Source organism: Lissotriton helveticus, chromosome 9 (assembly GCF_964261635.1).
Source record: "Lissotriton helveticus chromosome 9, aLisHel1.1, whole genome shotgun sequence".
NCBI lineage: Eukaryota > Metazoa > Chordata > Amphibia > Caudata > Salamandridae > Lissotriton > Lissotriton helveticus.
In genome coordinates, this window is record NC_136070.1 from 686,838,254 (window position 1) to 687,126,611 (window position 288,358).

The window sequence follows — 288,358 nt, forward strand, 5'->3', positions numbered from 1 at the left end:
GTCTCGCAAAGTTTAGAGGTTAGCCTTTAAACGAGGGCCAGGTCCAACAGTAGCTTATCCAGACTGACTAAATGCTCTGGGATTTCATTCTGAAAGCATGGCTTGGAGGTGTATTTGGCCAATCCAAAAGTTCAACTGAAAAACTAATTGTACTAGAAGACTTTGTTAGAATGAGGAACCTGGCAAGTGGTGTCAGCTCCCAAAAATCTTATGGGTTTTGGAAAATTCACCTTACTGAGCAAGTAAAAACATTTTAGAAGGAATCTGTGTTTTTTGTGTTTCACTGGTGCACTTTGTAGCATATATTATCAAATATGGGAATTAAATTTGGTACGGTACTCTAAGATAATTTATAGAGGGCACCTTCAACATCTAGAATCAACAAAAAACACATATCAGCTGGTTACTAGTCTTACTTGGAGGATAGCCAGGTTGTAAATTCAATGGTAGGAGAAATAAAGCAGTACAAGTGTATTATGGATAAAAAGTTATTACAATTCTCCATGAGCAATATCCTACAACAAATTTTCCAAATGCAAATACAGTGTGCCAAGTTGATATGATGGCTGCAGGAAGGTAGGATTCTTCTGCATGGTTACCCTCACTTTTTGCCTGGTGCTAAGCTGTTTTTGACTAGTCTGACTGGGATCCAGCTAATCAGGACCCCAGTCTCTATGCTTTCTCCCTTAAATTGTTATATTCAGTACTTAAGTACATCCCAGATTGGTTACTGGGGTGCCCTTATCAGTCCCTAGTATATGGTACGAAGGTACCCAGGGAATAGGTACCCCAGAGGTCCCCCATGGGCTGAAGCCTGTATTATGCCACCCATGGGAGACCATTCAAACTGTAACTACAGGCCTGCCATTGCAGCATGTGTAAGCTGGTGAAAGATATAGGTTTCTTATATCTAGGGTCACCACTTAAAACATATAAGTTACCCCTTGAGCAGGCCTTATCAATCCTGATCAGCGGCTATCTGGAATCCAGTGGTAGAGTGAGCAAGGGACCCACGTCTGGGCATACCCTGCCAACTTAGGGCGAACAGAGCGAAACCAAAGGGGGTGATGGACGGAGCGTTTGAGCAAATCAAACACTCACCCCCAGTCAACTGATCTGGGTTTAATCCATCACCATTCTTTAGCTCACTCCACCACCCCAGTTCAGACATGGCCATATGCAAATCAGTCTGACCCTGTGTCTCATGGGAACAGTCCAGCCCGAACTGCCAAGCCATGTCTTCCCTGGACCGGAAACAAGCATCCTGGGACCGGTTTCGGATTCATAATCCTCATCAGCCAGGCTATGTTGAATCCAGTGGTAGAGTGAGCAAGGGACCCACGCCTGGGCATACCTTGCCAACTTAGGGCGAACAACGCGATACCAAAGGGGATGATGGACGGAGCGTTTGAGCAAATCAAACACTCACCCCAGTCAACTGATCTGGGTTTAATCCATCATCTTTCTTTAGCTCACTCCACCACTCCAGTTCAGACATGGCCATATGCAAATCAGTCTGACCCTGTGCCTCATGGGAACAGTCCAGCCTGAACTGCCAAGCCATGTCTTCCCTGAACCGGAAACAAGCATCCTGGGACTGGTTTCTGGCTATTCAGCCGTCATCAGCCAGGCTAGCTTGAATCCACTGGCAAAGTAAGCAAGGGACCCACGTCTGGGCATACCCTGCCAACTTAGGGCGAACAAAGCGATACCAAAGGGGATGATGGACGAAGTGTTTGAGCAAATCAAACACTCCCAGTCAACTGATCTGGGTCTAATCCATCATCATTCTTTAGCTCAACAACAATGGAGCTGGGCACTCCCAGGGAACTGTATAGTTTAGTAATGAGGCGTGATCTGTTTCCTTGTAGATATCATCTTTATTAAAGTACATCCAAGTTCATTAGTTTAAGCAACAGCCAATGCGTTTCGTTCATTAACTGAACTTTGTCAGGGCTGGAAAAAACATGAATAACAAATTTAAGTGCCAAGATATGTACACGTTGAAGAACTCTAACTAACACAGGTATTTACTAAAATCATACAACAAAAAGTGCTATATACAAAAGTGGTATAAAGGCCACAATAGTGAAATACATTCAAGTTAAAAAAAATTATTGTCATAAAAAACAATTAATAAAAACATTTGCTCCACCAACTAGGAGGGTAACGATCCTAGTCGCTGATTCTAGGTTAAACGGAGGAAGAGCTTGTCTCAGTACATAAACATATTAAGGGAGCCACTTACGCAAAATGCCTAAACTCATTGATCGACGTGAAGAACTCGCCCAGGAAATATTCGGCAAAGGGTTATTGAGAAAGAAAATACAGGCATTCGAGCCTGCTTTATCAAACTTGAGAGGGTCAAAAAACAAGAACTCGCCCGCTGGTGGGACGGCGTGATCCTCCAGCAATATATGGACAACAAAAAAATACCCAGAGGCCTCCACATCTTAATCTTCCCAACTTTTGACGACTTGAGTGTTGATCTCCTAGGTGAATGGGAAAACAACCTTGAGGCACCATGATGCGCATTCTGATCAAGCATGCAACCAAGAAGGGACTCAGGCAGAGATTGACGAACTTGAAAAACAGATTGAGGCTATGGATTGCAAAGAACTTATCGAAAAAAACTATACTATTCTTAACAAAGTGATAGAGGAACATCAACAATATCTAAGGGATAAAAAATGCGTAAGATAAGGAGAGATGACAGGGACTATAAAGATGATAGGATCTATACTTTCGCTAAGAAATACGATAATCCTAGTAATAGCAAAGAGAAGAAAAGGACCAGGGAAGAAAGTTTTGATAATAAATCAGGTAGCAGCATATCACTTGCTTCAAATGAGAGTGTTAGCTCCAATCAGTCAAAGGAGGCAGTCCCTTTAGGGGAAGGAGCAACCAGTTTCCAGAAGGAATTAGAGAGATTGAGAATAGGGGAGAGACAGCCAAAAAAGGGTGTAAAAAAGCTGGGTCCCCCCATCTGTGAGATGGTGGGGACTGAAAGTTGTGCTTCACCTCGCCTCCCCCACCAGAGGGGCAGGGTTGGCAAAGGTGGGCACACCTCCCTTCCTCACTTGGTTTTCCCGTCGGTTCTCCCGCCCAAAGTGGGAGTCAGAACCTGTGTGCTTGAAGCAGCAAAAGGCCTGGGGAAGCTCACAAAGGTAGCACGCCATCCTGGGGGAGGAGGCTTGGCACCTCATCCCAGGATTTGCATTGTTTGAGACCCCCGAGAGCAGCAGGGTCTCGACCTAGGGGTCCAGAAACCTGTCTGGTGGTGGCAGCTGGCGAGCAGCCACTCAGCCTGGACACTAGTGTTAGGTTGTTTTTCAAGGGTCTAAGATGCCGTCTGTGTGCATTCTTCATTAAACCCCACACTGGCATCAATGTGGGTTTAATGTGCTGAGAGGTTTGATACCAAACGTCCCAATTTTTAGTAAAGCCTGTACGGTACTGTGGAGTTCGTAATGACAAAGTCCTAGCAGTGCACCATATACTCTTAATGGCATTACTGCACTTACAATATCTCAGAATTGGCTTAGACACTGTAGGGGTACAGGGTTCATGCACCTGTACCCTCTCCACTGGTATAGTGCATCCAGCTAGAAGGGTGGCGGACCTATGACAGGGCGTGGGTTGTAGGCATGACACACAGGGATGTGTGCCATGTCGACTCTTCATTTTGTTCTGCACCAAAACAAGCAGCCGGCAAAGGGAGTGTGTATATGTAAAGGTACAGGGCCCTAAGGGTGGCACAATACGTGCTGCAGCACTTAGGGGCCTTCCCTAGCCACAGTGCCCTTGGTACCTGTAGTACCATTTACAAGGGACTGCCCTGTGGCCAAAGAGTGTCAATTGGCTTTTGTCTTCAATGCAGTTTGGGGAAATAATATATGCTCTGGGTACCTGTTTGGCAGGAGCCCAGGGCACACTCAGTCAAAGTACACCAGCACTTTAGCAAAAAGTGGGGGCCAGCATGCAAAAATTGGGCACTTTCTTACATGCAATCAATGACTAATGAGAGGGGAAGTCTCCAGCCATTTGATTTTAAATCGCAGGCAAAGCTGGGTATTAAAGGCGTAAGACATATGATGAAACATCGGCGTGAGAGGAATATGTATCTCCCTCACAGCTCCTAGAGATGAAAGACAAATGTAAAAGCTGTAGTTCCCAAGCAGACAAACCTTAGATTCCGAACTCCTCGAGAGGTCCTAGGACACAGAGAATGGGGACATTCTGACACTTTTTGTAAAAACTCTCTTTAACCCAGGCTCCCCGCACCTAGTATTACCCCAATCAGTGGATAAGGTTGCCTGCTCGATGCCAAAGACTTTCCCAATTTTCAGGTTTAAAGAACAGCCAAAATTGCAAGTGGATGAAGTTCCACAGACCACTCAGCCTATAGGGAAACCTAAAACCATAACACATCACTTGCGAAATAAGATGGATAAAAAAGATTTTTTTTTTTAAAAAGGGCACAAAAATTTTTATTTTTAAGACACCAGTGGCAGCACCGAAGATGAGGCCCCTACAATTAAAACAGATAATGAAAGTAATAATGTTCTAATGGTCACTGATGCTCACTCTGTAAAACCGGCTGTGTCCTCTTATGTGTCCTAAGTAATTGACACGGCAGGAGATGAGTTTGAGGTGCCTGCAGCTGTTTCAACCACTATTCCCCCTTCGAAGCCTGTGTTAACTACTCTTAATCCAACTGCGGATCCATTAATGTCGAGTCTTCATGTAATGTAACCCCGATTGAGGGCACTGATCTCATCACCTTGGGCAATCTTCCGCCAGTAACTACGACTACAAAATACTTTTTTGCTCCATTTGATCATGATGGGATTTTTAATCGTTCTCTGGTATTATCGTGTTTAGCAAAAATTTTAAATTTTAAGATGCTCCAATGTAGAGACATATACCTTTCAAGGCTACTGCACTCCTTAACAGGGAATAAAACAAGGGTTCTGCTTAAGTCTAAGATAGCTGCAAATTTGATCTTGCAGAATAGTGATTCACTCCAGTCGAAAGGTATCAGTGGTATTCCTGTCTTTGGGGTGGGTAAAGATTACAATCAACTCCTTGTCAATATGATTCATTCCTCATCAGAGTGTCATCTGGTTACTATAGGTTATCTGACGAAAATTTAAAGTTCCTGCAGATTTCAGTAGGGGATGGAGGGAGGCAAGTAGTTAATCTGGGTATTCGGGGGATTTAATTTCACACCACTGGCAATGGAAGATGAACGCTTCAAATGTGGTTGGCTGGCTGGTTCCTTAAATGCTGCCTATGTAGCAGGTCCTTTGTTTAAACAGCATAGTTAACAATAACTTAATAGTGGCTTCCTGGAATGTAGCAGGCCTACTGAATATTCCTGAGAAACTGGAATTTTTAAACAGTTTGAAGGCCAATGTAAGACTCATCCAGGAATCCTGGTGTTCCGCACACTTCCTTCTTGAGGGCTAATGAGTATATCCCCCCCCAGGCACACACTACAATAAACTGTTAACTTATCTTTTTTTTGTTTATAGGTGAGGCTTTGGCCCTAAAGGAAGATCTCCATAATGTCTTAGTGGGAGATTTAAATTGCGGAGTCTTGAATCATTCCATTAACCTATTTTCAGACGTCGACAAAGAGGAAGCATTCCATACTCCAACAATTCTTTTACTCCCAAAAATAAACACAGATAAGAGAGGGCATTTGCTCCTCAGTCTACCAAGGAAGAATGCTGGCATCATTCTAAATGGTAGACTTATTTTTTTACTCACCTACCCAATTAACTCACACATCTCCCATGGGGCTCTCCATAATCAATTACCTTATTGCCTTATATTCCACTTACAAACTCATTTCTTAACTGAAAGTTATAGATACCCCACTTAGTGATCACAGAATATTCGTTTTCTCCATGGACTGCACTATGCCCTCAGTAGGATTGTGAAAACTTGAGGGTCGTAAGTCTCAATTTAACAAGAAGACAAGGAGAGTGCAATGGTCTCTGGCCAGGATATTTAATGTGAAAGAACTATTGGAAATTACAGTTAATGTTATAGGTCTTTGGAAAGAGGATGTATGTTGTCACCAGTAAATTTATGAAACAGATTATTTCCCTTGGTTTCTGAAGCGACGCCAAAGCCAGTCAAAATTCTCAATGCTAGCAGGCCCGCTACCCTACCCCAAACAAAGAGATAAATCAAATGTTTGGAACTTAATTTGTTCTCTAAAGAAAGAGCCAGGTATTTGATTAGAAGGAGAAGACTCTGTCTAGAGGCTGGTTTACAAAAACAAAAATGTGATCTTAAGTGGGTTGATTTAGAAGCTGTCTTTAGAAAAAAAATCCGAAAATTCTGTGAAACCATTGCTGGTTGTAGTGGAACCAGAACGAAATCCCATCTTTTGACCGTTAGTGAGGAAACAAGGGGCTGTTTTATTCTGTAACTATATGAGGAGAACCCTGCTGTTGGCTTTCATGTTGAGGATCTCTCTATCGACTCCGAGATGACACTGGCAAGTTATTGTCCGCCCTCCCTGAGTGACATTGAGACTTCAATCAAGCCAATGCGGTCCTCAAGTGCAATGGGTCCGGATGAAGTCCAGGTCGTAGTCATAAAAAGAAAAGAAAACTTTGGGCATTGATTCTCTTTCTGGTCTTTGATCACTGTTTCAGCAATGCATATGTGCCTCCTTCCTGGACCGGAAGTGTTACTGTCCCACTTTTTAAGACAGGTGATCGCAATTTACCCATTAATTATCGGCAAATCGCTCTCCTAGATGCTGTGGTTAAAGTATTTGCCAAATACCATCGGGAGCACCTAAACTCTTGGGTTGAGGATAACATGATTATTCCCCTATAGCAATCTAGTTTTAGGAAAAAGCATTGCACTTGACAATATTGTGGCTTTGCAACTTGTTACTAAATAATACATGACTATTAGGTTTATGCTGCTTTTATTGACTTCCACAGCTTTTGATAAACTTGATTGGCCAACCAGGGAGAAACCTTCATACTTCCACCTGGTGCCAGATATTGTTAGGTGGGGCTCAGGGATTATCAGTAGTTATTCCTACAAAAATTGGTTTGAAACAAGGGTGTCTGTTCACCACTACACTTTTCCCATTACAAATCGGACCTACTTAGTTCTCTAGCTAAAAGTGTGGGTTTTCCTTCCAGTATTGGAGGACACTCAGTGACCTGCTTGTTATATGCAGATGACATCGTGATCTTGATCTAACCACCAAAGGTTTAGCTAGACACCTAGCCAACCGGCACCAGTATGCTGGTGCCCACTTCTTGAAAATAAACTTCTAAAAAAGTAAGGTGTTATGCTTCCTAATTATTCATGGCATCTAGGTGAACAAGAATTGGAAGCAGAAAAAGCCTATACCTTCCTTTTTTTAAGTTCAAGAAAAGGAAGCCTATACCTTCCTAGTCAAAGTGATGAGCAGTTCACTAAATGATTCAAAGCATATTCATACCCGTATCTGTAAAGCACAATCACAGGTCAGGGGCTTAGCTCCATCTATAAGGCCATGGGCCGGAGGCATTTCTCCCATCTTTTGTCTGTGTATTGAGTCTCCTGTCTACCATGGGCGTCCGCAGGGGGGGGAGGCAAGGAGGGGCGCTTGCCCCCCCCTGGATCCAGGCCCACTCAAGGAAGATCCTGGCCCACCGAAGGCCCTCCAGAAGTGGAAAAGCATGTCCACATACCGGGGCCGACTTTCCTGCTGATACAGATTGACTGTGACTCTCAGCAAGCCACAGTCAGCAGTCCATTGTCATGGGCAGAATGACAATGGACCAACAGAGGAGGCACAGCATAGCGCAGCTCCTCCCATCCAAGGCCTCGGGAGGTGACGGAGGCCTCGGGGAGCTGCTGATGCTTTTGAGCTGTACAGGGGCGTTGGCTTTAGTTCGTCACAGCAGGCCCAACGATCGGTAGTAAAGCCACAGAGGGAGTTTGGGGGGGTCGGGGGCGAGTGCCAGCGGTAGATACCAGATGTAGATTGGAAGTTTAATTCTAATGAAATTCCATCTGTTTATGGAATGGGGAGGGTGCTGTGCACCTCGAAGAGAAATGGAACTTCAGAAATAAAACACACTTTGTCAAATTCGAATTTTCCATTTACCCATTTCTGGTCATATTTTTCTTCAAATTTGAAGAAAATATGACTAGAAATGGGTAAAAGGAAAATTCGATTTTGACAAAGTTTCAGTGAAATAATTAATTAACCTTCTATGTTGGGGCAAAAGGAGAGGCGAGAGGAAAGGAGATAATAAGAAAGAGAAAAGGAAATAGAAGACGGAGTGGGGAGTAGAGACAAATGTAGAGGGGAAGAAGAAAGAGGGAGACATGATTGACAAGAGAAGGGAGAAAAAGAGGCTAGAGTGGAGGGGGAGGAAAATTATTCTAGATAAGCACATTAAGGGAGAAGGAGAAATAGAGGAAAACAACAAAGGAAAAGATGAAGTGAGGACAAACTAAGTGGAGAGAAGGGTGAAACAAGAGTTTGGAAAAGGTAGGGAAGGAAACAAAAGAGGAGAGATGGGCGATGGCAAAGGGAGAAACAGAACACTGAATGACAAAGTGAAGGATGGATGCAGAAGAGGGTGTTAGAAGTTTCTTGGTTAGTAATAAGAAAAGGGTGGAGCAAGGCCTCACAAACACTTCTTATTCTGACATCCCAGCAGCCCACAGCCTGATTTAGAGGTTGGCAATACCTTGCGGTGGTGCCAAATCTAGAGTAAAACCCAAGAAATGGATAATATGGTACTACCCCTTCAAGAAAGGGATTGTATAGTAGCAGAAATGACAACTGTGGATTCTCCCTTTTCTAACAATTTCTCCAGAAATAGGTGAATTTTCCTTTACCATTCAACAATAAAGCATACTTTTGGTCTGATCGCTACTAGAGTTAGAATAAGGTCCCTACACTTTCCTGAATTTTTTTTGTTTGAATATTTTTATTGTTATTTCAACATATAGTAACAATACAGAGCTGTGTACGGTGTAGGGCGAGACAACAATTATTGACATGATTGGCAGCAAGGAACAAGTACAGTGGAAACATTGCACGTTACAATCATCCCGAGTCCCATCCAATGTTACTGAAAAGAAAAAAAAAATATATAATACAGGGAAGGAAAACAGTATTGGAGACATATAGCAGTCCTTCTCCGCTTTCCCCACCAGGGTGTCTCGCCCGTGACCATTTCCACCCTTAACCATCCACCAGGGTAAAGATTGCCTTTAAAGATCAGGGCAGCGGGACGTAGTGTGTGAATGTGAATGTGGTGCATCACAAATCTCAAGTGCACGGCCAGTGGGGTGTCATAGGGGAAGGGTGCCGCTGAAGGTTGTGATGGGTGCGGCTCGCGCCATGCCATGCTCAGACATTTCGCTCCAATTACGTCGGGGGAGAAGAAAAGTGAAAGCATACCCTACTTGTTTCTAATTCACAAGGATGTAGGTGACGGCGCGGTACGTTGCGTACAATGCTTCTCACTGTCACTCAGCAATTCACAGTATGGTCGCTGCAGCGTCATTGCAGTCTCATGTGCTCCGTTGTATGAACATAATAACAGGGAAAAAGGGGAGGGAGGGGCGGGGTGTGGTCAACAAGCTCGGTGGCGTGTCGTGCGTGATGCTGTGGGAGCGTCGCGACACAAGCGGGTCCCAGAGAGGCCATCCGGTGTGTTTGTTGGTGTATTATTGTGGCGGGGAGGGCGCGGGGAGGCATGCAGAAGACGCGAGACGCGGGAACGGCATGTGGGCTGTCATCCCGCCAGCCAGAGTGTGGCCCAACTGATGGTGAGGTGAGCTCCCTTTCAGGGGGGTGCATGAGTGGCCGGGCTAGAGATATCAGGGCTGCTATTTACATCGGCAGTTACCACTATCGCGTCCCCACCCCTCCCGGGGGAGTTGACAGGCGTGTGGTCTCCTAGTGGGTGCCTGTCTCTATGAAAGGTGCTGAGCATGTCATCCCATATTGCTGCTATCGGGAACTGGCGCAATCCCGCTGTCTCCTCATTGTGGAGGACTATGCTTTCCGCTTTCACCCAGTTGTCTAGGGAGGTGCGCCAATGTTGCGTCAGGGGTGGAGTCGCGCGTTTCCAGTGTTTAGTGAGTAGTCTTTTGGCTGTAATGAGGCCCAGATCCCAGAAGCGGGAGGGGACTCTATTGAGGGCGTTCCTCTTATAGAGGCCCAGTAAGCATGCTTCCCATGTATGCGGTAGCGGCATAGCCGTGCAACGTTCAAGGATCAATAGCACAGACCGCCAGTATGTTTGTATCTGTGGGCATTGCCACAGCATGTGTAGCAGATCCGCTCCAGCAAGCGCGCATCTTGGGCAGCTAGCCGAGGCACCCGGGAAATATTGGTTGATTCTATCTGGCGAGAGGTATGCTCTGTGTAACACGTAAAATTGTATCACCTTGAAGCGTGCGTTACGAGGGACGTTTTTGGGGCTGGCTAGCACCATCGCCCACTCCTTGTCCGTCCAGTCCCTCCCTCTGTCGATTGCCCATTTGGCTCGCAGGGATTGTAGAGTAGGGTGTGTGTGCGTCAATAATGCTTGAGTTAACCAGTGCACCACGTGTGTACCATCCCCCATGACATGTAGGTGCTGTATCAGTTGATGCGTGGGGGGCTCGTCTGTGATGTTTCCCCATCGTCGAGTGTATGCCGCTATTATAGATGCATGTTGTAAGAACTGACCTGCGGGGATGCCCGTGTCACCGACTAGCGTCGCAAAGGGAATTAGGGTGCCGTCGGCATACAGGTCCGCCATGGTGTCAATTCCCGAGCTCGTCCAGTGCTCCAGTGCGGCTTCCGTGACAATGGTTGTTGCTTTAGGCGTTCCCAGGAGCGGGAGCGCAGGGGCATAAGGTGTGACATGTTTAGTGAGCCGCAGGCTTCTGTTAAAGCATTTCACAGCCACGTCCACATGTAGTTGTGGTCGGTGTTTCGTGCGCGCTAATGGGTGGAATAGTGAGTGTATCTGTAGGAGGTTAAGTGAGTCCGCGGACGTAGCCGTGTCTGCCAGGTTCCTGCCCGAAAGCCAGGCCGTCACCCACTGTAGCTGCGCCGCTAGGTAGTAGAGCTCCAGGTTGGGTACTGCGAGGCCGCCCACTTCGACCGGCGCGTACAATTTACTCAGTGCTACTCTGGGTCGTCCGGCGTTCCAAATCAGCTCCCTGAACATAGTTTCTAATTCCTTAAATGAGCGGGCCGGGACGTACACCGGGATGTTGGCATAGTAATATAGGAGTCTGGGCAACACTATCATTTTTGTCAATGTCACTCTGCTTGGCACATTGAGTGGGAGAGTCTTCCAAAAGGCTATCTGCGACCTAATGGATGTGATGGCGCGTGTTAGATTGCCATCCAGGATGTCAGGGTGCGACCTGTATATATAGATCCCCAGGTATTTGAACGTGGTAGCATGCCACGGCAGTTGCTCCCCGCCGATGCTAATGCCGGGGTTCGGGATGTTGGGTGCAAATGAATATGCACCCGATTTTGCCCAGTTCACCCTGAGTCCAGACATGGTCTCAAAGGTCCGGAATATGCCTGAGAGTTCTGGTGGTAAATTCGCAAGGTCCCTGAAATACAGTAGTAGATCGTCAGCATACAGCGAGACAACGTGTGTGCCGGCTGCTAGCGGTATGCCCCAGTTTGCCCCGTCGCCACGCAGAATCTCAGCGAGAGGTTCAATCGCCAGCGAGAAGAGTAGCGGGGACAGTGGGCAACCCTGTCTGGTGCCCCGTCCGACCCTTATGGCGTCTGATAGTAGCTTGCCTGTGCGGACGCGTACCTCAGGACTCCTATATAGCAGTCCGACCAATTCGATGTATTCATCGCCCAGGTCGAATTTGCGCAGCACTTCCCGTAGGTAGGGCCACTCAACCGAGTCGAATGCTTTTTCAAGATCGAGAATTAAGCACCCTGATCTCGGCCAGTCTCGTACCGCATATTCCTGCACCCGGAATAGTCTCCTGATATTGTGGGATGTGCACCTAGTGGACACGAAGCCGTTCTGGTCGCTGTGTACCAGGGAGGGCACCAATGGCGCCAGTCGCCTAGCCAGGGTGGACGCTAGGATCTTATAATCCGTATTCAGGAGCGCCAGGGGTCTGTACGAGCCGAGGAGTGTGGCGTCGCGGCCGGGTTTGAGAAGCGACACCAGTGTTGCTTCGTTCATGGATGCGGGCAAGGCAGAATCATCCAGCGCCGCCGAATACATTCTGAGGAGCTCTGGGATCAATATGTCGGAGCATGCCTTATAGTATTCAGCCGGTAGGCCGTCCGGTCCGGGGGCCTTGCCGTTCGAGAGGGCAGAGATGGCGTCACGCAGCTCGTCCGCCTCCAACGGCGACCCGAGGCCGTCTCGCTGGTCCGCCGTGAGGGCAGGCAGCGTGAGTTCGTCTAGGTAATCGGCAATGTTCGGATGCGGGTTCGATAGACGTGACTCGTATAGTGCTCGATAGTGCGTTATAAAGGCTTCATGAATCTTCGCTTGGGTGTATACCGCAGGGCCGGTGGGTGGGTGTATCGCCGTGATAGGCGATGTTCGCTCTTCGCGTTGTATCAACCAAGCCAGCAGTTTGCCGGGTTTATCGCCGGTGTGATGTGTGCGGGCCGAGTGTGCCGTGTAGTTAACATGTTTCAGGTTGTCCATCAGTCTGTCATGTTCCGCGCGCGCTTCCAATAGTTGGACGTCGTCGCCTTCAGCCGCATCCTGTTCCGCTTGTAACAGGTCTATCTCCAGGCACCTAAGGTCAGTTTCTATTCGACGGCGTGAGAGGGCCTGTGTGCCCAGACATTGCCCTCTGAGGACCACTTTAAATGCGTCCCACTCAATCTGCGGGGTCGACGCCGTGCCTGTGTTGTCTTCAAAATACTGCGCTGTCTGTGCGCTAATGGAGTGTGGGAAATAACTATCTAAGAGTAGGTCAGGCTGGAGCCGCCAAGTGGGCGTCGGGGGTCGGGGGCAGTCCCACGCTATGCTCAGGGTGTGGGGGTTGTGGTCAGAGTGTGTGCGGCCCATGTAGCAGATGTCAATGACGTATGGCAAGATGTCACCAGTGACCATGTACCTGTCTAGACGCACATGTAGAGCGTGGGCCCCAGAATAGAACGAGTAGGCCAGGGTATGCGGGTTGCGACTGCGCCAAGCGTCCTGTAAGCCCCACTGTGTGGACCATGCCTGGAGGGTGCCCGCAGTAGTCTGTACATGTGAGTTGGGCGGCGGGGGATGCGATCGGTCCAGGGCCAAATCTAATGTACTGTTATAATCTCCGCCCAACACCCATGGGATACCATGCCAGGGAGCTAAAGTGGTGGACAACTGTGCCAGGAAAGCCGCCAAGCCCGTGTTGGGTGCGTATACCGAGGCCAGCACTAGCGGGTTCCCGTCTAACCTGCCGTGGACCACCACGAATCTTCCCCCAGGATCTATGTGCGTGTCCGACGTCGCCCATGGGGTGCCTGGTCTGACCCACACCAATGTACCCTTAGCGTAAGACGAATAGCCCGTGGCATATAGTTGCCCCCGCCATCGGCGGCGTAAAGTGCAGACTTCCGAGTCGCTGAGGTGCGTCTCCTGTAGGAGAGCTATCTGTATGTGATGGCGTTTGAGGTATGAGTATATCTGGTAGCGTCGGGATGGTGTGTGCATGCCCCTGACATTCCATGTGCATATCTTAATGACAGACATTACAGTATCTCAATATTGTTCCGCCTCCCGCCTCCCCGTCGCCTCCTCCCGAGCCCCAGGTCATTGTCAAACAGCCCTCCCCAGCTCCACACAACAGCAGCGTTTCCGCGGCCACAATTCCCAGCAATGGAAGGGGGGGAGAGGGTAAGGGTACAACATAAGGAACAGTAAACCGTTGAATGTGATGAACATATAGAATACCAAAAGGTCGGGTGCGGAACGTGCTCCCGTCCATACTCTCAAGGAGAGCAACAATGTCTAAATCAAGAGGGGGCAGGTGTGCAAGGCGCACCGTAACCGTGGTAACAAACCAACAATGACTGTTCATGGAGGTCCTCCACCCTCCCGGTGAGTATGTGGCAGTCCAAACCAGCTTTGCATATAAGGGCCCCCATGCACACATGCACCAATTCGCTATACATTACGTGTCCCAGGGCGGCAGCTGTCAGGAGCATCTTCTCCGGGCGTGCTTGCCGGCCAAAGGTAGGCGTCTGAGTCATTTCCGGGGGCCATGATCGCCGGGGGAGGCCGCAGATCCGCACCCACACCACATGTCGCATGCAGGGCCGACTCCCTCACTCGGTATGGGGTGAGTTCATGTTCGTCCGTTCCCCCACATCCGTGGAGGTGCCTCTCGATTCATGTCCCCAGTCTCTGTGGCATGTTCAGCTAATATATTCCGCCGTCTGGGGCGTGACGTCCGGTCTTCCTTCCGAGCCCTGTGAATCTGGTATTCCATAGATGGCTTCGTCGTCGCTTGGAGGGTCCTGTTGACTGCCACCCGCCGTCTCGCTCTGCACAGGGGAAGAGCTCAATTCCATAACTAGGCGTAGGGCGTCTTGTTTCTCCTGCTGCAGGGCGTCCTCTGGGGGGGGGTGTCCTTGCTACTCCTCGCGTAGCAGATTGTGATCTCCGGCGTGGCCTGCGCCTTCTCCGGGCGTTTCCAGTCTGTCTCTTGGGCGCGGGACCCGCCGTGGTCCTAGGATCCGTGCCCGTGCCGCTATCCAGCCATGTCTCCACCTTGGCAGGGTCAGTGAAGAAGTGGGTTCGCTCTCCAGCCACTACTCTCAGTTTTGCAGGAAACAGCAGTGAATATTGTAGGCCCTGCTGCCTTAGGCGCTTTTTCACCTCCAGGAAATCGTGGCGTCGCCTCTGTACTTGTATAGTGTAGTCCGGGAAGAACATCACTGACGTGTTCTCTATCCTGATCTCTTGGAGCTTGCGCGTTTCTCGCAGGATGGAGTCTCTGTCCCTGTAATTCAGTATTCGTAGCAGCATGGGTCTCGGGTTGGAGCCCGTCGCTAGTGGTTTGGTGGGGACGCGGTGTGCGCGTTCTATCACAAAGTGTGGGGAGAGCGACCCCTCCGGTAGCAGGCCCCGCAGCCATTGTTCCATGTGTTCCTCCGGGTTCCTCCCTTCCCAGTTCTCCGGAAGTCCTACGAGGCGCACGTTGTTTCTTCGCGCTCTGCCCTCCGCATCTTCCGCTCTATCTTCCAGAAATTCCACCCTGTTCAGCAGGTCTTGGATGTGTTTGGTCGATTGGCTGGTCTGGGGTCGGAGTTCCTTCACATCATTTTCCAGGGACACAGTGCGGTCCGCTAGCTTCTTGTGGTCTGCTCTCAAGTGTGTCAGGTCTATGACTACACCATCAATTTTGGTGGCTAATGAGGTGCGCGTCAGCTGGATGGACTCCTCCAGCCGCTCCATCGCCGCCAACATGGTGTCCAGCTTCGCCGTCGTTTGATCTGGGTCAGTGCTCTTCCCAGGCTTATCCATCCTGCCTTTGGGATTGGAGCCACCGGTTCCGGTTCGGGTCCTGGTCCCGGCAGACATCTGTGTCAGGGCGCGGGCACGACTACAGCTGTAGGGGCTGTGTCAGGGGGGCGAGGTGCAGCTCAGATCTGTGTATATCCAGAGAGAGCACGTGGATCAGGCAGCTCCCCAACTCTGGGCCTCAACGCGTGCGTATGGTAGTGTCCCTTTCCTGGTGGGTTACCGCCGCCTTATGGGTGTGGAGCATGGGTTCAATGTCAACCCCTTGGCGTGTCGCAGTTTCGACAGGTGACAGGTGACTCCCCGGGGCCCTGTGCACCTCGTGCAGTCCCGCTGGTAAATGGGGCGCTGTGGGTGCCTTGTCCGTGTACCCGATGTGTCTGGACCTCTCTCCGCCACAGGCGGTCGGGCTTCCTCTTCGTGGCCCGTCGGCGGGCGTGTATGTCACCTCCAGGGGCAGTCGCTAGTGTTCCCGTCCCCAACCGCTTCCACTGCCCAGGCCCACGCCGCTCACCTCTACCAGCCGCTCGGCCTGTCCGTACTGTCCGCTGGCTAGGGGGTTGTCTCTGGCCGACGTGTGGGCCAGTTGCCAGTCGCCGGGTTCAGAGGGGGGGCCGCCCCCGCGGCCTCCGGGTCTCTGCTCTCCTGTCAGTGCCTCGCAACGTCTCAGCGCCGCTCCAGTGCGCAGGTGTCAGGAGCAGCAGCGCGTGTGGGTCCGGTGTTCCCAGTGACCAGTTAGAGGCCTTGTATGATGTGGCCGGTCAGCGTGGTCAGTGCCGCAGGCGCATCGTGCAGGCCGCCCCTACGGGCCCACCAGTAGGGGTGGAGCCCTGGAATTCCCCGGGCGCACGCCGGGTGGGAAGGCGGCGTGTGCGGCCGCGTCGCAGCAGATCACCCGGTGCAGGTCCAGAGCGCCGTTCCTCTCCAAGGTTGGTGGGGCCCCGCAGGCGCGGTCCGGTTCCTCTGGGCTGTCCTCCGCTGCGGGCAGGTGGGCCCCCTCGTTGCGGCCCGGCAGCAGGCGTGTGCGTCGTCACCAGGGGCAGACGCCAGCGCACCCGGCCCCAGCCGCCTCCACTGCCCAGGTCCCCGTCGCTCACCCTCGCCGGTCGCCTGATCTGTCCGCCCTGGCCGCGGACTGGGGTCTGCTTCCGGCTGTCGCGTGGGCCCTCCGCTGATCCCCGGACACAGAGGGGGCCGTCTTCGCAGCCTCCGGGTCCCAGCAGCCTCCCTAGCCCCACGCAGTGGCACAGCGCCGATGAGGTGCGTGGGTGTCGGGAGCGTCAGCGGGTGTAGGTCCGGTGTCCGCAGTGGCCGGCGAGAGACCCAGCCCGCAACGGCCAGTCAGCGTGGCTAGTGTCGCGGTCGTTTCAGGTAGGCCGCTCCTCCGGGCCTAGCAGCGGGGGTGGAGCCCCGGACTGGCCTAGGCGCACGCCGAGTGTGGAGGCGGCGTGCGCGGCTGCATCGCAGTGTTTCTCCCGGAGCGGGCCGGGTGCACCAATCGTCCCCAAAGTTGGTGGGGCGATGGGCGATGGCTCACCACCGCAGCGCCGGCAGTTTTCGTTGGCTGCAGTCAGCGTTCAACAGGATAAATGCACCGGGTAGGGGAGCTCGGCGCGGAGCTCTACCCGGAGGCGTCCATGCTGGTCGCGTGCGAAACCACGCCCCCGTCCCTACACTTTCCTGAATAACCTTTGGAAGCTGCAGGCCTGAAAACACTCACAAGGACAAGAATCTATTTAATGTCTCCAGAAAACGGTCTTTTGCAAATGTCAAGGTTTGATAAAAACAAGTTGTTTCTGACAGCAACAAGTCAGTAAATTGGCCACAACTAAATATAACAGGTGTAGGGAAATGAGGGAAACTGGCATGAGAAAACACAATTGAAGAATCTCATTTGCCCTCGATCCATTTCTTGTTACAACCTGTGCTTGCTTAAATTAAGGTCTGTAGGTCTGTGTGGCAGTGAAATGCAGAGACATTGGGTACGGGGCTACAGGATTGTTCCCGTTATCCGTGAGCCCCGAGACCTGCTGCCATGATTCGCCTCACCACTTTGAAATGTCACTAGCCGCCGCTGAGTGGAAAGCCCCAAATTCCACACGTAATTTCTCATTTATATGAAGAAAACTCATAATTGGAAGTATTTGCCTCACCAGATAAATAAATCACTCACTCACTCTCAGTATTGGTATTCACATGGTTTAGTAAAATCTCAGTACACTTTACACCATTTGTGGTCGATGCTAAAGTCATAAACTACATTTCCAGCAAAAAGAACTCAAAACAATGGCATTGATTAACTACAGCACTATCGAAAGGAAGTTTTCAACAACAATGTGCAATTACGATGCTTGTATTAACTGACATACATTGTGAAGTTTATTTTTCCCCAAAAAGTATACTATCTGTAATGCAATTGGTGCTCATGTGAAGTGCTCTGATACCATTAGATCGAGTTTGCGCTATATAAAACTACATTTTTTTTTAAAAACAAGCGTTGCAGATGTTGTAGAGCTCTTTCAGTGTTCGAGGCGCTTCTAGGTTCAAATGCATATACCTCAATTGACTAACATTTCATCCCTGGAACACCTTTCCTACTAAAAATAATAAACACCTGGCTATTCTCTACATTATAATTTCAAGTGATTTCTGCTACAAAGTGTACTGGTTTGTTTAAGCAAATTGAGAGTCTGCCTCTCACACTCCTTCACAGTTCACCTTATGCAATAATGTGCTGCCATACCCCTGCCTCATCAGTGTTGGATTATACCTCCAGATCGCACCAACAAGACCAAAACTATTATTTATAGGCTGAACCTCAACCCACAGATGTAGAAGCTTAAACTAAACAATTTAAAGACAGAGTGTCACAAAGTTGCCAGATTGGTTTTATTCACACCCAAACACATTAGCTCCACTTTACAGACTTTCCCAGTGAAGCACTACTTTCATTTTTTCTCGTCTTTGAGTAGCATTTTTCTCCTCAGGTGAGAAAGTTCACCGTTCCTGGAGGTACCGCGATATCTGGTTGATGCATGGTATAAAAAATGTTTCATATGATCCTTATCAGCTGTTTTCCTTTTATTCGTTTATGAAATGTGTAGTGTACTCCAGCTTTATGTTCATGAATGTGGTATTTTAAAACCATACTCCTTATGTTTTGTAAGGATTTAAGCAATGGACATTGAAACAGGTCCCCTCCGGGCCCTGTAGTCATGTCCTTAGCTTTTCAGGCAAAAACACTCATTGATTTCTGAATAACGAGTGCACAAGCATTAAGGTAAGCATTTTGTTCTTGCTCACATTTAACATACTTTACTCAGTCCTGCATTCCCTGTGAGTGTTTGCTTTTTTCAGGAAGTTGTAACTGTTTTTTCAGACAGAATATTACTCTTTTCTAGTGCATAATTTGAATTGAGTTGTTTCCAGGCGTTTATAGCGGAACACAATTGGATTGCATCTAAAGTTTCTTTTAATGGAAGAGTATGGTGTTCAGTGGGGGAGAAGATGTGGCACTATGGCCAGAGCTGCTGAATTTGGAACTGGGGAACCAGGTTCAGCCTTCTCTCCTAAGGGGTACAAAAGGGGGTGCCACTGGATTCAAGCAAGCCCGGCTGAAGACGGCTGTAATGCCAGAAACCGGTCCTAGGAAGCTTGTTTCCGGTCCAGGGAAGGCATGGCTTGGCAGTTCGGGATGGACTGTTCCCATGAGGCACAGGGTCAGACTGATTTGCATATGGCCCTGTCTGAACTGGGGTGGCAGAGTGGGCTAAAGAACGGTGATGGATTAAACCCTGATCTGTTGACTGGATGTGAGTGTTTGATTGGTTCAGATTCTCCGTCCATCACCACCCCCTTTTGTACCGCTTTGTTCGCCATAAGTTGGCAGGGTATGCTCAGACGTGAGTCCCTTGCTCACTTTGCCACTGGATTCAAGCAAGCCTGGCTGAAGACGGCTGTAATGCCAGAAACCGGTCCTAGGAAGCTTGTTTCCAGTCCAGGAAAGGCATGGCTTGGCAGTTCAGGCTGGACTGTTTCCATGAGGCACAGGGTCAGACTGATTTGCATATGGCCATGTCTGAACTGGGGTGGCAGAGTGGGTTAAAGAACAGTGATGGATTAAACCCAGATCTGTTGACTGGGTGTGAGTGTTTGATTGGTTCAGATGCTCCGTCCATCACCACCCCCTTTTGTACCGCTTTGTGCGCCATAAGTTGGCAGGGTATGCTCAGATGCGAGTCCCTTGCTCACTTTGCCACTGGATTCAAGCAAGCCTAGCTGAAGACGGCTGTAATGCCAGAAACAGATCCTAGGAAGCTTGTTTCCAGTCCAGGGAAGGCATGGCTTGGCAGTTCGGGCTGGACTGTTCCCATGAGGCACAGGGTCATACTGATTTGCATATGGCCATGTCTGAACTGGGGTGGCAGAGTGGGCTAAATAACGGTGATGGATTAAACCCAGATCTGTTGACTGGGTGTGAGTGTTTGATTGGTTCAGATGCTCTGTCCATCACTACCCCCTTTTGTACCGTTTTCTCCTAAGGGAGCACATTCCCATGCTAGACCTTAGAAGGCCCCGCTAGACCTTAGAAACCCTGGTGTCTTAGCACCAGCATATCCCTAGCTGTGGCAAGAGTGGGTTAATCTTGAAGGTCTGTCCTCCCCCCCAATCCCTACCGAAGTTCACCTTCAGTTTTCTGGGCAGGCCTACGAAGCAGCACACGCTAGAGCGACAGTGACTCTGTCACTGAGGTCACAGGACCCTGAGCTAGTCCGCCCCACCCATTGGTACCTCAGTTGGCCTTGTTTCTACAGAAGTAGTGCAACTCACCAGGGATCGGCAACGCAGTATTTGCACGCACGCCAAACTAAGTTTGCAAGCTTTAGGGTCTCTGCTTCATGCACAAGCACTTTTAACATGTGCTGTCTGCTTTGGGGCCACATAATGATGCAGCAATAGAGGATAAAATTATGTTGCAGTGTTACCTAAATTATGCAGCAAAAATAGGGCTGCAGCGTAATGAGGTACATTTTCTGATGCCAACTGTAGAAGGTGTGAATGATATCTACCAAAAGCACAAAAGAAAGAGATGGCTGCGGCACAATAACCCTATGGTGTATGAGATCATATGCAGCCTGCTCCCTGCCCCTCATGGCTGCCCCTCATGGCTCCTCCTGTGCCCCAGTGTTTCTTGTGCCTCACCTGGCACACATCATGTCGGAGGATGGTGATGACGTTAACATTTTGCCCCCCCCTGGAAAAATTTCTGCGGACGCCCATGCTGTCTACTCTTCTGTTGCAGTATTTGCTGTGACAAAATGAAGCTTTTAAGACAAAACTGACAGTAAAATTCTACGGAGATTGCTATCAGTCAACACACTCGTGCCAATGGCTGCATTAAGATTTGAATTTGGTTAAAAAAGTTCATTTGTAAAAGGTTTAGCGGAAGTGGTACAATGGGGTCATTGCCTCGTGAACAGTGATTGTAACTCTCTTCAACACTTTATGTTTAAAGAGATCTTCGAAATGAAAAGAGACAAAGTTTTATTCTTTAGGAATTTTGAATATACATTAGAGCAATTTGATTTTGATTTAAGTACAGTCTCGTCCATGTCAATTGCACAGTTCAAAGCATTTCTTAAGCCGGCCACTTCTAAGTTAAGTTTCCGTTTGGATCTGGACTTTTAAAAGGGCAAAACAAACTCAGTTTTAATGATGATTTTTTTTAAAATTATGAATAAATCACATCATTATGTGGCATGGAATATGACTCATGGGGTTAGACGCCTCTGGGCACTAAACCGTTTTACCATTGTTCCAATGTCGTAACTTCAAAATGGCGCGGTACATCAAGCATGTCACTTTTGTAAGGATGGATGTCAGGATTTGGAACATATTTTATTTATATGCCCTGCCTTGTTATTATGTCGTCGTAAGTGGCCGAGACCCACCCTTTCTGAGATTTTCAGCAAATATGACTGCTGAGGCTTTATATGTATTGCTCAACCCACCACATTAAATGTTTTGTATCCAAGTTTTTAACTTCTTTAAGTGTTTTGTTGCCTTCGTATTGATTGACGTTTATGCTGTTTTAAGGGCAAATCCTGTTGTTTTCATTTTGCCCTTCTGTCTGTGTATTGTCCTTCTCTGCGCTGTGAATCTCCTAGGAGTTCCGATTCCTGCTCTTAATGAAATGATTCTTGCCCAATTTTTTTTTTACCATCTTGAAGGTCTCTTACATTTTTGTTGAATTTTTGGATATAATCTTAAATCATGAAATTGCCTGAACTCTGGCGAATTACTTTTTATAAAGGTGCTATTCATTGTATTGATGATTTTATGTTACCACTGGCATTATCTTTGTGTCCTATTGTGTATGTGCAGTATTTTCCTCATGTGGTACTCACTGAAGTTCCAAATCATGAATAAATAAACGTTGAACTTCGAAATAACATTGTTTATTGGTAGGTTATAAAATGTTTTGCATTGGCATTTGATGAAGCAAGGTGCAGAACAATATTTTGTTCAAACTTGCGAAGTTAATCTCCCATAATCATAATTGAATTAATATGCTTGTGGTGAAAATACTAATCAACATAGTATAAGAGTTCTTGCATCAGTACACGCAGGATAATTACTGTGCTTGATGTTGCAAATGCTAAAGAGAGAAATAATAAACTAACCTTGTCTATTTTCTTTGTCAGTATTAAATGCAGCTGTTGCACCGGAATTAGCGGTACTTTTTATGTCAATGTATGAAGACACTTACATACATAACAACAATCCATTCTATCAATACATCGGGGCTTGGCTCCGATTTATTGATGATGTATTCATGGTATGGACAGGAGACAGTGATACTTTGTCCCGTTTTCATCAATGGCTAAACTCCAGGACTGCTGACATAAAGTTCAGCCTAACCCAGTCCACAACCAGGATTGCATTCCTTGATGTAGAGATCTTCTCACAAGAAGGTAAACTTGCGACTACTATGTATGTCAAACCCACTGATCGAAATAAATCGTTGATGTTCGACAGTAACCACCCGAGAAGCCTTAAAGAAAATCTTCCTTACGGGCAGTTTCTGCGGGTTCGCAGAAATTGCACGTTTAGAGAGGACTTCCACTATCATTCTGGAAATTTGATATCTAAGCTTTGTGACAGGGGGTATCCTATAAAATTAGTAAAGAACTGTATGAAGAGAGCCCAGTGGACCCCACGAGAGACACTCCTGGAACGGAAAGATAAGCCTCAATTGAAGCGACAAGTTTGTGTCACCACTTTTTGTCCTAATGCGAACCAGCTTAAACGGATTATAGGACAAAATTTGCACCTAGTGAAGAACTTAGATGAGACTCTCACTCAATTACCTTTATTCGCGTTTCAAAAGGAAAATAATATCGCTAATCACATAGTCCGAGCGGCTATGCCAGCTTCAAAACCTGCAACGTTGCGCCAATTGATGGGAATGCCCCCCGTAACAGGACACCACAAATGTGGTACTTGCATCTGTTGCGAATCTACTCTTGAGGGTTCGCTTTTTCAGCATAATGGGATCTCCTGGAGGCATAACACATTCAGCAATTGCAAAACAAAGTTTGTAGTTTACGGTATTTTATGCCCATGTCAACATCTATACATAGGCAAAACCAATCAAGAGGTACGTCAACGTATCTCACAACACAAATCCAGACTAAAAAAGAAAGTTGAAAATGCCCCACTGGTGCAGCATTGGACACGTATGCAACATGATATAAGCGACCTTAGATGGACAGTGATATCACGAGTCGAAAAAGACTCACGAGGAGGTGATTGGAATGCACAACTATCGAAAAGAGAAGCATTCCTTATAGTAAAATTCGATACGGCGACATCAGGACTCAATGAATTGAGTGAAATCTTTAAATTGTGATTAAATTTTAGCGCTGCCAATGCTTGTCTATTCCAGTGTTAGTTGGTTGAGATGGCGGTGTATTCCACTCGTACGAAAATTAAAAAGTGGGCTTTTATACCTCCACACTAGTGCTGATCTCCGTTACTTTTCTCGTACTACAACTTGACTACTAATCCACTCCCCCGCCCCGGCCCTGGTTTTGCTTTTTCCCATTCCTCGCCTAAGTAAGGGCGGTGCTCCGCCTTCAAAACCATTTAAAAGATCCGCCGTAGCCTTGCCCTGTCTTGCAATACGCATGCGCCCAGGTGTAGTGCCGATTTGAACGCCACCGGTTGGAGCAGCAGCCAGCATACCGCAAGTAAGTTTATGATTTAGAACCATCCCGTTTTTCTATAAAGCGAAGATAATTATACTTACAAGGTTTTTCCTTGTCTCCTTAGTTCGCAGTCCGGCTTTTTCAACTATCGGGCCAGTTCTTTTTCCCCGTACCCACGGCGGTAAGTTTTGATACTTAGTCGCCTATTTAAAACAAGTAGGTCTGTGCAAACGTTAGTGGCAAGGCTCTTTTTATAATTTTTTAATAATTTTTTTATAATGTTGCAGCTAATTTAATGCTGTTGGCTGATACGTTTCTTCTCCGCTTTCCAGACCTGATAAGCAATTCATTTTTAGAAATTGGATTAGAATACAGAAAACCGAATAGACGTAGAAACCGGGGAAGATTTTTCAGATTGTGCTCTGGCTCTCGACTGACGATGCCTTTCCCAGCTCCCCAGTAATTCACTTGCCTCATTGCTGCGTTGTTTAACGCTCCGGAAAAACTGCTCCATTCAACCGCTTACACTGAAACCTGAGAATTCTATTGTTAGGGTGAGAAATCTTGCATTATGTTCATTCCTTTACTTGAAATTCGGTAATAGGTCATATAGAAATCCCATCCTGAAACTGTCTTTTATTCCTTCAGGCAAGTATATGCACTACCCATCCCATTGTGGTTCATTGACCCGCTACGGAGACTCTCCCTTTCTTTTCATACGAGGTAGGTACTAAGGAGGCCCTTCTCCACTGAAAAACTAAAAAACTCGCCCATTTGACTTGCATCTCATCGTACTTGACATCGCGCTTTACCGTTTAAATTCCCAGATTTGGACCTGAACACTAGACCTTTACGCCCTCCCATTAACCAGGCATTCTTGCTCCTTGGTAAGCCGTGGGGGAGAGGGCGGGCCCTGTGTCATGTCTTCTGATGTTTTGGTCCAGTAATTTTAGAATTTATTTAACCACTGTCCTTGTCTTTCCTCTTATCTTTTTTCTCTCTGGTTTAGATACCACTTGTGGCCCTGAAGAGAATCCCAAGAGACAAAGTGGGATTCGAAACGCGTAGGCTCCTGCCACACAGTGTCTGCAAGAGCGACAAGCGATTTAACGAAAATAATTTTCTTGCCGCTTATTAAGTGTACATTACCTACAACTAATAATTCCAGAAAGATTATTTTGATAAATTGATTTAACATCTAGGAATGTACCTTGAAAAAAGCATTTGTCTTTAATACTACTGTAAAATCGTCATGCAGATGGTGGCTTTTTCTCTTTTTTCCCCTTCATAACAGATTGTATATAGAGTATAGAGATTTCTCCCTTCTTTGTAACAGATTGTATATAGCTTATTGTATAGATGTTTCCAGTTCTTTCCCCTGTCCAGTTGAATGTTTTTGTACGTATGTGATATGAAAGATATGATGAATGATTCATGAACTCCTGTCCACTTTTCCTGTGAAGTATCACGTGTCCTTCTTTTGAATATGCAATTTCGTATGAAAATTAAAAAATATGATTTTTTTCAAAAAATGCTAAAATAAAAAGCTATTAATTAGCAATTCCCGCTCTTGAATGTTTTTTCAAGTTCTGTTAGGTTAGTTGTTTATTGAAATTACGTAGATCAGTACTGGCAACCCATTTTTGTTTCTCGATATTTAGGCTCAGCCTTGCTGATTAGAGCCAACCCCTAGTTGTTCCCTAGTTTAACTAATGGCATGTGCTTATTTTGTGTGCTTATGTTTTGTCTTTTCTGTGACAAAATGCATAAAAGAGTTCCTGCAGTTCCTAAAAGGAAAGGTAGATATAATGCTGCTTATATGTGCTTCAGCTAGGTAACATAATTAACAGGATTAATTAGTAAAGGGGGTGGGTAACAGAATGGGTTTCAATTCTTTAATTAACTGATGTCTTGTGTTTGTTTAATAATAGTTTTCGAAGTGAGGCCTAGAAGTGATTCAAAAAGTATGGCTGACAGAGTTGCAGATGAAAACTTGTCCAGAGTAATGCCTTGCACATGCGCAGCTGTGAAGACTTTTACTGCACTATCATCATATAATTTGGAGAAGCAGTTCTTCAGCTGAGTTGAACGTGCACCCGGAGAAAGGCTCAAGGACAGGAACTTGTTGTGTCTGCCAAGGCTAGGAAGCAAATGTTTAAAACTCGTGGAAAAAAGTATCTTTTCTGAGGAAGTCGGAAGACGTGGTAATGAGAGACAATAGGGCTTATGTAAAAGCCTGGGCCCGGTCTAGTAACGGACGTGATCTCACATTTTATCGTGGACTGACACAGGACAGCCAATGGAGAGTTTGGAATCGCTCTAAATTATGTAAAATGTAGTAAGTTTAGCTAGAAAGAAAGGTATAAAACCTGACACTTGGAGCGGAGAAAAAACTCTCTTCTTTCCGATTCCTGATTGACGTGAGATGCTGTCGGACTTTTGGCGCACGTAAGGACAGTAGACTTTAAATGATTTTTCTTTTCTAGGTGGAGTGAGAATCAGACAGGGAAATAGATTTAGGGAATGGAAACTGTTATTCTGCTATTAATTTATGTTTCTGAGCTTGCTTCAAAAATGTCAGTTTATTAATTCATTTCCTCACTAAAATACTGCTTTCTTGATTACTTATAAAATAAAGATTTTTAAAACGTAAATGCTTTTTCCTTATGATAATAATAGTTAAATAAAATTAGATTTGAAATGACAAGCTGGTCTTGTTTATTCATGATCTAGTTACCATCAGTTCATTCAATCGCCTTAATGGCCTGATTAATGATAAGTGTTTAAAAACCATGGTGAAAATAGAAAAACAGCTGTTGTATATAATTTTGTAAATAATATGTAGATAGTTTAATTAATCAGACCACCAGATTCAGTCGCTCAAAAATTGTCTCATTGGTGTTATGGGCCTTTATAAGTGATTCATGGTTAATGGTGAGTATTGTGGGGATCAGTAGTGTTATTGAGACAGTTTTTCAATAGGAGCGCTGGATCACATTCCTAACACAATGTTGCATATGAGGAGTATGGGATATAATGACTTTTCATGTGTCTGCCCTCAAGTGCTGCCAGGATTAGGGCATTTAACAGAACTGTGGGATCCATGTGACCTTTCCTACATTTGTGCCTGTCCTGAGCAATTTTATGACCATCAAATAAGGTAAGAAAGAAAATAAGCATAAACAGGACAGCTTGGTTGATTCACCCCTAGACACAAAGGAAAAGATTATAAAGATATATAGCTTTGTAAATACCCCTGCAATGTGAATAAACAACATTCTGTGATTTGAACAGGTCGGTCAATAGATTCCACACACAGTGACCCCTTATTATAAAATAATCCCAAGCACACACGCCAATTAGTGCAGAGATGCAGCTATATTCAACATACGTCATGAACCAAGTTGAAAAGTTAATTGGTCTTCAATTGAAAGGAGTGTTTCTCATTCTAGTAAGACTGACAAGGTCTGTGAATGATGTTACAGTCCAGCTTTTTACTTGTTGTTATGCATACTATGTTATTGTATGTTCTGCATTCTGGTTCCACTTAGAATCCTTTGATAGAACTACTTGTATCTGAAAGGTCAGTTACACTGAGCCTTAATGATGATCAGACTGCTCTATGTTGCTGTGCTGCAATTGACTTTAAACCTTTAAAATAATACCTGGACTGAATGATTTCAACAGACCACTCATTTAGAAAATGGTTGTGTCGTGCTAAGTTACGGCAGGAAAAGGCTTGACCCTGGCCTTACATCCTTCGTTTTCAGCTGGCAGTCGCTCCCCATGCAATTGTAATGTGACTGTTCAAAGGGAGTGTATCGCGCCAGGGAGGCAAACGTTCAGCATCAAGTGGTGACATGTGGTATCATATCCTATGCATGCCACCAGGGAAAGCATTGTGGTAAAAGTAGCGTCACCCTGTATAGGCTCTTCTTAAATGTCTGAAGGATAGATCAGAAGCACAAGAGGTTACTGCAAGCAGGTGAGACTTCATTTTTTAAAATAAAAGAAAGTGTTCGTTTTTTATGAAATAAAATAATACATTGGCCATGGATGCAGGAATGAATACTATCGTTTAGGCTTGACGTAATTATTCACTTTGGGGACAATATACTAATGTTTGGCCACAGTGGAAGTGCAGATTGAAATACCCGCATAATATATATGAGAATACTAGATAACGTAGCACAGTAAATACTAATTAGCTATCTATCTATCCATCCATCTATCTATCCATCTGTCTGTTCTCCACGGAAAGACATAAGTGTTGTGCCACAGGATAATAGCTTGGGTTGGTGGGGATTGTAGTACCCCGTTCAGGTGGTAAAGGACCCTAGTCTGATCATTGTTGACGTGGATGCCATACAGATTATAGTAAAACTCCATGTCATCTCATCTTCTAATCCAGTCCTAACCATAGAAAAGTGGAAAATACATCTTTGTTCAATGAGGAAAAAGGCTTGTGGGTACTAAATGTATTATTGTCCACTTGAAATTATTTTCAGTGTGTCTTTCATGAAATACATGAGAAACCAATTTGGTCGTTATTCTTCCACACCTAAAACTACTTTTGTTGAATACACCTTACCCTGCCCACCCAAGCGTGTTTAAACGAATCTCGCAGGCGGTGCGGACTTTGCTGTGGGACAGTGGGTCCCCTAGGATTGCATTACACAAGCTACACAGGGGAGCATACGATGGAGGACTGGCGCTCCCTGACGTTAAACTGTATTACTGGGCCTCGCAGCTGCATATGATAAACAACTGGGTGTACACGGACAGTAGCGAACCTGCCTACAGGGTGGATAGGTTGGCTATGCCGAGGGACAATTGAGAACCTCTTCTTTACGCACGGATACAGCAGACGATATGGCCTGAACATACTAAGGTAGTGATACAGTGTTGGAGAGAGGCAAATACATTTTTTGGTTGGGCAGGCACATTGACCGGCAGAGCACCACTGTGGCAGGGAGAGCAGCTGCAAGAGGTACCGCTTTAACGGGATTCAAGGGGTGGCAGCTGATTGACATAGATTATCTAGGGGATGTCTGGAAAGGTGATTCCCCCTGCTCCTTTGAGCACCTCCAAAGGGAATACGACTTACATCCCGCACAGAGATATCACCACATATGACTCCTACATGCCCTACGATCCCATATACCGTGTGGTACATCCATTCCGGAATATTCCCCAATGGAAGACAGGTTGTTGCTTGACCCCATAACGGAGAAACCCACATCAACAATTTACAGTAAACTAATAAATATTATGCTTGACCCCTTGGTCAAACTTTTAACATCTTGGGCCATGGATCTTGGGAGTCTAGACGAGGAAGACTGGCAGAATGCGCTGCAGGGTCCTAGAGAGATTGCAATCCGTTCGAGGTTCAGGCTGGTACAGGTTACAATCCTTCGCCGTACTTACTATCCTCGTACACACCTGTATGCATGGGGAAAGAGCCAATCGGTGTTATGCGTAAGGGTTTGTCAACAGGAGGGCACCTGCTTTCATATCATATGGGAGTGTCCGGAGATTATTCCCTTATGGACGAAGGCCACTGACACCATGTCTAGGGTAGTGGGGAAGACGGCTCCGATGGATCCGAAGTGGCTCTTATTGATGATTAAAGGGGACACTGATTGTTCGAGATATGTGGAAATATGGTTGGCCCTGGCTGCGGGTGTAGCGAAACGAAATATCGCAAGGGGGTGGGGGGCGCAGACACCCCCCGCAGTGGGAGGAATGGAGGCGGGACCTCGATTGGTGCCAAAGAGACTGTATATAAAAGTAGGGGGTGTACCAAAAAGTGGAAGAAAGTGTGGGCGCCCTGGCGGAAATACAGAGAAACTGGAGCACTCAAGGAGGGGTAGTTGTGTTGAGGATCGCTGACAGTATCTGTGGTTCCCTACCAAGCATTTTTTTGTTAACACTTGTATTCTCTCCCATGGTATGTAAACACTGTTTTTGTACTGTATGGTCTCATGAGCATTGTTATTAAAACAAGAATTTATAAAAAAAAAAATCGTTTTTTGGTATACGGGTCTTGGCTTTTCATGTAGTCTTGCCTACACAAGTCAATTAACGAGAGCCTTGTTGGAGATAAATAACATTCTGATGGCTGTATTTGGTTTGTTGTTTTTGTACCCATAGATTCTAAGGCCCAGGTCCAGAGTGTTGATGTTATTCAGTGTAATTATAAGCATGGCGTGTGCCAAAAGGGAACTCTTCCTTTATCGCTGGTAAGCCCCATAAGTTACATTGTTAGTGTGACTGATATGGTTTCTTTGATCTTATATGGGTTACCATGTCCTTAAATATTCTTCCTCTTTTAAATACGAATAGAGGTTTCTCAAGTCTCTTGTAACTAAAATTAAAACTCTACCAATGTTTATTGATGGTCTTTTTCAGGTGGGTATATAAGGTTTAGTACATGGTTACACAATGTATTCTTTTGGTGCCTGGTCTGGCTTGGTTTTCTAAAAGGATGTATATATTTTGGTATGTGCTCTTTTGCGTGCCATCTTAATTAACTGTTTTGAGTTGCCGTGTGGTTGTTTATAATCAATACGTTTTACAGGCTGTAAATAATAGGAGGGCAGAATTGAACAGTTTCTGCAAGTGGTATGGTCTTTCTGAGGGCTCTTGGGGTTGTGGATGGAAAACCTTAAAAGGGAATTTCTGTGGATTTACAGAAGACTGTGGTCTTCAGTTTCCCATCATTGGTTTCTATGAATGGGTCCATAAAAGAAAGCTGGTTCTTGCTCATAGTAAAATGTAGGTGTATATACATCCAATGTATGAAGGTGCAAGATGCATCATCTGAGTCTGCCCAAATAAGTAGGATAGCGGGTATGTAACATCATCATGTTATATCTGTGCTCTAAAAGGATTGTTCTCCTGTAGGATTTTGGTGGACTTAAGATGATGGATATAAAGGTTTGCTAGACAAGGGGCACAGGTACTATCCATGGTATTGCCACCTATGAAGAAATTGGGTATTCAAAACGTATAGATATTTTTGTAAGTACTAGAATAATGCCTTCCATTACAAAATTGATGTGAGTGTGATTAGACTAGTATGTGGACCTCAATGGATCTTCCAGCACCAAAAGAGTGGTGGCCTGTGGGGTTTTAGTATACAGTCCCTCCACATCTAGGATGTTTTATGCAATTCTTGTTGCAAATGATAATGTGAGGAAAGTGGTGTATTAGATGGTGTGGTTGTGACACATCGCCGTGTAATACACTCACAATACTATTTTGGGTCCAGTTAGGCTAGTTTTTAAAACCTTTAGCTCAATCCTGGGTAGCTGCATCTTTGAACAGCAAAGCTTAAACAAAGAAACTAGTTAGTGTAAAGAATTAGACAGCACCAAAACAAACACGCGAATAAGGAAGAAACACCACTCCTTAGAAATCTGACATCAATTTATGAAAATAGACTGTATTTTTAAGAATTTATTGACATAAAAACGAACAAGATCCACTGGAGGATTATAGAGATATGAATACAAGCTTTTATTGCCTCTCTCTCTTTGCCTCGTAGACACCTCATTTTTTTCTAGTTGTGAGTGAACAATCAATAAATCCCGTCGTGGTCGATTTCCAATCAGTTGTTTTCAATGGAGATCCTACTCTTTCACTCCTGCCCTGGCTTGCTAGTGTCTGCCTTGTCTAATTTAAGCATTACTGGCAAGAAAAAAGGGTAAAGGCTCTGGTCAACATTTGCTGTCCATTCACTTTATACCCGAAGATCTTAATCTAACCATGCTAATCAGTACAACTGAAATGGTACCACAAAAGACGCTGATAGAAGACTGATCCTATCATGCCAGTTTAGCTCTCACCGAAATTCTAAGCCATGTTTTTTCCATCTGGAGTTTTGTCTGAGAGGAATTGATCTAAAACCAATGCCATTGCCAAGAAAGACCGTGTGGCTTTCGTTAAGGAACACCCTTATTTGCAAAAAGGTAAGACAACAACCTTTCCCTAAAGCCCCTTCTTATTTCTTGGGCCATTTTGTCACAAAACATTGATCGATCCCTAGTGATTTATCACTCTGAGCATGTTCATCGTGCATGCCACAAGTCTCATCTGCATTGATACAACATGGCATGTTTTATAAACCTGAGCCTGCACTTCATACTCTGGTTAATGTGGATGGAAATTCTGGGTTCAAGATGAAAGATATTTGTGATTCCCTATTTTTCCATGGTCATCTTTGATTTTGGTTGTATGAAAGAGTTCTTCTCCTAGTGATAATTATTGAACCATTTTGTTCAGTTATGTTGTGTGAACTTGTAAAGCGCATTATCATCGCAAGTTTATCATGGCGCTGAGCCTAGTCCTGGGCTAAGGCAGGTTGGCTAATTTAAAAGGGAGGACTTCAGCTTCTAAAGGAATTCAAGAAGAGAGGAGGAGACTCTTGTGTGGAGTGGTAGGTCATTCCACGCTTTAGAAGCGATGTAAGAGAATGCCCATCCTCCTGATCTGGGTCCGTGTGGATCCGTGGGGTGTAAGTGAGTATGAGTCTTGCAGAGCGGAGGTGTCTTGGTGATTAACGGAAGGAAATGCAAATGTTTAGTTAGGTGGGGCCTAAGTTGTGTAGTGCCTTGAATATGTGTGTGAGGAGTTTGAAATTATCATGTTTGTTTATCAGGAGCCAGTGAAGCACCCTGAGGTTCGATGTGCTGCGAGTTCTGTGTGGGAGATTGAGGATAAGTCTGGCAGCAGAGCTTTGGATCGTTTGTAATCTTCTGGTGGGTTGTTTGATAATCCTCGTGTAGAGGTTGTTCCAGGTCTTCCTCCTGGTGACTAGGGCGTGGTGATGGTTTTTCTAGTTTTGCTTGGGAGCCATTATAAGATCTCTCCATGCATGTTCAGGGTGAGGAAGCAAGATAAAGTGACAGCGTTGCCCTTTTTGGTCATGTCAGTTTGCTGTTGTGTCTGAAATTCCAGGCATGGGTGCGGAGTGTGGGACCGAGTTCGGCCATCCACCAGTTGGAGTCCCATGGCGAGGTGTACAAGCCATGTTCAGTCTCTCCTTTGGTTCAGCCTTTCTTTGGATATGTAGGCTATTAGAGTGGGGTGTCAAGGTGAATGGATTTACTATTACATTGTTATAGTTCAACAAGAGTTGTGCCTAGTCCAGGTTGTCAATGACGCTCATCAGAATATATTTACTTAGAAACTGGGTATCTGTACATCTAGCCCAAGGTATGCATTTAGTGGCCATAACTCTAGCCTGTACATAGCACATGCATTTGCAGCCCACGAAGTTCTTCTGGTTCTAACCAGTTCATTAATTGGTGGCTCCTTCTGTTGTTTTTTCCAGTCTGGGGAGCTGGCATTGGTTGGTTTGTGGGATTCGTACATGATGTTTTAAAATTGCATCTTTGGGGAATTGGTTATTCATCCCAGAAGACATTGCTTTTCACGATTTCATTATGGAGATTAGTTATTTCCAAATACAGTCTGTACTAATCAGTCATTTATAAGTAGTCCTGTAGTTGCGGCTTTCACCTTCCTTCCTATTTTCTTATAGGTATAGGAATGTTAAAACTATAACACTGGAACATATGCAAGGCTGGTAGTGCTTAGGGCAATCCTCTCATTTAGTAGCTAGAGTGGATGCTAAACAAGTTATCTCCTTCAGGAAGAAAAAAATAATGTATGCAGTTATAATTCATGGACAATAGTGCATGCTGATTGACTACACTCAAGGAACATGAGTGTCTGAAGACTGGAACATCCCAGAAGTGACATTCATAACCTCCATCTAACTGCGGATGACTCACTGTCCCCCATCTCATGGGTCAGCGGGGCTACCCGTTTAACATCTAAAAAGGACCCAAGTTAGAGAACGGCACACGTCACTAACAATTTTGCCACATTGCTCATCTAAGGGAAAGAATGGGAAAGGGACAAGAAACTGATGACAGGGCGAGGGATGGAGCTTAGCTCCAACACTATACGGCAGAACAGAGCCAATGTGAACCCGCACAAAGCCACCTGCCACTGCACTTGAGAACTGCTGTTGAAGTTCCCCAGAACCAATCTGGCACCTTGGGATATTCTAAATGTGAGCAATGTGTGGCTAAATACAGCATAGACTCGAAAGTAAGAACTTGATCACCTTATTGGAACTGCTACTGAACCCCAAACTCTTCTGAGCAGATCAGAAGATCCCAGAGTTCTCCCTCGTATTCGAATATGCTTCATAGGATTATATGTTAACTGGATTCCTAGTGTTTAGCATGCTGATACTATACTTTTTTTTTAGACCTCAAAAGGTGCTTGACACTTCTGGTATCTACCCTGGATCATAGTTTTATGTGAAGATTATTCATCCTGTGTTAAAGAATGAAAAAGCTGATTGGACATAATTCTTATTAACTATTACTCCTTAAGTGACTGCCCTATGAGTGTTTGTCCTTACACCACTACCTGGGTAAGCCTAGAAACTCCACTCTGCTCCTCTGTGCAAGTCAAGTGCTAAATGGTATCAGCTGGATATTCAGTTGAGGTTCACTAGAATAATGGGCCTCGAAAAAAAAATGGTTAACGGCCTCAGTTGTAAATTGGAGCTCAGTAACGTATGACTGTCCTGGCAGGCCTCAAAACTGTAGTCCCAGAAAACCTGCCAGAATTAACACATTCATTTACAGTCAGTTTTGCAGGCCTTTCCATGACAAGTGTTGCAATAAAACACATAGAGCTTAATGAAATTATAAAGCACGCTATCCCCAGAACATAGGGCATCTTGGCACTGGTTTAAAACAAATATAGAAGCATAAATACTAGAAATATTATCTTCCAGTTGGAACTCTTACAAGGAAGACTGCATGTTTCCCTCAGTAAGCTGGGCAAACTCGACCCGAAGGTATTGGAGCGCTTTACATGAGCACCGTATTTACATTACACATTCAGGCACAGGGAGATTAAGTGATTTGCCCAGAATCACAGGATGTGGACGCGACCCCGAGCATTGGATCTGGTGAGGACAGCGCTCCCGGGACCTAGGTTTCTCCTCGTCGACTCTCGCACCCAAGGTGAGCCGGTTTCCAGGGCAGGTGTAGAGAAGCGCTCCCTGCTCTTCGGCGAGAGGCTTACCTGGCAGGGACACCATGCGGTCCGTCCCCTGACCCTAAGATGGCGGCGCCCTTGCGACATTGGGCCGCTGACCCCCGCTGTTTGCCTGGCGAACTCCTGGAATCTGGCGGTGTATGGTCGGATCCGGGGGCACCAGCGTGAGTAACAACGCGTACCCCTGTTCTCCTCCTCTGCGGAAATCACCATATGGCGCTAACTGCCTGGTTCCAAGATGGCGGCGACTACAGACCACCGGTCCAACTGACTGCCAGATCGATTTGCGCACTGCTGAACCTTTGCATCAACTGGTGGGCCCTGCATTGCACCGTTCACCCTTCTACTACTTTCACTTCCAGCCGTCTCGCCCTCAGCATAGGGATGCCAAATAACCAAGAGGCGATATGAGGACGCTTCATCTTACAGCCACTCCGCTGCTGTTACCTTTCCGTATTGCCAGGTACAGGGGTGCAGTTTCAGGGAGAATCTCTACACTACAGCGTGACGCCCCCGGGCTTTTCTTTGCTGTCTTAACCTGGGGGTGCGCGCCTTCCTGGACTGCGTCTCTGGCACCCTCGCAGACTTCCACAGACATTTGGCGTGCTGCATGCAGCCTGAGGGGCACTGCTGCCCTTGCGACCCAGAGACTGTGCCTTTGAACATCCTCGGCGACTCTGCTGCCCAGTGGCCCCTGAGCGTTTGCCCATCTAATTGACTCGTTTTGGCTTCGGTGGTTCCCCAATCCCTTTCCCTCCTTGTTCCTGTGGCTGCCCCCCTCTGCTCTGCTCCTCTATGGCAGCCATTTAGCTGCTGCTCTCAGCCGCTTCTTTCTCCTGACCCTGGCCCACCATCTTGTCCGTTCCCTCGGCCTTTACCTTTCTCCCTCGTTTTCCCCTTGGCGATCCTCAAATGTTTCTGATTTGCCTTTTTTCCATACCACAGTGTTCCTCCCACCCTCCCTACTCCCACCCAATTCTACTATTTGTATATATATGTATATAGAGATAACTCTAATCACTAGTATATGTTGTAGACCATTGTACTCTCTACCATTCCTATGTGACGCTTAGAGTTTATCCATTTGTATTGCTTCCTTGAGTGACTCTCTTCCTTGTGTGACTTTATAACTTGTACATTTGCAATCTTTACTGCTTGTATCTTTTATGTAACGCACGTAATCCGAAGTGTATTGAAACTGGTTCTTATGTAAAGCGCTCTGAAACCTTCGGGTAAAGTTCGCGCTAAATAAAATCGCATTAAATAAAAAATAAAAATAAATATGGTGATGAGAGATCCGTCTTGTTGGGGACACCTTTGTAAACTTCAAGTTCTGCACATACAATAGCATACGTCCTCACTAAATTAAGGCAGGATACCATTTCTCAGGGCCTCTCAAGATTCTCCACTTAAGTCTTTATGGGAACGTTTGTGATGATAAAGTTTCCGGTGCATTTAAATCTATCTTCAGTATTAGGTCTAGGCAGACAAGCAGCCCTTTCAATTAAAGTATACTGAGAGAGGGTCTTCGGCATTCAAACCCTGGCTTTTTCACCAACCTCTTATAGCCAAGGGATTAAGAATTTGTCCATCATGTCTTGCCTCAGCCCACAGGACCATCACTCTTTCACCTGGTGCCATTGGCTGTAAGCATGTGTCATTCTGTGTCCGCCAATGCAGTGCTTGCATTGAAATGCATAAAGGACTATTTCACAACTATAGGTCTCTCAGCTCCCACATCTGACGGCTCCTTCCCGTCCCTCCCTTTCCCTGTGTGTCCTGTACTTGACATCTTCAACATGCACCACCTATCGTTCCTTCATCTTTCCCATGTACTCTACGTTCGTAGAATCTAAATAATGACCATAATGATGGTCCCCGGCTATCTGACCCTTATTTGACATAGAAACAGAAAAACAGGACTGTATCAAAGACAAGTGAACCTTCAAGTTAGACAGTCATTCTTTTCTTTGTCTTTAATGCACATGTTAGAATATTAACCTCACACCTGTTGTCTTTACCAATGCTTATTTTACTTGAGATCGAAATCTTAGATTTCAAACTATTGCATCAATTTGGTTTCTTGTTATTCTGAACTTCACTTTCCGCACACTTTTTCTCTTAGATAACTCTTGTCACTAATGGAAATAGAATGTGTTTCTGGAGTTTAGTTCAATTTTATCTTTTTCTTTTATAACGCTAGCTGTGGCTTTAATTCGAGCTACAATAGGTTGAATGGGTTTCTAATGGTGTTCAACAACAATAAGGATTTTCCTTATTTTTTGTAAGATTCGGGTTTTACTATCATTCTGCATGGCTGTAAGATTTTTCACAATGTCTGCTCTTCCACTTCCTGCTGTTTGGTACCATTACTCTTTATCTCCAACCCTTGCTCTCCAAAACAAAGCAACTTTTTTCTTGTGGTCACGGTTTCCTCTCTTCTTTCCATGCCTCCTTGCCATTCAGTAGTCCTTTTTCTCCCATTTGTTATTCTACACTGCTGCATACCTCGTATTGAGCCACAGGTGTCACCTACTCCCAATCTTGAACAACTGGCCCCTTTATTTTGGAATGTCTATTTCTGTCCTGTATCATCTGCCTGTTTCTTAAGAAGTGCAAGCACTAAAAAGGCAACACCTATATGTTAGTTTTCTCATTATCTTCTATATGTGCACCTCTCTTCTACTCTAAGCCAGCAGGATCATAATGCTGAGCCCATTCCGCCCCAGTACTGCAGAGAATATATGAAATCGTTGTTTATGGTTTTTGATGTAAACATATGTTGAAATATTACTCTCTGGTCCTTGTGACATCTTTAGGTCTCCCTGAGCCAGCGCATGCGCTGCTCTGCGAGAAATTTAGTAAGTGGCTTTTTGGAAGTTGCTACCAGAGGATTATGCTGGCCTCAAGCTTGCGTTCATGCGTGCGTGCACACACGCAGCTGCCATGTGGGTATCTGTCAAGGCTCATTAAGCCTTGTGTGCCTCTCTCCACCTTGATAGCTCTTCAATTCCCTCCCCTACCACAGATCGCGTTATCACTCGTGTGTTTTTTATTTATTTCGGTTTAGCTAGCGCACACACAACTCTCTTCCTCATTAAGCAGAACACTTTCGCTTTCCCGCGTCACTTTCAGGGCTGGGCCAACCCGCCCCCCCTCTTCCTCATTAAGCAAAACACTTTCACTTTCCCGCGTCAATTTCAGGGCCGCCCCAACCCGCCCCCCCCCTCTTCCTCATTAAGCAGAACACTTTCAGTTTCCCGCGTCACTTTCAGGGTCGCACCAACCCGGCCCCCCCTCTCTTCCTCATTAAGCAGAACACTTTCGCGGCCGCGTCACTTTCAGGGCCGCGAGGCCAATGCTTATTACAGGAGAAACTGCCCAGTCTCCACCTGACAATCTGACAGTGTTCTCAACTTTACATCAATATCTCATCTACTTCAGAAATGGTCATTTACTCTGAGAGGATTATCATGCCCGCCCCTGCACAGGTACGTTCCTTGCATGCATAGGTTCTTGTTCTAAACTTACACACTGAAGCTGATCACGGCTCGCGAGTCTGCAGGCAACTGACACCGTCGCAATTTGGGTTTGCCATCTGCATTCATTATGTTCCGCACCTGCGGTTGCAATACGTGGGAGTCAGTGCCCAGTCTCCTGTGTTACACTAGCAGTGATCGTAACTGGCAGTTCGTATTTTGCTTCCCATTGTTCTAGAAATGTAACCAAACAGGACCGCATTGTTACACATATACGAACAGTGGATTAAAGGTTCTTCCTTTTCATTTATCTGATATGATGTGGGGAAGCAAGCATTGTATATAAAAATTGTGAACTGCATATTTACTTCTTTATGGGCTGGTAATACTGATTCACGTACTTCAATATGGGGCTGCACTAATACCCAATAATGTAACACTTGAAATGATGCGTCCTTTGTTGATGGTTATTTCGCTGACTTTAAGTACACTTTCCCTTATTTGTATTTTTCAATGTGATCAAAACCATGAGTTGGTGGAAACGCGTCATGAGTTTGTACAGTAAAGGAATCTTTGCACCATTGGAAGTGTTCTGAGTGTGCGTATACTCCGTTTTCTCTGCCGGTATCACATCACCCCTCCCGGGTCTTGGGCTCCAGGAGGAGCTGCTTCTGAGAAATAGAGATTCTTCTGCTCTTGCTCTAGGTCTTTCCTGCACATTACTGTTATGCTTCGGTTCCCTCAGATTATAGCTCTCTTCTTGAAAGGGATTCTTTCCAAGGCCATGGGGGTTGTTTCCAGCCCTGTGAGTGTCGGAAACTCAAAGTAGGGTCCTTGCTCTTTATGCGTGTTTCATTGAGGACATTGAAAAGTCTTGGTCTTCAAACTTGTAGTTTCAAAGGAGACTTGTAGGACTTCGATGATGTGGGGCATCCAGAATACCAGTGGGCACTCCTCCTTTTATTGTCAGAGTCTAACCCCTTTGCATCTTCCATGACTGCGGCAAACGGTGACTCAGAGCTGTGGCAATGCATCATGGAATAGTGTGTTCACTGTTAACCCCATTGGTGCTTATTAGCAGAAGCTTGAACCAGAAGGCGTTACACGCTGAAGAGGCACTCTTGTTGTTCTTCAGCAGAGAGAATTTACAGACCCCAGTGCAGGTCCAACCATGAGAATTTACTACTACAGATGGGTATCATCTAAACAGTGCATTCTCCATTCACTCCCCGAAGGAGTCCTTCTCATACAACGGACCCATTGCTCAGCAACTAATTTGCTCCCAAAGCAATTGATGGTTGCGTTATGTACACAGTGTCTTGTCAACAGGTGCCTCAGTTCCCCTGCATCAAAATCTGTATTTTGGTGCTCAGCATTAATGAAGCTTCTGAAACACGTCCAAAACTAATTTAAATGAAGCATTGGCATAGCCAATAGGTCTGGCCTTTGGGACCTTCGAAGTGTTTAGCCATGCAACAGTTGATGTTGTTGCACCAAGGATATTATGTTGCATAACTAAATACTTATACGGTCACAAAGGCGTGACCTTTGGCTATGCCAATGCTTGTTCTCTTTGCTTCAGGCTACATAGGCTTGCTAGGTTTTTTTCCACAGCTGTAATGTTTTCCCAATCCGTGGCCACTCCAACTGGTGGGAGGGAGGGGAGGAATCAGGGAAGCTACCGCTTGTGGCTCTCCTCCGCTGAGCAGTAGTTTGGCAAATGTTGTTTGCAAGAACATCCATTGGGAGGTGAATTGAGGAGTTGTTTACTAGTATCAGTCATAAGTCTCTCATCCAGACATATGGTGTCTTTCAAGGCTTTTGCTGCTTCATGGTGTTGGGATATTTGTGACAATTGGGATTTACTACGTTGTGCTATAAGGTATTACTACAAGTTCAGGTTGAATGATGACCTACACGAAGATGTCTAAACCAAAAGAGGACAAGGGCTTTTATAATCTAGGTCCAGCATACATGCCCGCAAGTAAGCATGGGCGGATTTTGCGGATTCGGAATCCGCGAATTTGCGGATTTGCGTATTTGTGGATTGCGAAAATCCGCAAAATCCGCGAATTCTCGCGGATTTGCGTATTTTTTTGGGGGGTGTGTGTTCGCACGGGTTTCTGCAAGTTCGCGAGGGTTTTGTACAATTTTGCAAATTGCGAACTTACGTGTCGGGTCGCCAGTTTTGCGAACTTGTTGTTTCTACGTGCCCAGCCTGTTTGCGAGGCTTTCTTCATCACTGCCACCCTCTGTCACCACTGGCACTCTCTTTGGTCACCCATGCCACCCTCTGGCTCACCCATGTCACCCTCTGTGTCATCACAGCACCCTCTGGTTCACCAGTGTACATTATTGGGGCAAAGCAAAGCACTGCCATCCTCTGTCAACACTGGCACTCTGGTTCACCCATGCCACCCTCGGTGTCATCACAGCACCCTCTGATTGACTAGTGAGTGTACATTATTGTGGCAAAGCCAAGCACACCTGCACTAAGTTTTGCAAACAACAACACCTGCCCTGCCCCAACTGACATTAATGAAGGCTGGCACCTGCTTGTCTGCTCCCTTTCCTTTTTGTTGCAATAACAGGATGCAATGGCATACTTGTAACTATTCTGTGACTGTCAGAGCAGGGTCACACAATAGTTGCAAGTAGGCAACCGGATTCTGGAGGGCCCCTTCAGGAAGCACTACAGGTAAATGGTTACAAATGATGAGCTCGAACTTTTGCACCTGCTCGTTGGTTTTGCTTTTGCAAAACTCGTTTTTCGGTAATTTCGCCCTATTCGCGAGGCGCGGCGTCGTGCGAACTCGACCGTGGAAGCCGCGAACTCGTGCGAGTTACCCCAAGGTTGAGTATGGGCGCCGCCATTTTGTTTGCGTGACGTATTTCCGTTTCCGCCCGCTATGTGTAATCTCGCGCAATGAGCGCATTGCGAATGCAAGTTCGCACGAGTTCGCGCGAGAAATCGCGTGCGAACTTACTTACGCGCACGTGATCGGGCCGCCATCTTGTTTTTCATTCATTCCTATGTGTCTGGGTATGGTGTTTCTATCCTCTGTATATCTCTGCCATCCTTTGCTTGTTTTAATATTTTTTTGATCTATTTAACTTATTTTCTATCCCTCTATTTTTCTAGGTCTATATTTTTGTGTTTTAGGCTACTTGTGTTTTCTTTTCAACGACTTTTTTAAACTTTTATTTCCTTCTTCCCTACTCTTATTCTTTTTCATTTTGTCTCCTTACTACTAACACCTGCCCAGAACATGGTGAAGACAGCTGTCAAGCTGCCCAAGACGGGCACCGCAGCCCGTGCCCGGCTCCCGTGTGGCCGCTTGAGGGCGGAAATGGTGGTGCCCCGGGAGATCTTCAGCCCTGAGGAGGTGGGCGCACTTGTTTTTTATGTGCAGCGCCGTCTCCCCAGGACCATCGCGGCAGGCGGCAGGATCGCTGCTGGTTATACCAACAGCCAGGAGCGACGGAAGCGGTGGGGGCAGGTGTGCCGGGCCCTTTTTAAGATCACGGGGGTCCAGCGCACCTACAATCAAGTGACCCACCGCTGGACCGATATCCTGGACCGAGAGCGTGACCTGCTAGACGTGCTGGGAGTGGAGGTCCCCGGGCTTGGTGAGTAGTAGTAGCAATTTTTTCATCACTCACTACTCTGTTTTTTCTCCTGCTCTGTGTGACTGTGTTATATTGCAAATGTTTGCTTTAATTTTTTTACAAAGAGCAATAATGCTGCTGATTACATTGATAAGAGAGGTAAATTAATATTTCAAAATCTTCTGTGCATTTCAGGTGCACTGTTCTCCTTCTCTGTGGCGGTGCCACTGCTTATTTGTTTTCTATTTTGTGTTCATTTAATTGGGCTGAGTAATGTATGAGTGTATTTTACAGAACTGCGTAATGCTAGACACAAAGGGGCAGATTTACAAGCCCCTTGTTCCACGTTTACGCTGCCTTACCTGACGCACAGCGACGTAAACGTGGTGCATCCCTGCGAGTCATGTACAACGTGATCCATCTAAGGAGATGCGCCACGTTAAGGCCTGGGCCTGCGCCACAATGGGTGCGTTCCCACGCAAGGGGGGGGGGGTGGCGGTCAGGCAGCTGTGCGCCTCGCAAAAGTGCCTGCGTGAAATCTACAAGATTTAACGCAGGCACTTCCGCGACGCTGCTATGTCAATTCTTTATGCCTGCTTGCTTGAAGCAGGCGTAAGGACTGATGCGGTATGTTGAGTATTGGGCAGCCCTGAGCATTGCTATAGTTCCATCGCGCCCGCGACGCGACTCTAGAGATGCGCCCCTCTTTCGTCACGAGATGCGTCACGCATCTGCCTACCCTTGCGCCAGGGTTTGCCGCATTGTAATAGCGGCGCATCTGCCGTGACGCAAGGTTAGTTTTGCGTTACGCATTTGTTCTGGTGCACATCTGGAGGTGTCCAGCTCAGAACTCGTAAGTATGCCCCTAAGTGTCAGATTAGCAATTACCTGCGCATCCCTGCAAAGTGTGCGGCACGCCAGCACCACCCATGGTGCGCCGTATTTACAATGCGGCACACCATGGTCCCAAAACGTCACCGAAGCGTTACGCATCGGTGCCGTAAAGGCGGCTCATTGATGGAGTTGCGTTGCAACGATGGTGCAGCTCCAGCAATGCTGCGTCAAGCCGTAAGTCTGCTTCATGCAGGCGCAGGGTTTCAGTGACGCATCATTGTCCTAAATGACTGATTGAAATTTTATATATTCCCCATAGCCACTTTTAGCATGCGTTCCTGCGCAGGAACGCCCTCCCTTGCGCTGGAACGCTCCCTAATGGCGCAGGGCTTTAGAATGGGATGCATCTCCCATATGCGTAACGTTGTTAATATACGCCACACCATGGCGCCTCTCTTGTTGTGGCGCTGCGTCACAAAATTGACGCAAGAATGGAGCAAAAGAGCTGCAAGGGGCTTGTAAATCTGCCCCTAGAGTAGAGGCTCAGGTGCAGTCCTTCCTTTGTAGCCCTCATTTTGGATGAACTAGTTGGTTTTTGTTCTTTCTAAATGTTTGATTTGGTTGACAAGGACATCGGCAAGCAGCAATCATCAATGTTTTCTGTTCATTCTTTCATGTTGTACGTCAGGTCCGCCCAGGGGCAAGCGGACAGAAAAATCGGATGCAGTGGCTCCAAAGGAGGAGGATGCAGGCCAGGGCGGCGAGTGCTCCTTTGCTGGCCCCAGTAAGTTTTCATTTAAATATAGAGGACCTATTGTTGTCCAAGCATTCCTAATTTAATTGTTTCGAAATGGTGTTTAGATAGGAGCAAAATCAATAATCCTACTGTTGCAGGGACAATTCTCCACAAACCGAACTATGGACACCAAAGACCAGAGTAATAATATTTCAGAGTGGCGTGTTTGGCACACTGTATAAACCTGGTAGTGTCAGCGGCACGGACTCCTCCTTGCAAAAATTGCAAAACTTTTCGCTCAGTCACTCTAGTCTGGAGGACCAAAAACCACAGAGTCTATTCAAGTTTAAAAGCTTTATTAAAAGTTTAAGTAAACACATATATTAAAATAAAGTTAGTTGGAAATGGAAAAGTGCTTGGTGCTGAGTTGATGAGTAATGGAACACATTTCTTGTGGTCGAGCCGAGCTTTCACCTGGTTTGAAGTTGATGTTGCTCTTGTCCTTAGAAGTCCAGTTTCTGTCTGTTCAGAGAAAAATGGTGTGTGTTAAAATTAAGCAAGCATTCAACAATTGTGACAAAAAAGTGAAGCAAGACAACAGCCTTCCCTGGAAGGAGGGACATTTTTACTTTAGACTAGAGTAGACAGTCAATTAATTTTTCTGTTGTTTTCACATTTTTTCATTCATAGACCAAATACTAGTGAGTGGTGTAATCTAACATTCTTAAATCTACTTTGTAGGTGGAACATCTGGTGGCGGGGCCAGCTCGGATGTGGTGATGATCATTGACTCTGAGTCCGAGGATCAATCTGGGGAGGAGGCGGCGCTAGAGGAGTCGGACCAAGAAGTACAGACTGTGAGGAAGGAGACAGTGGCGGTGGCGAGTACAGGTAAGCTGGATCATGGTACTATCTGACCCTTAGATAGGATATGATGTGTATCCAGTGGTGGCCCAGTGACAAATTACAATATGGTAATTACAGCAGGCTGGGACCGACAGACAGATAGAGGCAGAGACAGAGAGAGAGGAAGACAGAAGGAGAGAGAGAGAGGGAGGGAGCCAGAGGGAGGGTGAGGGAGGGAGACAGAGAGAGAGAGACAGCGAGGTAGAGGGAGACACAGGGAGACATAAAGAGGGAGACAGAGAGAGAGAGAGAGAGAGGGAAACAGACATATCGCCTGGGCTTCTGCCAGATCTCTTTCATATGAAAGAGCATCAAACCAAGGATACAAGTGAGTTGTGGGAAGGGAAATGGTGATTCAAGCGCCCCCCCTTGCCCCTCCCTGCGGACGCCCATGATACTGGCCTGAATAGTTTTGTACTGCGCTGGCTAGTTGCTAGTTGTACTGTGACACAACTTCCTGCTGAATTATTTTGTGTTAATCATATTCTTAAAGAGCATTGGTTACATATTAGGTCTTTCTTTCTTCATATAGTTGGCAATACTAAAACCTCAAAACCGACGAGGAGTATGCTGGCTGTACTGGCCCGGCAACGGAGGCTGGAAGCAACTGTTGCCCAATATCGGCGGCTGGTGGAACTGGAGGGGGACGACACGCACTCCAGTGCATCAAATCTAACATCTGCATCCTCCTCCGTGACCCCATGTTCTGCCGGTAAGCGCAGTGCTCCAGCGAACCGGAGCCGTGCTGGAAGACGCCACCGCCGAGCAGCAAAGGCTGCACCTCACAGTACTGTTAAGGCTCGCTTGCGCCGTGCACTCCGCAGAGTGTCCGACCTAGAGGCGGAGGCCCAGAAATGGAACGAGTATCAGAATGTGGTGGAGGGCCTCCGCTTAGATCACGCCACCCTCCAGGAGAAGTATGATGCCCTGGCCCTAAGGCATGATGCCCTGGAGGCCAAACTCAACACCTTGCATCCCTAGAGTGTCCCTTGCCCCTTTTTTAGAGACTTTTGGGGGGTGGGAATTGGGAGTTGGGTTTTTTGGGGACTTTTGAAGGACTATTTATTTGTTGGGGTTAGGGAGGGTCTTGCGGGAGATTATTTTGTTAGGGATATAAATATACTTTTTCAAACTTTATCTGAGCATACCTGTTTTTTTACTACTTTTGAGCTTGGTGGGTGGTGGTTTTGCAGTAAGTCCATTTAACTGAACACTGTCATCGTGTTGGTTCACGTGCAATAGGCCAAATGTTTTCCAAAGTAAATGCCTGTCACAGAGTTTGTTAATTCAAGAGCCCTAGGACTTTACTACTAGTACCACTGTCACTCTCTCGCCTCTCCGAACACTCCATTATACTACCTCCCATCCAAACGCTTATCTTACCTGTAATTTGTGTTTGAGGGCTGGCTCCACCTGGAATTCACAGAGTCCTAAAGCGTTCTGCAGCAGGGCCACAACTGGAGTTTCCCGGCGTGGATTTTCTGCAAAACAAAAGCAATCAACATTAGAAATGTGGCAGCGGTGCTCACACACCACAAAAACCTAGAAGCCCCACAGACAGCACCCCTAAGACAGGCAAGCGAGCAATAATAACGCCTAAACGTTCACGTGCAATAGGCCAAATGTTTTCCAAAGTAAATGCCTGTCACAGAGTTTGTTAATTCAAGAGCCCTAGGACTTTACTACTAGTACCACTGTCACTCTCTCGCCTCTCCGAACACTCCATTATACTACCTCCCATCCAAACGCTTATCTTACCTGTAATTTGTGTTTGAGGGCTGGCTCCACCTGGAATTCACAGAGTCCTAAAGCGTTCTGCAGCAGGGCCACAACTGGAGTTTCCCGGCGTGGATTTTCTGCAAAACAAAAGCAATCAACATTAGAAATGTGGCAGCGGTGCTCACACACCACAAAAACCTAGAAGCCCCACAGACAGCACCCCTAAGACAGGCAAGCGAGCAATAATAACGCCTAAACGTTCACGTGCAATAGGCCAAATGTTTTCCAAAGTAAATGCCTGTCACAGAGTTTGTTAATTCAAGAGCCCTAGGACTTTACTACTAGTACCACTGTCACTCTCTCGCCTCTCCGAACACTCCATTATACTACCTCCCATCCAAACGCTTATCTTACCTGTAATTTGTGTTTGAGGGCTGGCTCCACCTGGAATTCACAGAGTCCTAAAGCGTTCTGCAGCAGGGCCACAACTGGCCAATTTCATCCCTTAATAGACCTTGCCAGCAATGGCCCAGCCAAGACCCGTAAACCCAAGCGCAAACAAGTTTGACACCCCCAAACAGCCAAAAATGCAAATCGGGGAAAAAAAGTCACACTTAGCAAAATGTATTTAAAAATGAGGACTCACTACTTCCAGTCCCTCTTTAGGGGACTCAACGTAAGTTTCTTCATTGTGCAGAATCCAGGCATCAGCATTACGGGAAATGGATAGGATGAGTGGAGGAGGAGGATAGACGACCAGGACTGAGTTCTTGTCAACTAACTGTTGTGAACATGAGGAATGCTGCGGCATCAAAATCAAGACAGTTCTGCTGATGGGCTTGTTGTTGCTTGTGATGGGGTGATTACAGTTTTGTTGTGAATGTGATGAAGCACTTGCTAAACAAAGAAAGACAGACACACAGGAATAAAAGTGAATAAGGAGGACTAAATTTACAGTTAATGAGTCATTGACTCATTTTCAGAACTCGCTGTCAGGGAAGCAGAACTCGTCCTCATACTCTGCTAATTCATCACTCGGTTGTACTTCTGGTAACTGAGGAGAACTTTCCTCAGGTAGGTCGGTGTCCTCTTCTTCCTGCGTGCATTCTCGTACTTTGTAATCTGGTGGTATGAAGTGCTGGTTCATCTTTATCACGGTGAGCCGCTCCACATTTGCGGGCAAGAGGCGGGACCTTTTGCAAGTCACAATGCCACCAGCAGAACTAAAAACACGTTCTGAAGACACGCTTGCGAGTGGGCAAGACAAGTAATTGATAGCCAGGTTGGTGAGCTCTCGCCATATTTTTCTTTTCCCGTGCCAATACGCCAATGGGTCCTCAGTAATATTGACCGCTGTGGAGTCATCCAGATAGGCCTGCACCATTGAAAGAATGTCCTCCCGCATTCCTGTACTTTGCACTTCTGTGTCCTTTCTGGGACAAGGAAACCCTAGCTCACTTAGCCAATCCGCTTCAGACATATCGCCTGGGCCTGGTGCAGATGATACGGTTGCTGGTGTGGTTAACGGCTTAGTGGAAAAGTCACTCACTTCTGCCAGAGGCACAGATGCAGAAGTGCTTTTTTGGGACGCCTGATGGCCTGCTGATTCACTAGTAGTACTGTCTTCTCGTACAGTTTCCTTCCGCTCTCTTTCAAAACGAATGGCTGACTGAGCTAGCCAACCTTTGTACTCTGTAACATCTGATGTTTCAAAAGGAATTATTACTTTGCCAAACAATGGCTTTTTGTAACGTGGATCCAGAATAGTAGCACAAATGTAGTGCTGTTGTTTCTTGATATTTACAAGCCGTTTATTGCTAACTAGGCGTTGTAATAATCTCTGCGCCAACTCATATGCTTCATTCTTTCCAGCATCTTTTAATTGTGAAGACACCACCTTGACTTGGTGCTCGAGCTTCAGCAACAATGGGATAGCTTTGCTCAAAGAACAGTCCTCCCTGCTGACGTCACGCGTGAAGACCTCAAAAGGACGAAGCATGTCTGTCAGGCTTTTAACTAGCTGCCATTGCTCCACCGCTAGCATCATTTCTGTCGTATCACCACCCAGGTTGTAGAAATACTCATTGAGTACTGGAAACAGCTCATGCAGACGCTCAAGCATGTAGAAGGTTGAGTTCCAACGTGTTGCCACCTCCTGGATAAGTGCTTTCACTGGCATACTACGTTCATTTTGCTTGCGCCTCAGCTCCTTCCGGGCCTTAAACGAATGGTTAAAATGTGTGCATATTCTTCTGTAGATGGTCAGTATTTTGTCGACTGCAAGTTCTTTTTTCAAGAACTTTTGCACGACAAGGTTCATACAGTGCGCCAAACACGGCACTCTGAAATAGAAACCGTCCTCCATGGCCCTAACTACATTGCTGCCATTATCAGTGGAAACATAACCAACCTTGCATTTTCTTGGGGGCAGCCATTGCGAGACCTTTTTGTTAAAGTCATCCAAAATGTTGGCTGCAGTATGACTTTTCTCCATGCCAAACATGGCTAATGTTGCATGTTTACGAGCACCCTTAAAAATCTCGACCAAGTCACCACCTGCATTTATCTGTTTTGTAACCCCTGAAAAAGAGACCCAGTGTGCAGTGATGCACATGTAATCAAGGGCTTGGCAACTGGTCCACATGTCGGTTGTCAGGTGTATAGTGTGAACAGCACTCTTCTGCAAAGCAGCCCCAAACAACTCAAGCACCTCTTTATATAGTGCTGGAACAGCAACCCTGGCAAAATAGAACCGGCTAGGAACCTTCCATTTAGGGGCCAGTGTTGCCACGAGTTCAAGGAAACCCACACCTACGACAAACGAAAAAGGGAGAAGGTCCACCGCTAGCATTTTAGCCAGCTTAGTGTTATACAGGCGTACAATTGGGTGGTTGCGTTGAAATTGCACATCTGAGGAGAACATGGCTGAAATGGTGTGCTGGACAAATTTACGGGATGATGCTGATGCCTTCTTCGACCCACTTCTGATCAGTGTTGACATTTTCCGCATTGGTGTGTCTCCCAGACTCTCAGTGTGCCTCCTATGTGTTCTGGAGGGTGTGGTGCTGCCAGGGGTACTGGGTGCAACCGGACACATGTCTGACGCTTCTTCTACCTCCCCGTCATCTTCAGATGAAACACCTAGTATGGGTATATTTTGGCCACTTGCCCTTTGGGATTGCTTTCCCTTGATGTTTGCTAGGTGCGCAAACCATTCGACAGCGTGCCTTCTTTCAAGATGACCTATCTGGCCTCCGGTTCCATAGTTGGTACCAGTCTTACCACGGCTAACGCTAGTCTTACAAATGCAACAAACGGCTATGTTATCATACTTTGCATGGACACTAAAAAAGTTCCAAACTGGGGACTTGAAACCTCTGGTTTTGGCGCACGAGATGATACTGCCAATGCCAGATGAAGCAGTGGTGGATGAGCCTTGCAGACATCTACTGGGTTGTGCAATTATTTCAGCAACCCTACTTGAGGGAGTCGAGCTGGATGGAGTCCCCCTCTGGGGAGAAAATATGGGAGCTGTAGGTTTTGTTGAACTTGTTGTACTACTTGACTGCATTGGTGGTGCTACCAGTGGCACGTCGCCAGGGTCACGCTCAGCCTGACGTCGGGATAGGGTATAAATGTCGGTCTGCTGCATGGCCGGTGTGGCTGGAATGACGTGTGTGATGACTAGGTCATTGCTGTCATCCTGTTCATCAACATCAGAATGAACCACTTCATCAAGTCCGACGTTCGGATCCATAAGTATGAGCTTTCCGGGGCCCTTCCTTTTAACATTTGATACCTTTCGCAGCTCATGGTGTGCCTCCCTCTCAGACGTCGGAGATGGGTGCCAATCTAGATCCAGATCATCATCTGATGGAGCGGGGCTTGAAGAGGAACTTCTACACACACTCCTTGATCTTTTCTTTGGTGGGGAGCTGGGAGAAAATGAATCATCAGGAGGAGTGCCTTCGTCTTCCTGACATGATACCCCGGCTCCAAAGTCAATTTCCTCCTGTGCCCCTACTTCTGGAAGAACAACCATTGTGGGCACTTGCACCGCTCCATGCGCCGCTACATGGGCCTCTTCACTGATCGCTACTTGCAACTCTCCATGGACCTCTCCTTCTCGGCCTTCTCCTTCTCGGCCAGCTCCTTCTCGGCCAGCTCCTTCTCGGACAGCTCCTTCTCGGACAGCTCCTTCTGGGACAGCTCCTTCTGGGACAGCTCCTTCTGGGACAGCTCCTTCTCGGACAGCTCCTTGCGCATGTACTTGTGCTTGTACTAGTATCCCATACAGTTGTTGTTGCGGCTTTGGTTGTTGAATAGTACTTGTGAGATGAGTTACAACCTGTGTTGATGGTGTGCTGCTACTTTCTTGCGATGAGCCAACATCACTGGTCGTTGGTGATGTAACCACTAAACAGGCTACCTGTCCAGCACTCATGGTGGGCCTTTGTTTTCCCCACAAAAATTTAGTGGTGGTGCCACCAGTCTCCTTGGTAAGTGGTGCCACTTGCTTCTTCTTCTCCTTAGTAGAGACATCTTTCTTGCTAGAGGACCTACGGGCACCTCTTTTTGGAGCCATCTTCTTCAGATGTCGGAACAACAGGCCGCAGCAGGACTTCTTCCTGGCACTGATGCTCAACGATGATGCGGATTTATTGACTTTATGCACCTACAAGCAAACGAAGACAGAGGAACATCAGTAAATATATGTTGCATATGTAGCACTTCAATAAATAGTTTGCAAGTAGGCATTTATGAATACACTCGTGCACACCACACAATATGGAAATTTCAAAATTAAGAATTGCTAAATTTTTGGGAAACAGGAATTTAACATTGATCCAAGAGAGCACATACAGAGAGGGTTATAGTTTCATGTACCACTGACTCCCCCTGGGCACAATGGGTGAAAGCAAGGCAAAATGGGTGCAGGCCTATGGCACAAAGCTCACTGCCTGCCTTCAAAATGGCCGCTTGACCCCCATCCACATGGCCAGGACCATGCCTCAAAATGGCCACCACCAACATAGCCAGCCCCCAACCCCTACTCCAAAAAGTCAAAAAACACAACACAAATCAAATCACCACAATCCAATGCCATCCATGAAGTTTCAGAAGGCTTATGCTGCCTGCTGGTGGTTTTCTGGTGCAAAATTGCAATTTTTACAATTTCGCGAGTGCGAGATTGTTGCTTCACGGCGCGAACGTGCCGAAAAACCAGCAAAATCCGCGAACAGACCGATTCTGGGCCCCCTGGCCATAATGGATGAAATCAGAGCACACTGGGTGCAGGCCTATGGCACAAAGCACACAAACTGGCTTAAAAATGGCCCATAGACCCCCACCCACACGGGACCAGGCAATAAAATGGCCCCCACCCACATAACAAGCCCCCAACACCACCCCAAAAAGTCGTAAAACACACAAAAATCACCACAATCCAATGCCATCCATGCCCTGGCTAGAATCATGTTAAAAATAAATTTCAACAAAACAGTTGTATCATGCATGCACCCATAACTAAGCCTGGTGGTTTTCAATTCATGTGCAGAATTGTAATTTTTACAATTTCGCGAGTGCGAGATTGTTGCTGCGCGGGACGCGAGCAGTGCGAACACAAGCAAAAAAATCCTCAGCTCGCGAACTTGCAGATTTTCCCCCCCAAAAAGTCGAAAAACAAGCAACACACACAAAAATCACCACAAACAAACATCAACTTACTTCCTTGTGAAATAAAATTTCGAATCCAAAAGTAATCCAAAAGGCCTCAAATCCAAATATCCAGCAGCATCCACAAAAAGTAATCCTTCCCAGTCAAGATCGAAATCAAAGTGGCCAGGAAATGGACTAAGCAATGGGAGGAGCTTGCTGTGAGAAGTTGGCCTGATATATGATGCTCACTAGTTCTAGTGATCACCTTGTATCATGCCAAGCAACCCTTATGGTGCAGGTTGTAAAGTCAACCTTATAGACAAGCTATCCTAGGGGTAGCATGGACTAAGCAGTCTTAGGCTAAACTCTGTAAAGGCATGTGAAGCAAGCTGTTTTACCATACACAATCCCTTGAATACCAAATGAAAGGACACCACACAGATATATATTGAAAATATATATAGATTTATTACTACAAATATCCCTGATACTCTTTATGAGCACAGAAGCAAATGCGTTAAAACAAAACACAGTTTAAATACACAAAAGTTGCACAATATGGATGAGCCCTAGGGGCCACCTAAACCATATACTAAAATAGTGGTATAAGAACCACTATGGGGAAAGTGAAGAGGCCTGGGGAATCGCTGGAGCTGTTCGGGACTAGCAGTGAAGAAGTCGGGAAAGGCCCACGGGACTCGGGAGCAGTGCGGAAAGTGCACGCTTTACCAATGCAATGTCAATGGTGCGTAAAAAGTACAAAGTTAGTTATAAAGGAACCTTCCGAGTGACCTAGAAAGCTGAAACTTGAGACACAGACACTAGAGGTGTGTACCAGTGTGGGAACACCGGCGGAGCTGAGTTACCTCACCCACAGGAAGCGGGTGCATAGGGTCGAAGTAGTGTCGGGTTTCGTCACGCAGGTCGATGGTGCTTGGAGCTGAAGATGCTGCAGGCTGCTCGATGTGAAGAGTTCCGGTGGATCCAAGGGTGCATCTGAAGAGGTGAAGACCTGAAAGCAGAGGGGACAATGTTCAAAGTCACTAGCCAGTGACTACCGTGGAACCAGAGTGGAACCAGGCGATGTCGGGTGCAAACAGGCGTTGAGGTGTAGCTTCTCTCTGCAGCCACGTGGACACGAGGGGTCGAAGACGTCCAGGAGTCGGTCACGAGCTGTCCCACGCAGGCAAAAGGCCTTGGCTAGTGCAAGCCACGCAGGAATCTAAAAAGGGCTTGTTACTCGGACCAGCAAGGTCAGAGCAGGGGCTCCTTTTTACAGGAGCAAGGGCAAGTCTGGAGCAACCAGACCCGCAGTGAAAGTTGTAGATTTCATCGCCAAGATGGCCGCTAGCCACGTGGCAAGTGGCCGGGATGGCGCGTCGAGTGGCACGATGCAAAAGGGCCCCACGCAGATCGTGGAGATGCTGGGGGGCTGATCTTCGGTGCAAGGGCTGCTCGAGGTTAGGGCTTCTCAAACCCCAAAGCACAGCGTCGAGGGTGCCTCTGATGCTGCGCAGTCAGCGTTTCGGGGGTCTTCCAAGATGTCCGGTCCCACGTCTCTCGGTGCCTCCATGGGTCCCTTCTTTGCAGGGACTGTGGATCGGGCTGTGAGAAGTCTGGGAGTCTGGGTCTTGTCAGGCTCTGGGCTCGGGCTCCGGCGGGAGGCGGCGGCAAAGCAGACGTCGAGTTGCTGGTTGGTGCCTGTGTTCACAGGGTGGTCACTCCTTGGCCACAAGGGAGATTCTCTTCCGTCTTCTGTGCAGCAGAATGTCGAAGTCCAGTCTTCTTCTTTATTTCAAGTTGAGTCAGGATGATCTGAAGTCTCAGGACACAGCTCCCACTCTTATTCGAATCTGGGGGGCCGGATCACCTACTAGGTCCCTCCTCTGGGTGGGACCAGGAAGGGGGGTGGTTACACCCCCTTTCCTTTGTCCAGTTTCGCGCCAGGACTGGGGCTGGAAAGCCCCAGCACCGGTTTGAACTGGCCTATGCACAGGGACACCTTGTGTGCCCCAGGCATGTCTGTTTCTTTTCAGCCCTGTCCTACCCAATACACAAAATCCTGTCTGGAGTGGTGCTAGCACCTCCCCAGGCAGGAAACCCTTTGTCCAAGCTGCCCTCGCTGGAAGGACTCCCAGCAGCAGGAGGTCAGACTTGTGTCTGTGGTGGCAGCATCCATTTTGTGATGCTAAGGCTCTGTTTAACTTTAACCGGGGTTCAGGTTAGGTACATGTCGTGTCCCTCTAGAAGGGTGGAATGCTACCCCCGTCGCCAGAACTGGCGAGGGGGTAGTATTCCAATTCGTATGACACCTTACTCGACATGTTTTGATAAAGCCAAACCTAAGATAACATTTAACCGCGAGGTTCATAATGCACTTAAGAGTATATGGTATGGCAATATCATGAAACAGCTAAAGGACATGGTTCCGAAAGCTGCAGACAGGCTCAGCTCATGCCAGAGCACCATCTCACATATTTCCAAGCACTCTGCCTCCAGGATTGATGAGGCCTTCCATAGGAGTGACTGATAGGAACATATGTGTCCATTTTAGGTTAGGTATAGGCATACTACACCTAAGTAAGGGGTGGTTACACCGACTTACCCCAGCTGAGTGATCAGCCAGTTGTGTCAAATATGGAGGCCAGGCCAGGGGTGGCACAATACATGCTGCAGCCCCTGGTAGGCCTTGGAAGCACCTATGCCCTGGGTACCTGGGTACACTGTTACAGGGGCCAATAAGGTGAACCAGTTCCAATTTCGTTATGCACCTAAGGTACATGGGTTACAATTTAGAGAGAGAACAGCAGGCTGTGGGTCTGATTAGCAGGCCCACAGCCACATTAAGTCATAAACCAGTGAAGCAAAAAGCAAAAATTTGGGGTGACCATAGGATAGCAGACCCTACTCTCCTACACAACCCCCCCCCCCCAAACGCAGGGACATTAGACTAACCTTGACCAGTTGTGTCTTCATGTTCTAAGTGGAAGTACCTGGAGAGACCATCTGCATTACCATGGTCAGTCCCTGGGCGGTGCTCCACTGTAAAGTCCATCCCCTGTAGGGAAATGGACCACCTGAGCAGTTTGGGGTTTTCACCCTTCATCTGATTAAGCCATAAGAGGGGCTTATGGTAGGTCTGAATCTTGAAGTGAGTGCCAAACAAGTATGGTCTCAACTTCTTCAGGGCCCACACCACAGCAAAGGCCTCCCTCTCAATGGCTGACCAACGTTTCTCTCTGGGGGTCAGCCTTCTGCTAATGAAAGCAATGGGCTGGTCTTGACCATCTACATTAAGTTGTGAAAGCACAGCTCCCACTCCCAACTCAGAAGCATCTGTTTGGACAATAAACTCTCTGGAGTAGTCAGGACTCTTCAGGATAGGTGCAGAGCACATGGCCTTCTTCAGGTCATCAAATGCCTTTTGACAGTATTCTGTCCACTGAACCTTTTTGGGCATCTTCTTGGATGTCAGATCATTAAGAGGAGTCACAATGGACCCATAGTTCTTAACAAACTTCCTGTAGTACGCAGTCAGGCCCAAGAAAGCTCTGACCTGAGTCTGGGTAGTTGGAGGAGTCCAGTCCTTTATGGTCTGAATCTTACTCTCCAGTGGTTGAACTTGGCCTCCACCCACAAGGTGGCCCAAGTACACAACCTTACTCTGCCCTATCTGGCACTTGGTTGCCTTGATAGTGAGGCCTGCCTTTTGCAGAGCCTCTAGCACTTCCTTCAGGTGGACCAGGTGATCCTCCCAGGTGGAGCTAAAGACAGCAATATCATCCAGATATGCTGCACAAAAGTCATCCAACCCAGTAAGGACTTGATTCACCAACCTTTGGAAGGTGGCGGGTGCATTTTTCAAACCAAAGGGCATCACCACAAATTGGTAATGCCCACTGGGGGTAGACAATGCTGTCTTGGCTTTAGACTCCTCAGCTAACCTGATTTGCCAGTAGCCAGCTGTCAAGTCGAATGTGCTCAAATACTTGGCAGAAGCCAATTTGTCTATGAGCTCATCTGCTCTTGGAATTGGGTGTGCATCTGTCCTAGTGACAGCATTGAGTCCTCTGTAGTCCACACAGAACCTCATCTCTCTCTTTCCATCTTTGGTGTGAGGTTTGGGGACCAGAACCACTGGGCTAGCCCAGGGGCTCTCTGAAGGCTCAATGACACCTAACTCCAGCATCTTGTGTACCTCAGCCTTGATACAGTCTCTGACATGGCCAGGCTGCCTGTAAATTTTGTTCTTTACAGGAAGACTATCACCAGTGTCCACCACATGGGTACACCAGTTAGTCTGACTGGGTGTCAGGGAGAACATATGTCGGAATGACTGCAAAACCTGTCTACAGTCATGTTGCTGATGTTCAGTGAGGCTGCCATCTAAGGCCACACCATCAACTGAGCCATCCTCAGGGTTCTGAGTCAGCAGGTCTGGGAGAGGGTCACTCTCTTCTTCCTGCCCCTCATCTGTAGCCATGAGCAAGCCCATGTCTGCCCTGTCAACATATGCTTTCAGCCTGTTAACATGGAGCACCCTGTAAGGGCTCCTGGGAGTTCCAAGGTCCACCAAGTAGGTAACCTCTCCCTTTTTCTCCATGATTGTATGGGATCCAGACCATCTGTCTTGGGGTGCCGCTGGGGCCACTGGCTCCAACACCCATACCTTCTGTCCAGGCTGGTACTCAGTCAGGACAGCCTTTTGGTAATGCCAGGCTTTCTGTAAGGCCTGGCTAGCCTCAAGGTTTTTGGAGGCCTTCTCCATATACTCAGCCATCCTGGAGCGGAGACCAAGTACATAGTCCACTATGTCTTGCTTGGGCTTTTTGAGAGGTAACTCCCATCCTTCCCTCACCAGACATAGGGGTCCTCTTACAGGATGTCCAAACAACAATTCAAAGGGGCTGAAGCCAACTCCTTTTTGTGGGACCTCTCTGTAAGCAAACAGAAGGCAGGGCAGAAGGATATCCCATCTTCGCCTGAGCTTCTCAGGTAATCCTTTGATCATGCCCTTTAGGGTCTTGTTGAATCTCTCAACAAGTCCATTGCATTGTGGATGATAGGGAGTGGTGAACTTATAGTTAACACCACATTCCTTCCACATAGCTGTCAAGTAACCTGACATGAAGTTTGCACCTCTATCAGATACTACCTCCTTAGGAAACCCCACTCTGGAGAAAACTCCAAGTAAGGCCCTGGCCACAACAGGAGCTGTTGTGGTCCTAAGTGGAATTGCCTCTGGGTACCTGGTGGCATGGTCCACCACCACCAGTATGAATCTGTGCCCAGATGCTGTAGGGGGATCCATTGGACCAACAATGTCAATCCCCACTCTTTCAAAGGGCACCCCCACCACAGGTAGTGGTATTAGGGGAGCCTTTGTGGTACCACCTGCTTTGCCACTTGCTTGGCAGGTTACACAGGAGCGACAAAACTCCTTTGTATCTTCTGACATGTGAGGCCAGTGAAAGTGACAGACAAGTCTGTCCCATGTTTTGTTCTGGCCTAGGTGCCCTGCTAAGGGAATATCGTGTGCCAAGGTAAGAAGGAAGCCCCTAAATTGCTGAGGTATGACCAACCTCCTGGTTGTACCAGGCTTGGGGTCTCTACCCTCTGAATAAAGGAGCCCATCATCCCAATAAACCTTATGGGTACCTTGAGGATTCCCAGCAGCCTCAGCAGCAGCCTGCTGTCTGAGGGGTTCAAGAGAAGGACAGGATAACTGAGCCTGCCCCAAGTCTGCCCTAGAAGGTCCCCCTGTCCCCAGAAACTCAACCTGATCAGGTTCAAGTTCTATAGGGACAGTTCCTTCAGGGGTCTCAGAATCATCTTCCTGTGAAGGCTGATCCTCACTTGTAGGCATTTGGGAAGGCACAGCCTTTGCCCTCCTGTTCCTTGTCTTGGAAGGTACTTGGTCCATTGTTCCAGGATCCAAGACCTGAGGTTCAGAGAGGCACTTTTTGGCCTGTGACCAGGTCACAGCAAGGACATGTGATGATATCCCTAACATCTCTGCATGAGTCCTGTACTCAACTTCTGATCATAGAGAGCTCTCCAGGTCATTGCCCAACAAACATTCTACTGGGAGATCAGCACTAACCACAACTCTTTTTAGGCCAGTTACCCCTCCCCAGGAAAAGTTAACAATTGCCACACTATGTGTAGTAGTGACATTGCTGGCATTGGTCACCAGGTAATTATCACCTGATATGTACTGTCCAGGGTCCACAAAGCTAGGCGTCACCATAGTGACACTGGCACATGTGTCCCTGTATGCTTGAGCCACTTTTTCATTAATTAATGGTGTCTGTCTGTACTTGCCCAAATTATTGAGACTGACAGTAGGGGAGAAATCAATCTCCCCATCACAGATCAGAACAGCCTGTGTGGGGACTCTGACTAGGTCAGAATCGCCATCAGTTCCCAAGGTGATACCCACTACCCCCTTAGTCTGTGGTCCAACACTGCCAACTGTACTAGTGGGTGCAGGTGCCTTAGGGGCTGCAGTGTTGGTGGCTCCACCCTTTTTACAATCACTTGTCCAGTGAGTGGTGTTTTTGCAAAAGCTACACCAGGGTTTTCTTTGACCTTCTTTCTTCTTCTTCTTGGAAGTTTGGGACCCACCCTCAGTATTAGTTTGGGGCCCTGTTGAAGACTTCTGGTCTTTAGCTTTCTGCTCCCACCCTTCTGGTCTGTTTTCTTTTGGTCACCACCCTGGTTCTGGTTCTGGTTCTTTTGCTTAACTCTGGTTCTGACCCATTTGTCTGCCCTCTTTCCCAATTCTTGGGGAGAGGTTAGATCTGAGTCAACCAAATGTTGATGCAACTGCTGGTTCTGACAGTTATTTAAAATCTGTTCTCTCATAAGCAAATTGTACAATCCTTCATAGTCTGTAACCTTACTTCCCAGCAACCAGCCCTCCAGAGCCTTAGTGGCACATTCAACAAATTCTGACCAGTCCTGAGTCTGTGTCTTCTGGGTATCTCTGAACATTAACCTGTACTGTTCAGTGGTTAAGCCTAACCCATCAATCAGAGCACTCTTCAGGACCAGGTAGTTTCTAGACTCCCCATCACTAACTGTGAGGAGTCTGTCTCGACCTCTACCTTCAAAGGAGAGCCACAAGATTGCTGCCCACTGCTCCTGAGGAACCTGCTGTACTTTGCAAGCTCTCTCAAGTGCAGTCATCCACTTGTGGATATCATCCCCAGCTTTGTAGGGGGGCACAATCTTACTCAGGTTTCTATTGTCATAGGACCTGTCTTTATCCTTAGGGATAGTGCTGCCACCAGTGGAATCTGATCCACTCTCTCTAGGCTGCCTTGCTCTAGCAAGTTTCTCTTTGGCCAGGGCAACTTCTAATTCTTGTCTCTGGATCCTAAGTTCAGCCTCTCTCATTTTGGCCTCATGTTCCCTTCTCTGAGGGCTAGTCAACTCCCTTCTGGAGTTGCCATGAGAACCTCTAGAAACATGGGAAGTATTGGATTCACCTGAGTGATTCCTCCTCCTCCTATGCTCCTGGTTAAGTCCATTTGGGGGTCTGAATGGGTTGGACCCACCTTCAGTCCCAAATAAGCTTAAGTTAGCCTGGTTAAGCCTGCTGACTAACACCTGGCTAGTCCCATCATCAGATTCACTCTCTTCCTCCCCCTCCTCCTCTTCTTCTTCCTCAGGCTGAGGATTCCCAGGGGTCTGGTTTTCCTCATCTACCTGAACTACAGGGGCAGGGGCATCAGAGTTATCATCTTCAGTGGGGGATCCTCCATCCCCAGTCCCTGAGGGGCCTGGTTTGGAGTCCCTTAGAGCTTCAGACTGGTCTAAAAGCTCTCTGAGGTGTCCTGCTGTAGGAGAAGGACCTGTTTTGATTCCTCTCATGGAACACAGTTGCCTCAGTTCCTTAAATGGAAAGGTAGCAAATTTGGATGGTGCCCTTGGAGGGTCACTCTCAACAGAGATGAGTCCAGTGGATCCCTCTGCTCCAGACATTGCTCTAGTGTGGTGGATGTGTTCCAATCTACCTACACTGGCGTTTTCCTACAAAACCTATCTAGTAGTTGTAGTCAGGGTGTGCTACTCCCTATCCTCTACAACAACTAAGTTCAGTAGAACTTAAGTATATCTAGTCTTGTTTTAGTGTACCTATCAGGTACCTGTATGATCTTTCAAATGATATTTTCAAAGATTGTAATGGTAAAACAACAGCAAGCTCAAATCCCAATCCGCTGCTCACCAATGTGAGAAGTTGGCCTGATATATGATGCTCACTAGTTCTAGTGATCACCTTGTATCATGCCAAGCAACCCTTATGGTGCAGGTTGTAAAGTCAACCTTATAGACAAGCTATCCTAGGGGTAGCATGGACTAAGCAGTCTTAGGCTAAACTCTGTAAAGGCATGTGAAGCAAGCTGTTTTACCATACACAATCCCTTGAATACCAAATGAAAGGACACCACACAGATATATATTGAAAATATATATAGATTTATTACTACAAATATCCCTGATACTCTTTATGAGCACAGAAGCAAATGCGTTAAAACAAAACACAGTTTAAATACACAAAAGTTGCACAATATGGATGAGCCCTAGGGGCCACCTAAACCATATACTAAAATAGTGGTATAAGAACCACTATGGGGAAAGTGAAGAGGCCTAGGGCCTGGGGAATCGCTGGAGCTGTTCGGGACTAGCAGTGAAGAAGTCGGGAAAGGCCCGCGGGACTCGGGAGCAGTGCGGAAAGTGCACGCTTTATCAATGCAATGTCAATGGTGCGTAAAAAGTACAAAGTTAGTTATAAAGGAACCTTCCGAGTGACCTAGAAAGCTGAAACTTGAGACACAGACACTAGAGGTGTGTACCAGTGTGGGAACACCGGCGGAGCTGAGTTACCTCACCCACAGGAAGCGGGTGCATAGGGTCGAAGTAGTGTCGGGTTTCGTCACGCAGGTCGATGGTGCTTGGAGCTGAAGATGCTGCAGGCGGCTCGATGTGAAGAGTTCCGGTGGATCCAAGGGTGGATCTGAAGAGGTGAAGACCTGAAAGCAGAGGGGACAATGTTCAAAGTCACTAGCCAGTGACTACCGTGGAACCAGAGTGGAACCAGGCGATGTCGGGTGCAAACAGGCGTCGAGGTGTAGCTTCTCTCTGCAGCCACGTGGACACGAGGGGTCGAAGACGTCCAGGAGTCGGTCACGAGCTGTCCCATGCAGGCTTCTCGCTGTTGGCGGTGTCGGCGACTTGATAGAGGCAAACAGGCCTTGGCTAGTGCAAGCCACGCAGGAATCGAAAAAGGGCTTGTTACTCGGACCAGCAAGGTCAGAGCAGGGGCTCCTTTTTACAGGAGCAAGGGCAAGTCTGGAGCAACCAGACCCGCAGTGAAAGTTGTAGATTTTGTCACCAAGATGGCCGCTAGCCACGTGGCAAGTGGCCGGGATGGCGCGTCGAGTGGCACGATGCAAAAGGGCCCCACGCAGATTGTGGAGATGCTGGGGGGCTGATCTTCGGTGCAAGGGCTGCTCGAGGTTAGGGCTTCTCAAACCCCAAAGCACAGCGTCAAGGGTGCCTCTGATGCTGCGCAGTCAGCGTTTCGGGGGTCTTCCAAGATGTCCGGTCCCACGTCTCTCGGTGCCTCCATGGGTCCCTTCTTTGCAGGGACTGTGGATCGGGCTGTGAGAAGTCTGGGAGTCTGGGTCTTGTCAGGCTCTGGGCTCGTGCTCGGGCTCCGGCGGGAGGCGGCGGCAAAGCAGACGTCGAGTTGCTGGTTGGTGCCTGTGTTCACAGGGTGGTCACTCCTTGGCCACAAGGGAGATTCTCTTCCGTCTTCTGTGCAGCAGAATGTCGAAGTCCAGTCTTCTTCTTTATTTCAAGTTGATTCAGGATGATCTGAAGTCTCAGGACACAGCTCCCACTCTTATTCGAATCTGGGGGGCCGGATCACCTACTAGGTCCCTCCTCTGGGTGGGACCAGGAAGGGGGGTGGTTACACCCCCTTTCCTTTGTCCAGTTTCGCGCCAGGACTGGGGCTGGAAAGCCCCAGCACCGGTTTGAACTGGCCTATGCACAGGGACACCTTGTGTGCCCCAGGCATGTCTGTTTATTTTCAGCCCTGTCCTACCCAATACACAAAATCCTGTCTGGAGTGGTGCTAGCACCTCCCCAGGCAGGAAACCCTTTGTCCAAGCTGCCCTCGCTGGAAGGACTCCCAGCAGCAGGAGGTCAGACTTGTGTCTGTGGTGGCAGCATCCATTTTGTGATGCTAAGGCTCTGTTTAACTTTAACCGGGGTTCAGGCTAGGTACATGTCGTGTCCCTCTAGAAGGGTGGAATGCTACCCCCGTCGCCAGAACTGGCGAGGGGGTAGTATTCCAATTCGTATGACACCTTACTCGACATGTTTTGATAAAGCCAAACCTAAGATAGCATTTAACCGCGAGGTTCATAATGCACTTAAGAGTATATGGTATGGCAATATCATGAAACAGCTAAAGGACATGGTTCCGAAAGCTGCAGACAGGCTCAGCTCATGCCAGAGCACCATCTCACATATTTCCAAGCACTCTGCCTCCAGGATTGATGAGGCCTTCCATAGGAGTGACTGATAGGAACATATGTGTCCATTTTAGGTTAGGTATAGGCATACTACACCTAAGTAAGGGGTGGTTACACCGACTTACCCCAGCTGAGTGATCAGCCAGTTGTGTCAAATATGGAGGCCAGGCCAGGGGTGGCACAATACATGCTGCAGCCCCTGGTAGGCCTTGGAAGCACCTATGCCCTGGGTACCTAGGTACACTGTTACAGGGGCCAATAAGGTGAACCAGTTCCAATTTCGTTATGCACCTAAGGTACATGGGTTACAATTTAGAGAGAGAACAGCAGGCTGTGGGTCTGATTAGCAGGCCCACAGCCACATTAAGTCATAAACCAGTGAAGCAAAAAGCAAAAATTTGGGGTGACCATAGGATAGCAGACCCTACTCTCCTACACTTGCTGGACAGGAACAGGAAGTTGGAGACTGGGGCACTTCCTTCACCCCACCCCTATGGGAGGAGCTTGCTGGACAGGAACAGGAAGTTGGAGACTGGGCCACTTCCTTCACCCCTCCCCAATTGTAATTTTTGTACTTTCGCGAGTGCGAGATTGTTGCTGCCCGCGCCGCGGACCGCGAGCAGTGCGAACACAAGCAAAAAATCCGCTTTGCACGGATTTGCGTATTTTCGCCACATCCGCGAGAGTTCGCGGATTGCGGATTTGCCGAAAATCCGAAAAATCCGCGAGCGGAACGGATTTTGCGCCCATGCTTACCCGCAAGTACATCTGTTCAACAAACCGGTATGCAGTTACTATGGGGAGGGAGCGACAGGAGGTTAAGTTGAGGGAGAAAAACCAGTAGGAGAAGGAACACTAGTAGGAAAGGGGAGAGCTCCAATAAGAGCAAGGGCCCTCACACACCCCAGGGGTGTCATGTTTCATTATAGGGCAGCTCCACGTCGGGCCAGTGCTGCAATGCCAGACGGGCCCACAGGGGGGCTCTTAGCCGGAGATCTTCAATGTTGTTAAATCGGTAGGCCCTATATGATGAGGCAGTGCGGCAGAAGTGAGGTGAGTAGAGTGGTGTATATAGTGTCTTAAAAATAGCTGAAAATGTCCGGAATATATTTTATTAGCTGGACACTGATGATATGGCTAAAAACAGACTACAATAGTCCACGCTGGCAGGATAATTAAACCTGCTACAGCTCAATATGTGTAGTGTGAAGTGATAGTGTTTAAAAAGGTCCACATGTTTCACGCTTTTGTTCTCCTAACAGATGAGTAGCGTTTCTTCAGGACCGGGGTGCAAGGGGTGCCTAATCTACTCTCAGATTCAAGGAAACACTCTGAGGATTCCTAATATGTACTGTCACTATGGTTCAGGATTCCGAGGTAATCCGGAGCCATAGATTCACTGCAAGTTCTCCCTCTCGACGCCGATCTACCTGTTGACGCCGATCTTCAACGTCGTGTCGACCTAGAACCTCCTCTGGACGTCGACAGGCTCAATGTTGATCGAGTCTGAGATTGACGGAGTCGTCTCAGCGTAGACCACCGGTCACTCTTCGACGCCGACCGCCGGTGACTCCTCGACGCCGACCGTCGGTGTCCTCGATGCCGATCGACGATGGTGAGTCGGCGCTGATGCGTCGACGTTGAGTAAGGAGACAAAGTCTTTGACGGCGACCTCTGAGGTGAACGAGAAGGTCTCACCCTTGCTTCTGCCTCCCTTGCCAATCTTCTCGACATGGAGCGTCAACATCGTTTTGACTCAGAGCCTTGATTCGAAGGCAAACAGATTGTAGTCATACCTGCCCTCGACGTTGTCGTAGTCTTCAACGTCGACCGGGACAGACGTCGTTTTTCAACCCGCCCTCATCTGGGGAGCCCCCCCAGCGGCTGAAGACAGGGCTTTGATAGAGGACTGACTCTCTCTTCGCCCAGAAGTCCCACCTGTTGACATTGTCGGCTGTTTTCTTCGATCTTCCACTCCCTGAAGCCGAATCTTCTCCCGGTCATGCAAGGCGCGCCTGGAAAAGATTTTACATATGGGACAGGCATCAGGAACATGAGAACCAGGCAGACAAAGAATACACACTCTGTGAGAGTCAGATTTGGCCTTCTTTCTTCCACAGTCAGGGCACTTGTCAAACAGGGAAGGCATCTTCACTGAAAAACAGTGGAACTTCTGTCAAAAAAAGACAGCAAGAGGAAAAGAAAGACCAAAGACGTCGAGTGAAACTGTAAAAATGTAAATTCTGAATAGAATTTTGATGAAAAAACACCAAACAGGTAGAGCTCAATGCTCCAGGGTCCTGGTAACAGGAGCCAGAAAACAGAACTGCCAATGGCTGTGCATCATGGGATACTGGTGGTCTCTGGATAATCTTAAAGGCACGGTGTCCATTTCAGATATTTAATAGCAGCCTATGGGCTTCTCTGTCCTACCCTTTCATTTCTATCATGAAAATGAAAAAAAAAAGAGTTTTGTGAAGGGGAGTTTTCTATATGTATTAAACTCCATAAATTGCAAAATTTAAAGTTGCTGACTGTCTTTTTTCACTTCAAGGTGAAGTAATGGCCATTGTAGCCTAGTTAGTTAGGCTGCATTATTGTCCATCTATCTCTTAAGTGTCTATGCAGGCCTTCCCAAAGAAAGGCGAAAGATTACAACTTAAGAAGATATATCTAAGGAAGTGCTCCGGAGTCCCCGCACGTGGGCAGGACTATTCAAGTACTTATGACTATACACGGAAATCCCCTACAAGAGAATAGAGATGTCCATTCATATGTATGTATAATAAGATAGACAACTGCAATTTGTTTTTCTTCGAAGAGATGTTTTCAGCCGCGAGGTAGGTGACTCCTCCTTTCAGTGATAGTGCGCATGGGCATCGATTCCATTGTTAGATTGTTTTCCCGCAAAGTGTGCGAATGGAGTTAGTAAAAGTAGAATAGAGATGTCCATGCGTATGTATGTGAAGTAGGAAAAAACGAGAACAGCTACAGGTACCCGGGGAGGTGGGTGGGTGCATGTGAATCTACAGCTGTACATGCCAAGAACAGATGTTTACTGGGTAAGTAACATTATCCGTTTGAGACACGTGAGCTGTAGATCACATGCTTCGCATAGATTAAACAGCAGTATTCTTCCAAAGCGCTGGCTAACCTGTAACTGTTGGAGTTGTCTGAAACAGTGTTCTAAGTACTACTTGGCCCACATTAGCTTGTTGTCTCGCTAACACATCTACCCAATAGTGCTTAGTGAATGTGTGTGTAGACTATGTTGTAGCTTTACAAATGTCATGTTGTAGCTTTACAAATGTGAACTATGGGATGTTTCCTAAGAAAGCCAAAGTAGCCACAATTTTTACGAGTGGAATGCGCTCTAGGGGGTATAGTTAAAGTCCTTTTGCTTTTGCATAACAAGTTTGAATGCATTTAACAATCCACCTGTCAATACACGTCTTGGAGATAGGATTGCCCTTTTGTAGTGGTGCAAAAGCAACAAAAAGTTGTTCTGACATCTAAGGTTTATAAAGCTCGTTCTGCCACAGAATCAGGTTGAGGAAAGAATACTGATAATTCAACTGACTGATTTATGTTAGAGGCAGATACTACCTTAGGTAGAAATATGGAGTTAGTTCGAAGAACCACTTTGTCTCTGTATAGTTGGAAATAAGGTTCTTCTTTGGTTAGTGCCTGTAGTTCACCCACTCTTCTTAGTGAAGTGATTACAATGAGGAAAGCAGCTTTCCAAGAGAGAAATTGTGGCTAACATTTATGCATGGGTTCAAAAGGTGGGCCCATAACCTTGTGAGGACTATGTTAAGATTCCACACTGGGGCAGGTGGAAGTCTTGGTGGTATGACTCTTTTAAGTCCTTCCATGAAAGCTTTGATTACAGGCATTCTGAAAAGATATAAATATTGCCAATTTTGTAGATACGCAGCTATCGCAGCGAGATAGAAGTGTAAGCTAATCCTGACTGCTGCAAGTGCGACAGGTAACAAATGATGCTTTGTATTGAAGCATCAAGCGGATTGATGTTGTTATTGCAATAAATAACAAAACGTTTCCATTTAGCTGCATAAGAGGGTCTTGTAGTAGGCCTTCTGGCCTCTTTGATGATGTTCATACAGTCTGGTGGGAGATTTAGATAACCAAACAGTATGACTTCAGGAGCCAGATCGCGAGGTTCAACTGTTTGGTGTCTGTGTGTCTGATTTCTCCATGGCTCTGTGTGAGGAGACTGGACTTGAGGTGCAGCTTTTGATGTGGAACCAAAGACAGCTCCAACAGGGTTGTGAACCATGGTTGACGGGCCCATGTGGGAGTTTTTAGAATCAGTGTGAGGGATATTTGCCTGAGTTTCCTAACCACAGATGGAATGAGTGGGAGAGGCGGAAAGGCGTAGGCAAATATCCCTTACCAGTTCATCCATAGTGCATTGCCTTTGGAGAGCGGGTGTGGGTACCTGGAGGCAAAGTTTGGGCATTTTGCGTTTTGGTGTGTGGCAAACAGATCTATCTGAGGGACGTCCCAACTTTGGAAGTATGGGAAGAGAACCTGAGGGTGTAGTTCCCTTTTTTGTATTTGCTGTCTCTGTCTGCTGAGGAGATAGGCAATCTGATTGTTCACTCCTGGGAGGTGTTCCGCTAGGAGATAGATTTTGTGGTAAATGGCCCACCTCCAAATGTCTTGAGCCACGTGTAACAGTTGGATAGTGTGTGTGTGTGTCCCTGCTTTTGCATGTAATACATAGCTGTCATGTTGTCGGTACAAACTAGGACTGCCTTGCTAATCAGGTGAGTCTGAAATGGTTTGAACACCAGAAAGATTGCTAGTAGCTCTAGACAGTTTATGTGGAGAGATTTTTGCTGTTGGCCCCACAGGCCTTGCACTGTATGGTGCTGAAGAGGCGTTCCCCAGCCAGTGAGGGACGCATCCGCTGTTAGCATTGTCTGTGGAACTAGGTCTATGAAGGGCCGTCCTTTTGATACATTTTGTGTGTTCCACCACTGCAGAGAGCGATGAGTACGGCTGATTACCAACACTAGATCGGTTAAAAGACCTTGCGATTGGTTCTACTGACTAGCTAAGCATTCCTGTAGGGGACGCATGTGAAGCCTGGCAGGGGGAACAATGATGATGCAAGATGCCACCGTACCCAGTAGTTGCATGTACACTCGACCTGGAAACGAGTGATTGGATTGAAACTGGAGAACTAGAGCCTGAATGTTGTGAAGTCTGGCTGTGGTGGGAAAGGCCAGAGCCTTTTGAGTATATGAAGTGGCTCCTAGATAGTTTTGAGTGTTGGAAGGTTGGAGATGTTATTTCAACACATGGACTGTGTTGGGAGACACTTTGAATACGTACTGGCTTTAATTTAATTTAATTTAATTGTGGGTTTATATAGCGCTAGGAATCGACTCCCGGAGGAGTATCTCCACGCTTCGACCGCTGGGCTCACCCTGAGAGATGGTCCCTGATGGGTATCTCTAAGGTGCGACCAAGCATCCCCGGCGGTCTGGGGGGGCCGTTGTGAAGATGAGGCAAGCTGATGCCCAGAGTTGCCGAGTGTGGTTTCTGACTAGAGTAGGCACCGAGGCGAGAATTATCGAGTCCGCTGACCCTGGACCACGACCCTGCCGCGTCGGGAATCGAACCCTGGTCCCGGGCCGTTCTCTGCTTACGGGTCTGCCGCCTCTAACCAGTGAGCCACACTTCTCCACTTGATGAGCGAGACGTCCAAGTAGGGAAAGAATGAATGTGTTATTTCCTCGGGTGAGCGCGACTACTTCCAGACACTTTGTGAAGACTCTGGGAGCAGTGGTAACTCCGAACGGGAGTACCTTGAACTGGTAATGTTGGCCCGCTACCACAAATCTGAGGTATGCACAATGAGAGGGATGTATTGGAATATGAAAATAGGAGTAGACAGAAAGTCGCCCTGCTGCATAAGCGGTAGCACTTGTTGAAGTGTTACCATGTGAAAATGGTCTAACGGTATGTAAAGATTTAATTGTCTGAGGTCCAAGATTGGTCTGAAAGAATCAACCTTTTTGGGTACAAGAAAGTAAAAGGAGTATACGCCCGACCCGTGGTATTTTAGTGGTATGGGCTCTATAGCCCCCTTTATAAGGAGAGATTGAACCTCGTGTTTGAGGAAGTGTAAGTGAGCTGGTGACAGTTTGTGTGACCGTGGAGGAATGTTTGGAGGATTGTTGGTGTACTCCAGGCAATAACCAGAATGGATAATTTCGAATACCCATTTGTCTGTAGTTATGGACTGTCAGACAGGTAGGAAATGTGAAAGACGGCACCCGACAGGTGTTAAATGGTCTGTGTGAGAAGTTGGCCTGGTATATGATGTCCACAGTTCTGTGGGCACCTTGTATCAGTCCAAACAATCCCTTATGGTGGTGGTTGTAAGTCAACCCTATAGACAAGCTATCCTAGGGGTAGCATGGACTAAGCAGCCTTAAAGGCTTAACTCCAAAGGACATGTGAAGCCAGCTGTTTTACCATATGCAATCCTGTAATACCAAATGAAAGGACACCACACAAGTTATATATTATCAAAATATATGTATTTATTCTTAGAATAATCCCCACTACTCTTTATGAGCAATGAAGCACAAGAGTTTAAATAAAAGCACAGTTAAACATAGACAAGTTGCACGTTTTGGATGAGGCCGGTGGCCACTCAAACCATACATCAAAAAAGTGGTATAACAATCACTAATCGATCTGGGGTAAGGCCTAGGGCCTTGTGAATCGCTTGGACTACGGGGCACTAACAGAAGTTAGGGCGGGAGTAGCCCGCGGGATTCGGGAGCAGTGCGGGAAGCACGGCTTTCACCAATGTAAAGTCAATGGTGCGTAAAAGTTACAATGTTATTGCAAAAGGAGTCTTCCGACTGGACTAGGACTACCAAACTTTAGACTTAGGCACGAGAGGTGTGTACCAGTGTGGGAACACCAGCGCTAGTAAGTTACCTCACCCACAGGACGCGGGTGCACAGGTGCCAACCTGTGTCGGGTTTCGTCACGCAGTTCGATGGTGCCTGAGGATGAAGATGTTGCAGGCGTCCAGAAGAGAAGTGTCCGGTGCGATCCAAGGGTGGATCGAAGTTGAAGGGTACCTGAAAGCAGAGGGGACAGAGTCTGGGTCACTAGCCAGTGACCAGGAAGGAACCAGGAAGGAACCAGGCAATGTCGGGCGCAATCAGGTTGATGTCGGGTGCCTTGTCTCCGCTGCCACGTGGACTCTGGGTCACCGAGGATGTCCTGGAGTGGATCACGAGCTGTCCCACGAAGGCTCTCGCTGTCGGCTTCCGGATCGGAGTCGAAGAAGGCTTAACACTCGGACCAGCAAGGTCTGAGCGGGTGCTCCTTTTCAGGGGAGCGAGTGCCAATCTGGAGCAACCAGATCAGCTGTTTAAATTCGTAGGTTTGTCGGTTCTGGGGCCACTAGCCAAGGGGCAAGCGACCGGACCAACGCGTCGAGCAGGAAAATGCAAAAGGGCCCCACGCAGCACTAGTCGAGTGTGGAGGGGTGAGCTTCGGTGCACAAGCTGTTCGGGGCTGGAGCTTCTCAGACTCCAATGCACAGCTTCGAGGGAGCCTCGGGTGCTGCACGGTCAGCGATTCGTTATTCCTCCAAGATGGCTGCTCCCACGCTTCAGGTCGCCTCCACGGGTCTCAGCTCTGCATAGACTGTGGATCGGGCTGTTGGAAGGCAGGAAAGCTGGCTCTTGTCGATCTCTGTCGCTCGAGTTCCGGCGGGAACTGCAACAAAGCAAACGTCGAGGTGCTGGATGGTGCCTGTTTGCACAGGGTGGTCACTCCTTGACCACAAGGGAGATTCTTCAGTCTTCCACGTCGAATGGGATGTCGAAGGGTCCAGAGTTTCGTTTCATAAGTTTCAGTCAGGATAATCTGATGTGCATTGGCACTGCTCCCACCTATATTCCAAATCTGGGGGCTGGATTACCTGCTAGGTCCCTCCTATGGGTGGGACCTGGGAAGGGGGTGGTTACACCCCTTTCCCTTTGTCCAGTTTCGCGCCAGGACTGGGGCTGGATGGCCCCAGAACCGGTTTGACTGGAATCTGCCCAGGGACACCTTGTGCGCCCCAGGCAGTGTCTAGTTTCTTTCAACCCTCCCTGCTACAATCCACTATCTCCTGTCTGGGGTGGTGTGACACCTCTCTGTGACAGGAAACTCTTTGTCCAGGCGTCCTCTGCCAGGTTTCGGCCAGCAGCAGGAGGTCAGACATGTGTCTGTGGCAGCAGCATCCATTTTGTGATGCTGGGGCTCTGGTTAGGATTAACAGCGTTTTCAGTAAAGTAACATGTCTTCTCCCTCTAGAAGGGTGGAATGCTACCCCCGTCGCCAGAACTGGCGAGGGGGTAGTATTCCAAAATGTATGACACCAAACACGACATGTTTTGATAAAGCCAAACCAAAGTTAGCAATAACCGCGAGGATTATAATGCACTTAAGAGTATATGGTATGGCAGTATCACTGGAACAGCAGTAAGGAAATGGTTCCGAACACTGCAGACAGGCTCAGCTTATGCTAGAGCACCATCTCACATAAAACCAAGCACTCTGCCTCCAGGATTGTAAAGGCCTGCCATAGGAGTGACTTATAGGTATATATGTGTCCAGATATAGGTTTAGACATAGGTATACTACATCTAAGCAAGGGGTGATTACACCACCTTGCCCCAGCTGTGTGAACAGCCAGTTGTGTCCATTTAAGTACCAGCCAGGGGTGGCAAAAGATATGCTGCAGCCCCTGGTAGGCCTTGGATGCACCTATGCCCATGGCACCTATAGTGCACTGTATAGGGGCTGACAAGGTGTCCAGTACCAAATTGGTGATGTACCTAGGGTGCATGGAGTCCATTTTAAGAGAGAGCAGATAGCCTGGGGCCCTGATTAGCAGGATCCCAGGCCAACTAAGTCAAAAACCAGCTAAACACAAGGCAAAAAATCTAGGGTAACCATAGTCAGGTATCCACCTTCCTACAGTCGGGGGGGAGTGTAGGGAAGTCACTGTTTGGTATTGGAGGGGAGGCGCATGTATTGGAGTCTCTACCTCTACCTTTGCCATTGTTGCCTCTGTAACCCCCTCTGAAGTAACTCTTAGAGGCAGAGGGTTGATTGTTGCCTTTATACGTGGTGGTGGTACTATCTGAGGAGGTATTCTTGGACCCTCTGTGGTAGAAGGAACGCGGAAAGGAACCACATCCTGGTGTTAATTTAAGGGCTCCCATAGATCTGGCCACTTCTGTGTCCTTTTTCATTTTTTCTAATGAGGAATCTAATTGTCTACGTGCCTGATCATACCCTTCAGCATGGGGAGTGTGTGCAAGGACTTTTGTGTGGTGCTAAGAGTCTCAAACAGGAAATCCGCTTCTCGGGATTCGTTATGCAGCTGAACCCCATGGTAGCTAGCAGCTCTCCCCAACGGTTCTATGTATCCTATACTGCCGTCCGGTGGAGAAGGCTTGGCAGGGTACAGATCAGGATAATTTCCTGTGGGGGAATTGGTGTTATAGTGTGTCCAGGGGTCTGGGGGTATTGGCTCATTGTCTCTAGCCCCATTCCCATCATCCCGATCTGCAGGTGTATGTGGTGGGGAGTGCTCAGGTGAAATTAGTAAGGGTTGAAACTGAGGAGGAGATGAAGGAAAAGGAGGAGAAGGATTAGTACCAACATTTTTCCTTTTTAAAGGAATGTGGTAGACCTCTACTGTGTCAGGTTTGCCTTTAATTGTCACTTTTGTGGTGTCCAGTAGTTGGGTTGATACATAGCTCCCTTTGTTTCGGATCCACTTTGGAAAAGGGGGGCATTGAAATGTTGTTCTTAAGATGGAATCGGCACATCCACTTGTTTCGGTGTCGGAAGTTTTGGTGCCGGTGTTTTGGATGCTGTGGTCCTAGATGCCGAGGATTTCGGACCCAAAGTTGTTTTCGGCATCTAAGGGGGTGGGGTGGAGCCTGTCTTTGACTTGCATCCCAAAGCTTTTGGCTTGGTGCCCTTTTTTGAACAGCTCTGTTCGGAGCCGTAAGGCCTTTGGGTGTGTTTCAGTGCCGAGCCGGAGGGTGGGGCGTCGGAAACATGTTCTGGGTGCCGACCATGGCCTGGAGGCAGGGGTTGGACCAAAGCCTTCTTTTTGGGCTGAAGTGGAGTTTGGGGCAAGGGAGGATCTGTACGCACGGTACGCTGCCCTTGCTGTATTTATTCGCCCCCTCGGAGCTGTAATCAGAGATGGAGATTGGGTCTTGCTCTTCACCGGCTCCGATGGCGTCTCCGGCCTCTTGTTCAGAATCATCTCCGAAGAGGTCCGGAATGGAACTTGTGTGTAGGCTCTGCATGTCGCGATTTCGAGCCCGACGGCCGCAAAGCGTCTTTTTCGACCGGAAAGCCTATCACGCGTAGCAGTCCTGTTCTCTTTGCTCGGGAGATAAGCACAAGTTGCACACTACGTGTGAGTCGGTGCGCGGAAACTTCACGTGGCACTGAGGGCAGAATTTAAATGGAGTTCGTTCCATCAACTCCAAGGCGGACAAACGTGGGAGGGCCCAACAGCCTTCCACGAGCTACCCGATCGAAAGAGGGTTTTTTCAGCAAATACGATACACAGAGAATGGGATTACGAGATCGAAAACAATACCGTCGAGAGTGAGTGTCTTGTGCACTGAGGGAAACCGAAGAAACGGTGTTGAAACGGAGCGCAGCAATTCACGTCCGAATCTGATGGCAGAAAAAAACAATCTAACAATGGAGTCAATGCCCATGCGCACTATCACCGAAAGGAGGAGTCACCTACCTCATGACTACTTGAAAGACTTATTCGAAGAAAAACAACTTGCAAACATACGGACCCAACACTAGATAGCAGGAGTATGCAAAGCATGCGATCTACAGCTCACATGCCTCAAACATAGAGTTTTAAGAACATGAATCTACCAACTGTAGATTCAAGTTGGATGTAAATTTAAATGATAGCCCTGAGGAAGCAGAAGAGATAAAACTCTCCGAAACACATGTTGGCTGTTGAAGAAGTAAACCAGTAGATGTTATTGCAAAGGGATGGACTAAAATTTTTCCTAATCCTTCCACTAACATTTTCAATCTCTAGCAATGCTTGGCTTTTCAAGAGAAGCATTGGGAGAGTAACGCATTTTGTGTCTGTGCCTCAGCAAGGAGCCAGTTGCTGTTTGAAATTTCTTTGGTCTGAGAAAAAATCCAAAGTATCAGACATCTCTCTGTTGCACAAATACACAGTTTGGTATCCCAGTGAGGTGCTTGCTCATTGCTTGAGTGTTTTCTTCTCCTCAGATGCCCTTGCTGGCCTGTCGACACATATGTCTGCTCCTGGCATCATCAGGCACCTATGCTGTGCATTATTCCGCCATCTAGTGGGTACGGAATTGTAGTCTTTTTTTTTGTTTTTTTTTTACTTGGCCCGGTGGGCGTCGACATACCACCATTTGGTGTCCTTGGTGATGTCGACGTGCTTCCTCCGGAAGCTCCCACCTTTGGCCGCCAACTTTGGATTCTTTTTTCTTTCTTGTGTTACTCTTGTTTTTCCCCTTATTTTTGAAGTCTTGTTCATTCTTAATCTCTTTCCTCCTGTCTCATCTTTCTGGTGGAGGAGGGTGAGTTCGCTAGTGAATCCAGAAAGTCTTTAAGCTGCAAAACTACACCAACAGGTAAGAAACTATACATTTTGCAGCGTGAATCTTTCTGGATTCACTATGCTGTGCATAGACTTTGTAGCAGTGTGTCCTTATTGTGCTGGCTGGGTGGAAGATGAGCACTGGTTACTAAATATGTGTTGTAAGGCCTTCTGCCCCACTTGCGCTTCTTTGTTCATTTAGATATCCACACAGTAGTGCTTAGTGAATGTGTACACTGAAGACAATGTTGCAGCTTGGCTAATGGCTTGAATCGGTGTGTTAGCTAGAAACGCAATTGTAGCTCCCTTCTTCCTTGTTGAGTGAGCATGAGCTGCTCCCTGTAACTGTTGCCCAGCTTGTTTGTGGCATAGTTGAATGGTTTGTGCAATCCATCGTGCAATTGTATTTTTGGTAACTGGTCGTCCCCAAAAACTGCTTGCGAATGAAACAAAGAGTTGCTTTGTCTTTCTGCACTCCTAGTTCTTTCTATATAGTGCATCACCGCCCTTCTGGTGTCCAGTTTGTGCAGCGCTCTCTCCGTGCTTGTGGTTGTTTTTTGGAAAAAACTAGGTATTTGCATTGTTTGGCTGTTGTGGAAACGAGACACCACCTTTAGCATGAAGTGTGGGTCTGTCCTCATTATAATTCTATCACTGTGTATCTGCAAGTAGGGCTCTTGAAGGTTTAGCGCCTGCAACTCACTTACTCTCCGTAGTGATGTGATAGCTACTAAGAAGGCTGTCTTTAGTGTGAGCATGTGCAGTGTAACCTTGTGCATGGGCTCAAATGGTGGCTTCATCAATTGGGTCAGCACTACGTTGAGGTTCCATGCTGGTGCTGCCATTCTGTTTGGAGGTGCGATCCTCCTAGCCCCTTCTAGAAATCTCTTTATGACTTGGGAGGTGAAGAAACTTTTCCCCGTTTCTCCTCTAGTGTAAGCCACAATCGTCGCTAAGTGCACCCTTAGGGACTTAAAGCTTAGTTTGCTTTGCAGTAGATGTGTTAAGTATTTTAACACCGTTGACTCCCTTGTGATTTTACTTTGCAATTTTTTCCTAATGCACCATTCTGAGAATCTCTTCCACTTTGCTACGCAGCATTTCCTTGTGGTAGGCCTTCTTGCCTCCCTGAGCACTGCCATTGTGCTCGCCGGTAATTTGAGGTGTGCAAACTCTAAGTCTTCAGGAGCCATGCCGCCAGGCTGAGGCTTTCTGACTCTGGGTGTAGCACCCTTCCGTTCTGCATTGTTAACAGATCCCTTCTTTTTGGGAATTTGTGTGCTGGTGCCTGCGCCATCTCCGCAATTTGCGAGAACCATGACTGTCTGGCCCACTGAGGCGCTATTAGTATCAGTGATATGTGCTGATCCTGCATTTTGCTGAGTACCCTGTGTATCGGTGGAATTGGGGGAAAAGTGTATGCAAATGTCTTTGACCAACTTATCCATAGCGCATTCCCTTGAAACCGATGGTCTGGTTGTCTGGATGTAAAGTGTTGGCATTTCGCATTTTGGTGTGTTGCAAATAGGTCTATTTGCGGTGCACCCCACTTCCGGAATACTCTCTGTAATTCCTGTTTGTTGAGCTCCCATTCGTGGGATGCTGACGTCTGCCTGCTGAATCTGTCTGCCTCCACGTTGTCCTTCCCTGGGAGATGTATTGCTAGTAGGTCTATCCTTAGTGGGATGACCCATGCCCATATGTCCTGTGTTAGCCTTGATAGCGCTACTGACTGAGTTCCTCCCAGATGGTTGATGTAGAACTTGGTCGTGGTGTTCTCGGTTTGGATCAACACCCTGTTTCCGCGTACAGCTGCTTCTGAAATACTTTCAGGGCCAGGAACACTGTTTTCAGTTTCAGGTAACAGATGTGCTTGACCGCATCCTGTTGCGACCATAGCCCTCTCACCTTGAGCTTGTGCATATACGCGCCCCACCCCCCCAGCTGGGAGGCGTCCGTCGTGATGGTCACTGTTGGAGTTGGTTGTGTGAATGGTTTTCCCTGACATATGTTTTGTTTGTTCCACCACGCTATTTCCTGATGCACTGCGTGTGTGACAACCACTAGATCTTCCCAACTCCCTGTTGCCTGTGACCATTGCTGCTGTATCCATCCTGGAATGGTCTCATGTGTAGTTGAATATTTTGGACCAGGTGAATGCATGACGCCATCATTCCCATTAGCTTGCTCACCGTCCTCACTGTCAGAACTTGCCCCTTGCGGTAAAGACATGTTTCCTTCAGTATCACCAATGTTCTCTTCCTGCTGGGGAAAACCTTGGCTTGTATGGTGTCGATCTCTGCCCCTAAGAATGTCTTGATTTGCTCTGGCTCTATTGACGATTTCTCCCACGAATCGAGAAGCCCGGGTCCTGTCAGTGTTAATATGACCTGCTGGATGTGTAGTTCCATTGATCGTACAAACTTGCCTTTACGAGTCAGTCGTCGAGATAGGGGTATACATGTATCCCTTTCCTTCGTAGGTGTGCTGCGACAGCTGCTAGGCATTTTGTAAACACCCTTGGTGCGGATTTTAGGCCGAATGCCAGTACTGTGAATTGGTAGCGGCTTTGATTGATCACAAACCTTAGTAGGCGATTATGTTTGTGATTGATGGGGATGTGCAAGTATGCGTCCTTTAAATCCATTCAATCAGCAGATTTGTATAGCGTGCTACTCACCCGCTAGGGTCTCAAGGCGCTGGGGGGGGGGGGGGGGGAGTCGCTACTGCTCGAACAGCCAGGTCTTGAGTTGTTTCCTGAAGGAGAGATGGTCCTGGGTCAGCCGTAGGTGGGTGGGGAGGGAGTTCCAGGTCGTGGCCGCCAGGTAGGAGAAGGATCTTCCTTCGGCGGTGGTTCTGCGAATTCGTGGCACGGTGGCGAGGGCGAGGCTGGCGGATCGGAGCTGGCGGGTGGGTGTGTAGAATGTGAGGCGGCTGTTGAGGTATTTGGGGCACATGTCGTGGAGAGCCCTGTGTGCGTGGGTGAGGAGTCTGAACGTGATCCTCTTGCTGACGGGTAGCCAGTGCAGGTCTCTCAGATGGGCAGAGATGTGGCTGTGACGGGGGATGTCCAGGATGAGTCGTGCAGAAGCGTTCTGTATGCGCTGGAGTCTTTTCTGGAGTTTGGCTGTGGTTCCTGCGTAGATGGTGTTCCTGTAGTCCAGTCGGCTGGTGACGAGGGCCTGGGTGACCGTCTTCCTGGTTTCGGTGTGGATCCACCTGAAGAGCTTTCGGAGCATGCGCAGGGTGTTGAAACAGGATGACGAGACGGCGTTGACTTGCTTGAGGGAAGAGTCCAGGATGAAACCCAGGTTGCGTGCGTGGTCAGTTGGCTTGGGGGCGGTGCCCAGGGCAGAGGGCCACCAGGAGTCGTCCCAGACAGAGGGGGATGGTCCTAGGATGAGGACTTCCGTCTTGTTCAGTTTCAAACGGCTGAGCTTCATCCATTCCGCGACGTCTTTCATTCCTTCGAGGAGGCTGGTTCTGGCGGTGGCGGGGTCGTTGGAGAGGGAGAGGATTAGCTGGGTGTCGTCGGCGTATGCGATGATGTTTAGGTTGTGTTGGCGTGCGATGGCTGCAAGGGGGCTCATGTAGACGTTGAAGGGAGTGAGGCTGAGCGAGGATCCTTGCAGCACGCCGCAGATGACTTCGGTGGCCGCGGATCGGTAGGGGGGGAGGCGGACTCTCTGGGTTCTTCCGGCGAGGAACGAGATGATCCACTCCAGGGCCTTCCCTTGGATTCCAGTGTTGCGGAGGCGCTGTATTAGTGTGCGGTGGCATACGGTGTCGAATGCTGCTGAGAGGTCCAGGAGGATGAGGGCAGCTGTTTCCCCGTTGTCGAGCAGGGACCTGAGGTCGTCAGTGGCTGCGATGAGGGCGGTCTCGGTGCTGTGGTTTGCTCGGAAGCCGGACTGCGAGGGGTCCCTTAGTATCAAGGAAGGCGGAGAGTTGTTTGTTGACGGTCTCCTCGATGATCTTGGCAGGAAAAGGGAGGAGCGAGATGGGGCGGAAGTTCTTGAGGTCCGTGGGGTCTGCGGTGGGTTTCTTGAGGAGGGCGCTGAGCTCAGCATGTTTCCAGCTCTCCGGGAAGGTGGCGGATGCGAAGGAGTTGTTGATGATGTCCCGGAGTTGGGGTGCGATGATGGAGTCGGCTTTGTTGAAGATGTGGTGTGGGCAGGGGTCGGTTGGGTAGCCGGAGTGGATGGTGTTCATCATGCGGGTGGTGTCTTCGGTGCTGACCGGGGTCCAGGTGCACAGGGTGGTTGTGGGGGGCGCTGGTTCGGTGGTCGGGTGCATGGTCTGTGCGCCGAAGCTGTTGTGTATGTCGGCGATCTTGCGGTGGAAGAACGAGGCGAGTGAGTCGGAGAGGTCTTGCGAGGGTGTGATGTCGTTGTTGCAGGCGCTGGGGTTGGAGAGCTCTTTAACGATGCTGAAGAGTTCCTTGCTGTTGTGGGTGTTGTTGTCCAGACGTTCTTTGAATGTTGTCCTTTTGGTGGTGCGGATCAGCTGGTGGTGTTTGCGGGTGGCGTTCTTGAGGGCTGTCATGTTTTCTGTTGTCTGGTCGTGGCGCCAGGCTTTTTCGAGCGTGCGGCAGGTTTTCTTGGAGTTTTTGAGGTCGTTGATGAACCATGAGGCTTTCTTGCTGCCGAGTCTGCTGGGAGGGTTCTTCAGTGGTGCGAGGTCGTCGGTGCAGTTGATGAGCCACTGTGTGAGGTTGCGGGCTGCTTCGTTGGGGTCCCTCGTGTTGGTGGGAGGGTCCTGGCTGAGGGAGGTGGTGAGTTGGCCGGCGGTGATCTTGCTCCAGCTTCTGCGGGGAACCTGTTGCGGGTGGTGGTGGGTCGTGGTTCTCCTGAAGTTGAAGTGGACGCAGCTGTGATCAGTCCAGTGTAGTGCGGTGGAGTTGCTGAAGGCGATGTGCTTGATGAGAAGATGGGGTCTAGCATGTGGCCGGCGTAGTGGGTGGGGGTGTTCACCAGTAGCTTGAGTCCGAGGTTGGCGGTGTTGCAGTCATTGTTGTTCTCCAGGTGGAAGTTGAGGTCCCCTAGGATGATGTAGTCCGAGGAGGTAAGGGCGTGTTGGCTGACGAAGTCTGCGATGGCTTCACTGAATTGTGTGCGTGGTCCCGGTGGTCTGTAGATGAGAGTGCCTCTGAGGGTGGTCTTGGGGTCGGTGTGTATCTGGAAGTGAAGGTGCTCGGCGGCGGTGAGGGTGTCGTCGTCGAAGTTGGTCGTGATTCGGATGGTGTTTCTGTGGACGATGGCGATGCCTCCTCCGGTTTGGTTGACGCGGTCTCTCCGGGTGATCTTGAAGCCATCCGGGATGGCTATGGCGATGTCGGGGGCTGAGGAGGCGTTCATCCAGGTTTCCGTGAGGAAGGCGACGTCTGGTGATGTTGTGTCGAGGAGGTTCCAGAGTTCGACGGCGTGTCTGTGGACGGAGCGGGTGTTGAGCAGGATGCACTTGAGGTGAGTGTTGCTGGTGCCTGGCTTGGCGGGAGCGGTGCCGGTGCGGAGGCAGGAGAATTTGCAGGCTTGGCAGGTGAAGGGTCCGTGGGTGTGTTTTGGGATGGCTCGGTAGCAGGCGGCGTTCCGGCCGGCGTTGAGTGCGTGGAGGGTGGCAGCGTCGTAAGCCTGTCGTGTGGGCTGGCCCGTCCGTGCCTGGACGGGCACAGACGGGCTTGCCTTAGGCTCGCCCGGTGCACGTCCTCGCAGCGGCCGCCATTTATGACGCGCAGGTGATGGAGGGAGGCTCAGCTGGGAGGCGGGGGGACCAATGAGGAGCTGGGGGGGCGGGGCCGCAGGGGAGCAGCGGCGGAAAATCAGGGGACGGCGGCAAGAAGCAGCGGTGAAATGGCGGAGGGGCCGCCTGAAGAGCAGGAGCAGGAGAAACAGCAGGCAGGCTGCGGCGGAGCTGCAGGAGAAGGAGAGCGACCTACCAGAGGTAGCCAGGAAGTCTCCTTGCTGTATTTGTGGTATTACCTCTTGCAAGGAGGTCATCTTGAATCTTTGAGATCTTATGAATTTGTTCAGGAACCTTAGATCTAGGATAGGTCTTGGTGTTTCGTCCACCTTTGGCACCAGGAAGTAAGTTGAGTAAACCTCCTTTGGTTCTGTGGTACCTCCTCTCTTGCCTCCTTGCTGAGCAATTCTTGTGCCTCTAGCTGCAAGAGCTCCTTTGCTGCGTGTGCCCTTCTTCTTGGTTTTCTGTTTGGAGGTTGTCTTTCTAACTCTATACAGTATCCGTGTTGTATGATGTTTAGTATCCATTTGTCCGATGTGACCTTCCTCCATTCCTGGATGGAGTCTCTTATACTTCCCCCTACCGGTGTTGAGTGTTCGAGGTACTGTTTGTCGTTGAAGGTTTGGCTGCATTTTTTCTTTTTGTCCTTCCGCCCACCCCGAGGTGTTGCTAGGGTGGGGGCCTGATGCATGGTGGAGTCACTTGATGGAGGGCGGTTGCCCTCCCCTTCGTGTTTGTCCTCATCCGTTTTCGCACCCTCAAAAGGACTGTCCCTGGGGCTGGTACTGCCAGTTTTGCTGCTGCTGTCCCTGCTGCTGCTTCTGGCCTTGGTTGTTCCCTTGGTAGCCTTGCTGGAACGAGTGGTGCGATGTGGTCGGCACGTTGCCTCCACTTCTACCACCTGGCCTCCTTGTGGGTCCCCTGGACCTTGCTGTTTCGTTGTCCTTCTTGAGCTGTGTCAACTTGTCGTCCACTGGTGTGCCAAACAGTTGCTCACCATTAAAGGGTGTATTTAAGATGTTACTTTGTACCTCTGGCTTGAATACCGAAATTCTGAGCCATGCGTGCCTTCTCTCAGTCACTCCTATCATCATTAGCCTGCTTGATGTTTCTGCAGCATACAAAGCCGATTTCATGCTTGTGTTCGCCGTGCTCTTTCCTTCTTCTACCAGGTGAGCTGCCATTTGTTGGTACTGGTCTGGTAGATGCTTTAGGAGCTGCCCCACTTCATCCCAGTGTTGGTATGTGTGCCTGTTGATCAGGGCGTTGGAATTTGCGATGAGCCAATGTATTGCCACATTTCTCTCCACCTTTCTCCCTGTGAGATCCATCCTCCTACTCTCCTTCTCTCGAGGTTGGTCTGGCATTTGTGGGAACATTAGCCCTCTTCCTAGCCGTTGCTGCAATTATGGAGTCGGCTTGCACTGACCCTTGGATGTATGCAGGGTGCTTTGAAGAATGTTTGTACTTCTTCTCTGTTCTAGGTGTAACAGCTTTGCATACTGCTGGCTCCTTAAAGGTCTCTCTTCCCTGGTCCAGCACACTAGCCAGCATGGGCAGGAAGTGGCTGCTAGTTTGTTGAGGCAGTAGAGTTTCCAAGAGGAAACATGCCTTGGGCTTCTCCTCCTCCATTTTCACTCCATAAGTCTGTGCAGCCTTCTTAACGACCATGTTGTAGATCCCTATGTCGTCTGGCGGCTAGGGCCTCGAAGGGTAAGAGTCTACGCCTTCTTCCAGCGATTCGGCGTCGAGATCTTGCCATTCTACATCTTGTGCCTCCGAGGATGTTGACGTCACGAAGGACACCAAATGGTGGCATGTCGACGCCCACCTGGGCCACAAAAAAAAAGAAAGAAGAGAAAAAAAGACTACAATTTCAGATCCAACCACTAGAAGGCGGAATAATGCACAGCATAGTGAATCCATAAAGATTCACACTGCAAAACCTACAATCTCCAACTATTTTTGAACACTAGACACATGAAGGAGCCTCGGGTAGGGTACCTTACGAGGACGCCACTACTTTTTCTTACCTACAATTCCTTGCACTGACTGAACATTGGCTTTACAAAAAAGTTTTGCCTCACATTTCAGGGACAGAAAGACGAAACTCCCACTACTCAGTATTCCCACACTTCTGCCAATACAAACAGCACATACAATGTTAAGGTGGAACTATTGTAACTGACGGAAACAGACCACATATGAGACTGTGTGATCTTAATATAGTGTTTATGTGGTCTTCACATGATCACAAATTTGGCCCGTTCCTTTCCCATGCATATATCTTCTAAGACCTCATTACATGCTTCCCAGAAATCCCAATTCGGCCAGTAACAGGAATTACTGGCTGAATAGGGATTACAAGATCTGACATCACTCTGCAGATCAGCAGTATTTCACCCAGAAACTCCACCTGCTTAAAGGTAGAATTTCCGTGTGAAAAATCATTGAGTGGTAAATGAGGAATGACAGAGGAAAAAATGGTCCAAAATTACATTTTCTTTGGCAATTCTACATTTGTCAGCCCTCAGTGTTCCAACAGTACAGCTTATTAGACTTTGTAATGTGGCGTAACTATTGTAATGAGAGATCGGTATGTTCGCTGAAAGTAGGAGAGCTTTCAGTGGTACAAGGGAGCTTTTAAGAGCTTTAATATTCAAAGTTTGGCTACAACAATGGTATGAATAACAGTACCAAAGTCTGTTTGGCTTTTAAGTGTATTTTAAGGAAAACATGACTGCTCTGGATGACTTAACTGTGCGTTCATGTGTGTTTTCATGAAGAAGTTAAAGCCTATCCAAACACCAAGGAATTTATCTTCTCAGGTGAGATTAGGCAGATTAAACTACTTGAGCGAGAATAACTCTAAAAGTAATCTTAGCTTACAGGGCACTGAAAACTTGGATTTGGAAGGATGTGCAACACTCGTAATAGGAGAACATATTTAACCCTAATATAGATTCTTTCTTCAAGGTTCAACTGCTTTGGTTCATAGCAGCCCCTGTTTAAGGCATTTTGAGAGACACTTTTTTATATAAAAAGGAAGAAAAATCATACTGCTGATGTGACCAAATAAACACTGATGAGACCCAACAAACAGGAAGCCAAAAAATTAAGAGGCACATGTGCACCGTGCTCATGGCAACCACCTGCCAAGGGTTCATATTTTATTCAAACCATAAGAAGAGTTACAGTCCTTCCAAACAAAATTCAAACATAAATATAATTTTGCAAAGCGGAATTTGGGGCAATAAAGTGCACAAAACAAAATTTTAAAATAATAGCATTTTACACAGTTGATTGGAAAGAAGTACATAATATTGTATGGAAGAATTTTACTTTTTTGTCTTCACTGTTCACCCCTTCTGCCAGACTTTACATGTTGAGAATCCATGGGGGTTTGAAGCAATCCCTAGATTCAGGTCACATCACAGTAATGCAAGAATCAAGACTTGCAGCAGGATTCCGAGTTGGGCAGAATTAGGTCTATCCTCCCTGCTACCAACAAGAGAGGCGTCAGTAACACCGTGCACCTTTAGTCATATTCAGTTCTATTTACAGCCATGTTCTTGAGCACAACCACACCTTTGCTTAAATCAAAATTTTTCCAAAAAGACCAATCCTCGTTTTTATGAACTAGTCACTTCCTCTCTGGAACACTTCAACATTCTGCGATAAAGGAATTTATTGAAATTTGGTCTGGACTAGCAGAGATCTTTTTTTTTCTTGTTGATTTTTTCAAGATGTAATGTGGGTGACCATTTACTATGTTACTGGAATGGGTAAAAAATGCATTTTTTTTTTTTTAGGGCAAACGTTTTCTTAGGAATGTTGCAAGCACATTTTTTAAATATTTAGTTAGCTGTAAAAATGTAAAACAAGGCAGGTATTCAATTAGTTTTTATACATTTCTTGTTTCACCTCTTTATTAAAATAGCAGAGAACATAGTTTGCAAAGGGTAGATTACTAACTTTCGAGGAAGTATAGATGTCAGCTGAAAGCAGGCTGCTGTTTAAGATTGATCTTACCATGTGTTGTGTGGGGAACAATGGAACCTCCTATTTTGTCATAACAGGCCCCTAAAGACACAGGTAGAGTTGTTCATATGGTAGAGAGTACCATGTTAAACAAACCATGGAGATTTATGACAGCGAGGAATCAAAAAAACAATGCTATTTCCAGACTCAATTCTCATTGCCGGTGCATTGTTTTAGGTCAGTTCGTTTCACTGTGTTTGTTTCTCAATAATTGAGTTTACCGACAGAAGACCAGACACGGTTCAAACGTTAGAATCTGCAAACCAGCAAGAGGCAGAATTATAGGAAATCTTTCTGTACGGCTACCGGTGTCCCTTTGTCCGTTATAGGTGGAGGCCTTTGAACTATGACTGTTGTGTTCAAGAGATTTTAGGGTTTAGAGGCTGGTAGAGCAGATTGTGAAAGAAAATAACATGATACATCTTTTATACTCACCAGACTAGTAATTATTTTCCATTTTTGTTTATACAAATCATGTAAAACTTCAACAACAAACAAGCGGGCATCTTGCAGTGCAAACTAGAGGCAAGAGAGAAGTTTGTCCATCTTGAATCTGTAAGCGTTTCTCCTCCAACAAACCTTACATTGAAACGCTTCAAGGAACTGAGGTCTCCAGCACAGTTGTTAACCGTTAAAAGGATGTGAGTCTGTAGCACAAAAAAGAAAGCGGACGGGACAGTGCCAGTGGCTCTTAGGTCTCCCTAGAGAAGTCTACAACCCAAACATACAACAATAAAAATATTAAAAGTATGAGCTCTAGTTTATTCTACCACAGAGGGAACCTACTTTCAGCCACTATGTAAATGTCCCCAAGTGAATAATTCAGTAAGATCTACAGCCATCAGCGCTGAATCCTGGTTGGCTGACAAACAGAGAACATTAACGGTTTAAAGATATATTGTGAGCTCTCTCTCTGCATACATTTTATACATAAGGGTATTACTGCTGAACTAAAAGGTGATTGCCTATGGTGATCCTGATAAAGATCATTTCAAATTAATGAAAAAATGTTGTGAGAATTGTGAACCCTGGTGAGGAATCCACATTTGTCAGGAAAACAAGTGATCAGAAAGACATTGATGATGATGGTTGGTTCTGTGCACATGTATAGTACGTGTTCATTTTTGAAACCCTGATATGAAAGACTGGCTATATGTGTGTATGGGAGCAGGGTAAAGTGTTATGGAGTTAGAGAAGCGGGTGGGTGGAGGAAAGAGCATTTTATATTGTTACGTAAATTCTGTAACCTTTTTTTAAATATGTGAAAGATAATCATTTCCAAATTAAGATAGTGTGATCCCTTATCATCAGAGGCACAACAAAGTCTAAGTATTATCTGTTTTTCCTCCTGCAATAAAGTGATTTAGTATGTCTAGCATACTCAATGGCACCAGTCTTGGGCGACAGGTGCTTGGCATCCTTAGACCCATTCGGTGCCTTGTTAGACAGCAGCAGGGTAATGGATAGAATAACCAGTCAGCGGATGTTCATCCAATCTAGTGTCCCAATTGAATTCTACAAAGTATGTTCGATTCACTTAATCTGGTGCCCCACTAAAGTTATACATCATTTTGGTTGAATGGTTGTCTGTTGAGGCACTATGACTCGTGTTATTGTGCCAGGAACAACAGTTGTAGACCTTCCACGTCCATATTTATGATGCACTTTTCTCGCAACACAGCTGTTCTGACCTTGGTGCAGCTGAAAATTACAGGTAGTGGTAAAAAGAGCCAGTGCTTTAGAAAAAGAAACATTTAAGGAAAACTAACTGTCAACACCATTTGTTTCTGCTTCCATATTGACTTCCATTACCTGATATACCCTGGTATGTGCTTGCATAACCCATGTCCTCTTAAATCCTAAACATCCCTCCATAGGAGGAGTGCAGGAAGTGTAGAGCAAAACTGACTTGGCTCTACTATGCCTCTAATGCCACCTGGCCATTCTACCTTTTCACCCAGCCTCTTTTTTCATTTTAAATCTATTTTCATTAAACTAAGCAGAAAGAAACTTCTCCCCCTGCATCGATATTTCAAAAGCCTGCGAAAAAACACAGCCAGTTCCCATAAGAACACGCCCAAAGCTGGGAAACTGAGATGGGAGATACTTAAAGAGTAGCTCCGACTCTATTCTGGGCCTCCAAAACCGGTGCTTTTACTAATTCCTGCCAATCCCCCATTTAAGTCTATAAAGCACAACATGGCACAGTCCAGTTTCACTCTTGCCCAATTCGGATGTTAGGGTTCAGCAATGGGTTTAAGTTTGGGTCATTGTCAGCAGATGCCCGCCCCAGCTTAGACATGACCAGGATGAGGGTGAGAAAACCGATGACGCCGATTATCAAGATGACCAGGCAGCGTTGCATCCGAGAGGCCGGGCGCTTCTTGGACCCTGAGCGGTTTCTGTAGGGGAAACAAAAGAATGTTTAGATTAAACAAACACACACCTTCAATGGGCCCCTAAAGAAACAGACATTGATGGCATCTTGTCTCCTCCTGGGCCTTGGTACATTTCAGGCTCTGTTTTTGCTGTCACACACCAATTCCCACCCTGTTTGTACCACTAGCTTAATGATTTGGGCCCCAACAGTAAGTACACAGGGAAGACAGTTTAGTACCTTCAGCATGCTTTTTCTGGAGAGCATTGTTACCAATGTGCTTTCCCATTCAAGGCATGTCCTGTAATGTATCATACCCCCTTATTCTAGAGCTGCACATTTGTTTGCTTTGTTAATTATATACTTCTCTCCCAGCCACGGAAATACAGACACTCAGAGAAAGGACATACCTGGTGAGCGTCCACAGATGTGGTTTATGTTTACACATGCAGCCACAGTAGGCAAGTGATATGTCCTTTCACTTCTTACATCAATGTGGACACTGCAGTGATTAGGGACTTTTATTAATAAAGGGCAGTGCTACCCTTTATTGTAGGGATCACAACCCTACTTGCTTTATGGCAGTGTCGTTGAGGATTATGTCAATAATCCCACTCGGTTTATGAAAACGATTGGACGGCTTTCTACCAACTCTTCACTAGCAAGTGCACCCCAAACAAAAGGTGTTATGTTACAAAGCGACATCCTTATATAACAACCACTACACAGTGAAGGTAAGTGCCAGCATGGACTGCGGGGTTTAGGCTTACATTATTTCACAGCTTCTTTTCTGATGTACCATGAAGCTCACAGAATACATGTAACCTACCTACATATCACATGCATATCAACCACCGTTTCAAGATCCACCTGTAACCAACACACTTGCAACCATGCACCAAATGGACAAAAGGACAAACGGCACTCAGGAACCTGATGAAAGGTGAAGTTCATCAATTACCTTTGTGGCTACGTATCCATCAATTCACAAGGATTATGGACAGTATTGCATTAATACCCACAAAATACGATAATCCATCCACAATTTGGGGAAGAGTCAGTTTATCATAAGGGAAAATGTCTACCCAACAGAAACCACTGAGTGTACAACTTTTTGAACTAAAGGTAGTCTGACAAGGCCCGACTAGGAGACAGTAAGACAGCCAGACTGCCATAAGCAGTTCATTGAACTGTCTGGGGTAGTGCTGGAAGGTGGCCAGGATCTGTTATCCACCAGAGGATATATTCTTGTAATTTGTGCCTGAAAAAATGGGTTGCTGGATGATTTGCTTCTAAAATAATGTTTCTGGCTTTTGTGATGAGATTGTCTGTAAAAGCTTCAATTAGATCTTTGGAGTGAAGGATCTTGGTATAAATGCATTCTGTGTAACACAATTATGAGATGATCCTATGCTGTTCCTTGAATGGGCATTTTGCTTCAGAAATCTGACAAGAATGCAAAGGTTGTTTTACTTCTTTGGCAGCAATTTGTCGATACTGTGTGATGATGGCGAAAGAAAGAGTGAACGACAGCTCTGAAAACAAGAACAGTAAGCCAGTTTCGGAAGATGTCACGCCAGACTAGGATAGATACAGTGCTGTAGGGAGGGCTATAATCAGCTGCATGTTGGTGATGAAAAAGTTGGTGATGGAAAAGTGGGAGATGGGGCAGGTATCATGAGTGGGGACTGTCCTAAGAATCTCCTTGCTAAGCACTAGTTTCCATGCTTCCGCTATAGCAGTGTCTGAACAACCAACTCAACATGAGCCCAACCCGCCATAAAAACTGAAACAATTACTCAAAATGGTATCCTGCTCAGCCTATGGTAGCTTTCACTAGGGAGGCAGCCTCAGGTATCAAATTCTATTACTCTCCCTGGCTTCTGAATACTATTTATAAGACAGTCCCTTGCATGGCAAGGTCATCCCTTCCATGCCCCACACAGCCAAAGAAACAAGAGAAAATTCTTTACTTGAGTAACTGTGCAAACCAGCTAAGGGCAGGCCGTCTTCGATACTTGTCGTCATCAAAGTCAATCTTTGTATCTGTGCTGTTGCCTCCATCCCGTGTGTCATACACTTTCCTTGGCGTAGAGGCTGTTGAGTGAGAGAGAAGAGCAAGTAATATCTTTGAAACTCATTAGTAAATCATGTACTGTAGGATTTCTATGGTTTAATGGTTGCACTTAACTATTATAGGTCTGACCTAGAGAAAACTGCAGCCATCTCGCCTAGCTCATGTTTTCCAAAAACATAATAAAAATACATACATATACACAAACATACAGTGACTTTCGATTATCCATCTTCCTCCATTGATCTGTTCATTTGTCACACAGCAAAGAATACAGGGTAATGGGTCAGACCGCTTCATCTTTTAGCTGTGTCACACTGTGATTTATGGCAAGATTGGCAGAAGTGAGAGTCCGCCTGGAATGATAAGGTATAAGTCTTTGTAAAAGAAAGGCAGGGCTTGTGTGGTGGTAGGTGCTCTGTGAGAAACAGACATTTTTAAAAGAGAGCGATTTTTTTTCTCATAAGGAGCCAGCATCTGAATGAATCAAACACTCACACCCAGTCAAAAGATCTGGGTTTAATCCATCACCGTTCTTTAGCCCACTCTGCCACCCCAGTTCAGACATGGCTATATGCAAATCAGTCAGGGTACTGCCTTTTCTGTAATTTGACTTTCAAGTCCTGTGCTTGTTCTTTGTATTCCTGGATTTGTGTACAGTTCCTCCTTAGTCGCAGGAATTGTCCATACGGCAAGTTTGTTTGTAGGTGCCGTGGATGGAAGCTGTCATAGCGTAGGAGACAGTTCCTTGCCGTTGGTTTGAAGTGGGTGGTGGTACACAGTTTCCCATCCTTTGGGAAGATGTTTAGGTCGAGGAATACCAGTGTCTCTCTTGACACTGTATGGGTGAACCTAAGAAAACAGTTCTGTTGGTTTAACCAAACCATGAACTCTGATACAGTATCCTCGTTACCATGCCATATCACAAGCACATCGTCGATGTACCTCCTCCACATGTTTATGTGGTGTCTATATGGGTTGCTGGTATGTAGGATTTTTGTGCTCTCTGGATGGTGTACGTATAGACCCGCCAGGCTCGGCGCAAATGTGCTGCCCATGCTGGTGCCATGGCGTTGGAGGTAGTGGGTCCCCTCATATTCGAAAAAGTTTCTGGTCAGTGCCAAGGTAATGTATTCCATCACCACGTCTCTTGGAGTTTGGTATTTCCAGTTGGCACTGTATAAAACCTCCTCTATGATGGCTATGGTTTCCTCATGTGGGAGGCTTGTATACAGACTCTCCACGTCCAGGCTTAGCAGTAGTTGGTTATCCGGATCGAAAGTCAGTTCTTGTAATAGTTGTAGGACTGATTTTGTGTCCTTAAGGTAGGTGTTAGTCCCTTGAACTAGGGGTCGTAGAAAGGCATCCGAGAATTTTGACAGAGGCTCTAGGATGGAGCCTATCCCCAAGACAATGGGTCTCCCCGGTGGATTTTTCCAGGTCTTTGTAAATCTTGGGGATGCTGTAAAAATACGGTGTCTTTGGTGTTTTATGAACCAGAAATTCTGCCTCCTTTTTCGACAGCCAATCGTGAGTAACACAGGTGTTGAGGAGAACGCGAGTAGGATCACACGACGGAAGTGTGAGTGTGGTGATGATCTGAATATTTCTTCTTTTCCCAAACAGGTGCTAGTTAGCACACCAGACCCTGACGTTTGGCTCATGAAGCTTTTTCAGCAATCCAAAAACAGTATGTTGTCGATATACACAAGCATGAAACATTTCCTCTTTTCTTGACAGGGGCACAATACAAACTCTGCCTGTATTTTATTTTATTTTGCTTGCCATCAGTTATTACGGTCACAAAACAAGTTTAAAAACCACAACTAAGTTTAACAAGTGTGTGTTTAATGTTTTATGTCAGTTTGTCTAGTGTGTTTTTTATAAAGTTTTGATTCCACTATAGGCACATTTTTGCAGCTATTGTTTGTCACCTGAAACCACTGGTCATTTTCCCTATGGTAATGGAGAAGAAGACTACCAGAAAAAAAATGTTGTCGCCTTCTCTTCACAGGTTGATCAACGGACAACATTTTTTGCTAGGTACATTGTTTTACCTGCACTGTAGATTTTCTCACTTGTATTAAAAATTATTAAATACGAGTTAGAGAAACGTGAGTAAGGTGGGGATTTGTGCACCCCGTCCTGAAGAAGGTGTTGTTTAACACCGAAACATGTTGACGCACACAGAGAGGAGGTAACGCACATTGTCAGCGTAATAACCTCCCACACTTTATTTTATTAGCACCAGCCCGGGGGCTTATTAAATACTCTTTAGTCACCCCACGAGCCAGGTCCTTTTTAACCCTCACTAATTTCTAAAACCCCACTTAAACACTCACATACTTTAAAAAAAAAACTCACTCACACCACACATAGTCCACTAAGTGCTCCCGAGTATTCGTAGGTCGCAGCACGGGGTACCCCATAGAGGGGTACGATGACCCCGATGATGAAGCATGACACCAAGGGGCCTGTTGGTGTGTGAGGGGACCTAAAACAAGAAGGTTGTTCCCCAGTGTGGAGGATACACCTAACCCAAGGAATGGATTCTGTTTGTTTATTTACATAGACTTAGGGAGAACGAATCCCTTCTGATTTCTCTCTCTCTCCCCCCATTGTTTGTTAAAAATACCTGTTCTCATAGGCCAAGATGGGCTGCTGGAATTATTACACACTATAATCCCAGCAGGTTCAGGGAACATGGTAGAAGGTCAAATTTAGTATGCCTGAACTCCGAATAATAAACTACTTATTTTAGTAAAGTTTATTTTAATATCCTGTGTTTGCAAATGCTACTTTTAGAAAGTTAGCATTTGCTTGCCTAACCATTTCAGCCTGCCTCTGCCAGGATGTGTATATGCTGTTTGGGTTGTGTGAGTGAGAGGGCTGGGGATGACAGGTGGTGAATAGAGGGATGACACCAGAGTAGGTGGTGGGAGTGCCCCTTGACTCTGAATAGGGCTGTGCTCTGCCACCACAATGCTGGCTCCGCCCCCTGGGGAGCGACTGATGACTCTGCCCGACACCTGGACCAGGAAGAGGGAAGACTGTCAACAAGGTGCTCCTGACTGTACTTGTCAGCACAATGCTGGCTCCACCTCCTGCGCAGCGTCTGCTGCCCTGCCCCATACACTGAAAGCAGAAACCTGTTTTGGCAAAACAAACTGCTCCAAAGCTGAAGTGAACTATGCAAAGGCCCCCCTGGCCTGAAAGAACAAAAGAAACTTGTTATAAAAGTAGGAGCCCTGCTCCTAAGAAACTAGATCCTGTTTGCGCCAAGAAGAAACTCTGCCCGAAGAGAAGGACCTGGGAAAGCTACAAGGAGGACTACTGTCTCTAATCCTGAGAGACTGGCCTGTGGTGGGTGCCTTGCTGCAAGAAGGAGAGAAGGACAAAGACTACAGAGACTTTATTCTATTTCAACTTGTGCCAAACGTCTATAAAGATCTCCAAGGGCTTGCTAGTGAACTTGCCACCTGAACTGCGCCCCAGGAACAGTGGGCTCTACCCCCCCCGAAGGAAGCTGCTGCTGGCGTATGCTGTTTGTCCCTGCAGCGCCGAGTTAAGGAGAGCTGAGAGCATTGTGCATCCTCGCCACGCTCTCTACAAATGTGTGCATCTGTGTCCCCTGAGCACCGTGACTGTGGCCTGATCGTGTCACCAGCCGCAAAGTAAAGACCGGCCCCTCGCTGGTACAAGCACCGCGACTGCACCCGTTCTGAGCCGTAGCTCACATCGTGAAAAGGGACCTGTCCGGTCCGAACACCGCCGCCTACTGATCTCTGCATCGCAGGCTGCCCAGTAAAGATGGACTCTGCCCGTAATTGTGCCATCCGTGACCCGTGCGCTGAGAACCGCTCCCCGCAGCTGTTGAAGTGAATTGCTGCGGGGCGTAGCCCGGTTGGTACGTCGCGTCCTGTGGATCGTACCGCCATCAGCACCGCCTGCAGCCGCTCCCCCTCCAGGGTCGAAGCGTACGCTGCGGGTACGTCTGTTCTGCCCCACAACGCACCGTTGACTGAAGAGCCCTGCGCCTACACTTTCCTCGAGCCGTAGCTCGCATTGCCCTCCAAGAGACATCGCGACGTGAAGAGAACTGACCCTCGCCGCTGTGCGCCTCGGACCCCCCTCTCAAGAAACTAGAAGGTACTGTGCCCAGAGTTAGCCTGTGCGACGCGCTCGGACTGCGGTGTCCGTGAGGCGCACACCCCCGGTATTCACTTTGCCCTGTTGTGCGCGCTGTACAGGTGAGACTCGTCCGACTGGTCTCTCCCTCTCTGTACGAGTCGTACAGCCTCTATAAGCCCCGTCCTCCTTGCTGCCTCGGAACGCGCCGTACGCTTGCTACGCGGGACGCGGGAGGTTTGGCGAGGCCCGGCTGGGATCTCTGGTACGAGACGTACAAGAGACGTACAAGAGTGCTACGACACGCTTAAACCTTCGCGCACAGCGCCATAACCCTGGGAGCCTTGTCTACGGCACGGAAGAGCCACATTTGAGAACCTGGTTAACCCTTTCTGAACCGTGACACTGCCTGCAGTACTGGGAAGCTATTCTAGAGAGCCTTCCAAGTACTAAACGAACACAAATACGAACCCTGGCATACAAAAAGTAACTGGAACCATTTTCTAAAGACTGTATTGATAAAGCCTGCTTGAAGAGTATATATATGGCATATTGAGAGTAACAAGACCCTAATTCTGCCTACCTGCCGGGACTGGTCCTTTGTTGCTGTCTGCCTGTTCGTCCTGTAGCGTTGCCTCTCGACGGACCCGCTTCGCGGGTCCCGCTTCGTTGTGCACGCTTCCTGTCACATCTGGATTAAAGGAAGGGTCGGGCTCCTTGAGACTGCTGTGGGGTGCATAGTGAAGCAGCAGGGCTGCGAGTGGTGGGACCAGGGACTCCATCTCCCAGGAGTCCCTGCTAGCCTGACACGAGACACCTAGCCCGCTCTCCCTGCTTGACCCGCCCCCACCAACGCTGCTTAAAACCTCAGACTTCTGATCCTGCTTGGGACCCTAATTCTGCCTACCTGCCGGGACTGGTCCTTTGTTGCTGTTTGCCTGTTCGTCCTGTAGCGCTGCCTCTCGCCGGACCCGCTTTGCGGGTCCCGCTTCGTTGTGCACGCTTCCTGTCGCATCTGGATTAAAGGAAGGGTCGGGCTCCTTGAGACTGCTGTGGGGTGCATAGTGAAGCAGCAGGGCTGCGAGCGGTGGGACCAGGGACTCCATCTCCCAGGAGTCCCTGCTAGCCTGACACGAGACACCTGGCCCGCTCTCCCTGCTTGACCCGCCCCCACCAACGCTGCTTAAAACCTCAGACTTCTGATCCTGCTTGGGACCCTAATTTTGCCTACCTGCCGGGACTGGTCCTTTGTTGCTGTTTGCCTGTTCGTCCTGTAGCGCTGCCTCTCGCCGGACCCGCTTCACGGGTCCCGCTTCGTTGTGCACGCTTCCTGTCGCATCTGGATTAAAGGAAGGGTCGGGCTCCTTGAGACTGCTGTGGGGTGCATAGTGAAGCAGCAGGGCTGCGAGCGGTGGGACCAGGGACTCCATCTCCCAGGAGTCCCTGCTAGCCTGACACGAGACAGCTGGCCCGCTCTCCCTGCTTGACCCGCCCCCACCAACGCTGCTTAAAACCTCAGACTTCTGATCATGCTTGGGACCCTAATTCTGCCTACCTGCCGGGACTGGTCCTTTGTTGCTGTTTGCCTGTTCGTCCTGTAGCACTGCGTCTCGCCGGACCCGCTTCGCAGGTCCCGCTTCGTTGTGCACGCTTCCTGTCCCATCTGGATTAAAGGAAGGGTCGGGCTCCTTGAGACTGCTGTGGGGTGCGTAGTGAAGCAGCAGGGCTGCGAGCGGTGGGACCAGGGACTCCATCTCCCAGGAGTCCCTGATAGCCTGACACGAGACACCTGGTCCGCTCTCCCTGCTTGACCCGCCCCCCCCCGCCCCCCCAACGCTGCTTAAAACCTCAGACTTCTGATCCTGCTTGGGACCCTAATTCTGCCTACCTGCCGGGACTGGTCCTTTGTTGCTGTTTGCCTGTTCCTCCCTGCTTGACCCGCCCCCACCAACCGATTCCCCCATATCAACAAACCCTTCTCCCTGCTGCACGGGAGCGTCCCGGGAGAAGCCCGGGACAAGGGCGGGGCCGTCTGCGGCCGTCCGCGGTCGGGCGAGGTTGGGTTGGGCCACCCCCCTGGCTCTTTCCTCATTTAAAGTGAGTAATTGTGGACTTATTAAGTATCTGTCCCCCTTTTTTTTGCTACTAGTTGCTGTCATCATGCCTTTGCGCTCCGGTAAGGAACGCTCCGTTCAACTACAGACTACCAAGGGGGTGGTTACTGGCCCCTTGGATGCCTTTATTACAAAGGCGACAGGAAACTTGGAGAAGGAGATAGCTTTTGCTGAAAAAAGGCTCTCACTTGATCTGATTAGTGGGAAACGATCTTCGTTAGGGCCCCTTGCCATGGCGCCTAGTCCTAAAGATTCGGCACCAGGAACTATTCCATCTTTGGTTCCAGTATTGGTGGATATACACTGCAAGGCGGAGGGCTTGTCTTTGATTCCCTCCGACAGTGATATGAGTTCTAGTGAGTCATCTAGGAGTGTGGAAGGGGGGAGTGTACACTTGGTTAGCCAATCCCAATTAGATTCTTCGTCAATCGGGGATTCGCCCATGAATTTACCCGGTAAAAGAAAACAAAGAAAACGAAGTAAGGATTGTCAGAGGGGAGGTATCTCAAAAATATCCAAAACTTTTGGCTCTCCCCAGCCCCTAATTATTTCTGAAGCCTATACCTGCTCACAGTCTTCTCTGCTTGATAGGGATCCCCTACCCTCCTCGCAAGTTCAATCTGGTTCTTCGGACTCCTATCCCGTGAGTTGTAGTGGTGATGAGGGCCTACTTGGTAAAATGGAAGTACTATTTAAAACACTTATGCTGCCCCTATTGGAAAGAACCAGACTTATGCACTCAAAATTGGACATCCTTGAGAACCTTTTTAATATTAACACTGGTTTCTTAAAAAGGCTAGTTAATGACCAAATGGTTTTGTCTAATTCTATTAGCACTAATAAGCCCAAAACTGAGGGAGCAGCTGTTACCAGCAAGCAGTCCGTCATAGCTCCTGGTAAGTCAGCCACTACTCGGCCAGTTATAAATAACTCTGCTAGTACGGGTCTTGGGGACAGGAACCCTCATAATGTCATTACCCCTGCACCGGCACCATGTTTACAGGTTTCAAAACCTAAGAAGGCCAGTTTTAAATCCAATCCCCCGGCCCCATTAAGTAACTCCATACCAACTCCTATAATTCGTTCCCAGGACCATGTGAGGGGTGGTTCCATTCCTTCTACGAATTCTAATTTAAGTTCACGAGCAGTGGCGAGTGTAATTTCTAATTTAGTCCCTCCACCATTGAAGGCTAATAAACAGGGACCCCCACGCACAGACCTACCCATGGAAGCTACCCCATATACGATTGTCCTAACAGGTGTCTCACCCTGCAGGGAGGGTCAAACTGAATCTTACGGGGACCTTAAAAACAAGTTTTTGGGCTAAATAAAAATCGTCCCCTTCCACCGTCCTCTGTTACAGACATACTGAATGTGAGAAGAGTTGACTGGGTGGGACATTGTGTAAAGGATCTAGAAGGGGATTGTATTATTATAAACTTTAGAGATCCTTGGGTGGTGGACTATATTCGCAGAGAAGCAAGGTTTGGGAGGGTGGGTGATGTGCAGTCCCTGGGTCTTGGCTACTTTTATCCCAAAAGATATAGTGTGCCAGTTGCTAACTCTCTGAGGCCGAACCGCTTTGTTGGTAGATCTCAATTGACGGGGTTCCCATATTCCCCTTTTTACCCCCGCTTGTTTAATCGTTTCGAACCTCTATCCGGTTTGGAGGGTATCGACTGACTCTATTCTGTATGTGACAGAGGGAGTGAATGTGACAATTATGTCAGTAGGGGTGATGGAGTAGGCAATGTGGCTGCGAGTATGGAGGGAGAAAACATTGAGAAGGCGTCAGTTACAGCCACAGCAAGTCATGTAGACGGTATCAGGCCAGCTGTTTGTCTCCCGAGCATTGATAGGAATATATGTCCAGATCAGTGTGTTCCGGATCATGTTGCACCCGTCAGTCAGGTTATGCCGCTCAAAATGGCCTCATGGAACATCGCAGGGCTAAAGGGGCGTGTGGGCTCTGAGGATTGGATAGATTTTATTGACACCTTCGACATTCTAATCTTTCAAGAGAGTTGGGCCCCTGATCCTATATATCGGGTAGGGTTTTTAAATTTCTATAAACCAGCGATCCAGGGTCCCAAAGCTAGAGCTTCTGGGGGTCTAGTGATTTGGGTTAGACAGTCTATTGATTATAATCCAACAGAAATTGTAGTGGATAACCCAGATCTCCTGGGAATTAAATTGCGAAAGAAAAATCATCAGGACATAGTAGTTATTAATATCTATGCCCGAGGTCGCCCCGGTGGGCGTTGTCCGGTTATTGTTAACGAACTGGACTCCTACCTTGATCTAATTGGGAGAGACAAATTAATTCTCGTAGCAGGGGACCTAAATTGTACCTTAGAACCCCTGTTCAATGAAGAGGAGGACTTGGGGTCCGAGGAAGATGCAGTGTGGAATATCCCGAAGTTGACCCTGAATAAAATCAAGAAGGGGACAGAGGCCGCTCTTCACTGGTCAGGGTTGTGTTTGGAGTGGGGTCTGAGAGCGGCTAACGGGCGTTCACCCTCCGACAAGGCTGGCTATCCCACCTTTGACAATGGGGTTAGCAAAAGTAGACTAGATTATATCCTGATTAAAATGGAATATTGGTCACTCCTGGTCGATATGGAAGTTGTGGTTCGCCCAGAAAGCGACCACAACCCATTGGTCATTAGCTTTAAGCTCCCATGCAATCTGGATAGGCCCCTACTAGCTCCATGCATAACGGCCGAGGTTGTCCTGACCAATGACAGAAGAAGGATAAAATGGTGCAGGGCCGTGAAGGATGCTACTTTGTTAGATGGCATATCAAAGGAAGTTTCGCTGACATTGAGTGCCATGTTGAATGTATCATCCATTTTGGATGCAGCTTCTCAGATCAGTGATCTCCATGAACAGTGTTTCATTAAACTTAAGGCCCTGCTGACTATTCCGACTAAACAAGGGAAAGAGATGGCAATGGGTGGCCGGAAAAAATGGTATAATAGGAACTGTAGGGCAGGACATAGCAATCTAATCAAAGCTATTAAATCAAGGGTCAGCAGTGACATTAAAATGGCACGCAAAATGTATTAAAAAAACCAGTGGGAGGCAAAGATAGAGTGGGACGAGTGTCATTGGTCCAATCTCTTTGAGGCATGTTTATCCCCAAATCAGGCTAAATTCTGGGAAATTGTGAAATGGGGCAGGAACCCCGACTCCCAAACCCCAGCAAACCATGTGTCTGTGGAATTTTATTCACGACAGTTTAAGGACCTTAATTTGCAACCTTTTAATGGGCAGGGGATGCAGACACCAATTCACCTTAATCACAGTCACTCGTTGATCTTTACAACTTTTGATACTGAGTCTGCTCTCAGCTTGGTTCAATCGGGGAAAGCGCCAGGGATGGATTCTATTCCGGCGGACCTTTTTAAAACAAATCTCCAACTCTGGGTTCCCTACATAACCCTGATTGCTAATGCAATCGCTAAAGGGGCAAGGATCCCAAACTCCTGGAAAGGGGCGGAAATTCTCCCAATTTTTAAAAAAGGGGACCGTTCGGCACCAGGAAATTACCGCCCCATCAGCTTAATTGACTCACTACAAAAAATCTTTGCCAGGATGATCCTTGCGCGAGTCCAGGGGTGGATGGAGATGGAAAACATTCTCTCCCCATTACAGGCGGGCTTCAGATCAGGCATCAGCACCATCAACCAGGTATTCAGATTTACTCTGATATACTGGAAGGTGGTGCTGATGGGCGGTGGACACATCTACGCCGCCTTTATAGATAAGAGGTCGGCCTTTGATCTTGTGCCAAGAGCTAAATTGTGGGTAGTCTTGAGAAACCTGGGATTACCGCTAGATCTACTAGATCTTGTGGTCAGATTACACGAGGGCAATTTTGCCAGGGTAAGGTGGGGAGGTCAAGGGCAGGTGACGGACAGCTTTCCTGTAACACGAGGTGTCCGCCAAGGGTGCGTTCTGGCACCCACCCTCTTCCTATTGTTTATAGATCAGGTGGTGAAGTTTTTTGCCGACACCCCCACGGATGCACCATGCTTAGGTGGGACCAAATTTCCAATGCTCATCTTTGCAGATGATACTTTACTCCCCTCAAAGACACGCAGAGGGTTGCAAACCGCATTAAATAGGTTTGAGGAGTTCTGCAAATTAAACGATCTGCAAATAAATGTGAGCAAGACCAAATTCATGGTCCTAACCAAAAATCGTCCCATTAAAAGTTCTGTTACGTTGAATGGTGCCAGTCTTGAGCAAGTGGAGGCTATGACATACCTTGGAGTGACTATAGATTATCGACTCCGTTGGAAACCCCAGATCGACGTGCTCTGTTTAAAATGTGCACGCCTCACGGGCTGTTTAATTCAGGAACAAAAAATGTCTTTAACTAAACGGGTTAAACCAGCACTTAGGATTTATGAAGCCAAGATTAGTTCTGCCATCTTGTATGGGGCTGACCTATGGGGTTACAAGGACCTTTCGCCATTGGTAAAAGTACAAAACAAATTCATGCGAAACTTGGTAGGTCTCCCGCAATCTACACCAATCAAACCACTCTTGCTGGACATGGGCTGCAAACCGATTAACGAGATGGCGCGTTATCGGCTAGTGGCGCTGTGGAGACGGATCTGGACATCACCGGATTTAAGTCTCTTTGCCAGCGAATTGATGGATGTGAGATCAGTACTGGGTTCTAGTAACATTCCTTGGCTACGTGAGGTGAAATTAATTCTGGAGGACATGGGTCTAAACGACCTGTGGGTCTCTCCGGGGTCCACTAAATTTCCGTCGAAGCAAGCCTTCAAAGCACTTTACTGGGCATCTGTTAAACTTCCATCCATTGCGCAATCTGATGCTACCAGCTTGTCAGGCAGATTTTTGGCCCATAAATTAGACCCTCATCTGGAGAATTATTGGGATGTTATTACAAAAACTCTAGATAAAAAACTATACCATCAGTTTCGAGTTGGATCCCTGCCAGTAAGATCTTTTACTAAAAACTGGTCTGGCCATTCTAATGAGCTCTGCCCCTGGTGTGTTGATCAAAGGGAGAGTGTGGGTCACTTCATTTTTGCATGTCCAGCTTATCATGCCCCTAGAAACAAATGGATTAGGCCTATTTGTTGCAAAATGAACATTAAAGGGAGCTCAAAAGCCTTGTGGGCGCTACGTACCAATACATTAGAAGTAGTGGTTACAGGTGTGGCTAAGTATCTGGGGTGGACATGGATCATCCGAGTCAGACACCTGCAGCCAGTTGACTGATACATTTTTAGCAGGGTTTTCATACATTGGGTCTTTAATATACTGTTTAATTCTTTTTTAATGATGAAATGTTTTAAGTAAATATGATGTTTTATTCATTTTATGTATCCCATCAATTTTATTGTACAAATTGTCTTTTATGATGTAATAATCGAAATAAAGACGTATGAAACCTGAAACCTGAGAGTAACTGAAGTTGTAATACCTGCATTCAAAGCCTGCTTAAGAATATATATATAAAGCCTTTATTTTTACAAAGGCCTACAGTCTTGTGTCATTGTGTGGTGGGTTAATGATTTATTGTGTGTGTTGCTTCAAGTGCTTAACCGGGTGTACTCCAGAGATTAGCCTAGACTGCTTGCGCCACACTACCTAGAGGGTGAGCAGGGGTTATTTCCTGAGAGTAATCCTTTGCCCTGACTTAGAGGAGAGGGCAAACCAGAGACCCCCAATTCGAACACTCCTCAACTGCCCAATCAGCCCTCAAAACAGTGGTCGTACTGGGAATGCAAAACCTAATTAACATTAGTGGGAGTAGTATAAACTCATAAAATGAGTAAAACAAATATCAAAGTTGCGCGTAAAATGACTATTAGCCAAATAGTGGAGCCAGGCAGATCCAACAAAGCACAAGGAAGAAAGGTAATGGGGATTCAGAGCCCAGAAGTCTATGGCTTGAAAAGTTCTTTTTAGCCACTGTATCTGGGTTCAGATGTGCAGCAGTGTCAGGCAAGTGCCCATTTATAAGATGGGCTTCCTTTACTAGTGTTACATGCAACAATACATTTCTCATCTTGTCACAGAGGAAAAAACATTCAGCTTTGGCTTTGTTGAGGTGCTCCTGGTGAAGGGGATACAGAGAGGGACAACCTTTAACAAGGGAGAATGGAAGTTTTGAGGGAAATGTTTCAAAGTAATAAGGTGGAAACAGTGATAGTAAGACTTTACAGGGGGTGCTTGGGATTACTGAGGTGGTGGAGGTTAGAAGTGCAGAGAGAGCTTAGGAATACGAGTGGTAGGAAAGAGTATCAGGCAGATACGTATTGGTCTGCACACCAAGATGAGTAGTTAGTACTAGGATCTACTGCGTGATAGTTGGCAAAAGGAGGGTGTGGACTAGTGACAGAGAAGAGTGAAGAAAATGCAGGTTGCAAAGGTTTTGTTAAGTGGGCAAAGAAATATTTTAGAAGACTCAGATGTTACTACTGTTATTGTAAAGTTTGCTTGTAACAAGCATGTTTATGATGGACCGTAAGGGTGGAACAGGAGTTGGGTAGGGGTTTTACAGATATCAAATAGTTGGTAACGTGCTTAGGCAGACAATGAAGTGATGAAGGAGAATTTTACTTTTAGAATAAAAAGTACTCCATGATTTATATAACAGAAGAAGGTTGACAACATCAAGGGACTAGATGGATTTAAGGATGAAGATAATTTTGATTACATCAAAATTGCAGTTAGAATGAGGGACCGTAGACCCGTCTAATGGTCCATAGTAGTGAAGTTTGTGTGACAAAAGGAGGTGTGAATAAAGTGAAAGATAAAATGATTTCGGAGGTCATGGAAGTGGAGGCAGAAGGAAAAGCCAAAAGAATGAATATGCTACTTACCAGTATGCATCTGTTCTTGGCATGTAGGGCTGCTAACATTCATATCTATAGCATAGATCGCGCCTAGTGTTGGGTCCGGATGATTGCACATTGTTGTCCTGGAAGAGTCTTCGAAGTATCACGAGATAGGTGGCTCCTCCCCTGGACTACAGTGCGCATGGGCATCGACTCCATCCCCAGATTGTTTTTAGCCATTGTGGCAAAGATGGAGTTTAACAGTGTAAGCGATGGCCATGCTAGAGATTAAATGCAAGAAAAGTCTGCAGCCGCTACGGGCGCCGGGGAGGAGGGCGGGCGATATGAATGTTAGCAGCCCTACATGCCAAGAACAGATGCATACTGGTAAGTAGCATATTCAGTTCGAGGCATGTGGGCTGCTAAATTCATATCTATAGCATAGAATACATAGCAATCCCTCCATTAACGGCGGCCGCCCGTGCCAGCTGCAGAAGTCTGAAAAAGTGTTTTAAGAACAGCCTGTCCTACAGCTGCCTGCTGTTTGGAATGCACATCTACACAGTAATGTTTGGTAAACGTATGTGGTGTAGACCATGTGGCTGCCCTACAAATGTCTTCCAAAGGAATGTTACCTAGGAATGCCATGGAGGCCCCCAACTTGCGCGTGGAGTGTGCCCTGGGGGGGACCGTTAAAGTGCGCTTAGCCTTCTGATAGCAAATCTGAATACACTTAACGATCCACCTGGCTATTCCTGCTTTGGAAATGGGGTTGCCTTTATGCTGGGCTGCGAAGGCAACAAAGAGTTGCTGTGTCTTTCTAAAATGTTGTGTTCTGTCAATATAGTACATAAGCGCTCTTTTGACATCAAGCGTATGGAGCATTCTTTCGGCTACCGTTTCTGGGTTTGGAAAGAATGCGGGCAGTTCGATGGTTTGATTGACATGAAACTGCGACACCACCTTCGGAAGAAACTTGGGGTTAGTGCGCAGCACCACCCTGTTTGAATGAATTTGTATAAATGGCTCCTGAATTGTGAGCGCCTGTAGCTCACTAACACGTCTTAGAGACGTGATGGCAATGAGAAAAGCCACTTTCCATGTGAGGAACTGAATCTCACATGAATGCAGAGGTTCAAACGGGGGACCCATCAATCTGGTGAGTACCACATTGAGGTTCCACATAGGAGCTGGCGGGGTCCTGGGAGGGATGACCCGCTTCAGCCCTTCCAGGAATGCTTTAATGGCAGGCACCCTGAAGACAGAGAGATGCTGCCTGTTTTGGAGATAAGCCGCTATGGCGGATAAGTGTATCCGAATGGAAGCGTATGCTAGATTGCATTTGTAAAGATGCAACAAATAGCAGATGATATTAGGAATGGATGCATCGAGCGGGTTGATAGCGTGCTCTGTACAGTAGATGACAAACCGCTTCCATTTCGCTGCATAGCAAGCTCTGGTAGTGGGCTTTCTTGCCTCCCGGATGATGTCCATGCATTCAGGGGGCAAATCAAGGTAGCCAAACTCTAAGACCTCAGGAGCCAGATCGCCAGATTGAGCTGCTGCGGATCTGGATGCGGAATGTCGCCACGGTTCTGCGTCAAGAGCCTGGGTGTGAGGTGCAGTCTTTGATGCGGTACCACGGAGAGTTCGAGGAACGTGGTGTACCATGGTTGTCGCGCCCACGTCGGAGCAACCAGGATGAGCGTCAGCGAGTGTTGCTTTAGCTTTCTCGCCACCAGCGGAATGAGAGGCGCCGGGGGAAAAGCGTACGCACATTTGCCTGACCAGTTCATCCATATCGCATTGCCCTGCGATAGTGGGTGAGGGAACCTGGCGGCAAAGCTTTGGCATTTTGCGTTTTCCTCCGTGGCAAACAGGTCTATCTCTGGATGACCCCACTGCTGGAAGTACGGGCGGAGTACTGATGGATGTAACTCCCACTCGTGCATCTGGTGGCTGTACCTGCTGAGCAGATCCGCCATCTGATTGTTCGTGCCCGGGAGGTGTTCCGCCATGAGGAAGATGTTCCTCTGAATGGCCCACTTCCACATGCTCTGAGCCAGATGAGACAACTGTGGAGAGTGCGTACCTCCCTGCTTTTGAATGTAGTACATGGCTGTCATGTTGTCCGTCCGGATCAACACGACTTTGTTGCACAGATGTACTTTGAAGGACTTGAGAGCCATGAAGATTGCCATCAGTTCCAAGTAGTTGATGTGCATCTTCTTTTGTTGCGTCGTCCATAGTCCCTGCACAGTGTAGTGGAGCACATGAGCCCCCCCATCCCTGGAGAGATGCGTCCGTCATCAGTGTAATCTGTGGCACAGGTTCTTGGAACGGTCGGCCCTTGCAAAGGTTGTGTGGATTCCACCAATGCAGAGAGCTGTATGCCCGACCCGTCACCAACACTAGGTCGTTCAACTGTCCTTGAGCCTGTGTCCACTGATGCGCTAAGCATTCTTGGAGCGGACGCATATGCAACCTGGCATGCGGGACTATGAAGATGCAGGAGGCCATCATGCCTATCAACTGCATGAACACTCTCGCTGGGAGTGAGTGTTGCGGTCTGAACTTTTGGATCAGCGACAGGATGTTGTCGATCCTCGCCGGGTTTGGCTGAGCTGTGGTCGTGGCGCCCAAATACTGCCGCACATGGGCCGGCTGAAGGTGCGACTTCGGGTAGTTCAGTGAAAATCCTAGACTGTGAAGGAGGTGAATGGTGTGGGACATATCTGCGGCGCACTGCTGGGCTGACTTTGCCTGAACGAGCCAGTCGTCCAGATAAGGGTAGACATGTATACTCTGTCTCCGGAGGTGGACCGCCACTGTCGCCAGACATTTTGTGAACACTCTGGGAGCAGTGGTCACTCCGAAAGGGAGTACCTTGAACTGGTAATGCCGGTTTTGGATGGTGAACCGGAGGTACTTTCTGTGGGATGGGTGGAGTGGTATGTGAAAGTAAGCATCTTTGAGGTACAAGGTTGCGAGGAAGTCTCCCTGTTGTAACAAGGGAAGAACCTGCTGCAGTGTCAACATGTGGAAGTGTTCTGAAAGAATGAACTGGTTCAAGGGGCGTAGGTCTAGAATCGGTCTGAGTGAGCCGTCCTTCTTTGGGATTAAGAAGTACAGGGAATAAACTCCTGTGCCTTCTTCCTCCACTGGCACGAGCTCTATTGCGCCTTTTTGCAGCATCCACCAGAACCTCCTGCTGCAATAAGTGCAAGAGCTCTGCTGACATAGGACGGTGTCTTGGGGGTATGTTTGGTGGAGCGGATGTCAGCTCCAAACAATAGCCGAACGGGATAAGTTTCCTGACCCACCTGTCTGTGGTGATGGACTTCCAGACTGGCAGGAACTTTTGGAGTCTCCCCCCGACAGGTGTTGGATGGTCGGGGGCAGTGACAGGGAGTCACTGTTTGTTGGCGGCAGAGGAACGGGAACTGTTGTTGCCTCTGCCTCTACCCTTGGCACTGTTTCCTCTGTATCCACCTCTGCCCTGCTTGCTGTAGGAGGATTGCGCACCACTTTTATTGAATGGCGTCTGCTGCGACATGTGCCCTCGGTTAACACCTCGATTGCCTGAGCGACGAAAAGTGTTCCCTCTAAATTGTTGTGACTGGAGAGCTCCCATGGACTTGGCAGTCTCGGTTACTTTCTTGATCTTCTCCAGGGTGGTGTCCACCTCTGGACCAAATAACCTGTCTGGATTAACGGGCTGGTTGAGTATAGTAGTCTGTATCTCTGGCTTGAATCCCGAGATGCGGAGCCATGCCTGACGCCTCAACATCACACTAGTGTTGATCGCTCTCGCTGCTGTGTCCGCAACATCTAGCGCACACTTTATAGCAGCGTTGGAGATGAGCTTCCCCTCCTGGATAAGCATTTCAGCTCCCTCTTTAAACTTGTCTGGAAGGTGTTGTAACAGCTGCTCTAGGGTGTCATAGTGTGCCCTATCGTATCTGGCCAACAGAGCCTGCGTGTTTGAGATGCGCCAGATTTTGGCCGCCTGAGCTGCTACCCTCTTCCCAGATGCCTCCAGCACTTTTGACTCTTTGTCTGGGGGAGGAGCTTCACCCGTGGTTTGGGAGTTTGCCCTTTTGCGGGCATTAGGGACCACCAAAGAGTCCAAAGGCAACTGGCCCCTTATGTAGGTCGGGTCGCCAGGTGCCGGTCTGTATCTCTTCTCAATCCGTGGGTTGACAACCCTTGATCTCGTGGGTTCCTTGAAAATGTCTGCCGCATGCTTAAGGACCCCTTTCAACATTGGGAGAGTCTTGACAGTTTTTTCAGCAGTAGAGAAAGTGTCAAAAAGGAAGTCCACCTCCACGGGGTCAGCATGCATTTCCACTTTATGGTTTGTAGCTGCCTTTTCAATCAAGGCATTAAATGCCGCAGAATCTTCAGTGGGAGACGGCTTGACGTTATAAACCTGAGGATCCTGGACCGTCTGCTGGTCCCCTTGATCACCTGTGTCCATCCAGGAGTCCTGCTGCTCATCAGGCTCTGTATGTGCAGGAAAATTGTACTCCTCATCCTGCTCCCCATCATCCCCATCAGAGTATGTGGGTGAAGGTGTGGCACTCCTCCTGGGCTGTGGAAGAATCTGCTCAACCAGAACTGGTGTTTCAGGTGCAGGCTTCTTTCGTTTCAGAGGAATAGTAAACGACTCCAAAGGCTGTGAAGTTATTTTCCTCTTGTATAGCGTGAGTTTCCCGGTGTCGGCATCGATGAAATGCTCCGACCGTTCTTCAACCAAAGGGTGTCGATGACCCAAAGTCCCAGCCGGCTGAGTGGACTTCGACACAGTGTCCTTGGGCACCGACCGCGGTGCAAAGGCCTTCGGCGCCACCTTAGGCGGCAACGCGTAGTGGATCGGCGCCGAGGTGGATTACGGTGGGTCCGCCGGCTTCGGTGCGGAAGTAGTCTTCAGTTCCGATGCCAAAGCCTTGTCCTTAAGGCGCTTGAGGGAGTCCGAGACCTGCTTCGTAAAGGAAGCGGACGGTTTCGTCGACCCGACCGATGTCCTTGGTCCGCCCCCAGGGGAAGACCCGAGCGTGGATGACTTGTGTTTGTCTGGCCGAGGCGCGGGAGCACCCTTGACCGGTGCGCTTCGATCACTGCCCACGGGCGCAGACGTCGATGCCGACGGCTTCGGATCGACAGGTTTTCCTTTAGGAGTCACGACCCTAGACCTTGGCTCTGCGCCCTTCACTGACTTTGCCTGTACGGGCCCCTTGGTTGTCGGCGCGACAGACTGTGCCGATGTAGGCTCGACAGCCTTCTTGGATGTCGGCTTGTCCGCCTTGGTTGACACCGGCTCGACGGCCTTCTTCGAGCTTGGTTCCTTGACCACCTTCGGCACCTTTGCCTGGTCGACAGCTTTCATCGGCTTGGAGGCCCCCGAAGACGACGGCGTCGATGGTGGAGCAGACGTCGTCGGTTTCGATGGCGTGTCGGCCATCTTTGTTTTCATCGATACCGATGGTTTCAGTTTCGGTTTCGATTTCAATAATGGCGGCTCCGCGGAGGTCTCCGTAGCCGGGCCGGAAGGCGGGCCGTGGATTGAGGTGTAAGGTCTTGGGTAAGGCGCGTGGCGATCCCGTGACCTGAGCCTTTGTAAGAGTACGAACAGGGCATAGCTCATCCTCCGAGCTATCTTCCATGGCCCCATATGCTTCTTCGTCGTCCCCTACCTTCTCGACGATTTCCTCAATGTCTGGACTGTGGACGTCCGCTCCGTAGTCGGACTCGACCTCTACCGGTGTAGGGGAAATCTGCAGGTGACGCACTTGCTCGTCTGCTTCGGGGTTGTCAAAGATGTCCACGGGTGCCGGAGCCGATCGCTGGGCCTCAAGGCGCGCCACGCGCCGAAGCTTGATCGTCTTCTTCGATCGAAATCTCGAACAGGCCATACAGTTGGCCTCGTCGTGGTCCGGCGACAGGCACTTGTTGCACACAGGATGGACGTCAATGTGTGGGTACTTGGATCCACACACGGGACATTTCTTGAACGGACTCCGTTCCATGCCGTCGAAGTCTTGCTGCGTCGACTAGGCCCCGATCACCGAAGAGTCACACGACCCCCCGGATATCCGACTCCACGAGCTGGAAGATATACGGGACCGAACGCGAACAATACCGACGGTGCAAAGAAGACCTTTTGGCCTTGAAAAAGTTCTATCACGATTCCGAACAGGAGACGTCGAAATCACATCCGAACCCAATGGCGGAAAAAAACAATCTGGGGATGGAGTCGATGCCCATGTGCACTGTAGTCCAGGGGAGGAGCCACCTATCTCGTGATACTTCGAAGACTCTTCCAGGACAACAATGTGCAATCATCCGGACCCAACACTAGGCGGCGATCTATGCTATAGATGGAATATGCTACTTACCAGTATGCATCTGTTCTTGGCATAGAGGGCTGCAGAGTGGTACATTTATGAATAGATCGCCATCTGGTGTTGGGCTCGGATGATTGCACTTGTTTTTCTTCTGGAGAAGTCTTTGTCGTCATCGATGACTCCTCCTCTAGGTGTTAGTGTGCATGGGCATCGGCTCCATCCTTAGATTGTTTTGCCATAGTAGGGTTAGATGGAGTAGTGTATTATAATACATAAAGATATGCCCATGTAAGTGTATCTAAATAAGATAATGTTGGGACAGACACTGGTTTCCGGGGAGGCAGGGAGGGCATGTACCACTCTGCAGCCCTCTATGCCAAGAACAGATGCATACTGGTAAGTAGCATATTCCGTTCGAGGCATATGGGCTGCAGATGGTACATTTATGAATAGATTATACAGCAGTTACCTCCCTAGCGGTGGTCACCCGTGTCTGTCGCAACTGTTTGAAATAGAGTTTTTAATACAGCTTGGCCCACTCTGGCTTGTTGTGTAGCCTGCACATCAACACAGTAGTGCCTTGTAAAGGTATGTGGTGTAGACCAAGTTGCTGCTCTACATATGTCATCTAGGGGAATGTTTCCTAAGAATGCCATAGATGCTCCTAGCTTACGTGTAGAATGAGCTCTAGGAGGAACAGTTAATGTTCTCTTTGCTTTTATGTAACATATTTGTATACATCTTACAATCCATCTAGCGATGCCTGCTTTAGAGATAGGATTGCCCTTATGTGTTGGGGAAAATGCTACAAATAGTTGTTTAGTTTTCCTGAAATTTTGTGTTCTTTCTATGTAGTACAAAATGGCCCTTTTGACATCTAGTGTATGTAGGGCCCTTTCTGCTACCGTCTGTGGCTTTGGGAAAAAGACTGGTAGTTCCACCGGTTGATTGATGTGAAATGCTGAAATTACTTTAGGCAAGAACTTTGGGTTTGTTCTAAGAACCACTTTATTCTGATGTAATTGTAGGAATGGTTCTTGTATTGTCAATGCCTGTAATTCACTTACTCTCCTGAGTGAGGTAATGGCTATAAGAAAGGCCACCTTCCATGTAAGGAATTGTATTTCACACCTATGCATAGGTTCGAAAGGTGGTCCCATTAGTCTGGTGAGTACTACGTTGAGGTTCCAGACCGGGGAAGGTGGTAATCTTGGTGGAATGACTCTCTTAAGGCCTTCCATGAAGGCTTTTATCGCTGGCACTCTAAACAGGGATATGTGCTGCCTGTTTTGTAGGTACGCTGCTATAGCTGCTAGATGTACTCTGATAGATGTGTACGCGAGATTACATTGCTGTAAGTGTAGTAAGTAGCAAATAATCTCCTTTGTTGCTACGTCCAGAGGGTTGATATTATTAGTGGTACAGTATATAGCAAACCTCCTCCACTTAGCTGCGTAGCATGCTCTGGTGGTGGGACGTCGCGCTTGTTTAATTATCTCCATGCAATTTGGGGGTAGATCTAAGTACCCAAATTCTAGGATTTCAGGAGCCAGATCGCTAGGTTCAGTTGTGTGGGATCTGGGTGCATTATTTCTCCATGGTTCTGTGTAAGGTGCATGGGTAGAATTCTTAGCTTTTGGTGTGGCACTTGTGAGAGTTGCAAGAGCGTGGTGAACCACGGTTGTCGTGCCCACGTGGGTGCTACTAGTATCATGGTCATTGAGTGTTGTTGCAGCTTTCTGACCACTAATGGGATTAGTGGGAGAGGGGGAAAAGCGTATGCAAATTTGTTGGACCAATTTATCCATAACGCATTGCCCTGCGACAGGTGGTGTGGGTACCTGGACGCGAAGCTTTGGCATTTTGCGTTCTGATGAGTGGCAAAGAGGTCTATCTCTGGTTGTCCCCATCTTTGGAAGAATGGTTGCAGTATTTGTTGGTGCAGTTCCCATTCGTGTATTTGTTCCGACTGTCTGCTTAAGATGTCTGCCATCTGGTTTTGAACTCCTGGTAGGTGTTCTGCTAACAGATAGATGTTTTGAGGAATGGCCCATCTCCAAATTTCCTGCGCTAGTCTGGATAGTTGGAGAGAGTGCGTCCCCCCTGTTTTTGAATATAATACATTGCTGTCATGTTGTCTGTTCTGATCAGGACTGCTTTGTTGGTAACATTCATTTGAAAGGCTTTCAATGCTAGAAACACTGCTAGTAGTTCTAGATGATTGATGTGCAGCCTTCTTTCCTGCACCCTCCATCTTCCTTGTACTGTATATTTCTCCATATGCGCTCCCCATCCCGTAAGCGATGCGTTCGCTGTTATTGTCACCTGTGGAATTGGTTCTAGGAACGACCGCCCCTTGGCAATGTTTGTTGTGTTCCACCACTTCAGAGAGCGGTGTGTGCGGTCGTCTACCAACACCAGATCTGTAATCTGTCCTTGAGCCTGATTCCACTGTGTCGCTAAACATTCTTGCAGCGGACGCATTTGTAGTTTGGCATATGGTAGTAGCAGTATGCAGGATGACATCATCCCTAATAGCTGCATGAACACTCTTGCTGGTAATGAGCGTTGTGGCTGACATTTTTGAATGATTGTAAGCATTGTCTGGATCCTGACTGGATTGGGGTATACTTTGGCTTTTTCTGTGTCTATAGTAGCCCCTAAATATTGTTGAACCTTGTTTGGTAGCAGGTGTGACTTTGTGTAGTTCACAGTGAACCCTAGTTGGTGCAGCATGTGAATTGTCTTCTGTGTGTTCTGAAGACATTCTTCTTGTGACTTGGCCTTTATTAGCCAGTCGTCCAAGTATGGGAAGACATGTATTTGTTGTCTTCTTAGGTGGGCTGCAACCACTGCCAGGCATTTTGTGAACACCCTTGGCGCCGTCGTGACACCAAACGGAAGGACTTTGAACTGATAATGTTGTCCTTCTACCACAAACCTTAGGTATTTCCTGTGGGCTGTGTGAATCGGGATATGAAAGTAAGCGTCTTTTAGATCCAGTGTAGAAAGAAAGTCCCCTTCCTTCAGTAAAGGAAGTACTTGTTGGAGCGGGACCATGTGGAAATGTTCCGAATTTATGTATGCGTTGAGAGGTCTTAGGTCTAGTATTGGCCTTAGAGACCCATCCTTTTTGGGAATTAGGAAGTATAGGGAGTATACTCCTGTTCCTTGTTGTTGCTTTGGAACCTTCTCTATGGCATGCTTTTGTAGCAGAGATAGTACTTCTTGGTTTAACAGTGTTAAGTGATCTTGTTTCATTGGACGCTGTTTGGGGGGGATGTTTGGTGGGGTAGATGTGAGTTCCAGGCAATAACCATGTTGGATAATTTGTCTCACCCACCTGTCTGATGTGATGTTTTCCCAGACAGGTAGGAACTGTGATAGGCGTCCCCCGACCGGTGTTATATGGTCTGGGGGGAGCTGTATGAAGTCACTGCTTTGGGGTTGGAGAGTTGCGGTTGTTGTTGTTTCCGCGTCCTCTACCCTTGCTGTTGTTACCTCTGTAACTACCTCTAGAATTACCTCTGGGTGATGTCGGTGTAAAAGAGGTTTGTTGCTGGCTTGTACCTGTATTTTTGGATCCTCCTCTATAGGTGGACCTACGAAAGGAACCTCTTTGGGTCGGCTGTTGCAATGCTCCCATTGATTTAGCCGTTTCCGTATCCTTTTTCATCTTTTCTAAGGCCTCATCTGTCCCTGTGCCGAAAAGTGTTTTCTCATCAAAAGGTTGGTTCAGTAATGAAGTTTGCACCTCTTGTTTGAACCCTGAAACCCTGAGCCATGCATGTCTTCTTAACATGATGCTTGTGTTTATGGATCTTGCTGCAGTGTCTGCCGCGTCTAGGGCGCACTTGATTGAAGTGTTAGTAATTAACTTCCCTTCCTGTATGAGGTGATCTGCCCTCTTTTGATGTTCTTTAGGGAGATGTGTGATGAGTTTTTCTAACTCATCATAATGCGCTCTGTCATACCTTGCAAGTAGTGCTTGTGTATTAGCTATGCGCCAGCTGCTTGAGATGCAACTCTCTTGCCAGAGGCATCTATTAGCTTAGACTCTTTGTCAGGAGGTGGAGCTTCTCCTGTAGATAAAGAGTTTGCTCTCTTACGAGCGTTTGTGACCACTAGTGAGTCTAGAGGAATTTGTCCCTTGATGAATATTGGGTCTTTTGGAGCTGCCCTATATTTTTTATCAATTCTTGGGTTCAGTACCCTAGCCCTCACCGGGTCTTTGAATATCTCTGATGTGTGATTGAGAAGGCCCTTAAGCATTGGTAGTGTTCCTGATGTTCTTTGTGCAGCAGGTAGTGTTTCTAATAGGAAATCCTCTATTTGAGGTTCTGCATGTAGTTCTACCTTGTGGTATTTTGCTGCTCTATTAATAAGTTGCGCAAACCCAGTATTATCATCAGGAGGTGAAGGTTTTGACGGATACAATTCAGGGTCGTTATCGTTATCTGACCCTACATTGTACTGTTCCCATGGGTCTGCGTCCTCTGGGATTGTGTCTTCATCATCCCCAGGATGTTCTCCCTCCCCTGTGTCACTTTCTACATCTGTTGTAGGTGTAGATGGTCGTGTGGGAGGAATAGTTGGCCTATTGTGAGGAATAGGAGGAGAGGCGGTGTCTCTAGGATGTGGAGAAGGGGGAGGAGTTGTATTTGTCCCCATTGTTCTCTTCTTCGGAGGAGTTTTGTCGTCCGATTGTTCATTTTTGGGTAGTTCTGTGACTACCTTGCCAGTTTGTGGATCAATAAACAGAGTCTTTTGTTTAGGATCGGTTTTATATTCCTGTGTCGGTACCGCAGTTTTCGGGTCCGAAAGGTGTTTTTTCTTTTGACTGTCCATTTGTGTTTTCGGTACCGAGATTTTATTCGGATCCGATGTCTTCGGTGTCGAGGGTGTCTTCGGTGTCGATGTTGTTTTCGACGTCGAAGCATGTTTCGGTGTCGACATGGACTGTTTCGACTTCGAGCTTTCCTTGATATGGAGCTTCGGTGTCGATGTCGGGGTGGGTCGTTTATCGGAACCACCATGATGGGAGACCGAGTGTTTCGGTTTCGTTGCCGGGCCCGAAGGCGGGGCATCGGAAACTTTTTTCGGTTGTCTGACCGGGCTCGAGGGCGGGGTCGACACCGTGCGGGGTCTGTTCTTTGGTAAAGGGACGTTGTCACTCACGGTTTGTTGGACGTCGATTTCCTCGACGTCGGACTCGTCCACTTCTGACCCCGCCTCGTCGCCCTCTTCTTCTTCCTCTTCTGGGTGCTGGTCCTCGAACAGCTCCGGGATTGCTTGTGACTGCATTCTCGATACCTCGTGTCTTCGGGCTCGACGGTTTCTAATCGTCGATTTTGAGGAAAATGCTGCACAGGCCTCACAGTCCCTGGATTCGTGTTCAGGGGACAAGCAGAGGTTGCACACCTCGTGTAGGTCCTTGTGTGGGAACTTAGCACCACACGCTGGACATTTTTTGAATGGAGTCCTTTCCATGGACTCCGGGCTGGACTACGTCTAGCTGGTCTTCTCGTAGTCGTCGTTCTTCGAAACGCGTCGAGATGGAAGTGTAGTCGCGTTCGATAACCAATACCGTCGAATTGGAAAGGGTTACGCGCCGAATATAATCTTCTTTATCAAAGTCGATCCGGAGCGCTTCGATCCTCATCCGAACCCGATGGCGGAAAAAAACAATCTAAGGATGGAGCCGATGCCCATGCGCACTAACACCTAGAGGAGGAGTCATCGATGACGACAAAGACTTCTTCAGAACAAAAACAAGTGCAATCATCCGAGCCCAACACCAGATGGCGATCTATTCATAAATGTACCATCTGCAGCCCATATGCCTCGAACATGAATTTAGCAGCCCACATGCCTCAAACTAAATATACCCAAGGATGAGGTGTAAGGAGAAGATTAAAGGGTCCAAGACAGAACCTTGGGAAAGGCACAGACAATGACCTGCCCTTTCCAGATTTAATTTCCATATATTCTTTAATATTCCATGCTGTGGTGAAGGATGTTAACTGTTAAGCTAAAAAAGGGATCCTATGTTTGGGAGTCAATGCAATGATTTCAGTTTTTTTTTGGGAGTTTTATATAGCGTGAACTCCACCCGAAGGTATCAGATCGCTTTACATGAGCACCAGTTATGTTACAGACAGACACATTCATTTTTGACACGCAGAGATGAAGTAATTTCCCCAGAATCACAGGATTTTGAGCGCCCCTGCCAAGACTTGAACCCAGTTCCCCAGCTTTGAGGTTGACTGCTCTAGTCGTTAGGGCACATCCTCTCCCCACATCAGGGTAGCTATGGCTGCCACTGTCAGATTGTCAGCCTACCCACAAATGCCCACTCATGCCTCAAATACTCACCTCCATTGAATGAGGCTGCATCACTGCTCACATTATTCATGTTGATGACGGAGTGTATCTCCTCTTTAGCGTCTCCACCATTTGCAGAATGTTGTGAAAGGTGGCTTGAGGTTGCACTAGAGTAAGGTGGCTGTGTTGCCTGTGGAGATGCATCCTCATTGTTGTGATGATTCAAAGTTGCTGTAATAAGAGGAAAATCAGGAATGATGTGACTCCTGTAAACCATCAAACACACATAAGGTGATAGGAGGGTGTTTGCAATAAGTCTGACCCCTAAAACAAATCGCTCGATGTAGCATTCCAACACATTGTTCTTTTGCTCACCATGCCACCTCAGATTAGACCCAGTCATATGCAAATCAGTCTTGACCCTGCTACAGAAGTGACAGTCTAGATTGAACTGCCAAGCCAGGTCCTTTCTGAATCAGAACACAAGTGACCCAAGACCGGTTTTGCCCTGACTGGGGCTCAACCGTTGGGTGGAAATTGGTTCCAGTGGCACAGTGAGCAAGGAACCCATGTCTGAGAATACCTTTGGCCACTTAGGTCAGTACGGCAAACAAAACCTAGGAGTAATTCTAATAACTTCACCATAACTTATGAAAGATGAAAAAAATCTGATCTTGGGTGGAACAGTTTCCGCAGTTGGGTGCCAGACCACAGGGAAACCCGTTCTTACCCATTGGCAGATAAAATCTGACCAGGCAATTTTCAGAAAGCTACGAAACAGTTTTAACCAACAGCCATAGCAGAAAGTGGAGCCTAGAATGCACATTAAATGCACTGCACTGTAGAATCACAAACAGAAACCTGGGTAAGGTGCAGTGTGACATTGTTTCAATCGATTCTCTGTCCCATAGTGGAAGATGTGAGAATTAACATTTCAAATAACACATTTTACTGAGGAGAGACTCTGCAAATTTAGGACACAACTGACCTGGCAATGTAAGCAGGAAGAAGTGCCATCATTGACTAGCTAAAGAAGAGTGTTTATACATGCTCAATAATTGTTTCCATAGCTTTTATTTGAGAACAAAGAAGGTGGAGCAGATGGGACTGTGGTACTTCTTCCTAGGAGAAAATCTACACAGACTATGATAATCTATTTCATTGATCATCACATCTGATCTGAAACTCAATTTTTTGAACATGTAAAGTATTTTAGCTATACAACTTTAGACTTGGAAATAAATCTCTTTGCTTCCACAACCCAAAGACTCCAGATTTGTGCACTAGTTCAGAACAGAGATCAGGTGTGGAAAGTTGACTTACTTTCTAAACAGGTTTGTTGTTTGCGCTTTACCATCATTGTCTGCCTGTCAAACTAGGAGTGGTTGGTGGTTATGTGTGGAAAATGCAAAACAAACCGGCTTAAGTAAACATGAAATATAGAGGAACGTGGAGTGTAATATTCTTACGTACCACTAAGAGGCACCTGTTTATTAGAGGTCAAAAAATGAGAAGTAAGATGCTAGAAACTGATGCTAATAGAAAATCATATGCCACAATCAACTCTGAAGTGTAAATTGATATTCAAATGACTGATCTAGCAAATGCAACTGACTGTAACATCTAAGTGATAGCACTGCCTGCAGGACAAAGCATTAACCACAGTGAGGCGAGCCACAGAGTAAGGACTGGCTCTTCTGAAATCTTGTAGATACTCAGTCTTTCAAAATGTTTTTCTTCCTATCCCAGTCATCTGGTTTCTTGCGATTTAGGCATCCGTCTCTGGGTTGGGAGAGGGAAGGCAGAAATCATTTAAAGTGAAATACTGCCACCCCAGTTTAGACCCAGCCATATGCAAATCAGTCTTGACCCCGCTCCCCATGGGAACAGTGCAGTCCCAACTGCCAAGCCAGGCCCTCCCTGGACCAGAAACAAACATCCTGGGACTGGTTTCGGGGTATCACTCTTCATCAGCTAGGCTAGCTTGAATCCAGTGGCACAGTGAGCCTGGGACACACATCTGGGGATACCCAACACACTTAGGGCAAAAAAGCAAAAGACACACAAATGATGGACAGAATGCAGAACAAATCAAACATTCACCCTCAGTCATGAGAACAGGGTTAAGTTCATCGTTCTTTGGCTCACCATGCCTGTGGCAGGGACGACCTGGCTTGGCAGTTCGCGCTGACTGTTCCAATTAGGAGCATGGTCAAGACTGATTTGCAAATGGATGGGTCTAAACTGGGGTGTCATGGTGAGCAAAAGAACGATGGATTTAACCCATCCATCATTTGTGTGTCATTTTGATAAAAGTCGTCTGCATGCATTCCCAAAGTTGTACTGCTCTAAGCTTTGCATTCTTTTTTCTTGCCTACCCTATGCTTTTCCTCCAGTAATATGTAACAGTCTAGGTGTACACAGGATATCTGCCACAATGTTGATTGCTTGTGAGCAATGCCTCGTTCTGCTGACATGGTTGATCCTATGTGAATCCCCAAACTGAGTCGGTGGATACTGCCACCTCCTTTCATGCTATGATAACATTGCAGATAGAAGCAGTGTGATTCTAGCCCAGGAGTACAGGCTCTGCCATATAAACACCTTCCTATCCTTCTCAAATAACTAGGTTCCCCGGGGAGAGAGAGGTTGTCTTTGTGATGAGGCAGACTCCACACCACTAGCCAATGACACACTTGCCAAAAAAAACTCTATGTCCAGCAGAGGTTTTGCATGGCACATGTTACCCAAAAACGGTGAACCCTTCCCATCTCTTTATGAGTTTCTGGCTGTCACTCAAAAACAGTGGGCTTCTACTGGTCCATGTTGCCCTTATACCAATTTAAAGCTAAACCTCAACCAGGCAGAATTGGTTTGGTCTCAGACTCTCTGCTCTGGATGCCCATTAAAACGCTTCCGTAGAGAACAACACAATCTTCTAGGACAGGCTGAAGTACTCAATTTTGGAAAAAGCCGCACTTATGTTGGCTAAAGCTTCTCACTTGTACCCCTAAAGTGGTATATGTTTTGGCCCTCTGTACCCATTGACCTGTACATCATTTGGAACTATATGAGAATATGTGGACAATCCACAACCAACCTCTTGCCATGAACTGAGCCTCTGCTAGGTCACAGGTTACCTCCTGAAGGTGAGGACAAGTGGGCAAACACTTGGAAGAACCCTTGCTGCTATTACCTCTTGAGAGAAGGGGAGCAGAGCTGCCCTGCAAAAGGAGGAAACTAATTGTTCTCTCTTACCATTGGGAAAATATAGGGAAAACCTGCACAGGGACAATCAGAGTGGCAAATCTGTGAGGAGGATGACCAAGGAAATGAGGAAGCCCAGGAGCCACACGATTTCTACAGCCCAGCTGGCATACCGGAGTAAAGATTAGGAGCTGTCAAAGTCACTGAGTTACAAAGACACTATTCATTTAAGTGAACTAATGAGCCTGCTCAGCCCTCACCCTATGTACTTTTAGGGTGCCCTGTTTTGCACCTTCCACAAAGCTTGGGGAAAACAGTGGCCAATGTCTGCAGTCTCTATCACCCATAAGGGTGTGGTTAGGATCTGTCTTGATTCTGAAACCTTATGAGTCGTCTCTCTGGCTCGTATGACTCCAAAATGATTTTTTATTTGTAGTGGTGGCTGATCCCAAACCCCAATGTCGAATTCACAGTGGAAACTGGTAAAACCTTGCGGCCCATTACATGTCCCAGTCACTGGAAATATCTAACAATAACTGGTAATTTCTGAGATTTGGTACCCCTATGAGAGCTTATAGGAGGCATTCATCCACAATTGCATCTGACTCACTGCAAAAAGTCTGTTAAGGCATACATCGGTTTTGAAAATACTTCAGCTAAGACTATATGGCATTTTAGTCAACATATCCCAACCTGCCTTTGAATCAGACACCAATGGACTGAAGGAACCCTAACCTGCATCGCTGACTGCATTTTGGTGTCAATGCAAGTTATTTGTTTAGTAACGTTACTAGGTTTCTTTTTGGGTGATTGGAAACTGAGCAGCTTCACTTTGCTCGGTTGCCCAGTTGCTTTCTTTTGTTACATGATCCTAGATGAGAATCTTTGAAGCATTAAGGATAATGTTACTTACCCAGTAAGCATCTGTTCTTTGCATGTAGAGCTGAGAAATCACATGCTTTGCATAATCCTGCCCTCTAGTGTTGTGTCCGATGTTTGCAATTTGTTTTTCTTCAAAGAGGTGTTTCCAGTCACGAGGTAGGTGACTCCTCATTTCGGTGATAGTGCGCATGGGCATCAATTCCATTGTTAGATTGTTTTCCCGCAAAGGGTGAGAATGGAGTTAGTAAAGGTAGAATAGAGATGTCCATGCGTATGTATGTGAAATAAGAAAAAATACAACAGGTATAGGTGCCCGGGGAGGCGGGTGGGCACATGTGAATCTACAGCTCTACATGCCAAGAACATATGCTTATTGGGTAAGTAACATTATCCGTTTGAGGCATGTGAGTTGTAGATCACATGCTTTGCATAGACTATACAGCAGTAACTCCCAAACCGGTGGCTAACCTGTAGCTGTTGCAGCTGTTTGAAAAAGCGTTTCTAAGTACTGCCTGGCCTACATCAGCCTGTTGCCTCGCTAACACATCTGCACAATAGTGTTTGGTGAATGTATGCGGTGTCGACCATGTTGCTGCCTTACAGATGTCAGCTAGGGTAATATTCCCTAAGAAGGCCATAGTAGCCCCTATTTTGCGGGTGGAATGCGCTCCAGGGGGTATTGTCAAGGTTCTTTTCGCTTTCACATAACATGTTTGGATACATTTCACGATCCAACTTGCAAGGCCTGATTTAGAAATGGGATTGCCTTTGTGTGGTGGCAAAAAAGCAACAAAGAGTTGTTTTGTATTACAAAAATCTTTTGTTCTTTCCACATAATATACTAGAGCTGTTCTAACATCTATGTATGTAGAGCTCGTTCCGCTACAGAATCAGGTTGAAGAAAGAACACAGGTAACTCAACTTATTGATGTGAAAAGCGAAAACTACTTTAGGAAGAAATTTGGGATTAGTTAGAAGAACCACTTTGTTTTTGTGAAGTTGAAAGACAGGCTGTTGTATAGTTAGGGCCTGGAGTTCACCAACTCTCCTTAAGGAAGTGATTGCGATAAGAAAAGCAACTTGTGCATTGGTTCAAAAGGTGGACCCATTAGCCTGGTAAGGACTATGTTCAAGTTCCATACTGGAGCAGGGAGAGCTCTTGGTGGTATTACTATTTTTAGTCATTCCAAAAAGGCTTTAATCACTGGTACCCTGAATAAAGATAAGTGTTGTCTGTTTTGTAAGTATGCAGCTACTGCTGCTAAATACAATCGAATGGATGTGTAGGCCAATCCAGATTGCCGAAAGTGTAAAAGATAACAGATGATGTTTTGCACTGAAGCCTCAAGGGGATTTAAATTGTTAAGGTATATAACAAACCTTTTCCACTTTCCTGCATAACATGCTCTAGTAGCAGGTTTCCTAGCTTATTTTAGGATATTCATACAGTCCGGTGGTAATTGCAAATAACCAAACTCTATGACTTCAAGAGGAAAATCGCCAGGTTGAGTTCCTTGGGATTTGGATGCCTGATTCATCCATGGCTCTGAGTGAGGAAACTGGAGTTGAGATGCAGCTTTTGGTGTGGAACTATTGAGAGCTCTAGCAGGATGGTGAACCAAGGTTGACGCGCCCATGTGGGAGCTATGAGAATGAGTTTGTGGGATGATTGTCTGAGCTTCCGAACTACTAACGGAATGAGTGGGAGAGGCGGATAAGCGTAGGCAAATATCCCTGACCAGTTCATCCATAAGGCATTGCCTTTGGAAAGCGGGTGTGGGAACCTGGAGGCCAATCTTGCATTTTGCGTTTCGCGCTGTGGCGAACAGGTCTATGTGAGGAAATCCTCATTCCTGAAAGTAGGGAATAAAAATACGGACAGGAAGTTTCCCACTCGTGGATTTTCTGTCTTGTTCTGCTGAGAAGGTCTGCAATTTGATTATTTACTCCTGGAAGATGTTCTGCTAGGAGATAGATTTTTTGATGTATGGCCCATTTCCAAATGGCTTGTGCTAGGCATGACAGTTGGAGAAAGTGTGTCCCCCCCCCCCCTGCGTTTGTATATAATGTCATGTTGTCTGTGCGGACGAGGACAGTTTTGCCTATTAGGTCAGTTTGAAAGGCTTTGAGCGCTAGAAACATTGCTAGTAGCTCTAGGTGATTTATGTGGAGGTCCTTGGATTGTGTGAGTTTGTAGGTGAGTGCCCGAACCAGTGAGTGATGCATCTGCTGTTAGCACTGTCTGTGGAACAGGGTCCAGAAAGGGCCGCCCTTTGGATAAATTCTGGGGGTTCCACCCCTGCAGAGAGCGATGCGCGCGGCCATCTACCAACACTAGATCGTTCAACTGACCCTGCGATTGGTTCCACTGACTTGCTCAGCATTCTTGAAGGGCACGATTGTGAAGTCTTGTGTGGGGGAACAATTATAATGAAAGTCGCCATCATTCCCAGCAGGTGCATGAATACTTTCACTGGTAATGACTGGTTGGGCTGAAATTGAGTGAGAATGGACTAAATATTGTGAATCATAGCTGCATTGGGAGAGGCTAGAGCTTTCTGAGGGTCTATTGTGGCTCCCAGATACGTTTGTGTGTTGGAAGGCTGTAAATGAAACTTTAACGCATTCACTGTAAACTCTAGATGGTGAAGTAAGTGCGAGTTTGAGTGTGTTAGAGACACATTCGCTAATTGCTGGCTTTGATGAGCCAGTCGTCCAGGTATGGGAAGACATGGATGGGTTGTCTTCTTAGATGTGCTGCGACACCTGCCAGACATTTGGTAAATACCCTTGGAGCATTGGTGACTCCAAACAGGAGTACTCTGAGTTGGTAATGATGACCCGCTATCATGAATCTGAGGAATTTGCGGTGAGCGGGAGGAATTGGAATGTGGAAATATGCGTCATTTAAGTCTAGAGTTCACATAAAATCGCCCTGCTGTAAATGTGGGAGCACTTGTTGAAGGGTTACCATGTGAAAATGCTCTGACATTAGATGGCAAGAGTATGCAAAGCATGTGATCTACAGCTCACATGCCTCGAACACACTGTTTTCACTCATCAGCTAAGCTCCACTGTATTGCACATGTACCAAATAACATCAGGGCACACACATACATACATTCGGATATATAGTCAAGGTACAGAGATATGAGACCAAGAACATTAAATCCAAACTTGCTATATTTTCACTTGAATTCACAACATTGTAGATACAGTATTTTTGTATGATGATATTTTTGATGTTGATAAACAGACATACAACCCAGGATACTTGCTAAAAACTTCTGACTTCCCCACGTAAAGGCCTCATTACATAAACCACTGATTGCCTCTTAAATCTTTAAATCTTAACTTTAAATAATAGTAATTGAAATTGAATAATGTGCATTCAAGTTAATAGAAGGTGCAATGGTTCATGGAAAATAACAAGTTTAGACCAAGATTATCACCGTAGGTTCCATATGTCGGAAATGCAACTATTTTCATTTATATACATAATCTAAACTTGCGGCTCATATGACCTTGTGGAGAGATGCTGAACTTGCTTTTTTAATGAATCCTCATCAATGCTTTCTGATCTCCATATTGTTAAAGCTCTCCAAAAAATGTCCAGATCACAACTATAGTCCAATGAATTGGTGCAGCAATAAATCTTTTAAATTAAATGAAGACTTAAATAACTGCACTCTTTTTTTTTCAAATACATGCATTTTATTGCTCAATAAAATCATATAAACACATAAAAACCTTGCTAAGAGTTGGATCCATTTCCTTTATCATGAATGTTTTTTTCCCAGTGGATACAATCAATTAGCTCAAAGTTGTTCTTTTTATTTTTATATAACAGGACTGTGAGTCTGTTTGTGTGAACTTATTAAAGGTGTGGACTGCTTTTATAAATTATTAATCATTTTAATGTGCATAAATCAAATACTGTTACTGGTATAAGAACCCCCAGCTGTTAAATGTCAGTGCAATCCTATTTTATCACAAACGTTTTGACTCAGAATGTGCCACTCATGTACTATGTATGAACGACTGCAATTTATTAGCTATTCTGTGCTGGTGACAATGATAGCTTTATTTACTACGAAAATAGGCTACTTACCTGTAACTGTGGTGCTCCAGTATTGGTATCTTTCATAGACTCACATGCTTGAATCATTCCCCGTCGTCAATTTAGGAGTCCCATGTACAACTAGGAGCAAATATTGTTTCTGGTGCGTTTTTCCGAAAGGCTGGGTGGCTTGCGTCAGGCCTCAGGTGTCCAATCAGGCAAACTGGGGAATTTTCAGGAGCTTTATATTTTTTTTATCTAAATGTGGCAACGCTGCAGCTACTTTTGAAGGATTTTTCATAGTTTTAATACTTTCCTCATATGTATAATCCACAATTAAAATAACTCCTATGGTCTTGCGAGATGTCTCTGTGAATTCGTACAAGAAACTGTCTGATTGTTTTGTAGTCATCGGAAAGTCCAATCTCTTTGCTGCTCTTGCTAGGAGATTATGAACGCCTCCTATATCTTCAGGCGGAAAAGTAAGTAGTCATCCCATTCAGTATTTACGTCTCTCACTTTCCCTTCCTCTCTTTCTACCTCTAAAGACATACTATCATCCACTGGATTTTTTTTTGTTTGTGGTGTATACCTTTGAGAAGTGGCTGTTGGTATAATATGCTGCGTTTGTGGGGTCGAAGGCTGTAATTGTGGAGATAGAGGAGGCACTGTAACCTGCCTAGATGAGGCAGATGTAGTAGGGAATCTTTTTTATGAATTTGTGAGCATCAGTTGTAAGTCTGTCATTAGTGCTTTTTGTACACATACCATGTCCTCCTGAAACTGTTGTTGTGGATATGATTGGAATTGATCTGCGTATGTTATTCCTCTTGTTGAGGAGGATACCACTGGCCATAGCAATCATCTTCTTCCTCCTCTTCATCCTGCTGGTACTTAACATGCAGTTATGATGGACTATCTGCCACACCAAATGGACCATTGTTGTCAGTCGTGTCCTCATCTAGAAGATCACTAGGTGGTAAGGAAGATACTCTACTAGGAGATGTGTGCTCTGGCATTAGAGAAACAGCTTTCTCTACTTCTTGTTTTTCCCTTGTTGACAGTGTCGTCGTTGATGTCGTCAACCATGACCTTATTTGGTACGTAGATGGTATTGTTTTCACTGTCGACAGAGTTGCCACCGACGAAGAAACAACTAACTTGACCATCAACTGTATTGTTTACATCGACTGTGTGGTTGTCAACGTAGTTGTCGTCGTTGGAGAACTGACTATGATCACCGCCATCACTGGGATTATGGTTAATGCCTCTGCCGACAGCATAGAAGACTATTTCTTAGTCTATATGTTACTGAAGTGAACGTATGATAGTCTTCTCAAATTATGTTTAACTTTACACTGCTTTTCTAGTTGTACCATGGGACTCACACTTCGAATACAGGGAACAGCAAATACCACCTCAAATCAAAGTTCTAAGTAACAAAGTACACATCCAACAGATTCAGAGAGCGAAGTATTTTTGATTGGAACATGAGGATAACATAGGCAACTTCCTCGCTGCACAAACTCTGGAACAATGAAAGGTAAGAGAGTTTTGGAAACTAAAATGGCCAAAGTGGACTTGAGTTTGGACCAGACCGGAGGAGCAGAAGAATTCTGTGCATCCACAAACAACTCTATGCTTCTGAGCATAACATCTGTTCAATAAGGTATATGGAGACAAAGCAGTTCTTGAAATCAAGGAACTAACTCAGACCGTCTAAGCAAGACCAGGACAAACTAGATAGACCAATAACTTTGGAAGAAGTGCTTGACAACATTAAAAGTGACAATTAAGGAAAGCAATTCAAGTTGATGCAATCCTGAGTGAAATATACCAAGCACTGAACTCAGTTCTAGCACCATTATTCCTAAAGATGGCAAAATAAGTATAGGATGGGGGAACTTTACCAGAGTTGTGGCATCGTGCCTGTATTATTATGTTTTGTAAAAAATACTTAAAACTCAAATATGTAACCTTTGTGGGACAATGATTCAGAGGATCTGGATTTGCACCTCAGATCCATTCCCTGACTTGAATTATAGAGATCCAGAGATACCGGTCCATTGCAGGAATGTCCATTGTCTACAGAATTTCATGAATCCCAAGCCAGAGGTAGGTATAGCTGTTTAAAAGCACAATATATGCAAGGTATCCAAGACGTAAGTGAAACCAAGCTGGTTTGACCTGATCAGGAACTGTAAAGCTCCGCATCATATGATGGTGTTACCAGGATCTTCTTTTACTTATGACTCAGTTCTAGCTTGGTGGGTTGAGTTCCTGACCTATTTCGGAGGTTAACAGTGCTACTCTATGCCTCAGCTGAGGACCATACAGAGAATACACGAAGGCTCCAAACAAGAGACAAACCTTTTAAAGGTTTCTTCCCCCAGAGCACCTATTATGGCAACCCTAGACCAACAGACTCAACTGCCAGTGGTGAGATTGCATAAGGAACTACCTGGTACAGAATCTGATTCTGCTGGATCTGGCTGGGATCACTTTGTGACAACAAGGCACAAACAGAGCAAAGAGGCACAAGTTATACAGCTTGCCAATCTATAATATTGCGGGTCTGTCTGCTTCACAAGGAACGCTCATGTTGGCAGGCAATCCACAACTTGCTAACAACGGTACACACTGTATGTCCTTCCTCATACAACATGAAGGTCCCGATAAGTTACTGCCGCTAAGTATGCAGAGTGGAAAAAATGCCTATTAGTTGGGTTATTGGACATTTTTTCCCAATTTCAAACTATTATGAACAAGTCTCTATTATCTGTGTGAGATGCAGTGGTGACAGAAGAAATCATCATAGTAATGCCACATATCTCATATATAATATTGGCGGAAACTCCAGTAGCATTTATTTGATGACAGAATTGTAATGGCCAGTTATAAATATATCAGAAAGGGGTACTGTTAGAGGTTCTATTGGCAGCCCTTTGCACCAAATTTGCTGGCCAAGTTCATAATTGGAGATTAGACATTTATGGTGGGGTTCCAAAATAGTTTTGCTACATAGTCCTCTAGAAAAGGTGGCATATTTTTTTCTGCAAACAATTATAGTGCACAGTCTGGAAAACAGGATTGGTGCTAAACTTTGATTTAAAGCCAATTTTGGTCTTTCCCATGTGATATAATTTTTCGAGTTTTGCCATTTTGTGTACATCTCTATTTTTTTCATAATTTGCCACGCCACTTTCCTGAATCTAATAAATGTTGTTTTTCTATTTTTAGAGGAAAGTGCATCTATCAAAAACTCTATATTTTTAAATTTACATGTATCTTTTTAATAAAGAGGGGGAGAGGAGCACTCTATTTTTTGTCCAATTATTCTAATTATTCAAGGTAGTCCAAGGGTGCAAACTGCTAAACTATGCTGGCTACACAGTATGTGATAACTCGAAGTAAATGTAAGCGAAGCCTACATGCAGGATGCACTGTTCCTATAGAATAACAATTCTCAACAAATTAAATGTAATATATCTACTGTAGAAAATAAGTAATCTGTAAACTTCTCTACTGCTTGGTAAATTTATTATTCAACATAAATTTCAAGAAGACGATACTGTGTTACTACACAATATTATCATAATTCATCATATACACAGTTTGTATATATCTTGTTTTTCATAATGTCTCTTGTAAAGATTATACATGTTTGCATGTCTTTATATACATAGCTATCTATGGAAAATAATTCATTACATAGCACAATGACAACAGAGGTTGTGAAGCAGCGTCGCCCGATGCATTTCGGGAAGCCCTGTTCCCTGCTTCAGGGGCGAATACCTTTGTCTTGCTTTCCTCACAGATGGTAGAATACGTCCTCGCAACTAAGAAATAGCGCCTCTCTATGTGTTCAATGTTGTGGCTAAACGGGCGCGCAGGTCGTCACTGTCCGTTCTATCGTTTGTGCTGGAACTAACTGTTGTTTCAGCTATATCCAACAACACATGGTGGTATCCTACTTTCCAACAATATCTGGCTTGTCAGAACCAAGGAGAAATTTCAGAATCAATCTACCGGAATAGAGGACTAAACTTGCTGTTGGTGTCGATTTAATATGGACGATTCTTCTCTCTTCTCTCTGTCACGTAAGCGATCCTTCAAGTGCAAACTCCAGTTTGCATTAGATTTAGTTTACAAACGATAGAACGGACAGTGACGACCTGCGCACCCGTTTAGCCACTCATTGAACACATAGAGAGGCGCTATTTCTTAGTTGCGAGGACGTATTCTACCGTCTGTGAGGAAAGCAAGACAAAGGTATTCGCCCCTGAAGAAGGGAACAGGGCTTCCCGAAATGCATCGGGCGACGCTGCTTCACAACCTCTGTTGTCATTGTGCTATGTAATGAATTATTTTCCATAGATAGCTATGTATATAAAGACATGCAAACATGTATAATCTTTACAAGAGACATTATGAAAAACAAGATATATACAAACTGTGTATTTGATGAATTATGATAATATTGTGTAGTAACACAGTATCGTCTTCTTGAAATTTATGTTGAATAATAAATTTACCAAGCAGTAGAGAAGTTTACAGATTACTTATTTTCCACAGTAGATATATTACATTTAATTTGTTGAGAATTGATATTCTCTAGGAACAGTGCATCCTGCATGTAGGCTTCGCTTACATTTACTTCATGTATCTTTTTAGCCATTACATAACTTTTTATTCACTGGCGTTCCTGATATTTTCTAGTACTAGTTAAAAGAGATGCAGGTAGTATGTCATGCAGATGTGTAGAAGGCATTATCATTCGGGAGTGTACTCTGGCCCGGAACAGATGTCAGTCTACTTTCGGACTCCTCTTTCAGCATAGATGTCGATGACAAGGTCAGCATGCTTTCTTCTCATGAGGTTCATGCGATCAGTCATGAAAGAGGATATCTGATCCTCTTTGTTTAGAGCTGCTTTGAACTGTTGGTGAGGCAAGTGTAGGTTCCATAAAGTGGCAACGCCTTTTAACTCCAAGGCTTCCGTAAAGGCTTTTGACCAAAGACTGTGAGGTGGCAGGCTACTTGGGGCGCTACTTCCAGCCACATTAGATTCTTTAGAAAGCCTTCCAAACTGCTTTTGTGTAGTGTATGTACTTCAAAAAGCTAGCTTTCTGTACGAGATGTTGGAAAAGTTACAGTTTAGCCAACTGAGTTTAATATAAACCCTACTGTGGATCATGGACCTCGTTGAGGGATGCTTTACATCAATCCCAGGTCTGAAGTGAGGGGAGACAGTACAGATACCTCTTTTTTCTATTAGATATAATAAGGAAACCAGCCAGTGCTCCTCCACATTTGAAAGGGCTCTAAACACTTACAGTTGAAGCTGGACCAGTCTGTGTAGTCAGTAGTGTCCTGGGGCTCCAGCTCTTGGATTAGCTCAGTCTCTTCAATCTGAATGGTTGCAAAGACAAAGAGGTTAAGAAAAGCACCAAATAAAAAAAACCTCTGTAAGCCTCATTTACCGAAGTCTAGGCACTCCTATTTTCATATCTTGAATATACTGTTTTCTCACAAATGTAACAAAGATAGTCAATTATAAGCTATTCCAAGTTCAAAGAATTACATTGTTTAGATCAGATATATGCTGTTTTTGTTGTAAAAGTTGTCATCACCATAGCACTGGTCTCAAACAAATGCAAACATGCAGATTAAATGTTCCAGATACCATCAACCTTATGACTTTTTAATAAAACAAAAGAACATGTTAATACATCTATCATTCCAAAGAGAAACAAGAGATATTAATGCTAATCGGTATGTCTTATAAATGAAGTGCTCTTTAGTCAATAGTAAGTTTGGATATGAGCTCCATCACTCATTCTTGTACTCATCCATCCATTCACCCACTAATTAATTCTTAACCCGCTTACTAACCCAAAACAAACAACAAAGAAGTCATTGTATGCAATATAAACAGAAGACAAAAAAAACACATGCTGCAGCATAAATGTGATTGGTGTTTGTATGTAACAAAAAATAAAATTATAGATACTGGGCAGCTGCCTTACAATGGTATTGTACATACTGGATCGCTCTTTTAAAGTTGCAACATGGCTGTCACATTTAGAAGCAATGCGCTAGCCAACTAAAAGCAATAAAACAATAACGCACTATGCACAGTACCATTCCAAAATGGCTACTCAGTGAACATAGCACTGTCAGCCACCTTGGAATGGTATTGTGCTAAATGTAGAACTGTTGCACTGATTCAAGATGGACAACTCAAAAGGAGACAGCTTCAGGACTGAATGCAGAGAATGTCTCACAAGTACCCTTTTCAAATGCTGGCTATAAGGGCGACTCTTCCCAGCAGACAACTTAATTTGCTTTGATTTGGGTTTTGTAGAGCACTGCGTCTGCCCGTGGGTGTCTTGGTGCTGCCATCTGCTTGAAGGTAAGAGAGCTGCCTAAAGTCTGCCTAAATATGACCTACAAGGGAAGAGTAATTAGACAGGTTTTAATGAGTTTTCTGAACATAAGGAAGTTGCCATGCCGAGGCATTTGATTCCAGAGATGGGAAGGAGCACGGGAGAAACTTCTAACATCCAAAGAGGTTTTGTGAATTAACGGAACAGACACTTTCCTAGCTGTGGCTGATCAAAGCAATTTATTAGGAGTGTATCAGGATATTTTGTTCTTAAGAAAAGCAGGGCTAGGGTGATTAAGTACTTTGTATGTTAGGCAGAGCGCTTTGAAAGCTACTCTTTTTTATAGAGAGACAATATAGTTCTTCCATGGCCTTAGAGACTGGTTCAAAATATTTTTAAGAAGTCTGACTGCAGCATTTTGCAGTCTTTTGAGTGTTTTTAAGAAGCTCTGCTGAGCACTAATAAAAAGGGCAATACAATATACCAACTTTGATAACACAAGAGAAGTGACAACTGTTTTCTGAAGGTCAAAAGCTGAAAAGGGAAGAATTTTTCTTAAGGTTTTCAAAACACAGAAACATGAGGAAGTGAGTTGACTGATCTGATCTCTAAAAGAGAGATTGGAATTGAAGATGATTCTAAGGTCCCTTGGTTATGATACTGGGGTGGGGAGAGAGCACAGGGACTGTGACCACAACGCAACATTCCACGGGGAGGTATCCCATCCAAAGAGGAGCACCTCCGTCTTTTCAGAATTTAATTTAAGATAGTGGGAGCTCAACCAATTGACTGTTGCACTCATGCACTTTAAGAAATCGAGAGGCCACCTTATCCAAGTTATTGTTCATAGACACCACAATTTGGGTATCAGCAGCGTAGGAGACAGTGGAGAAGCCATACGATCTTAGCAATTTCAGAAGGTGAAACACGTATATATTAAATAACGTGGGACTTAATGAGGACTCTTGTGGGACGCCACAGTGTAAGTTGAAACCCATGCTAACTATTTGCTCACTTTCATCAAGAAAGGAGCATAGTAGCTTGAAAGCTGAGTTTTGAATACCGATCATGGTCAGCAAGTGCTTCAAAAACACGTGACTCACCATGTCAAAGGCTGTGGATATGTCCAAAGGGACCACCACAGTTAGCCTTGCCACCCTTGTCCATTATGTACCTGATCTCCTCTGTAACTGTTACCAGCGCTGTTAAAGTGTTGTGAGCTTTCCTAAAACTGAACTGGGCTCTATCCAGGACACCATTCTGGTCCAAAAATTCAGAGTTCGAGAGATGTTTAAATGTCTTTCTAGAACTTTAGCAAGCGTGGGGAGCTGGGAAATCGGCGGTAGTTCTTTTCATCTAAGGGATTTAGAGTTTGCTTTTTTAGTAATGCCACAATGGAGGCCTTTTTCCACTGTGGGAAAACAATTGGACTGCAATATATTATTAAGCAATAAACCCAGTGGGGCTGCGATTAATTCAGCTATCTCTTGCACCACCTTAGCTTGACAGGGGTCCGATGGGGCTACAGACTTAGTTCAATTTATCAACTCGTACATACATTCTGTTGTGATAATGGGAATCTCTCAGACAGCAGAATGGTTGGGATCTAACAGAGGGCGCTTGAGGTAATGATTCAGTAAAAATGCAAAGGTTAAAATCAGTGTAAACTGCCTCTACTTTATTTATAAAATAATTTGCTAAATTATTGCAAAGCTGTTGTGTGGGTAGTATCTTGGTGGCAGCAGGGGGAGTGGATCATCTCTGTACTGTTTGGTACAGTTCCCGAGGTGAATATGTGGTGGACTTAATCTTTTCAGAAAAGTAGCTGGTTTTCTCTGAGATTATCAGGTTTTTGCAATCTTGGATAAGTAATTTTTATTCAATTTTTTCATCTGAGGCATAATTACTCCTCCAGACTCTTTCTTGACGGCAACTCTTCTTTAAGTCCCTGAGCTTGGGGAGTACCAATGGGCCGAAGGACACAATCTATGATTAATAAGCAAAGGCACAATGATTAATAACCTTCTTAAGCAGGCCCAGTTTATTTGTTACATCCGGAATCCAGTTAAGGTAGTTAGAAGCCGCCAAGTTTTGTCATCAATAAAGATGGGTTGAGAAGCCTCTAGGTTCCTTACTAGATCCCTTCTATTGACATTTACTCAAGGGCTAACCAATTTTGCCTGCCTTGTTTGGTTAGATATTAATTTAATAACCTTGACACAGTAATATATGTGAAAGTTGTCAAGTATCTCCTTAAGAGGGTCCCAGTTAGATGGAAAAAAACACCACTAAGAGTAAAAAAAACACAATGGAGATAGTACTTAAGTAACAGCAAGGAACAAAACTCCTCCAGACATCAGAAAGGAGAAGAAATCTGGAGTATAACCTGGGGAGTGCCCCGCTGGAGGTGGTGTGGGATACACTAAAGGCTGACGTAAGGGGAGAAACCCTCAGGTTCTCTATCAAAAATAATCAGGAGGTAAAACAAAAATGAATAAATCTACAGGATAGCCTTGCTAGTAAAGAAGAAGATCTGATGTTAGCTGTTCAGGGTAATATCAACATTGAAGGAGCCGTAAGAAATGTTGCAATCGCAAGAAACCTAATTTCGGAAACGCTAACTACTAAAGCTATAAGTAAAGCCACTTTGAATCGGGAGAAAGTTTATGAGCTCAGCGAGCAGGTTGGACATCAATTGGCCGTCCGCACAAGACAGCAGAATAGCGATAATACAATTAAAAAAATTAGAGATCCCATTATTGGCCGTACCTGTGATTCCAAAGAGATTAGGGTTGCGTTTCATAGATATTACGAGGACCTATACACTGTGTCTGGAAAGAGTCAATCTAAAATAGATACATATTTGGATCATGGCATGGGGGTCCAACTACCCCAAATAGATAAAGATACCCTTGCAGAGGCACCACAATGTGTCGAAATCCTTCTGTCTATTAATAGCCTCCCAACCGGTAAAGCAACGGGCCTAGACGGAATTCCGGTGGAATTCTATGCCAGATTCAACAAACAATTAAAAGAAATTTTAACCCAGCTGGTTAATCATGTCTTCCAGGGGGGTCGACCACCCGAATCGTGGATCAGGCCAAGATTATTGTTTTTCCAAAAAAGAATAAAGATCCAACGGATCTAGGGGCCTATCGCCCCATCACATTAATCAATAATGATGCCAAAATATATTCCAAATTACTCGCCAGTAGACTCGCCCCAGTAATTCACAAAATAATTTCTGCCTGACAGCACGGATTCGTTCCAGGAAGATCAACTACCGATCATATCCAAAGGGTGATCACACTCTTTGACATAGCAGACGATACAGGAGATCTTATGGCATGGAGAAGCGTGGCTCAATGGTTAGAGCGGCAGACCCTGATGCAGAGGTCTGGCCCGGGACCAGGGGGTTCAATTTCCGCCTCGGCGGCTCTTGGACTCAATCTCCCCGGACCTGATAATTCTCGCCTCGGTGCCTAGTCTAATCATGGGTCCCACTCTGTGACTCTGGGCAATAGCTTGCTTAATCTCCACAACGGCCCCAGCAGCGCTTGGATGCCTGGCTTCATCTTGGGGGTGCCCAGGAGTGGACATCTCACAGGAAAGCCAGGAAGGGTTCCAAAGCGGTATGAATACAGTGCTACGAGACCTCTGGGTAGAAGTGCGCTATATAAATACAAACACATTTACATTAATACTTCTAGATGCCAAAAAAGCCTTTGATAGGGTCTCCTGGAAATACCTTTGGACTGCTATGTCAAGGAGTGGGATCGGGGATGTATTTATTAATGCGGTTCGTATGATGTATGTCAAGCCAGAAGCAGCGGTTTCGATCAATGGTGAAAACTCAGCTACTATTAAAATATCTAGAGGAACAAGGCAGGGGTGTCCGTGCTCCCCTTTGCTTTTTGCTATATTTATCGACCCGTTTATCCACAGGTTAGAGACGAATACATCTATCATGCCAATAAAGACCCTTAATGGTGAAACTAAGTCCCTTGCATACGCCGATGACATCGCAATAGTCACTGCTGATCCAAATAATTTCGTAGATGCAATGGAACAAGAGGCAAAAAGAATTCGAGAAATCTCCGGATATAAACTGAACCGGAATAAAACTCAAATCATAATCAATAGTAAATGTAATTATGCGGATGAAAGAGTGACGGAGAATGCGATGTATCTCGGCGTTAATCTTACCGCTAACTTAAATAATCTTGTAAAACTCAACATGGACCCCCTAATGAAACAAACGGAAAAAAGACTAAAACTCCATAATCTGCACCTAACAATTATCGGAACATGTAATTTAATTAAAATGTTATTTTTTCCAAAATTCTTATACTTTTTTCGCACAATCTGCTTAAACTTTGAACCACTGTTATTTAAGGAAATTGACAGTATTTTTGCCTGCTTTATATGGGGATATGGAAGAACTCGTAGAGCTAACAGATTTATCACCTTGCCGACAGACAGAGGAGGTCTCGCACTCCCTAACCTTAAAGTTTATTGGTGGGCGACAGTCCTTAAATATAGTAGACTGCTGTTAACTTCATATCAGGATAATACCCCAGAGCGGTTAGTTCCAACTCCTCAGGAACTTATTCTAGGAGAGCAAGCGAGCGCACATTTGTGGCGACTGACTTACGATTGTCATTTCAAGAAAGTGCGCTTCAAAGCTCTTAAAGGCATTTATGCCGCCTGGAATTATGTTCAGAAACATTTGGGGCTAGGTAGGTTCTCGTATTACACGACTCTTATCAGTAATAAAAACCTCCCAGAGATTTTTTCGGATTCTTGTATGACCAGGTGGATCAGATCAGGTATATACCAAATTGGCTCCTTGTATGAGCGAAATGGCTTTATTTCATTTGAAACTTTAAAACATAAATTTGGCCTAGTACATCGGGACTTTTTTAAATACTTACAGGTTAGGGATTTCATTATGAAGAAGGGGGGTGGTCGGGTTGGATTCAAGAAAATTGAGTTAATCGAAACTGTTATTCAGTGTAATAGAGTGAAAATTGGGGAAATATATAACAATTTAATTATTGATCTTCCCGATGACCTGGATAAACATACTCAGAACTGGCAGATTAAACTTGGAACTTCAGTTAGCTCCATACAGAAAGCACTTCAATTTTCTCAGTCACTTTTAATGTCCTCTAAATTGCAAGCTCAATTCTATAAAACGTTTTTCCGTTTATATTACACCCCCTATAGGCTTGCAAAATGGAGCACTGGTAAAGGGACTTCATGCCCCAGATGCACGATGCCAAAAGCTGATATAATACACATGTTTGCTACATGTGGGGCACTCCGCACCATTAGATGCGAGATTTCTAATTTTCTTTCGGAAATATTTGCGACTAAAATGGAGATTACTACGTCAGAAATAATATTGGGGGTAGACGGTGACATCCGAACGGACAATAGAAAGGGACTTCTGTTCGTCTCTATGGCCGTGCTTAGAATCTGTCTGGCTTCGGCTTGGCTGGACACTGTTCCTCCATCTTTTCAACAATGGGGGGCACGATTATTATCGACATATAGTCTGGAAAAAGCAATATACAGCAGGAATGGTATGAAAAAGAAAAAGAAGGGACTAGATATCTGGTTCCCACTCGCGCATTGGATCGAATGTCTAGAACTGTAACGACTTTAATTATTTTACTGAAAACTTCAGTAGTTTTGTGTTCATGTAATCGGTCTATTTTTATGTCCAGTATATGTAGTGTATGATGCATTGGTTATCAGCTTCGTGGAAAATTGCCTGTATTGGGGTGGGTGGTGGGGGGTGTGGTATAAAATGTTAAGAACATTTTCTGCAATAAAGAATGGTTTAAAAAAAAAAGAAAGGAAAAAAAATCCAGGAAAACTGAGGAGTAGATTTCAGAAGAATGATGCAAAAAGTGAGAATCAGGGACAAAAAACAGAAACAACAGACGAAGATTGCGATGATAAATCAAGGAAATAATAAGTTGAACTGCATTGCTTAATAGCCTCCTTTATATATGCCTTAAATAGGAACTGACATCACAAGAAATGTCTATACTATATGTAGGATTGAAGAACCCAGTCGAATCACTACTGCGGAGATGGCCATCAATCCAGGTGCAGAGGACACCCAGCCACGAGCTAAGTGTTGCATCTATCAATGTGCAGATGGGCAGTGCGTGGAACACTTCTTGTATTAAGTGCAATTGGTCCCTAGTACGCTCTAGTTACTGTTCTCATCATAGAACGTGGCACAGATGTAAAAGGCAGCCATCTTGCAACTTAAAAGAATAACACACACTGAACAATATAATTCCAAGACGGCAGTGCGGGATGGAGCGCAATACAGATGGAGTGAGTGGTAAGTATCCTGGTGGCACTGTCTGGGGAGCTGCAGGATGCGCTAAAAATGGAAAAGGAAATACATGAAAGTGGACCTATGAAAAGAGAAAATGCAAAACCAAAGGACTGGTCCACCAGTCATGTCACTTAAGCGCACTCCATTTCCAGTGGATGGGCGCATGCGATAAGGTAAAATGCAGTTTTGGGCAACAGAGTCAATGGCTGTAATGGGCCAACTTATTGTGCCATGCTGTATTTTGTCATAGGCAGAAGAAGAATGTGACCGATACTTAAACAGACCAACGGCAGAAGAGGGCTGACTGAAAATCCCTCCAAGTGTGTCTAGGTATGTATGGGTCACAACGTTAACACTGTGTAACCAATATGAAAATATTAAATAAAACAAATCGTTGTGTAAAAAATATCATCTGACACAAAGATTGTCGGAAAATATTGTGATGACCATATCATCGTGGGGCAGAATTTTGACAGTAAGATTATTTTGTTTACGTGTTTATTTACACTTGTTTACATAAGTGTTGATTTACATAATGTTTACATTAGTTATTTTTAAAGAGTTCATTTCTAACATATTTGTTCAAGTCGATTTTAAGAATTTTTGGTTCTATATAAAAACTGATAAATTGCTTTTAATTTTATGTATTTACAGATTATGTTTTTCTGATATTTTTTAGGGAGTGATATTTTAAAACTATGTTAAATTAATTATCATATATTTTTTGTATCACTTCCCTACTGTTGCTTAGGTTGGAGTGAGAAGAGTAAATCTGACCCCTCCAATGTCTAACACTTTCAACAGTGTGACCTAGTTCAGAGTGGGAATAATAAACCCCACCTCAAAAGTCCAATACTTTCCCAATTGTTGTTTACGTTGAAATGGAGGGTTACATTTTATTCCTAAAAATGTTATTGTTTTTTTGACAATCTGTTATGTTGAATTTGGGATGTAAATTTCTTTTATTAATGTTTTTATTTTAAAGGAGATTTTCTTAGCTCCAGTGATGAGATAATCAGAAATAGTTTTAAAGACAAGGGGTGAATAATATGCCTCAATCGATTGATTATTGATTGCCAGTAGCAACAAGAGGTGCCACCGCAAATGAAACGTTGTCACATGCACTATTAAAGACGCTGTCAAGGTGCCAATGCCCTCTCTTCTTGCAAGGAGGTGGCCAGGATCGAAACGGAACAGGAAACAGATCCAATCTGGGATACACTGGAGGAAGAGAAGCTTCATGGACCTCTTTCGGTATTCTATTTAAAAAGCTAGCTTCCTACAGGAAGTATGTTCAATTTTCCCTCACTCTTATGCAAATTGCCTCCCAGTACACTGACGCACAATTTATTTGGGCAGGAGACTTCAATTGTGTACAGGACTGGAGACAGGATAAACATCCCACTAGGCTGGATCTGAAACCTCACATGGAGGCAGCCCTTTTGAAAATCTCCACAGAATGTAATCAGTTAGACATTTGGAAGTCCTGGCAACCTACAGACAAGATTTATTCTTTCCACTCCTCAGTGCATGATACTTACAGTAGGATAGATTTTGTAGTCACCAAGCATGCAGATATTGAGATGTTGGTCACCACACTATATCTAAAAATAGATTCCTATCATATAATTCTCTGCTGCTCTTCACCATTGTAATAAATTCCACATTTGTAAAGCGCAAACATATCACCTCTGAGGGTATCAAGGAGCTGGGGACCGTCGGGGAGATTAAGTGACCTATTGCCCAGAGTCACATGGTGCTGAGCTGAGCTGTCGCCGGCACCGGGGATCGAACTGTGAGCCCCGAGCTCTGGAGTCAGCCGCTCTGGCTGCTGCACCACGCCTCTCCTGTGATATGCTTGCGCAGACCACCCATACCCATGTGGCGGTTATGGACGGAGGATTTAGCAGATGCTGCGTTCCTTTTACATACCAAAGACTTCACGACATTACTTCGTGGAAAATCTGGGATCTACATACAGACAGTAGAGCAGTGGAGTGGGTGGCCTATAAGGTTGCTCTTCAAGGAGAATGTATATCAAAGAACTTTGGATGCGGAACACCTGGAGAAAACCTTGTTAGGCTAAGACACATAGTTAGCAGGCTTAGACTTCCGTGCTGTGACAGATCTGGAGTGTTAAAAACAGCCGTTTGAAACTAAACGCCAGATTGAAGACGCCTGGTCCCAGATTGATATATACACTTGTAGGTGCCACAGGCTATTTTGGGAGGGGGACAAGTCAGGCCACCTTCTAGCATAGCTATGAAACCTGGAGAAACCTCACACTCGCATATTATCCCTGAAGTGGTGTGATGGGAACATGGCGGGGTCCACGGAGCACATTAACGACCTCTGTTAGGATTAATAAGAGAGATGGGGATTCAATCGATTTTAGTGAATGAACAGAAAGTTAGCAGCTTATTTGGTGGGTTATGACGCCGTGGCTTTTGCCCACACAGCGGGAGGCACTTTAGGTCCCACTCGCCTTGTTTAAGGGGAAGGAAGCTTTGGCCGGGATGGGCTAAGGTAAATCCCTAGGGTTGTATGGTCTCCCAGCAGACCTCTATCAGAAAATGCCCTTGCTCCTCCTGGAGAAACTGCTGAAGGTACTATAGGAGGCCCAAAAGGTTGGCTGACTGCCGCCCATGATTCAGGAGGCTTATATAGGCGTAGGACCACACCCAGATGTCATCCTATCGTCCGATCTCCCTGTTAAACGCGATGTCAATCTATCGAGTAAGACTAGGTACAACAGACCACTGGGAGTCAGTTAGTCCCTTGTGCATGACAGTGTTCAATCCCGTAGGATTACGGGATGATCCCTCTGTACGTGGAGCGTGCTTGTGAATGTAGATGGACTTATCTATACATGCTCCTGGACTCTCTGGAGGCTTGTTCACTATTTTATAAGCTGGGTTAAACTATTTCATACAGACCCACGGACTAGGGTACAGACAGGCAGCATTGTTCTGGGATGCAAGGATTCTAAAACGTGGTACCTGTCAGGAATGCCCACCCTCCCCTATGCTTTTCGGCTGAGAGATCGGCTAAATTGTTGGGGGGAGTTCGGTGGGGGCACAGATACATACAGTTTCTCTCTAAGCCAATGATGCATTGCTATATTTGAGGGATCGGGCTCAGTCATTGTCATATGCGCTGGTAGAACCGCAAGGATTTGTGAGATTGTCTGTGCTACACGCAAATGCAACTAAGTAAAGTATTTTCCAGCTTGGTCAGTTGCCATGCACTCCAGTGTTTCAGCTACCTGAGAGAGAATACACTTGTTAGATGTAGGGTGGAAAAATGAAAGAAAGTTAAATATAGAAATGCCGATAAATGCTGGTCTTGTGAAATTGCATTCTTTGAACTGTCTGTACCACAACATTTTTTTCTTTTTTTGTATAGAAATGGTGCTGAAAATGCTCAGTTTTGCCACCATTTTCTGAAAATTATATTCCAGGAAGGAGAACCTGCAGCACTGATGGGTATTATCAGGACTAGTTATCACACCAAGAAAGGAATGAAATAGTTCATGTACCCCGCTTCAGAACTTAAAGCTGCAGTAGCAAACGTAAGTGAAAAATGTGCTTTAGAATGCACTATTTAACCTACTTTTTAGGTCGCGTCTAGGAGAGGGCCTCTTGGAATTACTTCAGACTTCCAAGAGACTTCTCCGTGTGGGTCTGCCTCCTCCCACACATCCCATTGGCCTTTGCGTGTGGCTTTCAATAATGAAAGCACACAAATGGCCAAAAACTGGTTCATGTCCCGCCTTTTCTCAAATCTTTCACTCCCATGGCCTAGGGGTCTCGGGAGAGAGCAGCGGCGCGCATTATGCCAGCTGCATTCCGCCCTGATTGTTAGCTTGGCTTACGCGGGCACCCTTGTTTACACTTTGTTTTTCCCTCCCTCTTTGATGCTTAGAGCTCCTGCCAGTTCAAAAGGTCCCTTTAAAAAAAATAAACACCAAAACGTTTACTGCAAAGACCAGCGGTACGTTAGGGATCTGTCTACGCGCATGGGGCAGGTGGGACGCTCTCTATTACCACCAAGTAACTTAAGCCAGGGAGTGCTTCGAAGCCCTTCATGTAACACGGTCACGTCATGCAGACTCTCCCTGGTATTGTGCAACTGCCAAGTGGTGCGTGTTAGAAAGCAGATGCCCGGAGCGCGCGTTATAACCATCGGTCTAATGCAGCTTAGGTACCCGTGGTCGGGTTTTCAACCCGCTGAGCTGTAGTGGCGACTTCATCCCGTCGGTCCTCTTCTAGCGCTATGCATTCATAAGGGCGAGTTCGTTGTTGTGTTTCAGTGGATTAAAGGCCGGCGGAAGCCTGCAGCCTAACTCCAAGTTGAATTATTCGGTGTTGTGCAGTTTGTTTACCCATAGGTGGGGTGTTAACCCACTGAGTTGGCGAGGTGCTTTCTTTCTGTTGGTCCTCTTCTAGCGCTTGGCAGGCCTGGCGACCTTCTGTGTAAGAGGATCTCTGCACACATCTTCCAGGTTCCCATCCTGCAGTGACCCACCGGGTTGAGGTGTGCGTACAAGTAACGAGGCGCTAGTGAATGTCACGCGGGACCCTCCTTTTTTCCTGCAGCCTGATATGCAAATGCTCCTGTGCAGTTTTTTATACTCACGGAAGCAAAATGTGGCTAATTAGTCTGTGCTCCTTGGAGCTCCACCTCCTGGCATCTTACATAAATTAGATAAAACGAGCCCTGTTGTACGAGTTACTTACCTTCGGTAACGATGTGTCTGGTAGAGACGATTCTGACCGCAGATTCCTTCTAGTAGAATTATCCCCAGGCGTGAGACTGGATCCAGAAACTTTTTGCTACAAGATCCCTGCGCGCCGGGGAGGGGCAGCATCACGCGACTCCGCCCAGGCGGCAGCCGCGTACTTGACGTCAGTGAAAGTCAAGTAAGCCCCATCCCGGGGCGCCTACGTCAGTTTACTTCTGAGAACTTTTCCGCACCACAACGCGGAGCCACCAGACAAAAAACTGTGGGAGCATGGGAACAGTGTCCGAGAGAGTAGAAAAAGAGGGAAATGGAGACAAGCGACCCCATAGGGAACAGTACAACACTGCAGTGTCCAAAGGAAGGGCAGAAGAAAGAACAGAGCAGAGCCCTGAGCAGCCACCCTTCCAGTACGCAAACAACCCCCGTGTCCCAGAGACAAGGAACATGCGTCAAACGTCACGACACATGCAGCAGGATTACCACCCTCGTCCAGAAACAAGGAAGGGGAGCCAGTTCCAAGGCAGACAGCAACCACAAACCTCCAAGCCACCCCAACATAGAGGGCAACCTCCCCAAGGGACAAGGGCAAGACATGGCCAGATGACCCTCATTCAGAGGTTAGCAAAGGGGCTAGAATCCCAAGCAGCCAGAGGAAGGGAAGGGAGGAAAGGATAGAGATTGAAGGCAAATCCCCTCCAACCTGGAGTAGCCAGAGCAGCGGGGCACAGGAGCACCGTAACCCCATCCTCCAAGAACCAAAGAGGAGTAATGAACCGCAACAGGAATGAGCCATCCGTCAGGAGCAAAGAAGGCACTCACAGGAGACACAGTCCCCCACAGGAAGGCAAGTACCGAAGACAAACCCAAGGGTCCTCGCAGAACGGGGAGGAAGGGCGGGCCGTGAAGGAATATGCGGCTAGAATCGTCTCTACCAGATACATTGTTACCGAAGGTAAGTAACTCGTACATCTGGTAGAGACTACTAGCCGCAGATTCCTTTACGTAGAATAGATACCCTAGCCATACCCACGGGGAAGGAGGATCTGCGAAAGGACCCCACCAGCGGGGACACAACAGAAAAGCCCACAGGGGACTAGTCCCATGGACAGGGCGAAGAGCTCCATCCTCCCAGGCAAGGAGGCGGGGGGACCCCCACAAGCAGAACACCACCAACCCCGAGAGGGATGTGAGAAGAAGAGAGAGAGTGTAGAAGAATTCAAAAGAATTCTGTTCACCCTCAGCAGAGGAACCATGGGCAAGGCCAGGAATGCCGAAGCACTCCACGCCCCTACAAGGCAACAGCGCTTCCATCCAATGCCAGGCAAGGAAGAAGAAAAGCCAAGAGGGCCCAAGGAAAACGAGGGGAAAGTAAGCGAGCCCACCATAGACGGAAGGCAACCGACCAGACAGAGCGGCGCACGCAGCAATAAGCCGCCGGAAGCAGGAAGAACAGCCCGGGCCCTCATGAAGATCAGGCAGGCCACGCCCAACAAGGGGAGACACAGAACCATCCCAGCCCCCAGGACAGGAGGCTGGAGGCGAGGAAATGCCCGGACAGAGAACTACGTGGGGTCCGCGCACACGGCCCAAGTAGCATTAGCAACATATATAAACACCACGGAGAGCAGAGGCCAAGAGATGACCAGAACTCCCTAGCATAGCACAAGCTATATAACAGCTACCACTACCCCACATAGGGTAAGTTAAGTCCCAAGGCATGGGAACCCTCTTTTGAAGGAACTTCCGCAGCAGAGGAAAAAACGAAAGAGCCACGCAAAAAAACCAGCGGGAGGCTAGCCAAGCTGCTCAAGAGAAAAACAGAAGACCTAATCTCTGGGCCAAGTCTGTGCAGATAAATCAAGCAGATAACACACAGGTAACAACGGGCCATCCAGCAGCCAACAAAGCCACATTCCCGGCAAGGAGGACTCGAGTGACCATAAAACATACCTCACAGCAAACCCCAAAATAGATGTCCAGAACCAGCTCAACTCAGCAGTCACTGAGGAGGGGGAGGAGGAGGAGGAGGAGGCGGAGGAGGAGGAGGATGGAGCCCTGCCAGGAACCTTTGGATGGCAGAGTCAGCCGGGGCATGGAACAACAGGCTGCCATCGAACGGAAGATCAATCAGCCGCTCCCGAATATTTTCAGGGAACACACCGTCCCGAAGCCAAGCATGGCGACGGAGGGCAACTGAGGAAGCCATGGCCCGGCCCAGCACCTCCGAGATGTGCGGAGCGGAGAATAAACGTTGCTAGGTCCCTGCTATCCAATGCATGATGCCGTAAATCCACCTGAACAGTCTCCTGGGAGGTTGCGGATCCACAAACAAGAGGAGGCCCTAGCCAACACACATAAGGTGTTAAGGGCCCGCAGGGCAGCGCTGGTCGAGGCGAACATGTTGCGTCCCCAAGAGTCCAACCAGCGGGCCTCCCGGGATGGCAGAGTCAACAGTGGCGGAAGGGAGGGAAAAGCAGTCCGCAAAAGTGTACTGGAGGCAAAGGGGTGGAGGGAAAGACACGCCGGGTTACGCGGCGCCGGGAGGTGCCGGTGCAGAAGGTGGTGAGGCGCCTCCAAGCCCCCGTCAGGGAAGAAAGAAGCGAACCTTCAAAGGGAAGCAGCTCCTCCGTGGGCGACGGCTGAAAAATAAGGCGGCCATCCCCGAAGCCAAGCAGGGCGGGCAAGGGCCAGACCTGGAAGTCGGCAGGAACCGAAGAATGGGGGACCTGCCGCGCCTCCGAAGAACACCTCGGCCTCGAAAATGGCGGGGAGCCGCCCTTCGATGATGCCGGTGAAAAGGACACCACGCGACGGCCTGTCAACCTTCAAAGAAGAGGGTGCGTCCGAAGACAAATCCGCGGCACGACTCCTGTGCGGAGCCGTAGAGTCCGCCGCCCGAAGCTGAACGTCGACACCATCCGGCGCTACAGAGACGCCGAAGAAGGCTCCTCGGAGCCACCCTTCGCCGGGGACCGGAACGGGGCCAGAGCCGAAGTGGCCAAAGGGCGGCGCTGGAATGGCGCCGACTTGACCTCTGCTGAGGCAGCTGCCTGCGTGGAGGAACAAGAGGGACCAGGGGAAAGACACGTAACCCTCCTCCAGCCTCGGCCCAGCATGCGTTGGAGGTAGCCCGGCGATCCATGTGGTGCGGCCAGAGCAGACTCAACCTCCGCCTCGCCCTCCGACTCGGCAGCCGCCTGCGCAGAGGGACGAGAGTGGCCCAGAGGAGGACGAGGGGTTCCCACCCAGACTCGACCCAGAGCGGGACGAGGAGGGTTGTGGCGACGCCTGGACCAGCAGGTGCCGGCGGCATCAGCTCAGCCATGGACAAGGCCTTCGCCCGCCCAGAGGGCCGAGCGGGGCTCGGGGATTCGACCCAAGCCCCGGCAACCTCCCGCGACACCACAGGGACTTCCGTGGGAGTTTGCGGCGAGGCAGAGGCGCCGTGGTCTTAAGGAGGGACCCCCAAAGAGCCGCAGTCCGACAGCACCACATCCTCCAAAACTGGATTCGAAGCAGTCGGCGCCGGAGCCACCGCCGGCGCCGCGGAGGGCCCCGCGCAAGGCAAGGGATCCGCTGACGCCCCAGGAGGGGAAGGAGGAGGAGACGCCAGCGAGGCCTGCAAAGTCGCCGCATAAGTCTCCATCTGAACTCTTGGCACTCCGTCACCGGGAAACGGTGGAAAGGAGGTCGACACGCAGGGCCGCATCACCCGCGGAAAGCCCACGCCCCAGGCAGGCCGAACACCAGCCCCCGGGGACAGACTGCAACACTTACCCACTGGGGAGCGACGCTCTCGCGACATCGGAGAAGGGCGAAGACGACGACAACAGCTGTATCTGAAGCCGTCTGCCGAGGCTGATCGAGGAGGGGAAGCTGACCTTGAGAGACGCGCCGAGAGTAGTTTCATCCGGCACTCCCGCCGCGACTTTGGCTTCAACAGTTGGCATGCCTCACAATCAGTGGTGCCGTGATCCTCACCTAAACACCAGACACAAATGAGGGGAGGGTCCGTCGCCGACATAAGACGCCCACACGACGTGCAAGTCTTGAAGCCCGAAGGCATTCGCACACTGTTCTACCAAAAATTTAGACAAAGGGGAAGAAAAAAGGGGGCCCCAAACAGGCCTGTAACAGAGACCGGATCCGCGTTGTGCGTGGAAAAGGAAAAACTGACGTAGGCGCGCCGGGGTGGGGCTTATGTGACCTCGCTGACGTCATGTACGCGGACGCCTGGGCGGAGTCACGTGATGCCGCCCCTCCCCCGGCGCGCAGGGATGCTGTGGCAAAAAGTTTCCGGATCTAGTCTCACGCCTGGGGATAATTCTGAGTGAAGGAATCTGCGGCTAGTAGTCTCTATCAGATACTTTATATATCTCACCCGAGGGGGGGCAACTAGGTGGCGGAGAGCGAGCCCCCCCTTCCGTAGGGTATGGTCCAAAGGGGGCAAATATCCCAGTGTTGGACGGTAAACTCGTTTCTTCCTTATTACTTTTGGGGGGTGGGGTGAAGTAGCTCCATTCCTTTGAGATGGTCAGATAGCGCCAAGAGGCGAACCACTCTCTGCCTTCGTGTCTACCTCATTGGTGTTTCTATGCACCCTTTCTTATCCCGTGGTAAGATTCTTCTAGGCGCTGATGCCAGGGCACGCTTTGGATTGAGCTATGCAGAGTAGGATTGGTGCGGGCACGGAATGCGAACACAGGAAAGAGGGCTTCGTTGAGCGAGGCTGTGTGGGTGCCCCAGTACTCCCGGTGAAGTCCGTGCGGCGGGCTCGAGCGATGGGACTGTGGCCCTGGTCTTTAGGTGGGCTGGGTAAAAGTCTGACACGGATGGGCCAGGTGTTTACAGGCTGGTTCTTAAGCACAGGTCAGGCCGTAATTATGTACCTTATTTAACATGGCTTTCAATAATGAAAGCACGCAAATGGTCAAAGAGGTCAACTTCACAAACAAAACTTCACTAGATGTGACTGAGAGGAAAATCAGGATCTCTAGAGAGGTCAAAATACCCTTGGATAGTATGTTATTAATATTTTCTTTACAAACCTAGATGGACAGTTTTAGCCTTGGGGACACTTTTATGTAAAATGCATTTAGATGGTTAAGGGAAAGAAACTTCAGGATAATGTGCTGCATGGCTAAATACTTATAAGTTCCCGAAGGTGAGACCTATTGGCTATGCCAATGCTTGTTTAAAAATAATTCTCAAGCAGAGGGAATCCAGTACCCCTCACCCTTTCATTGGACGCTCCATGAGAAAGTGGGGATTGCTCATTTCGTCGCTGCAATTTGCAGCATATATTATGCGCCATCATTTTAAAAGATCACCAGCAGCCCCTGTGTGCTGGTAGCAGTGGCAGCTACACCACAGTCTGCCATTAGTAGCCAAGCACTGAGGCATTGGCATATATACTCTGCGCCAGCAGTAGACTGGCAATGGAGGTGGAAGAGGTCAGTGCCAGCAAATGGAGGCCTCCAAAGAAAATCTTTGGGCTATGGAGTTTATTTACAAAACAAGCACATAACTGCAGTACATGATATTAGAGGCTTTTGTTCTTAACTAGCCCTTCAAAGGACAAGTAATGGCTCAATGAAGAAAGCAGCAAGCAGGTGTACACACATTCTGCCTAAAGGGACATAAAGCATCTGCAGCACATAACGTACGATGCCGAATGATGGTCTGATAGTTACAAAGTCTGAACCTATGCGCATAGAGACACTGCACACATTGGTACGAATCATGCACTCTTTCTTTGGTGCTGTGCAGCCTTGTAACAGTAAAACAGCAGGTCTGTATTGGCACCTGTGAAACTAAGTTGAGAAGCTATCCTATTTGCATTTATTTGCCACAACCAATAGCAGCCTGAGCCCAAGCACTGGAAGTGCAAAGCACATCTGCTGCTGCAATTGGTCCCATGGCTTCTACACCAGGCTGCACTATTGACCAATACACCATCTCTCAACAGTAGCATGAAATCAACCACAGGAGCCAATAAAATTAAGGTTGTAATTGGGACTGCCTTGATAGCAACATATAGATAACCCTGACATCTAGCCATGAACTTAACATACAATCAACAAGGAAAGCACCAAAGAACAAGTTCAAGATGCTCTTAACTGAACCACAGGTGAGATAAAAACACGACTGGCATGGAAACAGGCAATAAACAGACTAACACTCTTAATGTGGCCATAAAACTGCATGTGTCCGAGTATATAAAATTGCCCCCACCAACCACATACTATCACTCCCATGAGTACACAAAAAGTAGCCTTGTAGTAACACTCACCAATGGAAGGCCTAGACCAGCCCGGGCCCAGTTGACAGTAGATAGCTTCTCTCGTAGGGAGGAGGCCACAGGGCTCACCAGATTGGCTGGAGGGAAGACAGGACCCTGGCAGCTTGGACACTGGTAGCCAGCAGGGGCAGTATTTTCCGGTAATTGGTTGGCCATTTCATTCAAACATGACCAATGGAACAAGTCTAGGAAAAATAGAGAGAGAGAGACAGGGCTGAGTAGCTGAATTTCTCTGAAATAAAGAAGGGTGTAGGAGTCCTGAATACATTAAATTCTTAAACTCGGCATTAAAAACGTACTCATGTTTATGCTCTTTAAGTACCATGACATATGGTACACCCACATCATTTTAGCAATAAAAAAATCCCACTCTCTCCTTCTCATTTAAAAAAAGGAAAAAAAAGCAGTCAGGGAAATAAAAAAAAAGCACAAATGTAACAGCATATCAGAAAACAGTGGCGAGTCAGAAGAGAGATGTCATCCAGGAACAAAAGTGGGAAGATACGAATTCTATAATACTCAAAGATAATGTCAATCACATGTTCCCCAGAGCATGTATTCCACTATTAGCAGTGTACAATGGCCAAGTAAAAATACTTAACTGAAAATTAAATTACATTTTTTTTTAAATGAGTAAAGCAATTCACCAGCAACCTTTTGGTCGCTACAACAGCACATAGCTATCAGTATAAATCTCAAACTCATATGCATATCTCTCACTCCTATAAACGTTCTGTAGAGAACACTTCTCTTTTTATGATCACAGATACATTTTTTTAAGTAGCTTTTCAGTCATAGAAAAAAGATTCTGGTCTCATTGGAAACTAGAAATGCCCCTACCCTTTTCAATCTTTGGCATAAACAACTGTTCCAACTTTCAGATAGGTAGGAAGGAGAAGCAGTGTGCATTTGATACTCCGATTTCGTTATTTGCACCAAATTCTTTTTAAGCAAGCCGTGGAAGCAGCACCTTAACACCTTGAACGCTATGGGGATTTTTCCCCTGTGCTGGAAAAGCAGCAGATGCACTTTACATGACGAGCTGGGCTCGTCATGAGCGTAGCAGGAGGCTACTGCATGACGAGCCCAGCTCGTCATGAGCGTCGAAGGGGTTAAGAGCCTGGCCTCTAACTGCCTATAGGGTAGACGATCCAAGCGCACTGGATGTATACGTACACCATGTTACATTTGCCTTCAAAATGTTTAATATGTTGCAAATATTACTCTCTGCAGGTGGTTACAACAGATTCCAGAAGCAGCAGTCTGAGCTTGTAACACTTGTTAGACACAGCCACTGTTCTAATCCAATGATGCACTGCACAGGCAAACAAAGAAATCTGAAGTAAAAAAAACAGATTACCATAGCAGACAAGTCGTGCTGTCTCTCTCGAGGACAGAAGTGTGTTGCACAGTCGACAATTTGGGTTGTAGTCGCTGTCCTGCAGCCACTGAAGATATGACTGGACAATACACTGAAAAAAACACAGAACAGTTGATTCTCTTTAAGATGAGCTGCAGAGTGTCATGTCTGAAAAAAAAGGCAAAACAATGCTTATCATCAGTTTTCATTAGAAAGCAATAGGCAAGGCCCAGTTGCCCATGAAATCGCAGAGGTCAAAAGAAACTAACAGGTAGATGCATCAAGCATTTTTGCGAGCGCAAACGGAGCCAAGCGCAAAATTCGGACTTTTGCGCCCGCAAAAATGGCATTTGAGATGCATCAAGGGTTCATGCACTCGCAATTTAAGAATTCGCAAATAATTGCGAGTTCTCAAATTGCGATTGCATTTAAGGAATCGCAATTTGCGATTCCTTAAATGCAATGCATGAACCATTCAAAGATTGCGAATGCGCAATCTGGGGTTGCTATTTACCGCTACGTGGTAAATAGCAAAAACTTAGAAATATGCACTTTAGTGCATTTTTCTGTGTGTCATGCCTACAACCCACTGCCCTGGCATAGGTCAGCCACCCCTCTAGCTGGGTGCACTATACCTGTGGTGAGGGTACAGGTGCATGATCCCTGCACCCGTAGTGTCTAAACCAATTCCTAGACATTGTAAGTGCAGTAATGCCACTAAGAGTATATGGTGCTGGGAGTTTGTCATTACAAACTCCACAGCACCATAATGGCTTTACTGAACTTCTCAGCACATTAGACCCACACTGATTCCAGTGCAGGATTTAATGAAAAATGCACTCAGAGGGCATCTTAGAGATGCCCCCTGAAAAACGACCTACTGCAAGTGTCCTGGCTGAGTGGCTACTCACCAGCTGCCAACACCAAGCATGTTTCTGGACCTCTGGGTCGAGAGCCTGCTACTCTCGGGAGTCTGAAACAATACACATCCTGGGACGAGGTGCTAGCCTCCTGCCCCAGGATGGGCAGGGTCCATGAAAGGGAAGCTTCAAAGGCTTGCTGCCTTTGTGAGCAACCCCAGCCATTTGCTGCTACCAGCAACTGGCCCCAACCGGTTCCGACCCTCACTTTGGGCAGGAGAATTGGAGGGAAAACCAAGTGAGGAAGGGAGGTGTGCCCACATTTGCCAACCCCACCCCTCGGGTGGGGGAGGCGAGGTGAAGCACAACTCTCAGTCACCGCCATCTTGCAGATGGGGGGGACCCAGCCAACCAGAGAGAGGCATATGGCCCCTCCCATTGGAGGATGGTAAAATAGGGGTGTACCCACCCCAAGAAAAGGACCCATTGGTCCCGACCTTTACCTACCAGCAACAAACCTAAAATGAGTATTTGGGGGCAACCCTGAACCTTGCCTCCTCAGACAGGAACTGACCAGAAGAAGAGAAGAAGAAGGACCGAAGAAGCTGTGCTGAACTAAGAAGAGGAGGACTCCCACTGACTTGGCCCCAGCATTACCGGCGAGTCCTCACCTCAAACCTTGTCCAGCGAAACCCTGGTGTGTCCTGCACCCAGCAGCCCTCAAGAACCCGAAGGACCTGCCCTGCTTATCTGGCGAGATAATAATCACATCTGACATGGGACACTAGGAATCAGGCTATAAGTGGTTTAAGATCAAAAGTGCACTTTCAAAATTGACCAGGTGGACAATTATTTTTAGAGCAAGTAATGGACAAGCCGCTACGTACAAAGATATTTGCTTTAATCATTAAGGTACATTACAAAACCACCACAACATTAAGCACCTGTTTGGAGAAGATCAGTAGATAAAATGAGTATACAATCAGTTATTTTGGGGGAACATTTGCCACTGCAGAGAATTTTGCGAGCAATGATATACTTGATGTAAATCGGCTTACCTTGGAGTGATTGGCCACCAGGCAGTGCTCGCACACGTTGACACGATGCTCGAAACAGAACAGATTGGTCACTTTCCTCTTGGGACACTTGCATAGCCCCATTTTGCTTCAGATATTCTGGGAGACTGGGGAACAAAAATAAACTGTAAATGCTTTTCAGAGAATATATTGAAATATGAAAAACTATGCAGACTAAATGCAAAGAAGGCCGTCCTATGAAAGAGTAGCATTCAGAGGTGACAGCCTAGAGCACAGGTGATAAACACAGGTTCAGGAGGGATGGATTCATGCCATATTTTCAGGTTAGGTTCAAACTAACAAGAGCACAACCCAAATGTCCAAGTGAACAGGGATATCAAGTGTATAACTTGTGACAAGTGTTCACATGGAACTTATTTTCTAAAAGCAAAATATGATAATGGAGGAAACACCAACCAGTAGTCGCAATAAGTTCAATTTAGCCAAATCGAAGTTTCTTCCTTCATAAATTAAAAAATCCTGAGTCAACAGTCAGGTGAGTGGTAAAAAGATAGTGTGCAAGAGCCCCAAGTGCAAAGAACCAAAACCATTTAAAAAAAAGAAAAAGTGATAATGTGAATAAACATTCATGGTATATGGGTTATTACATTAAGACAGCCAAAATGCATTACATATATTTCAAACACAGAGGGTAAAATCTCTGTGTTAATTCACACAGAAATATGGTCTGTCTCTTACTGGCGTCGATGGTGTTTCGACTCAGGATGTGTTAATTTATAAAAGAATAAACTTACATTTGACTGATTCAAAATCTATTGTGAATACTGGTTGTGTTTCTTTTCTGTAAAACTTGTACTGTTCTTCGTAAGATTAAGTCTATCCAGGAGTTCCTGTATGATCATATTTTGTTTTTAGAAAATGAGTACCATGTGAATATTTTCAGGTTAGCCACTGTGTTAAGTCTTGAGGAAGGTTCTTCACAAATGATTACAAAGGCCATCAGGTAAAAGAGGGCATGTTTGTTATTTACATGTTCTGCCCCTAGTACAGTGTCCGGTATCGAGCTCTGGTCCAAGCTCTTTTATGCTGACAAAGCCCTGCACCAAACAGTGAAATGCATTGATAAACAAGCATTTGCAATGCAACAGGTCTCGCATTTGCGAGAGTTTATGCTATTGGCATTGTAAATGTCAATGTCTTTTATTTATCTGTTTTGATGATTAACACATTAAAACAAGCATTTGCAATGCAATAGGTCTCGCATTAGGAAAGTTTGAGCTATTGGTCTTGTGAATGACAATTTATGTGTTGGTTTTGAAAATAGCAAAATTAATAGCTTTGCCATTTACAATGCCAATACTTTTATCGTTTGCAATGTGACACCTATAGCATTTGTAATGCAACATGTTTTGTATTTACGTGACTTAGATGTATTGATATTACAAATAACAACGGCTTTTAATTTTTCTAAATAATTAATACTTAAATAAAAGTTATTGTAATTTATAATGGCAATAGCTTAAACTTTTGTAAATAACTTTTGTGAAGATTATGTTCAGTGTATTTTATTGTGATGAAAATCCAAGAACAGAAGTGAAATATTAACATCTTTTTATGACATTTGTAATAAAGCTTGAAACATTGAGAGAAAATATTTGAACCAGTTGTTGTTGTATGGTTGCACAGATTGATACTGTGTTGGCGCTGAGTGATGTTGTGGTGGCGACGAGTGATGCTGTGGCGTTCAGGGATGCAGTGGTAGCGCATAGTGATGTTGTGGTGCCCCTGAGTGATGCTGTGGTACCCCTGAGTGATGCTGTGGTGATGCAATAGATAGAGTGAGTGTGATAGATAGCTAGAGGGAGGGCAAAAGATAGCTAGAGGGAGGGCGATAGATGTAATGTAAAAATCAATTATATAGCGCAAAAACTGTCACCCTACGGGTATCCTGGCGCTTTTAGAAATGGTGATGGTCAGCACATTACCAACCCGTAATAGGCAGTGAAAGAACTAGTTTTCCATCCTAGGAAACAACCAGGTTTTCAGATTCTTTCTGAAACAGGTCCATGAACTGGCCTGTCTGATGGTCTGGGGCAGCTAGAGGGAGGGCAAAAGATAGATAGATAGAGTGAGGGCGAAAGATAGATAGAGTGAGGGCGAAAGATAGATAGCGTGAGGGCGATAGATAGATAGCGCGAGGGCGATAGATAGATAGCGTGAGGGCGATAGATAGATAGCGTGAGGGCAATAGATAGATAGCGTGAGGGCGATAGATAGGGTGAGGGCGATAGATAGGGTGAGGGCGATAGATAGATGTGTGTGGTTGTGTGTGTGGGGGTGGTGTGTGGTTGGGTGTGTGGTTGGGTGTGTGGTTGGGTGTGTGGTTGGGTGTATGGTTGGGTGTGTGGTTGGGTGTGTGGTTGGGTGTGTGGTTGGGGGTGTGGTTGGGTGTGGTTGGGTGTGGTTGGGTGTGGTTGTCTGTGTGTATGGTTGTGGTTTGGTGTGGTTGTCTGTGTGTATGGTTGTATGTGTGGCTGTGCGTGTGGCTGTGCGTGTGGGGTGATGTTTGTGTGTGGGGTGATGTTTGTGTGTGGGGTGATGTTTGTGTGTGGGGTGATGTTTGTGTGTGGGGTGATGTTTGTGTGGTTGTGTGTATGTGGTTGTATGTGTGTGTGTGCATGGTTGTATGTATGTGTGTGTGCGGTTACAGAAGGATGTATGTGGAAGAGAGCAGCAGATCAGCACAGGAGAAGAGAACATGGAGTTAAAGAAGGAGGCGGCTTGGAAGAGAGCAGCAGATCAGCAAAAGAGAACAGAGAGTTAAAGAAGGAGGCGGCGTGGAAGAGAGCAGCAGATCAGCAAAAGAGAACAGAGAGTTAAAGAAGGAGGCGGTGGAAGAGAACAGCAGATCAGCACAGGAGAAGAGAAGAGAACTGGAGGGCGATAGATAGAATAAGGGAGGGCGATAGATAAAAGGAGGGAGGTCGATAGATAGAGGGAGGGAGGGCGATAGATAGTGGGAGGGAGGGCGATAGATAGTGGGAGGGCTATCGATATAGGGAGGGCGATAGATAGATAGAGTGAGGGCGATGGATAGATAGAGGTAGGGCGATAGAGTGAGTGAGGGCGGTAGAGTGAGTGAGGGCGGTAGAGTGAGTGAGGGCGGTAGAGTGAGAGGGCGGTAGAGTGAGTGAGGGCGGTAGAGTGAGTGAGGGCGGTAGAGAGGTAGAGTGAGGGCGGTAGAGTGGTAGAATGAGGGCGGTAGAGTGGTAGAGTGAGGGTGGTAGAGTGAGGGTGGTAGAGTGAGGGCAGTAGAGTGGTAGAGTGAGGGCAGTAGAGTGAGGGCGGTAGAGGGAGGGCGGTAGAGGGAGGGCGGTAGAGGGAGGGCGGTAGAGGGAGGGCGGTAGAGGGAGGGCGGTAGAGGGAGGGCGGTAGAGGGAGGGCAGTAGAGGGAGGGCAGTAGAGTGGTGATGGTGTGTGAGAGGGTGAGGGTGTGTGAGTGTGGGGGTGGGTGAGGGTGTGGGTGAGTGAGGTTGTGTGAGAGTGAGGGTGTGTGTGAGGGTAAGGGTGTATGGGGGTGCAGGTGTGTGAGTGAGGGCATGTAAGGGTGAGGGGTGTGTGTGGGTGAGGGTCAGGGGGTGTGAGTGGGTGTAGGGGTGTGAGGGAGAGGGAGGGCGAAGGCGTGTGAGGGAGAGAGAGGGTGGGTGTGCGAGGGTGCGAGGGTGTGAGGGTGAGAGGGTGAGAGGGTGAGAGGGTGCGAGGGTGCGGGGGTGGGTGAGGGGGTGGGTGGGGGTGAGGGGGTGTGAGGCTCAGGGAGGTTCAGAGGAGGTGATTGGGTTGGTGAGAAGATGAGGGTGTGTGTGAGGATGAGGGGGTGTGTGAGGATGAGGGTGTGTGTGAGGATGAGGGGGTGTGTGAGGATGAGGGTGTGTGTGAGGATGAGGGGGGTGTGAGGATGAGGGGGGTGTGAGGATGAGGGGGGTGTGAGGATGAGGGGGGGTGTGAGGATGAAGGGGGGTGTGAGGATGAGGGGGGGGGTGAGGATGAGGGGGGTGTGAGGATGAGGGGGTGTGTCAGGGTGAGGGTGTGTGTCAGGGTGAGGGGGTGTGTCTGAGGGTGAGGGGGTGTCTGAGGGTGAGGGGGTGTCTGAGGGTGAGGGGGTGTCTGAGGGTGAGGGGGTGTCTGAGGGTGAGGGGGTGTCTGAGGGTGAGGGGGTGTCTGAGGGTGAGGGGGTGTCTGAGGGTGAGGGGGTGTCTGAGGGTGAGGGGGTGTCTGAGGGTGAGGGGGTGTCTGAGGGTGAGGGGGTGTCTGAGGGTGAGGGGGTGTCTGAGGGTGAGGGGGTGTCTGAGGGTGAGGGGGTGTCTGAGGGTGAGGGGGTGTCTGAGGGTGAGGGGGTGTCTGAGGGTGAGGGGGTGTCTGAGGGTGAGGGGGTGCAAGGGTGAGGGGGTGCAAGGGTGAGGGGGTGCAAGGGTGAGGGGTGCGAGGGTGAGGGGTGTGAGGGTGCGTGAGGGTGAGAGGGTGCGTGAGGGTGTGGGGGTGCGTGAGGGTGAGGGGGTGTGTGAGGGTGAGGGGGTGTGTGAGGGTGAGGGGGTGGGTGAGGGGGTGTGAGGGTCAGGGAGGGTCAGGGGAGGTGATTGGGTTGGTGAAAGGATGAGGGGGTGTGTGAGGATGAGGGGGTGAGGGGGTATCTGAGGGTGAGGGGGTGTCCGAGGGTGAGGGGGTGTCCGAGGGTGAGGGGGTGTCCGAGGGTGAGGGGGTGTCTGAGGGTGAGGGGGGTGAGGGGGCGTGAGGGGGTGTGGGGTGTGAGTGAGGGGCATGAGGGGTGAGTGAGGGTGAGGGAGGTGAGGGTGTGAGGGGGTGTCCGAGGGTGAGGGGGTGTGAGGGTGTGTCCGAGGGTGAGGGGCTGTCCGAGGGTGAGGGGCTGTCCGAGGGTGAGGGGGGTGAGGGGGCGTGAGGGTGTGTGGGGTGTGGGGTGTGAGGGTGAGTGAGGGGCATGAGGGGGTGAGTGAGGGTGAGGGGGCGTGAGGGTGTTTGGGGTGTGGGGTGTGAGGGTGAGTGAGGGGCCTGAGGGGGTGAGTGAGGGTGAGGGAGGTGAGGGGGTGAGGGGGTGTCCGAGGGTGAGGGGGTGTCCGAGGGTGAGGGGGTGTCCGAGGGTGAGGGGGGTGAGGGGGCGTGAGGGGGTGTGGGGTGTGAGGGTGAGTGAGGGTGAGTGAGGGTGAGGGAGGTGAGGGTGTGTGAGGGTGTGAGAGAGTGAGGGGGTGTGAGGGTGGGTGGGTGAGGGGTGTGAGTGTGTGGGGGTGTGAGGGTGTGTGTGGTGTGAGGGAGTGGGGGTATGATGGAGTGGGGGTGTGAGCGGGTGTGAGGGTGAGGGGGTGTTAGGGTGAGGGGGTGAGAGGGGGTGTGAGGGTGAGAGGGGGTGTGAGGGTGAGAGGGGGTGTGAGGGTGAGAGGGGTGTGTCAGGGTGAGAGGGGGTAAGTGAGGATGAGAGGGGGTAAGTGAGGGTGAGAGGGGGTAAGTGAGGGTGAGAGGGGGTAAGTGAGGGTGAGAGGGGGTGTGAGGGTGAGAGGGGGTGAGAGGGGGTGTGAGGGTGAGAGGGGGTGTGAGGGTGAGAGGGGGTGTGAGGGTGAGAGGGTGTGTGAGGGTGAGAGGGGGTAAGTGAGGATGAGAGGGGGTAAGTGAGGGTGAGAGGGGGTAAGTGAGGGTGAGAGGGGGTAAGTGAGGGTGAGAGGGGGTGTGAGGGTGAGAGGGGGTGAGTGTGTGGGAGGGTAAGAGTGTGAGTGAGGGTGAAGGGGTGTGAGGGTGTGAGGGTGAGGATGAGGGAGGGTGAGGGTGTGTGAGGGTGTGTAAGGGTGAGAGGGGCTCTGAGGGTGAGAGGGGGTGTGAGGGTGAGAGGGGGTGTGAGGGGGTGAGAGGGGGTGAGAGTGTGTGTGAGGGTGAGAGAGTGTGGGTGAGAGTGTGAGTGAGGGTGAGAGAGTGTGAGTGAGGGTGTGTGAGGGTATGTAGGGTGAGGGTAAGGGTGATGGGCTGTGAGGAGTGATGGTGTGTGAGGGGATGTGGGGTGTGAGGGTATGTGAGGGTGAGGAGGTGTGAGGTTGAGGGGGTGTGTGGGTATGTGAGGGTGAGGGGGTGTGAGGTTGAGGGGGTGTGAGGTTGAGGGGGTGTGAGGGTGAGGGTGTGTGGGTGAGTGAGGGTGAGGGGGCTGAGGGTGTGTGAGGGTGTGTGAGGGTGCTGAAGGGACGTGAAATAGCGTGTCCCATTTGTAATGTACTGGTCGGTGAAATAACGTGTTCTGCGAGTGCTGAAGGGGAAGAGGTAGGTGAAATAACGGGTTGATGTATTCTGAAGGAGTCGAGTATGGTGAAATAATGCGTCCGATGTGCACAGAGGAGACGAGTACGGTGAAAAACGGAGCCTTTGCTGGGACTTTTCTTTTAAAATACTTGATGAGAACCCAGGCCTGTATAATGCTGTCTTCTGCGGGCAAGTCTGTGCAGTCATGGTGTATTCGGCAGTGCTGCGCGCAAAAACACTTAACGGCTCGTAACCGTTATAAAAAAAAGCCCGCGGCATGGCTGTGGCGGGGGAGGGGGGAGAGGCGGGGGAGGGGGGAGAGGCGGGGGAGCTGCAGCCTTTGAAGACTGATGCCTAGGGCTAGGCACAGACAAAAGGTGGTGCGCGATATGCACACAGGGGGGCGGGGGAGCGGTAGCCTTTGAAGTCTGATGCCTTGAGGCTCAGACAAAGGGTGTGTGTGACGTGGCTTGCGTGCAAATGGCAATTGCGTGGGTGCGAGGCGGCTCGGGGAGCAAATGGCGTGCACAGGCACATGCACTGTGTGTAATCCGCCTGCCAAAGCCCCTTGATCAGCCTTCCTGATCCACCTCTATATGTCTCGAGCTGCAATGCGCTTGCGCATTCATGGCCGGTCGAGACCCAAAAATAAGTGGATGCAGTGCAACTTATTTGTTTGCCTTCTTGTGGATCCCTTCTTGGTTTTTGTAAAATCCTCTTTATATCGGAGACATCTTGCGAGGCCAATAAAAGTCTGCAAACATCGAATCTGACCCACGTGTCAGTGATGGGGAAGTAAAATGTTATTTTGTCTAGGGCGACAAAGACCCCTCTGCCTATGAATGGCCTTGCTGCTCCCAGTTTCACATACACTCGGCTCTTACTTGCATATATTTTTACACATAGATTTTTCCCTCTTCCGTAATGTTTTATAACTTCTGAAGCAAGAGAGGGTGTAGAAGCTACAAGAAGGAATTTGAGAAATTCATTAAGGTAGGACAGTTCGCAGACTTTTCGTTTGACCGGTGCTCTGTTCCCCAAACTCTTGAGTTTCCTTGGGGAATGTAAACAAACGCCATTTTCCAGATCATTTTACTGCGGTATCATAGAACCACAAATTGGAAATCTAGATTGTCAAACCGTGGCTACAAACCCCCCTCTCCTTCGGCTGGCTCGACTCTCCTCCTGACAGCAGCAGGACTGATGAAGGGACGCTTTGGGGTCATCCCCTGACGGTGCGCAGAGCTCAACTCTGGAACAAACTCATCACATCGATTAATCCAAGCTGAAGAGGGAACTACTTTCCAAAATATATGAAAAGTTTTGCATTGAGTCTGCATTTTTCTAGAACCTATAGAGGGAAAACAGATCTACAGCTAAAATCAGATGTGGATAAGAGGGAACAGCGAATGAATGAAAGAGTACAGAGTGCAAACTATCACCTCACTGAGGTATACTGCGCTAAAAAAAAGTGGTCAATGTGGAGATTCATTTCACAGCTGTAAAAGTAAATCCCAAATCTTTGCGGAAGTAGTTATGACGAGAGATTTGATGCAGAGGGAGAAAACGAGAATTTCGCACTTTAGAAGTCATTAAGGAGAAGCCCCCCTCCTCGACGTAAGTGTGTAATAAGAAACACCGGAAGCAGGTGGTCATGGTAGATCAAAGTGAGAGAGCAGGCACACACCGAATGAAACAGGAACACAAATAAAGGTAAACACCTGAAGCATGTGGCCCATGGACGATCAAAGAGGGAGAGCAGGCGTAAACCGAATGAAAGAGGAATACAAATAAAAGGAAATGCTTTAAGCCAGAAGGCAATGGAAGATCAAAGAGAGAAAACAGGCACATACGGAACCGAACGGGAATACAAATAAAATGAAACACCTGAAGCAGGTGGTCCACGGAATATCAAAAAGAGAGAGCAGGCACATATAAAATTAAACAGGAATAGAAATAAAAATAAACACCTGAAGCACGTGGCCATGAAAGATCAAAGCGAGTGAGCATGCACATACCTAATAAATCAGGAATACAAATAAAAGGAAACACTTGAAGCCAGAGGCCATAGAAGAACAAGGAGAGAAAACAGGCACATAGGGAATGAAACAGGAATACAAATAAGAGGAAACAGCTGAAGCAGGTGGGCCACGGAAGATGAAAGAGAAGGAGCAGGCACATATAAAAAGAAACACGAATACAAATAAAAGGAAACACCTGAAGCAGTGAGCCACGGACAATCAAAGAGAAAACAGGCACATACCGAATAAAACAGAAATACAGATAAAAAGAAACACCTTATGCAGATGGCCCACGGAAAATGAGAGAGAGAGAGAGCAGGCCCATACTGAATGAAATGGGAATACAAATAAAAAGAAACACCTGAAGCAGGTGGGTCACGGAAGAACAAAGACAGAGCAGGCACACACCGAATGAAACAGGAACACAAATAAAGGGAAACACCTGAAGCATGTGGGGTGGTTGGCAGTATGCGGGGATCGTGAGGGTGTGTAGTAGGGTGCGAGTGGAGGCAGGGAGTCTACGGTACAGCAGGCTTCGTGGCACAGTCTATCTCGATGGTGGAGCAGGTTGTGAAAAGATTTTGTGGGAAGGGGGGGGCAGTGCATACAATGAGGATGGCGCAGGGCCCTGTATGACTTTACAACTTGTACATTTGCACACAAAATTCCTGTTTGTATCTTTTGTGTAACTCATGTAATCCTAAATCCTAATGTATCACAACTGGTTCTTTTGTAAAGCGCTCTGACACCTTCGGGTAATTTTCGCGCTGTAGAAAATCGCATTAAATAAATAAATACCCTCCGGCGAAGTTGCGGTCCGTCTTACCTCCCGGGGCAGGTCGTGCATTCTGGCGGGTCTAAGCTCGGGAGAGGATCCATGCAGTGCCGGCCGGACCCCGCTTCACTCCAACGGGCTCTCTCTTCCACCTGTTGTCCAGCAGCAGGATCCCACGGGACGCTTCACATGGGTCGCGGGGAGGGAGGAGAGTTCACCCAAGAAAGTCCAAAGTGTTCACCAGTCGCGCTCCGAGTGACCCGGCTCAGCCTGCACTCTTTCCTCGCCCCGCGGTGCTCCAGTGTGGCCCGTCAAAGCGGCGACTGCCACCAGCGCCGGGAGCCCAGCCTAAGTTCACACCTAAGAGAGGAAGCAGCGCCCCGCCGGGCAGAGCGGAGAAGCGCATGTCCAGCTCCGGCTGCAGCTGAGGACGGAATATGCTCCAGTCTTGTTTACAATTTTTCGTCACGTTAACAACTTTTTAAAATTAAAAAAAATATGTTCGGTCTTCATTCCACACATTTTTGTGCTCCAGACAGATTAGTAACAAGCGAAGGATAATGTCGTGAGCGTGCGAGCATGCGCCTCAGCTGTAGGGGCGCACACTCAAAGTCACGCTGTGCGCGTTTCCGTGTACCGTGAGCGTGCACATCGGACGTCTTGGAAACTCGTCATCCGCGAAGCCAGCCGGAAGATTTGAGGTGCGTGATCATGGAGAGCCTCGTCTGCTGCCAAGCCTGCGTCGCTGACACACACCTGAGGAGGAAAGACCGGCCTGGAGAGCAGCGGGGGAGTCCTGAGTCAGCCCGGTGAGTAGGGGGGACGTGTGTTTTGGTGCATCAGGCTAGCGAGACAGGAGATGGGCACTTCGAGTGTATGGATGTGCGTGTGTGACTGTGTGTGTGTGCGCGCAGGTGGGGGGGGGCACCTGTGTGTGTGTATATAGTGTGTATAGAGAGAGAGAGAGAGAGAGAGAGAGAGGAGAGAGAGAGAGAGAGGAGAGAGAGAGAGAGAGGAGAGAGAGAGAGAGAGAGAGAGAGAGAGAGAGAGAGAGAGAGAGAGAGAGAGAGAGAGAGAGAGAGAGAGAGAGAGAGAGAGAGAGAGGAAGAGAGAGAGAGAGAGAGAGAGAGAGAAGAGAGATGAGAGAGAGAGAAGAGAGAGAGATGAGAGAGAGAGATGAGAGAGAGAGAGAGAGGAGAGGATGAGAGAGAGAGAGGAGAGAGAGAGAGGAGAGATCGAGAGAGAGAGGAGAGAGACTGAGTGAGAGGCATGGCTGAGATTGTGCACGGCTCGGGAGGCGGGGCATGCGCGTCCACGAGGTGCAATCGGCGCTCGTGCCCCGGTCTGTGGTCCCTTCAGCGCTAACTAGGCAGCAATAGGTCTTTCGCTGACGCGAGACCTAAAAAGGCATTGTCATTTACAATGCCAATAGCTCAAACCTTTGTAAATAGGAAACCTATTTCACTTCAAAGAACCGGTCGTCATTGTTCCGTGCTGCTTGGAAAGTGAAAGTCCGCACGGCACTGAATGTTGCAGGAAATCATGTTGTGCCTGCAGTAGGCAAAACTCTTTAAAGAAAATAGTGCCTACAGACCAAATAAGACATACTGTGTAACAACAGAAGTTAAAGGGCCAGCCAGTCCTCCTGGGAGGTTACAAATGAAGACAAGGTGATACTAAGGAGGAACTAACAAGACTATTAACAAATCAGAAGCCAGCATTTTCGAACAACAAATACACAAGCCACTGAAAAATATGGGCGGAGAGTGGGTGGAGCTTTAAGTCCATACTCCAATACAGCATGCCTCGTAGAGCAGTGCATGCACTGCCCAGGCTCGACCTAAAATATGAAAGACTCATTCTGCCCAAACACAGTATTATTCTATAGATTTGAAAAGTGGTGAAAATATATTTAAGAAAAGCTATAGTTAGTGCAAAATAAATGTCATAAACACTGGTGTTAGGATTTGAGTGCAACAACAACATCTGTTGCGTGGCTAAACACTTATGCCAATGCTTGTTGGGACTAGGAGCCACCAGTACGCACACACACTGTAAAATGACTTCTACATTTTTAGACCTGGAAATTTAAGACAAACTCCCAAAAACTTCAAAATGCCCACTGTGGCTGTGCATATTGCTCCCTAATTAAGGACAATAAGCCACTGCTTGCATTTGTTTTCAAAAACGCGCCTGGAGACGAGCATTTGAAAAGAACCAAAGAGCTGCACTTTTTCCTGTTCCTGTGGTGAAATGCCCGGACTGTTAGAGAAATGTTTTTTATGGCACTCAAGTTTACACCTCTCTGTGAAATACCAGATATGGAATTATTTATAAGAATAAAGAACCAATTCCATATAAAGCGCCTTAGCACGATCTGTGTCTGGTAGACAAGGGCTATCGAAAAGAACGTTTTCCAGTACAAGCTAGAACCTGCATATCGAAACTCGACAGAACAAGCTTTACCCCTAACACCCCCTCCAAGCCCCCAAACCCCTCAAAGATGTATCTACAAAGAGTGTTTCACATACAGTAGCACTACGCAGCCCCCATGTGCTACTGCGAGGCCACCACGGACATTCTGCGAAGGACTGATAACACTCAGGGGGCTCCGTGACACATGCGCACCAGCCCCTTCAACAACAGGTGTAGCGGAAGAGATCTGCGCACAGAGCCCATCAAACGTCAGGTTGACAGCTTGCACCTAATCAGGTTTTATGAGTTTGGGGTGCTCCAGTGAGGGGGAAGAGAGAGTATGTTTCAACAAAAGGTTTAATGGAACTAGAAGGGACAGGCATTAAAAATACCCCCACCCACAAAGGCCTAATCTTTTAACATACAAATCGCTGCTGGGAGTTCCGTTAGTGTAAATAGGTCCAAAACAATGGGTGATTTTTAAGTGCTTTGTGCGAAGGGACTTTCATCAGCAAGAGATTTTACCTCATTTTCCTCTAGTATAGAGATGGCCGCTCCGTAAGATCTGTTTATTTTTCCAGTCTCTACAATGAGCCAATGACGGATCAGCAGTGAGTTGGGACCCAGCCCCTGCAGCAAACCGATGCCCTCGCTGCAGTGGAAGACACATTTGCATGGGCGCTGGAGAGGATTCAAGAGGCGCCATCTGAGGACCCGCTGCACAATGGCAGCCTGTCAGTGTCACGCGCCAGTCCCCGCCGCAGTGTGCCGCCAGACAGCTCTCTTCCCTCAGCTGTGAACGCGCCTTGAAAACCGGAGAAGGAGCCGAGGCTTCTTGGCACAGCTCGGATTATTCTGGTGAGAGGACAAAGTCATAAAAAGAATAAAGCGCTGCCAATGAGCAAAGGAGAAAGGGGTGTCAGGCAGTGTGCAAGGCCCATGCCTGTGGCCCCTGTTCTGGGTGCCTGCTTAACCCGTGCTGCCCCTTTTTTGTGGACGTCTTGGTCGGAGTATTTAAATTATTGTATTTTTATGTGTTTTTTTTATAGCGAGTACAAGACTCAGCCGGATCTCAATGCACTGTGAAAAGTAATTTCAAAGTTTATAGTGTTAACACAGAAACATTCATATCGGATACAATCGAATTAAAAGAATAATTTTATGTGCACCTTCCAAAAAGACATAGTGGAAAATCTACAAGCAGGTGATTTCTAAGAAGCAGCACCCAGAATAAAAGAAATACAAGCGCAGGGGGGCCTCCACTTGCGGGAGTGATAATTGGTGCCATTCGGCGGCGCATGCTTCCGCAAATAGATCGCCTCACGTGCACGCGTTGCCATTGCTGGCAATAGAACGCGTGCACATTTTTGGCTGAAAAGCCAAAGCGATCGTAAAAGGTATTTTAGGCTATACAGCGCATGCGCGCTGCGTAGGCAAGACCTCAAAAAGCACTATGATGCCAGTTCCTGACAATGCTTTATTTATTACCTCCAGCTTGGCAGTCATTTATAAATATGGCGGGCGATCCCTTCACCAGGACAACAGAGTAATTTACTCCGTCACCCTGGTGGAACAACAGGCCATTTGCCAGGATTTAAATCGGCCCCATAGTCTTTTAAGTCCCAAGGTGTTTGATTCCAGGACCTTGGGGGAGTCCATTAGACTCAATAGGAGCCAGGCAGACACAGTATACAGTCCAGATCTAGTTGCCAATGGTCAGCTGGGTACCTCAATGAAAAGGCCTCTTGGAGCTTGTTGTCGGTCTGTAGCCACACAGGAGGTCTGAAAAGTCACCCCTGGAGTCCACTTCTTTGCCTTGGATAAAGAGAGAGCAGGTCCAGTCCTGCAGGGCTCCTCTCAGATCACAGACAGCAGGCCCAGTCCTCTTATGAGCTTCCTCAGGTCCATAAAGTGTTAAAAGAGTACCTAGGGGTGCCACATCTATGCCTGGTGCCAGCTAACGGATGGAGGTGACTAGTGGGCATAAGGGCCAGGGGACAAGCCAAAATGACATGCATCAAGGCATTTTCCAGATGGCAATAGTCTTCTGCCACTATACACTTGGGCTCTTAGGACGGGGTGGATGTGTGGGGTGTACTATGGTAATCCTAACGCCCTCCCACATCGAACACTAAAACGTAGTTTGAAGCAGGTAGTGCACTGGCAACAAACCTAGAGACATAAATCTGATAAGATAAAAGCAGGGTCCTTTAGAAACCAGACAGGGAATCTACAAGAATTGTCTTGGAATTATGTTCCCTACCTTTCAAGTGTGCCCCAATTGTTACATGTGGCTTAACAGACCTGTAGGAGGATTTGCAACGTGGTATCACAGGCTGCATTTAGGCCACACTCTGAACATTTTGTGTTCTTCAGGAGTCTTCTGTGCCCATTCAGGTCAGCCTATTGTTTGCTCTTGGGGAGCATTTAATATCTATTTCACACCAGGTTATGCCAATTAGCCATCTGACAGTTCCTGCAGATAAAGGGTGACTTTCTAAAACTTACCTTTCCTCAATACTTATTAAATATTAGACCTCACAGTTGATTTGAATTTTTAATAACTATTACAATAGTTTCATTATTTTTCCAGCTAGTCTCGTGCTGGGATACTGTATTATTAGTTTAATGGTTTTTTACATAGGATAGCTAGCCACAGTGTGCACACTATGTTGGGTCTTGTCACTGTACGGAGATTGTATCATTCATTTTCTATATGTCCCATTTTTAAATAAAATGCACATTCGTTGGGGGCTGCATGGCCTATGTCGGGATGATTTTTAAAAGAATTATACTTCTGCTTTTACTGTATAGATGTGAACAATAAATAGTGCTTCGCAAGCAGACACGTTAAGAGCGTACATATGTAGCAGATAGTTTATAATCCTGTAACAATTATAACAGTCCATAGTAGTCCCACTATTTACCCGATTTTCTTGGGTTTGTGGGGGCAGCATCACGACACATAAATGGGTTTCTCCATTTTCGAGCACATGTCCATTGCCCCACCCCAGGCCGATAATGAGGGCAGATTTGCAAACGTCCAGGCTTGGAAAGTCCCATTTTCCGAAGCCGTCCAACTGGGATACTGTCTTAACCACTGGCCCCTCCAGAAGGGAGTCTCAAGGGTAATCTTTCCCTCCCATCCAATCCACAATAAGCCCACAATCTAAGCCAGGTCATGAACACCACCCTGGTGATTTTTGGAAGGGAGCGTGCCCACGATGGATTCGACCTCCATGAAGGCTACTTTGGTTCTGAATGCTGGGTCTACCTATCCACCACTAATCCAGTTATTGCGGACCATCAGCTAGGAAGCCCATTAATGTGGTCACATGCCTGCAACTGCCATGCCCCTGTCACAGATGGATGGGACGCATTTGCCAAATTTGATACGCCCACAGGAAGGACCTTATTTTAGCCTTAACTTCAGCCAATTACGGCTGGGCCGACCGTCCTAGTATGGTGAGTGGCAGATGGGTTATTTCTGAAAATACATTCGCATTTGGGAGACCACCGACACAAGATTAAAGGACAAGGAGAAGGAGGAAAGTAGACATTTGTGCATTTATTAAGTATTGGAAGCTCGGCCTGCGTTAGGCACCCTGACATGATGTCGCTTCGGCATGTCCCGTGATGGGAAGCAGTAGCGACTCAGCCCAGTTAACGTGTAGACATGAGGCCTGCCCATGGAGATCCAGGATCTGGAAGAGTCTCAGTCCTTTAGCGTATAGGCATGCCAGGACGAGCAGTATGTCATCCACATATAATGCAATGCGGTCCGCTATGCAGCCCCCGCAGAAACCTCAACACCTGCATGTCACACGCCGCCAGGAAATTTACTGCTATGGTGAATAGCAGGGGGGATGGTGGGCGAACTTGTCTGGTGCTATGCTGGATAAGGATTGTGTGGGAAGGTACCCACTGGCATGTATTTGAGATATATGACAGGCATACAATAACCTTACATATGAAATGAAATGGAGACCAAACTATAGATCGAGAAAGGACTTTCATGAGAAAGTCACAAGCAATAAAGTCAAAAGCCTTCTCAAAATTGCCAAGCAGACGTTGGTACTGATAAGGCGATGAAGGTGTGCCATGGCCGCATGGGACCTGTGATTACAGTGCCTGGTGCTTTGTGGAGGAATGAAGCAACATTGGTCTGGGTGGACCAACCTTGGCAACACTGTAGTAAGCCTATTAGCTAATATTTTGGCATAAATTCTGAGTTCGCTATTAAGAAGGGAAATAGGATGGTAGGGTGCACAGTCTTCTGGGGGGACAACCGCCTTCATAGAACTATGATTGTACCAGATCCAAGCCCTCTGAGATGCTGCCTCTCCCAATCACCTTGTTGTAGACAGATGGTAACAAGGTGGGGGTTTTCTCTCTCAGACATGGTTAAAGTTGGTAGGAGCAGGTCTGCAATAAAAAGCACAGCATCCAGCTCCCTCTGTAGTTTCTGCTGTTTTGCATACAGGGCTTGATAATATTCAGCAAATGTGGCTGCAATCTCTTGGGCCTCTGTCACTTGATTCCCAGTAGAATTTAGAATGGTGATGGATTAAACCCAGATCAGTTGACTGGGGGTGAGTGTTTGATTTGTTCAAGCGCTCCGTCCATCATCCCCTTTTGTATCGCTTTGTTCGCCCTAAGTGTGGCAGGGTATGCTCAGACGTGAGTCCCTTGTTCACTTGGCCACTGGATTCAAGATAGCCTGGCTGATGAGGATTATGAATCCGAAACCGGTCCCAGGATGCTTGTTTCCGGTCCAGGGAAGACATGGCTTGGCAGTTCGGGCTGGACTGTTCCCATAAGGCACAGGGTCAGACTGATTTGCATATAGCCATGTCTGAACTGGGGTGGCTGAGTGAACTAAAGAATGGTGATAGATTAAACCCAGATCAGTTGACTGGGGGTGAGTGTTTGATTTGTTCAAGCGCTCCGTCCATCATCCCCTTTTGTATCGCTTTGTTTGCCCTAAGTGTGGCAGGGTATGCTCAGACGTGAGTCCCTTGTTCACTTGGCCACTGGATTCAAGATAGCCTGGCTGATGAGGATTATGAATCCGAAACCGGTCCCAGGATGCTTGTTTCCGGTCCAGGGAAGACATGGCTTGGCAGTTCGGGCTGGACTGTTCCCATAAGGCACAGGGTCAGACTGATTTGCATATAGCCATGTCTGAACTGGGGTGGCTGAGTGAACTAAAGAATGGTGATAGATTAAACCCAGATCAGTTGACTGGGGGTGAGTGTTTGATTTGTTCAAGCGCTCCGTCCATCATCCCCTTTTGTATCGCTTTGTTCGCCCTAAGTGTGGCAGGGTATGCTCAGACGTGAGTCCCTTGTTCACTTGGCCACTGGATTCAAGATAGCCTGGCTGATGAGGATTATGAATCCGAAACCGGTCCCAGGATGCTTGTTTCCGGTCCAGGGAAGACATGGCTTGGCAGTTCTGGCTGGACTGTTCCCATAAGGCACAGGGTCAGACTGATTTGCATATAGCCATGTCTGAACTGGGGTGGCTGAGTGAACTAAAGAATGGTGATGGATTAAACCCAGATGAGTTGACTGGGGGTGAGTGTTTGATTTGTTCAAGCGCTCCGTCCATCATCCCCTTTTGTATCGCCAAGATCACTCCATCAGCAGCCTCATGGGTCACTAACCAGTATAGTAATTTACTGAATTTGTCACCCAACTCATTTGTACGGCTAGTAGAAACGATCCAGCATTGGCGCGCCTCATTGAGGCAAAGGTGTCACAGAGATGCTCGGTCTAGCTCCAATTGATGGCTTTCTGTTTCATTTGCCCCAGAGTCTTGCTTCAGTCAGACAATACGAGCCTCTAATACCATTATTTACTGCTGTTTCTGTTTCTCGCCTTCTCAAAGGTGAGATTTAGCTATGCCCACATGTAAGCCTTGCCAGATGCCCACAGGATCCCCAGGTACTCCACTGACCTTTAATTGCCAGCCAAGTAGGCACCCAGCTCCTGTGAAAGGAAAAGGGTCACCTCTGTGTCATTCAAATATCATGCGCTAAGTCAGCAGATCAGGCAGGTGCCGGGCTTGGGCCTCCCAAGTACAGGACTACGGGAGAATGGCCTGAGGTTTCCCTAGGTAGAAGATATTTGCCTGTTGAATGGAGCATTTCTGTGGCAGGCATAAAGAGGAGATCAATACAAGACATCATTTTATGAGCCATGGAGGTGCGAGTGTACTCCCTCACTGACCAGTTACAGACGCACAGAATCCTAGACCTGATGCCTATGTCGTAAGCTTCAATTCACACCCATGGCAGACCCAGTGATTCTCGAGGAATTCACCTGGGTAGCCATTATCACATTGCAATCTCCCCCAATAATGGTTATCCTGTGTGGGAGCGACAGAGCCACTGATCACACCACCTCCAACGTAGGCCCAGCAGCGGAGAAGGAACATATTAACCAATCAAGGTACAGAACTCCCTGGCAAATGCTAGCTCGAATACAAAAAATGGTCCCTGACTGTGCGACTCCACAAGGGAGGCTACCATTTGTCGCCGCTTATGCAAGAGGATCACCATCCCCCAGAAGCCCCTGGAGTAACCCATGTGGAACACGCTGAAATAGCCATAGGTAGCCAGAAACAAGCACTTAGTGCCCAGTAAGTGAGTTACCTGTAATAGCAGGACATCTGGTGAACGGCGTTTCATGAATCCTAGAACTAGATTTTAAGACCCTCCTGGTGGGGTGTAAAGGAGTTCCGAGAGTTATGGTGGTCTGTGGGGGTCCCTGCCATGTCCCAAACTGGCGACCATCCATTCATCCCTGCCAAAGGGAACCGGCAAAAGAAGAGTCAGTGAGGAGCCTAAGCATGTCGCTGGAGGCCAAGTTTCCTTTAGTGGCCACTGTTGGACTGAGTCTCTTCCTTGCATCTGGGCGATCGATGTCCGACACTGAGGAGTCTGATGAACCTCTATGGATCCCTCTCCTCTTGCGGACCTCGTCGTTTATTGGGACTCCTGGTACTTGCCCTTGGTGGGTCCCCGTTTTCCACCTTAGGGCGTTCTGGGAAGGGAGCAGATTGCCTTGAACAAGGCATTGCTCAAATGCCCATTCACAGGCTGCCTCCAGGGGTATTGAAAAAGAAGAATTTAGATGCATGAATCTCCCTGACTCTTGCAGGGAATATGAAAATGTATTGCAGTTTCATCGCCCTCAGCGTTTACTTGATGGTATCAATTGACTTGTGATGCAGCTGTATCTGGCAGGAGTAGTCTGAGAATATCAGAATCCTAGAGGGGTGGTACATGAGTGCCTCTTTCTTCCTGGCCGTCTCTATCCCTATAATTCAGAACGTTTGCAATCAAAGAACGAGGATGTGCTTCTGGAGGATGTTCAGGTGTCAGTGATCTGTGTACCCTTTTGACGATGATGCAGTTGGAGAGTTTCCCCTTGGGTGCCTACGTTGTGATTCACTGGTTGAGGAAGTGCTCCAGTGAGTCCTCTTTCAAGCTCTCAGGGAAGCCCACAAAGCGCAAATAGCACCTTCTCACTGAGAGATAGTTGTCAGGCATGTCACTTAGGTTCGGAGGGAGGCAACAGTATCCTGCAGCTTGGAAAATGTGCCCCTGAGGCCCGACACTCTTTTCATGGCATTGTGGAGGTCCTGTGTCAATAGGGTAACATTTACCCAAACTTTCCCAATCTTGGTCCCGAGTGCTGAGCATAAGACCTGGATAGCTTAAAGGATGGAAATAGTATCTGTCAGGTTGGAGCCTGCTGTTGCTTCCCACCCTCGCCAGCTGCTTTGGTTGGATCTGTTGGGAGGTGTGGTAAACGCATCAATTTTTGTTTGTGCTTGGTGTGGTGGGGGTCTGTCCCACCCCATCTCCAGTCATGGGGCCCCTGAGTCTCGCAGCCCATGAGCCATAAGCATTGGTTATAACCAATGCGAATATCCAGAAAGAGTCCACCCGAGGTCCACTCTCTGCTCAGTTTTCAACACCCTTGTACCTCCAGCGCTTCGCCCTTGTTCCTGTCACAGTGGGTTGTGGTACCAACCTCCTATTCCAGGCAGCACGAGCAGTCGGGCTAGTCACTGGACAGGGGTTCTGCAGCCAAGCCCTCCCTTTGAACTGCAGTTATGTCAGTAAATATACTTGCAAGGGCAACCCACTAACAAGCCTGCTACATCCTGTGCACTCCAAAGCAGCATTTACTACCCTCCCGTGGTAATGTGGGCAACGGGGTACGCTCCTGTGTATCGTTTAGGGCTCTGGTCCAACTGCTGCTCTGCCCTGGTCCTCACCAGTGAATTATGTCCTGCGGTCTATGAGGAGGCAAGGGGGGCACCACATGTAATATGGTGAAGTTCCTTGAGCTGCAGCTTCTGAACCCCAGTGCACCATTCATTAGCACCCATGCGTAAGATCACCAGGTGAAAGGTACTGCCCGCTGGCCCACTGGATGCACCTTGCTCCGCCTTAGATTACCACGCCAACTTAAAGGCCCAGCCTGTCTCAGGGCACCTTGGACCCAGCCACCAGTCCCCACCTCTCCTCCTTCTTGCAGGCTACTGCCGAGCACCAAGGGTCCTGGGACCAGCCGCCAGGCTTTAAGGATGCAAGGGGGCTCCTCCTAAGCTCTGCCGCCCTCCAGGAGGTCCTCGCTCTCCCGGTTGCAAACTATGCGATAGCAGCCGTTTTGCGCAGTGCTTGCCCATTCCCGTTCAGTCGTGGCCGCTCACCTCTGGCGGCCTTCACCAGCATCTGTCTCTTCTCCAGGGCTCCAAACAGGATCTCAGGGGGCTCACGGTCCCAGTGGCTCCCAAAGAACATCCAGCGACCAGGATATCGGCGCAATATGTCCCCGGGATCTGGGAACTTACTCTGGGACATCCACCATGTACGCCCACTCAGTCACTCCCCAACTTAATATTATTTAAAATTCCGTTTTTTAAATCTTTCTATTTTATTAACTCTTCATTCTTACAATGGGTTGAGGAAAATTGAATTTTGCCTTGTTATATGTGCCTACGTGTTCCCCATCCTATGTTATATGTGCATGATCGATATGCATATATCCCCCTATGGTCGATTAACGACGCAATCATAGTTGTGTCCAACGTTAGTATGCCAGTTTCCAGTCCTCGTGAAAGCAACGAGTATTAGGCCCATGTTGCCAACGTTTTACATTATACACGTTATGCACGTTAATTCACCGCATTGTCCCCGCTTCTAGGCCTCAAAAGGGGCCCGGACACCAGATTCAAGCTCCAGTCTCCTGAACCCACTCCGAGGAGCGATGCAGCCCCCACCTGCATCCCTGACCCTTCACTTACTTCCTGCCAAGCAGCGCGGTGCCTGGCTCTGCCTGCCTGTCTGCCAAGAATATGTTATGCTTCTAGTTATCAGTTCAGCTTTTCGTCTTCGCATTCCTAAGCTACTGAACCGCATAAACATCTCCAGCTCTAGTCTAGTCTTTCTGTCTCCATGCAAGAGAATTACTGTATTAATATTCATGAAGATTCATAGCACACGCAATACATGTAGAATATATGCATGCACCAGCCTTAGTGTCAAGTAGCCTTTGCCCTGATAACTTTTAGATTCTATCACCATGTACTCCAAACACCAGATACCAGATATGCTATAGGTACATGTCGTCCTGACACCGCAGACTTTAGTCTCCTCTTCTAGTGCAGAAGTCATAGCCCCCAGTTTTCCCCGGTAACACGTCATTGCCCGTTTGCGCGCACCACTAGGTTAAAGGTCCCAGCTGCTCAGGTAGCCCCCTCCATGTTTCCGCCCACTTTATGACACTTCTGTGACGTTCACATCACATGTCTACGTGCACGCCCTGTGCACGCCTTCTTTTCACGCCCATGTGTTCTTATCTTACGTTTGTCATAAGTTACGCCTACTGTATGTAATGTAATAGAAATGTCTTACTATATATATGTTGAATTGTGATGAAACGGGTGCAGCTGCCTTCCTTCCTATTTTATTTCAGGCTGTCCCGTTCCAGTCCCTTCCCTTTTGCCTGAATAAAGCCTGTTCAACTCGGATACATCGGATCCTGCCTCTTATTTATTGAGCTATCTGTTATTGTTAATATATTCAAAAATAGTACCGGTAATTAATTATTTATTTACCACATAATGGCGCCCGAACAGGTACTTGCCCCTTCCCCACGCGCTGGCGATGTAACGCAGGCCCCCTGACCCTCTGCAGCCGTGACGGAACCCTACCGTGCACGTGCAGATATTTCTGCTTCAAGTCTCCCTCAGGCCCACGGAGGAGACGGGAACTGCGGTCCGGCATCCAGACGAAGCGGTGTGGAATGCGGTTCGTCCCGACCAGAGCCCAAGCCGAGAGTGCAAGGTCCGAAGTATCCGGAGGCCCACCTGTTTCCGAAGTCCGAAGTTCGTAATCCGACGTCGTAGCAGTCCAGTCCAGTCCGGGGCCTTCCAGTTTCTGCTTCCCGGTGAGTACCGTCGCGGGGGAAGTATCTAGACAGGATCATTAGTTTGTTCCTGGTCCGTTGGGTTTGGGTACACAGATCCAGTCCGAAGTATTCACCTAGGTGGGTACGGTATGACGTGTCTCTTTATGGGACCGGTATGTTCTGTACTGTTTTAGCAGTGCATCCAGTAATTCTAGTAAGTTTCGTTCTCGAGAAATTCATGTGTTCTGTTTTCAGTGTACCAGGTAGTATTTCTGTTCGAACTGTTTTTAATGTATTTCTATGTCGTGGTATGAGTGATTTGTTTGCCATATTATTACTGTGATTATTGTGTATTGTGTTCCAAGTGTATTACCGAAATGCCTCTGTTTTCGAAATTACGTCAGATCAAAACCAGAAAAGGGTTACTCGAAGAATCAGTTCCTGTCCCTCCTAGGGACAGTCATGGACATTTTATGTATCACAAGCATGGTTTAAATGCCATATTATATCTAGACTTATGGGTGGATTACACCAAACATCTTGAAGAGAAATATAGATGGCCTGTATCAGGTACATGGGATGCCGAGTGCATCATACGAGTAGAAGAAGTATTATGGAAAAAGAAAGCCAGACAGTCCCAGAAAGATGCCATCGAGTTATGGCGCAAAGAATCTCATAAAAGAACCGAAAAAGAATTCAGAAAAACAGAATTAAGTAGGGAATCCTCAGAAAGAGCCCAAGAAAGGGAATTAATAGAAGAAGGTGAACGAGTTAGAGCAGAACAGTTAGACAGACAGAGAAATGCCCTTATTAAAGGCATGTATCCTCTTCTTGCCGAGGGCTTGCCAAAGGCAACCCCGGAAGTACCCGGTAATTTACCGCCGCCATTGGTCCCGATTAAACTACGTCATAAACAGACCGCAGCTGACATATTTCTTTCGTCCTACTTGGACGACACAGTCCCAGCCTATGCAAATCATGTTCCGCCTATTCCGCCTGCTCACCCACAACCTCCCGTTAATAATGTAATTCCTGTTCCTCCAGCCACTGGTCCCGTGGGTCCAGTTAATGTTACAGTACCCCCGGACCAGCCCACAGTAAATGTACCCGCTTTGCCAGTTACCTTACCAGCACGTACAGTATTGACCGACGATTCTAGTTTAGGAGCAGCGGGGGAAAGTGCTCCCAGCTCCCCGCCCCAAGCAAGACGACTGACGCTGCATGACGTAGCGTTACAGCGTACGCCAAAAGTGGCGACATACACAGATCTCAAGCGACTTCTTACTGACTGTATATATGATCCAGTTCCAGGCGAAGATCACATGATCTTATATTCAGTACGTTTAAGACGAGTTGCCAGCTTTTTGATCACCCTGCCCGATATGAAGGAACATCTAAACAGAATATATCGTTTTATCCGTACAGGAGAGAATCCAGGAAGTATTCACGAAGCCATGGTTCAAAGAAAAGCCGAGGTTCAACTTATGATTTTAAAGTTCTTGATTAACTGTTTAATAAGAGAGCAAGATTATCCAGATAAAGACCAAGACGAGATGAAAGTCCTGACCAGGTAGAGTGACAATATAGCCGATGGAAAACACAAGACACAAGGTAGTGTAGAGAGTATGTACCAGAAAATTCGTAAGGAAATAATACGTATACACCAGAAAGAGGAAGCAAAACGAGCAACCGAGAAAGAGAATGACTCTTCCAGTGAAGAGGTAGATAGCGAGAATCCCTCCAGAATAGCGTATGTAGGTAGAACTAGACTTTCCGACCGATATTCACGCCTAGATTACAAGAAAGCTTTTCCTCCTCCAGTACCAGAACAGTGTTCTCTTGAGCAAGTATTCCAGGCCACCGATCAAATTCTGAAATCACGAATAGGTTATAGCGAACTTAGTACCATGCATGAACAAGAACTAGCCCGATCAGCAGTACGATGGACTAGTGATTCTACCACGTTTCCAGATGAAATAGTGGCCCAAATGTTTCTGAAACTGCCCCCAGCCGAGCAACGTCTGGTGGGTACGTATATGATCCAGCACCTCATTACACTATATGAGGATCAGCATTCTGATCCAGGTCCTTTACATGATGTACTGAACGAGTTACTCCTATACAGATGGAAAGGTCTAGGTACCGATTTAATTAGTGTCATATTAGAACAGCGCCACAAATACCGAACTTTTCTGAATCCACATTTTGTTTCCGTCTCACCCCCAGAAAGAAAATCATTCTATATAGACAGACAGAATCCGTTACGAGAAGTGCATCCAGTTAAGGGAGAAGATGGTAGTCTAGAACGAGTATTTTTTACACCCCTATCACGAAAATAGAACTCTTGGAAATGAAAAAGTTAATTCCCTGTCACGATAAAGATCCAGCAGGGTTTCATCGCAAATTAAAGGACATGCTCCGTATGGGAGAATACACGTATCCTGACATCATTAAAATGTTAAAGGTCCTGTTGCCTGCGGGCATACATGAAAAACTCAAAGAAAAAGAATGGGAGGTGGGAGAGAAAAAGATAGATTGGACAGCATTAGAAACTGAAGATAATACACGAGTACCAGGTACCGGTCTTGGGGATAAAGCTAAAGCTTTGCCCGAATTGTTAATACAAGTCTTGCCAAGATTACTAGCCACGAAAAAGGAAGATTGGGATGCCATCTCAGCCTGTAAACAGAATCAAGACGAAGATACTAGTGATTTTTATTCTAGATTTGAGAAATGTTTCATTATTAATAGTTGTCTGAAAACAAGTAGTGAATCGTATCCCCATCTTTTTGTTACCAAACTAGTTGAGAATTCTTTACCACAAGTTAAAAATCGAGTACTGAAAGTCGAAAGTACCTGGCAAGCTAATACTCCGTCACAGATGCTCCAGATGTTACAGTATCACCAGAACAGAATTAGGGAGGAGCAGGAACATGAAAGAAGACGTATGAAAGACACGAAAATGAAAGTACTAGTTGCACAGTCTGTTCCGCAAGACAGTCAGAAGAGGGGTACGAATCAAGCTAGTCATCCGGCAACTCCCGTTAAAGGGACATGCAATTACTGTAAACAGCCAGGTCATTATATAAACGAATGTGCAGTTCTGAAACACAACATAGCTACAGGTAAGACGAAAGAGAGACCACGTCCGCCTAGACAAGAACAGGTTTCACAGAATTCCCCGCCACTGCAGAATGCACAACAGACAGTTACAGTACCGCAGCCTATGGCTGCCACACAACACGTTACACAGCAGATGTACCAGTATGCACAGTCAGAGTATCCAGATTATCAGCCGTATTCATGAAACAGCCTAGAGAGGGAGGTTGGCTTGCCTCTCATCGAGATTCCTGTAGATCAAGAGGGTCCCTATGTACATAGTCAAGTATTAGGGAAAGACAGAAAGTTTCTGATTGATACAGGGGCAAGTAGGACTACCATCAGTCATGACGAGGTTCCAGGGGCTCCGCTCTCAGGCTCTAGAAATGTTTCCCTTGGATTTTCAGGAAAGCCTATTGTTAATGAAATATCGAAACCAGTTACTCTAGAAGTTGGTCCATTGTCCCGAACTACAGACTTGTTACTAACGAAATCCTGTCCAGAAAATTTACTAGGCATTAGGACCCTGAAAGAATTAGGAGCAGTCATATGCTGCTCTCCAGAAGGGGTACGACTGTTCCTGAGAGATTTTAAAGGTCATTATGTATTACGTAATTTTGATCCAAGATTATTGAATGTACCACAGCATTTATGGGCGCAAGGTCCAACTGATGTAGGTTGTATGCATATCACACCCCATCGTGTTACCCTGAAGCCAGGTGTTGTATTACCACGAATCCGACAGTACAAATTGCCCCCTGAGGCTGTAGCAGCCTTATCCAAAATTATTGACGAGCTTATTGCTCAAGGAGTGGTTGTAGAGACTGACTCCAATATATGTAATTCTCCTATCATTCCGATTCTGAAACGTACTGATCCAAATGCACCTCCAGTTTATCGATTAGTGATTGACCTTCGAGAACTTAATAAATGTATCATACCCCAGTACCCAGTGGTTCCAGATATTTCTTCCCTATTGACAGCAATTGATTCTGAAGCTACGTTCTTTAAAGTTATCGATCTCAAGAACGCATTCTTTAGTGTCCCCATTCATCCAGACAGCCAGTTCCTTTTCGGATTCTGTTTAAATGGAAGAAGCTATAAATTTACACGAGCTCCTCAAGGTTTCACAGAAAGTCCTAGTATTTACAGTCAAGCACTTAAAAGACAACTAGACAATATTCACATGCCAACTGACACTGCCCTGCTCCAGTATGTCGATGATCTACTGATCACAGCCCGTTCTGAACGTGACTGCGAACGTGCGTCACTTACAGTCTTGTATTTCTTGGCCGAGATGGGGCACAAGGTGTCCCCTTCCAAATTGCAATTCTGTGTCCAGCAAGTGGTCTACTTAGGACACTTACTGTCCAAGAGGGGTAGGCAGTTGACACCTGACCGTATCCAGTTAATAGCACATCTTACACAGCCCAAGACACAGAAGGAGGTACGAGCTTTTATCGGCCTCACTTCTTATTGCAGACAATGGATTCCTCAGTATGCATTTCTAGCCAAGCCACTGATACAGTTAACGACACAGGAGGCAGCCGTATCGACTGTCCTCCCTTGGACCCAGGAACATACACTTGTTTTCAATGAGTTAAAGAAAGCTTTATGTAATGCACCTGTTCTAGCAACACCGAATTACAATAAGCCTTTTACACTTTTTGTTACTGAACGTGATGGTACTGCATTATCTGTTCTCACACAAGATCAAGAAGGACAATACAAGCCCTGTGCTTATTTTTCTAGTACATTAGATCCAGTAGCCCAGGCTCTGCCTGCGTGCCTCAAGTCAGTTGCAGCCACAGCACTAGCTATCAGACAAAGTGATTCCATAGTGTTAGGACATTCCCTGACAGTACAAGTTCCACACTCCGTGGAAGTTCTTTTAAACCGAACACAGACCCAGCACTTGACAATTGCACGTTTAACAGGTTATGAACTGACACTGTTTCAGCCACACATAGAAATCAGACGCTGCAACATTTTAAATCCAGCTACATTGTTACCGTCAGTTACTTCAAATCCTGCCACACATGACTGTGTGGAAGTTGTTAACACCATGACAAAGCCAAGACAAGACTTGACAGACATTGCATTACCTAATCCCGATCTGACACTTTATGTGGATGGTTCATGTATGAGAACAAGTACAGGAGAACTAGTAGCCGCGTATGCAGTGACTACTGAAACTGAAGTTATAGAAACACATCGTATTGACACCCTGTCTGCTCAAGCAGCAGAGCTTGTCGCTCTGACCCAAGCCTGCATACGTGCCAAGAACCTGAAAGTAAACATATACACAGATTCACGTTATGCATTCGGAGTCGTACATGACTTTGGAGTGCTCTGGCAAGAAAGAGACTTCATGACTTCTCATGGAACCAAGATTCAGCATGGCCCCCTCATTCAAGCTCTGTTAGAAGCAATACATTTACCGACAGCTATCGCTATCATGAAGTGCAAGGCACATACTAGAGTCACTGACATCATTTCCCAGGGTAACGACCTGGCAGATCGAACAGCCAAGCTTACAGCTCAGACTTCAGACATTCCAGTTAACACGACACAGACAGACATTCCCGATCAGACTACTTGTATGACAGTTAAGGACCCTACACAAGATGTAATAGATATACAGTTACATGCCACTCCAGATGAAATCAAGAAATGGTCTGAACAAGGAGGGGTCCAGACCGATCAAGGATGGTTGACAAAGGGAAAAGCCACATGGTTCCTCCCCGACTCTATGGTTCAAGTCATTATTAACACCGCACATAGTCCAGCACACTTAGGAGAAAAAGCCATGTTAGACAGTATTCAGAACCTCTGGTTCAACAAGCATTTACGAGCAGCAGCCAAACAGAAAGTGCGTACCTGCATGATCTGTTGTCAGTTCAATCCAGGTAAAGGTGTCCCGGTGGAACAAGGTGGATTCCATCCTCCTGACCACCCTTTTTAAGTCCTCCAGATGGATTATATTCAGATGGAGCGATGTTGAGGTTTCAAGTATGTTCTCGTAGTTGTATGCGCTTTGTCCAGGTGGACAGAAGCATATCCAGTTCCAGATTACACAGCCGCGACCACTGCCAGGCAGTTGGTTCGTGAGTATTTCCCCCGCTATGGATTACCTAGGGTCGTGTATTCAGATAACGGCCAGCCATTCTCATCCGAGCTCATGAAACAAGTTTCCCTTCTGTTAGGGTACCAGTGGAAGTTCCATTGTGTACGCCATCCTGAAGCAGCCGGTCTCGTAGAGAGACATAACCAGACTCTGAAAATCCGAATTGCCAAAGTATGCGCAGAGAAAGGCGTAGATTGGATAGTAGCACTGCCAGTCGCCCTTTTCTATATGAGAATGGTTGCTCATTCCCGTTCAGGTCTATCTCCATATGAGATAGTGTTTGGTCGTCCCCCAAATATGTGGGGTACACCTAGACCCCGTACAATTACCGATGTTGACAGTAATATGCTGACAGATTATTTGGCCGCCTTAATGTCTGCACTACAATCTTGTCGTTCACAGGTTGCCGCTGCTTTTCCAGACAACACCGAAGTGAAACCGCACGAGGTCATACCAGGCGACCTAGTCCTCGTGAGGAATTTTGATCGTTCAAGTCCGCTGGAGCCCCGTTGGAAGGAGCCCCGCCTTGTTCTTCTCACCACCCGGACAGCAGTGAAAGTCGAAAACAGAAAAGGGTGGCTACATGTGAGCCACGTAAAGAAATTCCATGGACTTAAAGCAAAAACTTTTCTCAAGGACTGCCCAGACACTGAATCTAAACTTCCCTTGTTAGAGAAAACTCCGCAGCAGGAGTATAAAACAAAGTTGAGGTCTAGTAAGTCAGCCAGTTTAATTGTCTAAGTCCCTCTCGGGTGAAACGGTTAGACAGGTTCCTGACATGTATGAGATAGACCCACACAGTGAGAGAGTTAGTCAAAACTCTAAGAGATGTATCATTACTCTGTTTTTTCTATTATTTCTGAGTCTTATGGTTACTTGCATAAGTTATGCTGTACATTTATGTTTTCCTATTTCACATGTACATATGTTTTCTAATGTTACAGTAGAGCACACATTTAGTGACCTGCCTCCTCACGAGTTATCATATCGTCTTGCTATGCGTAATAATACTTTTATCCGAATGCTGCACTATTCACACCAGACCAGCAATGCCACTAATTGTTGGGTGTGTGGTTGACTCCCCCCTTTCCAGACATCGAAGGGAGTTCTGCCACTCTTTCCCTATCCATTTTCACACAATGGTTCATGTGGAGCATGGTCCACGTTAACGTCATCCTCAAATGATATGTCCCTTCTGAATAGAACATGTTTCCCAGACAAGCAAGGTCTTTCCCATAGAACAGGGTTAGATCTAGAAAATGAAGTATATGATTTAGGTAATTATTCCTCGAATTTCATGGTTCTGAATGTTCAGTCCGAGACTACTCCAGATTTGCCTGCTATTTCAGTTCTACCAGTTAAAGGCGAATTATGTGTCAGAAAGAATGGTTCTGCACATGTAGGACATAGTGATTGTACTACTATGGTCGAGTATAGTGACAGTGGGAAATCTATTTTCAAAGCCTCACGTCATTCTTATTTTGTGTGTGGTCAGACCGCATATGTTCGTCTGCCCCTAGATTGGGATGGAACATGTTACATTGCCTTCCTACTACCACCAGTTTTCCTAGCCCCATCCGATTATCACAGAAATACAAATCTAGTACACGTTAGACATAGAAGGGAGATTGAGTCCCCAATTGTCGATCAAACAAACTGCCTTAGAACAATATCAAGACTTCAATAAAGGTTTCTTTTTCTTCATAGGTCCTGTCCAGAATAGTAAGTTAATACGTAGGCTAACCAGAACCCTTGAAGCAGTAGTGAATGAGACTACTTCCGCTCTAGATAATTTAACTGAAGAACAATCTGCTATTAGATTTGTCGTGCTCCAGAATCGTCTCGTTCTTGACGTCATACTGGCCGATAGGGGAGGAGCTTGTAGAATCATCGGATCTAGTTGCTGCATTTTCATTCCTAATAACGCGCCGTCTGTTTATTCAGCTATAACCAGACTTCATAAAATTGCCCATCAGTTACACCAGAATCCAGGCACCTGGACATGGTCCGGTTGGCTCTGGAGTATAGTATCTGCCTGGGGATGGAAAGTATTGTCATTCCTGGGTATAGCAGTAATGATCATATTCAGTTGCTGCCTCTGTTTACAATGTGGCCCTGCGATTTGCGGCTTGTGTGCTACCTCTTGTATTCCTAGTCCTAAGTCCCGTTCCAAGAAAATTCGAGACGAACAAATGATGCTATATGAACAGATAGATGGTATCATGAACATTGATGTTTCCTGATGGAAACGTAGGGCACAAGGAGGGAATGAGGAAAATTGAATGTTGCCTTGTTATATGTGCCTACGTGTTCCCCATCCTATGTTATATGTGCATGATCGATATGCATATATCCCCCTATGGTCGATTAACGACGCAATCATAGTTGTGTCCAAAGTTAGTATGCCAGTTTCCAGTCCTCGTGAAAGCAACGAGTATTAGGCCCATGTTGCCAACGTTTTACATTATGCACGTTATGCACGTTAATTCACCGCATTGTCCCCGTTTCTAGGCCTCAAAAGGGGCCCGGACACCAGATTCAAGCTCCAGTCTCCCGAACCCACTCCGAGGAGCGATGCAGCCCCCACCTGCATCCCTGACCCTTCACTTACTTCCTGCCAAGCAGCGCGGTGCCTGGCTCTGCCTGCTTGTCTGCCAAGAATATGTTATGCTTCTAGTTATCAGTTCAGCTTTTCGTCTTCGCATTCCTAAGCTACTGAACCGCATAAACATCTCCAGCTCTAGTCTAGTCTTTCTGTCTCCATGCAAGAGAATTACTGTATTAATATTCATGAAGATTCATAGCACACGCAATACATGTAGAATATATGCATGCACCAGCCTTAGTGTCAAGTAGCCTTTGCCCTGATAACTTTTAGATTCTATCAACATGTACTCCAAACACCAGATACCAGATATGCTATAGGTACATGTCGTCCTGACACCGCAGACTTTAGTCTCCTCTTCTAGTGCAGAAGTCATAGCCCCCAGTTTTCCCCGGTAACACGTCATTGCCCGTTTGCGCGCACCACTAGGTTAAAGGTCCCAGCTGCTCAGGTAGCCCCCTCCATGTTTCCGCCCACTTTATGACACTTCTGTGACGTTCACATCACATGTCTACGTGCACGCCCTGTGCACGCCCATGTGTTCTTATCTTACGTTTGTCATAAGTTACGCCTACTGTATGTAATGTAATAGAAATGTCTTACTATATATATGTTGAATTGTGATGAAACGGGTGCAGCTGCCTTCCTTCCTATTTTATTTCAGGCTGTCCCGTTCCAGTCCCTTCCCTTTTGCCTGAATAAAGCCTGTTCAACTCGGATACATCGGATCCTGCCTCTTATTTATTGAGCTATCTGTTATTGTTAATATATTCAAAAATAGTACCGGTAATTAATTATTTATTTACCACAGGGTAACAAAGTGCAATTGATAGGAGCATCACAGCATTTAGACATTGATCAAAGATTTAGTTTGGGAATCACAACAGCTGACATGGATAACATATCGCAAAGCTATCCCCTTTGAAAAGGGTAACCACAGTCTTACAGACATGTCAAGCCCACTCTCAACTAGACACCACCATGTATTAAGAGTAGAAGTACCCAAATACTGAAATTACGTGCTCAAAAGCATGGTGTCTGAGAAAGCACCTTAATCCTCTGGCTTCTACTCCAGTTCTCCCTCCGCCTCCACCGTTTTTTCCTTTCCTACTAAATAAGCCTGATACGGACCCCAAATATTCTTAGGATGGCTCTGCAATGAGGAGGAGAGCATTGTAAGCATCTGATTGCATGTTACAGTATGTCATGTCTTTTTGCCATGTTTCTAAAGTTGGGGGGTCCACGTGACCATCTCATAGAAACCCTGCGTTTGGCTAAGAGGTAGCCACCAACGTTCTCACTCCTTTGCTGGTATCTCTATCTAGCCCCAACAGAGCTAGAAGTAGATTGGGTCTAACAGGTTACCAGTGATGATCGACAGTTCATGAAATATCTTTACCCAAAACACCATGACGTGTAGACAGAGACATCCAGTATGTAAAAAACCTGCATCTAACACATGGCAACGGGGACACCCTGCTGAATCATGTAGGCCATAGCGGTGTAATCTATCAGGTGTGTATAGAAGACAAGATTTATGTATTTAAAAAGTATGAGTCTATGTCTACCATTGAGAGAGATCTCTCCTGTCCTAGTGCAGCAATATTGCCATGTTTTGTCATCTAAGGTTACCTCAAGGTCTCTCTGCCAATTTATCAGTGCCTTGAGCATTGAAGGCACATCTGGCCTCCAGTGCTAAAGCATAGAGCCTGGAGACTAGTTGCTCTGGGATAGTGTTTTGTATTAGAAGCATGGTGCATTCAAACCTCCCATTTCGTACAGTAGTGTGAGAACTTCCCATTTGACCCTGGATTGCTTGCGTGCCCAGGCTAGCTTAATCATCAGTGAACGTAGGGATATGAAGAATGTGCACGGCAAGGACATCAGTATATTCTGGAATAGTAATAGAAAACGGGGTAGTGCTATAATGTTCATTAGGGCAATCCCTCCAACTAGAGACAAGGGTAATTTGATCCAGCGATCTATATCCACCTCTTACCTGTGGATAGCCTTACCCTAATTATCAAGTTTAACTATAGCTGGGTTAGTATATACTGTATAGGGTCAGTGCTTCACTGCAGGGGGAACTCAATTATTGGCTGTATGGTAGAAGATATCAAGGGGAAAATGGTGGACTTGTTCCAGTTTATGCGGAGCTCGGAGAGGGATCCAAATCGGACTACTTCTCGAAGTACGGGGGTGAGGTTGTTTTCTGGGTCGCGGACAAAGAGCAGGGTATCGTCAACATAGGCCGATATTCTAAATTGGTGTACTGGAAAACGTATGCCTCTGTTACAGTGGTATTTTCTCAAGGCACAAACGAGTGGCTCCGTCAATAGCGCATGCAGCAAGGGCGTAAGAGGGCAAACCTGGTGGGTGTCCCTGCCTATCTCAAAGGGGACCGTGGCGTGGTTGTTAACCCAAACTCTGGCCGCTGGGGCTCTGTAGAGCAATGAGACAAGTCTTAAAAATATCTCTCCCACACTGATCCGGCATAATACCACCTTCATGAATACCTAGTCTACTGAATCGAATGCCTTTTCGGTGTCTACGAAGACAGCCGCAGCTTTCACTTCAGGGTCTGTCTGTTGCATTAGGCCAAATAGGGTATGGAGATTGCAGGTGATACTTCGTCCTGGGACAAACCCAGCTTGTTTTCTAGGAGTTCTGATATATCTATAATGGCTCTAGCAGCAGCGGAAGTCCGCCTTGGGGGGCAACAACGATCTCTGATAGGGTCCAAGATACAATTAAAGTCGCCACCCCATATCTGTGGGGGGTCTCCCCATTGAAATAAGGGGGCACTCAATGCATTGTAGAACTGTGGGACATCGTAATTAGGACCGTGTATTCCAACCAGTAGGAACACATCTAAGTCTCTGGTACAGCGAGCAATGACAAATCTAACCTCTTGGCCCGTACATAGCTCTTGTATTGCAATGCCTGACCTATGTGTGGGCCATATCAAAAGCCATCAGGCATGGGAGGAAAAACCAGCGGCACAGAGGGACCACTGTCATTTACGATGTATGAGGAACCGGCTTTCTGTGGGAGGTGTATCTCTTGTAAAATCGCTATGTCCATGCTATGTCTTTTCAGGTATGCTAATACCTTATATAGTTTCATGTGGTCGTTTAGTCCCCTCACTTTCCACATGAGCAATCTGATAGCTAGAGGGACTTGTTGAGTATCAACTGTTTTGTTTAGGTCACTCATCCCTTATCGAACCCACCAGAACATCTAGTAAGCCTGACTTACCATTGCACTACAGCATTTTCACTATTAAAATCATGAATTTGTTCCCCACTTAACAGCCCACCCACTCTATTCATGCACCAACGAAGCATAGCCGAATGAAGGCCCACCCCAACCCTCCCAAACAAAATCCATAAAACTAAAAACAAAACAAAAATATCTGCATATGGTGGCACACACATGGGACGAATGTTGCCTGTTCTCAGGTTGTGCCCGAAAGAGATAATAAGCCATATGACAGGCCAGCGTCCCAATGTTCCTGCACAGCAGGGACTCTGGCATCAAACCATCAAAGTCCAGATCGGTCAGAGCAGGAATGGTGTATATCCGAGTAATCACAGTTTTTAATATGTTGCATTCTGGAAACAAAACATTCGCAAGCCCAATTCTATGATAAGACTTTTCACCGGCACCTCATCCCTGCACCCAGGGAACCATCTTACCAGTGTCTTCAGAGCCCCTGAAGGAGGAGCAGAGGGCAGTGCCCAGGCTAAGGGTGCCACTGTCACTCAGGCAGCACGGCCCGAGAACACCACGCTCAAGGCTCACATGTAAGGGATTACTTATGCAGGGTGGTTGACCCGACCAGAGCGCCACCCTGCACCATCTGCCTGAAGAAGCAGGGGGCATACAGCAATGTCTCAATTCAACAAGTCATTGTCTACATTGGGTGAAGAAAGGTTTGCATTCATATAGCATTTGTTACCCCTGATGGGTGTTGAAGCGCTTGTCTGGCGAGTAGCACGCCACTCTGGAACCCATAAAGGATTAGTGTTGAAAATTAGTATAGTAAAATATGAAGTAATTTGAGTAGTGGATATGTTATTCAGTTATTTAGGTAGAGAAGGGTAGGTGGCAGGATAGAAAAGGGAAAGAGGTTTGTATTTATATAGCGCTTGCTACCCCTGATGGGGTTTTGAAGCGCAAGTAGCACGCTACTCTGGAACCCATCAGTATTAGTGTTGAATAAGTATGATGAAACATGAGAGTAATTTTTAGTGGTGGATATGTTAGTTAGTTATTTGGATTGAGAAGGGTTGGGGAGGGGTAAAAAAGGAAAAATGTTTGCATTTATATAGCACTTCTAACCCTGATGGGGTGTTGAGACTCTTTATTGGAGGGTCTACTCTGGAACCCAATAAAGGATTAGTGGTGAATTAGTATAGTTGAATATGGAATTTGAGAAGTGAACATGTTAGTCTGTTAATCTTGATTGAAAAGGATAGTGGAGGGATATAAGAGTGAAGGATTGTTTTTTTTTTTTAGGTCTTAGCAGCAGTAGGAGGAAGCTTTTGGATGAGTAAAAAGGAGTTTTGGAGGGGAGGAGTCAGAGGGAAGAGTTTAGAAAGGATTGTTTTGGGGATCGGTATAGTAAAAAGAGGTGTTAGATGATGCAAGGAGGGGTAGAGTAGGAGAGAGTCTAGAAAGGGTTATTTTGGCGATCATAGTAGTGGTATGGGGTTTGGGATAAATGAGAGAGTGGATGTAGAGGATTTATTGATAGGTGTATAGGATGAGAGATAGGGTAGTGCATTGGAAAGAGTAGTAGAAAGAAGTTTGAGATGAGTCAGAAGGTTGGGCTAGAAGATATATTGAGCTAAGTATAGGCTGAGAAATAGGGTAATGCATTGGAAATGCTAAATTAGAAGAAAGTGATAAATATATAGATCCATAAGTACATTGAAAAGTATAAAGATACATAAAGGAGGTAAGTTTATGTAGATTAAAGACATTGATAGGAGGCACAGGATGAGAAATAGGGTAGTGCATTGGATATGGCTCGAAAAAAAGCTGACTCGAAAAAAAGGGCCCACATCTCCCCGGATCTAAAATCCTTAAACTGGCTGCCATTTGAAGCCAGAATCCACCTGAAAATAGCTTGCATGACGCACAAGGCTCTACATCATAGTGCACCCAGCTATCTCACACAAAAACTCACAATATCTGGAGGATCAAGATCAACAAGAAGTGCGGAAAACCTCCTTCTGAAACCACAAAAATTCAATAAGAAAAAAACGTATAATCGTTCCTTTTCAAGAATGGCACCGAGGATATGGAATGCCCTGCCACCAGAAATAAGATGGAATCCCTCCACCTCTTCCTTCAAACTGGAAGTAAAAGGCATCCTTATGGCTAAATTTACGTAAACATTGCCTCACTTGACAGGGGAGAACCCCTATTCCATCTATCTTACCTACCAATCTAATGCTTGACTTTTTATATGTACAGTTTTGCTCCACTTATTGTGACATTTTCATCATCAATGTTCTACCATCATCCTTCAATACCGACCGGTCCGGTCTTGCACCTTATCTGACTTGCCCTTCTATCTGTGATTGTCTTTGTTGCCAATCTCTATGGTCCTGTTTATCCTTAATGTTTGTTCGGCCCTTTGTTCATTTATTGAGCTTTTTGATTTTATTCTTACGGTCCTGCTTATTTTTATTGTTTTGATATGCCTATACACATTTATTGTAAAGCGCTCTGATATATCCTTATTGTTTGATCTGTCCTTTGCTCTTTTATTAAGCTTTTTGATTTTATTCTTACGGTCCTGCTAATTTGTATTGTTTTGATTTGCCTATACACATTTATTGTAAAGCGCTCTGATACCCGTAAGGGTCTTGTTCGCGCTATATAAAACTTTCAAATAAATAAATAAAAGTAACAGACACACAGATCCAGGTACATGGAAGGTACATAGATGCACAATGGAAGTATGTACATGTAGATCAAAGATGAATTTTATTTATTATTATTTTTTCTCTCAACATAATTATTTTACATGTTTATACAAAGTAATACACAAAGATAGGTACATATCTATAGAGAAAACAAATGCTTATATACAGAGGGATATGCTGTAAATTTCTGTTTGCGTATGGTGCTTATGTGGGGAAGAGCCAAATCTTGAGTCGTTTTCTGAAGATAAGGTGGTTGTTGGTGGACCTTATGTTGGGGGGTAAAGAGTTCCATAGTTTGGCTGCTTGAACAGAGAAGGATGTGCCACCCATGGTTTTTTTCTTGTATGGTGAGATTTTGAGGCGAGATGCTCCTTTGCAGCAGAGGTTCCTTTGTTGAATGTGTTTGGTGATTTTATTCCTAATGAAGAGTAGTCCCAATCCATGTATTGCTTTGTGGGTGATACAAAGCAGCTTGAACATGGATCTGCTGGCAACTCATGCAGGGCTTTCAAGGCAGGGGAGATGTGGTCTCGCGGTTTGATATGCAAGAGTAGTCTGGCAGCCGAGTTCTGAATCCGTTGTAGTCTTTTCATGGTCGTTAAAGGTGATCCGTGGTAGAGGCTATTGGAGTAATCGAGTTTGGACAGAACAAGGGAGATGGTAGCCTGGACCTTGTGTGGAAATCCTAAATGAGGGAAAATTCGTTGCAGTGTTTTTATAGTGACAAAGCTTGATCTTGCTAATTTATCCACTTGGGCATTCATTGACAGCTTGGAGTCCATGGTCATTCTGAGTTTTCTTACTTCCTTCGATACTTTAGGCAGTTATCCCAGTTCATTAGGCCATGCGGCAAGCGGGTTGTAATGTTTCCAATCGCCACACATGAGTATTTCAGTTTTTGAAGCATTCAATTTGAGATGGCTCCAAGTCATCCACTGATCCACGGCTCTGAGACAGCTGAAAATTGGTGATTTTCCAATGTCTTTGGGGCATTCCAGTTGAAGGAGTATTTGCGTGTCATCTGCATAGTTATAGCACGTGAGGTGAAATTTATTGATCAGTACAGGTAATGACTAGAAAAGCATGGGCGAGATGATAGAACCTTGAGGAACCCCTGCTTTTGTGGAGTACGGTTTGGACGAGAAAGGTGGGGTATGGATGACATTACTTCTGTTTCGAAGGTAGGACACGATCCAGTCTAAAGCAGTTCCCTCTATGCCGGCTTCATGGAGTCTTTGTTTCAGAGTGTCATGGTCAACCGTGTCAAAGGCAGCTGAGAGGTCCAAGAGGAGTAGCGCAGCAACCCCATTGCAGTCAACTGTATTCTTCAGGTCATCCCAGATGGCAAGGAGGGCAGATTCAGTGCCTCTTCCCGGACGGAATCCTGTTGGGAAGTCTGAAAGTATGTCATTCTCTTCAATGAATTGTGACATCTGGGCGAACGCTGCTCTTTCTATCAGTTTGCCCAGGAAGGTCCATTTGCAATGGGTCTGTAGTTGTCAGGGTTCAGCGGGTCCAAGTTATTTTTCTTCAGTAAAGGATGTATGTGTGAATTTTTGAGTTCTTCTGGGAATATTCCAGTACTTCAGGAATTGTTAATGATTCTTCTTACTGGAATGGCAGCAGAGGTTGTTAAAAGAATTGTCTAGAAAGTTTGTGGCGGACAGGGGTCAGAAGGGCTGCCGGCAAGCCTGCTTGCTTTGACCATGTCCATAAATTCATCACGTGAGATGTTTTGGAAGGAACGGATAGGCTTGATTAGAGCATTCTTGGATTGTTGTTTTGTACAAGGGTTAGTGCTGGTGCTTTGTTTCTGTTTTAAGTACGAGTTCAACGCGTCAGCTTTGTCCGTGTAATGATTTGCCAGTTTGTCTGTGAAATCTTGAGTAACAGGATGAGTTCCTTCTGGGCAATTTGGTTTGCGAAATTCATTGAGTAGTTTACAGAATTCTTTTTTGCACATTTAGTGTTTTGAATTCTGTCTGAATAGTACCCTTTCTTGGCTTTTTTGATAGCCGACTTGTATAATCTGTTAATTTTCTGTAGGTGACGTTTGTCTTGTTTGGCGTTTGTTTTGAGCCAGGTACATTGCAGCTTTCTAATTTGTTGTTTTATGTCTTTTATTTCTATGTTTCTCCAAGGCGCTTTTTAGGTCGAGGGACCGTCGCACCGTTCTCCATGCAAATGTTGTTTCTGCTCCAATACTTGTACTTTGAAGTGCAGCATCCTGACATAACATGGCGACCCACTGTATGCATGACTTAGCATTTTCTGCTTTGATCTCTAAGGTGCGTTTTAGTTACTTTGCATGCGGGATTTAACTCATAGTGGAACTTTTTTTAGTCAGTTCATTTGTGTTTTTAGGAGTGCGATTCAAGAGGTTTGGCATGTAGTGTTTAAACGATTTTCCCGAGTTTTCATAAACGAATAGAGAATCTGGTTCTCTCGGAGGACAAATGAATGTGGATGAGCCACCATTACACCAGTTTGGTCTTTTCTGTTTCTGGTTACTAGGTCGTTATAGAAAGCCCCTTTGTGCTATTCCCAATGTAGGTTACGTCATTTATCTGATGTTGGTCATGTGGGCACAGTAATGGAGTGATGTCTACCTTGCCCCCCCATCATGTTAGCTTCTCAAGGGCATTATACGGAACATGCCTTCCAAAGTATGATCAGTCGCCGCTTTATTTCATGTTACTATGCGGACGCATGACTAGAGAGTTTTAATGTGTACACAGGGTGGGAGGGACCTGTATCATTCTACCAGAGTATAGAAAGGTGCCTCTTAAAAAGAGCGGGTAACTAGTATAGTTGCCAGGGCCCTGATAGGGAGGAATGTTGGTTTACATGGCTCTTTAAATAGATATTTGCCCCTTCTATATCTAACTTCTGCAATCCTGCCTTTAGAAATTCAGCCTTTTTTTTCGAACCGGACGGCAGCCTTTGACCTCTTGTGCAGTATGCGCACTTAGTAGCCCATGGTTAACTATTCTTTGTCCTGGGACACCACAGGGGTCTGCAACCTTTTCAATAGTGAGAGCTACCAATGTTCAGTGAAAATCACCTGAGATTCCAATGTTACTAGTGAGGTCATAGGGGCCACATCAAACAAGATTGCATTACCGTCCACCTATCCAGGATTGCCAGCAGTGTTGACCTCAGTGCATTTGCCGCACTTGCCAGCAGTAATGTAAACCAGCATGAGCAAAACCACTAGTTATTGCCTAGTGTACATCTATTTTCTATGTCAGTGTTTTTTTAGCAGTGTTGCACAGTCGTTGGACTACATGGCTGAAAGTAAACAAAAAAATACTATGAAGTAGCCAGCGTTAGAAATAAAGAAAAAAATGCCCTTAAAGTGTTTGTGTATCTCGCTGCTAAACACTGAGCCGGTTTTCCATCACGTTAAAGAGCAGAGGTCCATTTACAATATGGGGATGTCCATTTCAAGCTGGGATGCACAATCTGCTTGAAACATTCTCTTTGTGTCTTGTTTGTGAAAGTGGGGGGAAAAACATGCAGTCTCTCTCACTCTCTCTCTCACACTCTCTCACACTCACACTCTCTCTCTCACACACACTCTCTCTCTCTCACACACACACACACTCTCTCTCTCTCTCTCTCTCACACACTCACTCTCTCTCTCTCACACACTCTACTACTCAGCATTACTCACTCATAGTTAGTCACTATATACTACTCACTCTTTACTACTGAAACTAAAAATACACTTTGTATATGTAAGGGTGTGGCTGTGCATGTAAATGTGTGTGGCTCTAGGACTCTTTACTACTCACTCTCTCACTATTTAATATTCACTCTTTCACTTTTTACTACTCGCTCTCTAATACTCTCTTTACTAATAACTCTCTCCTACTCCGTATCAACTACTCACTCTACTACTCTACTACTTACTCTGTGTGTGGGTGCTAATGCAATAGGTCTCGCATATGCAAGCGATTAAGCTATTGGCAATATAAATGACAATGCCATTTATTTATGATTTTTTTTAAAAAAAGCAATGTCATGAGCAATGCCAATAGCTCTACCTTTAATAATGCAGAGACCATTGCATTGGAAATGCTTGTTTTCTTTTGTTCTGTTGTGTGGTTTTGAGTGGTATCCGGGTGTCAAAAGCTTCCTGTAGCCACTCATATAGATTTTGAACAGAATTTATGGTTTCCAGATTTGTACTGGATGTTAGTTGTGTTTCTAAGTGTTCCAAATTGAGTTTGTTCCACGGCCGATAGGTGGATGAATGTAAGGTGGTTTTATGTGAGTCGCTTAGTGTCGTTTTATGTTGAAAAGCAAGCAAGTGGTGGTCTGACCATGTGACTGGAGTTATAATTTGAAAGGTAACTAGTTCAGTATTAGCAAAAATGACATCTAGGATATGTCCAGCGGTGTGTGTCGGATTGTAGACAATCTGATGCAGGTTCAATGAGTCTAGGTCAGTGATTATTGTTTTTGGATGGGTCATATTGGGTTTATCAAACCAAATGTTAAGGTCACCCAAAACGCATAGTTTGGTATGTATTGTTATCAGGTTTGAAACTGTGGCTAGAAGTGTGTCTGGGAATGTTGCCTTGGTAGGTGGAGGTCTGGAAAGGAGCAGGAAGTTACAGGAGGAAGACGGTGTAGGATTGCATCACAATTCTTTATCGAGATGTCAATTTTAGTGATATGTATTGTTTGCCTGAATACAACAGCTAGACCACTTCCTTTTTTGGCTATACGATTTTGGGGTATTGTTTGATAGCCTAGAGGAATGGCTTCATGCAGGACTGGAGCCATATCCTCTCCCAACCATGATTCAGTTACGAATAGTATGTCTGGTTTTGCATCAGTGAGAAGGTCGTAGATGTGATGCTTGTTTTTAGAGAGGGAGAGTATTTGTTAGTAGACAGTTTAGTGAGTGGCCTTTGGTGATAGTGGGACTTTTTTTGTAGAAGAGTGATCAGTATTGTGTGGGTTTGTAGCAGGTGCGTTTTTAGTGCTGGTATTAGCTGTATTAGGATAGCAATCGTGTATCTGTTCTGTATCGTGTTCCTCATCCAGCAGGCTAAGAAGGCATTTTGATGGGTCTGCGTGTGTATGTGTTGGATATGGTGTGTGAGAGTGAGTTGGAGTGCTGTGTTGCTTTTGCGGTGTAACATTATTGTGAAGTAGACATGGGGAAGCAAAGTTGTGAGGTGTGGCATGTTGCTTATATTTTTTGTGTGTGTTTAAGGCGGAAGGTGTATGAGTCAGGGGAGGTGGTGCAGCATGTGGGTCATGTAGTAATTTTCTAAATTGTCCAATGGATGAGAGTCGTTTAGAAGAGAGTTGCTGTATTGCTGTATCTGTGTTAGGTGTGGTGGAAGAGGGAAAGCTTGGCATTGGAGTTGGTTCCTTTGTGTGGTTTGAAAGGTGGGTATATGTTTGTATTTTGTGATGGTAAGTATTATGAGGTGTTGCGCTTTGAAGATCTTGTTGTGCTGGTGTGTGTGATATGTTTTGCTTTTGAGGAGTAGTGAAAAGGGGTGCTGATGTATATGTTTCATGCAATGGATTTGGTTGTATAGTATTGTTTGTGAGAGGAGGTTGTGACGTAGAGGGGGTGGTGATGTGATTATGAGTAGAGTGTATGTTGTGTGTAGGAGGGAATGAAGTAGAGGTGAGAGTGTTTATCTAAGACTGGTTTGTTGCAAGAGTTACAAAGTGTGGTGGTGTGCAGTGTGTGTTGTGCGTGTCTAGTCTCTCTGTGTGTTTATCTAATCTTTTGGTCATTCAATCCATTCTATAAGGAAGTGCATCTATTTTACCGTCGATCTTTGTGAGGCTGCGCTGCATGGCAGCTAGAATTTTTTTAAAGTTTTGTTTTGACGAAGGGTGATTAGACTCCGATCCGGACTCCCCTGCGTCCAAGTCAACCTCTCTGTTCCTGGGTGTCTTGCATGGTTTGCATTGTAACTTTGGTTGCGATTTATTAGTTTTGCCCTTGGTGTTTAGTGCCTCTTAGATCCCTGGTGATGAGCAATAGAATACTGTGAACTCTAGAGCACATGCGCGTTCCCCATGCGTCGCGACAGAGAGGTCAGGATGAAACTCCAGGTGCGGTGCTTTGATTAGGCATTGGGAAGCGATCAGTATGAAACCCGTAGAACAGCTGAGGGCTAGGGCACTGGTAGTGCTAGAGCCAATGACTACCACCCCAATAGAGCCAATGCTGACAGAGGAGTCTTAAGGCTGTGGGGTCTCCAAATATTTTCTCTCACTGGAGCTTCAAATTAAGGTAAGTCCCATGAGAACTGCTTATTAATAGGCCCATGCTGGTGTGCACTTACCACATTACTGATGCTGCTACACACACTCTGGAGCCCTGCAACACTGGGGGCTCCTGCAGGTATAGCAGTTACATGTCCCAGGCCCAAGTCAGACCCACCGTAATAATAAACCCCCGGATATAGGGGGCCCCCTCTGAGCCTTCGGGGCAGCAGGATGACTGAGGACCGTTTCCCGGCTGGCCCCGCCCTTGCCTCAGCAGTATTTAAATATTTCTCCGGGCCATGTGGACCCGACTGGCAGGATGCGCTTCTGGAGAGCGCCGCAGCCCGGGAGCTTCAACACACAGGGACACAGGGCAGACCGTCAAACAAATACAGAGCGCAGGCCCCGCCTCAGGCGTTCCGCGTCAGGAGCAAGCCTGGTGGCCAGAAAACCCAGAAGCACAGGGCAGCCCCCAGCCCTGGGGTATCCGTGTGTTGTGAGGGATGCCAGACCGCTGATAGGAGTGAGGATTTTGAAGGATGTTGTGTTTGGCTTACAGAGCTTCTCTAGCTTGCGGCCTTCTTGGAGCCAGACAAGCTCCGCACCACCATTTATCATGGCAATAAGGATTATCTTAACAAGTCGTGCTGCAGGCTTTACACTGCAGCAGCCAGATACACTGCCTGAAGTCATGTCCTGCAACTGTAGAGCATGTCATAATAGGTGCTGTGGTCTGTCAGTGGCATTTAACTATCAGGCCCTGGGTGCACTTTCTACACCATGTACTAATACTGGGACTCATAGGCAAGTCAAAAATGCCAATTAGGAATAATGCAATTCAACCATGCTCAAACACCCCTTAGTAGGGGTAAAGTGCACAGAATCCAAAGCCAGCAAAAATGTATAATCCACGAAAGGGTGAAAAATCTGAGGCGCCCGCACAAAAAAGGCGGATTTCCTACACTCTCCACAATAGTTTGGGAGTGGTCTTTATGATGTTGAAATCCGTATTTCATAGGCAACCAAGAAATATTTTCAAGAGATCATGGTTTCCTGTGACATTTAGTTTTTATACCACTGCATTTGGTGCAATAAAAGCCACAAAACATGTAATATACATACACTCTCACACACAAAATACAATGCTCATGACATCCAGCTGCCACAAGGCCGCCCCAAGGTGCACCCATGGCCCCTTCACCTGCCGGAACTGCAGCTTCTCCTGCATAGTAGTCACTGAGACACTCGCCACTAAGGAACCCAACCAGCTCCGATGCATCCTGCTCAACACCCGCTCTGCACGCAAACACGCCGTCGAGCTCTGGGACCTGCTCGACTCCACATCGCCTGACATCGCCTTCCTGACCGAGACCTGGATGAATGAAACCTCCGCCCCAGACATCGCAGTGGCCATCCCCGACGGATACAAGATCACCCTCAGGGACCGCACTAATGGCGTCGGCGGAGGAATCGCCATCATCCACAAGGACACCATCAGGGTCTCCACAAACACCGCCGACACCCTCAGCACCGCCGAACACATGCACTTCCAGATCCACACGGACCCCAAGACCACCCTGAGAGGCACCCTCGTCTACCGACCACCAGGAGCCCGCCCCCAATTCTGCAACTCCATCGCCGACGTCATCAGCGCACACGCTCTGACCTCCACCAACTACATCCTCCTCGGCGACTTGAACTACCACCTACGAAACAACAACAGCAACTCCACCACCCTGATCGACAACCTCACCTCCCTCGGACTGACGCAGATCATCACGACACCTACCCACAACGCCGGACACACGCTCGATGCTATCTTCTCCTCCACTCCCCACGTTGTCTTCAGCCACACCTCCGAACTCACCTGGACCGAACACCGATGCGTCCACTTCACCTTCCAGAAACCCGTCTCACACCACCGCACCCTACAGATCCCTGGACGCCACTGGAGCAAAATCATCAAGGAACTACTGCAAACACACCTCGCACGCAACCCCCCGACCAACCCCATAGACCCCGAGGGAGGGGCTCGCACCCTCAGACTCTGGATGGAAGACTGCTCCAATGCCTTAGTCCCAACAAGACAACTCGCCTCCAGAGATACCAGTCAAAGAGCCAGCTGGTTCACCCCAGAGCTCCTAGCCTCCAAACGCACCTGCCGGAGACTGGAAAACACCTGGCACAAGGAGGAAACACCCGACATCCACGCTGCCCTCAAAGACGCCATCCGCAATTACCACCACCGCAATTACCACCACCTCATCAGGACCACCAAGAAAGCCGCCTTCATGAACCGCCTAGACAACAACGCACACAATAGCAAGGAGCTCTTCAACGTCGTAAAGGAACTCTTAAACCCCAGCCCCTGCACCAACGACATACCCCCATCACAAGCCCTGTGCGACGCCCTCGCTGCCTTCTTCCACCGCAAGATTACAGACATTCACGACAGCTTCAATCCACAGACGGACCCCGCCAACCTCACCACCCCGGCCCCACCGATACCTTCCAACCACGACCACCTCATCGTCTGGACCAGCGTAACCACCAAAGACACCAGCAAAACAATGTGCTTCATCCACTCAGGCGACCCGTCCGACCCTCTCCCCCACCACATCATCAACAAGGCCGACAGCTCCATCGCACCCCACCTATGCAACATCATCAACCTCTCTTTCAAGACCGAGACCTTCCCTGAGAGCTGGAAACACGCCGAGATTAACGCCCAACCCAAGGCGGACCCGAGCGACCTTAAGAACTTCCGGCCCATCTCCCATCTTCCGTTCCAGCTAAGGTCATCGAAAGGATCGTCAACACCCAGCTCACACGCTACCTGGAAGACAACAACATCCTCGACCCCTCCCAGTCAGGCTTCCACAAGAACCACAGCACTGAGACCGCCCTCATCGCCGCTAAAGACGACATTAGACTCCTGCTCGACAACGGGGAGACAGCGGCCCTCATCTTCCTCGACCTCTCCGCGGCCTTCGACACCATCTGACACCACACACTGCGCACACGCCTCTTCGACGCAGGGATCCGCGACAAGGCCCTGGACTGGATCACCTCCGACAGAACCCAAAGAGTGCGCCTCCCCCCATTCCGCTCCGGAGTCACCAAGACGATCTGCGGTGTCCCACAAGGATCATCTCTCAGCCCGACGCTCTTCAACATCTACATGGCCCCGCTCGCACGCATCGCCAGACTCCACAACCTCAACATTATTTCCTACGCCGACGACACCCAGCTGATCCACTCCCTCACCAACGAACCCCGCACCGCCACAGCCAACCTCCACCGAGACATGAAGGCGGTCGCCGACTGGATGGAAGAAAGCCGGCTCAAACTCAACACAGACAAGACAGAGATACTCATCCTCGGACCCAACCCCTCAGCCTGGGACGACTCCTGGTGGCCCACCTCCCTGGGCACCGCCCCTACACCTACCAACCACGCACGCAACCTGGGAGTCATCCTCGACTCGAAACTCTCCATGACCAACCAGAACAACGCTGTCTCCTCAACCTGCTTCTACACCCTCCGCATGCTCCGCAAGATCTACAGATGGATCCCTACCGACACACGAAAGACCGTCACACAGGCCCTCATCAGCAGCAGGCTCGACTACGGCAACGCACTCTACGCCGGAGCCCCTGCCAAACTCCTCAATAGACTCCAAAGAATCCAGAACGCCTCTGCACGCCTAATCCTCGACATCCCCCGCCGAGACCACATCACCCCCACCTGAGAAACCTACACTGGCTCCCCGTCGACAAAAGAATCACCTTCAAGCTCCTCACCCACGCACACAAGGCCCTTCACAACACCGGCCCAACATACCTCAACAACCGGCTGTCATTCTACGCACCCAACAGGAGACTCCGCTCCGCCGACCTCTTCCTGGCCGCCGTCCCACGCATCCACAGGACCACCTCCGGAGGCAGGTCCTTCTCCTACGGCGCCGCCAAGACATGGAACTCCCTCCCACTCCACCTTCGGCAGACGGAAGACCCTCAGACCTTCAGGAGACTACTCAAGGCTTTTCAACCACTAGCTGCCCCCCCCTCCCACAGCGCCTTGGAACCCTTCCGGGTATGTAGTGCGCTTTATAAATGCTTGATTGATTGATTGATTGATCCCTCTCGATGTAACAGATAAATGATCTGACTGGCTCGATTACATATCACATTACCATTAACACTATATAAATAAGACAACTATTAATGTAGGATTATTAATTAATTTCAGTAGGTGTTCTCACTGATTGACGTTGTGCTTTTAGGTGTTATTTCTTATTGAAGTGCAAGTTATGGCATGCAGAGGTAAACATATCAGGAGAGTCAGTAGTTGTTAGGTTTTGTTGTGTACCCTTAATTTCATTTGAATTGCATTTTTTTTTAGGGACATTTCAAGTTTTTTAAATCATAAACTAGATCTAACTGAAATTATTCTCTGTCTCTTTTCGCATGGCCTTTGGCCTTAATCATTTTTTTATTTTAGGGGTCTCGAGTTTGCAAACTCAAGACTGAAGATGGGGCTTACCAAGGTTTCAAGACCGTTTGCTGTGGATTTGTCTGCCCCAAGGTAGTATACACGAACCTCAGTGTCTTGAAGGTCTGCGAACCCTGTGGCAAACTATATATATTTTATTTTGTCTCAATGAGGGGGTCTGTCTGGGTACTCCCCCTGCATCGGCCAAGGGATGCTCTTTATGCCCCCTTTGAGTCCTTTATATTTTTCCATGACGCAGGGATTGCGCGCTCACCCTGTAGTGCCAGGGACAACAGATTTTTCTCTGTTCCAGCCAACAAGCTTCAGGACTGCAACTCAAAGCGGAATATGAATATTTAAAAAAAACTCTTTCATCCAATCAAACACAATTCATTCTTAAATCTAGGTTCACTAAAGTTCCATAGGGTCATCCTCAGAGTAACAGTCCAATCAATCAATCAATCACGGCATTTATAAAGCGCACTACTTGTTGGACCCTGCTCAGCCCAAGCACTGCAGGAGCGTAGCATGCACCAGTCCCCTTCTCTAGTCCACCAAAAAACCCACAAATGATGTATACTGTGAGTATTCCAGTGAACCCGAAAAGAGGGTGGTAAAACACGAGACACCAAGTCTCCCACCCTGTGGAATATCAGGACACGGCTCCCTCCTTCACGCCTCTGCACCTGGTGACAACAAGGGAACAAGGAATATAACTTCTTTCACTACACAGTACCCAATGCAGCTTCTATGTCTATGACCATGTACCATCAACCACACCAACAAACATATACCCCCTCCTTACCAATGGTAAGCGCAGGCTTGGCTTCGTGTAGGGACTGGTTTCCCCTAGATCGTATATTGTTTATAATCCAAGGAGGAAACACCAGTCAGGGGGCACAAAAAACATGGTGTCCGAGATACGCTGAAGGTGCAAGGTAAGCACCCTAAAAAGGGGAAAAAGAATGCTGGGGCGAATATGTTGACACCAGCTACAAAAAACCCCTCTGGAATTAGGACTGGGCAAGGAATAGGGATCAAGGAATAGGAATGAGACTAAAGTCTCCCTTTGCTTAATGCCAGCGTCTGTGTGCAGTCCAAACAGCGGAATGACCTAAAACGTCATTTCCGCTCGCACAACGATGTAGATAGGCGCTGCAACTCGGGCGGTCTGCCGGCAACAACAAAAACAGTGCGTTTGCACAACGCGGTGCCGGCAAGACAATCAGGCGAAAACGGGAGCCCCCGTTTACACCAGTAACACAAGCGGTGGACAAAAAGGCAGGGAAGGGACGCTGGACAAAAAGCAAGGAAGGGACACAAATCAGGGAGGGAGGTATAATGAAAAGGGGAGGAAAGGGACACTAACTTGCTAACTACAAAACGGGAAGAAATAACGTGAAATGACCAGGAACCCAAAAATAGACATGAATCCCCCACGAGCCCGTGGGAGACAATAAGGAACAAAGACCAAGGACAAAAGTATTCCACAGCGATCACAGGAACCGATAGAGCTGGATACCAGAGCCACAACGTTGGCGATATCGAGCAACGAAAAGAGAGGTAGGACACACATTTAACCCATAGCCCTGGTCATGTGATGGTGGCCCATGGTCACAGAAACAGGACTGACCGCTGATCCCTAACACTACTCATCCAAAGGGTCTCAAGGCGCTAAGGAGGGGGGGTCCGCTACTGCTCGAACAGCCAGGTCTTGAGTTGCTTCCTGAAGGCGAGGTGGTCCTGGGTCCGGCGGAGGTGGGTCGGGAGGGAGTTCCATGTCTTGGCGGCGAGGTAGGAGAAGGACCGTCCTCCTGTGGTGGCTCTTCGGATGCGGGGGACGGCGGCGAGGGCGTGGCCGGTCGATCGAAGCTGGCGTTTGGGAGCGTAGAAGTTGAGGCGGCTGTTGAGGTATCCCGGGCCTTGGTTGTGTAGGGCTTTGTGTGCGTGGGTGAGGAGTCGGAAGGTGATTCTCTTGTTGACCGGGAGCCAGTGCAGGTCTCTCAGGTGTCCGGAGATGTGGCTGCGCCGGGGGATGTCCAGGATGAGACGTGCTGAGGCGTTCTGGATCCGCTGGAGTCTCTTCTGGAGTTTGGCGGTGGTTCCGGCGTAAAGGGAGTTGCCGTAGTCCAGACGGCTGGTGACGAGGGCCTGGGTGACCGTCTTCCTGGTCTCGGTGGGGATCCACCGGAAGATCTTACGTAGCATGCGCAGGATGTTGAAGCACGACGAGGAGACCGCGTTGACTTGTCTGGTCATGGAGAGGGAGGAGTCCAGGATGAAGCCCAGGTTGCGTGCGTGGTCTGTAGGTTGGGGTGCGTTGCCCAGGGCGGGGGGCCACCAGGAGTCGTCCCAGGCGGAGGGTGAGGATCCCAGGATGAGGACTTCCGTCTTGTCCGAGTTCAGTTTCAGGCGGCTGTTCTTCATCCATTCGGCTACCTCTATCATCCCTTTGTGTAGGTTGTCTCTGGCGGTGGCGGGGTCGTTGGTGAGGGAGAGGATCAGCTGGGTGTCGTCGGCGTAGGAGATGATGTTGAGGTTGTGCTGGCGTGCGATGTCAGCGAGGGGGCCCATGTAGACGTTGAAGAGGGTTGGACTGAGCGAGGAGCCTTGAGGGACGCCGCAGATGACTTCGGTGGCTTCCGATCTGAACGGAGGGAGGCGGACTCTCTGTGTTCTCCCGGCGAGGAAGGAGATGATCCACTCCAGTGCCTTCTCCTGGACTCCGACATTGCTGAGGCGCTGTACTAGGGTACGGTGGCAGATAGTGTCGAAGGCCGTGGAGAGGTGTAGGAGGATGAGGGCCGCTGTTTCTCCGTTGTCGAGCAGGGCACGGATGTCATCGGTGGCTGCGATCAGGGCGGTCTTGGTGCTGTGGTTTGCCCGGAAGCCAGACTGCGAGGGGTCGAGGGATCCGTTCGTCTCGAGGAAGGCGGCCAGCTGCTTGTTGACGGTCTTCTCGATGACTTTTGCAGGAAACGGGAGCAGCGAGATGGGGCGGTAGTTCTTGAGGTCGGTGGGGTCGGCTGAAGGCTTCTTGAGTAGGGCGCTGAGTTCGGCGTGCTTCCAGCTCTCCGGGAAGGTAGCGGTGTCGAAGGAGGTGTTGATGATGTCCCGCAGGTGGGGTGCGATGACAGCGTCGGCCTTGTTGAAGACGTGGTGCGGGCAGGGGTCGGTCGGAGATCCGGAGTGGATGGAGTTCATCGTGCGGATGGTGTCTTCGGTGTTGATCGGGGTCCAGGCGCGGAGGGTGGTGGTGGGGGGCGGGGGTTCGGTTGTGGCGTGCGTCGGTTGAGTGCTGAAGCTGTTGTGTATGTCCGCGATCTTGTTGTGGAAGTAGGAGGCGAGGGAGTTGCAGAGGTCTTGCGAAGGGGTGATGTTGTTGTTTCCGGCGTTGGGGTTGGAGAGCTCTTTGACGATGTTGAAGAGTTCCTTGCTGTTGTGTGCGTTGTTGTCCAGTCGTTCCTTGAATGCGGTTTTCTTGGTGGCGCGGATGAGTTGGTGGTGCTTTCGGGTGGCGAGCTTGAGGGCAGCCATGTTGTCCGGAGTTGGGTCTCTGCGCCAGAGCAGAGGGCGTGCGGGCTGATGAAGTCGGCGATGTCTTCGCTGAATTGTGTGCGTGTTCCCGGGGGTCTGTAGATGAGGGTGCCTCTGAGGGTGGTCTTGGGGTTGATGTGGACCTGGAAGTGAAGGTGCTCGGCGGGTGCGAGGGTGTCGTCGGTGTTGGTCGAGATGCGGATGGTGTTCCTGTGGATGATGGCGATGCCTCCTCCTGTGTTGTTGATGCGGTCCCTTCGGATGATCTTGTAGCCGTCTGGGATGGCGATGGCGATGTCGGGCGCTGAAGAGGCGTTCATCCAGGTTTCCGTGAGGAAGGCGACGTCTGGTGAAGTGGTGTCAAGCAGGTTCCAGAGCTCGACGGCGTGTCTGTGGACGGAGTGGGTGTTGAGCAGGATGCACTTCAGGTGGGTGCTGCTGGTGTTCGGCTTGGTCTTGGTCGGTGCTGGTGTAGCGGAGGTCTGGATGCAGGTGAACTTGCAGGAGTTGCAGCAGAAGGGTCCGTGGGTGCGTCTCGGGGTGGCTCGGTAGCACCCCGGGGTTCTTCCGGCATTGAGTGCGTAGAGTTCGGTGGCGTCGTAGGTCCGTCGGGTCGGCTTCCGTCGGTGGGGGCCAGGGGTCCTGGCGCTGGGTGCGGTCCAGGCGCAGACGGGCTTACCTTTGGCGCACCTTCGGCGCTCAATCGGTGCTCCCGCTGCGCGCGGTCGCTCTGGGGGCGTCATAAGAGGGGGATGGGAGGGCGGGTCAGCTGGGCTGGGCTAGAGTCTGGGACAATGGGCCAGTGGTGGGCGGGGCCGCAGGGGGCCAGCGGTGGGAAAAGTGGCGAGCGGCCGGCCCAGCAGTGGCTGGGCCGCTCGGGGGGCGACGGTGTCGGCGTCGGCGTCAAGGAGGCTGGCAAGGAGGCTGGCAATAAGCAGGCGTGGGGAGCAAGGGGGTGACCCGGCCTTGAGAGGCACAGGTATATTTAACTTTTTAACTCTTTCAAGCTGTGAGAAGTTGGCCTGATATATGATGTTTCCAATTCTGGAACCACCTTGTATCAGTCCAAACAATCCCTTATGGTGTCTGGTTGTAAGTCAACCTTATTAGACAAGCTATCCTAGGGGAAGCATGGACTAAGCAGCCTTAAAGGCTTAACTTAAGAGGTCGTGTTAAGCGAGCTGTTTTACCACATACAATCCTGTAATATCAAATGAAAGGACACCACACAAGTATATATTATAAAAATATATGTATTTATTACTAAAAACAATCCCCAGTATTCTTTATGAATAAAGGGGCACAAGCGTTAAATCAAAAGCACAGTATAACATACAAAGTTGCACAATTTTGGATGAGGCCAAGGGGCCACTCAAACCATATACTAAAAAAATGGTATAAGAGAGACCATTCGATCAGTGGTTAGGCCTAGGGCCTAGGGAATCGCTGGGAGCAGTCGGGACAAGCAATGCTGAAGTCGGGAAAAGCCCGCGGGATTCGGGTGCAGTGCTGAAAGCACAAACATGCATCAATGTTAAGTCAATGTGCGTAAAAGTTACACAAATAGAGTTTAAGGACACTTCCGCTGAACCTAGAGGAACAAAACTTAAGACACAGACCCTAGAGGTGTGTACCAGTGTGGGAACACCGGCGTTGCAATGTTACCTCACCCACAGGAAGTGGGTGCACAGGGTCGAAGTTGAGTCGGGTTTCGTCACGCAGGTTCTTGGTGCTTGAAGCTGAAAGGGCTGCAGGCGAGGTGAAGGAGAAGTGTCCGGTGGAGTCCAAGGGTGGACTCAAGTCGAAAAGTACCTGAAAGCAGAGGGGACAGAGACTGGGTCACTCAGCAGTGACCAGGGTGGAACCAGGATGGAACCAGGCAATGTCGGACACAATCAGGTGGTTGTCGAGGAGCTTCTCTCCGCTGTCACGTGGGCTCTGGGGCATCTACGAAGTCCAGGAGCAGGTCACGATCTGTCCCACGCAGGCTCTCGCCGTCGGCGCTGTCGGCTTCAAGATTGGAGCAAACAACACTTGGCAAAAGCAATCCACGCGGAACTGGAAGATTGCTTCTCACTCGGGCCGGGAAGGTCAGAGTGGGGGCTCCTTTTCAGGGGAGCTGGTGCAAATCTGGAGCAACCAGAATCACAAGTCGAATTTCAAGTTTCGTCGGCACAGGGGCCACAAGCCAGCTGGCAAGTGACCGGACCAACGCGTTGAGCCAAAAGAAGCAGAAGGGCCCCACGCAGCACTCGTCGAGTGTGGAGGGCTGAACTTCGGTGCAAGAGTGGCTCAGGGTTGGGGCTTCTCAAACCCCGTTGTACAGCTTCGAGGGTCACTCGTGGGCTGCACGGTCAGCGTCTCGTGGTCTTTCCAAGATGGCATGCCCCACGCTTCCGGTCGCCTCCACGGGTCTCAGCTCTGCAGGGACTGTGGATCGGGCTGTTAGAAGGCAGGCAAGCTTGATCTCGTCGATCTCTGTCGCTCGAGTTCCGGCGGGAACTGCAACAAAGCAGACGTCGAGGGCTGGATGGTGCCTGTTTGCACAGGGTGGTCACTCCTTGACCACAAGGGAGATTCTTCAGTCTTCTACGTTGAGTAGGATGTCGAAGGGTCCAGAGTTTCATTTCTTATGTTTCATCAGGATAATCTGAAGTGCATTGGCACTGCTCCCACTCTTATTCGAATCTGGGGGGCTGGATTACCTGCTAGGTCCCCTCCTATGGGTGGGACCCAGGAAGGGGGTGGATACACCCCTTTCCTTTGATCCAGGCCGCGCTGGGACTGGGGCTGGTGTGCCCCAGAACCGGTTTGACCGGATAATGCAAGGGGCAGCCTTGTGCTCCCCAGGCAGCGTCTGGTTTCTTTCAAACCTCCCTGCTACAATCCACTATCTCCTGTCTGGGGGGTGTGACACCTCCCTGCGACAGGAAATCCTTTGTCCAGGCCCCTTTGGCTGAGTTTCGGTCAGCTTCAGGGGGTCAGACTTGTGTCTGTGGCAGAAGCATCCATTTTGTGGATCTGAGGCCCTTTTTGAAATTAACTGCATTAAAGTAAAGTAACATGTCTTACCCCTCTAGAGGGGTGGAATGCTATCCCCATCGCCAGAACTGGCGAGGGGATAGTATTCCAAATCGTATGACACCTTACACGACATGTTTTGATAAAGCCAAACCAAAGTTGCTATATAACCGCGAGGATTATAATGCACTTAATAGTATATGGTATGGCATTATCCTGAAACAGCTTAGGGATTTGTTCCCGACGGCTGCAGACAGGCTCAGCTCATGCTAGAGCTCCATCTCACATTAAACCACGCACTCTGCCTCCAGGATTGATAAGGCCTTCCATAGGAGTGACTCACAGGTTTATATGTGTCCAGATATAGGTTTAGATATAGGTATACTATATCTAAGCAAGAGGTGGTTACACCACCTTGCCCCAGCTGAGTGATCAGCCAGTTGTGTCAATTTAAGAACCAGCCAGGGGTGGCAAAAGATATGCTGCAGCCCCTGGTAGGCCTTGGTGGCACCTATGCCCTGAGCACCTATAGTGCATGGTACAGGGGCTGACAAGGAGTCAATTTCCAATTGTGGTATGTACCTAGGGTACATGGAATCCATTTTACAGAGAGAGCAGATAGCCTGGGGCCCTGATTAGCAGGGAACCAGGCCAACTAAGTCAAAAACCAGCTAAACACAAGGCAAACAAATCTGGGGTAACCATAGTCAGGTAGCCACCTTCCTACACAACACCCCGCCCAAACGAAAGGAGATAAGGCTATCCTTGGCCAGGTAAGCCTATATTGCCTGAGTGGCCATATAAGGAAGTACCTGCACTAGCATGGGTACCCCCTGTCTCATGGTCCACTAAGCAGTCCCTCACCCTTGGGGTATTAGAGGGTCTCCACCATAGGGAATCACTACCTTGGGTGTGTTTATGCAAAGTTAAAGGCTGGTTTGGATATGGAGTATTGAAGTGAGGCTCCAATACTTTAGGGCTCAGCTTCCTCCAATTATCTTCCACCAGGTGTGCCTTTCTTTCTTTAACTGAGTTGCACTGTGCTCTCAGGGTCAACCTCTGGCTACCTAAAGCTGGAGGCTGGGTCCCCCTGTTTGGCTTGCTGGAGGGACAGTTCAGGTTTGGGCCCTTTGGGTCCCAGGTTTGGCTCTGCCCAACAGAATCCATCTGTGGGAGGTCCCTAACTACTTTTAAGGGGGCTCCCTCAGGAGTTTTTAAAGTTTTCACCTCACTAGGGCTACTAGTTTTGGTGCCCCTAATCAGTGGATGGGGGTGCTTTATTTGACAGGGGGCCCTCTGGGTCTCACTGTCCTTCTTGTCCTCTGCAGCCCTGGGCTGATTAAGGCAAGGTAGAGAGGGGCAGGTTACCTGCTCCAGACTGGGTCCCACCTGAGAAGGGTCCACTGACATCAGAGGCTCTGTCAGGCTAGGCCCAACCACCTCTGGGGCAGTTCCTTCATCAGGGGTAAGATCAGTTCCCTGAGGAGGCTGATCCTGTCCTAATGTCTGGTGAGGGGAAGATTTCTCCTCCTCCTCCATGCTCTCAGTTTGTGTGGAGTTATCCATCATTTCAGGCTTCACAACACACATATCAGTTTGAGTTTGGGCTGTGGCCATCACAGCCCCACCAACCTTTTCAGGAGGGGACTCAGTTTGGGTTTCTGCTGTTATCATAACAGCTTTGCTATTCTGTTCAGGAAGAGCTTTTGCTAAAGATGGGGCAGAGAGTTGCTCAGCCCTACCAACCTTTTCAGGAAGGACATCTTGAATTGGGGCTGTAGCCATTACAGCCCCACTAACCTTTCCATTGGAATTTACCATTCTAGAATGGGTTTCCTGTTCAACCTCAGCCCAGGCTGAGATTTCCAAATCATTACCAAGTAGGCAGTCTACAGGCAAGTTTTGTGACACTGCCACTCTCTTTGGGCCAGTGACACCTCCCCAGCTGAGACTTACTACTGCCATGGGATGATTTGTTTGGATTCCATCAATGTTTGTTACCAGATATGTGGCACCAGGTAAAAGTTGTTTAGAGGGGACTATACAATCAGCCACCATGGTGATGCTAGCCCCTGTGTCTCTAAAAGCTTCAACTTTCAAACCATTGATGATGGGTTCTTGTCTATATTTGCTCAAAGTATTTGGGCAATCAGAGAAGTTGGCAAACCCCATGCCAGTCTCATAAACAAGATTATTTGGTGATGGGGACCTGGATAGGCCAGTGTCCTCCTGGGCTCCAAAAGTAAACCCACCCAGATTGCTGGGTGTGCTCCCACTTCCTGGGGGGTTACTGCTGACAGTAACAGGAGGTGTTGGAGCTGGCTTTGGAGGTATATTCTCTTTATTGTTATTCTTGGGACAACAGTTGTCTGTTTTGTAATGTCCCACCTGTTTACAGGCATAACAATAAGGCTTTTTCTCAGTTGAGGAAGTGTCTTGGGACCCACCCCCATTCTTGGAGTTTTGGGGCCCTGGGGAAGTCTTTTCTTTACTTTTATCCCCACCCTTATCTTGAGGCTTGGTAGACTCCTTCTTCTCGTTACTGTCCTGATTCTTAGGCCTAATCCGGGTTCTGACCCATTTATCTGCCCTCTTTCCCAATTCTTGGGGAGAGGTCAAATCTGAGTCCACCAGGTGCTGGTGTAAGAGCTGGTTCTGACAATTACTTAGGATTTGCTCCCTCATAATCAAATTATACAATACTGTAAAGTCATGTACTTTGCTGCCATGTAGCCAACCCTCTAGAGCCTTAGTAGCACAATCTACAAAATCAGTCCAGTCCTGTGTCTGTGTCTTCTGGGTGTCTCTGAACTTCAACCTGTACTGTTCAGTGGTTAAGCCAAACCCATCTATTAGGACACTCCTCAGGACTTTGTATTTGTTTGCATCCTCATGTCTAACAGTGAGGAGCTTATCTCTCCCTTTCTCTGAAAAGGAGTACCATAAGATTGCTGCCCACTGTTCCTCAGGAACCTGCTGTACCATGCAGGCTCTCTCAAGAGCAGTTATCCATTTGTGGATGTCATCCCCTTCCTTGTAGGGGGGCACAATCTTTGTCAGGTTTCTACTATCATAGGACCTGGGTTTCTCTTTAGGAATATTGCTGCCACCAGTGGCATCTAAGCCACACATTTTCTGTTCTCTTGCCAAGGCAAGTCTAGCTTGAGCCAGGGCTACCTCCTCCCTCTCTATCTGGAGTTTGACAGCCCTCATTCTTGCCTCATGCTCTTTTTTCTGAGGGAGTCATTCCTCTCTGAGATTCTCTTGAGGCACTAGAAATATGAGAGTCCCTTGCTGGAGATCTCACTCTTCTGTTGCCTGGGAGAATGTTATAGGATCCGGGGAGGTGCTGGCCCTCTCCATTCCCAAGTAGGTTTAAGTTGGCCTTGCTAAGCCTGGCAACTATAACCTGGCTACCCCTCTGATCCTGATCTTCAGGGTCCTCTACCTCTGAGTCCTCCTCCTCTTCTACCTCCTCATCTTCCTCCTCTGGGGTGGTCTCAGTGGCTGGGGGGTTCACTCCATCTCCTGATTCTAAGGGAACTGCATTTGCCTTTTCCAAGTCATCCTGTTCTAGAATGGCTATCAAGGAAGGACTGGTGAGACTTCTGCCCCTTTTTAACCCTCTTGAGATGCACAAGGCAACCAAGTCTTTGTGGGTTAGTTTGTCATAGCTGGAAGTTGCCTGGGTAAGGTCAACTGTCACAGGAACAGACCCTGAGGCTTTCCCTGTGTCAGACATGACTCTAGTGTGGTGTAAGTGATGCACCTACCTACACTAAGTGTTTCCCTACTGTACCTCGCTAGTGAGTTGTAGTCAGGGTGTGCTAATCCCTTTCATCTACAACTACTAAGTTTAGTAGAACTTAAATATGCTAAGCTTTTGATTTATATGTACCTAAAGGTACTTGATGTGATCTTTCAATTTGATAAAAAGATTGCAATGGTAAAACAAACAGCAAGCTCAAATCCCACCGCTGCCACCAATGTGAGAAGTTGGCCTGATATATGATGTTTCCAATTCTGGAACCACCTGGTATCAGTCCAAACAATCCCTTATGGTGTCTGGTTGTAAGTCAACCTTATTAGACAAGCTATCCTAGGGGTAGCATGGACTAAGCAGCCTTAAAGGCTTAACTTAAGAGGTCGTGTTAAGCGAGCTGTTTTACCACATACAATCTTGTAATATCAAATGAAAGGACACCACACAAGTATATATTAAAAATATATGTATTTATTACTAAAAACAATCCCCAGTATTCTTTATGAATAAAGGGGCACAAGCGTTAAATCAAAAGCACAGTATAACATACAAAGTTGCACAATTTTGGATGAGGCCAAGGGGCCACTCAAACCATATACTAAAAAAAATGGTATAAGAGAGACCACTCGATTAGTGGTTAGGCCTAGGGCCTAGGGAATCGCTGGGAGCAGTCGGGACAAGCAATGCTGAAGTCGGGAAAAGCCCGCGGGATTCGGGTGCAGTGCTGAAAGCACAAGCATGCATCAATGTTAAGTCAATGGTGCGTAAAAGTTACACAAATAGAGTTTAAGGACACTTCCGCTGAACCTAGAGGAACAAAACTTAAGACACAGACCCTAGAGGTGTGTACCAGTGTGGGAACACCGGCGTTGCAATGTTACCTCACCCACAGGAAGTGGGTGCACAGGGTCGAAGTTGAGTCGGGTTTCGTCACGCAGGTTCTTGGTGCTTGAAGCTGAAAGGGCTGCAGGCGAGGTGAAGGAGAAGTGTCCGGTGGAGTACAAGGGTGGACTCAAGTCGAAAAGTACCTGAAAGCAGAGGGGACAGAGTCTGGGTCACTCAGCAGTGACCAGGGTGGAACCAGGATGGAACCAGGCAATGTCGGGCGCAATCAGGTGGTTGTCGAGGAGCTTCTCTCCGCTGTCACGTGGGCTCTGGGGCATCTACGAAGTCCAGGAGCAGGTCACGATCTGTCCCACGCAGGCTCTCGCCGTCGGCGCTGTCGGCTTCAAGATTGGAGCAAACAACACTTGGCAAAAGCAATCCACGCGGAACTGGAAGATTGCTTCTCACTCGGGCCGGGAAGGTCAGAGTGGGGGCTCCTTTTCAGGGGAGCTGGTGCAAATCTGGAGCAACCAGAATCTCAAGTCGAATTTCAAGTTTCGTCGGCACAGGGGCCACAAGCCAGCTGGCAAGTGACCGGACTAACGCGTTGAGCCAAAAGAAGCAGAAGGGCCCCACGCAGCACTCGTCGAGTGTGGAGGGCTGAACTTCGGTGCAAGAGTGGCTCAGGGTTGGGGCTTCTCAAACCCCGTTGTACAGCTTCGAGGGTCACTTGTGGGCTGCATGGTCAGCGTCTCGTGGTCTTTCCAAGATGGCGTGCCCCACGCTTCCGGTCGCCTCCACGGGTCTCAGCTCTGCAGGGACTGTGGATCGGGCTGTTAGAAGGCAGGCAAGCTTGATCTCGTCGATCTCTGTCGCTTGAGTTCCGGCGGGAACTTCAACAAAGCAGACGTCGAGGGCTGGATGGTGCCTGTTTGCACAGGGTGGTCACTCCTTGACCATAAGGGAGATTCTTCAGTCTTCTACGTTGAGTAGGATGTCGAAGGGTCCATAGTTTCGTTTCTTATGTTTCATCAGGATAATCTGAAGTGCATTGGCACTGCTCCCACTCTTATTCGAATCTGGGGGGCTGGATTACCTGCTAGGTCCCCTCCTATGGGTGGGACCCAGGAAGGGGGTGGATACACCCCTTTCCTTTGATTCAGGCCGCGCTGGGACTGGGGCTGGTGTGCCCCAGAACCGGTTTGACCGGATTATGCAAGGGGCAGCCTTGTGCTCCCCAGGCAGTGTCTGGTTTCTTTCAAACCTCCCTGCTACAATCCACTATCTCCTGTCTGGGGGGGTGTGACACCTCGCTGCGACAGGAAATCCTTTGTCCAGGCCCCTTTGGCTGGGTTTCGGTCAGCTTCAGAGGGTCAGACTTGTGTCTGTGGCAGAAGCATCCATTTTGTGGATCTGAGGCCCTTTTAGATATAACCGCATTACAGTAAAGTAACATGTCTTACCCCTCTAGAGGGGTGGAATGCTATCCCCGTCGCCAGAACTGGCGAGGGGATAGTATTCCAAATCGTATGACACCTTACACGACATGTTTTGATAAAGCCAAACCAAAGTTGCTATATAACCGCGAGGATTATAATGCACTTAATAGTATATGGTATGGCATTATCCTGAAACAGCTTAGGGATTTGTTCCCGACGGCTACAGACAGGCTCAGCTCATGCTAGAGCTCCATCTCACATTAAACCACGCACTCTGCCTCCAGGATTGATAAGGCCTTCCATAGGAGTGACTCACAGGTTTATATGTGTCCAGATATAGGTTTAGATATAGGTATACTATATCTAAGCAAGAGGTGATTACACCACCTTGTCCCAGCTGAGTGATCAGCCAGTTGTGTCAATTTAAGAACCAGCCAGGGGTGGCAAAAGATATGCTGCAGCCCCTGGTAGGCCTTGGTGGCACCTATGCCCTGAGCACCTATAGTGCATGGTACAGGGGCTGACAAGGAGTCCATTTCCAATTGTGGTATGTACCTAAAGTACATGGAATCCATTTTACAGAGAGAGCAGATAGCCTGGGGCCCTGATTAGCAGGGAACCAGGCCAACTAAGTCAAAAACCAGCTAAACACAACGCAAGCAAATCTGGGTTAACCATAGTCAGGTAGCCACCTTCCTACACAAGCTCATCAAACTAAAAAGCTACTTTCTCAAAAACTGTCTGAAAGGATTTACACCACACCAAGCAAAGGCAATTACTCGCGGAAATCTACTTCAATGCCAAGTTTAGTGTAACAAAGATGAGCCTTTTTATTGTGTAGGAGTGCAATCAATCCTACAGGAGATTAAAAGGAAAAGCCACTTTTTTGACCCCCTCACTTCCAAATGACCCTTATGACATACCTGCACAAAACTTGTCAAGCTGAACCCCAATCAAATACATTTCGTTTTTGGAAAGTTTTGTGCAGATCTGAACCATTCAAAAATTATTACAACAAAAGAAATTAAAGAAACTCAACCCTAACAATAATTTTTGTTTGTTTTGCCATATCTCCTTTTAAATAGTTGGCAATGAAATGTAGCCATAATTGTTTGTCAACTTGAATCACTGTTGATATATTAGTAAATTAAATTAACTATGTTGGCTGGAACAAGGACAGTAATGTTTATATTTTTTGCTTTGTACATTTTGATTATCTTTGGTTAAATATGTAATGGCTAATGAACTATTTGACATTAATGAGGTGAACTATGCAAAATTGCACACTGGCTAGTGGTAGTCTGAATTATATAGTATATGCAGGTGCGCAGCGTGTAGTATACTATTGATCACCATTATTTAGGATAGGGGGCTACCATTCGTGAGAGGCAAATGACTCAAGTGAGTCATGTTGTCATAAAAATTCCATTTGCCTATCAGGATTTCCCAGGAACCATTCAATATTGAATTCCCACATGACAGTGCCCCATTGTGAATCTCAAAATTGGCTCATTCTTAAAAGGGGCCTTCCAGTGCATAGAAAAAACAGTCTCTTTGCTCGGTCCTGCATTTCTTACAATCACCAGAAATAGGCATTTTAGAATATTTATGTAATTATCTTACCTGGGGATTTGCGATCTACTTTGACAACATTTACTGGATGACCCCTTGGACCAAATAATCCTTTCATATTTTTAATCAAACTCTTAGGAGGATGAAATCCTGTATCCCAGTAGAAAGAAGACTGTGGTGCGAGCTCTAGTCCACCCTAAATTGACTATGACTTGTCACAGCTGGAAGGTTTAATTAAAAAACTCACCTCTAACAATTCCAATCAGCCCTCATTTCTACCCATGTGGTGTCTGGCTCCATAAGACTGAACCATATCACTCCAATATTGCTCACCCTTGCCGGGCTTTCTATAGAAAAGATAAGCTTATTCAAAATAGCATGCAGATTCCCTACAACTACACACATGGGCTCACCTAATGAAGTTTACATTTAAAGGCTCAAGTGGATCATGATAATTCCAGAGTACAGACTCTTTCCTCCTAGAAACACTATGTTTCAGATTTCTTAAACTTTATATCAAGCTTTTTCAGGAAGTGGACCTAGAGTATGGAACTCCATTCTTCTCCCTGTCAGGGGAAACCCTGCTTGTAGCACCTTCAAGAGAGAGATCGAATTTCTGCTCTTCCATACCCCTTCCAACTGAGAACCACTCTATGATTAGCTTCATACAATCTGAATGTTGGTTTACTGATTATAGATTATTTTAAAGAGCCTTGGATGTTAAAATTGAGTGTTATGTGGAAGCTATGAACTGGGACTTGCCATTTGGCCTCAAATGTATACCTCATGGAATCCATACCAGAGGTCACTTAACAAAGGATACTTCGCAATTATACAATACAGTGATTTCTGAGTTTTACTATTCATAGATGTCAGCTATGTTCTTGTATCTTCATAATCTTTAATTTAATATACATCTGATTATTTGTAAAGTGTTCTGCTTACCCGATGGGTATGGATTGCTACACATAAAACTAGAAATAAAATATGAATACTAAGGGCCCGATTCTGATGCGGGTTGGAAAGCATTCCCACCCAGGGCCTGATTCTGATGCGGTTAGGAAGGCCTCCTAATGGCATTTGCTCCTTCCAAATAGGATCGGGAGAGACCCAGTACCCAATTATGATGCGGTTAGGAACATGTGCTCCCATTGAAGTCAATGGGAGTCCAACCAAATCGTATCTGGAAGCATCCGGATGCATCGTACTTGGTCGGTCAGACTCTCCCGATCAGAGTGGGTTGGAAACCATTTCCAACCCGATTCGGTCAGGAAGCATTTCCAACCCGCATCAGAATCAGCCCCTTGGTAGGGAAAACTCTCTGGAATTACTCAATTTTAAATTAAGTAATAAAGAGACTAGAAGATTTTGATTCAATTAACCTTCTTTGATTCTGCACATATAGGTTTGATTTGTTTAATTTCAATTTACCAGAAATGTAACATTTTTCCTTTATTTCCCCAACCAATCACAAGTAAGGTCTCAAGTATTTGCTCAGTGAATTCTCTAATCCTTTCCAGTGAACATTTTGTAGCTGAGGATGGGCGTAAACCGACACCAATTTGACCTTCTCCCCTGTGCAAATCCACAAAATGATGTCCCTAAAGAACAGATCAGTTTGATCAATACTAAATGCCAATGATCACCTGAATAAAGTAACCACCTCCCTACACACCCTGCTACCGCACAGCCACAATGAATGAAGTAGAACATATCAAAACAATAGCCGTTAATGCTTAGAGTGCCACATGAATTATAAAAAAAGGAAGCAAGGAACTCTGGGTAGATCCTGAGTGTAGGTGGAGAGCAGCTCCTACAGAGTACCCTACAACATCATCAACACTCTGAATCTGCTCACCTCCGATGTCTGCTTTTCTAGTGAAGTTTTTAAGCATAGTATTAGCACAGTGCCATCCACACCGAGCTAGAAAGCAGCAAAAATATTTTGCCATTTCTACTGTAAAGTCTTTAAGCATAAAATTAGCTGGTGCACAGGCTTTCAGAACTGGATTAGTAAAATATATATATCCGAAAGGAGACTAATGAACCAATTATAGGGTAATAAAGGATTTGGAACATTTTACATAGACAAATAGCAAAGCATTATGGATGTTGTGGTCTCTAAAATACCAGCATTATATGCAAAGTGAAAGTCCGGGACTGTTTGTATCCTCAAGTGTGGGATGGCAGTGTGAAGTGTGTATGTATATACATATATTATACCTATATTTATTTATATGTGTGTTTTTTGTACATATTTATATCTATTTACCTCATTATCTCTTTTTAGCACTATTTATACTGTGATGATGAATTTTAGAAGGTTATTTATATGATTTTAACAATTTTATCTCAGGGATCTGGGATATTCTATTGTTATAAATATTGATATGCTTCTGGAATCATGCAGGTTGCACTTTATAATGCTTCTTTTTGGCACATGTTTTGCACAGTTTTTTGCACTTTTGAATTAATTGCTGCTTTGCTATTTGCATCATCATTACCATATAAAATGTAATAGACCATGGATAAACGTTTGTAACTTTTTAATAATATAACAAGAGGAAAAAGGAGAAAAACTAGTGTATTTAAGAAATCGACGCGTTTTATGTATTTATACAGACAGTGCCAAATATTATTAAAATTCTCTTTAAAGATAGAGGTCTTATAAAACACAAACGTTACACTGAAATATCCATGTTTAGTAACTGTTTTAATGATGCCATCATATCTTATAACAAGAATTATTCAGCAAGAAAAACAATATGTATGTTTTCACTTTTTATGATCACGTGATCAGTGATGTAATGAAGAAGGGTGTGTATCACGTAGCATATAAAAAAAGCAACAAACATTTTGACAATTGCCGTGTGAACAAGGGCTTCTAAGCCCGAAACGCGTAGCTGTTCCTGGTTGTGGTAAAATAAAATATGGAACCTGAGCCTGGTGATATATATATATACTTATATATATATATACACACACACACACACACACACACACACACACACACACTCCACTTGCACCTCATTCTGCACTCCCGAGCGGGTTTTTGGTTCACGGGGGTGCTCCCTCACAAATTTCTCACAGCTCCTTCAAAAAAAAAAAAAAAAAGGAGACCAGCACTCGCGGGGTTGACTCCAATGGTTTATTGGATTAGGGATACGCGCACAAACACGTTTCGGCAAAACTGCCTTTATCAATGGTGGCTGCGATATTATATATACCTGCAAGAAAGTGTCACTCTAAGTGTCGCACATTTTGCAGAGTGCTGGATGAAGAGCAGCGTTTTGTCCAATAAGTTTTCACAAATGAACATGAAGCACCCATATTTGCAAAACTGTATTTTATGAGGATTAGCCGGGAGTTACTGCTTTTTACTAGGTTAGTGCCCTTCCATTTCTGTTTTTTTGCTGCAGTTGTAAGATCTTATTAGTTTCTCATAGCGCAAATGGGTGTAAATTCTGATCTTCATATGATTCCCTCGTCTTAATTTTGCTTGCAAGAAAGTGTCTCATAGTCGTTGAATATCACTCATAATTGCACTGAAATTTTTAAAATGTCACAGTTAAGCAATCTGAAACCTTGGCAGCTATGAATTAGGGGTACAATTATTAAAGAAAGTCTCAAAAGTGCACCCATTGTATATGTCCTTGCATTAAGTGCAGATTTACAGCTTTCGTGAATTCACAAGAATTTACAAAAGTAGGCCAGGAAATAGTACTCCTAGAAAATATTTGTGAACTGCATGTTAGCATGAGCAAACATGAATGTGTAGAGTTGCTCATGCGAAAATCTGTTCAGTGTTTGCAAATTCACTTTCCCTCAAGCCACTTTTTTCCCTGCCCTGTGAGAAGTTTTACCTCTGCCATTGTCAGGAGTACATTTCCAACCTTTCTCAGTATGGGAAAAGATAAGAGAAGAGTTGGTGAAAACCCTTAAAACATGCAAGTTAGTAGCTTTCATAGACTCAAAATGGCATTCCAACCCTGGAACTTTTGCTTACCACTACCTTCAGCACCAGTAGGTAGATCTGCGGAAACGTGGAAAAATTAAGAATATTGCTAGTATTCAAACCCTACAATGGTATGAGCCCTCGAATAATCAGAGAGGCTATATCAGAGCTCTTATATAATGAGATTGTGTCCATAATATGTTGTCGCATTACATGGCACAAAAGGGATAAGTGGTTTTTGTTACAGGACAGGTGGATTTATGAAGCAACCGTCCCCATGGACAAGTAGATATTTTAATAAATTCCACACCCCAGAAGTATAAATTGTGTCTGAACGATTCACAGAAACGATCTAGATTTTGGTGGAGTCCAGAAATATCCCTGGGAAATGGCACAGGTACCAGCACAAGAGGCCCTTGATTTGAGTTGAGAAAGGTTCTAAGACCCACACTGGTGAGAGCAGAGAACAGACGAAGAAGAGGAATCTCTCTGGAAAAATCACACAGAGACCAAATAAAGGAATGTGATGCAGTGGCACTTCGGCTTGGAAAATAATAAAGATAGCGATAATCTGGAAAGAGAAGATTCATAGAAACACGTGTAGGTGGGCAAACCCACCATGATATGATACTAGTTCAAGAGGTAGGAGTAATTTACAGGTACACAAATCAAAAGGTGGGCAATTCTGAGAAACACAGTCTACATGAGTAGAAAGCTAAAACAACATTGGGGAAAACACAATTAGGATGTATAGGTCGGCTCAGAGCAGACACGAACACGTTGCTGGGGAAAACATTTAGAGAAGCAACAATTCAATGGAATAAAGCAAACTATTCTGATTCAATTCCTTTCTATTCAATTCAGAGGAGCACAATCAAATGAACACTATTCTGCGGTACAAAAAGAAATATCATTAGAACGTAATCCCGAACTAGATGCTAGATAGGTGATACAACTAACTAGTAAGCAAATAAGAGGCGCAGGTCCTGTGAGCATAGATAGGAAACAGAGAGAAACACAATTAGGGTGAAATGTACATACAGATTTGACTTCAGCACTCTGACCGAAACAATTAAAAGGAGTAGTAGAGTTCACAAAAACACAACTAAGAAAAACACCCTGCCTAAGCAACTAATCAGAGGAGCGAGAAGCAAATATTCAGAGAAGCACAGTTCAGAAGCAAAAATGTAAAGATCATTCATAAGCAAAAGTACATAAGGATAATTCAGAAACACATGGTACAGAGTGAGACAAATTACAGGGAGCAGTTACAAGGATCAAAGATATGTACAACTGTGAACATCTTGCACAGAAGTGATATAAGTACATGGAGATACATTTTCTTAAAAGACATACCTCTGCATCCTGTAATCTATAGAAAGAATTCTGGGATGATCAACATCAGGAATATACTTCAAAGGTAGAAATACGGCATTAAGAGCCATATGAATGGAGATATAGAGAGGCATGTTGGAAACTCGAAACTAGTTATCCAATAAAATTGACCGCATGCACTAAGATAATATTGTGCAGGTCAAAAATATGTTAACTATTAACATATTGCATGATTGAGTTCATGTTCAGCTTTCTTTTTATTGTGGTTTACATTAACCTCTAACTGGCATTTTAAAATTAAAATGATGGTTGTTACTCAAGATATGTTTTTTTCTTGGGCATTATTTCTAAATGCAGAGAAATGTACATGTAAAACTTCCCTACTTCCCACCGCCAGCAACCACTCATAATTTCAAATGCATTCTTTATCTTTTCTCTGCAAAGGTTCAACTTTCCTTGGCACTAAATTATGGGTGGCAATATTACATATCGAACACTATTCCGAGGAGAAAACGTTTAGAGGATCGACAGTCTGAACTGTGCTTTTTTGTTGGCATTATTTCACCTGGCCGAAAACAATGGGTCATCATTTCACCAGGACCTGTATTCCGAAAACATCACTTACATTTCCTGATATTAGAAGCCAGTGGTATTATTAGTTGTCACATTACTACATAAGAGAGTTAATCACTTACATTTCCTGATATTAGAAGCCAGTGGTATTATTAGTTGTCACATTACTACATAAGAGAGTTATCCCTCATCCACATTTGCAAGGATCTGCAGGGCATACTTTTCATTGCTACTGTATTATGACATCTTCCCCTGTACTCCAACGATACCATTGAGATTGCTTTTTTTTTCAATAAATTCTTGGTTCTGGGTGTTTACTTAGGGAAATATATCCTATCAAGAATTGGCATTTCCTATCAAGATTTATCCCTGAGGGTTGGCACCGGATGCCACTGCCACTATTTACCCAGCAGGCACAATAGTGAAAGACTCCTATAGTGAGCAAGTGTCAATCTGACTCTTCAGTCTCAACTGTTGCCCTGTCAGACAGGTAGGTAATACTAACCTCAGACTCGAGGGCGGCCGCGACTTGACACTCCTCCTTTTACCGGGCCGCTTCTCTGTTTGATTCCGGGTGCGTTGACTCCCACCAACACTTCGTAAACAGCAGCATTCCACCGTTCACCAGCTCCTGCCACGTCTCTTCCGGGAAGGTCTCACAATGATGACGTCACGGGCTGGGTTGGACAACAACCGCTGCGACTCTGTGCTGAGAGCGCAGCTGCGGATGACGCTCCAGGAGATAGGGTCACACAGGGCTCGGCGCACGGGGGTGGACAAGGTCTCTTCTGTTGAAAACCGACGCGTAGCCGTGTTTTGCTCGCAATGTATGCATTGTTATGCTTAGCCTTTTCAGTGTGTTTTTTCTACGATTTAAAGTGTCGCGTTTACTAAGGTGCAGCACCACTCTACGTGGAATCAATGTCCCCCTCACAGTATGTTCTTAGTACTTTCAAGATTCATTGGCTTACTTGCCTTTTCTAAAAAACATGTAAACGTCTTCCTTGAAGACTTATGCTTAGGGGTATGTAATACTTCCTCAATTACTTAGGAGCAGTTTTACAGCCGTATCTGCGGAAGATAATTAAAAACAATCATGTAGGTGGCTTACTCGGGCACAAGTCAAAATAAGCTTATGTCCTTGTAAAATATAATACATAGCAGGTCTATGCAAACATTCTGTAACCACTTACTTCAAGTTTTTAAAAAAACGACATTACCAGTTTAGCCTGCGTTCCCTTCTATTAGCAGTTTTGTCAACGTGAAACCGTTTGTTAATGGATTATACTCACCAGGTATAGGCTTGAGGGCTGTGGTTTAGAAAGGAGTCTCTCCCTGTGTAACTTGCTAGAGTGAACACTCACCAAGTAAAGTCCAACAGGGAAATGATTTCGTAGTACCTCCAATAGAGAAATGCCCACCTAGAAACTTGAGCCAGAGAACCCACTAGCATACAAGGGAGCACCAGAGAACTGGCCAACAGTTGATGGCACCAGGTAGTAGCCAACTGGGATATAACACCACACCTTCCATCTATGTTGTAGTTCAATAGGGAAACCACGGACGGGAAAACGTATATTAGGCATCCCACCACGGGGGAAATTCATCCCAGGGAACCAACCAGCAATGAGCCAAATGCCAGTCAAGACTTTCATCAGGTTAATTCATGCTATAAACCACCAACAGGGAAAACACTAAAGGTAACTAACCAATACGGAAATGTGTGCCAGGAAGGTCACCACCAGGGATACTTATGCTGTGCATTAGCCCATGGGGATAGAAGCTTCTGTTCTTTGCTAATGTTGAAATGTAAGTGAGGTAACCCACCGAAAGGTAAACACCAGGGAAATGTGCAGCAGGTAAACTGCAGACCAAAAATTTTTTTTTAGGTCACCCACCAATATGGAACCATATCCTGCAAACCCAAAATACAACAAGCATTTACAATGCAACGGTTTCGCCTTTGAAAAAGTTAGAGCTATTGGCATTGTAAATGACAACATTTCTATTTATGTGTTGGTTTTCAAAACAGATCAATAAATGGCACTGTCATTTACAATGCCAATAGCTTAATCTCTCGCAAATGCCACACACAAACACACAGACCCACAGAGTCCCACACACATACATACCTGCAGAGCCACACACACACACACACACAGAGCCACACACACACATACACAGAGCCACAGACACACACAGCCCCCCCTGCCCCCCGTTGGGATGCACCCTCCAGGGCCAGCATGGACGGGAAGTCCTTAAAGTTTGCATAAAATGGAAAAACGGTGATGTTTCAATTTTGCTAAAAGCAGTGCAATTACCACTCTTTCACCACACACTGTGTTACTCTGGCTGGAATTATGCCCAAAAAGCATATTATAAATCAGTTATCTTACAATCACTTCATTTGTAGGGATCGTTTTAAGCATGTTCTTATGTGAGGGTGTTGGTTATTGTGAACATCATACTTTGAAGCCTTGAATTTGCATCACAAATATTGCAGAGACCCCAGTTTCATTTGTACAAATAAAAGTCCTAGGGCCAGAGGTCTGCCACTGCAGCTGGCATTAACCACAGCTCCTCCAAATGCCAGTGTCTGTATTACTGTGGCAGCATTACTTACAGAAGCTGACATTTTGCACAATTCCAGGTCACCCCGAGCTTTAGGAAAGGCCCCAAAGTGCTATTTCTATTTATGTTTTTATAGTACATAGCATTGGTTTGCTAAAAAATAGAGAGACAGCGTCGCCTTGTGGTTTACTGTTCTAAATAATTGTCGGTGTTTAGAAACAAGCAACGGTGCCGATCATTGGCAAACACTGGCACTAATTAACCAATGGCAGTGGCTCAAAACACGTCAGAGGATCCTAGAGCAACCTGTTGCATCCACCGCCACCAGTCGCTACTACCTCCAGTCTAAAGGACTGCTGCTGCTGCTGGAGCAACTCCCTGCTGCTGCCATCCCCAGCCAAATGCTACAGGTGGAGCAACCCAGAGATCAACAGCAGTGTCATAGCGTCATAGTAATCAGACGAAGATGTGAACCCGTTACACACAAATAAATCATGCACATATCATCAACCAATAAACAACAAAAGACACAAATGAATTTGCTATTGGCTTGGAAAGTGTTTTTTAGCCATATGAAGCAGTGTGGGTGCTGTGCAGCATGTGTGAAAATTTGGAGAAAGAAATGTCATGACACAGTCAGCACTGGCTGCATCATATTGTTTTGTTTCTGGTGGGAAGGGAGGGGGCAAATAACAGAGCAGCACAAGCAACAATGCTATAGGGAGCATGAGGGACGAGGGCTAGTAATAAGGTGAGTAATGTAATGAGGGGCGTGGGAACGCAACAGGGTGTCTGTGGGGAAGATGGACAGGTAAGCCACAACAACAGGGGAGGGGTCGAAGTTACAAGGCAAGCAACAATAACGAACAGGGAGGCGGGAGGAATAGGGAAAAGCAGCAACAATAGCAAAATGGAAAGGGAGAGGGACGGGAGCAAGCAATAACAAGCATTGGCAAAGCTAATAGGCACTTAAATTGGCTTTGCAGATTGGGCCGAAAATGCCTGGTCATTTATATTTAAATGAGGGCAAAACCATTCAAATAGACGAGGAAATGTACTCATTCGAGTTCACTGTTGTCATCAGCTACTAAGATCCAGGGCATCTTTAGGTTCTTCTAGAGGTTTCTCGGCTCAGGGGCCGCTTCTAAACCATCACATCTATCTCTCGCAACTGCCTGGCTTTCCTCCCATTGCTGGTTGGCATGGGTCTACCGCCTCCAGGGGTACCACCGTCCGGAGAAGCCGCATCTCTTGTCTGGTGCCAGCCTAACAGGCATTGCTGTAGAGCATATGGACACTCACAATCACTTTCTTGGCGCTAGATGACAAACGTTTGTTATCAGACTCAATGCTGCTCGTAGTATCGACCTTGAAAGGATGAAAAGCTGAATCAAACCTGCGACCATGGGCTCAATATGGGATCTTTGTATGGAAGGATCGGTCAACGGAGCCCCCAAAGCTGGCTGCTGACTGCCTTTCTCGCCCTGCTTGCGCCGACCTTTCTTTCTACATGTAAATTCCTTGAGAACCTGTCGCCATTATGTTTACCAGAAATCCGCATCTCGGATGTGTGCAGCAGGCAACCCGTGTTTTAGGGCCCTCTCCAGGTACCGCGGGAGATGGGGTGTGACACGTGAAGCGCTTCTGGCTTTGACAGGAGTGTCCATCATCTGTCTGGTCTTCAGGTATAGCGCTGACTTCTGGTGTCGAGCCTCTAAGTGCGCCTAGATGTTACAGAATATAGACAGAGGCACATGGACAGGAAGCCATTACCTAGAATCACACAATGTGGGTGTATGGGAAAGCCATACCCAGACTGTGCCCTCTGAGACCAAGACTACAATTTGGTCATTAGGGTGTGTTGTACCACAGTTTTGCTTATCCCTCTGGTTGGGGATACCAGTACGGATATTTTAATATTCAGTAGGTAATCAAGTAGTTTATAGATTGATTTGGGGGCAACATAGGGCGAGGTCTTTCCTTTGTAAAACGAATGTTTTAGCGGTTGCAAACACGCCTAACGGTCAGTTAAAACGTTCATAAATGTACGGGTCAGTGCTCCTTTTATTACTCAAATGTTCAGTAGAAGGGGTTGTATAATTTCAATATCGACGCAGTAAAATGGCATGTTACCACCTGTAAACAGTTACATTTGAATTAGTAAAGAAGCATTGTGTTAAGTTCCTTGGAAACTTGTGCAACACTGAGGGGGCCTTTATGAATCCCCACAAGGGTTTATTGACCTGGGAGGTACAGCACCAAGGTAGTACTGTCGGAGGGCAGCTCTTCACCAGCTTCTGCCTTCCCAGCATGCTCTGTTCAGCAAGTACCAAGGCATGCTGGGAGAGCTCCACAGTACAGTGGAAAGAGATAAACCTCAACAGTGTGACAAAGTCAGTAGGCCCCGGTTCGTGTGGTGGATTTTGGGCCCTAAGGAAAGAGAACATTAAAGGAGTGATAATATATATTCCTTCAACTTTCTTTCAAAGGGAGCAGGGCATAGAAACGTCATCAGAGCAGAATCTAACCCGGGAGTCGTAGTTTCGTTGGATCACGAATTTAGAGAAGGAATTCTTTACAGATGTATCCACCCAACTGTACCCATGTAAAGTGTGACAGACCGTGATGCACAGCAGTGAGGCGTGGCGCACGATGAGTGTTTCATCCTTATGAAGAGTGCAGTATAGATTATCCGGAGCCAGAAGGGAAATCCCAGACCGTGCAGAGCATAGAAGTAGAGTGTACGCACTAACACAAAGTACTTTCTATGACCAGTGTGTGGTCACAGTATATTAACAGCAGAAGGCATTACAGTGAGGCGCAGTTGCTGAGCTGAGTGTTTTCTATATAGTAGAATTTTTAGGTTATAAACTGAGTGCTTTGGGAAAGCTCTGAGGGAACTGATTATACGTATAAACGATGTTACTGAAGTGAAGCACCTCAGGAGACCTTTTTATGCCCTACGTGATGCTTATAGTGAAATGAGGCATTATTTATGTGACGTGCATTGACAAAGCAGTGTTAGAATGACCACTCTAAAAAAAGAGTTTTTATATAGCGCGAACTCGACCCGAAGGTTATGGAGCGCTTTACATGAGCACCAGTTACGTTACACATTATATAACTAGTAGAAAACACCAGTGGACATTGCACGAGAGAGCCACGCTCCGTGTGAGAAATATTGGTATAACTATAGTAATACGCAGTGAAGTGAGGTGCATTGGCGGAGCGGCCTGCGATCCGGGTTTTGCAGCAGCAAAATGTACTATTTTCGGTTGCGTTGTCAGAGACAGGGGAGGTCGGGGGGCATGTCGGGTAGTGGAGGAAAGGGGTTATGATGGCTGGAGTGTTGGGAGACAGCTGCCTGCCTGCCTGCCTCTCTCGAGCCCATCCTGGACGTCGCTGGCCATTAGACTGAAAACTGAAGCAAATAGAATAGTCTAGGACACCAGTGATTTAATAGTTTACGTTTTTGCCAGTGAGGATACTAGAACGTGTAACGTTTTAGCTGAGCCGAGTCTTAAGAAAACAAGTAAAGGCACAGACAGCGGGAGGGGGGGGGGCGGCGGGAACGGCCAGCACTCACCTGGACCTGGACTTCCTCCGGCAGCGGTCAGCCGCGGAATGGCCAAAACAAACATGGAGGACAAAAAAAAATAAACCCCGCCCACGGCCGCATGACGTTGTCAGAAGGGGCAGGATGAGTAAAAATGGCCGGAACGTCCCCGAATCTGCTCCGCAATTGACGGACAGATCTCCGTTCCAATGGCTAGCCTCCATTTATGGAGCTAGCCAATGGGAAACAGAGGCGGGACGAACATCCATACTGTTAACAAAAGTTTTCGCCTGGACGGAGCACTGCGTGCTACGGCCAGGCGAAACCTAAAAAGCAGAGAAACATGCACAAAATAAACTCAAACAAGAAAATGTGCTTCAGGTCACGCACAAAAGTGAAACCCTTTGCGGTAAACCCACCAATGTGGAAATACACCATGAACCTCAATATGAAGCTCACACAAACCAAAATGTAACTGATAATTGTGGTGCAGGGGATCAGAGCATTACCTCTACGTCCCTCGTCCCCGACCCAGTCATCACTCATGAGGTATCACACAAGACAGGAAACAAACCAGGAAACGCTTTTAGGGTCCACCCCCCTCCTGCCAGGTGCTATATTACACCCAGTGTGAGTATCAGGGACCCCCTGTTAAGGATCGACTCCTGGGTCAGGGAAAACAGTTTTTTTGAAAAAGTATACACCCAGGCAGACTTCTGCTACAAGGAACTGGCTATTTCAAAAACATATTGTAAACAACAGACAAAGAATAAAACAGTAAATAGTGCAATAGACTGATATGATATCAAAAATTCGTTTTTAATTCTGATATTTAAAAAAGATTAATATATATAGTTCTATGCATTAGATATGCACAATAGGACATGTAATACATCAATTGTTTGCAACATTTCCATAATACATTATAAAAACCAAAAAGGAATTGATTATAAAACGTGTTTCTTTAAAACATCTTCGAATGTTTGCAGACTTGGGCTGTGTGTGTCAACGCGTTTCGACAAAATCTTTTGTCTTCATCAGGACAAATGAATGTTCAGCCACTTTTTCTAGATAGAATAAAACATAATTTCAGATAAATGTATAGCCACTTTTTTCTACGTTATATTTAACTGCTTTTTTTTGGCTAACAAAACAACAACAAACAACAACAGTCTATTGCCTATTTTTAAACCATATAGATTCATTGACTCTTAAAATTAAGATATCATTTCCTTTGAATACACTTTCTTAGCCAGACTTATATTCTTGTGTGTAGGTCGATAAAGAGTAGCGAAAAATTGGAAAGTATACATTTCATAGTAGTACCAGTCATGTATGATGTGTCATACCGATTACATTCTCAAATAAAACTAGACAGAGAAACAGTTTCAAAGATGAAGAGAATACATAACTAGCAACGGAGTGACATAACATCTGGAGGCTTGACACCAAAGAGAAATTGGAATTTCTTACGGCTACTTTCGGCTATTAATCATAGTCGGCCATAACATTCTAATTCTTAAAACAGGTATCTGTTATTAGATTTCAATAAAGCATTTTTTGATACGTTCCCTCACTATTCATCTATATTGGACCCAGAAATAAGGCTACATATCAACTGACGCTATTTACGATGTTAGTACCTCATTACATGTGTTTATTTCTTTTTCAATATTATACTGGTGTGTCCTATCAACACCCAGAGTATTGCCAAAGATTATGATCTTACCTATAAGTAAAAATAGATGCCAGCTATTCACGATAACAGATTGAATTCTGTGCGCAATCGATGAAGGGAGTAAGGCACCTTTCTTTTATTTTTCGAGGTATGTGATATCTATTTTGAATAGAGAGATGATGGTCTTTTAATTCATTATCACACATTATTTATTAGGGAACTTTGAATTCTATTCCTAATCTCTTTCTTGTTACTCATTAGTGTTTTTACCTGTTAGTGCAGCCTTCACTGCTTTCTTCTTACTTCTACCTTCATCTGTTTTCCGCTCATTTTCAATCTAACATGCGGCGAAAGTTCTCTGTCCTTTCCCGCCGATTAAAAAAGTTGTAGTACTGCCTTGTCGTTCTTACTGCTGATTTCCTATATAAACAGATAGTGTATATATTTTGTTTTGTTTCATTTATGTTATGATAGTTCGACAGGTGCTTACATTTATCTTTATTTACCTCTTTATAAGAGATGACTTTCACGGGTGCGGGATGGAGATAGTGAAAAAAACCTCAGTCTGAAAGGTTGTTTTCGTTCTTGTTAAAATGAGGACGTGCCGGTTGAGCTAGTGGTATGTAGAATTATCGGTGTGTTAAAACTCAGAAAACGCTCCTAAAAAAGGCAAAAATCACAAATATTTAGCGTGTTATCGTTTAGTCGATTTCACGGTTATTTTTACTTCTACAGAACTCATTCGCATTCATTTACCTGGAGATCGCATTTCCTAGAGTTGAAAACGCCGATAGCGGTTTTTCGCGCCTTTTTCTTATCGTTTGGTCATTCAGAAAAATACCCCAACATAACCGGGCGGTCCGAAAGACGATATGATGCCCGCAAACTGTAGGGGTAATGAGAAAAAAAGGGGCTATTTTTAACTTAAGGTTTAAAATAACAATTTCTCGGTTTCAAAGCAGGACTTCGTAACTGTGGCTCTAAATTGGCCCAAACAGTTTCTTGGCAAAAATTGCCTGCAGAGTTAAACGCGGAGTCAAGCACGGGGTCAAGCAGGGAGTTTCTCGAAATCTTACCGTTCTCTTGTTCAGCAGGGTGAAGCGCGTCTACTCTCTTCAGTGGTTCGTATAAAAAAGAAGGATCAAACAAAGTCCTTTTTCCACTCCTATTTATATCGAGGAAAGGGGGCGGTACCGAGATTTAAAGAAATATTGCCTGTTACCATAACGGATGACTTATATTTTACATTCCTATTTATATTCAGGAAGGGAGGCGGTACCGAAATTTGAAGAAGTATTGCCTATTTCCATGACGAATGACTTATATTATATATTCCTACTTATATCCAGGAAAAAAAGGCAGTACCAAGATTTTAAAGAAGTATTGCCTGTTTCCATACCCACTACCTTTATTTTATTCAGAATTGCATTATAGATAACGTATTCAATTTACATCACTTACATAGTTATATTATTGCGTTCTCCCAGGGTAAATCCTGGTTCAAACCCTGGTCGAATGTTCCAAGGGTAAAGATCCAGAAGACCTCGCGTTTCTTACGTATTTCATTGCCTCCTTGGTTTTCTTGTAAATGGATTTTCTCCAAGATGCGCCATCTAATTTCTTCTGGTGTGTGTTTATATTCCATGAAGTGGTTCACAAGCGGGGCTGCTGTTCGTTGTGTTTTAATCGCTGACCTGTGTTCAGTTAATCTAGTTTTTATCATACGCGACATCTCGCCAACATATCCCAATTTGCAGGGGCACATGATCAAATAGATCACGTTCTTTTTGTTGCAATTCCATAGTTCCTTTGCGTGAATAGTTGTCTTTTTGAACTGCATACTTTCACCAGTTAAAATGCTGTCACAGGAACGGCATGACCCACAGCGTGAGGTACCTTTGATTGCATTTGTTCCAGTGATTGATTTCTGGATAAACGGAATACTACCTGTGTTGGCTTTATGGCGAGAGTGAACTATTTGATCTTTTAGGTTTCTGTTTCGCCTATGGGCAAACATGGGTTTTGGTAGTTTTTGTTGATTGTCAAGGACATTCAACAGATGCCAGTTCGAGTTGATTATTTGTTTTATTGTAGAGTCCAGTGTTGAATGTTTAGTTATACATACTAATTTTGAGTCAGTCTTCTGTTTTTGAGAATTCAGCAAAGTGTCTCGGTCATAAAAGCGGGCTCTTTTGTATGCTGTTCTCACGAGGCGATGTGGGTACCCTCTTTGGATAAATTTTTGTTTCATAATTACTGCTTGGGCATCAAAGTCTTTAATGTTCGTACAGTTCCGTCTTACTCTCAAAAATTGAGAGAAGGGGATACTGTCTTTTTGACATCGCGGGTGGTAACTTGTGAAGTGTAGAAGTGTGTTTCGAGCGGTTGGCTTCGAGTACAGGTCTACTTCCAGGGAGCCATCCCTATTTTTTATATTAATATCCAGAAATTCAACTTTTGATCTGTTGGTGTGCGCAGTGAAACGCAGGTTCTCATCAGTGAGATTTAACCAAAGCAGGAACTCTCCCAGAGTCTGTTCCCCATCGGTCCACACAAAGAAAATATCATCTATGTATCGGTTCCAATGGGAAACAGACTCAAAGAACGGTGCCACTTCGTTGTATATAAACTTACTTTCAAAGAGGATCATGTAAATATTGGCTATTCAAAATAGATATCACATACCTCGAAAAATAAAAGAAAGGTGCCTTACTCCCTTCATCGATTGCGCACAGAATTCAATCTGTTATCGTGAATAGCTGGCATCTATTTTTACTTATAGGTAAGATCATAATCTTTGGCAATACTCTGGGTGTTGATAGGACACACCAGTATAATATTGAAAAAGAAATAAACACATGTAATGAGGTACTAACATCGTAAATAGCGTCAGTTGATATGTAGCCTTATTTCTGGGTCCAATATAGATGAATAGTGAGGGAACGTATCAAAAAATGCTTTATTGAAATCTAATAACAGATACCTGTTTTAAGAATTAGAATGTTATGGCCGACTATGATTAATAGCCGAAAGTAGCCGTAAGAAATTCCAATTTCTCTTTGGTGTCAAGCCTCCAGATGTTATGTCACTCCGTTGCTAGTTATGTATTCTCTTCATCTTTGAAACTGTTTCTCTGTCTAGTTTTATTTGAGAATGTAATCGGTATGACACATCATACATGACTGGTACTACTATGAAATGTATACTTTCCAATTTTTCGCTACTCTTTATCGACCTACACACAAGAATATAAGTCTGGCTAAGAAAGTGTATTCAAAGGAAATGATATCTTAATTTTAAGAGTCAATGAATCTATATGGTTTAAAAATAGGCAATAGACTGTTGTTGTTTGTTGTTGTTTTGTTAGCCAAAAAAAAGCAGTTAAATATAACGTAGAAAAAAGTGGCTATATATTTATCTGAAATTATGTTTTATTCTATCTAGAAAAAGTGGCTGAACATTCATTTGTCCTGATGAAGACAAAAGATTTTGTCGAAACGCGTTGACACACACAGCCCAAGTCTGCAAACATTCGAAGATGTTTTAAAGAAACACGTTTTATAATCAATTCCTTTTTGGTTTTTATAATGTATTATGGAAATGTTGCAAACAATTGATGTATTACATGTCCTATTGTGCATATCTAATGTATAGAACTATATATATTAATCTTTTTTAAATATCAGAATTAAAAACGAATTTTTGATATCATATCAGTCTATTGCACTATTTACTGTTTTATTCTTTGTCTGTTGTTTACAATATGTTTTTGAAATAGCCAGTTCCTTGTAGCAGAAGTCTGCCTGGGTGTATACTTTTTCAAAAAAAAAAAGCTATATTACACCCAACCACTAGAGGCACATCCTGTTTTGTTTCCTGTCGGTGGTTTACTTGATGGGAGATGCTTGGGTGAGTGCCGGACACTTACCTGCTTCGCTTGTTCTGTGGCTTCCTCCTCTGCTGGGCTTTGGGGGCTCCTGTGGACCGTCGTGGGATGCTGTGGAGTTGGGCTGCTGGGCTTCCCTGTCTCCTCCTGGGCTCGGGAGGCCTGTGTTGCGGGGCTCCGCGGGTCTCCCTGTTCTTGCTGCCCGGTTTCATGCTGCATGGTTTCCGGATCGGTGTGGATTTTGTGGTCCTCCGTTTCCACTGGAACCCGGTCCTTCTGTGCCTCATGGAGCGGTTGTGCCGATCCTGCTGCAGCTGACGGTGAAGGTAGGAGGTTGTTACCTTAGCGCTTGGCAGTGTCTTGGGCGCGCTGTGGTTACGTTTCCTCTCCCTGGGGCGTTCCTCGTTGGTGCAGGCCCGCCTTTCCATTGGGCGCCTGGGTGGGCTCCGGTGCGCCTGTTGTTGCGCTGGTAAATAAAACAGGAGTACAGTACCCGTCAACCGTGTTGGGATTGGGGCGTAATAGTATGAAAACAACAATGTCCCAACTGGTATTAGTTAAAGACAATTAATAAAGTTGTTGCGCTGGGCACTCTTCCTGCAGTGGGATGCCTTGACGGCCCGCGCTTGCTGTAGGCCGCGGGTTCCCTTTTGGGTGACGCCCCCTTCCCCTCTCACGGTTTCCTGGTTCGCTGCGGCCTCCGTTATGTTTGGCCGGCGGCTTGGCCGTTACCGGGTTCGTTTTGCCGGTTTCGGTTTCGGTCCTGCCCTTCCCTGGGTTCGGTGTTTGGATTAGTCATTTCAAGACTTTTTCGGGCCTCTTTGGTTTCCTTCCTCCATGGAGAGTAAAAGCTGAGCAGCATATGACTCATCAAGACTTGTGTGTTAATACCGTCGCACAGTTCGGTGTACCTGCGAGAACAATCGAGCTGGGTATGTTCTCATTCAAAATGCTGGCAAGTCGACAGGGGGCGTGGCTTAGCGGGCTAGCATTGTGGACGCTGCCTAGAAGAGCTCCGTCCAGCCCGTAACTTATCCGCCTGATTATCCTGTCTCCCCAGTCCTTGCTGCCGCCCAAAACGGCGATCTAGCTCACGGAACCAACAAGGCACTCTCCGGTGGCGCTACCCGAGCGCTGGGGCTCCCAGACGTCGTGCGGTAGAGAGAGACAGACTGCTGCCTGGTTGGGCGCGTGCAGCCGGGGCTTTGAGTTTTGGCGCTCCCCGTGCCTGGAGCACCGCAGGCTGTTACATACTTCAAGGTGGGACCCGGGGGTGCGGAAGTGCCCCGATCTTCCCTGGCAGTCTGCAAGGGATCTACGGATATCTAGCACCAGCAGCGGATGCCGGTGGAACGCCTGAGTCCCCATAACACGACGGAGCTACGGGGGCCTCCGAGACCTGAGGCCTGGTTGCCCGCTTGAGGCCGGGGCCTAAATTTTGGCAACACTGGTGGAGAAGCCCGGGAAGTGGACACTCTCGGCTGGTGATCGGGGGACTGTCGGCCCTCAAAGGTGATACTGGGATGTGCCTGGTCTACGGTCAAAAGCGACGGTCTTAAGAGGTTATACTGGAGCGCACTGGCCCTAATGGACTGATATCGGAGGTGAAAGGCCCATAGTCCGGAGACGCTCGGCGGCCGCACTGGGGACATTTTAAGGAGGCCCTGGGAGGATACCACTAAGGACAGACTGTGTAAGGGAGAAACTAGGCTCCTGAACGTCCCAGTGGATTGGAGATTTGCTGCGGCAGGGCCGGGCGACTCGTGGAGCGGCCTGGGAGCAGGCGTGGTGGGCCACCTGTGGGGACGTTCCCCACACCTCAACATCGAGAAGACGACGTCGGGAGGCAGATCGGCCTCCGGGAGTGGCTGCAGCAGTACACGAGGTCGAGAGTGGGGGACGCCGCATACATTGGGCCCGAAGAGGTGCCGTGGCCTACGCAGGGACCTGGTCCGAAAGCTGGACGGTGCTGCCCATGGAGGTTGCAAGAGTCCAAGGACAGAGGTGAGCAGTGGAGTGACGCTAGGCGGACCCTTGCGGCGGCGGCCCTCCTGCCCCTGATCGGCCCTAGTGAGACTCTCCGACATATCGGGTACCAGACGTGGTGAGACAACACCGGTTCCTTCCCCCGGGAGACCTGGTGAAGACATCCCGGGGTTCGGGCAGTGGGTCCCAAGGCAAGTGCCCCAGTCACGGTCCACGATGACTAGAGGTGGGAGTGGTGGAGGGACCTCGAAGCAGGGCCCCATAGATAAATTCTCGGGGCCGAGTGGCGGCGCTGGGGCCACCGGGGGCCAACAGGGCTCGGGCCGGACAATGCAGCACTTATGGCGGCGATAACCCAATCCCGAAATATGCTGGATGCGAAGATAGGAGCCGTGGGGGCGGATGTCACACTGCTGCGCCAGGACCTGCGAAATGCCGTGGCCTGCATCACAGAGGCTGAAACTCGGATATCGGGTGTGGAAGACGATGTGGCGATTCTGAAGTAGAAGGTAGCCAGTATGGAGGGGATCCAGAAAGGCCTAGCACTTCCAAGCAGAAGATGCAGAAGGGCGGGCCCGGCGCAACAACCTGAGATTTGTAGGGTTCCCGGAGGGCTGTGAGAAGGGCAACATGGATAGTTTCTTGACCCAGTGGCTAGAGAGTTGGCTCCCACCTGACTCCCTCTCCAGATGCTTCGTAATAGAGCGAGCATATAGAGCTCTCGTACAAAAGCCACCTGTGGGAGCACGCCCCCGGCCAGTGATAGCCAAATTATTGAACTACCACGATCGGGACACCATTCTACGGCAGGCGCGGGCGAAGGAACCCCTCATGTGCGATAACCAAAAGATCATGATCTTTCCGGATTACACCAGGCTCGTCCAGCAACAGAGGCAGTCCTTTACAGCGGCCAAGGCACGTCTGCGCGATCTTAAGCTCTCCTATGCATTATTATACCCAGCCCGCCTGCAAGTGGTATACCAGTCCCACACTCTTTTCTTCCGACACACCGGAGGAGGTGTTCCACTGGACCGAAGAAACGGTGAAAGTGAGGGTGCATACTCCGCCGGGCAGAGACTCGGATTCCTCATCACGCGGGGTACCGGGGCAGACCCCACGATGTTCACGGAGCAAAGGCAACTGGAGATCCAGATCTAGAAGGCGGTCTACCTCTGGGGGGGCGGCTGCTGGGAAGACAGGAGCCCCTGACCTATCACAGACAGATCCTTGAGCACTTGAACTATACCCAGGAGAACTATGGGATCTATGATCGCCTGCGGTACCTGGTAGGAAGGGGACAATCTGAGATGTAATCCTGGAGCTGAAAGGAATGGCAAACAGAGACTGCTGAACTATTATGTTTTAGGTTGTTTGGGGTGGCAGTTGGGGGGATGGGGGGTGATGTATTAAGGGCGGACGCTTTCCCCCTTGTTTAGAGTTCGTTTTCTGGGGGGGGGGGGGGGTTTAGTGAATGGGCGGGTTGTTGGGGATCCATTGGCGTGGACGCCCTCGGGTCCCGCGTTCGGGATCAGAGGTTGCCCACGCCGCGACAGGTACTTCAGAGTTGTTGAGGTATGGGGAGGGGGGAGGATGCATGGTTGGGGGGGACTGGGTGTTGGGGGAGTGTGTTTGGGTTGTGCTGCACGATTGTCATGTGATCTCACTAATTTGTGTGTACAGATATGCAAGGCCCGGTGTCCGGGCATATGTTCTAGATCCCCCGGATGGCTGATGAGGGAATCAGGCCGCTGACCCCCAGGGCCTCTATGTTGGTTCTAAGCTGGAATGTGAGGGGAGTGCTTGACAAGGTTAAGAGGGGGGCGATGTTGCAACAAGCGAAAAGAGAAAAAGCTGATGTTTTGCTGTTGCAAGAAACGCATCTATTAGGCAACAAAATTCTATGTTTACAACGATATGGCTACCAACAGGTCTACCACGCCGGGTTTGCTAGAGGGTCCAGGGGTGTGGCCATTTTGGTGCATCGTAGGCTGTCGTATGTCCACTCATCACAGTGGTTGGATCCGCAGGGCCGATATGCTTTTATCAAGGGAACGATTGGTGAGGAGCCTGTGGTGCTTGGGAGTGTGTATGCCCCGCCTCCATTGCAGTGGTCGCTCGTTGAGAAATTGTTTGCAGTGTGGGCAGATATCCTCGAGGCGCCAGCAGTGATTGGAGGGGACTGGAATGACGTTATGGACTGCCGTGTGGATAGATGTCGCCGGGGGGGGGGGCAGGTGGCAGGTGTGGCTAGCGATTCGCAACAGAATTTATCAGTGGGGGGATAAGTCAGGCTCAATGCTCCATAGGCTCTGTCAGAATACATTCCAAGCACAGACCCTGCCGGGAATCAGAAACGCCGATGAGTCCCCAATCGCGGACCCACAGAACTTGGCCGACAGCTTTGCAGCCTATTATGCCGGGCAGTATGCCCAGAGGGAATACCTCCCAGCAGCCAAGGTAGACAAATTCATTGCGGACCTGCCGCCACGCGCGGTGTCCGAAGACGTGAGAGAGAGTCTGGATCGTCCATTGAACACTGAAGAGCTGGGCACGGCTTTGGGGGGAGCTTAACACGGGGAAGGCACCGGGACCCAACGGGTTCCCGAGTGAATTCTTTAAGAAATACCATCTCCAACTGGGCGCTCATTATGGAGCGGCGTTAGAAGAGGCTAGGGAGCGTGGTAGTCTACCAGCGGATTGGAGACATACGGAGGTAGTAGTGTTTCACAAACCAGGTAGGCCTCCGGATCAGCGTGCGTCCTACAGACCGATATCCCTTCTGAATGTGGAAGCTAAGGTATTGGCCAAGGCGTTGGCTAACCACCTTCTCCCACATATAGCGTATCTGGTCCACCCAGATCAGGCTGGGTTCATGCCACGGAGGGCAACCAGGCACAATATTAGACGCGCCCATATCGCGGTAGCGGTAGTTAGGGGCACGGGGGAGCAAGCAGCGCTCCTGTTGGCAGATATAGATAGGGCCTTTGATTCCCTAAGCTGGGTTTACCTATTCGCACTACTGTCGCGATTAAACCTGGGACCTCGCTTCCTGTCATATCTCAAACTGCTATATACGGACTAACAGCGTCGGTGAGGGTAGCGGGAGCTATATCTACCAAATTTTCCATTAGGCGTGGTACAAGGCAGGGGTGCCCCCCTCGCCATATCTGTTCGCCCTTGCGATGGAATCGCTGGCCGCGTGGGTGCGCATTGATGCGCAGATGCGGGGCTTTGAGTGCGAGACCGGTCCGTCGGATAGGATAGCGCTCTACACGGATGACATTTTATTTTTTATTACTGATCCTAATAGATCGGGACCGCGTATCCTGGAAATTATGCTAATATTTGGTGAGGTGTCAGGGCTCTACATGAATCCGCATAAATCGACCCTATGGATCCTGGGAGAACGCGCCCGGGTTGGGTCATGGGCGTCCTCGTTGCAAGTGGAGGTAGGTGGTCTCAAGTACTTTGGAGTGTTTATATCCGAGACTCCTACTGTCTCTTGGGACCGTAATGTAGCGCTGGTGTGGGACCAGGTTCGAGCCGACATGAAGACATGGTCTCGTATGCTCCTCACAATATATGGCCGGTCAGCCATTTTTAAGATGGTGGCCCTCCCGCGTCTCCTCTACCAGCTGCAGAACCACCCCTACCCGATTCTGTCCCAATGGTTTAGGCAAGTGGACTCCGCGTTGGGACAATTCCTTTGGACGGGCGGTGCTGTGCGGGTGGCGTTGCGCACCTGTTTCTTGTCAACGTACTGTGGAGGGTTGGCGACGTTGGACATATTATCGTACTATCAAGCATCCCACCTACTGGTTCTTAACGAGTGGTGGTACGGGGACAGGGGGGACCCTGCGTATGCTTTGGAAAGGCATCTGATGGGGTCTGACACCCTTCACACAATCCTGTACTCGGCACCGTTGCGGAAAAGGCTACCGCCGGCCACCCAGGTCGTCTTCCAGATTTGGAGGCAGGCCCTACGTCGGATGGGCTGGTGGGGCACCCTAACTGAGGAGACCCCCCTGTGGCATAATGGACGGCTGCCGGCGCTGGCGACTCTTAGCGGGTTCCGGGGCTGAGACAATATAGGAATATCGACGCTGGGGGATGTAATGACAGGCACGACTCTTAAAGCCTTCCAAGACTTACGTAAGGAATATGGGATGCCTCGGTCCCAATTTTTTAAATATCTCCAGTTCCGACACGCCATCACACCGAGCCTAGCGGGCCTTGACTCTCTACCAGGATTTAGCCCACTGGAGGCTAAGGTCTTCATGGGGGATCTAGGAGATAAGAAGATATCCAGCATATATCAAACCCTGGTTACACTGCTCTACCTCCCTGCATAAACTGAGGGAAGCCTGGGAGAGGGATGTAGGGGCAATAGATGAGGATGATTGGCGAGAGGCACTAGAGGCCCCCAGAGGTGCTGCAATAGCGATGCGCCTGAGGCTGGTTCAATTTAAATATTTGCATAGAATCTACTATACAAGAGAAAAGTTGTGGCTGGCAGGCCTAATTGCATCCCCGGACTGTCTTCGGTGTGGTCAGGAGGTTGGGACATTGATTCATACAGTGTGGAGCTGTGGCTCGCTGGGAAAGTTTTGGGGGGGGGAGTGTGGAGCAGCTTGTCTGAAGTGCTGGGATGGGAGCTACCGCGTACTCCGCGGCTGGGTCTGCTGCATGTTTTAGAAGGGGTGGGGGGAAATGCATATAAACAGCATTTATTGTTGTTGGGCCTCACCATTGCCAAAAGGGATGTGGCTAGGGCATGGAAGGATCCCAGAGCGCCCTCAGTACTGGTGTGGAAGAGAGGGCTAGACTTCTGCATGGGTTTGGAGCGTCCGATATTTGAGGCCGGAGGATGCCCAAGGAAACATTATAAAATATGGAAGCGTTGGGCAGACTACAGAGGCCTGTGGCTGGACCCCCCTGCGGAACGGGAGGATTTTCCGGGGACGATATGAAAGAATTGACAAAAGTTGGTGACTGTACACATTTGACTAGACATTGTATTTGGAATGCGAGATGCTAGTGTGCGCCGGGGTGGGGAGGGACCTGGGAGGGGGGATAAGGGGTTGGGGGGGGGTAGAGAAGGGGCTTAGATATTGTTGCTTATTCTAAATGATATCCAGATTGCCAATTGACTGATGTTGCATAAATGCTCGCAGATTTCTCCGGGTTACGGAGTGCTGCGCCTGGTGTGCAATCTTTCAATAAAATCTGTTTTGAAAAAAAAAATGCTGGCAAGTCGCTGATGACAGTAACGCAGTCACATAACGAAGAATGGGCTGATTGGTTTGTTTGCTCCCTCTTTATATATTCTGGACCTGAGTATGTTGTGTTTACTGCTGCTATTCTTTTGTGCCTTATGGGCATGCCTCTTCGCAAGTGGAAGCTTTCTTCTCCTATGCCGTGAGGACTCGGCTACTTCTGTGAAGCTGGCCAGTGGGGATGTTGGTCGGATTACTCACCTTATCCTGGTGGCGCTGTCTGATGTGATGGCGGGCAAGATGGCTGTTGGTGGTCCTTCTGGTGCTGCTGACTTTTCCTCGGACATCTCCTCAACTCTGTTGATTCTGATGGGTCTTCTGCTGCTGCTGTGCTTCAGGGCTGGTGCATTTCCGGGGATCTCTTGCCTGCTGTCCTTTCCCATGTTCGGGTGAATGTGGGGTTTCCTGATGCTTCTGCGCCCGGCACCTCTCGGGATTCGGTCTTGCCTCAGTTTGGGTGGCCTGTTGCCTATTCTCTGCCGGTACACCCTTATGTGTTTGGATGTCCTGCTGAGGGTATGGATGGACCCGGATCGCATCGCCATGCCCTGGATTTTTGTCCGAACGTTATCCTTTGAAGGATATGGCGGACTCCTTGCCTGATTCTGTCCCGGTGGGCTCCGTTGTGGCCGGTCTTGTGGGGCGTCCTTCCATGGCGGTTGATGACATCCTGAGGGACGGCGTGGATGACATGGTCAATCGGCTTTCAGAAGAATCTTCTGCTGGCTCTCTCCTTGCTATTCGATCTGACCTTTATGGGGCCTGTGTGGCCCAGTCTTTGTTGTCTGCTTTCCAGACCCTGTTTTCCACGGTGCAGGAGGGTGGCAGCAGTCCGGACTTGCTGGAGTCCATGTAGCGCCAAACTGAATTCCTATCGGACGTCACAGTTGTTTCGATGAGGGCTTCTGCTATGTCCTGTGGTTCCTCCATTGCTGCCCGTCGGATCCTATTGCTGCGGGATTGGAAGACGGACACGTCTCAACGTTCCATGGCTTTTTGGTTGCTTTTCACTGGTACCCGTCTGTTTGGTGACTCTCTTGAGGATGAGCTGCATATAGTGTTTAAGGAGCGCAGGCATTCCTTGTCTTTTAGTCAGCTTCCGTCCCGTGGGGGTTCCTCCTTGTCCGGTGACAGGTCATTCCACCAGCCTTCCTGGTTTTCAGCAGTCTTCCTTCAGGAGTCAGCGTGGCACTGGCCGGTCCTTTCCACGGAAGTTTCAGGAGCACTCCCAGCTAGGTGCTGGGTCTGGCCCGCAGCGTTCCTGACTGTGCCGTCCAGGAGATCGGTCTCCCTGCTGGCCCACCTGTGGTTGGTGGGAGACTTCGCCTGTTTCTTCCTGCTTCGCGATTGTCGTCCTCCGACAGATGGGTACGGGATGTTTTTGTCTCGGGGTGACTGGATCGAGTTCCTGTTTCCCCCCCCCCCCCTCTCCCCCGGGGTGGTGGTGACTCCGGCTCCTCGGGACGCCTCCCGCCGTTTGGCCTTGCTGGAGGGTGTTCGTCTTTTGGTCAGCAAGCATGCGGTTGTTCCTGTGCCTCGGAGGGTACTGGGGATGGGTGTCTGCTCCATCGTCTTTTTGGTTCCGACTATCACAGGGGGTTTCCGGGTGGTCCTCTGCCTTCGGGGTCTGGACTCGTTTGTGCCGCAGATCCCGTTCAAGATGGAGCCTCTACATAGTGTGACTCCACGGATCCAGTCCGGGTGGGTGTTCTCTACTCTCGTTCTCCAGGACGCTTATCTTCACGTTCCCATGGCTGTGGGGAATCAGGGATTCCTGCGCTTCTGCCTGGAGGGTCGGCAGTGGCTATTCTGCGTCCTTCCTTTTGGTCTCCGGTCCGCCCCACGGGTGTTCACCAAGGTGGTGGCTCCCTTGGGGGCGCATCTCCATCTCCTGGGAGTGTCCGTGTTCCCCTGTCTGTATGACTGGATGGTCCAGGCCCCGTCTCTGGTGGTCTTGTCTCGCCGCCTTCTCTTGACCATGTCTACACTCGGGGGATCATGGGTTCTTGATTGACTTGCCGAAGTGTCAACTTGTGCCTGCCGCCCGGAGGTCCTTCATCGGGGCCGTGTTCGACTCTGTGCTGGTCAAGGTGTTTCTGCCGGACTCCCGGATTCTACGTCTCCAGTCGTTGTTGCGGTAGTTGTTGTACCATCTACGACTCCCCTCCTACAGTGGCTGGTGGTTCAGGGTCGCATGGCTGCATCTGTCTTCACCGTCCCCTGGGCCGCGATTCTTCTGCGTCCTCTGCTGTGGCATGTTCAGCGGTGGGTTCCCCTTTCCTGTCTTGGACTGTGCTGTTCCTGTGCCTGTGTCGCTGGCCATTGTGGCTGCTCTCCAATGGTGGCTGGATTCTTCGCACCTTTCCAAGGGGATGTGTATCCATCTGCCTCCCCCTCTGGTTTGACCACGGATGCCAGCGCGTCCGGCTGGGGTGCAGCTTTGGATCATTGGCCGGTGCAGGCCCGTTGGCTTCCGTCTGAGTCCCGCTGGTCGTCCAATAGGCGGGAGCTCTCTGCCATAGAGTGGACGCTTCGCTTCTTCCATCTTCATCTGAGGGGTTGCCGTGTTCTGGTGAGATCGGTCAGCTCGGTGGCTGTGGCCTACATCATTCACCAGGGCGGGACCCGCAGTTCCTCCCTGGATCTGGTGGCCTGCTCCTTTTCGGATTGGGCGGAGTAGCATCTTCTGGCCCTCTCTGCTCAGCACATTCGGGGTGTGGACACCGTGGTGGCAGATTCCTTGAGTCGGTGGTTTCCTTCGTCTCTGTCCCTGTGTCTGGCTCCCTGGACTTTTCAGTTGCTTTGCCGGAGGTTCGGGGCTCCGGATCTGGACCTGTTTGCCTCCCAGTCCGATGCCCTGGTTCCGCTGTTCTGCTCCGGGACCCCGGAGCTGGGTGCCCTGGGGGGGGGGGGGGGGGGGGGTGGTTGTTGCCTTGTTTCTCCAGTGGCCTTCTTGACTTCTTTATGCCTTTCATCCCTTTCCTCTGTTTCCCGCCGTCTTGCTGAAGTTTCGGTGGGCGGGGGCTCTGATGGTGGCTGTTCTCCCGCACTGGCCGGGGAGATCTTGGTTTCCTCTGTTGCTGGGTCTGGCTGTGGGTCCTCCTTGAATTCTGCCACGCTGCCCCCGTCCTCTGGGGTCCCCGTCTCACGCCCTTCTGGTTCCTCTCTCCTTGGCGGTCTAGAGGTTGGACGGTTGTCTCTTGGAGTCCGTGGTCTGCCCGACCGCGTTGTATCTGTGTTGCGGGCCTCTCGTGGGAAGTCTACTTTGGCTTTTTGTTCCAAAGACTGGACTTCTTTTTCTGGGAAGTGGTCCTCTCTTGGTCTGTCTCCTACTTCTTGCCCTGTGTCTTCTGTTCTTTAGTCTTTTCTGGATGGCTTTCAGAAGCGCTTTGCTTTGTCTTCCTTGCGGGGTCAATGGTCTGCTATCCGTGCCTTGCTGTTTCTTCTGCGAGACGGCTGGGGGAACTTACGGCCTTGCGTGTTCTTCCCCGTTTTTGCGTTTTTTGGATGACGCTGTGGTCCTCTCTTTGGTTCCCGGGTTTCTCCCCGAAATCCGCTCTCGCTTTCGTTCCTCTCTGGAGCTGGTTCTTCCTTCTTTGTGTCCTTCTCCTTCTTCTCCTTCTGGGCTTTTGCTTCATTCTTTGGTTCTGGAACGTGCCTTGTCTGTTTCAGGGGCTAGGTCTGCGGAGTTTCGCTCCTCTGACTCCCTCTTTGTGTCCTTTGGTTTGCCTGGTCGGGGTGAGGCTGCCTCCCGTCTTCCTTTGGGTCGCTGGATAGCGGCCGTCATCTCTCTGGCTTTCTCGGTGCTGGTTTGCCTTGTCCTGCTGGGGTTCAGGCGCGTTCCACTCGGGGCGTGTTTGCCTCTTGGGCTGCTTTTCGTGGTGTTTCTCTTGTTGATGTCTGTCGGGCTGGCGCTTGGGCCTCTGAGTCCGCTTTTGTGAGTCTCTGCCGGTTGGATTGTGCCCTTTCTGACCGGAGCGATTTTGGTCGTGGGGTGTTGCAAGCTGTGGGGGTTGCCCCCTCGCTCTTTGTCTGTGTGTTTTTACGCTTTCACTTGCTGCACTCGTTTGTGTCTGGTCTGTGTTTGCTGTGTTGGGTGTGCCAAAGGCCTTCTTGGGCGTTGCTTTGGTATGCCTCATGAGTGATGACTGGGTCGAGGTCGAGGGACGTAGAGGTTATGCTATGATTACTTTCGGTAATCCCCATTACTCTTAGTCCTACTCGTCCTCAACCCAGTCATACTTCCCACCCTCCCTCCCTGTCCAGGCCTCTTTGTTTATTGGTGTGTCAGGATGTGCTTCTAGTGGTTGGGTGTAATATAGCACCTGGCAGGAGGGGGGGGGGGTGGAGCCTAAAAGCATTTCCTGTTTTGTTTCCTGTCTTGTGGGATACCTCATGAGTGATGACTGGGTCAAGGACGGGTAGGACTAAGAGTAATGGGGATTACCGAAAGTAATCATAGCAGCATCAGTAACTTCCTTAGGGGAGGGAAGTGCACAGTAGACATATGGATTGGCAGTTCCTCTCGATCAAGTAAAGGTTATCTTCAAATTCCTTCCCCCTACTTTCTTGTTGCTTTTCAGGGAGGAGTATTAAGGCCCAGTTTTCTCTAAATATTCCCCTTGCAGTGAAGCTCATTGAATTGGCCCCTCTTGTTTCCCAGCTGATTGAATTGTCCTTTCCAGTGCTGATAATGTTCAATTCTGGGGATTCACAAGTAAGCAAAACTCAGTTGCATGCCCTGGAATCCTGTCTGACTGGCACTGGCCGATGCGTGATATGGAGTTTCCTGAAAGTCATTGGATGTAAAGTGGAACTTTGGCTGCTTGTAATCAAGCACACTACCACCGTCCAATCAACTAAACCCCCTACACTTAACTTTGGCCAGTCAATCATCCCCTCCTGTTCCTAGATGAAAACATTGGAAGTCATTCCTGACTCCTGAATTATTCTTGACACCTAGATGTTCCCAATTCTACTGCCTTCAAGGATACCTTCTCTTCTGAAGCCAGTCAGAGAAGCAGTCCACCTTTCTCTCCCAACTAAGTTAACTCACGATACCCTGGACTGTTCAGATAGCCAACCACCCATCTCTAAGTGATCCTGAACTCTGCTTCAGGATTGGTAGAAGGGAAGCAGTACGAGGACACCATCTGACCAACATTAAAATCTCTGCTTTATCTCCCTGTTAAATCCATGGCACCTCAATTATACCTCAACCACAGAATACCTTGCCACTTTATTTATTTATTTATTTTAAAAGTTTTATATAGCGCTAGCTTGACCCGTCGGTATCAGAGCGCTTTGTATACACACTGTGAAAAACAGAAGGACATTACATCACATAGTAGGCCGGCAGTAAGGAAGCAAACCAAAGATAAAAAATATAGCATGGGAAATAAATATGCAGTGCAGCGGAGGGGGTGAGAACAATAAACAGGAAAAGGTGATTAACATAGTCCGGTCACCAACTATCCTTGAATGTCAAGAGAGAGAGGAGTCAACTCGGATATTGAAGTCTAGGTTAGTTGACGTTGGTCAGGAAAGTATTTGTTAAGGAGATGGAGTTTCAGGTCCCTTTTGAAACAGGAGAAGGAGGGGTTGCATCTGAGGACTCCAGGAAGAGCGCTCCACATCCTTGGAGCGTTGCAAGAAAACAATCGGTATTGGGTGGTTTTCTTTTTCAGTTTCGGAGGAATAAGAAGGAGTGAGTTAGAGCTTCTTAGTGTTCTGGATTGAAGAGCCTTTACTATTGAATATCCTCTAAATAGACCCCCCCGGATATTGCAATTTGGTGATTAGCAAAAAAAATGGCAAAATTGGCACTTTTGTAAAAGTCCTGCTTTTTGTACAAAAGTGCCTGCAAAAATTGTCATTAAAAAAAGCATTGAGGCCCATCCTCCTTTTATTGGCTCTTTGCTATGCTGAGCCAATAAAAGGAGGGTGAGCAACAGGTTACCAGGTGACAGAGGTGTTAAATTCCTCTGTCTCCTGTCTGTTAAACTGTTAATTCCTTGGAAATTGACAGGGCCCTCCTCTTGTGCCAGGTTGTCTGCTTACCTAACTGTCTCACCTGGCCCCCTTCCTTTCCATTGCCCTTCTTTGTTTTGTGGCACCCAGCATACCTTGACTTTTTGTGCAATTTTTTTATAGGGCTACACAACCAGGATTATGCGCTTTACATGAGCCCCAGTTGCATTCCATTGGGGAGCGGATGTGTCTTAACGGCTAGGGCAGTCGACCTCAAATCTGGGGAACCAGGTTCAAGTCTTGGCAACAACGCTCAACATCCTGTGATTCTCGGCAAATCACTTAATCTCCCCGTGCCTAACAAAAAATGAATGTGTTCTTGTGTAACGCAACTGGTGCTCGTGTAAAGCGCTCTGCTACCTGCTGGTCAAGTTCGCACTATATAAAACTCAGATAAAAAAAAAATTACACAAGTTCACATGAGAGTAAGTGATGTGCCCAGAATCACAATCATTTGAGAGAACACCAGGACTCATGCCTGGTTTCCCAGTCCACAGGTCTGGACTTAACACTACAAATCCTCTCCACTATGTTCCCACAGCCCCTCTCCTCTCAGCCACGACCGAAATTCTCTTTTTGCAATTTATTTTATAGTGCTACGCAACGAGTATCGGAGCGCTTTACATGAGCCCAGATGAATTATACAAGGTCACATTTGTTTTTTTCAGTACAGTGTGATAAAGTGAGTTGCCCAGAATCACAGGCTGCGGGTAGGATGCCAGGACACAAGCATTGTATCCCAGCTGGCAGCTGTGGCCATAACGCTACATCCTCTCCTCTACACCCCTTTCCCTTCTCCTCCTCTTCTGTGAACGAAACAACTCCAGTCTTTAGAAGGAACAATGGTTCACTGGGAAATACATTTTTAAACAAAGTTAAAAAGTCGTAGAAAATATGAAGACAACCAACGGATAAAATATTTTTATGAAGGCACATTAAACAACAGTCCCAATACCAAAAGGATCTTAAGCAAATAACTGTATTTATTTGCATCATCTAAACAGTTTATTTATCATTAAAGAAAGCAAACTCGTGCACATGCTGTGAATAAGAATCGGCACAGTGCATGGTGCTAGATGAAACAGAACCACATGCATCACTACTAAAAAGACATATGACTCCTATCTTTACAAATATTCCACTGTCATTGAAGTCTATATAAGTCTGTTGTCAACGGCATTTCGACCTCTATGACTTTGAGGTCATCATCAGGACTGGAGCAAGAGCACCTGGTATCTGAAAATTTAAAGGAGAAAGCCTGCATAAGAAATTGTTCAAAATCCAAACGACCTGCATTAAATGGATATATGACCAGTGCTTGCCTGATAAGGTGATGAATAAATCAAATCTGAGGGATGATCAATAATTTGGAACCTCATTCAGGGCTGACAATATAGCCCTAGGCATAAAAACATATAATTATGAAAGGACGACTAGAAAAAAAAGTGACAACATTTATATAATGATAAGACCAGGGACTTGGCCAGGCAACATGACCTCCAGGACATGAGCCCATCAAGCTCCCAGCCGGCCTGTCCAGTAATCCTGCCCGGCAATACTCCCTGGTGCTTCTGAACCTAACTTTGTGGTACCCTCGGCACAGAGCCATTGGCTGGGGGATTGAAGCGTGAGGAAGACGCCCTGTTTAGATCGGCGTACCAGACGGGGCCCAGTGGATATGGGGCAGCCCCTCAGTAAAGCTTAGGCCCGGCCCTGAACTCTGCTCCCCGGGCTGCCTGGCAGTGATACTATCGGTACAAAAGGGGGTGGTAATGGACGGAGCATCTGAACTAATCAAACACTCACACCCAGTCAAAAGATCTGGGTTTAATCCATCACCATTCTTTAGCCCACTCTGCCACCCCAGTTCAGACATGGCTATATGCAAATCAGTCTGACCCTGTGCCTCATGGGAACAGTCCAGCCCGAACTGCCAAGCCATGCCTTCCCTGGACCGGAAACAAGCTTCCGAGGACCGGTTTCTGGCATTGCAGCCGTCTTCAGCCCGGCTTGCTTGAATCCAGTGGCAAAGTGAGCAAGGGACTCACGTCTGAGCATACCCTGCCACACTTATGGTGGCCAAAAGCGGTACAAAAGGGGGTGGTAATGGACGGAGCATCTGAACCAATCAAACACTCACACCCAGTCAAAAGATCTGGGTTTAATCCATCACCGTTCTTTAGCCCACTCTGCCACCCCAGTTCAGACATGGCTATATGCAAATCAGTCTGACCCTGTGCCTCATGGGAACAGTCCAGCCCGAACTGCCAAGCCATGCCTTCCCTGGACCGGAAACAAGCTTCCGAGGACCGGTTTCTGGCATTGCAGCCGTCTTCAGCCCGGCTTGCTTGAATCCAGTGGCAAAGTGAGCAAGGGACTCACGTCTGAGCATACCCTGCCACACTTATGGCGGCCAAAAGCGGTACAAAAGGGGGTGGTAATGGACGGAGCATCTGAACCAATCAAACACTCACACCCAGTCAAAAGATCTGGGTTTAATCCATCACCGTTCTTTAGCCCACTCTGCCACCCCAGTTCAGACATGGCCATATGCAATCAGTCTGACCCTGTGCCTCATGGGAACAGTCCAGCCCGAACTGCCAAGCCATGCCTTCCCTGGACCGGAAACAAGCTTCCGAGGACCGGTTTCTGGCATTGCAGCCGTCTTAAGCTCGGCTTGCTTGAATCCAGTCCTCGGAAGCTTGTTTCCGGTCCAGGGAAGACATGGCTTGGCAGTTCGGGCTGGACTGTTCCCATGAGGCACAGGGTCAGACTGATTTGCATATGGCCATGTCTGAACTGGGGTGGCAGAGTGGGCTAAAGAACGGTGATGGATTAAACCCAGATCTTTTGACTGGGTGTGAGTGTTTGATTGATTCAGATGCTCCGTCCATCACCACCCCCTTTTGTACCGCTTTTGGCCGCCATAAGTGTGGCAGGGTATGCTCAGACGTGAGTCCCTTGCTCACTTTGCCACTGGATTCAAGCAAGCCGGGCTGAAGACGGCTGGAATGCCAGAAACCCGTCCTCGGAAGCTTGTTTCCGGTCCAGGGAAGATATGGCTTGGCAGTTCGGGCTGGACTGTTCCCATGAGGCACAGGGTCAGACTGATTTGCATATGGCCATGTCTGAACTGGGGTGGCAGAGTGGGCTAATGAACGGTGATGGATTAAACCCAGATCTTTTGACTGGGTGTGAGTGTTTGATTGATTCAGATGATCCGTCCCTCACCACCCCCTTTTGTACCGCTTTTGGCCGCCATAAGTGTGGCAGGGTATGCTCAGACGTGAGTCCCTTGCTCACTTTGCCACTGGATTCAAGCAAGCCGGGCTGAAGACGGCTGGAATGCCAGAAACCGGTCCTCGGAAGCTTGTTTAAGGTCCAGGGAAGACATGGCTTGGCAGTTCGGGCTGGACTGTTCCCATGAGGCACAGGGTCAGACTGATTTGCATATAGCCATGTCTGAACTGGGGTGGCAGAGTGGGCTAAAGAACGGTGATGGAATTAACCCAGATCTTTTGACTGGGTGTGAGTGTTTGATTGATTCAGATGCTCCGTCCATCATCCCCCCCCCTTTTGTATGGCAGTGATACTATGACCCGGGTGCTTCCTGCTTGCTGCACTGGATCCAGACCCTGGTCTGGCGGTGGGAGAGGTCGCCCTGAATGAGCTGGGTGCCTTCTGAATGCTGCGCATGAAAGGGCAGCCTGCTTGCCGCTGACGTGGCCCTCTGTGCCTCGTCTGTTAAGAGGGTGAGTCCTAAGCGTCCCGCACTTAGCCCCGATTCCTGCACTGCCCCGATTGGGGGTGAACCCTTGATCCCTGTCCTCGCATGAGACGAGCTGCCCCGGGACACCGCATGAGCCAGCCTGACACTGCCTGGCTTCCCTGACATTTCCGCTGCCTGTCCTAGTAGTGAGGCCCCGCCCTGAACTGTGATACCTGGGCCACCTGATGGTGATTTCAGACCACAGGCGCTTTGATCCCTGGCCCCACACAAGACAAGATGCCCCGACACGCAGCCGGAGCCCCCTGACCTTGCCTGGTCCCCTTTGCGGCCCTGCAGCCTGCACTGGTGGTGAGACTTAGTCCCGAACTCTGCTGCCCGGGCCGCCTGGTGGTGCTCCTGGGCCTCGGGCGCTCCCCTATTGCTGCACTGGGGTCCAACCTGACACTGCCTAGGAAGGAAGCAATCCAGATTGTGGTTGGTGGCTTTTGGGAACCGTGAATGTACAGGCAGCCTACCTACTGATGCAGAGGCCCTGTGCACCCCAGCCGTAAGGGAGGATGGGATCAGAGCCCCCGCTCTCTACTGTGACTCCTGCCCCAGCCCGATTGAGGGCAGATCATCGATCCCAGGCCCAATTAGAGGTGAGGTGTGTTGAGACGCCGCGGGGGCCCGCCGAGGCCCAACCTGACCTGCTCTTGGCACCGTGGCCTGTTCTGGCATGGGCCTGTTCCGTCCTGACTTCTGAGAAGCGGTCGCTCCTCACGCTGCTCCCTGCTCATTCATTCTTTGGTATCGTAGCGCTTTCTGCCAGACTGCTCATTGCCTTTGATTGCATTTGCGCACGGCTGACTGCAATTTACTGTGCCTGATTATACCGTTTTCGTAGCGCTTTACTGCCAGACTGCTTTTAAATAATTATTGAACTGTGCACTGCTCGCTTTGCCTGCCGTAATTATTTGTGCCTGATTGTGCAGGTGCCACTGCCCATTTAATAGCGATTTTGCCCCAATCTCGTCCTGTTTCACTTTTGGCTTGCTGCCATTTTGTTGTTTATTGTTGTGCCTCCCAGCCCGGCTCTCCACCCCGCTCCCGCCTCCCAGCTGCTCCTCCCTCGCTCCACCCCCTCCACTTTCCACTTATGACTGATACACCTACGCGCAGCGTCCACGCGCAGCGGTCGCGCCCCAAAGGCGCGCCAAAGGTAAGCCCGTCTACGCCCGTCCGCGCCTGGACCGCGCCCAGCGCCAGACCCCCTGGCCCCCGCAAATTCCACTCCACCCACATAACGTACGACGCCGCAACCCTCTCAGCACTTAACCCCTGCCGACTCCCAAACTGCTACCAAGCCGCCCTAGGACACACCCATGGATCCTTTACCTGCCACGCCTGCAAGTTCGACTGCATCAGGACCCACACCAAATCCACAGACTCCAAACAGAGCTCCGACACTAACCACCTGAAGTGCATCCTGCTCAACACCCGCTCGGTCCACAGACACGCCATTGAACTTTGGAACCTACTAGACACCACATCGCCGGACGTCGCCTTTCTTACAGAAACCTGGATGAACGCCTCATCAACGCCCGACATCGCCATTGCCATCCCGGACGGCTACAAGATCATCCGAAAGGACCGCATCAACCAAACAGGAGGAGGCATCGCCATCGTCCATAAAAACACCATCCGCATTACGTCCAGTTCCGACGACAACCTCACAACCGCCGAACACCTTCACTTCCAGATTCACACCGACCCTAAAACCACACTAAGAGGCACCCTCATCTATAGACCACCCGGACCCCGCACACAATTCAGCGAAGACATCACTGACTTCATCAGCCCTCACGCCCTCCCCTCCGAGGACTACATTCTACTGGGAGACCTCAACTTCCACCTGGAAAAGAACAACGACAGCAACACCACCACCCTTCTGGACAACCTCGCCAATCTCGGACTCAAACAACTTGTTGACACCCTCACCCACTATGCCGGCCACACGCTCGACCCAATCTTCACCTCCAGCAAGCACATCTCCTTTAATCACACCACAGCTCTCCATTGGACGGACCACAGCTGCGTTCACTTTAACTACAAAAAGACCACGACCCACAACTACCCACAACCAATTCCCCGGAGAAACTGGAACAAAATTACCACCGACCAGCTCTTCACATCGCTTCACCAAAACCCTCCCGCAAAATCATCGGACCCAAACCAAGCAGCCTCCAACCTCACACAATGGATCACCCATAGTGCTGACGAATTAGCACCCTTGAAAAACCATCAAATCAAACAAGGCAGCAAAAAAGCCCCCTGGTTTAATGATAACCTTAAGAAATCCAAGAAGATCTGTCGCACCCTCGAGAAAGCCTGGCAAAAAAAAACAACCTCTGACAACCTGGCCACCTTCAAGAACGCCACCCGCAAACACCACCAACTGATCCGATCCACCAAGAAATCAGCATTCAAGGATCGACTCGACAACAACGCCCACAACAGCAAGGAACTATTCAACATCGTCAAAGAGTTTACCAACCCCACCGCCGGCACCACCGACATCACTCCCTCCCAAGACCTCTGCGACTCTCTAGCCTCGTTCTTCCACAACAAAATCGCTGACATACATAACAGCTTTGGAGACCAGTCCACCCCACCCACTTCCGAACTAAAACCCCCCTCCAACAACCTTTGCGCCTGGAACCCAATCACCACCGAAGACACCATCCGCCTGATGAACACCATCCACTCAGGATCACCAACCGACCCATGTCCCCACCACATTTTCAACAAAGCAGACTCCATTATCGCACCCCATCTCCGAGACGTCATCAACTGCTCCCTCAACTCCGCTACCTTCCCGGAAAGCTGGAAACATGCTGAACTCAGTGCCCTCTTGAAGAAACCCACAGCAGACCCCACTGAACTTAAGAACTACCGCCCCATTTCGCTCCTCCCATTCCCTGCCAAAGTCATTGAGAAAGCCGTCAACAGTCAACTCGCCTCCTTCCTCGAATCCAACAAATCCCTTGACCCTTCACAGTCCGGCTTCCGAGCCAAACACAGCACCGAGACTGCCCTCATCGCAGCAACAGACGACATTCGAACTCTACTGGACAACGGAGAAACAGCTGCCCTCATCCTACTTGACCTCTCCGCAGCCTTCGACACAGTCTGTCATAGCACCCTTAAACAACGCCTCAGCAACATCGGAATACAAGGAAAAGCATTGAACTGGATCATCTCGTTCCTCGCCGGAAGAACCCAGAGAGCCCGCCTCCCCCCTTTTAGATCAGAAGCCACCGAAGTCATCTGCGGCGTACCACAAGGATCATCACTCAGTCCCACCCTCTTCAACGTATACATGAGTCCCCTCGCATCCATCGCGCGCCAACAAAACCTCAACATTATCTCCTACGCAGATGACACCCAGCTGATCCTCTCCCTCACCAAAGACCCAAACACCGCCAAAACCAACCTACACGAAGGGATGAAAGAAGTAGCCGAGTGGATGAAGAACAGCCGTTTAAAACTGAACTCGGACAAAACGGAAGTCCTCATCTTAGGATCATCCCCCTCTGCCTGGGACGACTCATGGTGGCCACCGGCCCTGGGAACCGCACCCATACCAACGGACCACGCACGTAACCTGGGCTTCATCCTGGACTCCTCCCTCTCGATGACCAGACAAGTCAATGCCGTCTCATCATCATGCTTCAACATCCTACGTATGCTCAAAAAAATCTTCAGTTGGATCCCCACCGAAACAAGAAAGACGGTCACCCATGCACTGGTCACAAGCCGTCTGGACTACGGAAACACCCTTTACGCCGGAACCACAGCCAAACTACAGAAAAAACTCCAACGTATCCAAAACGCCTCAGCCAGACTCATCCTAGACATCCCCCGCCAAGCTCACATTTCCGGTCACCTGAAAGACCTCCACTGGCTCCCCGTCAACAAGAGAATAACGTTCCGCCTCCTCACCCACGCACACAAAGCCCTCTACGACCTAGGACCCGAATACCTCAACACGCGCCTGTCCTTTTACACCCCCACCCGCCAACTACGATCGTCCAATCAAGCCCTCGCCGCAATCCCACGCATCCAAAGATCCGCCATGGGGGGAAGATCCTTCTCCTACTTAGCGGCCAAGACCTGGAATTCTCTCCCCACCCACCTCCGCCTTACACAGAACCACCTCTCCTTCAGAAAACAACTTAAAACTTGGATATTCGATAAGTAAAGTTTCCCCCCCCTCCCTCAAGCGCCTTGAGACCCTCTGGGTGAGTAGTGCGCTATACAAATTTAAACTTGACTTGACTTGACTTGACTTGCGCTGATGGAGTGGAGAAGTGGAGTCCACATCAGGCCCTCCCTGCAAAAATCCTGTCCGCTGTTGACCTCGCCTTGGTAGTGCGTGCTTTGGGTCCACGGCTCATGGGGCCAACCTGATACGAGTGGTCCTGGGGCGCCTGAGGGGAAACCTGCGGCCACACACTCGTGGCCCTGAGACTGACAAGGGCACTCCGGCGGTGACGAAGGCGAGGGAATTGGATGTGGGGAATAGAAGAATTAGCAGGACAGACAGATTCTCTCCTGCCGGCCTGGTCAGTCCTCCCCCCCGCCATTGCCGGATGGTCCGCAGCCCTTGGGTATTTGCTGGGTTAGAGCCGTGAAGTCACTGTGTCACAGACTTGAGACTCCCAGCTAAACCTGTAACCAACGTGCGCAGGGGCACCCAACTGCCCAGAGATGGGTAAAGACAAGCCAGCCTGTGCCACCGATCTAACACAATAACTCAATGCACCACCTCGCGACTCCCCCCACAGCGCATCACGCGGCAAACGGGTACTGGCAAAGAAAGCGGAGATGGTGGAAGTGGCGAACCTTCTCGTGCAGATATTCTTGCGGCCATCCAGGGGTACAGGAATGCCCTGGAGAAGCAAATCGAGACGGTCTCCATTGATGTTAACTTATTGAAGGCCAACCTACACAAAGTAGCAGACAAAGTGACCATGGCCGAGGGGGACATACTGACCTTACAAGGAGAGATGGCGTCACAAAAGCAGTAGGTGGCCCAAATGTCCGCGACCATGAGGGCCCTTGAGCGTCGAGCCGAGGACATGGAGGGTTGGGCCCGGCGCAGCAACATCAGAGTCCTAGGGATTCCTGAGCAGACTGAAGAGGGCAAGGCCGAACACTTCCTGGAGTGCTGCATATGCACTCAGCTATGCTCAAAGGGCCTCTCTGACTCATTTGAAGTGGAAAGAGCACACAGAGCCTTGGTTCCCCCTCTGCCCCCGGGGGCTCCCCGAGCCATAAGTGCCAAAATCTTAAACTACCAAGACAGGGAATGTATCCTACGGGCTGCTAGAGAGACACCAAACCTGTGCTGTGAAAATAATAACATTATCATATAGCCTGACTACACCAGCAAAGAAAAAAGTTATTGGGAGTGAAACAGAAGCTTTGCGATATGCAACTGCAGTATATGTTACTTTACCCTGCCAAGATGAAGTTGATCGCACAGGGGAGGGCCCATTTATTTGAGACTCTGGCTGGAAATCCATGGTGACGCTCTTACCCCCCGGGAGCGACGTGGCAGACGGATGGACTGGGGATCCCAGCCGGGCTGAGAAACTCGAAATTAATAGCACTTAGACCGGAACACTGATGGAGAACCACCGGATGAACAGAGGATTGCGGTGGGTGAAGAAGGCACTATGCAATTGGAATACATTGACTTGGGTGCTCTCTCCCTGACATCTGCCCGAACCTGGATCCAACATGGTGGGTGTCCCTGAGACGCTCAGTCCTACAACAGATGTGGTCCCTGACACTATCCTGCACTCAGACCTGATCACAGAGGACGCCGAATAATACAAGAAGCATCTGCAAACATTGAATCATCGTTTGGTACCCCCCATATGCAATCACTACAGAGTATAGCACTAGTGAGACTTGTGGTTGCTGCTGGGGTGCTCTTGGGGGGAGGGAGAGAGGGGTGCGAATGAACGTGTATGGGATGAGAGGGAGCTACTCTTTAGGCACCCGACCTGATGGGAGGGGGCCTTGGGGTAAGAGGTGAAACTGAGAGCTTTGTCATTTTCATTATTTACGGCCCATGTGCACAGGGTACTTTGCTGGGCTACTACAGTACGCTGAAACTCTTCTATGCCGGGAGGCTGGTTTCTCTGGGAAGTTTAGTGGCCCCTGTTGAGCCACAAGTGGAGCTGTGCCCGTCCTGACACAAGTATGGGGAGGGCATAGTCAAATGCACTATTGCCCGTCATTTGTCCATGGGAGGGGGTAGGGGAAACGAGGTACAGTTTACACTGTTTGTTACCAGTTATTGTATACAGCATATGTTGAGTATGAGAAGTACACACATGCAGGGACCTGGGAGCAGGCAAGTGAGGTGCTGCTGGGACAATGGGGGTTAAACTTGTGAGCTGGAATGTAAGGGGACTGGGCACATGTACAAAATGCTACAGTACTCTTGTTCCTCTGGAGGTATCACGTCTCAGTGGGTTGCTTACAAGAAACCCATCTAGATGACGCGGGAGCCAATAAGTTAGCGAGATAATGGAGAGGCTAGATTTTTCACTCATCCTACTCTACATATGCATGGGGGATCTATGACAAAATATAGAAACCCAAAATATCGAAATACAAAAATATCGGAGCAATAATATCGATGTAAACAATATCGATATCCTATCTACAACAAAGTACTAAAATATCGAGAGAAAAGAATATCTGTCAAAAATATAGTTTAAAAAAAAAGATCGTTTTTTTAAATAAAAAAAATATGTACAATTAATTAAAAAATACTTAAAAATATAATAAACTGTTAAAATTATTTTATATTATTTGAAATTAATAAGTAATATACATAATTTAATAACACATTAGTTAAACATATAATATATATATATACTTACTTGATCATTAGTTTTAATATTTATTGTAATAACTTATAAATAATTAAAAATATTATAAATTACAAATTCATCTACACACATAAATTAATAACATAAATAAAATAATTATACACAACAAATTAATTTTTTTTATTTACTTTTAATATTTTTAACATTAATTATATAGTGCATTAACTAAAACAATACAAAAAATATTAAATAACAGGGAATAAAATACTATTCCAACTCCAAAAAAACAACAGTAAGGAAAATGTTGGATAGCGTAGGTGTAAAAATGACTATTCCCACTCCAAAGAGTGCAACAGTAGGGAAAGTGTTGGATAGCGTAGGGGTAAAAATGACTATTCCCACTCCAAAGAGTGCAACAGTAGGGAAAGTGTTGGATAGCGTAAGGGTAAAAATTACTATTCCCACTCCAGAGAGTGCAACAGTAGAGAAAGTGTTGGATAGCGTAGGGGTAAAAATTACTATTCCCACTCCAGAGAGTGCAACAGTAGGGAAAGTGTTGGATAGCGTAGGAGTAACAATTACTATTCCCACTCTAGAGAAAGCAACAGTAGGGAAAGTGTTGGATAGCGTAGGGGTAAAAATGACTATTCCCACTCCAGAGTGTGCAACAGTAGGGAAAGTGTTGGATAGCGTAGAAGCTAAAAATAACATACTTATAAAAAATAATTAATATTTTAAATTATTTAAAAAAATATTTATTGAACTAAGCTAAATTATTTACAAAAACCAATAAATAATTATTTTAAAAATAATTACCAATTAATAATGAATATCCCAAAAATTAATTAACAATACCCAACTATATATTTAATAACTACTGAATTACATATCAAATACTTAACACACTATTCTCCTATGAACGCGCAACAAACATCAATAATAAAATAATACACTTAACATAAGTATCAATTAATTAAAATTAATGATCAAATATTGAAAATTAATTCACAATTAATAATTGATTAACAATAATATAATTAGCAAAAACAATTAATGAAAATAAATTATTAATTAATTACATTTAAATTACTTCCCACCCTATTCCCCTATAAACCCATAACCCGCTACAAACATAATTATCAATTAATCAGTCAATTAAAATAAATTACCAATTAATACAAATTAATTACCAATTAATTTAAAAGATTTTATAATTCCTAAAAAAATAAAAATTATTTAGTATAATTAAATTACTTCCCACCCTATTCCCCTATAAACCCATAACCCCCTACAAACATAATTATCAATTAATAAATTAATTAAAATAAATTACCAATTAATAAAAATTAATTACCAATTAATTTAAAAGATTTTATAATTCCTAAAAAAATAATAATTAATTTAGTATAATCAAATTACTTCCCACCCTATTCCCCTATAAACCCATAACCCGCTACCAACATAATTATCAATTAATCCAATAATTAAAATAAATTAGCAATTAATAAAAATTAATTACCAATTAATTTAAGAGATTTTATAATTCCTAAAAAATTAATAATTAATTTAGTATAATTAAATTACTTCCCGCCCTATTCCCCTATAAACCCACAACCCGCTACGGTACTAAAATACACAATTTACTTAAATTACATTAACAAAATAATACATATTAAATACATAATAATATACATAAAAATAATATAAAAATCGATATTAGTAACATCGATATTACTAATATCGATATTAGTAACATCGATATTACTTACATCGATATTAACAAAATAGATATTACTTACCTCCGAAATTCTGTCCCTTCGATATTAAAAAATTCGATATTATGGTATATCGATATTAAAACATCAATATTTTGTCAGTACATGGAAGCTGATATAAACAGCAGATACATCCTGCTTAGGGCAAAACTGGATGGACGTGAAATGGTTATCCTGAACATCTACGCACCGAACGTAGATGACCCAGCCTTTTACAAGTCCATACAAGACGCACTAATCTCAGACCTAGACGCCCGCTTCTCTGCATGGGAGACTGCAATTGTGCACTAGACACTGATCTGAACAGGCACCCCCCTCGAAAGGCACCAAGCCACGGATGACTACGAGGTTCCGAGAGGTGATGGGAAACCTAGCAATACGGGCATATGGAGAGATAGACACCTGACTCAGAGGCTGTATACCTGCCACTCTTCCACCAATAGCATTCACAGTAGACTGGACAGGGTTTTAGTCTCTGAGACCGAGGCTGACCTAAATGTTGAAGTGACCCACTTGGCACGTTTCCTTTCTGATCACTCCCTAATTAGCTGCATGGTCTGTTGGGGGCCGCCCTCCCACCTTCCTAGAACGTGGCGAATGCCGTCGGATATCCTAGAAGATCCTGATGGAAAGGAGAACATATCTCATGTCCTGACTGACTATATGACAATGAGCTGGGAGGGAAAAACACCACTAGAGCCACTTAATGTGAGGCACTGAATGCTGTGGTACAAGAGGCCTGTAAGAGGCTGACATGTGGAGTCTGCAGGCAATTGCAACAGGACCTTTAGGCAGAGGAATTGACATTGGCGGAGGCACAGGCCTCGACGGGGCTGACCTGACTGCCACAGTCCGAGACTGGGATATAAATACGCGTATAAGCAACATATGGGACAGATTAGACAAGTACGCACTCCGTCAGTATCAACAGCGCTTGCATAGAGAGGGGTACAGGTCGGGACGGCTTTTGGCGTGGATCCCCCGCTGAGAACAGACCCAGCACCAATTATTGTTCTTCATACACCGATGGGCGAGGTAGTATACACCAGGTCTGCAATCCTGCAGGTGCTCCAACGACACCTACAGACAGGATATGCTGCGGACCCTGGTGTGAGGGAGGATCGTTATGTCCCATACTTGCAGGCCTTGATCCTGCTGCACCTCCCTGCGCAGGCTTATGATGAGCTCGAAGCACAGCTGACCACTGAGGAAGTACAAGGAGCACCACTAATGCTCCCAGGGGCTAAGGTATCAGGGGGGGATGGGTTCCCATCTGAATTTTACTGCGCACATTTGGCCACTGTGACAAAAACTCTACTGCAGGTCTACACGGAGGCCTTCAATCGTGGCATCTACCCCCTACCATGAAGCAAGGTGAAATCTCTATGATACTAATACTGGGCAGGGACAGCGGGAGCCCGCCTCTTATGGTCTACTTACCAGGATCAATACAGATGCTACATTTCTATGCAAACATCTTGCCACTCGCCTCGCCCAGCATATGCCACACCTTATACACAAAGACCAATGCGGCTGCATACCTGGACGCCACACTGGCATGAACCTGCGCTGGCTAACCAACATTATGCAGGAAGTGAAACACTGGGGTGAAGAGCTTGCTCTTGTGTCAGTAGACCTAGCAAAGGCCTTTGACACAGTTGACTGGGGTTACCTGCTTGAGGTCCATAAGACAGTGGGGTCTGGGCCTCATTTCCGCAGCTGAGTTAAAATACTGTACACAGAACCAGGTGCGCGAGTGGGTAGAGATCGCTCAGAGGAGGGGACTTTGGGACAGGGCACTCAAAAAGGGTGCCCGCTCTCACCTCTTCTATTTGCACTGGCCATTGAGCCCCTGGCGGTGCGGATGCGGGAGGAGATGGGGTGTGGGGTGGATCCAGGTGGGAGACACAACACATGTGATCTCCTTGTATGCGGACGATGCCCTCATCTATGTGGCATCTCCTCCTGCAGCATTCGGAGCAGTTTGGTGAGGTCTCTAATCTGCGGCTCAACTGACACAAATTTTCCCTCTGGCTTGCATGGGTATAATAATAATAATCACCTCTTCCATGCTCATGACGGCTCCCGGCCGTCATGAGTCACGGTGGGCGTGTGCTGATGGCGGCCGGGAGCCGTCATGACCACGCCCGCGATCGGAATGTTCAGCACTGTGGCGGAATTTGCGCGGCAGTGATGAGGATAATACAGACACTTATAAAGCGCAACAGCTACCTCAAACAGAGGTGTCCCGGTGCTAAGCGAACAGTAGTACAGCGTTGCCCCTAAAAAGTCTTCCAGACCTTGGAGTTAGGTGGGAGCGAGCGCACTTCCGGTACCTTGGTGGCCAGGTAGCATTTGACAATGCACAGCTAATAGCTTCAAATGTAGACAGGGTCAGGGAGGAGCTTAGCGCGCACCCAAGATGGTTGCGTGAGCTTAGGGCTCCCGGTCCTTCGCCACCTCCACCGACTATTCTGAACCCTATCCTGCTTTGGACGACGGGTTGCTAATGGCACGGCCCTGCTGATCGTTTATCCGTTTTTGGACTTCGATTTGGACATCGGGAGCTGAAGATATGGACTTTTGAACTTTATCGGCCTGCTCCGTGGTACTGCCCCCGGGCTTGGTTTCTCTGCCAGCCGGACAGTAATTGAACAACAACGGATCATGCGAGCCTCCTTTGCCCGGTTGTCTACTTTCAGTTTCGTTTCTCGTGCTTAGACCTACTTGACTTTGCTTCGATCGCCCTGGCTTGTTGCTTTCAACCTCACCGCTATTCACCGACTGGTGACTCGGCCCCCTGCCATTTATCACTTGGTGATTGGTTTGCATCTTCATTTCTATGTTGTTGCGGGCGCATCGACTTTAGCCATTTTTACTAGGTCTCAGACTACCCTTCGGGGTGCACGAACCAAGATGGCCACCAAGCCTGAGGGAGAGAAACCCAAGACCAGGCCGGCAACGCGAGGGGGCTCAGTGCAATCAAATGTCATGGACAGATACACCCTCGTCAAGGGCTCTCCGGGTGGATCGACTAAATCCCCGGCCACTGTGGGTGAAGACTCCCCGATGGATGAAGAACTGTCGTTGAGGGACGTCATGGGGCGCCATTGCCGGGATGAAGGCCACGCTGGGTCAACAATATAAAGCCCTGGCCCACAATTTGGATACGGTCGCAATCGATGTTACCTTGATCAGGGCTGACCTTGCAAAAACCAATGAAAAGGTCAAATTCCTCGATCTAAAGACATCCAGTCTTGTTACTGACGTCTCCGATTTACAGGCAGAGGTCGGTAACCTGCGAGCCGCCCGTGACTATCTCACTCGACGCCTGGACGACTTTGAGGGCCGGGCACGACGGAACAACGTCCGTCTGGTTGGTGTCCCGGAAACTTCGGAAGCATCCCCGTTGGACCTGCTGGTGGAGGACCTGGTCCTGACTCATCTAGCACCCAAGGGCCTCAGCAAGTTCTTTGCTGTTGAACGTGCACACAGGATCCCGGGTGGTCCGCCTAAGCAGGGAGCCACTCCGCGTCCCATCATTGCTCGGATCTTTAACTTTCGGGACAGGGATGCGATCCTGCAAGCGTCACGTCTATCTGGTCCAACGGCTTATGAGAACGCTGCGGTCAGCTTCTACCCGGACTTTACCCAGCAGGTTCAGAAACAGCGACTTGGATTCCAGGGGGTGAAGAAGAGACTGAGGACTAGAGACATGAAATACGCCATGCTTTTCCAGGCCCGGTTACGTATGGTGTACAACGAACGGACATTTTTCTTTGATCATCCAGGGGCAGCAAGTGACTGGCTGGACACGCTGCCCCCGGGACCGGATCGTTCTGAACACTCTGGACACTCCGGTGGTGCGGAGGGAGGCCCGGTGGAGCAGGAATAGGGGGCGGAATCAGCTCCCGGTCCATCGTGTTGACTTTTCGGCTGTGGTTTGGTGCTATGCCTCTATTGCTTGCTATCATGCTGTCTTATTGGGGTGTGGGCGGGGGGTGGGTGGTTCTTCCTCCTCTGGGGTTCTTTTCGTAGACTAGTTGTATGTTAGGGCGACAGGCACACTGCAAGTTGGGGTGGCTTTTGAGTCATACGCAGGGGTGCGGGGTGGGGGGTATGCTGTACGGGGTTGTTTGGGGGGGTCGGGGGTTACAGTTTCCGTTTTATTGTTTTCTTCAAGGCATGTTACTGATGATCTCCTGTTGTACAATGTCGCACCCGGTGTGGGGCGGGGATGGGGTTGATCTCTGGGATAGGGGTTAGGGGACTTAAGGTACTGTGTTGGAACGTTAACGGGTTGGGGGATAGGATCAAACGGGCGTGGTGTTGCAGCTCTTGCGACGGTTGTCCCCTGATGTGGTCTTGCTCCAGGAGACGCATTTGCTTGGCAATACGTGCCATGCGATGAATAGGCGTGGCTATCGTCTCGTTGCGCACTCCGGTTTCACTTCTGGCTCCAGGGGGGTGGGCATTCTGGTTCGGAACTCCCTCCCTCTTGCTGTTGACGACATTGTCCTTGATGATAGGGGACAGTACGCTGCCATTGTGGGGCGATGGGAGGGAAGGGTTGTCACCCTGCTCTCCGTCTACGTGCCGCCGGGTCTCCAGACTACCACTTATGCGGATCTGGGAAGAGTGGTTTTGGGATTCCCCGAGGGTCTGCTTGTAGTGGGTGGGGATTTCAACTCTGTAGTGTCGGGGATATGTGATCGATACCCTCCCCGAGACGTTGCAAAGTCACAATCCTGGTTGGGGGATTTCCTGGAGGCTTTAGGGCTCACTGACTGCTGGCGCCTGCTTCATTCTGGGCAATTGCAGTATACTTTTCATTCTGGTGCCCATGGCAGTCTTTCGAGACTGGATTATGTGCTGGTGCCCTCCTCCCAGGCCTCCTCCATAAGGGAGGTGAAACATCTAGCTAGGGGTATCTCGGATCATTCCCCACTGTGGTTGGTAGTGGACGCTCACTTGGGGTCGGAGGGTAGGGTGGCCCCGATTCACTCCTGGTACCTCCGCGACCCCCAGGTTAGGGCGGAACTAATTAAAACAATTGACCATTACTTTGCTGAAAATGTGGGTTCTGTGTCCTCCTCTGTCACGTTGTGGGAAGCGTACAAAACTGTTATTCGGGGCCAGGCCCTCTCCTTGATTGGCAATGTCAAGAGACGTAGGCGGGAGGAGGTTGTCCGTGTTGAAAATGACATCAGTGTTCTTGAGGGGGAGTTGGGATCCGAGGTCACCCCGGAGAAGCTGCACCTTTTGGGTCTAAAACAACTTGAGTATAGAGCGCTGGTGACTGATGCGGCGAGGGAGATGAGCAGGGAGCAACAGGGACGACTGTATGATGTGGGGGATAAGGCGGGGAAATTGCTTGCTTGGCTGGATAAGAGGGAACGTGCGAGTCGGGTTGTCCCTGTGCTTGTTGCTGTGAATGACGTGAGTATCACTGACCCTGCTGATATTGTCGAATGTTTTGCTGACTATTTCCGGGAAGTGTATTCCCCCGTCTCTGAGTCTCTGATAGACCTGAACAGGACTCCCACTTGCTCCTGCGAGATATCGCGCTGCCACGTTTATCCGACCCAGAAAGGGATCTTCTAGAGGCTCCGCCTACGGTGGATGAGGTTGTTACGGCTCTCCGTTCGGTTCGCTCGGGGAAGGCCTCGGGTCCTAATGGGCTCCCTGTAGAGCTTTACAAGCTCCGGCCCGGATGTGATAGCACCGTATCTGCGGTCGATGTTCCTGGAATCGTTGGAGGCAGGCTCCCTCCCTCCCGACCAAAGATTGGCTTCCATAGTGGTTATCCACAAGGTGGGCAGGCCACGTGACCGCTGCGCCTCCTTTAGGCCCATATCATTGATTAACGCCGAACCGAAGATTCTGGCCAAAGTGCTTGCCAACCGCTTGGTCACTGTCATAGGCGATCTGGTTCACCCGGACCAATCCGGATTCATACCCCATCGTAACACGGCACTTAATCTCCGGCGCTTGCATGGAGTCCTTGCGCGGGCGGCGACTCTGCGTGAACCGGCCATCTTGGCATCTTTGGACGCCACCATGGCGTTCGATACGCTGGAGTGGCCATATTTATGGGCGGTTCTCTCTAAATTTGGCTTTGGCCCCACTTTCATCGACTGGGTGAAATTGCTCTACACCGACCCCTTGGCCCAAGTGGTGGTAAACGGTCGTGTCTCGGCCTCCTTTGCCCTTGGTAGGGGAACGCGCCAGGGCTGTCCTTTGTCCCCTCTCTTGTTTGTCCTTGATTTGGAGCCATTGGCGGCATGGCTGAGATGGGAACCGTCCTTGAAGGGCATTAGATGGACTCCGGAGTTTGAAGACCGAATATCCTTATACGCAGACGATATACTCCTCTATCTTATGTCGCCTCGGAAATCGCTGATAGTCCTTTTTGACGTTTTGACTTCTTTCCGTAAAAACTCCGGTCTGGTCATCAACTGGTCGAAGTCTTGCATCTGTGTTCTCTGCGGCGAGGCCCCTCTCCTGCCTCGTGGTGCGGGAGGGATTCAAGTACTTGGGGATTTTTATCACCTTGGACCCTGTGCTTCGTTATGAACGCGACTTGTTGCCCTCTCTCCAGCGCCTCCGTGCCGATGTGGCTGCGTGGGGCAGGCTCCCTCTCTCTCCTCTGGGACGGGCTGCGTTATTTAAGATGATGTCGCTCCCTCTGTTCCTTTATGCGTTGCAAAATACACTTGATATTGTGCCCGCCCGCTACTTCCGGGAGATTGAAAGCCTGCAGAGACAATTGGTATGGGGGGGGCCGTCCTCGTATTGCTCTTGCGAAACTGACGCTCCCGTGGTATGACGGGGGTATCGCGCTCCCGGACATCCGCCGCTACTATTGGGCCTCTCAGCTGGGGGCCATCAACCACTGCACTTACGGTCCCTTGCCGAGCCCTGCGTTTGAGATGGATAGATGGCTGCTGCCTGGTGGAGACTACAACAGGGCTGTGTATGCGAAATCTGTAGGCGGATCTCTCACGGGCCCCACTAGGACAGCGGTACAGGTGTGGCATCGCGCCAGAGCGGCCCTGGGTTGGGCTGATAAGCCGACCCGCGCTACCCCGCTTTATGCGTCGGAAAAACTTGGTTCCCTCTGGAAGTCGAAGGGTTTCGATAAGTGGGATGTGATCGGTATCAGCAGGGTAAATGATGTGTGGATCAAGGGTAGAGTCAAGACGTTTGAGGAGCTGAAAGTTGAGTATGACTTGAATGACAGAGAATCCTTTCGCTATGTGCAAATCCGACACGCGGTTTTGTCTGTATTTCCCCTGGGCTCGGATATTCCGGAGGCGTCCCCGCTCGAAGATCGGGTGCTAGACGGACATGTCCCTGACGGCACGATCTCACTCATATACAAAAAGTTGATCAATGCCAGAACCGACCTACTGAGTAACCTTCGAGTGATGTGGACTGGTGACGGTCTGGAGCTCGACGACGAGGATTGGCAGGCTGCGATCTCTTCCCCGAAGGAAGTGGCTATTACGGCGCGCCTCCGGTTTGTCCAGCTCAAAATTCTCCATAGGGTCTACGTGACTGGTCCCCGTTTGGTGCGAATGGGGTTCTCTGTGGATGGACTGTGCAGGCGTGGTTGTAGTCTGGTGGGTACGTTTCTCCATATTGTTTGGGAATGCCCTGCGGTGATGCGCTATTGGACTCGCGTGCATGAAGTTATGAGTGAGGTCACGGGTGTGCAATCAATGCCTGAGGCGAGGAGGTGTCTGTTGAATGTCTGGGAGCCGAATGATTATGACCTGGCGCAGCTCCGATGGGTGACCTTGGGTAATATGATTGCTAAGAGAGACATTGCTCAGTTGTGGGGTGCCCAGAGGCCACCGACAGTTCTGGTGTGGCAACAAAACATGGACTGGTGCATGTTTAGGGAAAAGATAGTGTATGTGTCCCGTGGCACGCCCCGCGAATGGGGGAACATTTGGAATCAATGGAACGCATACCGTGGTGGCATCTGTACTCCCCCCCCCCCTTCAGAACTGGATACTGACCTGTCACCCTCCCAACCTGATGTTTCCTCCACGGGCATTTAGATGTTTTGCTTCTTCCTGGTCTCCTCCCCCCCCAATCTCATCACATACTTCTGACATCTGATTTGATTATGTATCCCCCCCAGCGCCGCCTTGACACAACTGTAATGTACTGCCTTGTTTTTTTTGTTTTTTTTTCTTTCTTGTTTTTTGTTATTTTGCTTTTAATAAAAAGATATTTAAAAAAAAAAAATGTAGACAGGGTCATAGACGCGCTGCTATGTTCTTTGACCTTCTGTAATACATTGCCACTCTCATTAATGGGCTGGCTTGCAGTAACTAAAATGGTGATGCTGCTGCGCTGCCTTTATGCACTCCGGAATTTACTTTGTCCGATTCCCACTCAGATTTTTGAGCAGCTAAATACAATCCTTGTCTCCTTGTTATGGGCAGGACGACGTAGCAGAGTGGTGCTGTGCACACTGACACGCAGGTATGAAAATGGGGGGCTGGAGGCTCCACGTTTTGATTTATACTACTTTTCCACGCAGCTTCAGCACACATCCCGTTGGCTAGAAGGCAGGGACAATTGGGAAAAATTACTTCTGCCCGGACAAGCGCACTAGGACCATCTCGTGATAGCACTGATGCAGAGTAGGGGGGATAATGGCAACCTGCCATATGTAGTTCGCCATACAGCAAATATATGGCAACAGTACGAGGAAAAGGTACTAAGACACACGCTGTTCCATAGGGAACTCCCCATATGGATACTAGCTCCTATTAGAGCTATGAGTGCACATATGTCCTTCCAGGCATGGAAAGATGGGGGCTGTGATGTCCTGGCAGGCCTTTACCCAAACAAAACATTCCTATCATACGAACAAGCCCAAGACAGTTTCACACTAGGACAGGGTCACTATCAATACTACAAGGGCCTACTGGAGATTGCTAGAATAACATGGCCCGGGTAGCCCAACATCCCACGACTGACCCACACACTTGACACATTACTCACATACAGATCCAGGCGCAGGTTGATATCGCTCCTATACAAAGCCATGAGGTTAGACTCATCCGGTCCACCCCCTCGGGCAAGAGCAGTGTGGGAGGTGGATATAAACATACAAATAGAAGACAAGACCCGGACGGGCATTAGCACACAGTTTCCTGCAACGCCCGGTTCAAGCTGATCCATTACAACTACTTACACCGCACCTACCTTACACCGCTGAAACTGAGGCGTATATCTCGGAACCACATTGATACGTATCCTAAGGGTAACACAGAACGTGCAGACTTCCTACATTTGGTTTGAGCATGCCCTGGGCTGCAGCAGTTCTAGCCCCAAGTTGTGGCAAAGGTGCGCGAAAGCACAGGCCTCCACTTATTGCAGGAGCCACTGCAGTACCTGCTGGACCATGTACGAAGACCCAGGAAGTGGAAAATGGCGTACAAATTGCTGCAGTTGATGCTGGCAGGGGCGGCTCTTCCACGTGGGCGTCAGAGCATCGGCCCACTGCTTTCTCACGGTGCGAGAAGCAGTAACGTAAAATAGTATAAATACCATTTTACGTTGCTGCTTCTCGCACTGCGAGATTGCAGATGAAGGGTATGCCTGGTTGGGGCGGGTGGGTGGGCGGGTCGGGGAGAAGTGGCCAGCCCAGTGTTATGGGCGTTGACTGTTTGGTCGGCCCCAGGGCCGACCAAACCAGTCATAGACTCTCTGTTTTCTACATGCAGGCTGTGCATAGAAGCTGTAAGGACGGCGTCCTAGCCAATTACAACGCTGCCATTGCAGCGTAGTGATTGGCTTAGGGGAGGAGAGGGAGGCTGCCTGCTCCTGCTTCCTGTGAGCACTGAGCAGGAGACGCAACACGGGATTCCGGGACCGGAGGCGAAAGTACGTTTTTTCAAATGTCTTTAAAAAAAATTTTTTATTCCCCGCGAGACCTCCTGCCCGCCCACCTGCAAGTCATGCCGACCGCGACTCGATGATGGTCCTAGCCAGGCGTAGAATTGCCATTACCTGGATGGGACAGAGAGGCCCAGACATATTATGGCTTAGCGATGTGCAAGAGTGGGCTTTAGCAGAAGAAGTTCAAATGAAATTAAATCGTAGAGATGAAAAGTTGCAGACGGACCAAACAGAGTGGTGGGAACTGTGCAACTCTGCCCTTAATTTATTTATTATTATTTATTAATACAATTTGTAGAGCGCATGCGTTTGCCCGTGGGCGTCTTGGCGCTATGAATACCAAATAGGATTTCTGAGGGTGGCAACATCTGAACGAAGAACCCATTACTGATTAAACAACCAGGTCTTCACCAGTTTCCGGAATTGAAGGAGTGATTGAGCTGCTCGGATTGTCAGTGGGAGCGAGTTCCAGAGTCTGGCCGCAGATACCGTGAAACGCCCGTCTCCCCACGTGACCGTCCTAGTGCGTGGTACCGCTAGTTGATGCAGTGACATCGATCTCAGTGGTCTAGATGGACAGTAGGTGGAGAGCTGAGTTTGCAGAAACCTAGGACCCTGGTTATGAATGGCTTTGAACGCTAAGCAGAGTGACTTGAATTTGATTCGATTTTTAATTGATAGCCAATGATAGCTTTTTATTATATGACTGACTGAATTAAATTTTGGAGTTTTGGAGAGTAGTTTTGCTGCTGCATTTTGGATAATTTGTAACTTAGAGATTACCCGGGCTTGTGCGTTAATAAACAGACCATTGCAGTAATTAAGCGAGGAGAGCACCAATGTACTCACCACTGTTTTTCCCGCACTATCCGACAGAAAGGGGATGCTTTTCCTAATTAATCTGAGTTTGTGATGAGCATTCGCCACTGTTTGATTAGTGTGAGCTACAAAATTTAGCTTGTCATTAAAAACTATGCCCAGATTTCTGACCCTAACGGAAGGAGTTGGTAGAGCTCCTAACGAAGGAGGCCACCACACCGGTGACCGCTGTGGGGCGATCTTTCCAAAAATGACTACCTCCGTTTTCTCGGAGTTCAGCCTTAAGCAGTTGGCTTGCATCCAATCTTTAATAGCCAACATGCCCTCTTGAAACTGTGCCGCTACATGTTCCCCATCATTATTGATAGCAAGCACCAGCTGGGTGTCGTCAGCATAGGAGGTTAGGCTCATCTGGTAGGTTTTAATGACTCTCGCTAAGTCCAACATGTAGATATTAAACAGTGTTGGACTTAGCGATGAGCCCTAGGGAACTCCACAAGGCAAGGCAAGCTCCGGCGATTTAAAAGGTCCCAACGTGACTGCTTGTGATCTGCTAGAGAGAAAAGAGGTAAGCAGCTCCCTCGCGCTGGATCGGATGCCCAAACTTCCGACACGGTCAATCAAGATGGAGTGATTGACCGTGTCGAAAGCCGCCGAGAGATCCAGCATTATGAGAATGGCTGTCCCACCTTGATCCCTGATGGTTCTAATATCATCTGCAGCTTTAATAAGGGCCGTCTCCGTGCCATGGAGCTTTCGAAAGCCAAACTACGTATCATCCAGCAGCTTGTTTTGCTCAAGATAGTCCGCCAACTGGATGTTCATGGCCTTCTCGAGTACTTTGGATATATATGGCAGACTGGCTATGGGCCTATAGTTTTTAAACTGCTCCTTATCTAAAGATGGCTTCTTAAGGAGCGGTTTTAGCAGAGTGGTTTTTAACATGTTCGGGTATATCCCAGACCCAAGAATCACGTTACAAACCTGCGTGATAGGCATGCTGATTGTGTCAAGAACTGGTAGATAAACTCTGGGAGGGCAGGGATCCAGAGCTGATCCTGATTTTATAGACACCATGAGGTCCCTGATTTGTTCCTCCTGCAGTGCCTCAAATTGATCTAGTGTACAAGTATGGGGCATGATAGGTGCAACTGGAGATGCTATATCATTAGTAGAAAACTCAGAGTAGATGTCGTGGACTTTGGTGAAGAAGAAGTTAGCCAAGGAGTCACAGAGAGCCTGCGATGGAATGGGGGCAGTGTCTGTAGACTTCCCTGCCAGATGTTTTACTACTTCAAACAACTGTTTACTAGAATTTTTGGCGGAATCGATTTGATTTCCAAAATACTTTTTCTTGGTCTCTAAAATCATTTTTTTATAAGTTAGTTGTGTTTCCTTATAGCATGTTTTGCTAACTAGATCATAGGACCTTCGCCAATGTCTTTCCTCTCTACGACATTCTTGCTTTTGTCTCCTAAGTTCTTCTGTGAACCATGGGGAGGATGGTGCCTTTCTATTCCTAGAGATAGTCTTCAGGGGGACTAGTAAATTCACCGCATTATTTATCCAGTCTACAAACTGTTTAGCTGCTAGATTCGGATCCATGGATATGGTAGGGCGGGACTTGATCAATAAGTCAGTAAAGGCTACATTGTCTATGTCCCTCCAGACCCTGAAAGGCTCCTGAGTTAGATAGGCTGGTTTAGTTGGGGGCATAGTGAGAATTGGGAGGGCACCGAGAATGACAGAGTGATCAGACCAAGTGACCGGTAAAATATCCAAGATGGTTACGCCTTATATGTTAGTAAAAATGCCTTAACTCCGATGCTCACGAGAATGACCAGAATGAGCCTGAGTTAGACGAGAGCGTACCAGGTGGGGAGTGATAATGGGTCCGGAGAGTAGTATATGTGTACGGAACAACTATGCGACTCCCCCTAACTACATGTATTTATAGTGATGTTTTTATCTTTCCTCATTGCCGCTTGAAATTCTGTAATCAGGAGATTGTTGGCCTCAAGATACCTGCTAATGTGCATTAGATAATTGTATTTTAAGTGCTGCTGCTTTGTTAGTTTTCTTAAAAAGAAAAAAAGTTTAAAACAAATGATAATATTAGGAGCCGGGAATGATCACCTGTGGAAAGACAATGGAATTCACAGTAGTTTCCATCTATTTAATCATGGAGCGAATTAGGGTAAGTATTGCATGGCCAGCTGGTAAGCAGAGTAGGACTGTAGCAACTGACTGACAACGAACTACCTCGCACAATTAAAAAAATTAGTGGTTGAAACAGAGTGGCCAGAAAGCGAGAGGGCAGCAGTTTTCTATAGAAGACTGAAAGATGAGTTGTAGGACGCATTGGCCCAAATTCCGAATCGCCCAGCAGAAGTCTCTGAATTAATAGATTTGGTGTTAGAAATTGATTTTCGGCTACATGAAAGGAGAGGAGAGAAAAGAAAAGAATTTCGCTATAATGTACCAAGGTTCAACAGCATCAAAGTGGAAGGTTCACAAGCCCTGGAAGCACAAAATGGAGTAGAGCCGATGCAGATAGGAGCCTGTATCGGGGGAGGTAGTGAGAGGCTGGACACTTTGTCTTGGTAAGGCAGGTTTTATTTTTACATATAGCTTTTTGCGGCGAAATGTCAGTCTTTCCCGGGCAAACTCAGAGGGATCCGTGGTGAGGCTGTCTTTGTGGTGTCCCTTCTCTTTTTGCAGTCGCCCTCCTGGCAGCTCCTTGGGACCCTCTCTCGACGTGGCCGTATAGAACAAAACAGAAACAGAAGGACCTCTCGGCTAGTGGACGCGAGGAGTAGGTCGACCATGATCTTCCCTGCCTGCAACTAATATGTTACTATACAGGCACTGACCCTACGCCCTGCCCGTTGAAGCGCAGAGTACTCTTACTCGAGTCTCTTTTTTATTCGCCAGCTCACTTATTTTATTGAGCAGCACCTACCACTGGCATTTTTTGCCAGGAGGCACACAGGGGATCAAGGCCGGGTGTGCTTTTTAGGGAGCACGCACCCCCTGTCCACCTGTTTTTTCTGGTCCTGACGAATACCGGGCAATAGCCCATATGGTAGAAACATGTTGACCACTCAACACATATAGAGATCCCTTGGACGTAACCCTCCCTACCAGGATCTCGCCTATATATATTTTTTAAAACATTGTTCAGTTGCTCTATAATTAAAACCACTTTTTCTGAGTACAACCAGGACATTTTTAACATTTTTTTGCACCTACAGCCACAACCCGCTCCACTGTAGTCCAGGTGTTGCAGCACACCTTGGTATCGCTAGGACGCCAAGGTGGACCCCGATGATGAAGCATGTCACCACTAGGTGGTGAGTGAGGGGTTTCTATCAAAAGGATGAATTTCCTCCTTTTTGCCAAGAACCGGTCCTCCAGATACGTCTGTTCTTCAAATTCATAGTGGATACTTCATGGAAGGTCACATCAAACCAATGGCGGGTTTAATGGAATCTGAGGAATTTCAAAATGGCTGCCAAAATGCACACAGTACAAAACCACTCTAGAGTTGCCAAGATTTTCCACTGAAGCCTAGAGTGGAATGTTCAGCGTTCAAAAATTCTACTCTGCGTACTTCACTAAGTTTTTCCCCCTGTGAGGAAGGAATTCTTGTTTTTCTCATTGAGTTAGTTAAGCTAGAGACATCATTTTGGGACGTCGTTTTAGATCCTAAGCGAACCCCTAGTCAGGGTACTTACCTGTTTTAGTGATTAATGTCTTAGTAGCGAGTCTCCTCCATTTAATAGGGTGAAGTTTCGTTTATTTCCTGTCTACGAAAGCGCTAGTATCTCCTTCTAAGGCTCCAGTTAGTAGTGTCTGACCCAAGAGACTAGCATCTCATGTCAGCAGCCGCCTAAAGACAAGACCAGTGTTCAAGAGCGTCCTCAGGCTCTGAAGACCGAAAAAGAACCAGAAGCAGCAGGGGCATTCAGGAAACTCAAGCAGCCGAATTCTTTAGGAGTTTCAGTGCAGAAAGTTAAGTGAAAATTAAATGCCTCTAGCTATTGAAAGTTCTGTCTAAAATAAAATTACGGTTAGCATTATGCTTGAGTTGTTCAAAAAAGAACTGTAATAAGAACTGTAAAAAGTGACTTACATTTAGGAAACTAGTTATCGAGCAGTTTTTCAGAAACCGTTATCTTCTGTTGTCCCTGGAAAATAAAATAAAAGTTATTTCCACTTGTACATAATAAATTGTGGCAAAACATCAAATAGAAGATAGGCACATTCCTGATTAACTCTGGGTATGTAGTCATGGCATCAAGAATATAATTTTAGTTAAGAGATATCGATTTACAGATCTTTTGAGTAAATGTTTGATTGTGTTTCTTACAGTTTATACTTCAACAACCTAAAGTGAAGCAAGTAAAAACTACAAGTGGTTCGTGTCTGAACATAAGTCGCGTCCACAAGAAGTTAGAATACCAGAGAGAATCAGGCAGTCTCTTCTTTGTCCTCATCTCCTTCCCCCCTTGGAGCACGCATGTCATTCTGTAAATACAGATGATGGAGGAGTTCCTCGAGGTGCATTGGGAATTATTGGCCTCTGTTCCTGTGTAAGTTTGTTCAAGGGGTATGATATCACTCCAAAATAAAAAGCTGCTATCGAATGACAATAAACTAGCTCACGCCAGACTGTCAGTGATGTCCGCTTTATTAAGTGTTATTCCTCCATTAGAGCTCACTGACATGTTTTGGCTATAAGGACCTCATCACAATCTGTGATTCATTAAACCACTCTAAATAACATTATCCTATCTAGGGATAACCTTTGACAGGAAGGGTTTGTGGAAAGCGTCCGTGAATAGTAGAAACTTGACTTGACCCTCACGAGAGCCATAGGAGCTGTAAACAACTTCTCAAAACAACTAGGTGGAAGACCCGTCCCGGAGTTGTTAGCAATCTATAAATCGAAATGCATCTTGACAGGCACATACAGGGCTGGCATATGGGGTTTTGATTGTATGGACCAAATACAACGATGTGAAAACACCTTTGTCGGCTATCTGTTGGCAGTCCCTTCTTCGACTGCCACTTATTGTTGCCATAGGGAACTTGGCTTAACACATATTGCGGATACCATAAAGATCATTCCCCTGCTCCTCTGGCACAAAGTATGGGTGTCGTTAGAGACGGGCTTCAATAGGGAGGTAATTATGGACTGCCTTAATCTGTATGGGGTGGCTAATTTGCCATGGATTGGTTATATTAAGAGCATGACTCGTAACATAGGCCACCCATAATACTTCCACAATTCAAGCAGTTTGGAAACTGTATCTAGAAAATCCCTTAAGGCACACTGCTTAAATTATTTTGAGAACAAACGTTGGCTCATTGAGAGGCAAAAGAAATCTGTCATGGCAAATCACTTGATGTCCACCTTTTTGGGGCTGAAACCCTATTTGTTATTGGTACAGTGTAGTTTTACACGTATGCTCCTAGCCCGTTTTCGTAGAGGGTCTTTTTTTAGGATGGTTACTTTTCCTGATACCAATGACTGAACAAAACATCATCTTATTTGCCCATGTGATGATATCTCTAGAATGACCTTGATGCACTGCACTTTATTTTGTAAATTTTACGTTGTACCGAGGAAAAAGTTTTTATTGCCCATTCTTAGAACTTGGAACATAAAACAATGTAGGACAGCTTTTTTAGGATTGCAAATGTTGGAAAATGATTATACCTTTATAGCCATCTCCCTCTTCTTAAAGGACGTTATATGGTTTTGAAACACTATGTGAAGCTACTGTTAAAGACCTGGTGCCTGTATATTCCTAATGTGTAAATATATATATGGTTGTCTTCTTAATCTGATCTTCTGCACTTTATATTGTCTTGCACTTTGTCCTGTAGAATAATTTTTTGATGTTGTTTTTTTGTTTTTTAAGATTACATATATTGGAAAATGAAAATATCCTCATGGCCACTTCTCTTTGTTTAAAGGAAGATACAAGGTTTCGAAACGCTATGTGAAGCTACTGTTAAAAACCTGGCGCCCTTATATTCCTTTTGTGTAAATATGTGGGTGTCTTTTTAATGTGAACTCGCGCACTTTACATCACCTAGCACTTTGCTATTGAAATTGGAAAAAGTGTACTCTTTTTTACTGCTGTGCTTTTATGATTTTACTAGCAGCCCGCCCCGACGTTGTCCGGTTATGAAATAGAATGTGTGTAATAGGCAAGAGAAATTTATTTTAAAATCTCGCGGTAGAGAACATTTTTAGCATGAAGTGTCACAATAGTTAGGCATGTGTGTACAGATACTGTGTGTACCTCGGAGTAAGAAGTATTAGCAGCTGTCTCTAGTGTGTATGTACTCCACTTCCGTAGGTAAGCGTGTGTGAAAGTGCATTCAGTTGTAAATTTCGTGTCCCCGCAGGCACGCTGAACTGCGTCATCCCCCGCTTGAGGCCTGGCTCCAGTTTTGTTTGATGTTGTGCTTGTGGTGTAAAGTCGTTGATGCAGAGAGTTGAGTGGGTGACAGCGCACGCTGGAGACGCTGCGTGTGTGGGAAAGTGCAGTCAGTTCAAAGCTTAGTGTCCCAGCAGGCACGCTTAGTCGCGTCATCCGCCGCCTGAGCCCGGCTCCAGCCCTGGTTGATGTTGTGCGCCTGGTGTCAATTCGTTTATGCAGAGAGTTGAGTGTGTGACAGCGCGCAGGAGACGCTGCAGTTAGTGTCCCGGCAGGCACGGTCCTTTATGCAGAGAGTTGACTGGCTGACAGCGCGCAGGATACTGTGCAGTTATTGTCCCCGCTGGCATGATCAGTCGCGTCTGTCCCCGCCTAAGCCCCGGCAATTGCCACGCCCATTGGCCACGCCCCTTGCTCCCGCACAATTGCTGCACCCATTGGCCTTGACCACGCCCCCGGCCCAACGCACACGTTTGTTTTCCACACGCCCTCAAGGCACGCTTTTTTTGGGGGGATGTGCCGTGCGATTGTTGCCGGTTGTTGCACCCATTGGCCACACCCCTTGCTGCCGCGCAATTGCAATTGCCACGCCCATTGGCCTTGTTCATGCCCCCAGCACACGCCCCCAGCACAACGCACACGTTTAAGGAAGGCTTTTTTTTTCGTCGTCATGCCGCACCCCGCCCACGCCCACAAGGGACTACTTTGCTGGTAAGGTTCTTTTACCTTTCAAATGTATATGGTGGGCATCTGTATAGCCTATGTCCTTCTGCTGCAACTGCCCTTTCCAATGCTGTATTGGGTGTTGTGATTGGGGCTGTGGTTCCTGAGATTACCCGCCTCAAAGGTTTGGGCTCTCTCTTTATAATATTAGTATATATATATATATATAGATGACATGAAATCGAATAAAGCTGATTTGATTTGAACATGAACAATGCTTTTTTTAAAACTCTTTTTATTGGGTACATGACTTGTTAGTTTAATGCATACAATAAGGTCTTGTGTACATGAGATTAATATTTTCATTTTACTGTTCTAGTCACAGTTATACATTTCTGTAACATAAAATATACAATAAGTTGTTTCGCATTTTTGTCTTTGGTTGTTAGCTATCCTCCAATGAGGGTTCCATTAGTGGTAGTGTACAGATGCTCCCTCTAAATACATTCCATTTTCCCCATTTCCATTCCCATTTCTTAGGACATCCCCAGTGAACATAAACAGCCTTTCCAGCAACCATTGCAGTATCTTTATCTCTGTTCCATTCCTCTGGGGTTGGAGTTTGTTGCGCCCCCCCCCCACTCCCCTCCAGTGCTTAGCAATGTTCCACTTGGCTACCATCATTCCTACTGTTGCCCATTCTCGGGCTGCGTGGGTGAGATCTGTAACATCCTATATATTTAAAAGACATTACTTGGGTTCTGGTGCTACAAGGGCCCCACTTACCTGTGTTATTGTGTTCGTGATCGCTTCCCAGTAAGCTACAATGGCCTGAGCAGCTACATATTGTGTTATAGAATGTGCCTATTGTACAGCATTGTCGCAGGCAGAGTTGGTTGTTGGTTTTCCCATCTTATGTAGGGTTGTTCTAGTGAAGTATGTTCTGTGGAGCACTTTAAGTTGTATGAGGCGTAACTTTGCAGATATGGCCACTTTTTCGCGGGACCCATATGCTTCCTGCCAGCCTGCGTCGTCTAGTTCCCCTATGTCGATCTGCCATTTTTCCCGCAGAATCTGTGTAGGGTCTGGTTGGTTGTTTATAATTTTACATAAATTATGATATGGCTTTTTTATCCATCTGCTCAGTTAGTAATCTATCCTCCAATGGAGAAGCCTCCAGAAGGATAGTGTCCGGTGGTATGACTGCCTCAAGTGCCTGCTTGATTTGTAAATAACAAAACATTTATGTGGGTGCCATCTCATATTGATCCTGTAGTTGAGCGAATGTTTTAACCATGTGAACAGTGATATATTAAAAATCTAAATGTTTATCAATGTGCTTTCCTAATTTATAGAAACATCTGTAGGAAAGTAGGATCTGCTTCTTATGGTTACCCCCACGTTTTGCTTGATGTTGCACTGTTTTTGACTAGTCTGACTGGGATCCCGCTAATCAGGACCCCAATCTATCTGCTTTCTCCCTAAAATGTTATGCATGTACTTAGGTACACTCCAGATTGGATACTGGGGTAGCCTTTTCAGTCCCTAGTATATGGTACACATGTACCCAGGGTATAGCTGCCACAGAGGCCTCCCATAGGCTGAAGCATGTCTTATGCCACCCATGAGAGGCCATGCAAAATCGAATTACAGGCCTGCCATTGCAGCCTGTGTAAGCCTGTGTAAGATGGTACACTGTGTATTAGTGCTACTTACATTTGTTTCTGTGCTTCTGTATTGTGTTCTTTGTGTTTATTGGCGTGTAGCAGATACTGTGAGGTATTTAGGGTATGTTATAATAATAAATAAATATTTTTATAACTACTGTGTGGTTCTCCTTTTATTTAACCAATACATTAAGGTTGCATTCTGGTAAAGCAAGCTGCTTAACATTCCTTCAAGACAAAGCCTGAAGGCTGCTCTCCATAGCTACCACTTGGTTATCTTTGGCCTCTTGAATCACCATAAGCGTTTTTTGGACTGGTGGAAGGTGTCCACTTTAATTAGTGGACATCATATACCAGGCCAACTTCTCACAACATCTATAAAATTGTTTTAAAAGTCAAAAGTGGCACTCCCACTTTAAAAATCTATATAACCATACGGGTGAAATGAACAACGATGAAGGGCAGAGGCTAAAATTGACTGTACGGCTAGAGATTACCCTGGCCGAAGTGGAAGGGGCAATCCTGGGGCTAACTAAAAACAAGGCGCCTGGCCCGGATGGCATTCCTCCCGACCTGTACCTCAGTAAAGTGGAGCTGTGGGCACCCATTCTTACGAGGGTCCTGAACGCGGTAGTGGAGGCGGGTCTGCCAAGGTCTTGGTCCTCGGCAACCATAGTTCCAATATTTAAAAAAGGAAACCGGGATGACCCCAATTGCTATCGCCCGATATCCTTGATTGATGTCACGGCGAAGGTCCTGGGTAGGGTTGTCTTAAATCGCCTGACTGAATGGGCAGACACCCACCAGGTAATAACGGACACGCAATATGGGTTCAGGGAGGGAAGGTCAACCATGGACCAATGCCTGAACCTTTACTTGCTGGTTGCTAAGTATACTATAGCCAGCAAGGAGGCAGTCTACTTGGGGTTCATGGACCTCTCCGCGGCATTTGATCACGTGAACAGGGAGAAGTTATGGGCCCTGATGATAGGCCTAGGGGTGGACCAGGATCTAGTCAACATCCTTAAGGCCCTGTACTGGAACACAACTGCGTCTGTCCGTTTTAACCAAGACGGAAGTAAGACTTCACCATTTCCATGCACTAGTGGGCTGCATTTTAGCTCCTTTTTTGTTTTCACTTTACATTAATAACTTAGATAGGGAATTATGTAAACTTGGAGTGGACTCCCCTCAAGTAGGCACCCGCCCAGTCCCCGTCCTGCTTTACGCGGATGACGCGGTGTTGTTAGCCCGGACACCGCGGGGGTTACAGAGGCTTATTGACGGATTTGTGAGTTTTATGGCCACACTTGATTTATCGGTACAAAAGGGGGTGGTGATGGACGGAGCATCCGAACCAATCAAACACTCACACCCAGTCAAAAGATCTGGGTTTGACCCATCACCGTTCTTTAGCCCACTCTGCCACCCCAGTTCAGACATGGCTATATGCAAATCAGTCTGACCCTGTGCCTCATGGAACAGTCCAGCCCGAACTGCCAAGCCATGCCTTCCCTGGACCGGAAACAAGCTTCCGAGGACCGGTTTCTGGCATTGCAGCCGTCTTCAGCCCGGCTTGCTTGAATACAGTGGCAAAGTGAGCAAGGGACTCACGTCTGAGCATACCCTGCCACACTTATGGCGGCCAAAAGCGGTACAAAAGGGGGTGGTGATGGACGGAGCATCTGAACCAATCAAACACTCACACCCAGTCAAAAGATCTGGGTTTGACCCATCACCGTTCTTTAGCCCACTCTGCCACCCCAGTTCAGACATGGCTATATGCAAATCAGTCTGACCCTGTGCCTCATGGGAACAGTCCAGCCTGAACTGCCAAGCCATGCCTTCCCTGGACCGGAAACAAGCTTCCGAGGACCGGTTTCTGGCATTACAGCCGTCTTCAGCCCGGCTTGCTTGAATCCAGTGGCAAAGTGAGCAAGGGACTCACGTCTGAGCATAGCCTGCCACACTTATGGCGGCCAAAATCGGTACAAAAGGGGGTGGTGATGGACAGAGCATCCGAACCAATCAAACACTCACACCCAGTCAAAAGATCTGGGTTTGACCCATCACCGTTCTTTAGCCCACTCTGCCACCCCAGTTCAGACATGGCTATATGGAAATCAGTCTAACCCTGTGCCTCATGGGAACAGTCCAGCCCGAACTACCAAGCCATGCCTTCCCTGGACCGGAAACAAGCTTCCGAGGACCGGTTTCTGGCATTACAGCCGTCTTCAGCCCGGCTTGCTTGAATCCAGTGGCAAAGTGAGCAAGGGACTCACGTCTGAGCATACCCTGCCACACTTATGGCGGCCAAAAGCGGTACAAAAGGGGGTGGTGATGGACAGAGCATCCGAACCAATCAAACACTCACACCCAGTCAAAAGATCTGGGTTTGACCCATCACCGTTCTTTAGCCCACTCTGCCACCCCAGTTCAGACATGGCTATATGCAAATCAGTCTGACCCTGTGCCTCATGGGAACAGTCCAGCCCGAACTGCCAAGCCATGCCTTCCCTGGACCGGAAACAAGCTTCCGAGGACCGTTTTCTGGCTGGAGAAATCATATGTTATGCTTGCGGGGGCCAGACCAGATAAGAAATTTTCTTAGAAGATAGGAACTTACAAAATCAGTCTGGTCCAGTCCTTTTCCTATCTAGGTGTACTATTTGACGGGCTTTTAAAGTTCAGATTTCTGGTGGACAAACACTGTGCAAAACTGGTGGCCCCCATCCGGGGCTATAATGGGTTATGGGAGAAGGCTGGGAAGATGGTCTTCCGAGCAAGTGATGAATTTGTACAGATCAATATGCTGCGCTAAGGCAGCCTATGGGGCGGAAGTCTGGGGTATTGTGAACACATATTAGGTCCAGGCAGAGGAAAACAAATTCTTTAGAAGGATATTGAAAGTTCCACATAGCACATCTGCCTACATTTTACATGAGGAACTGGGAGAACCTTATATCGAAGACCAGATTAAGATCAGGCCACTTTTGGCCAGGTTGAAAATCTGGTCCAACCCCGAGGCAGGCCTCAGTAGACAAATTATCACAGATTGTCTGAATCGAGACAAAGGGAGCTCTATCCCCTGGCTAAAATATGTAAAGTGTACTTTAGAGGTCATTGGTTGTAAGAACCTCTTTACTGAGCCTGAAGCCCTTACTGCCCAGAATAAAACGACAGTTAAGAAAATGTCTGGAGAATGGACAACTGTAAGTAGGGCGGCCACTGAAGAGTGCAAATCCACAGTTGCGGCTTATAGATTATTGAAAATAGAGAGTGGAAGGGAACCTTATCTTTCACTATCCATAATGCACAGGACAGATTTTATATGACCCGTTTTAGGTTTAACCTGTTGCACCACTTGTTGTCCGATCCCCCTGATTTTACCTTAACGGTTGAGCAGAAGGGTACCTGCGGCTGCGACAATAGGTCTCCGCAGGATACCCTTCATTTTGTTTTGTTATGCTCATTTTATTCACTACCTAGGCGAAAGTTCCTGGTGGGAATACTGAAACAAGTCAAGTTTAAGCACGCCAAGGTAGCTTTAATGTTTTTACAGAAGGTCAATGATGCATATACCCTGTCCTGTATCTTGAGTTTTATTAAGATGGCAGTGAGGTTAAGGAATTCAAGAGAGATGCGCTGAATATAATGCCCTGTATATAGAGACTCTGGATAAAATGAAACGAAATGTTATGAATGAATTGTTTTTTAACGTATTTTTAACTGATTTAATGTACTTTTATGGTATCTTTTCAAGTGCCGAATAAAGAAATATTTGATTTGATTTGTTTTAAAAGTCAAACTACAACAAAGGTTCTAAAATAGAATTTATCAATTACAATCCTACAAACATTCAAAAATATATACCTTGATGGAGGGTACTGGTAACTATTAAAACTCTAAACTAGCAGACATATGGAAAAGCCCATACTACAATGAGGTGAGACTTATTATTTCAATTCAACTAAAATTGGGGAAATCATATCAATAAAAAAAGTCACATTTACTATTGTAATTCCAGTCCTAGAAACACTGGGAAAGTTGCATATATTTGTGGATGACATACCATAGGCACTCCATTCGCACAAACATTGGGTAAAACGCACTTATTTGGGCGGTGGGGTTATAGTTTTTATTTTCACTCAAGTCCCAGAAACATTGAAGAAAGTGCATACATTTGGAGGCAGACCGTTTTAGTAGCCTAACTCCAGTTTCACAAATAATGGGAATGTGCGTATATTTGAGGTGAAATTTAGTAGCTTAACTCAAGGTCTACAGATATTAGGAAATATACATATATTTGGAAGCAGATTTAGAATGCTAACTCCATTCCCAAATTAAATATACATCAGGCAAATAAAAAATAAATGTTCTAACAGCATTCCTATAATTTTGATAATTATCATTATATACAATTTATTTTTGTGTGGAGTTTTCTATAGGGCAAACTCGACCCGAAGGTATCAGAGCGCTTTACATGAGCACCAGTTATGTTACAGACGGACACATACATTTTTGTTAGGCACGGTTAAATATGTTAATGTTAAATTACCATGTTTGATAATATTTTTAATCTTTATATCATTATGGTGGCTCATAAATCTTTTTTTTGCAATTTCGAAACTTAAATGAAATACAAGCTAAATGAATTAGATCACAGCATATTTTTGCTTACATTGAGAATCCCTATTTTTAATGTACCATTCTTTTTAAAACTATAAAGATAAAAAATAATATCAGTGCGGTCTCCCAACATTTGTGCAAATTAATCCTTACCTAACAATAATCACCTAATAGTAATGAAGTGCCAACCAAATTCCCCAAAAATACACAGTTACTGTATTAGAAACATTTTACAAAATACAAATCAATGAACTCAAATATTTTTATGAATACATTTAAAAAAGTATCTAAATAAATTAAACTCACTAATAACATCAAATTAATAATGATATTGATTAATATATCTCTTAAAAAACACTATTCAACCAATACCCAAATAAATCCCACAACCCAAAAAAATCAACCAAAAAATATTTTATCATAAAATAATAAGCACATAAAGAAAATAACAACATTAATATAATTGAACACACAATAAGTACTTATTCCATAAAACATTTTTATAATAAAACTCTACACAACCAATCTCCCAATAAAACCCCAAAAACCCTATATAAAATAATAATTTACTATTATTTGTATATAAATATAAAAAAGAACAAAGTGAAATAAATCAAAACAGTTATAAGTACCACAATATTTTAATGAACAATATCTAAACATTTCTACTATAGTTTAAAAAATGAAATACTTACTCTATACATTTTGTCCCTCGATATATGGGTTATCCTTGATATTTGGACAGCAATATTATGGCCAAACAACATTTTTAAGTCGATATTCAGGTGCCATACCATAGGAAGCTGGTAACAATTGCACTATTTGGATCCAGTTTAGGAAGTTGAAGAATTAAGGTTGTATTGAAGGAGCTGAATAAAGTTGCATTGTTTTAAAGCTTAGAACACATAGGTAAGAATTAATTATGCGAGCTGAAGAAACTTTATTAAAAACTACTTGAATGCTATCTAGACTGAGCCATTTACAGGATTTGATAGCTGGTTAGTAGATAGATCCACCTATTTTTATTTATTGCGTTTGATCCTCATTAATTTCAATATGTAAATAATTATCTAACAGATTTAGTCAGACCGGTTAGAATTGAAATAATATATTTCTTTTTTTTATTTAAAACATAATAAGAAGCTCAGCAATAATGTTCTGATGCTATTAAATGTATCCCTGGCAATTCACTGTGCTACTGCTTGACTGATGTAATTACTACTCTTGTATGTATATATTAATATGTATCCAAAAACACCAATAAGTACATATTGAAAAAAATAATTATTAGCTCAGTAAAGAGTTGGATTCATACCAACTTTATGAGAGTGAGCATTGTCTTTGAATGATAGGAAAAAGTGCACTAAACTGTCAATTTGCTTCTCAAAATCAGAAACACTAGTATTAACCCTACGTATTTTCACTGGACATGCGGGATGTTGCTATAAAATGCCATTATGTGAATCCAGGAGTAAAATTCACAAATTATTTTTCATTTTGTTGTACAGAAAAATAATTTGTGATACCAGCATTTTTCTTCATTATGTTCCTTCTAGATATTGCTATTTTGATTTTCCATCTAGGTTTAGTCAATGGGATTCAGGGAACCAAGGGCATGCATTCAGTGAAATTGGATCACAGCCTACTCACAGTCATTTTGTAGGAGTAGGCAATAACATTTAAAACAACAAAAAATGTTACAAACTGTTTTAGGAGTAGGCAGAGGTCTATTTGCCTACTCCCCAAAAATGTTAACGTTTACAAAGGGGGACGGGTCTCCTTAGTACACCTTCCCATTTGGCAATGGGTTACCAGCTTTTTAATGTGCTAGTAACCAATGCATGGTTTGCTACCGTAATTGTGGTTGTAAACCATTGATGCACACCTGAAGAAATTAGAAATTGGAAGAGATGCTCTAAACACCCCCCTTCCAATTTGCAATTTGGTATGTACCCGGTACCCTATTTTGTGATTCTGTAACTTGTTACCAAATGGCATTTGGGTATGGTGCATACCGAAAAGCTATTTTGCGGTCACAAAAGCCCAGAGTTTGCAAATCAGAACCTTTGTAACTGTAAAATAGCTTTGTACATGAAGCGCTAAATGTATTTCATAATCAGAAATGCCAACTGCCTCAGTCTTAGGCTCTCAATATTAGAACATATATATTTATTTAAATTAACAAATAATACATTATGCAAAAATTACATGTTTAATGGCTACGCTAGAGGGACCAAAGGCAGAAGAACTTCACCCACTATCCCCTTGTTGGAAGAAACCTTAGCTAGATGTCCACCTCATTCCAGAGTAATAGTTGCGGGTAATTTTCCCAGCACTTTTGAACCGCTCAACAAAGAAGACCTGTTAGGCACCAAGGCAGTTGACAATAAATGGGCTGTCCCCTCTTTACTTTTACCACCATTAAAAAAATGGACACAGACAGCAATTCATCTCAATGCCCTAAGTGCCGAGTTCTGCCTAAGGGCAGTAAATGGTAGAACTCTTCTGGACAGGCAGGGCGCCAACACATACAACAGACTTAGCTGCCCCTCTTGCATCGATTATATTCTTTTAGATGTAAGGCTCTGGGGAGATATAGTCGATATGAGCATCAGCAATACTACAGAACGCGACCATAATCCTCTCTGTTTAACTATGAACTCCCTGTGGGAAGCTCCATATTACCCCAAGAACACTTACTAGGGATGTTCTAACCAAGAATAACAACAGATCCCTAAATTGGCAGAATGTGGCATTGCAAGGAGTAAAGATCTCAGTCATACGGCATGACTTGACAGTAGGCACACGGGAACCCAAGTCCGTGGTTGCCAGCGAAAGTGATCTGGCTGATGCAACTGTGGTTCATTCCTGTACCTTTGATCGAATCAATGCCCACTTTATTGTCCTGGGTCAGATCATAAGCCCAACAAGCAGCCAATAGGATTTCACTCATGGTATACTAAGGATTGCCGATGTGAGCAATCCATTTAGGCAGCAGCAATTAAAGATAAGAATTGCCCCTTGATACGAATTGCCATGAAGCACTATAAGGCCACCTTGCATGTGGCAAAGTCAGCATGGGACGAATCTCGATGGCAGCAACTAAGGGAAGCAAGTGTGGCAAAGGATGCCAACCTATTCTGGTTTCTAGTCACTTGGGGCAGTAAATCAGGCTCGCCGACCTAATAACTACATCTCCGCCCAAGTATGGTATGACCATTTCCGGAAGCTTTACTCAATCAGGGAGGGCTCGCACCCAGAGGAGGCGATAGAGCGTGTAGGACATTGTGCTTACAACAAGCTCTTTACCCTAGGTGAAATTGAGACCTCAATGGGCAGAATAGTGCCGTTCAAGGCAGCAGACCCAGATGGTATACTGGGTGACCTGTTTTTATCTGATATCTCCCACTGGGCCTGCTATATTCTTCTCCTAGCAGATGCAATAGCCAAAGGTGCCCCGGGTCCTGGAGGAAATGACTCTGGAGAGGAGAATATAGGGAAGTAGACAAGGTGGCATATAAAGCGACCTTGCAGGAATACAAGATCGAGTTGAGGAAAGCCAAGGCTCAGTTTTTGGCGGACACTTTGACCAGGGCCGCTAATAAAGTGCAGGCGTTGTTCAAATTGGTAAACAACCTAGCTCATCCGCCTTGTGCTGCCTCGACTGTCCCCGTCTCCCAGGACTTGTGTGATTCTGTGGCTGATGCATTTGAGGAAAAAATTAGGAAAATCCTGAGTGGACTTCAGAGCTCGGCTCAGTTAACAGCTCCCTTGCTCTCCCCGATAGAACCAGCCGTCACGGTGGGTCAGCTGTCCTGTTTTCCGTGCCCCTCCTTGGAAGATTTCTGCCTTCTTGCAAACAGTGTGTCCTCAGGATCACCACTTGATCCTATGCCCCATAAGATCTGGAAGGCGTTCCAAAACGAGCTGTTTCCGCCGCTCCACACCATCTGCTGTCAGTCACTAAATACAGCAGTGGTCCCAGAAGGCTGGAAAATGGCAATCATTACACCATTGCTGAAGAAGGCCTCTCTGGACCCCTCAAATCCGGCCAACTATAGACCCATCTCGCTCTTGCCTTTTATAGTAAAGGTTGTAGAGAAATGGGTCACAAGAACCCTATCCAGTTTTCTGGAAAATAACTCCTGCCTGGATGTATCACAGTTCGGCTTTAGGCCGGCTCACGGCACGGAAACTGCATTGGTCGCCGTGTTGGACGATCTAAGGGCGCGAGTCGACATGGGCAAATCAGCATGAATACCAAAGGTACAACGACGGACCCTTCCTAATGTCAGCACCTGACTATTTTTCGCCCCAAATAATAATTCACCCCAAGATAACTAGAGGGAAGTGTGTGCACACTGACTAGCACCCATCGTTACTGTGCTGATTCCTTATGGAATTATATACAAGTTAAACAACTGCAAAGGTGCACCACAAAAGACAATGAAAAAATTCCAATGCTATTAATAAGCAAGAAAAAGAACGTTTTGCATTGACAGGATGTTGTTAATCTTCAAATGATCTTTATTTTCAATGTATTCAAAAAACAATGTACAGCCGACGCGTTTCGTCCCAAGCTGGGACTTCTTCAGGGCTTTTGTAAATGTGAGCTGTCCCATAAGGAGTGAGAATATGCCGAGATTGAAGAGTCTGGACCACGTGTTCACAGATTCAATCATCCAATGTGCACTTATTGATGTATGAAATTTCTGATGTTTCCTTTTCTCATTCAGTATGGAACAAACCGGGTTGTACTATGTATCTTTTTATTGGGTCGGGACTAGGTCAGGTTGGAATCCTGAATATAGGCAGTGAGAACTCTTCAAGAATTCATATGTTTGAACATCTTATGCATGTTCTGTAATAATAACAAAGTAACAGGGGACAAAGAAGTCCTATAAGTCCCCAGAAGAAGGAGGTGGGCACTGTATTCCAGTAGGCCGCTTGTGTTCAAAGCAGCCGGCGCCCATCCACCAAACCTCCGTCCCGCCGAAACACCCACAAGATCGCTGTGTGTGTTTCGGCGGGACCGTATTCCTGTAAGCAGGGGAGTCCGACAGGGCTGTGTTCTGGCCCCCACCCTTTTTTCACTCTACATGAATGGAGTGGTAAGCTTCCTGCAAGAAGACTCCGTAGGTGCACCAACTTTCAGAAGGGTTAAGGTACCACCCCTCTTGTTTGCAGACGACACCTTGTTGGTGTCACAGACCCCAATGGGGTTGCAATGCCTTATGAACCAGTTTGAACTTTTCCGCGACTCAAGAGGGCTGGTGATTAATACTTCAAAAACAAAATGTATGGCCTTAAACCCCCATAAGTCGTATCGAGGCAGTCCTCTGCTTGGTGGAATACCCTTAGAAAGTATGAGCACTTTCGATTATCTTGGCATCCGCCTCGCAGATAATATGTCTTGGAAAAACCATTTCACAAAGATGTTAATGAGCCACAACATCGCTCATCCCATAGCAGACCAGTAGCGCCAGTCCTCCAGGTTTACGAAGCAAAGGCAGTCAGCACAGCATTGTATGGAGCTGAGCTGTCGGGATTCGAGAAGACCTATGATCTCTGCAGATCAGAACATAAATTCCTCAGGGAATTAGTGATGCTGCCAAAATATGTTCTCCTCACTCCCCTCATGCTTGATATGGGCAGACAATCCATAGGTGATGTAGCAAGGCTTCGACCTTTGCACTTTTGGGTTCGCATTAGGCGAACCGAAGAGCTTCTGCCATATGGGGAAGTCCTATCTGAGGTCCTCAGGCTAGACGCGAGTAGTAAAGTGGTTTGAATTGCAAATATTAGGAAAATGACGACAGCCACAGGGCTTAGAGCCCACTGGGACAAACAAGCTCAACAGACGAAAGAAGAACTCAAGTGCCTCTACTGTGATTAGGTGGATCAACAAGAATATAGCAACCCAAACCTGGGGAGACTCACTGCAGAATTCTATCTCACAAGCAGGAAATATATTTAGAGCCTTTTCTAGATATAATCCAGGTTCCACAGGACAGGCTCCTATATATCCATTTCAGGTTTGGTACACTTCCTGTCTGTGAAACCACAGCCAAATGGCATACATTTAACCCAGCGTCTAAGGACTGTCCGTGCTGCAAGGCCCGGTAGAAAGTGTTGCCCATGTTATGTTTGTATGCCAGGCATACTCCACACCAAGGGCAAAGTGGTTAAAACCGATTTGCCAGCAACTGGGCACACGGGAGCATCGTGTTGCCCTGCGTATCCTTAGATCGGACCCAAGACCGCTTTTTGCCGGCAGTGTAGCTAAGTTCCTAAGCCATGCATGGCTAATCAGAAGGAAGGCCTTGACAGGAACGCGGCAGCCCACAGTCGCATGAGGCCTACGTGTAACTGTCACTGGGCTCTCAAGATAACAATTCAAGGCCTATTTATATACCTTGCTCGTGCACTTTACTGTTTTTAGCTCTTTGATAATTCTTCCATGAGGGGGGTTTGCAAGTTGGGTTTAACTGAAATTGCACGATAAAAGAAAGTTTTTTATAGTTTTTTTAGTGCCTTGACCCACTTCTTTTTTTTAAATGTAATCTATGTATATTTTAACTATGTTGTATTACTGACAGCTCTATCCATGGCACGCTGATAAGCATGATACTTTCTGGTTTTAGCATGATATTAGAGTGGCCTAGTTGTATATACTTGTTGTAACATGTTCTTGACGATGCAACTATTTTAATTTTTTTAATATATTTAAAATGGTGTTTTTATAGCTTTTATGACGTGAGCTGTCAAAATAAAGCTTATACAACAACAAAAACGACAAGTGTGAGCTGAAGAAAAACATGTATTTATTTAATATCATTTTACATGGCATGAACCAACCCATGGTTTGTCAGATTGCTTTACAAATGATAACATAATTTGTTATAATCGTTCAACAAATGCTAGAAATGGACAAACATGGAATGAATGCACAACGCACTATCAATAATATATGGACTATTGCTTACACTAACTGTTTTATTGTTCCCCCATCGGTATGTTGCCGCACTGCCTTGAGCGCCCTGTTCCCTGTGCTCTGTTACTCCTGCACTGTGGACCTCAGACCGCGGTTGCCGTTGTGATCACGGTCTGAGGCACGCGCTTTTCCCTTCATCTCCGCTTTACCTTGCCTTGCTCGTATTTGGGAACCAGTTTCCTTTCTTCAGTTTTCCCTGCCATTATGGCTTATGCTCAGGCTCCGGTCGGTGTACTTCTCCGACACAAGCTCTTTGCCCGCCCACAGGTGTGGCAGTAGTTCCAGCTTTTTTTCTCTCATTTTCGGCCTTTGCCTCGCTCATAAGGAGGGGACTAGTTCTGACTTTCACTGTTTTTCCTACACATTTGAATTTAGAGATGGTTAGCTCTCCTTTGCCATATGACAATTAGGAGGAAGAGGAGACTCTTAAGGACAATTTAAATTACTTTATACAGTCTTCTGTGGAACAGGCTGCTGCAGCATCTATGTACAAAATTACTAAGAATATTGAAGGACGACATCCTCTTGTATCTTACTTCCCCTCGCAAGTCTCTATCTGTTTTATTTGACGTTCTTGCGTCCTTTGGCGCTAACTCAGGCCTCGTCATCAATTGGTCTAAATCCTGTGTATACGTTTTGTCTGGTATCTTGCCTCCGTTGCCGAGTAGACTTCCTCTTCAGGTGGTCCGGGATGGTTTCAAATACTTGGGGGTGTTCGTTACCTTGGATCCGTCCCTTCGTTTTGATCGTAATCTCCTTCCCCCGTTGCTTAGGCTCCGTTTGGACGTTGCCCGCTGGCGCAAACTTCCCCTGTCTCCACTGGGTCGGGCGGCCCTGTTTAAGATGATGTCACTACCGCGGTTTCTCTACGCTCTCCAGAATTATTATGATCCTATCCCCAAGACCTATTTTCGGGAGATTGAGAGCCTTCAGAGGCAACTTATTTGGGATGGGCGACCGCGCATTGCTCTCGCTAAACTTTCCATCCCGTGGTACGATGGGGGCATGGCGCTCCCCGACATTAAGAGATACTACTGGGCTTCCCATCTGTCCGCTATTAATCACGCTATGTTCTCTCCGGGTCGTAATCCGGCGTTTGAGATGGATAAACTTCAGCTTCCGGGAGGTGACTTTAATAGAGTGCTCTATTCTCGCTCCGCTGGGCGCCATCTTGTGGGACCTACTTTGACTGCTTTGACTGTGTGGCGTGCTGCGAATGTGAGCCTGGGCTGGGAGGATCGCTTGACGTTGGCGACGCCGCTTTATGCTTCAGAACGTCTGGGCGGTCTTTGGTCTTCCAAGGGTTTCGACCGTTGGGACTTGATTGGGATCTCTAAAGTGGGGGATGTATATTCTAAGGGTTCGGTGCGCCCGTTTCAGGCCCTCCAGGCTGACTACGGCCTGAGTAGTCGGGAATTCTTTCGTTATTTACAGATCAGGCACGCTTTGGTTTCGGTGTTTGCTCCTGGTGAGATTCCGCCTGACTCTTCCCCACTTGAAGACCGTATCCTTGACGAACATCTTCCTGATAGCACTATCTCCCTGATTTATAAAAAGTTGATTAACAATCGGACTGACTTATTGGCCCGGCTTCGGGAACAGTGGATGGGAGATGGGTTGGAACTTGATGATGAGGATTGGCAATCGGCCCTCTCCTCTCCGAAGGAGGTGGCTATACCGGCTCGACTCCGTTTGGTCCAATTGAAGATCCTTCATCGGGTGTACGTGACGGGGCCGCGACTGATGGTGATGGGCTTTTCCTCCGATGGACTGTGTAAGCGTGGATGTGGTTTGCGTGCTACTTTCCTGCATATTCTTTGGGAGTGCCCGATGGTGGCTGCTTATTGGGTGGCCGTGCTTGATCTGATGACTGTGGTGACGGGGATATCCTTGCGACCGGAACCTCGTCGCTGTCTTTTGAATGTTTGGGAGCCCACGGACTATTCGGTGGCACAGACTAGATGGGCCACCCTGGGCTATATGATCGCGAAGCGAGATATTGCGCGACTCTGGGGGGCCTCCAGGCCCCCTGCCCTCTCGCAATGGGAGGATAATATGGATTGGTCCATGTTCCGTGAGAAAACTGTTTATGTGGCCAGGGGTAGACCCAGGGCATGGGTGAAGGTGTGGGGTCAATGGAACGAATACCGTGGCGACATTTGTACTCCTCCCCTTGTGGACACTGTCGAGATTACTCTATCTCCCTAGGCTGGCGTTCCCGGAATCTTCATATAGGGACTGAGCTGGTGTCACCGGCTCTTCCCCCCTTCTTCTTCCTGGTCTCTGCCCCCCCTCCCCCCTCCCCCCCCCGCTCCATACTCCTTAGTGCTTAGGATGTTATTATTGCACCTCCGTTGCTGTCCCCCCCTTGCGTCCCTTGGGCTGACTTTCAGTGATACACTCTCGCCTTTTTGTATGTTTGTTCTTTCATATATATAAACCTGTTTTGGTCCTGTATATATTGTGGAGTATTGCATTGTTGATTGACGGTTACCTCTGCGGGCTTATTTGATATGTCTCTCCTCCTTTTTAGCGGCTGGCCCGTGTGGTTGTAGGCCCATCCTTGTACATTTCTGCTTGCTCAAATAAAGGTTTTTTAAAAAAAAAAAAAAAAAAAAAAAAAAAGAATATTGAAAATTCTGTGATAAATTTAATGTTGAAGATTTGGCCCATTCTGGGGGGGGAGGGGGGGGAAGCAGAAAGCGTAAATCAATGGATTTTCTTTTGACATCTAATTGTAAACCCAATACAAAAATACCACTGCACTACAGACTGGTGAGGTTTCCCTCACTCTTGGCAGAGGACGTGGTTCCTCCCAGGCCTCCTTTTAAGGAGAGGAATAGAATTAACAATAAGAGAAATATGAATAATAATACTAATACCAAATGTAAAACAATATCAAAACATGTGACGTACCATTGTTTCCTATTCTAATATCACAGATAAATTATACTAACTTGGATTTAGACCATCATCAAGATGGCGTTGGGAATGTAGATTCTTTTTCTGCAGCTTCCTCTAAAAAAGCTAAATTGGCCTCCCCTTCCTACGATCCCTTCAAGGCCAAGACAGTACTAGACTCAGAGAGGGTTCCCATGTGTTACCCTAACCTCATTCACCATCCTAATTCCACTGAGTGGCTTCCAGTGGAACATGTGGACGATTATGTTGCCTCTAGATTACATTTGCCTCTGGACAAACAGACAAGAGCCAAATTT

General features: G+C 47.0%; 1 protein-coding gene across 1 annotated transcript; it reads right to left on the reverse strand.

Moving 5' to 3' along the window:
• Window positions 1-82,850: 82,850 nt before the first annotated feature.
• ZFPL1 (zinc finger protein like 1) lies at window positions 82,851-217,280 on the reverse strand. Its single transcript, XM_078660778.1, has 8 exons — window positions 217,114-217,280; window positions 149,165-149,289; window positions 147,247-147,358; window positions 145,878-146,071; window positions 127,428-127,503; window positions 113,995-114,174; window positions 88,103-88,226; window positions 82,851-86,154 (listed from the first exon to the last, which is right to left on the reverse strand). The coding sequence occupies exons 2-8, from the start codon at window positions 149,264-149,266 to the stop codon at window positions 85,968-85,970; spliced, it is 975 nt and encodes a 324-aa protein (XP_078516904.1). The 5' UTR covers window positions 149,267-149,289; window positions 217,114-217,280; the 3' UTR covers window positions 82,851-85,967.
• Between the last annotated feature and the right edge of the window lie 71,078 nt (window positions 217,281-288,358).

Coding starts and splice junctions, on each gene's coding strand:
- ZFPL1 (XM_078660778.1), bottom strand. CDS start 149,266: ATGGGGCTATGCAAGTGTCCCAAGAGGAAAGTGACCAATCTGTTCTGT. Junction 114,175..127,427: donor AGACTGGTCCAGCTTCAACT/GTAAGTGTTTAG, acceptor CTCTTATTACAG/CAACTTTGAATCATCACAAC. Junction 86,155..88,102: donor TGGTTTGCACAGTTACTCAA/GTAAAGAATTTT, acceptor TTTCCCCTACAG/AAACCGCTCAGGGTCCAAGA.